The 288,358-nt window shown below is 35.4% G+C and overlaps 2 protein-coding genes and 1 pseudogene across 4 annotated transcripts; 1 reads left to right on the top strand and 2 right to left on the bottom strand.

The window, feature by feature from the left end:
• The first annotated feature begins 56,471 nt into the window (after nt 1-56,471).
• Nucleotides 56,472-198,225, top strand: LOC140157155 (polyamine-transporting ATPase 13A3-like; annotated as a pseudogene).
• Nucleotides 198,226-210,390: 12,165 nt separating this feature from the next.
• LOC140157154 (E3 ubiquitin-protein ligase TRIM36-like) lies at nt 210,391-273,239 on the bottom strand. Of its 3 annotated transcripts, none has more exons than XM_072180241.1 (10): nt 272,993-273,239; nt 231,389-231,854; nt 230,498-230,777; nt 228,316-228,511; nt 222,326-222,472; nt 221,472-221,567; nt 217,900-218,153; nt 217,015-217,142; nt 213,958-214,347; nt 210,391-211,181 (listed from the first exon to the last, which is right to left on the bottom strand). In XM_072180241.1, the coding sequence occupies exons 1-10, from the start codon at nt 273,002-273,004 to the stop codon at nt 210,487-210,489; spliced, it is 2,664 nt and encodes an 887-aa protein (XP_072036342.1). In that variant the 5' UTR covers nt 273,005-273,239; the 3' UTR covers nt 210,391-210,486. The 3 variants fall into 3 exon arrangements, with proteins under 3 accessions (XP_072036342.1, XP_072036344.1, XP_072036343.1); XM_072180243.1 differs by lacking the exon at nt 272,993-273,239 and adding an exon at nt 272,680-272,743; XM_072180242.1 differs by lacking the exon at nt 272,993-273,239 and adding an exon at nt 268,066-268,284.
• A 5,565-nt stretch (nt 273,240-278,804) lies between these two features.
• LOC140157153 (uncharacterized) lies at nt 278,805-281,520 on the bottom strand. Its single transcript, XM_072180240.1, has one exon. It carries the CDS (start codon nt 281,400-281,402, stop codon nt 279,774-279,776), a length of 1,629 nt encoding a protein of 542 aa, XP_072036341.1. The 5' UTR covers nt 281,403-281,520; the 3' UTR covers nt 278,805-279,773.
• Between the last annotated feature and the right edge of the window lie 6,838 nt (nt 281,521-288,358).

The following is a 288,358-nucleotide window of genomic DNA, read 5'->3' as shown; positions in this document are numbered from 1 at the left end:
AAACCACAAAGGTCATGTGAGGTCAAAGGTCAGGTCAAATTTGAAGTTGCTCCAATTAGGCTGTAAGTTGGGGAAAATGATCCCTGACACTTGGGGAGTATGAAACCGCAAAGGTCATGTGAGGTCAAAGGTCAGGTCAAATTTGAAGTTGCTCCAATTGGGCTGTAAGTCGGGGAAAATGATCCCTGACACTTGGGAAGTATAAAACCACAAAGGTCATATGAGGTCAAAGGTCAGGTCAAATTTGAAGTTGCTCCAATTGGGCTGTAAGTCGGGGAAATGATCCCTGACTCTTGGGGAGTATGAAACCGCAAAGGTCATGTGAGGTCAAAGGTCAGGTCAAATTTAAAGTTGCTCCGATTGGCCTGTAACTCAGGAAAAACAATTCCTGACACTTCAGGAGTATAAAACTAAAAAGGTCATGCAAGGTCAAAGGTCAGGTCAAATTTAAAGTTGCTCCGATCGGGCTGTAACTTGGGGAAATGATCCCTGAAATTTGGGGAGTAGGTATGAAACCATATATGTCATCTGAGGTCAAAGGTCAGGTCAAATTTTAAGTTAAAATATATTGGGCTGTAACTTGGGGGAAAATGATCCCTGACACTTGGGGAGTATGAAACCGTAAATGTCATCCAAGGTTACAGGACAGGAAAGGTCAAATGAGGTCAAATGTTAAAATAGGCCTGATTGGGCTTAAATGTGATGCAAATTACCCTTGATTTGAGAGAGCATGAGTAGTCAACTCACATTTACCCGAGGTCATAGGTCAAATGAGGTCAAACAGAAGTCACCGCCTGACATTCGTGGCTCGTGAGCCACAGTAGCTCTAGTTAAGTTAGGCGTGCAGCCTAACTTATTTTTTTCTTGCTGTTTCTTTCTTTCTTTCTTTCTCACAATTTACTACTTGTGCTACATCCGTGATCGGATTTCGACCAAATGCATACCCAAGCCGTATTGGGTAGGTGGCTACAAAAGTCTTAAAATGTTTTAATATCGGAGGTCATCCAGGGGGTCACAGGGGTCCGAAATGGTCAGTTTTGCCTCATATGTGCCGCACCCCCATTATAATTAGGGGCAAAACATGGAGACATCTAGTCTAGTGTTTTGATAAACAAGAGATAACCACAGGCAATGGTTCTGCTGTCTGTGCTTCAAAACGTGTAAATTTTCGTCTCAATTGGTCTAGTGCTAGGTGGTGAATGCCGTGCATTCTCTAAATTCAGTAAATTTCCATCGTCAACCGTGTGGAAAATGTCATACGGCCGGGCGGTTTCACAAGTTGCCGGCTCTATCATACCAGTCGCCGCCTGGCTATTGCAGCTGCAATCCATACATCAAAACATGTAAATTTTGGCTATTCCAACTGCAATCCATACACCCTTCATGCAAGACATGACGGGAATCGTCCACACAGGGAGTGAATATTACAAACGGAGTCACCCATTGAGGTAGGCCCATTCGAAATTCACACGCCCTGTGTGGGAGATTAAGATAATGTCTTCCGGAGAGGTTGTATGAATTTCAACTGGAACAGCCCAGTTGGGGTGTGTGAAACCGCAAGTGGGCGATTCACACGAAACAAACTGAGGTATGTTCAGATGCCAATTTTGTTACATATCTTGAGTGTAACTTGTGATGTGATGCCTGTATGCTAGATATAAACAGCTACAACAGTATTATGCATTGCTTGAGATAGTCATGTCTTTAAATAGGTGTGATTGCAGTTGTTTGTACATGTACATGTAGAGATGGCAATGGTATTAGAAGCTATTACATGTGGTTGTGAAATAGGCTATTGTGGGAAATGACTTCATTCAATCAGATTTGATCTGAATATTGTGAGGTTAGTGATGCAGTGGTATTAGTACTATAAAAGCTTTTGTGCTGCACTGGTACTGCACACACGTACTTTTCTTCTTTCTTGAAGAAATGTATCGGAACTGGTTGGGGTGGGTGTGTGTGTGTGGGGGGTGATATCTTGGCTAAAACTGCATCATGCCTTCCCATGATGCATTTATGAAAATCAATAATCCCACTTTATAGTTTCTACAGATGATGCAATAATGGTAAATAATGGGGGGGGTAAGTAAAATGTTGAAATATGACCGCATTAAACTGCAAAGGTCATGTGAGGTCAAAGGTCAGGTCAAATTACAAGTTGCTCCGATTGGGCTGTAACTGGGGAAAATGATCCCTGACACTTGGGGAGTATAAAACCACAAAGGTCAAGTGAGGTCAAAGGTCAGGTCAAATTTGAAGTTGCTCCAATTAGGCTGTAAGTCAGGGAAAATGATCCCCGACACTTTAGGAGTATAAAACCACAAAGGTCATGTGAGGTCAAAGGTCAGGTCAAATTTAAAGTTGCTCCAATTGAGCTGTAAGTCGGGGAAAATGATCCCTGACACTTGGGGAGTATAAAACCACAAAGGTCATGTGAGGTCAAAGGTCAGGTCAAATTTGAAGTTGCTCCAATTAGGCTGTAAGTCGGGGAAAATGATCCCTGACACTTGGGGAGTATAAAACCACAAAGGTCATGTGAGGTCAAAGGTCAGGTCAAATTTAAAGTTGCTCCAATTGGGCTGTAAGTCGGGGGGAAATGATCCCTGACACTTGGGGAGTATGAAACCACAACGGTCATGTGAGGTCAAAGGTCAGGGCAAATTTGAAGTTGCTCCAATTGGGCTGTAAGTGGGGGGAAATGATCCCTGGGAAGTATTAAACCGCAAAGGTCATTCGAGGTCAAAGGTCAGGTCAAATTTAAAGTTGCTGATTGGGCTGCAATTGGGGAAAATGATCCCTGACACTTGAGGAGTATGAAACCGCAAAGGTCATGTGAGGTCAAAGGTCAGGTCAAATTTGAAGTTGGTCCAATTGGGCTGTAAGTCGGGGGAAATGATCCCTGACACTTGGGAAGTATTAAACCGCAAAGGTCATCCGAGGTCAAAGGTCAGGTAAAATTTAAAGTTGCTCTGATTGGGCTGCAATTCGGGGGAAATAATCCCTGACACTTGAGAAGTATGAAACTGGAAAGGTCATCCAAGTTCAAAGGTCAGGTCAAATTTAAAGTTGCTCCGATCAGGCTGCAACTTGCGGCAAATGATCCCTAACACTTGGGGAGTGTAAAACCGAAAAGGTCATCCGAGGTCAAATTTAACGTTGCTCAGAATATGAAACCGAAAAGGTCAACCGAAGACAAAGGTCGGGTCAAATTTAACGTTGCACAGTATTGCTGTGTGATGTCATCACAGTCATACGCCTATCTTACCTCGTGCCCTTGCAAAGGCACAGTTGCTCTAGTTCTTTCTTTCTTTCTTTCTTTCTTTCTCACAATTGACTACTAGTGCTACATCCGTGATCGGATTTCGACCAAACGCATAGGCAAGCCGTATTGGGTCAGTGGCTACAAAAGTCTTAAAAAGTTTTAATATCGGAGGTCATCCAGGGGTCACAGGGGTCAAAATGGTCATTTTGCCTCATATGTGCCGCACCCCCATTATAATTAGGGGCAAAACATGGAGACATCTAGTCTAGTGTTTTGATAAACAAGCAATGGTTCTGCTGTCTGTGCTTCAAAACTTGTAAAACTTCGTCTGGATTCGTCTATTGCCAGGTGGTGAATGCCGTGCATTCTCTAAATTCAGTATATTTCCATCGTCAACCGTGTGGAAAATGTCATACGGCCGGGCGGTTTCACAAGTTGCCGGCTCTATCATACCAGTCGCTGCCTGGCTATTGCAGCTGCAATCCATGCATCAAAACGTGTAAATTTTGGCTATTCCAACTGCAATCCATACACCCTTCATGCAAGACATGACTGGAATCGTCCACACAGGAGTGAATATTACAAATGGAGTCACCCATTGAGGTAGGCCCATTCGAAATTCACACGCCCTGTGTGGGAGATTAAGATAATGTCTTCCGGAGAGGTTGTATGAATTTCAACTGGAACAGCCCAGTGGGCGATTCACACGAAACAAACTGAGGTATGTTCAGATGCCAATTTTGTTACATATCTTGAGTGTAACTTGTGATGTGATGCCTGTATGCTAGATATAAACAGCTACATCATTTCCACTGATGGCTATAGGGTGTGGGTGTGGGGGTGTGTGTGTGTGTGTGTGGGGGGGGGGTGATATCTTGGCTAAAACTGCATCACGCCTTCCCATGATGCATTTATGAAAATCAATAATCCCACTATATAGTTTCTACAGATGACGCAATAATGGTGAATAAGGGGTGAGGGGTAAGTAAAATGTTGAAATATGACCGCATTAAACCACAAAGGTCATGTGAGGTCAAAGGTCAGGTCAAATTACAAGTTGCTCCGATTGGGCTGTAAGTCGGGGAAAATGATCCCTGACACTTAGGGAGTATAAAACCACAAAGGTCAAGTGAGGTCAAAGGTCAGGTCAAATTTGAAGTTGCTCCAATTAGGCTGTAAGTCGGGGAAAATGATCCCTGACACTTTGGGAGTATAAAACCACAAAGGTCATGTGAGGTCAAAGGTCAGGTCAAATTTGAAGTTGCTCCAATTGGGCTGTAAGTCGGGGGAAATGATCCCTGACACGTGGGGAGTATAAAACCACAAAGGTCAAGTGAGGTCAAAGGTCAGGTCCAATTTGAAGTTGCTCCGATTAGGCTGTAAGTCGGGGAAAATGATCCCTGACACTTTGGGAGTATAAAACCACAAAGGTCATGCGAGGTCAAAGGTCAGGTCAAATTTGAAGTTGCTCCAATGAGGCTGTAAGTCGGGGAAAATGATCCCTGACACTTTGGGAGTATAAAACCACAAAGGTCAAGTGAGGTCAAAGGTCAGGTCAATTTTGAAGTTGCTCCCATTAGGCTGTAAGTCGGGGAAAATGATCCCTGACACTTTGGGAGTATAAAACCACAAAGGTCAAGTGAGGTCAAAGGTCAGTTCAAATTTGAAGTTGCTCCAATTAGGCTGTAAGTCAGGGAAAATGATCCCTGACACTTTGGGAGTATCAAACCACAAAGGTCATGTGAGGTCAAAGGTCAGGTCAAATTACAAGTTGCTCCGATTGGGCTGTAACTCGGGGAAAATGATCCCTGACACTTGGGGAGTATAAAACCACAAAGGTCAAGTGAGGTCAAAGGTCAGGTCAAATTTGAAGTTGCTCCAAGTAGGCTGTAAGTCGGGGAAAATGATCCCTGACACTTAGGGAGTATAAAACCACAAAGGTCATGTGAGGTCAAAGGTCAGGTCAAATTTGAAGTTGCTCCAATTGGGCTGTAAGGCGGGGAAAATGATCCCTGACACGTGGGGGAGTATAAAACCACAAAGGTCAAGTGAGGTCAAAGGTCAGGTCAAATTTGAAGTTGCTCCAATTAGGCTGTAAGTCGGGGAAAATGATCCCTGACACTTTGGGAGTATAAAACCACAAAGGTCATGCGAGGTCAAAGGTCAGGTGAAATTTGAAGTTGCTCCAATGAGGCTGTAAGTCGGGGAAAATGATCCCTGACACTTTGGGAGTATAAAACCACAAAGGTCAAGTGAGGTCAAAGGTCAGGTCAATTTTGAAGTTGCTCCAATTAGGCTGTAAGTCGGGGAAAATGATCCCTGACACTTTGGGAGTATAAAACCACAAAGGTCAAGTGAGGTCAAAGGTCAGTTCAAATTTGAAGTTGCTCCAATTAGGCTGTAAGTCGGGGAAAATGATCCCTGACGCTTTGGGAGTATAAAACCACAAAGGTCATGTGAGGTCAAAGGTCAGGGCAAATTACAAGTTGCTCCGATTGGGCTGTAACTCGGGGAAAATGATCCCTGACACTTGGGGAGTATAAAACCACAAAGGTCAAGTGAGGTCAAAGGTCAGGTCAAATTTGAAGTTGCTCCAAGTAGGCTGTAAGTCGGGGGAAAATGATCCCTGACACTTAGGGAGTATAAAACCACAAAGGTCATGTGAGGTCAAAGGTCAGGTCAAATTTAAAGTTGCTCCAATTGGGCTGTAAGTCGGGGGAAATGATCCCTTACACTTGGGGAGTATAAAACCAGAACGGTCATGTGAGGTCAAAGGTCAGGGCAAATTTGAAGTTGCTCCAATTGGGCTGTAAGTCGGGAGAAATGATCCCTGGGAAGTATTAAACCGCAAAGGTCATTCGAGGTCAAAGGTCAGGTCAAATTTAAAGTTGCTCCGATCAGGCTGCAACTTGCGGCAAATGATCCCTAACACTTGGGGAGTGTAAAACCGAAAAGGTCATCCGAGGTCAAATTTAACGTTGCTCAGAATATGAAACCGAAAAGGTCAACCAAAGACAAAGGTCGGGTCAAATTTAACGTTGCACAGTATTGCTGCGTAATGATGTCATCACAGTCATACGCCTAACTTACCTCGTGCCCTTGCAAAGGGCACAGTTGCTCTAGTTTGTTTCTTTCTTTCTTTCTTTCTTTCTCACAATTGACTACTAGTGCTACATCCGTGATCGGTTGTAGACCAAACGCATAGCCAAGCCATATTGGGTAAGTGGCTACAAAAGTCTTAAAATGTTTTAATATCGGAGGTCATCCAGGGGGTCACAGGGGTCAAAAATGGTCATTTTTGCCTCATATGTGCCGCACCCCCCATTATAATTAGGGGCAAAACATGGAGACATCTAGTCTAGTGTTTGATAAACAAGAGATAACCACAGGCAATGGTTCTGCTGTCTGTGCTTCAAAACGTGTAAAATTTCGTCTGGATTCGTCTATTGCCAGGTGGTGAGTGCCGTGCATTCTCTAAATTCAGTACATTTCCATCGTCAACCGTGTGGAAAATGTCATATGGCCGGGCGATTTCACAAGTTGCCGGCTCTATCATACCAGTCGCTGCCTGGCTATTGCAGCTGCAATCCATACATCAAAACGTGTAAATTTTGGCTATTCCAACTGCAATCCATACACCCTTCATGCAAGACATGACTGGAATCGTCCACACAGGGAGTGAATATTACAAACGGAGTCACCCATTGAGGTAGGCCCATTCGAAATTCACACGCCCTGTGTGGGAGATTAAGATAATGTCTTCCGGAGAGGTTGTATGAATTTCAAGTGGAACAGCCCAGTTGGGGTGTATGAAACCCCAAGTGGGCGATTCACACGAAACAAACTGAGGTATGTTCAGATGCCAATTTTGTTACATATCTTGAGTGTAACTTGTGATGTGATGCCTGTATGCTAGATATAAACAGCTACATCATTTCCACTGATGGCTATAGGTGTGGGTGTGTGGGGGTGTGTGTGTGTGTGGGGGGGGGTGATATCTTGGCTAAAACTGCATCACGCCTTCCCATGATGCATTTATGAAAATCAATAATCCCACTATATAGTTTCTACAGATGACGCAATAATGGTGAATAAGGGGGTGAGGGGTAAGTAAAATGTTGAAATATGACCGCATTAAACCACAAAGATCATGTGAGGTCAAAGTTCAGGTCAAATTTAAAGTTGCTCCGATTGGGCTGTAACTCGGGGAAAATGATCCCTGACACTTAGGGAGTATGAAACCGCAAAGGTCATGTGAGGTCAAAGGTCAGGTCAAATTACAAGTTGCTCCGATTGGGCTGTAACTGGGGGAAAATGATCCCTGACACTTAGGGAGTATAAAACCGCAAAGGTCAAGTGAGGTCAAAGGTCAGGTCAAATTTGAAGTTGCTCCAATTAGGCTGTAAGTCGGGGAAAATGATCCCTGACACTTTGGGAGTATAAAACCACAAAGGTCATGTGAGGTCAAAGGTCAGGTCAAATTTGAAGTTGCTCCAATTAGGCTGTAAGTCGGGGAAAATGATCCCTGACACTTTGGGAGTATAAAACCACAAAGGTCATGTGAGGTCAAAGGTCAGGTCAAATTTGAAGTTGCTCCAATTAGGCTGTAAGTCAGGAAAATGATCCCTGACACTTTGGGGAGTATAAAACCACAAAGGTCAAGTGAGGTCAAAGGTCAGGTCAAATTTGAAGTTGCTCCAATTAGGCTGTAAGTCGGGGAAAATGATCCCTGACACTTTGGGAGTATAAAACCACAAAGGTCATGTGAGGTCAAAGGTCAGGTCAAATTTGAAGTTGCTCCAATTGGGCTGTAAGTCGGGGAAAATGATCCCTGACACTTTGGGAGTATAAAACCACAAAGGTCAAGTGAGGTCATAGGTCAGGTCAAATTTGAAGTTGCTCCAATTAGGCTGTAAGTCAGGGAAAATGATCCCTGACACTTTGGGAGTATAAAACCACAAAGGTCATGTGAGGTCAAAGGTCAGGTCAAATTTGAAGTTGCTCCAATTGGGCTGTAAGTCGGGGAAAATGATCCCTGACACTTTGGGAGTATAAAACCACAAAGGTCAAGTGAGGTCAAAGGTCAGGTCAAATTTGAAGTTGCTCCAATTAGGCTGTAACTCGGGGAAAATGATCCCTGACACTTGGGGAGTATAAAACCACAAAGGTCAAGTGAGGTCAAAGGTCAGGTCAAATTTGAAGTTGCTCCAATTAGGCTGTAAGTCGGGGAAAATGATCCCTGACACTTGGGGAGTATAAAACCACAAAGGTCATGTGAGGTCAAAGGTCAGGTCAAATTTAAAGTTGCTCCAATTGGGCTGTAAGTCGGGGGAAATGATCCCTGGGAAGTATTAAACCGCAAAGGTCATTCGAGGTCAAAGGTCAGGTCAAATGTCAGGTCAAATTTAAAGTTGCTCTGATTGGGCTGCAATTAGGGGAAAATGATCCCTGATACTTGGGGAGTATGAAACCGCAAAGGTCATGTGAGGTCAAAGGTCAGGTCAAATTTGAAGTTGGTCCAATTGGGCTGTAAGTCGGGGGAAATGATCCCTGACACTTGGGAAGTATTAAACCGCAAAGGTCACCGAAGACAAAGGTCGGGTCAAATTTAACGTTGCACAGTATTGCTGCGTGATGTCATCACAGTCATACGCCTAACTTACCTCGTGCCCTTGCAAAGGGCACAGTTGCTCTAGTTAAGTTAGGCGTGCAGCCTAACTTATTTCTTTCTTGCCATTTCTTTCTTCTTTCTTTCTTCTTCTTCTCACAATTTGCTACTACTTCCACATCCTTGATCGGATTTTGACCAAACTCAGTCACAAGCAGTATTGGGTAGCTGGCTACAAAAGTCATGGGTTGTTTAACGTCAGAGGTCATCCAAGAGGTCACAGGGGTCAAAAAAGGTCATTTTAATCGAAAATGCTCCGATTGAGCTGAAATTTAAATGCAATGATCCTTATGACATTCTAAACATATTTAAAATATTTTAAAATTTATTTAAGGTCATTAAGGGGCCATAAAGGGGTCAAAGGTCACGTTTTTCAAAATGCTCCAATTGAGCTGAAATTTAAATGCAATGATCCTTATGACATTCTAAACATTTTAAAATTCATTTAAGGTCATTAAGGGGTCATAAATGGGTCAAAGGTCAAGTTTTCCAAAATGCTCCAATTGAGCTGAAATTTAAATGCAATGATCCTTATGACATTCTAAACATGTTGAAAATATTTTGAAATTCATTTAAGGTCATTAAGTGGCAATAGGGGGTCAAATGTCAAGTTTTCAAAATGTTTCAATTGAGCTGAAATTTAAATGCAATGATCCTTATGACATTCTTAACATATTTTAAATATTTTAAAATTCATATAAGGTCATTAAGGAGGTCATACAGAGGTCAAAGATCAAGTTTTCAAAATGCCAGCTTTCAACGATGAAGGTATATTAAAACGGCAATTAATGAAACAGTCTTATTAAAATTAATACTATCCAGCACAGTGTTGCTGCTTGATCAGATCGTCACAGTCATCCGCCTAACTTACCTCGTGCCCTTGCAAAGGGCACAGTTGCTCTAGTTCTTTCTTTCTTTCTTTCTGTCAATCTTATAATGAGCCACCGTAGCCATATGCGTTGAGCCATGTTGACCATAGTTGGTCATTAGGACCATTGGGTGGGGGGGGACAAATGAAACATGATCAACTTCAGGTCAAAGGTCATCCACTTCCTGTCAATGGCCAAAAACGTGATTTCACTAAAAATGCTACTTCTTCCACAAATTATACAGCACGATGATGGCACTTGGGTACATGCATCAGCTATACCCAGTGTCTAAAAGTTATTGTCCAGAATTGGGGTCAAAGGTCATTAAGGGATACTTTCGGTATATGACCAAATACCCTAAAATGCTGCTGCTGTCGCAAAAATATATATGGTACAACAATGTTACTTGGTCATCAGGACCAATAGCTGGTGGCACAAATGTCACGTGACCAACTCAAGGTCAAAGGTTATGGAAAGGTCATTATGGTCGAAAATGTTATTTCCTGTTATTTTTACTAAAACTGCTACTCCTTACACGAATTACACAGCAAGATGATGTCACTTGACACATGCATTAGCCTTGAGGTCAAAGGTCATACGAAGGTCATTATGGCTGATGTGATTTTCTGTTCTGTTACTAAAGTCATTCCACAAATTATAATATAGCATGATAACATTACACATTGTATTCATCCATTGGGGTCCAAGGTCATTGGGGTCAAAGGTCATGCAGATATTACTTCCGGTATGTAGAAAAATACCTTAGGAACTCGCACTCTAATAGCGCATGACCAAAGTTGCACAGAAATATTTACATGAATATTGAATAATTTTTGGTTAACAAAATGATTTCACAACTATGGAAAATAATTATGTAATATAATTAATAATTATAAGGCCAAATAAAAAAATAAACATGTTTCACGTACCCTCCCGCTTCCTTTTTTGAGGTTTCTTCAATTATATATTTATTCTATATATCTAGGAAGCAGAAATATTTCTATAGCCTTGCTAATATACAAGAAACACTTTTTGAAGGTTTTATGAAAATTAGAGGTGCCGGCCTATATCCTCAGAACAAAAATAAAAGAGGCCTCCTCCTTTTTCCAGGCATTATTGTGTATGCTAAAACAGCTCAAATTATGGGTATTCACACCGATTTTGCCATGAAAATATAAAATAAAAAGCCCCCTCTTCCTCCTTTTTTACAAAAAACCCGGACTTGAAACATGTTTTTTATTTTACTTGGCCTAATTATATGACACTACAAACTTCTGTTGTAGTTATACATGTATATTCCAATGAATTACACCAAACTGCTGGACCTTTTGAACTCACATATGCTATAGGTGAGCTAACAAATTAACCTTGCTCCCATTGTCCCTATGGTCAATTTCAAATTACACTTACAAGTGCAAAAAAAAAAGACCTCTCAGTAAAATCAGCATATTACACTACTGCTGGCTGTTTATATGCCTTAATACATGCATGCATGCTAGATAGCTGGGCTAATTAGCCATAGGCCTAGTTAATTAGCTATTGCTAAGGTCGCGTATATGTGTATGCGCAATTTAGCTCTAGTTTTTTATTGTGAATGAATATCATTATATTCACTGCACTGAAAGTATTGAACATAATATTTAAAGGCGAAAATGTAACAAAGTAACTTTTATAATATCAAATTTCATTAAAAGTTATTTCATAAAGAGTTGTCATAGGAAATTGAATGTTTGTTATCACAAAAAGTGCCTTTCAATGAAGAAATCCTATAAGATATAACACAAAGTGACGGCTATACTGCAGTTTGCCCTGAGCAAAATCGCGAGTCAGCGCGTCTTACGTTTGTGTGAATCGAAACTTGGAATCTTGTAAACTATCTTCTTTGATATATTTTGCTTTGCTAAAAATTATACAATATCTGTATATTTGCTTTAAAAATTTAGATTAGATTTAAAAACTTTGATGTTGAACGCTGGATTAGGCTATACACAGCAAAATTGTGTTTAATATTATTTTATTAACAAGTCGCAAAAAAAACGGTGTCTTTTGACATGCTCTTAATTACTGATTTTGATAGTACAGCACTATTATAAGGCTAATGTCTATGTAATTTGGTAAAATAATTTTTAGAATAAATATCGTGCAACATACTTCAGATATAACTCTGTGGCCGATTTCTTCCAGCTTCTTCGGTGGATTAGGCTAATAATAGTAATATAGGCATGTCCACTAAAAATTGAAGTACTTTTAAATTGATTCAGACCTAACTTATTGGCTGGGAATTGATGAAAGAAACATTTTGGCGTTTAAATAATCTTAATTGGACGTTTCATTCCAGAGATATGGCCTTTTGAGTGTTACGGTTTTATATAGGGCTGCTATAGAACATGTTAAAAAGTTAAAGTCCAAAAAGGATTACTAACAGAAAGTGCAATTTTAAGGTACTTTTTCTTAATGTATTTATTAACTAGCGTTATCTGGAACAACATATTTGCTTATAACAACATGAAAATAAGATCATCCTGAAAATTTAATCGATTTTGTTGACATACAACAAAAATATAAGACCTCAAAACCCATGGTTTGTTTGGTGAAACCGCAAGCATGATCATAGATGGCCGCCATGGAAAATATCTCCATAGAGGAGATGAACAATAAGTGCATTATTTCAAATGAATGGCGGTAGTCTTAAACATTGTTCAATCTTTTACGGTCAGCACATTTTATCTTCAAAAATTATTATATTTCATCATGGCATAAGTTTGGTAATATTAATCACTACCAATTTTGAGAAATTTGCTCCAACTCAAAGGTTATCTTTAATACATTGAGCAATACACTGTGTGTGCATGGAAGCCATGATGGATAGCTGATGGGTAGCATATGAAATGGACATGGTAGTGAGAAGTGCATGATTTGAGATGGGCCGCGGTAGGCTTAAACATTCTTAAATTTCTTAATATCCTGTACATTTTGTCTTCAATGATAGTTACATTTTATGACTATGTAAGTTTGCTTGTCTGATTCACTCCAAATTCGGAAATAATTGCGTTTGAACACCTGATGCACGGAATGGTGTCACTTCAACCTGTTGTAGTTCTCATCTCATTAAATTTTTCATTACAAAAAGTTGATCTCTGCATGGAGGAAGGTCCTCTCTCTTTACTGACCAATCAGGAAAAAGTTTGGTTAATGTTTTCCGGTGGAATCAGGAATTTCTTGAAACACCCTGATATAGGCCTACATTTGGATCAAAAACAAGTATGTACGCCATTTAACAGGCCTGGGATTTCTTGTATCGATCAGTTTCTCCATAGACAATAGGGGAAAGTGGGGTAATCCCGGGCACCTTTCGTTAAGGCTACACAGGTACAAGATTAAATAAAGTTCATCAGTGAAAATCATATCAATGCAAAGTAGGAGTAATGTTCTAACTAGTAACCAGTTTTCAATAACTCAACATCTATAGTTAATAAGTTATAATTAAAAACAAAATGGAAAAAAATGATGGGGTAATGCCGGACACGGGGTAATCCCGGACACATGATTGTTGCTAAGAGGGAAAGTGGAGTAGGATGATAATCCCTGAATGTATTAGGTACTTCTGTTACCTCAAGCATGCAACTATGGGGCTGTTGTTGTTGTCTATATTTTCGAAATAACAAGTGTCCGGCATTACCCCATCTGTATAGAGACGCATGTGTGTCCGGGATTACCCCTCACGGTCTCGATTTATTTTTTCAGTGCTTGTTCTACTAATCCATTTTTAAGATACCAGAATTCATACATCCAGCTAACAATCAAGTATCAAACATAATTTTCAGCCATATTTAATCTGTGTCCTTTGTCGCTTTAACTGTCACCCAGCTAATAAATCACTGTTCAGATAAAAAGTCAAAAATGACAATTTCTGTTTTTTCGTAATTTTCACAAAGAAAGACGAGACCCAAAGCGCTGGTAGTAGTACACGTGAGGTACACCTTGAGGTAGCTAATACCCTAAGGTAGTATAATAGTGCCACCCTTCTCCGTTTAGCTGCAATCGACGTGTCCGGGATTCCCCACAGTCCGGCATTACCCCACTTTCCCCTACGTGTGTGAGTGCACGCACACAGTAAATGAAAAATCGTTCTAGTGGAAACTGTATGGACAGTGGGCATCCCTACGTAATAATACAGTCATGTTTATTAGGTACATTAGACCGTTGATGGCAGTATTTAAAAAAATAAGACCACTATAGGCCAACTTCCACCTGACTACACACTTGAGTACTGCGAAGTTTGCCGTTGATAGCTTTAAATTTGAGTGACGTATGGAAAAAAAGTTTTTTAAAACCACACCATCAAAAAACTGTGTAAAGATATTTTTGTTATCACTTAATAAACATGTTTAGAGCTAAACATTATGCATCAAATTCCTAAACATCAACGTTCAATGCTTAAACTCTTACTATTTAATAATGTTTACGATGTGATAGCAAGAACATGAAGAATGTGTTTAGAAAAGTGTTTAATTGCTGAACACAGTTTGTTTTTCAATTTACTGACACTTCGATGTTTTCCTCACTACGCCTTGGTGCCTTTGCAAGTTTAACTATTCCAAATCAACCTGTTGAACTTGAATCTGCGCTAATCACGCTAATAGTAAATTATTATATTGCGTATAGAGCTGGAGCATTTTCAATGACGTAGAAGGTGCCAATTATATGATTATTTATCAAGTGTATTTAAAATACTAAAGAAAACAAACAAAAACTGACGTATCTAAACATGATAAATATATGCAGACTAAGAAGGAAACTGTTTTTTGACAAAATTTGTTGAAGTACAAAATAATTTTTTAATAGAAAACATTAGGATTTTTATATTCTGAAACTAAACTGCGTAAATAAATGTTCACCAATTCAAAGGGAAATAAATCCATGATTGTTAACTTCTTGAAACATTATATTTCCTTTCCATCATATTGTAATACATATACCTTATTTATTGTAAATTTATTTATATTCAGTCAAGGAATGAATAATATCAATTTACTTAATACCACCATCCGCTATTTCTACACGTAAAACGCTTACTGCTTTTCTTTTTAATTTTCCATCAAGCCACTGTAATCACTCCTATTTTTTTATCGCCTTTTAGTATTTTTCCTTCCCGTGTACCTTATTATGCACAGTTGCAATATAATGTCATTTTAGCATGTTTTCTTTCTTTACCAAAGGAATTGATGGTGTGTTTTTTTTTCACCTTTTTCCCCATAAGTCACTCAAATTTAAAGCTATCAAACGGCAAACTTCGCAGTACTCAAGTGTGCAGTCAGGTGGAAGGTGGCCTAGTGGTCTTATTTTAATACTGCCATCAACGGTCTGATGTACCTAATAAACATGACTGTATTAGCCTAATCCACCGAAGAAGCTTGAAGAAATCGGCCACAGAGTTATACCTGAAGTATGTTGCACGATATTTACTCTAAACGTTATTTTGCGATATATACCTAGACATTATCCATTAGTGCCGACCTATAATAATCGGTAAGAGCATGTCAAAAGACACCACTTTTTGACTTGTTGATAAATATTTTTCTATATAAAAATAATCGTAATGGTATCACAAAGCAGATACTGCTTGTACTCATTCTCATGGATGCTCACTGTAAGAAAATGTAATAGTGGGGCATTCAAAGCAGGATATACATCTGCTCATACTCATATCTCATATCCTTACTACCCTTGCAATGTCTTTGCTATTGATTTGAGAGCTCACTGTGAGAAAATCATGTAGGGCTCATATCTCAATGTGAGATAATCGACTCGCAAGCACGAAAAATATGCTTGCACTCATGGAGAGCTCACTGAGAAAGTTGTTACTGGAGCAGAAATAAATTAAGCCTTGTTGTTGTTGTGTTCTTGATATGAACTGATCACTGGCAGAGAATCTTCTGTGAAGCACATAAACATATACCTGTATGTACTCATGGAGTGACAGCGCCAATCAATACTGTGCTCCTGGAGCAACATTTATTAATTTTGTGACAATTTTCAACCTTATATATAACTTTTCAGTTTGCAATTTCAGCAGTACTGCAATACTTGACGATGTCTCCAATTTTAGACACACTAATAAGCCGGCGTTAAATATTAGCACTATTCTGGTCAGATTCCACACCACGTATATCTTCCTATAGATAATTGCTGTCGAACAAAACCAAGGAATGACCCTTATTGACCACAGCTAGTCTTCCATCTGTCCACACATTCCGTTCAATATTGGCAACATTAGGCTAAGTTCCTTACATTGATTTAGTGTCAGAAATGATTAATATACCTAGCGTTTTTGTGTAGTCATTTTTTTGTTATTGAATACGTGCCGAGCTTAATAAAGGCATACAGGCACCTGTTATTTAAGCACGTCAGTGAAAGACTCAAATGAATTTTGTTTGTAGAAATATTCTTAAACCAACGTTTGCGTTAGATCGCGCGTCCCGAATGCGAACATATTACCGTTCAAGACGAAGTTGAATGAGACACTAATAAGAAATTTACTCACAACATCATTTTAAGGCAGGACGCTTGACCCTACTCTTTTCGTAACTGACTACGAGTTGCTTGTATTGCTCTCTGTTCATGGGACCGCGCGGCTTAACAACTCCTCCGCGTATCCGAAGGACTTATTTTCCAAACCAATACCTGAATGGGTCGTCATTCTCGGATATTGAACCCGGGACCATGCCAGATACGAGTACCTTTACCACTGTACCGTGCTCTCCTGTAGACTCGATCCTCCAGTCCTCGAATACTCACGCACGGCCGCTCCACTGTGCTGTATTGAGGCAACGTGAAGGATTGTGGGTAAAAAAGGCGCCGCCATTAGAGGCCAGAAGGATTCAGGCTAGCTCTCCTGTACGTTTATTCAAAAGCCACAAGACACGTAGAACTCCGAATGGAATACTTGAATTCCTCGACAGGTTGCCTATCATGTATATATATTTTGATTTTTTTTTGTGTCTAAAAAAGTGTCAAACAAGGATTGACAGTTGAACTTACCCCTAAGTCACGTGGACGACATGAAAGGTTCGTGACTTAGTGGTCAAGTGCACTGACTCAGCTTCAATTCAGGCAGAATATACATCAATAAAATAATATCAACGAATTTGTTGTTTACTCTTTGCTAATTACATAACGATCCGATAGAGCTGTGGGTGTCAAATATTAACGCCCAATGGTTTTGAGATTAGACAAGAAACAGTCTCAATCTTGAAGGAAAATTATCTATATGCACCTGTCTTTATCATGTTTATCAGAAGACTATACCTAACGGTGCGTCGGGTTGAGCGCGAGATAGAATTTTTGGGTTGAATTTCTAATAATTATTATGGAGTGCATGCGGTAATCTCATAAAATATAACATCAAACAATTTGTTAATGCCTTGTGAAGCAATTCACTCCATCATCTATAAGAATAAAACAAGAACATGAAAAACTATCACTTATGAGCCCTTATCAGTGTTACAATTTTAATTGGGTTAAAAAAAATGATATCATAAAGTAAGGCACCAAAGTCAAATACCAGGGAGCAGCGCGGCGCACTGGTTAAGGTCTTTGCCTTTGGTGTTAGAGGTCCCGGGTTTCAATCTCTACAGGACCAAAAACAAAACCTGCTCTCCCTGTGGCTCATCAAGAAAAGGCGAGACAGATGACCCATGATAAAGACCTCTTTACAGTCAGTTCCGACCAGGGTAACGCCCGATTGTCGGCTACCCTTGCTTGTGCTGTTAAAATAGCCGTCAGCGTTGATGATTTCAGGTGTTTATAATATAATACCTAGATAGGCTTGACAAACTTGATCATAACAATTAGTATGATTAGTAGGTTTTCAGCGGGTTTTCCGTCGGACAAGCTTAGAACTGTCAAGCTTTCGTCAGGACTTCTTCAGGACAAGTACCTAAGTATGAGACATGTAGGCCACCCTTTGCCTACTGGTGACTCTGAAACTGTAAACTGACACTTGTCAACAGAGAACAAGCAGATATCGCCTATGCTAATGTAAAAGGTGCTGGTGGCTCTGAAAAGAGTCGTTCACTGAAGACTGCCCCTTGTGAATAGTGAACAAGCAGAACTCGCCCGCCTATCTGCTAATGTAGAAGTTGTTGATCGCTCTGAAAAGAGCTGTTCACTGCCCCTTGTCAACAGAAAACAAGCAGTTATTGAGATCATTTTGTTTGATACTGAATGTTTTGCGCGCCAACTTGCAGAGATTTTTAGCAGACGACAGTTTTGTGCACTGTTTATATTACGTATTATTGAAGCATAGAAATGAATGTTCCTCGAAAGTTGAGGTCAAATTATGAGCTATGAAGGTTATTGAACTATACCGTTAGAAATGAGACAATTTTTGGCCCAGCGTTTGATACAGAATCTTTTGAGCGCCAATTTGTTCTGAGAGCAGAGGTACTAGCAGACGACAGTTAGTGCACTGTTTGTGTTACCTAATCGAAGCGTAGGAAATGAATGTTCCTCAGAATCTTGACAACCCTAAGGGTATGCTACCTGCAGGAATCGTCGCAGTACGAATTGTATTTGCAAATGCCCGAGCTATGATTCACACAATTATAATTAATGCTAATTTATTGACTGGCTTCATATGTTGATACTCTTTCTTAAAGGAGGGTGGTCTGATTTCAGCACATTTAAGGTCAACCTTGGTTGAATGACCTTGACCTATGGACTTTCCATGTCGGCATTTCAATCGCTTTGGATATGGAAGCCAAAAACTTATTTTGATCTACCAGTCCTTCAACTACTACGCACGGTCATCGGGTTCCGTCATGTTTATTGTTTCGAGATCGGAGCCGAGGGACACAGGCTAGCAAAAAACCTACATTTGAAGATCCCATAGAACACTGTGTTAAAAATACGTGGGTTAACCCGCTTTAGACACATTTTACCTTAGAAAACCTTTTCGACCCTAATATCAAAATTTTTATGGAATAAACTTATGGAATAAACCTGCTTTTAGTAGTCTAAATGCCATTTTCCTACTTTCCAAGTTAAAGTACATTGTGTGACGCCGTCTAAATTAATCACCTGACTTAAAAAAAGAATTAAAAAACAAAACAAAAAAAAACACCCCAAAAATATGTACGAAATATGGTAGTTAATTAAAATACGGATTAATATTGTGGTGTTCAATGATATTTTCAAATCAATTTTTACACTTGTAAACATAAACACGGATACTGACAATATATTACAAACACGTACACTTTTACCCTTTATCCCAGTGACACACATAACTTATCAAAATATATTTTTACGTGAAATTGCCGGATCTGGAAAGTCAACGTTTGATTGTCAACCTACACGGTTGTTTGATGTGATCATTTATTAATTTGTTAAATTCTAGACCTGGAAAATACCAACAGCTATCACACTAATATACACATTATATTTTTTAAAGCAATTTTTACCTTAGATTTTCCTTTCTTTATCACAGTTTTCATCGTTTCTGCCTTTTTGTTTTTTATTCTATATGCTGCTCATTTGTATGAAAATTGAGGGCGCTATTTACATTTATTTCAATTTTAAATAAGCCAAATAATATGAGTTATTCCTTACATTTCATGATAAAAAGTTTTTATTTGTTAGTATTTTTTTGTGATGCTCTAATTCCATTATACAAGTGTCTATCCCTTCCAAAGATGCAAACAAGCTGTAAGATAAATAGCGCCACCATTGTTCACCTTTCCTAAAAATGACTATAGTTTAAATGCCATCAAACAACCGTGCCTAAAATTGAATCGCGCGATTCGGTCTTACTTTTTAAAAATAATCGTCTTGCCGACGTAAGAGAAATAATTAACTGCGATGATTAAAATATGCTAGACACGTTTATATATATATTATATTATATATTATATTTCCTTCCAGTGTCCTCGAACCAGCGAATAAAATGTGGCGGGATTTCTGAGAATCTCGTCGTTGAAATTAGTAAGGTGGACATTAAATGTAATATTTGACGTTAATAATGTACACAGAAAATATACCTCAGAAGTGTGAAAACATGAAAGACTCATGAAAAGGCGCAATCTTTAACACCCCAGTTGCTGAAATGCAGATTCAAGATTGGTTTATTTCCTGTGTACCTTGGAAAGTAATTACATATACATAATATTCGTGAGCTACGAGAGAGTTGTGTGCGGTTATATCATCACACGCCATCAGTCGGTCTAGTTCTCAAATTGGTTATGTGATTTAGCGCCATTCTTAGAGTCAGTGGTGTAATATTCCATGTGCTTCGTCAGTGATACCAGTACATAACCTTAAATTTTTGAAATGGCAGACCTATTTTTGTATATAGAAGTATACACTGATTAATGGACACACAATGAAGTAGATTGAACTGTTCAGGGAGTGCTTCAAAGTGCATAAAATATCGGCTATATCTGTAAATGTATAATGAATTATCTCAGTTCAAACTTTTCAAGATAAACTATATAGTAGCCCTATTGATAGCACCTAAGTACTATAAAATCAAAAGTTTTGGTAACAACGCGGATAATCATAATACACTTAAATCCGTAATTTCAAATGGAAAATGAAAGAACAGGGCAAGTGAAAAAATGTAAAAGATCCTGGTATATCGTCAGCCTACTACGCAAATTGCTTAAGTCATTTTTTTGTAATTTTGAGAGCAAAGTACAAAGTGTGGTTCAAACAATCTTTCACCAATCTTTGCACAAGAACACATGATAATGAGTCAAATTAAAGGGAATTATCAGAAATAATTAGGGTGATTACGTAACTGACCCATGCTTGAACTATTATGTTGTACTTTGTTCTCAAAATTACCAAAAATGACTTATGCAATTATCGTAGTAGGGTGACGATATCTGCTTGATATAGAGTCATATGTACCATATGTTCTACCACGAATTAGGCATTTCCATTGTTCCAGTTAATGTTGCGAGTACATGCAGTTTCCTGCTTTTATTTTATGACTTCTATTGCCGTAAACAGTCAACACACATTTTTATACTCCTTATAAAGGGGGTACTACACCCCTCGATAAATTTGTGTCTATTTTTGCATTTTTCTCAAAAACTAATAACACAGTGGTAAAAAGATTATGTATATTATAGGGGCAAGGAATCCAATTACTACACTGGAATTTTAGTGACCTAAGACAAGCGGTTCGTAGAGGTACCGCTAGAATGTACCTCATCTCCTATTATACTGAACCGCTTGTCTTGAGTGACTGAAATTTCAGTGTAGCAATTGGATTCCTTGCCCCAATAATATACATAACTTTTGTTACCAGTGTGTTATTATTTTTGAGAAAAATGCAAAAATAGTTACGAATTTACCACAGGTGTGTAGTACCCCCTTAACATTCTACTTACCCATACTTTAACCACTTTAATTACATCTTGATCATATATACCAATTATTGCAAGCTTAGTATTAGTTGAGAGGTTCTGGAATCATAGTAATTTACCTGTTAGTGAATATAAGTAGTGTTGAACACAAAACTTGATTGTCACTGATTCTCAAAAACAGGTTGTCAAGGCCCTGTGCGTCCCATAACATGCATATGCATTTGTGTCGTATATTGAATACAAAATTGTTATCTTGGATTGTCATCTTTGTTTTGAGAGAAAACTTCCCCGGCAAAGCGTTGCCATATCTGAGACTTAGGTCGTACAAATATTATCATTTGTACATCTTTGATATTCTCCATCTATGGGAATTCTCTCTGTGAAGTTGGAAATAATAATAAAAGTACCATTTAAACGCAGTAGAATTGTCCTATTAATTGAAAATTAATTCATAAGTTATAAGATAAGTGTATACAATGGGTAATTAGACGTTTGAAGTCTCATTCAGTGATCCCAGCGAAAGTGTAAAAAAAAATAATATTGTTTATGAATTATTAAAAGTGAAGGAAATTGTCATTTGGTATTTTTGAAATGAAAAATTGGGAAAAAAACAAGAAAACAGCAGTACTGACGAAGTTGAAGCCCCATTCAAATACATGTAGATAATTTATATACTGTGAGTATATTACAGATTAATGTAAAATTCATTATTTTGTCTTAAATACACGGTTTTTGGCTGAACCACTAGCAGGCTATGTTCGCACATATATGACAATGGCAAAGGTACCAACATCTGAATTTTGATGATTTTTACGATCGTCCGGATGAGCAAATCACCCAATGGGCCTTTGATAGATTTGATGAAGTTGAGTAATGTTTGATAGCATTTTCTGCACACATGGTACATGCTTCAACAATGGTACGACATTAATCTACTTAATGCCCAGGTGCTGAAAGTCAGTAAATTGGCAAACATGAATTCTATGAGATATAATTATAGTTTTCAAATACAAATATTTCATATCAGTTTTAGTTCGTCGTTTAAATTTTTTCAAATTTAAAAATGTAAATTTTCATGACCATATTTGGAATCAGTATGAAAAATGCATTAAAATGAGTACAAACAAGTCTAGTATTGGTTCAGGGGTTCTTAAGACAGCTCTTGATATTTTGAGAAAATATCTCAAATTTTGGGACTTTTTACATTAAAGCATATGGCTACCATGCAGAGCATTAAATAGGGGTAAAGAACCACGTCCATAGAAATAATGATATGTAAGGTCCTGTTATGTCTGCGTCATCAGAGGTCGTATTCACTCTGCATAATATGACTTCAATATGATTTCATTTGAATTATTAGATAGTTTTAAAATGAATATTCCAGGTAATGTTACGAGTAGTAAGTAGCACGCGATAGATAGTAGTATTTTAACTTTGTTTCTGAAAACTTTTAAAAGTTTAAATTGTGTTCAAAACACAAATTTAAACTCTTTGAAATCCTGCTCACCCCTTCTTTTAACTGGAGAGGAAATTGCAATAGTTCAGCTTAAATCATATTACTGTTATAACATCTTGAAAAGCCGTAAAAAGTCAGAAAAAAAACCAAACTCGTTGTGAAGGACTTCTTGTGAAGCTTACTTAGTGGACATGGACATGACTACAAGACATACACATTACCTGAGGTTGTTTACTATTGCATCCACTAAGTCAATCCAGTTTGACCTGAACCTGTCCAATATGCAATGAAAAGCACTGTGTTTTTGTGTGATATGCTTGATATACTATTATACTTTATTTGATGTTGTTATTTATGAATTATGTAAGGGGATCTTCAGTGGCCTGATTGGCATTTTGATCATCCCTTCCACAAATTGTCCTGTATTGTATTGTATTGTATTGTATTGTATTGTATTGTATTGTATTGTATTGTATTGTATGTTTCGATATGTAATTTCAATGTATTTTTACTTGTTTTTTATTATCGAAATAAATAAAGCAAAAAAGAAGATTTAGAATGGATATATAAGTTTAAAATTTTGCTGCCACAGTTAAATATATCTTGAGTTTTAGCATGAGTTGACCGACAATTGGAGGTACCTCTTAATTTTGTGTAGAGATCATAAGTTTAAATATTTTATTATGAAGTCAGCCAACACAGATGAACTTTCATGCTAGTAAATGCAACTTTCTGGCACTAATTACATTGTTTTTTCAATTAATTACCTAGATAATACACTTCAATCCTTAGAGAGTGGAAGAGGATGACAAGTGACAACAACAACAACAACAACAACAACAACAACAACAACAACAAAACAGCAGCAATCCTTTGAAGATACTCTCCTCAAAGCTATAGAGAGTAATCCAGTGAAGTCAATAAATGTAAAGTAAATTAGAAAAGAAAAGGTCCAAATGCATCCCCTGATGCTATAAAGCAAGCAAATTATTCCAAATTTACCCATAGTATTAGTTGAGAGATTCTGGAATTATGATAATTGACCTTTTAGTGATTATATAAGTAGTGTTAAACACGAAACTTTATTGCCACTGATTCTCAAAAACAGGTTGTCAAGGCCCTGTGTGTTCCATAACATGCATATGCATTTGTGTCGTATATTGAATACAAAATTATTATCTTGGATTGTCATCTTTGTTTTGAGAGAAAACTTCTCCAGCAAAGCGTTGCCATATCTGAGACTTAGGTCGTACAAATATTATCATTTATATCTTCTTGATAACTCTCGACTATGGGAATTCTCTCTATGAATCAGGTAATAATAATATAAGAACCTTCATTTTTAACGCAGCAGAGTTTTCCTATTGATTGGAAATTAATTCATATGCACGATTGAATAAGTTACAAAATAAATGTACAACAAGTGCAATGTGTAAATTGATGATTAAACGATTTAAGTTTAATTTTGCGTTTTCTCATTTATTAAGTCGTGGATTTCCTGAAAGGAGATTTCTATGAGCAAGTAACAGAATCTCAAGGACAAATATTTTGAATAGTGCTTTAAGGGATCTGGAATGAGCGTTTTGAGCGTTTCGACAGTATTTTTTAGGGGACATGAAAGCACCTCAGACGTATCGAATTGCATTCTGAATACGAAGCATGTATATCTGATATCAAATAATTTTGATTTTTTGAAAATCACGATATAATACAAATTTTATGACAAATTATATAAAATTGATATTTTTCAAATTTTTGATATATAACAGTCCTCGAAGTAAATTTTATAAATCTAATGATATATTCATAAAGTGTATGTAGCTGGGAGGAAACGCCGACGATAAATTGAAAATTTTGACCTTTCATATTGAAGATATGGATTTTTTTCCCAAAAAGCCCTAATTTATTTTTGGTGTTTTGGGAAAAAAATCCATATCATCAATACGAAAGGTCAAATTTTTCAATTGATCGTCGGCTTTTCATCCCACCTACATACACTTTAAGTATAAATCATCAGATTTATAAAGTTTACTTCAAGTACTGTTAAATATCAAAAATATTAATTTTTAATGATTTGTCATAAAATGTGTATTACATTGCGAATTTCAAAAAATCAAAATTATTTGATATCAGAAGGACATTCTTCGTCTTCAGAATGCAATTCGATATGTCTGATGTGCTCTAATGTCCCACAAAAAATACTGTCCAAACGTTCATACCCATTCCCTTAACTGTGGTCATCCAATGAATAATATTACTTCTTGTTGTTAAAGTCAAAAAATAATAAAATATGTAATAATGAATTTAATGTCATAATATCGTCATCATGATACGATTATTGCCATTTTTTGTAATTTTGAGGACAAAGTACAAAATATGATTTAAGGATGCAAGAGCAAGAACAAATAAGTTGAAGGGAATAATCAGAAATATATAAATACATAACTGATGCATGCTTGAACCATATTATGTACTTTGTTCTTAAAATTACAAATTATAACGAATCATAGCAGGGTATCGATATGTAAAATTCTAATTGGACGTTATTCACTATGGGCTATGGGCTATTTGCGGGGAGGAGATAAGTTTAAGTGACCGCTTATGAAGCTCGCATGGCCGAGTCGTTAAGGCACATGTCTCGTAAACCGGAGGTCCTTGGTTCGAATCCCAGGCGGGATCACTTTTTTACTTGTCTCCTTTATTATTTGCGACGGCGTACCTGGTGAAAAATTATGTTTATTTATGTAATTCCCGTTGATCATGCCACTGTTTTTCCTTGGGACGTTATTCACATTGAAATATTTAAATCAAATCACTTTAGCCGAAGAATTGGTACCGCTTCTGAAGACAAAGCCGTGTTACCACCATTAATCCAGCGGTATCCCAAGAAGCAACCTATCATGGTGTAAGAGTTTTAGTACGCCGTAGTTGCAGGGACACGTTTATAGTATTTGTGTTTATTGGAGTTGAAGAACCGCGTCCTTAGAAATAGTGGTGTGTAAAATCCCGATATATCTTCAGTTCAGTTCAGTTCAGTTCAGTTTTATTTTCATCTCAACACACATACATATAAATAACATGATATAAAAAAAACATTTTGTAATAAATTAGTAACAATGCAATGCCAAATAATTTATAATTGAGATACCAATATTAATATTACAAAATAATATTTTAACAATGTGGTATGAGAGATGTGGATGCCACAGAAACGCAAAGCGTGTAAAGTTGTGGCACCCATTTGAAAGTTACAGACAAGTCTATAGCTTAAATACAATATTCGATATTTATAAGGTTACAAATTCTATGAATGCCATAGACAGACAACATAAAGTCCGAAAATCAATGAAGCATAAAATGCGAACTAAAGCAGCGCATGTAAATCCATCATGCAGGAGAAAGCACTTTAAACATCATCATGTAAATATCCATTGATGAGGTTTTGTTTGAATGTTTTTTAAATACTGTAGGAGACGGATGAGTTTAAGGGATTGGTCAAGATCATTCCAGAGGAGAGCACCATGTGTTTTGATGGTGTTGCTAGCAAAAACCGTATTAAATAATTGGATGTGAAAGTCTTTAGAATGTCTGGTATCGTGTGTATGGATGTCGTCATTAGTAGTAAAGAAGTTGTCGTAGAGGTCATTTGGTAGCATCTTGTAATGAAATTTATGCATAAAAAATGCTGTTTGAAATTTGAAAATGTCATGGATCTTAAGGGCATTTAATTGGTGGAAAAGTGGGTCAGTGTGGGCGAGCCACAAAGAATTTGTGCACGTCCTAACAACTCGTTTTTGTAGGAGAAAAAGAGAATCCAGATTGGCGTTGTTTTTATCTGCCCAGACAATTGCACAGTAAGTTAAATAGGGAAGCACAAGTGTATTATATAAGGTTTGCAAAGAGGCCTCCGGTAGAAAAGGGCGGACTTTACGTATAATACCATTATATTTTGACACAATTTTAGTGATGTGTGTAGTGTGTGATTTCCAGCTGAGGTTATCATCAATAAGTAGGCCTAGAAATTTGGTAGTATGAACCAGATTTAATTCTGTATTATCTATTAGTACTTTTATATTGATTTCAGATTTATTATTGTATTTATTTTTAAAAAGCATATAATTAGTTTTTTGATGTTTAGTGAAAGTTTATTTAATTTAAACCAATTTGATATTAAAATAAGCTCAGTATTAATGATTGATTCGAGGTGATGGTGATCTTCATGCGAGAAAAGTATGTTGGTATCATCTGCGAAAAGGATAAAATGTGGGATTTTGGAACACAGGGGAAGGTCATTAATATATAATAAGAAGAGGAGGGGACCAAGAATTGACCCTGTGGAACTCCGCAGGTGATATTCGTGAGAGGAGAAACGGCTTCATTAAATACCACACATTGTTTCCTATCACTGAGATAATTTCGAATCCATGTATTGGCCAGACCTCTGATACCATAATGATCGAGTTTGTTCAAGAGGATGTTGTGGTTTAAGGTATCGAATGCCTTACTGAGGTCAAGAAAAATGCCTGCAACATGATGCTTTTTATCAAGGTTTTCTGCAATTTTGCAATAAAGCTCATTAATGGCCATATATGTGGATCTTTGTGGCCGGAAACCAAACTGATGAGGACTTAGAATATCATGAAGTGAAATAAAATTTAAAATACGATTATAAATAACTTTTTTTTTTTTTTTTGATATTGATGGTAGAATTGATATAGGCCTATAATTAGAGAAATTGTGACAATCGTCTGCTTTAAAAATGGGTGTGACTTTAGCAATTTTTAGTTTTGAGGGTACAATACCGGATGATAAAGATGAATTGAAGATGTGGGTGAGAGGAATACTTATTTCGAAGATGATTGATTTTAGAAGATTGGAGCTTATTCCGTCTGCACCAGAGCTATAGGTGTTGTTAATTTTGGAAGAGAGCTTGATAATTTCCTCAATTGATGTTGGAGAAAGGAAGAGGCTTTTGTTGTTTGAAAAGTCATTGAAGGTTGACGGGGAATTATTATCGGGTTCCGGATTTTTTTCTGCCAATAATGGTCCAATATTTGTTAAAAAATCATTAAATTTCAATGCAATGTCTTTATTATTAGTGACTTTATGACCGTTAACGGTATCAGTAAAGAAATCAGGAAATTTCGTTTTTTTATTCCTACCTAAGAGTTTATTTAGAGTTTGCCACATTTTTTTCATGTTATGACTGTGAAATTCAATTTCGGATGTGATGTGCAGTTTCTTTGAGGTACGAAGCAGTGAGTTTAAGTAGTTTCTATATTTATTATATTTCAGTTTATTCTCCACAGTGGGCTTAGAGATATATTTTTTATAGAGTCTGTCTTTAGTTTTAATCGATTTTATTAGGCCACTTGTAATCCATGGTTTCCGAGGCGAATTTTTCTTTGGATAATTTAGTTATTTTGATTGGACAATGAATATCAAACAAGGTGGTTAATTTGTTATTGAAATCATTATAAGCACATTCTGTGTCATTGTTGTTTGTAATGAATGACCAATCCACAAGTGCAAGAGCACTTTTAAAACCTCTGATGTTATCTGGTTTCATTTGACGTGACTTTTTAAATGATGTTTTCTTGGATGTGTTATGACGTGAATTCCTATTAACGAGGGAAAATATTGGAAAGTGGTCAGAGAGGTCGGTAACAAAAATACCAGACTTAGTTACTTGTGATATGTTATTGGTGAAAATGTTATCAATGAGGGAAACACTGGTGACTCCATTTTTATTTGTTTTAATACGTGTAGGCCTATCTATACATGGGATGAATTGGTATGAGTAAAAAAGATGGACAAAAGTATTTACTTCAGGCCTAGAATCATATTTTAGGAGATCAATGTTGAAATCACCAGTGATGTAACAGGGTTTTTTCTCTTTAGTGACGATGTTCAGTGTATTGTCTAATTGCATAATAAAGTCATTCATAACAACTGTATCAGGTTTGTAAACTACTCCAACGATGGTGTTATGGGAGTTGTTTGTAATTTCAATAAATAATGAATCACAATCAGGGCAATCAATTTTAAATCATGTCTAATACGATAATGGAATTTAGGATGAATGAAAGAGACGCCCTCCGCCAGTTCTTCCTCCTGGCCTGATGCAATTTTCGTTTGAATAATCATTGAGATCGATGAGATCCGCGTCCTCAGATGACCTAAACCATGTTTCGGTGAAAGCGTATATATCAAACTGATGATCAATAGCTGAAAGATAGTTTGGTACATCATTGGCACGTTTATTAAGGCTTAATGCATTGAGGTGGAAAAGAGAAATTTCAGTGTTTTTGAAGTCAGTTGAGTTGAAAAGCTCAATGTCGAAGTAATTGCAATCAGTAATCATGGTGTTGTCAATATTACATGATTGATCGGATGTTGGTGAATTTGGGTTTAAAGTGCTATCAAAAGTAGATGAATTGAATTTGACATGTGACATAAAATCGGACAAATCAGACGTAGACATAACGAATAATAAATATACAATGCAAAAAAAATGTATATATATATATACAATCCAAAGTGAATAGGAATTGGATTATCTAGAAACAAAAGTAAATTAAAAACAGTTGGAACAGATGAGTCAAGCTCACTTATACCAAAATGTGAGGGAATAGGGGTGGGCTGGGATAATAATAAATACTGATAATAAAAGGGTAATGGCTGGATGTTGGCTAATACAAAGAAATATACTTCAACATGATCAAGATACTCAACATGTCATGAACATAAATATGTAGAATAATGAAAGAACAATTGGGAAGTGTATGTACACGCCTATCAATATACCCCAATATCATGAATTAATATCAACTGAACATGTCATCAGTAATGTAAGGTACTGTCAAATATAAATAAGTATAGTAGATATCAATATAGGCTGAACAGCTTAAGGAAATGTCTATGAAGTATACACTCTAAATTTCAAGGATCCAAAACAAATCCCAAGGGACTGCGATTAGGGACCAATCAAGTGCCAGATCCAAAATCAAATCTTCAAGATTCAAAATTAAATCTTTAAGAATTAAAATTAAAATCCATAAGACTGACTTCAAATCTAAAATTGATCGGTCCCCAACCACAGTCTCAAGGATTCACTTTTAAATCCCTGCAATTTAGAGTGTAGGCCTACTTGCACTCTGTATAATCAGGAGCCTTATTCATTCTGTTCTGCCATGAATTAGGCATTTCCAATTTATCAGTTGATATGACGCCAGACTAGCCTCCTATCGTCAAATCTAGAAATGTTTCATTTTAATTACTTGATAACAATGTCCCACTTAATGTTGTGAGCACGAGCATTACGTTGCGCACGATAAATAGTAGTATTGTAACGTTTCTATTGAAGTTAACACACATTTAAAACTCCTTAACATTATGTTTACCCCAACTTTAATTGGAAAAATAAATCGCTTTAGTCCAGCTTGAATCAAGTTGCTATTGTAACGTCCTTGAAAAGCCATAAGGAAGTCAGACAAGAAACAAAATCGTTGTGAAGGACTTCTCGTGAAGCTTACTTAGTGGACATGGACTTGACTACAAGACATACACATTACCTGAGGTTGTTTACTATTGCATCCACTAAGTCAATCCAGTTTGACCTGAAACCTGTATCGAGGTGTCCAATAAGCGTCAATGAAAAACACTGTGTATTTATGAATTGTAAGTGTCCATGAATGTTGGAATTCTTGCTACTACTGTACATTGAACGTGTCTTGAGTACTCAGAACAGGTGTTTTTTTAATCATAGCATAGCCTAAATAAAGTGAGGGAAATTCGTGTATTTCACTATTTATGTGCAATACTAGGTTTAGAGCTATATAACACAACGTAGTCTTACTATTTTCTGGTTAACCATTGTGAATATCATTCTACTAACCTAAAATCAAACCATGCATTAAAAATGGTCATGTTTTTGAAAAAGTACACATACCTATGTATCGATTGATTGGAGCACAAAATGGCTACGTTCTTTTTCAAATCAGTCAATTGGACTATGAATGTTGTAATGCACAAAGCCAAGGGTATGGTACCCCGGGGGGGGGGGCACTCAACACAAATGACCATACGGATATGCTCCCCCGGAAAGACCCACCTTTTTGGGTTTCGCAGCTCCGAAAGACCCACTATATTTGACCACAATACAGCTCCGAAAGACCCTTGATTTTGATAATTCAGCTCTAAAAGACCCAACAATTGCTCATTCCTCATATTTCTTGTTTTTTCAGGCGATTTTCAACCAAAAAGCCAAGAAAGACCCTTGATTTTGACTTTTCGCAGCTCCAAAAGACCCCATTTTACTTGTTCACAGCCCGGTTTGCAGCTCCGAAAGACCCCTTTTACCGGTACGCCATCAGCTCCCAAAGAACCACCACCTCAAAATTCCGGGGGAGCATACCCACCAAAATTTTTTGATGTGCCCCCCCCCCCCCGGGTATGGTATACTTCTGAAATCTATTATCAGACTTTAGATATGTACTGCGATCAGATGTTTTAACGGTACTACATTACTGAAATGTCCAATTTCCTTGGCTTTGAGCCTACATGTACACATGTTTCATTTTTATACCTTGATAATAGTGTTCCACTTAATGTTATGAGTACGAGCATTACGTTACACCGATAAATAGTAGTATTGTGTCTATTGAAGTTAACACAGATTTCAAACTTCTTAATAACATCCTGCTTGCCCCAACTTTAATTGGAAAAATAAATCGCAATAGTCCAGCTTAATTCAAGTTGCTATCGTAACATCCTTGAAAAGCCGTAAAGAAGTCAGACAAGAAACAAAATCGTTGTGAAGGACTTCTCGTGAAGCTTACTTAGTGGACACGGACATGACTACAAGACATACACATTACCTCAGGTTGTTTACTATTGCATCCACTAAGTCAATTCAGTTTGACCTGAAACCTGTATCGAGGTGTCCAATAAGCGTCAATGAAAAACACTGTGTATTTAGGAATTGTAAGTGTCCATGAATGGATGAGTTGCAATTCTTGCTACTACTGTACATTGAACGTGTCTTGAGTACTTAGAACAGGTGTTTTTTAATCATAGCTTAGCCTAAATAAAGTGAGTGAAATTCGTGTATTTCACTATTTATATGCAATGCTAGGTTTAGAGCTATATAACACAACGTAGTCTTACTATTTTCTGGTTAACCATTGTGAATTCCATTCTACTAACCTCAAATCAAACCATGCATTAAAAAGGTGTCATGTTTTTGAAAAGTACACATACCTATGTATCGATTGATTGGAGCACAAAATGGCTACGTTCTTTTTCAAATCAGTCAATTGGACTATGAATATTGTAATGGGCAAAGCCAAGGGTATGGGACACTTCTGAAATGTATAAATCAGACTTTCGATATGTACTGCGATCAGATGTTTTAACGGTACTACATTACTGAAATGTCCAATTCCCTTGGTTTAAGCCTATGTACACATTACAATGCACATTGTCCAGTGTACATGTGTATGCAAGTGACTAATAAAATAAAGTACTTAACCATTTGTGCTCCAACCAGACGATATTACAACGATAGAAAAGCATCTACTCTGTACTCCGGACTACAGCTTGCTAACAATGTAGTACCGTACTTGCTAACAATGTAGTACTCCGGACTACAGCTTGGTAACAGTGTAGTACTCCGGACTACAGCTTATTAACAGTGTTTTACTCCGCACTACAGTTTGCTAACAATGTAGTACTCCGGACTACAGCTTGATAGCAATGTAGTACTCCGGACTACAGCTTGCTAACAATGTAGTACAGTACTGCAGCTTGCTAACAATGTAGTACAGTACCGCAGCTTGCTAGCAATACAGTACTCCGGACTACAGCTTGATAATAATGCAGTACACCGAACTACAGCTTGCTAACTATGTAGTACTCCGGACTACAGCTTGCTAACAATGTAGTACGGTACTGCAGCTTGCTAACAACGTAGTACATTACTGTAGCTTGCTAGCAATGCAGTACTCCCGACTACAGCTTACTAACAATGTAGTACTCCGGCCTTCAGCTTGCTAATAAACAATATAGTACTCCGGACTACTAGCTTGTTAACAACGTAGCACTCCGGACTACAGCTTGCTAATAATGTAGTATGGGAGTAAACTCTGTTATTTGTTAATTTACCCAGGTTGGTCCGTGAGGGACACATGCTAATCCATGGGAAATCCATGGACCGTTCCAAGCTCATACAATACAAATGTGACATGATCAATGGGAATGAGTCACATGTCGACCCTGGTCGAAAATGAGTTTTACATACGTTTCTAAAGAGGACATTTAGAGCTTTCAAAAACTGAAAACCCCATGTTGATACGACTTTTCTTTGCGAAGTTACATCGATTTATCAATGGTGGAAAACAATATAAAACAAAAGAATTTTAACACTTTCTTTGCCAATATCTCAAAATCAATGTTAGCGACATCCGACTCATTTCCCTTGATCGTGTCACAAATATGATAATCATCGCGTGAAGAAGTTTGTATGCCATGTTAATTACCACGTCCTCCTGCTCAATTACCTTTACATTCAATAGCGGTTACTTTTACAATGTGTTGCTATTTAAAGAAAACTCAATGTCCTACAACTATCAATATCAAGTAAGGAATTATATAATATGTTTGTCAAATATACCCTTTTGAGAATTTTTCCGTTGTATTCCCTAATGAACGATGATTGATAGTTATTTGTGGCTATGATATACACTCATAATAAACACATGATACCCAAAGGCAGTACGGAAACGGTTGTCTAAAGACAGGAACACAACATCTACACCCACCTCGCTATAAACACACATTGGATAAACACAATTAGATAACATGACTATTGTACACGGTTAAAATCGCCTTAAGAACTTTTACATAAAGTAGTCTTTAAAGAAAATCATACTTATCAACCATTGAAACAATCTGACATTGCACCAAGAGAATTAATAACAGGTGTAACAATAAAAGAGTTAATAATAAATGAGTTTGATATTTACACAATCTATCTTAGTTTATGAAAAGTTAGTTAATATAAAGGCTTCATTGAAAGTAGTCCATTTAAGGGGGTACTACACCCCTGGTCAATTTTATGCCTATTTTTGCATTTTTCTCAAAAATTATAGCACATTGGTGACAAGTAAGATATGTATATTATAGGGGCAAGGACTACAACTACTGTACTGAAAATGCAGCAACTCAAAGCAAGTAGTTATTGATTTATTGATCAAATATTGGGTTTCCTTCATTTTTGACTGTAACCCCACAACTGTTGCCTGTGCTGAAATAAAATTTCCAGCGCAGTAGTTGTAGTCCTTGCCCCTATAATATACACATCTTACTGTCCCCAATGTGCTATAATTTTTAAAGAAAAATACCACAATAGGCACAAATCAATCAATCAATCAATCAATCAATCAATCAATCAATCAATCAATCAATCAATTAATACACTTTGAGTAGTAGGTTCTTACAGACACGCAATCGACCACATACCCCACCCCAACCCCATATACACCCCACACCCCACATCCCACACACAAACACCCCCACTTGCACCATCACCAGATAAACCACACCTGCGCATCCCACACCTCACGTACATTTACTTGAAGATGTTTATCTTGTTATCTAAGATAAAATCAACTACCTGAATCTCGTTTCTGTAAACTATTATAACATTCTGTGCTCTAGTTATAATGATCGCTTGAGCTCTGCCCAATGATGGGATTGTTTCTGTTAACTTTGGTGAACGATCTAGTTCATTAGTCAAAAATTAATTGCTTATCGCTAGAAATCGGTGTATATACTTAGCTTAACTACTCCATCTACTTAAAGGTGAAACAGAAGTCAAGGCTGACCCAAATTGGGAAAACTATACAGCCTATCCCATAAAGAATGGTGCGACTAAAACCGGCTTATTGGTACTGTTAACAGGTGTAGGTTGGCGCAATTGGTATTAATAGAGGGTATCCACTTTACTCATGCGTGACTTCTAACAAAAGGCACTGATTCCCGTAGTATTCCTCATTCAAACCAATTCAATGCACGACCTCGGAGTTACCTGCATGACTTTCAGACTTTGGCGGGCTATTTTGAAGCAGTCATGGTTGCACATGCAGGTACTTCTTTTGAAAGTCCTAAACAAGGTATAGCAGTCGCTGATAGGATATGCAACTTATAGAACACGGATAACCTCTATACCTCGTTGCAGCCAAATTATTCAGCCTTTCAATAGTTTTTGTTTCATTCAATGTTGTTTTATATGGAATAGTTTTACTGTATACGACTATGTATTATTTCTTAGTGAGTAGTGAGTGACAAATGAGAATGCTGACCTTATGTGAATAGTTTGTAATAAACAAACAGAATAGTTATCAACATCCATTTGTTAATTATCTACCACTTTCTGTTCACATTTTGTCAATATGCGAACACATATGATTATGTTTTCAAAAATTCCAAAATTGGTTCCATCTTTATATTATCATTTTCGAGAAAACAAATTGTGATGTTTGTTGTTTTTGGTCGTTTAGAAGTTTCTTTTTGCAAGGTATATTGTTGCGTGTTATTATTCTAAAAATCAATAACAAGTGCTTTGTACTCAATGAAAGTAGCCGTTCATAATACTGTCTTGTTATTTTCAGCGTTCTTGTGCAATGTTCTAACGAACATTAAGCATAGAGTTGCATAAAATGGATTTGGATGACAAAACCCCAACATATCCCACCAGCGACACCACCGAATTTGATAAAACAATCACTATTGGAAAGCTGAATATTTTAGCTAAACCATGGTATTAATACAAATTGCGCCAACCTACAGCATTTAGGACAATCAGCCGCTGTTGGTTGCTACATTGGTTTTGGGACATGTTGTATAGCCTTTAAGGCTAGCCAATGTGGGTCAGGCTTGACCTATGTTTCATCTTCAAGTAGATGGAGTAGTTTAGCTAAGTATATACTCCGATTTCTAGCGATAAGCAATTAAATTTTTGACTAATGAACTGGATCGTTCACCAAAGTTATCAGAAACAATCCGCGTCATTGGGCAGAACTCAAGCGATCATTACTGGAGCAACAAGGGCATGAATTTAGATTGAGAGTCTTTCTTTTGAAGCATGCTGTACAGCGGACCTTCAGTAAATAGAACATTCTCTTTATCTAGTATCCTTTCTACATCATTCAGGTTTATATAACACCTCGTGGATATAACAAAGTACAAATTGATTTATGTACCAAGGTAACAATATTGTCCTTTTGGCACCCTTTGGTTTTATTTTATAATGATTAAACCCTTGAACAGCTAAAAACAATCATGTCGTCCAAACCATTATGAAACAGATTAATTAAGTAATATTTCACTAGGTCGTGCAATTAATGACTAAAATTTACCAAAAACCTGTAATATGTCAAATACCACTTAATGCAATTAATGTGCCTCGGCATAACTGGACACATTACTTTAACGACATTTCTGTGAATATTGTAAAAAAAATGTTCAGTAAATTAACAAAGCAATAGGATAATACGTATCACCTTTAGTACACTTTTATTAAGTAGTAGCAATGGTGTTATCAATAAAGACACGGACGCACACCTAAGTGTAGAAATTTTGCCCGAGTTGTAGCCGGCTTAGTTGTAGTAGGTACGGGCTAGTTGTCGATAATGTATTTCCTGAAGACAATACGCGCACACCTGCCTTCTTGCTGACTTCGTGTACGCTGCCCCAAGTCCTAATTCCGTGCCCGCCGCGGAACCTTTTACACAATGTTAAGCAGTGCTTTTACCAAACACATAATGAAAATGCTCAGACACTGTTAACTATAAACCGTGTAGAGTTTGAATAGTCGCTTGTCCGTCGTTGAAAGTTTGATAATAGATTTAATTTTATTTCGGCTAAAATGTCATATTGTCATGAGGAGGATTATAATTATATGAGATCAGATATATAATGACTTGTACTATGAGAGGGTAATTTGAATTAGAGTTGTTTGTCGCATGCAAAGTGTTATATAACCACAAGGCACGATTAGAGCCCCGCATTGCGCACTATCTCACATCCATTAATGTACTACACTTTTTTCCGTCTTCTAACATCAATTTGTTATGTTTCCTCCTCAAGGTAAATTTTTGTGGATTTTCTTTTAAGACATTATAATGATGTTCAATTGATCCAATAAAATTCTTCAAAAAGACAAAAGAGGGATTTGCTACTGTATCAACACAATGTATTACCGTTTTAGGTGTCTTTGTTCTAATAATTGATATAGTTATTAAAAAATGTTGTAAAGTTGATTTTTATTGACGTAATGGAAAATGAACAAGCTTTTCAGACGTAAGGAGAAATTGTAAAGTATCTCAAAATGGTTTAAAAAAATATTTGTTGTATTTAAGTGTAATCAAGTTAGTGTCATCGTAATTTTCTGCGGCAAAATGACGATAAGAATAGCTAAATAATCAAATTATTTTGAGCTACAAGCACCATGAGCACATGGTATTAATTGGTGTTTTTTTCAAAGATTAGTTTTCTGCATTTCAAACGCATCTTAGTTTGATATTTGGAGACGTTGAAATCTTGTATAATTATACCGCTTTGAAAATCATTATTTAAGATCTAAATATTATTATGCAATGTCTAATTATGTAATCAATACGAAGAATTATTGAAACCTTTGCTTTGTAAACCTCACGGAGTTTCCTAAATTGATTGAATTGATTGAATTCTTGTTTATTTGTCACGTAAGCCAACAGGCCAACATTATTATTATATTAACCCTTGTCCTACGAAGGAGGGATTGTACCAACCCCACTCCACAAGTTCCTTCATACGGCAAACACCTAACACCCAAAAAACTTAAGCTAATCGTTGAACCATCCTGTGTCCTTTGCGTTCATTTTGCTAGTGATATGTTAACCCACCAAGCACTATGGACCACAATGGTCTCATCCCAAATGGCATAGTTCAATAACCTCAATAAAACAATCATAGTGCAAAATTTGACCTCAAGTTTCTGAGTATGAGTTTTTGTACCCACATTTTCAAAGGTCATTCAATGAATGTGCAAATGTATTGGGGTTAAAGAACTGTGCCTTGATAGATGAGCATGTTGTGAATCCTAGTGAAGGCTGATCATCAAAGTCGATCATTAGGGTTGGGTTGGTGAAGCTTACCATATCGTCACACTACTACCATGACTACGATAATTGCCTACGTCATTTTTTGTAATTTTGAGAACAAAGTGCAAAAATATGGTTCACGCATGCATCAGTTACGTAATCACCTTAATTATTTCTGATTATTCCTTTTAAATTGATTCATTATCATGTGTTCTTGTGCAAAGATTGGTGAATAAATATGTTTAAATGCATGTTTTAACCCTATTTTATACTTTGTTCTTAAAATTACAAAAAAAATGACTTACGCAATTATGGTAGGCTGACGATATGTTTCTACAATAATATCCATGATTATTATTTTGATCTTGTGAAATTATTCTTAAGGATATAGGTTAAAATATAGGATAAAAGATACCCATAACAATTATATATTGGTACCAAATATGAAAGTATAATGTTGACACTGTATGTCATGTAACTCAAACGGTTTTGACACGACTTGAAAGATCATAAGTATGTATCAGTCTACAGATCAATGTGAAGAGTAAGTGTGTATCTATAACCCTCGTGTGACAGAGACGTGTAGGTGGTTGCACTCAAGTAGCTATTACATGGTTGAACTGGCTATGGTGTTATGTGTCAGGAGTGTTGTGACGGTATCCTCGTAATGTCTTTGCCTTCATAGTCTTCATATCGTTCATTGCAGTCAATAACGCCAATATGGAAAGCAAGATCTTTGACCTTGGCTGTTTTGGCACAATGTGGTGGTCTAATGGGAAACTGAACACATCAAAAAAATCACATTTTTATCATAAAGGAAACGTTCAATATTTTAAATCCACAATGACTGAAATTGGTTATCCTCTTAGATTTTGATAAAGCTGTAGAATATTGACCGTATCCATTTAAACAAACCCGGAAGTTACCTCCCGCAATAAAGAATATGGCGCATGTACTGAATACATGTACAAATCTTGGCTGACTTTGTGTCCTTCCTGTTTTAGCCGAACTGACTACAAAGGGAGATAATGAGATTAACTCAGTGCAGCCATTGGCATATGAGGGTATTACAGTCTGTTGTTTGATGGCAAGTAAAACTGTGTCATTTTAAAAGAAAAGTTGAACAATGGTGGCGCTATTTATTTTAAATCTCGATTGCATCTTTACTTAATAATAGTATTAGAACATCAGAAAAAAGACTAACAAATGGCAACGACGTTTTCAAAAAACATTTTATCATGAAATGTGAAAGTAATAACTCATATTATTTGGCAAATTTAAATTTAAAATATGTAAATAGCGCCCTCAATTTGCACACAAATGTACAGTTTATAAATTTAAAAAAATACGTCAAAAAAGCAGAAAATGGTGAATAATTTGATATAGAAACGAAAATCTATGTTAAAAATAGCTAAAAATATATGTGTATATTAGTGTGATAGCTGTTGGTATTCTCCAGGTCTAGAATTGAACATTATATTAATAATGTTTTGTCAGAAAAATTAATGATCACATCATACAACCGTGTGTGCAATACTCATGTTCCACATTTGACACTCTCCTTGGGTCCATTTCACCAAACGTTTAACCCTTCGTAACTCAAGTAACCGTCAAAGCTACGAATACCCTTTTACTAGACCTAACTTTACGAAGGGTCCCTGTAGTAAATCCCTATTACTTACGAAAGGTGCCATTTGTATTCAGTTCATGATTTCAGATGTATTCAGATTATGTCGTAAGTTACGATTGATTTTGAGACTTACGAAACTTCATAAAGTTTAGTGAAATGGACCCCTGGACTGCTTATCCAACCATTGCACCACCCAGTGCTTTTTATTGTTTTGGTTATTATGACTATCTGTCATAAGTGCAGTGTTAACGCAAAATTGTATTGAAGTAACTCCGATGATTTTGACACGGCGCGAAAAGATCATAAGTATCTATCAGTAAACAGATCAATATGAAGAGAAGTGTGTATCTAGCCCTTATATATGACCCTCGTGTGACGGAGACGTGTAGGTGGTTGATCTTAAGTAGCTACTACATGGTTGAACTGTCTATGGTGTGATGTGTCAGGAGTGTTGTGACGGTATTCTATAATGTCTTAATAGTCAGCCTTCGTATCTTGCATTAGCGGGTCAAAATTCCATGTCTACGACAGTCTACCCCAAGTTGACACTCTGCCTATAGCGTACCTCTGAAATATTTGAGATATACCATTGACATAATTAGACTTATATTGTTCCAAGATCAATCCTGAGTAACTCTGTAGTATCTGTAATGGTACCTCTGCAATGTCCATAGCCATTGTCATAGAGTGACAAATATTACCATTCTTGGGGTAAATGATAATAAATGGATCGCAATCATCTTCGGTCTTTTAAACGTTTGCAATCTTCTACATCTTTGATTGAAAAACAAAACAAAACACGTGAGGTGTCAGTACCGAAATATGAAAGAGTTATACTATTTTGCAATGAATATTCAAGCTAAATAACATATACAAAATAAAAAAACCTGTCTGCCCTTAAGGGTATACGAGGTATTGTTGGTCGAAGCAGCCAAAAAAAACCCGAATTTCATTATCTGAATCAATATATTATTGAAAAATAACACTTTGGTGTTTTGCAAAAGTTCATTCTACAAATCATGTACTTTGAAAACTTGCTTAATTTATTGTTGTTAATGAGCTATGTATACGTTTTACAAAAGTGTTGTTGTTTCACCCCTCTTTACAACATAACTCAAGAACCACAGGACCTACAAAAGTATATCTGTATGAATTGAGCAATGCAATTTTTGCTAAAGCTCACCACCATTCGCAAGATGCTGTGAACTACTTTTTTCTGCTGCTTCGACCAACAATACATCGTATACCCTTAAGGTGAACGATTGACAAACTCGGACACTGTCATCAGTAGAGTGAAAAGTTTGCCCTATGTTATCATTTATGCTATGTACATTGGATGTCCTATAGATACTAAGTACGTTGAAATCTGTGCGAAATATCTAAGCGTGGGTTTTTTAGCTCTTGGGAAAGGTTTTTTTTTAAATGTAAAATGATCTTTGAATGCTATACTGTACTATATTAATATTAGTGCTATGTTGTGATTATGTGCATTCGTTTTGTTCTTAGTATTAACGTCATCATTGACACATATACTTCCTGAGCCGACAGTTGATACTTTGGCTAAGCTTCGAGCTTTTCCGGTCATTAATTTATTTCTGGAGTTTGCCAAAGTATTACTCATTGCTCAGCGCATAAGTCCATCCCTAAGACAGTATTTCGATATGTTGGTTTATATGTCGTTTATATCAATGCATTTACGCACAAATAGAGAAATGACAATGTCAGACACAACTTCAAAAGTGGTCTATAATATTTTAATTGTACGGAATGATCATTAATAACTTAGTTGGATTACTTTATTCTAAAACGGGGATTTTAAAATCAGAAAGTGACTATTTGCCTAACGAATCGTGTAAGGTAAGTTAACTTTTTTACATTTAAATTAATAAGGAAAAACCTCGTAATATTTGACCCAAGCTGCAGTTTCAATTAGGACAAGAAAGTCGTAAGTGTAATTTACGACTTTTCGTAGCGTCACTTCATACGACTTTCTACAGTATGATCATATTCAATGGGGTCAGTGCAAGAACGTTTATTTACCAAAAATTGGCATTATTAAAATAGATATAACTTTGAAAGTGAATTCAGAATACTTGTGACATGATTATGCGCGGATAACAATGAACAAAAAGTTGATGTGATATTTTGTTGGAAAATGCATAAATAATTTTATACAAATTGGACCAAAAAATGTGAATTTTACATGGTAAATTAAGGTAATTACTTTTAAAATTAAAATATTTTATATAAAAAAGTGTTGATTTGAACGTTTGCATCAAAAATTACTACAAGCAACTACCTGAACCCCATTATGTGTTTTGATGCATAACACTTTTTTTAACTGTCATAATCGGGTTCAAACAGAATAGCCTCAACCCGACGGCAAATCACCAAGATCGTAATTGGTAAAACACAAAATGCACCGACTACCATGACTATCTGTCTATAAGTTAATGGGAACGTGTAGTGCAATGCAAAGAAAGACTATAGCACTCCTCGTACTCCGCGCGGAGTGCATTAGTCCTTTTTTCAACTGACTGAAGACAAAAAAAATTAATGTCAACTGACCAATCAAATGACAAGAATCTTTGTATGAGTTATATATAATCCATCTTACTACAATTCACAAATTTTCACAAATAACTCCAAAAAAGGAGGTCCCGGATCTGGTAAATCACGTTCGTATATGAATTGACTGTAGTATATGTTGCTTCAAGTGATTCAATGTATAGATGCTTATAGAAATTGATTTTAATGTATATTATTCTTCTGACTTCAGCTTTGTTCGTGTTTTTCTGTAGGTAAATTAAATGTCAAAATGAAATATTTTTCATATTTTACCAGAATAATAATAATATTGCAAATCCAATCAAACGGTGGGTAAGTCTGTTTTAACACTTAACAATTAATGCTGAAAACAGAACAAAACTTCACAGCAAATAACTCCTAAAAGGAAGACCAGGATACGGTAAGCTTACGTTACGACGTAACTTGGCAGAAATATCTATTACGTCACTAGTACACTAACCACAATATTGAGAAGGAATCAACTTTAATGCATAGAACGTTTTTATTCCTCTAACAAATATGCAAGTTGCGCTGTTTTTCTATCGAATTTGCAAGTGGGCTTAACTAAGGTAGATCAAATATCAGAATAAGGCATTGCAATTCTTTTCAGATTTGACCATATACTGATAAAACTGTGGGAAAAAAACTATTTTGAATAATTATTTCATTAAGAGAGAGAAACAAGACAAATCTCCGCAGTAAATAACTCCTAAAAGGAGATCCAAGGTCAGGTAAGCTTACGTTATAATACTACTTTAGAGAACTATTCAATTTAAATGAATTTAATGTACAGCGTTTTTATTTTCTGACCAATACCGTACATTCCAATGTACGAGTATCTTTTTTAAAGAAGATATCTTTTAAAAGATTTGTTTTTCCAATTGGCGAGTGATTTAGGTAAATTACACATTGAAAATGACATCTTTTTTTTTCTTGTCATACTTGACAGAAATTACAATAAAAATTTACTGTAAATGGTTGGTGGAAATGCTCAAAACAAGATAAATCTATACACAGCAAATAACATTTAATAGAAGGTCCAGGATCTGGTAAGCTTACATTCGGTTATATAGAAATCTCGGTATACGTCGATCTCCATAATCTTTACAATTAATACACTGCATAATTATTTTGCGATACATTCGATAAATCCAGCAAAGTTTTCTTTTACATCTTATCAAAACATTAATAATTTGATAACAAATTCACCTGACCTTCTTAAAGTGCAGATATTTGAATATCCACAGTTTTGCTCTGCGTTTGTTGTCATAGATCTGAAAGATAGGGCAATGCATGTTAATTCATTACCAGCTCCTTGAATGGAATTATTGGGTTATACCAAATCTATAATACGATGTATAATCTTTTTGTAATTTCCAACCTCTTATAGCAATTAGTGTTTTATTCCGCTCATAGCAAACCGCATTGTGCGCATTATTATACATCATAATCAGTCAAAAAATCTAATTAGTGTGCTATTAGCAAGACAGACGATGCGTTTGAATAGTTTACTTCAAATAATTTGCATGTCATTATTTCGTAAATTATGAGTCTGAAAGAGAGGGGGAGAGAGATGATGAACTCACTCATTAAAACTTCTATAATAGCTCTATACTACATTGTAACACGCCCACTAATTTAAGCGAGTCGCTGGTTTCTCATTTTATGATTCAATTAAAAAAACAGAATCTTAGCATTGTATTGTTCACTGCGCAATTTTATTGTAACGCTTAGTTCTGTTTATAGGCTAGGCTCTCGCCTTTGGGCATTTGAACAGGTGCTACAAAAACTCCTAGGTATGCTGGCTTGACACGACGGATATATGTGTACAAATCAACGCATGAAAGAAAATAGTGCCTGGATTTTTATATACCAACACACACACAAGATTTACCTAGATGCTGCCGTCTAGGAGAAATAGTTACAAAGGGGACAAAAGGTAGGAAATGGAGTTGTTTGTGCTTGATGAATCGCCTAGAATGAACTATTTGAATGTGTTTATGCATTTAAGCGTAATTTGATTAAGAGACGAAATGGGGAACAGGGATAATATTTGGATGATTGGCAATACTAAGTTGATTTCATCGAAAGATGAATCAATTTTACTCAGAAAAAAATGAAAGGATGATTTTTTTTGGGTTTTTTTTATAGATTGAATTGATATTTCTTTGAAAATTGAGTGGCAGATGCAAGAATCAAAACTCGGTTTCGGATTTCTGATCAGGGGCGTAGCAAGCGGGTGGATAGTATGGACGAAGTCCAGGGGCCCCGGAGGGTTCAGGGGCCCCAAAGATTGGAATATAGGGCTGATAATTGATAAAGGAGATATTGTCCATGGACCTCCGAGGCTCTGGCTACGCCCCTGTTTCCGATTTAACAAATTTATCTTACGAATCAGTGGATATATATTTTATATTTTGCTTTCCCTTCCCTTCCTATTTCTATCGTAATTTGTTGCAATTTATACATTATCAAAGCAATTCCCAACGTTTGTTGAAAAACAATTTTTCAATTATAGAATGATTCCTGATTTTTACGCATGATAGAACCAAAGACAATACCAATAATAAGCCCAATTTCGCTCGAGAAATGAAAATGTGCGTTGTCCATAGTAATACAAGGACAAGGATGATCATTTTTGTTTTGTACACCTTCGTATGTATATGAAGACTACAACAATGTTTAAGCTTCTGAAATACCTTCTCATGGCCTTGTATCCGACTTAATAAACAAATCATTTAGATATTTATTAAAACATACATCTTAAGAACCATTTTACCAAAACTTACACATGGGTGTACTCATTAAATGCATTTTTATGTACATGTTCAGTCAATATTCTGAAATATATATATTATAATATATAATATTTTTTTATTCTGTAATCTACAGTAGACAGCAGGTACTTTGAGTTCATTCTGCAATCTACTGTAGATAGCAGATAGTTTGAGTCCATTCTGCTATCTACTGTAGATAGCGGGTAGTTTGACACATGTTTGAGTTCATTCTGCTATCTACTGTAGATAGCAAAGTACTTTGACTTCATTCTGCAATCTACTGTAGATAGCAAAGTATTTTGAGTTCATTCTGCTATCTACTGTAGATAGTAAAGTACTTTGAGTTCATTCTGCTATCTACTGTAGATAGCAAAGTACTTTGGGTTCATTCTGCAATCTACTGTAGATAGCAAAGTATTTTGAGTTCATTCTGCTATCTACTGTAGATAGTAAAAGTACTTTGAGTTCATTCTGCTATCTACTGTAGATAGCAAAGTACTTTGGGTTCATTCTGCAATCTCCTTTAGAGAGCAGGTGGTTTGAGTTCATTCTTGGAGGCTAATTAAGAATTGCATATCTGATTGTAAATTTAAGCTCGGTAAAATCTTCAACTTTAACTTTATTTACATAATCAAGAAATAAATAAAATACTTGTTAAATACATTACTACAATTATAGAAAGATTAAACGAAATGATTATGGAGGGAATGATCGAAAGGCCAATAAGGTCAGAAATACTCCTATATACCTAAAACAACTGGACGGAAATTCCAACACACATTCGTTTTCTTTTGAGACATAATCGTTGATTATTGAGACATGATTGTTTATTACTTTTAAACAACGAAAACCTAGCCAAAGGACGATATGATCTTCGGCAACTTTCACATTGTTGCAAATGATAAAGGGGGTGGGATTATTATAAACGAAAAAGGGGACCCGGACGGCACTCACTAGTAAGATACTACTCCAAAATAATATACAGGGTGAGTCAAAAAAGTGCAATAGAGCAAAGAATCGATATTTATGTAAGAACCAAGTTGAACGTTCCCATTATTGAAAGTTTCTACAATTGCTACACTCAATAGTCACCTTCTGTGAAATAATGAAGTGACTCGCTACATAGACGCTACTACCTTTTAATTTTTATTAGGCATTTTGTTGTGATACCCAATTTCATTATTTGTCCACGAGGTACCATGTATTTTGAATGACAGCACACAATGCACGATAAAGGCACCAGCTCTGAAACTGACTTTAACTTAAATAAGGTTGATTTTGCGTTATTTTAATTTCTTTTTTTCCCCGCTCAAACAAACTTTCTAACATTACTTTAAGTCCTTCATACCTCACTCGACGCCAACTCCAGTTTTTTTTAATCCAAATATGTCCAACTTGCTGGATATTTTGTAATTCACTCCACAATTTGCGCGCATTTCATTTCGACATTTGAAAAACCCGCTTACAAATTTATATGTTTTTGATAGAGAATAAACATCTTTAAAGTAAAGGGAAAATGAAAATAACAACAAATAATGTTTCTTCTCCTTAAACAATACCTAGGACAATAACACTTAGGGTGTTCCATTTTATTTCAATGCCAATGAGGTTAAGAAAACGGCAGTTGTTCCAAATCTACCTTATACACAGAGTGGGCTGACATTCAAATTTTAGATGTCTCTTGGACAACATTAAAATTGGGTATCGCTATATAAAATGTGTCATAAAAACAAAACCGTGAATGCTAATTCCTTGAACAAGATCACTAATGGATATACTATTTATAAAATGTTTTAAAACCTAAAAGGTTCAACTCGGTTCTTAAAATAGAAATGGAATCTTTTCTCTATTGCACTTTTTTTTTACTCACTCTGCTAAAATTGACCAGTTTTAAAAACAAATTTGGAATACTTTCTTAAGATTTATTTCTGTTCAACACCTATGTTTAGAATGTTACCTCAGGATGTTATATCTTTCGTACTGTCAACTGATTATGCATAGTGTCTTTTTTTATGTGTTTACAGTGTCTATATATGTGTGATATAAAAAAGGAAAAAAGATAAATGCTTTCAAATGGAACTCTTTTCCATACAAATGATACAGATAATAGGTATTTAAATTAAGATAAAGTGGATGTTATTTTACGTTAGCGTTTATGAATTACTGGTTATTATACAAGAAAAGTGACATTTGTATATTTCAACTCATTGCACTTTCTGTGGTACAAGGTATGGGCCATTTCTACAATTCCGGGCATAAATGATTATAAACGAGTTGCACAGTCTGTTAGGGCAGACAATATCCCGATAAGCAGGTCAAAGACAGACCCCAATCGGGATATAATTTGTTAATACAGGTGTTTCATGAGCAGGTCAAGATCTGTGTCGAGGCCTGTGTTATCATATCATTATTAAGGTATCTCTGTATACTATAATATTGCAATTTGTGATTTCTACGTTTCATGTGCAATTGGTAGCGACATCCTTGCGTCACTCAAACGAGTTTTTATTTGCAAGGTACCTGAATTTGGATACACATGTGTGGCAAAGCAAGGCACCTGCGATATACACTTGTTTTCGTTAGGCTACCATAACAAAATGACTTTAATCCCTGTTTGATAGAAAGTAATTGCTGGATTTGGTCGTCCTCTTTTTTTTTAAAGAAGCTATTTAGGAGTTCTGCTATACGCATTTGGACATATTTCTTAACTTATTTAATACCTGTTAAAGCCATAATATGAAATTAGTTAATTGTTTTAAACCCTGATGTTTTGGCATATTTGTAATGTTTACACTTGTCCCAACTTACACCTTAGTGAGGTTTGACAAAAGAATAGAATAGATGAAAAAACCAGAAAACATAATCCAATGGGGAAAACGTCTAAACGGTATATGATCCAACAATGGTAAAATTAACTGTCCCAAAAGGGATCGGGAAAGGTTGAAAAAAAATTAGATCTGAAAAGAGTTTCGTAAAGGGGTCTACATACAGGGCAGACAAGAACGACCTTTTTTTTTATAAGAGTGGAAATGTTATGACGTGATCACAACGTAATCGTGATTGTTGCATAATTATTATGTTAATGAAACGAGCGAAAGCTACATGTTACGAAACTAAATAACTTCATATCAATGCAGGATAGGTGTCACACCTACCAATGTCGTTTTTAATTTCCGGTAAAAATAGTTGACGTTTTAACATGATCATAATATTTATGTATGAAATTCAGTAATCTTAAATTACTCTTCTATATATAACATAATGATAATGCACTGCATTTCAACGAGAGCGATTTATGATATTAGTTATGCAAAAAATGTAATCTATATTTTAACGAGGACCACTGCCTCTATTGAATTTCTCACACCATTTCCGGTTTTAAATTAGGTTTAATATTATAACCGCGTAATCACACACTTAGTCCATGTATTTGATACCAGTACCGTACTGGGTTGTTTTGTAAGAAGTTGTGAAATATTGCACTCTATCATTTGAGTTATTACGTACACACATCACTGTAGTATCTTGTTGCTTCGGCTCCTATATTAGGTTCATGCATAGCAAATCAGATTCGTATAAGATTTTCCTTATACAATAGATGGCTTCAACTTGGCAAATTTTTGAGGCAGAAATTTTAAAATATAATTAACAGCCTTTGCAATTATTTTTTAGTTACTTTTTGTATTTCAATTATTCTTGTACCTTTTACTTTTACATTGTTCATTGCATTCAACGAAATTCAAATATTTAAAACATAGAACATAAGCAATTGGATTTAGAAAGCGTCTTTTACAAAATAGACAAGTCGCATTTACAGAAGGAAAGAGAGAAAAACAGCAAAGAAAGAGAGAAAACAATTACAACCGGGGGAAGAGGTGAGGTTTAAGAATAAGATAATTTTAAAAACAAAAAATAAAAGTTGTGTCTGTACGATGGTCTGACACTATTTCATGGTTGATTTTATCATGCTATAGGGATGTCAGAATTTCAACAATAGTATGCTTGCTGGGCAAGTTGGAAACACAATGTTTGCCTTAAAACTTTCTCCGCGTGGGTGTCGACTGCAGAAGACAAGTTTCATTTTTTTAAATTAGAATGAGTACAAACAAGCCTAGTATTGGTTCAGTGGTTCTTGAGATAGCTCTTGATATTTTGAGGAACTGAAAACTTGGGACTTGTTATGTTGAAGCCTGTGTCAGTAGGCAGTGCATTAACATAATAATAGGACTGCTCTTCTACGTTGTTCCAGGATGTGGAAAAAACTACTCTGTGTCCTTGTATTGCCTAAGAACTATACGATATATGTAAATTTATATGAACTTCCGTGGGCTTGGTTCTTAATAATTCAATTTTCATAACAGTCTTATTTTGGTCTGCATATCGTGTCACATATATCCGGCTGTTATTATAATAGGTCTATGTTAGTGTTATCTTGGTAACTTCAGTGAACTCATAACAGAATATATGATTGCTCTTCTGCGTTGTTCCAGGATGTGGAAAAACTACTGTGTCCTTGTATTGCCTGTACCGCGTGTAACGTTCATTAAGAACAAAAGAAATAATTGTGTCATATAGGGCCTATAGTATATCCGGCTGTTATTATAATAGGCCTATATTTATCTTCTTGGTATAACTTCAGTGCACTCATAGCAGAATATAGGAGTGCTCTTCAGCGTTGGTCCAAGATATGGAAAAACTACTAGGCCTATGTGTACTTGTATTGCCTGTGCCACTTGTACGCAATCGGACCTAGGAAATTTCTCCGGGAAACGAGCGGTTACTGTTTAAATTAACAGACGCTCAGAAAATTACTGAAGTGAAAACCCTTTGCTTCAGTAACTAAATACATCGCAAACATTATAAGATAATAACTCAAAATTTGTGCAATAAATTTAAAACTGAAAGAGCAAAAAGAAGTCCGGTTATGTGCTGCAAATTATGAGACCTCATTTGTCTTATAATAGCCAAAAAATGAAAAATGTGCAGATCAAAGGTTGAAAATGTTGCTTATGCTGATGGAGTGCCTGGTCATTTCAAGTAATCCTTGACCAGTCATGTAAAGAATATAATGTTGGATTGACTTGGGTAGTTTTCAGTGCAACCTTTGAATAATTGCATTATTTTTTTCATTCAGAAGTTTCCATGGCATCATATTTAGTTTGTGCGATTAATTAATAAGGTATCAAAATTTACAGAACAAATTTGAGTTTCTTTTTGTTGTTTCAATTTTATGATTTAATGCATACTTTAATATTATCTCATAATAAAGAGGCTGTAATTACTTCTTGTGATGTGTTTATAAATAATAAATGCTATACTGGCTCACAGATAGTAACGTAATTGTAATTGCAATTGCAATACAGGAATCATTCATGTTTGCGACCTTAGAAAATAGTACTGCCCATTTACTCGATGCTTTTTGATCCAGATCGGTCTGTATTAATATTGAACAGATCTATGTAGATTAAGCTAGGGTCCGTATTGCGTTACGGTAGGGTCGATTAACAGAGTAAAGGATAATATTAATTTACAATTGATTAGGACGAGTAGCGAATAGTTAATACGCGCGACGCAAAAGCACGCGCTAAATATAATACCGGATCCGGGAAGTCTTGATTGGACTAGATAAGTAGCGTAGTGTGGGTATTTAAATCGTTGATCTTACGATAGAATTTTAAAAAATATTGTTCTATGAAAGTTTCAAAATTTCAAAAAGGACTGATGAACTGAGCACGACCTTAGTCTGTTAGTGATAGATACCATTTGTGACACGATCACGCAAAATGTGGACAAAGTCGGGTAATTTTGAAGCGCTTGAATATCTGGAAATTCTAACCTTAACAAAGATTTATTCAGTAAATGTGAAATATAAAAATGTGTGGATTGTCATTAGATCTAACACTGAATATTATGTTACCAACAAGAACCAAAGTATATGAATAAAAATAAAGTTAATAAAACAATGGACGTAAATAAGGGGTTGCATAATTATATTATTACAAAATCTAAAATCAGCTTGCAATTCAATGTTAGCGACATTGTGCTTATATTAGTCAATCACGTAAAAGTATTGCTGATTCAATTTTAGCAGTGTGTTTTGTACTTCACTTTTCTGTTATTTTGTTATTTATAAACAAGCTAAAAATAGTAACACTTACGCATAATATGTAATGAGTCGCTATTAAATAATTATTTAATTAGTCGGTAAGTGCAGAGTCGAAAAAGAAAAGAGCTTTTGGACAATACGTAGATACAATGGTATAGTTTGGATCAATTAAGAGTCGCTTACAACCAATTAATGATATGGATGCCGCTATTAGAATTCTCGCTCGTCTCTCGATATATTTCTAAACGATTTTGTCTCTCATTGAGATTCTCAATGTGACAGGGGTAAGCTAAAGGCAAAGGGTTGATAAGAATGTACAGTTTCCTTGCAAAATGTTTGAGAGGAAGAGCAGTCCTTCCAACATAAACAGGTGCCCCTTAAAGGAGTATTTCGTGATCCTAGCATCCTCTTTTTATGACATTTTTCAGTAGATAAGCTATCAACGAAAAAAGTTTATTCCCAAAATTTCCGTTGATTCCGATTTTTGCGTTTGCGAGGTATACATGATTGTGTGTAGTACATTGTTCCATGGACCAGTGTTGTAATTTCATTCTGGTGTACCAGTACGTAATTTAAAATTGACGATATTTTTGCTAAACGAATTAATCTGCAAGATATTTTTTGTACACAAACATTTTGTAGGTAGAGGTTTTCAGTGATATAAAAATCTCAACCTTTTTTTGAGAAAAGTGGGGGGATGAGGCTGTGGATCACAAAATGTCCTTTTAAATGAAAATGTCTGCGTTTGACTCAAACTTGTTGGTTAATTTCAATGTTTAAAAATTATCAAGGCTTATAATAAAATGCCGACGTGTACGCTGATGTAAAAGTTCTGCGTAAGCTTTGGTTTGGAGAGACCAACATTCCATTGGCAAACCATAATATAATATCCAGCTTTGTTTCATTTTGTCTGTGATATGAGTATGCTCATATTAGTAATAGAGCAATTAAAAGTCTTTAATCCAACTACAAGTATACAATAGCATGCACGCGTATAACTGAAGGCTTATACAAGGGTAAAAAGTCATGGATGAGAGGGGGTAATGAACCGTCTGGCGGCTCGTGAATTCCCAGAAACGTATATCTTATTATGGCAAAAGACCTATGAAGAAATTCAAGTTCTTATCCACGATTGTTTGATGGTATGTATAATGTAGTTATTTTAAAGAAAAGGTGAACACCGATGGCGCTATATATCTTAAATCTGGCTTTCATCTTTACAAGGGGTAGACACTAGTATAATGGTATTAAAACATCAGGTAAAGAGTAACAAATAACAAGGAAAAACCTTTTTATCATGAAATGTAAGGAATAACTTATATTTTTGGCTAGAAATATATGTAAATAGCGCCCTCAATTTGCAAACAAATATACCGTTAGATAAAAATTACCACAAAAAAGCAGAAAAAGATAAATAAGTTGATAAAGATACGAAAATCTATGTTAAAAATAGCTAAATATATATATATGTAAGTGCGATAGCTGTTGGTAGTGTCCAGGTCTAGAATTGAACATTATGGGTTTTTTTTATATAGAAAAAACAATAAATGATCACATCAAACAACTGTGTATCAAAGCCAGTCAAGCCAATGGGTATATTATAATTTTTGGCAATATAAAACATTACAGCACTCAAGAACAATAGAGCTAAATTAAGTGGTTTCCGTGTTCCATTCCAAGGTCACGCAATGTTTCATTCAAAAGATGACACATACATACACATACTTTAATCAGAAGCTCACTTTTAAATGATTCAAATAAATTAGTCACTTTCGTAATCCAGAAACAGGCCACGTGGATAGGGACACATTCGCGATACAGTTACCCATCACTTGTAAGAGAAGACATTTTATGCGATGTACCCAATATAACAAATAAAAAAATAGCTCAATCAATTTAGTAGTAGGTTAAAATTTCCAATGAAATCTCCACTTTCTTCATATCTGGGTTAAGAGAGACACATTGGCTCTGCTGCTTCTAGTGTAATGTTTCCAGATGATGAGATCCACGGTTGCAAAACTGTATCGCCGTGTTTTGTAATAAAGGCGTAAATGTAATATCTGCCCTGGATACAACTTCAAAATAGTATTAATATAGTTTAGTAATGTGGTACTATATCGCAACCTTCTGAGGTGCAGCTATCCGTTCCAGATTAGATATAAGCACCATCAACGTAGTTTTCTATATATGTTACAGGCTAAGAGTCGATTTATGACTTAGCTTACCTTGGTAGCTTAAACTGGTTTATATGGAACCACAATTATCCAATATCCAAGGACACCAAAACTTACTCTGGCAGCTTAATAATGGTTTATAAAACCCAATCCAAGTAAACCAGAGCTTTTACAGCTTAAACTAGTTACGTGGAACCCCATCACATAATCCAAGTACACCAGAGCTTTTGGTTATAAGGAATTACAATTATTCAAAATCTAAGGACACCGTGGCTTACTTTAGCATGTTAAAACTGGTTTGTGGAACCACAATTACCCAATCAAAGTACACCAGACCCAGCAAACACAAAACGTTTTCGACATCATTCGCAAAAGGTTATAAAAGGTTGTCAGAAAACGTTTAAATGTCGGGTTATATAAAGGGTATATTAATGGTATAAAACGTTTTCATAACATTAAATAACATTTGTTGGTAATTTACAGCACAGCAAACACAAATGTTTTACAGAAAACATTAAAATGTCGGGTTATATAAAGGGTATAAAAACGTTTTAATAACATTCCAAAAACATTTTTGAAAACTTGGTACAAATCATTCTAAACAGAATGTTATTTTGGGGTTGAAAAGATATTTTGCAAAAAATGTTTGCCCAAAATATTTACAATAACGTTTTTAAAATGTTTTCACGACCTTTATATAACCCGACATTTAAATGTTATTCAAACGTTTTGTAAAAAACATTTTAAGAACATTTCTGTGTTTGCTGGGTGCAAATATTTTAACATAATGTTATTTAAGTGTTGACCAAATATTTGGCCAAAAATGTTTGCAATAATAGTTTACAATGACATTTCGAAAACATTTTAAAAATATTGTTGTAGTGTGTTTTCATACAAAACGTTTTAAAACGATTTCATGACCTTTATATAACCCGACATTTTAATGTTATTAAAAAGTTTTACCTAAACCAAAACCCAAAATATAACAAAATAAAACAAAAAAAAACGTTTTTGTGTTTGCTGGGGAGCTTTTACAGCTTACACTGGTTATATGGAACCACAATTACTCAATCCAAGTACACCAGAGCCTTTACAGCTCCTAGTTATATGGCATCACAATTACCCAATCCAAGTACATCAGAGCTTTTACAGCTTCTAGTTATATGGCATCACAATTACCCAATCCAAGTACACCAGAGCTTTTACAGCTTAAACTAGTTATATGGCACCACAATTACCCAATCCAAGTACATCAGAGCTTTTACAGCTTATACTTGCTATTTGGCACCACAATTACCCAATCCAAGAACACCAGAGCTTTTACAGCATAAACTGGTTATATGGAACCACAATTACCCAATCCAAGTACACCAGAGCTTTTACACTTACACTAGTCATGTGGCACCACAATTACCCAATCCAAATACAGCTTAAACTAGTTATATGGCACCATAGTTACCCAATCCAAGTACACAAGAGCTTTTACACCTTAAACTAGTCATGTGGCACCACAATTACCCAATCCAAAAACACCAGAGCTTTTACAGCTTAAACTAGTTACATGACACCACAATTACCCAATCCAAGTACACCAGAGCTTTTGCAGCTTACGCTAGTTATATGGAACCACAATTACCCAATCCAAGTACACCAGAGCTTTTGCAGCTTAAACTAGTAATATGGAACCACAGTTACCCAATGCAAGTACACCAGAGCTTTCACAGCTTAAACTAGTTAAATGGGACCACAATTGCCCAATCCAAGTACACCAGAGCTTTTACAGCTTAAACTAGTTATATGGCACCACAATTACCCAATCCAAGTACATCAGAGCTTTTACAGCTTAAACTAGTTATATGACACCACAATTACCAAATCCAAGTACACCAAACCTTTAACAGCTTAAACTAGTTATATGGTACCACAATTACCCAATCCAAGTACACCAGAGCTTTTACAGCTTAAACTGGTTATATGGGTTCACAGTTATTCAATATACTCAATGACACCAGAGCTTACCTTAGAATTACAAGTATCTAAGGACATTGGATTCACATTGGCAGCTTTAACCAGTGAATATGGGACCACCAGTATCCAATATCCAATGACATTAGAGAGGTCACTGTGGTAGCTACAACCAGTTATATGGAACCATAATTATTGTCCAACATCTAAGAATATTATAGCTTTAATACTGTGGTAGATTAAACCAGTTGTATATGGAACCACAATTGTCCAATATCCAGTGACATTACAGAGCCCACTGTGGCAGTTTAAACCGATTTAAATATAAAACCCTGGGTATGGAAACACAAGTCTCCAAATATCCAATACAACCAATGGTGAAAATATTTAATTATTCTAATATATATGGGATATATTTTTGAAACATCGCGGATATTCATTCACACATTGCAATCAAAGATATTAGTCTATGTATATAGTATATGGCCTTGCATAGATCGAATGGATACCTATTTCAATCAAAGAAGTTTAATTAAAATTACTGTTTATCTAATATTTGTTCATCTCATTTTATTTTATAATTTTCATTTCGCGGGCCTTGTGCCTTCAGTAAGATCTTCTCACCATGAGCATCAAGTGTCTCACATCGTCTTACGCCCTGTTACTCTAAAGAATTCACTGGGTCAATGATCTGTAACTTGTACATGCTTGTAACTTATAATAATCACATCGCCTTACGCCCGACCCGGTTACTCCAAGGCATTTGGTCATTATGATTAACTTGCATCGTACTAGTTTCTAACTTGTAATATCATTTTGTGTGTTTTTTAGCCCCTTTGAAATATCAATTGCTAATTAGAAAAATACAATTAATATGGTATGGCGTTTTTGGCTTATAAAGCGCCCAAGTGAAGTTGTATCACATATGTTGGTTATTCTGTCATCCTGAGTACATCCTACTGGACAGTACACGATACACTGTGATTTCAAAGTACAAAATAATGCAATGCTTGTAGCACACCATAGCAGGTTCGTCATAAACTTTCCTACATGTAATTAAGAAGCTATGGACTGTCATTTACAAATAAAATTAACATTAGAAATAGAAATAATTAGTTATAGTAGCAATGCATTACAATAGATGGTAGTTGCCTGGCAAGAATTTCAACCACAAGGTCAACCCGTTTTTCATCCATGATGGTAAAAAATTCTTTATCTCTCTTATTAAGAACGTGTTCTAGCTGTGTGCGAGCGATGTAACTCTCCGATTACAATTTCTACATATTATATATTAAAATGGTCTCACGTGTAATCACGTGCTGATTCTCTCTGCTGTGCTTCGCTTTAGCTAAATCAAACTGACTGTGATTTGTGCTAGTGTGGATTAGCCCGCCTTTTCCAAAAAGGCGGCCCGCCTAGATTACTATCACACAACGACAGATTATGATAAGTTGGAGCTATATAACGCAGGGAACGGGCCACGCAAACTTATATTCACTACGTACTTAACACAAGCAGTCCTCTCATTCTAAAAGTGTAAATTAAAACACAATTTTTCTCTCTCGCACGACGGGGAAACTATAGGAAGTACGCTTGGTTATGAATTGACTGAGTTGTCTTGAAAAGGAGATATTTAATGGACATGATGAGAACATAGGTGCAGTGATGCCCAAATTATGTTGATCGTCTTGACTTTAGGAAACCGTGTATTTCACGAGCTTGAACTCATTTGGCAACTCTTGTGTGAGCCGATTAACTACCTAGAATGTTGCTCGTGTCTTAGTGCGTAGATTTCATCATTAACCGGTATTAAGTAGAGAAAAAAAGACAATCAATTAATTACCCCTTTACCCGAAGGATGTGCATGACTGTGTCTGTTTCCGCGTCTTTTGACTCTTTTAGTCTCTAAAGAAAGTGAGATTGTTATAGTCAGCGGTAGATCGACCAACAAGAGCAGCACAATCAGGGATAAAATTAAAATGTACTATGCTAATGAAGGTAGTTGCGCCGTAGGCGTTGAAAGTGGTAGATGAATGCTTCACTCGCGTTTGAGTCAGTGTTCGGTAAGCATCGCTAAACATGGATAACGTGGACAAAGTACGGGATAAAGTTGCAAGCCGTATACTTCAGTGTGTGGATAAATTTGAATGTTCCGGACCTCCAGAGAGTCCTTTTCGGGAAGCTAATACTGCTCCAAATCATGGCGCACGACAATTTGTTACGGAGTCGCCTAAGCGGTAAGTTTACCACTTCGTAACCCGTTTAGAAGCCGCCAACCTAGCCGTAGATTTCTTTACTTATAGTGAATGGTTTTGATGTTGCATTCCTGGTAAATGTATCTTGCTAACTCGTAACATTTTTCTAAATGCCCGCCAAACATGCACAATTCATTGGATATCGAAACCGAAGAAGTTATAACGATCCAACCCTCGTGGTAGCTATTATACACACAGCTAAGTCAACCATGCCTGAAGTCCAGTCAAGATGAATTTATCTACCTTTTGGTTGAAAGTTTTCTAGATTAGAAAAAAAAGCACCCATATTATATTAGGATCATATTACTCTCTCGATGTAGTGATGTCGAAGAGTGGGTTATATTTCCTTTGGCTTTAGCTGACTTTATCTATTGTAAGGTTATAAGGGTTCCTGTTGGTTGCACTTTTAGCCTAGAGATTAGTGCAAGTGATAGGAGACGGAAGAGTTCCGGAATAGAATCGGGCAATTGAGACGGCAAAATGAGATAATGGCTGGGCTAAAATTGGCGGGACGGAAATCGTGCAAAACAAACGTTTATAGTCTGCAAGACGGGGATTTACGCTTTAAATAGCCATTTTGGCGCGCGATAATTTGACCGTTAAATTGGCTGTATGTGCAGAATGAAATAATATCTAGTCATTTGAGTTATTGAATCGAGATATTCTACTGGGATTAGAAGAATATTGTGGTTTATTGCTGATGGAAGATTGAGTAACAGTGTGTGGTTTAATATTAAATGACGCTATTGCGTTATTGTGTGATATGAAAATTGAAAAAGTGAGAAGGAAAGACGTTTGTTTTGGCTTCAAACATCTCTAAGGAAACGGTTATTTTTATTTCAGAGAGTAAAAAAAACCCAATGCTTTTATAAAATGATTAACACTGTGTAAAGAAGGTCGAATTGAAAGTATTTTGAAAATAGGAAGAATTCTGAAAAAATGTGGAAACCAAGATGCATTATTCAGAGCAATTGGCATTTGGAGAGAAATTTTGCTGCACAAAAAAATTAAGAAATTGTGAGGAAATATTCATACTTTTGTGTCTTTTACTAATTGGCATATATATATTTTGTTTTGGGACTTGATATGAAGTATAAAACGAAATTAGAAACAGCATTATATCTATAACATATAATGAAAAATATTGCGAAAACATATCATTAGATCTAACAAAAACAATAACAGACCTGGTTGCTAACGAAGTAATTAACATAAGCATTAAATTATATATCCGTAACTAATAAAAAAAAAAGATGCATAAATCCTTGATAGATTGGACTTCAGAGCTAAGTTAACCTGAGTTCAAGTCCAAGAAGATGAACATCATTATCATTTATCAGCAGTAAATTGAAAATAAACTGAGTATCGTTTGTGTTGGACACTTCGCTATTAGTATAAGCTGGTCATTGCATCGGCAGCGAGGTAAAAGTATAATCACCAACAGAAAAACACCTGCAAAGCACGGAAAGTGACCATTTACGAGATGATGGTATGGTCACAAGACAAATAGTGACTGACCCTTCACGTTAATGATGTATGAGCAGAGTGAGTTCCTACGCCGTATAAGGCTATTTTGGAATTCTTTATCTGATGTTGCAAAATGTTTGCCCCATTAATCAGTAAATATCAATTTTCTAATCCAGTTACACATATAACTCTCTCCACGCGGGTGTCGACTGCAGACGACAAGTTTCAATTTCAATTTTCAAAAATTCAAAAATGTCATAATTGTTTATTTTCATGACCATAATTGGAATCAGCATGAAAAATGCATTAAAATGAGTACAAATAAGCATAGTATTGGTTCAGTGGTTCTTAAGATAGGTCTTGATATTTCGACAAAATATCTCAAAACTTGGACTTTTTATGTTGATGGCTAGCACGCAGAGCAATAAGGTTGGCTACTGAATGAAAACGATGAATTATTGCTGAGATTTTTTTTAGCCAAATGGGAATTGCGAATGACGAGAGAAATGTTAAATTTGTTTAAGTGTGATTGTGTGGACAAATAAAATGAAAAAGGTAAACTGTTTACGATAAATATAGTCGTCATTGCATAGTCTAAACATTGCAATTTTGTATTACAATGATCGATATCTGGAATGTGTATAATATTGATCAACTGCGATTGATCTTTTTGACTTTTGAGCACATACGCCCACACATTATACACATGTGCGTATAATCAAATGTGATATAGGAAATGCTATGGATTTATATATTTTTAAAAAGCTTCTGTGTTCTGTTTGCTACATTACATTTACTTCTACAAAGAAATAACCCTTTTTCTCTTATTATTAACGGGTTAATTTTAAGCCAAAATATACTTAATGACTTCTTTAATTGTTCAATTGTCAAGGACAAACCCCCAATTTGTGGGTTTTTTTGCCAGAGAACAAGCAACTTGTTTTTATTTTTATATATTTTTATACTTATTGACGTGATTTATTGATGCGATTTGTATAGCGCTTTCTCCAGAAAAATCAAATCACTGCTATTTATAATACGAAAATAACCAAATTAAACTATTTAGACCATTTAAGAGATTATTAAAGTAAAAAGCAAATAAATGAGAGCTATTAAATTCCAAATATACACAATAGCAAAATCGAATAATAACTTATATCCACCTATATAAACAAAACACACTCAATTATAGGATAAAATTGCTAAGTCAAGGTCAGGGTTCTCCGGTAATTCTTTGTCACTTCTTATACTGTTTTTACATTAAGTAGAAACCCTCGGAGGAATTGCTTTTCTAAATTGCAGTACTAGTATTATTTGAAATCGATTTTGTTCGCTAACCATTTATTTACGCTACTTTTGATTCTGGTAAACACGATAAAAATGACTTTTCTTGACCTCTTGCTGTAAATCCGCGTGTCCGGCATTTTTTGACACTGACCGAATCGATTCGATCAGATTTGTAAAGATAAGCTTCTAGTCAAAGACAATCATGAGAGGATGTACATGCGTTGAATTTCTTGATTACCCTTTCATGCAGTGTGTTTAATAATAGCTGCACATGAGTGGGGCAATGCACGTATTTTAGTATAAAACAAAAGGAATTATTTCAGGAATTAAAGTATACAAGCACTTGAATTGACTTATGCAATTAAATTAGACAAATTTAGCGAGATAATTGCAAGGTATTTGATGGTAAATTAGACAACTTTGAACTCACACTGATAGGGAATTTCTTTTTCAGCAGAGAAACGGTTTCAAATCGTGGAATTCTACTCAAAACTGTCATGGTGAAATATAACCGAAGGCAAACACCCAATAAATTCACAGTATTTTAAAGGGTTTTATTTAGAAATACTGCGGCTTTTCCCCCGATGTTTTGTACAATGCTATCATCGTCGCAGGTCTTCAATTCAAACTAAACTAAGGCAGGGAATTTTTGTACTTGCCTGGACATATTTTGAAATATATATCAAAACAACTTTGATGAAAATAATAACATTTTAGAATTGATAAAAATGTCGACATGATATCTACCTTTGATTTCGCATTGAAATGGTTAACTACTTGACCATCCTTAACAAGACTCTTACAAACATACAAAACATAAATTACAATGTCATTTTAAATGAATGTCCAATATAATACATTTCTGTAAGTTTTTGATAAGATGCTATGTGAAACATTTGAAAATGTTACTAATTTCACCATTTGAACCATCTATGAGTAAACACGGTATATGACACAGCAAATGGTATTTCGGATTAATATTTGTTGTATCCAAGTACACACACAATTTGTGTAAAGATGACCTTCTTTTGATGCACCTTTTACTTTTTGTCAGAAAAGTGAACTACAATAAATATTGCCATATACTACTAAATTTCATTCAAAATGATTTCTTTATGTTAGAACATTCAATTTTATTTTTGCAAGGCCATTATACAATTTGTGCAGTACTGTAATTTTACCACTTACTGGAACGCCGATGTAAAATATACTCCTAATCGCAAATCAATCTTAATATGGTATTTAAAAATTCTTTAAACACAAAGACATACATATTACTACTTGCACACTTCACAATACGTGCACTATTATAAGCCCACCCACCCCAACACACCCGAATAGGTAAGCACACAATCGTACCTTGCCCCAACAAAGATACAAGCAACCACTCCCCATACTCACGTGCAATGTCAATTCTTGTAACAATGTGGTTTTACCATTTACTGGAATATCAATGTAAATTACTAACCGGATTTCACATTGAACAATTAACATATATGCCAACACCCCACATCCCTACCCATTTTCTCCCACCCACCCCACACACCCCCGCCCACAACTCCACGCACCCTTCCCTATCACCAACCCCGGACACCCCATCCACATGTACACGCTCGCATACTGCAGTAAATGGACTTCATCATTTTATTATCGAGTACATTAATATATATTAAGGTTTTGATATATTTGTACATTTTATATTAACATCCATTCCAAACATCAATGACGAAACACAATACGTTTAATTTTCAATATCAATATTTTACACAATACATTTAATTTTCAATATCAATATTTTCTATTGATTTTTCCTTCTAACTTTTAATAAGATTACCAAAGTGTCAATCACGTGACCTGCATACATTGAATATGTTGTTATAGTAACCGCAATATTTTCAAGGTGAGAACGCACATCAATGTGTCATGCTCTATATATCCTACAAGCTACGGTGTTATGTAGTCCACTAACACCTCCTGTTTAGATAATCCCTTGTAGTATCCTGCCTCGAGAGAATTGCTCTCATTGCTCTAAATCGTTGGACATCTCGTCCACGATATTTACCAGTTTTCCAGATAGGTAATAGATAAAAACTATTCAGTTGAGTAATTCTCATGCATTCAGATTGAAATTGGTTGTTGTTGTTGTTGTTGTTGTTCTTGTTGTTTTACTTGTTTACAAGTTCAAAGATAAATACACCATTATATGATGACCGTCCACCAGAAATGGGCTGTAATTATGTTGGCTTTTTCACTTTTTGAAATATTGGACAGGCAAATTCTCCTCAAAATAAGCTTTACAATGACATATTACGTGTCCTTGTTTTATTGTTTGCAAGGTAGTACAAAAGCAGTAAAAGTGTTGAGAAATCCTTCGTTTTCTATTGTTTGTTTGAGAGGTTTAAAGGCCCATATCTCAAATACAAGCTCTGCACGACATTACAGCCCATTCGTGGTGGATTGTCAGATATATTGATATCGCAAACATTCTGAAGAATTAGCATAACCCATGCCATGATGTGATAATGTAGTCCACTAACACATCTATTTTGGACAATACCTAGAGGAATCTACCCCAGGAGAAATGCTCTAAACCTAAGGTCATATTTCCAATATGTTTACCTGTTACCCAGGTGGTAGGTAAAACCTATTGAGTTAAGTAATAATCTTTCGTTTCCTGAAGATGACGCATTGGCATTATGTACTTATAAAGGTTTAAAAGATTCGCGATAAATCAAATATATTTTTATGACAAGCATATCATACGACGCGCTTTTTACGTATTGTTCTTTTCAGAAAAGTGATAATAGAATAAGTTATCATTAAAACTATTCAAAAACCTCTGATCTGTCAAATATATTGGAACATTACAAATGAAGTAAATATTTGAATTTTTCAGGGACACATCGTGACCAATTCATGTACAAGTTGTTTACCGATACGACTTTACAAAATACTATAATAACAGAAATATATGTTGCAAAAGTTAAACCTTAGATAGAACACCATTTAGTATACTTCGCAAGAGTTCAGTCGTGACATCGATCCAAAATGATGTGCGCAAATAAATTATTCAAATTCATTATCAATCTTTCACTCCTAATTTAATTTCAAAGTTTAACTTTGCCACAATAAACCATGTAATTGTTTAATGGAAACAAGGCCTCGTATTTCATTATAATAGCAATCTAAAACAAATTCTGATACTGTTGATGTTCCCTCATTTAAACTGATATTTGTTGCTGTTGTTGTTTTACCTTTATATTTACAAGTTTTAAGATCAACTATAGACCACAAGCAACCTAAAGAATTAGCATTATCCATGCCAAGATGTGATAATGTAGTCCACTAACATATCTATTTTGGACAATACCTAGAGGAATCTACCTCAGGAGAAATGCTCTAAATCTGAGGTCATATTTCCAATATATTTACCTGTTACCCAGGTGGTAGGTAAAACCTATTGAGTTAAGTAATAATCTTTCGTTTCCTGAAGATGACGCATTGGCATTATGTACTTATAAAGGATTTAAAGATTCGCGATAAATCAAATATATTTTTATGACAAGCATATCTTACGACGCGCTTTTTACGTATTATTCTTTTCAGAAAAGTGATTACAATAAGTTATCATTAAAAAGATATTACTAAATACTACTAACAATTCAAAAACCTCGGAACTCTCAAATATATTGGAATATTACAAATGAAGTAAATATTTCAATTTTTCAGGGACACGTCGTGACCAATTCATGTGCAAGTTGTTTACCGATACGACTTTACAAAATACAGTAATTAGAGAAAAATATGTTGCAAAATTTAAACCTTAGATAGAACACCATTTAGTATACTTCGCAAGAGTTCAGTCGTGACATCGATCCAAAACGATGTGCGCAAATAAATTATTTAAACTTTTTATCAATCTTTCATTCCTAATTTAATTTCCACGTTTAACTTTGCCACAATACACCATTGTAATTGTTTAATGGAAACAAGGTGATGGCTTTCATTATAACTGCAAATTCTGATACTGCTGATGTTCTCTCATAAACTGATTTTTGTTTTTGCTATTGTTATTTGATCTATATACATTGTAAGTTTAAAGATTAATTAAAGACATGCTGTTAGCGCAAGCATCCTACAGAATTAGCTTAATCCATGCCAAGATGTGATAATGTAGTCCACTAACATTTTGGACAATACCTTGAGGAATCTACCTCAGGAGAAATGCTCTAAACCTAAGGTCATATTTCCAATATGTTTACCTGTTACCCAGGTGGTAGGAAAAACCTATTGAGTTAAGTAATAATCTTTCGTTTTCTGAAGTTAACGCATTGGCATTATGTACTTATAAAGGTTTAAAAGATTCGCGATAAATCAAATATATTTTTTATGACAAACATATCTTACAACTTGCCTTTTACTTTTCAGACAAGGGAATTACAATAAGTTATCATTAAAAAAATATATTACCATATAGTACTAAGTATTCGTGATAAATTACAAATGCAAATAATAAAAAAATAAAAATAAAACTGGAACATAGATTTTATGCCCATTTTGTTTGTATTACTGGTTGGGAATTCAACCCACAAGCTATTGGTGCACTTCATTTTAGACAATAGTAACCATCCAGATAAAGAAATATCAAGGAATAATTTGATTTAACACACAGATACGACTTTACAAATACAATAAGAACAGAAATATATTGTTGCAAAATTTCAACTTTAGATAGAACACCATGTAGTATACTTCTCAAGAGTTCAGTCGTGACATCGATCCAAAATGATGTACGCAAATAAATTATTCAAACTCATTCTCAAGCTTCCCTAATTTAATTCCAAAGTTTCAACTTTTAACTTTGCCACAATACACCATGTAATTGTTTAATGGAAACAAGGTGGCGTCTTTCATTACAATTGCAATCTAAAACAAATTCTGATACTATTGATGTTCTCTCATAAAACCCCTATACCTCATCCAAAGTGTGGAAAGGAAATTAACGTAGCAAATGTGTCTACATCAGCGGATGACGTAAGAGTTTAAGTCAACACTCATTATTATCATCTTTGTGATGACAGAAATTCTTCGATTAAAATTAGACTTTTCTTCTGCGATTGTTTTCTAAGAGTTTAATCCCTTTCATTCCAATATCACTGCTACGCGTAGCCTCATTTGAAACAAAAAGCAAGGCAAATGAAAATTGAATATTTGAAACTGCCAATTGGAATGTATTGGAATCAGTAAGATGCCGATGTTCATTCAGAAATATTTAAGGTCAGCATTGTTATGATTTGATCAAACTACATCTTAGAATCATCCCAGGTTTGTACCAGTAAAGTGCTATTGCCATACGCAAAGTTAATATTTACCCGCGATTATCTGTACACATAAGGTATTCACCAAATCAGCATTGGGTCCTTTCATTACTCTGAAAGGTTTGGTGTATCGAAAAAAAAAGATTTGGTACCTATTAATCGGCGCATGATGAACATACGTGTGGTATTCAATGCCGTAGTGTTAATCTTCCTAAGTAGTGAATTTGTAACTTAAATCTAACAACTGCTATCTAGTACTATCTTAAGAGTCTAGAACACAACAGATGATAAGTGTAAGTGTAATTCTAATAGTGAATAGGTGCTTTCTTGTAAGTGATATGTCTCACTGGTTTCTGTGTTTGTTTAACCGTTGTTCTGATTTAGGTGTTTTGTTAAAACAGATGCGATGATGCGATGCTCTAAGATTCGTTTGTTTTTATTCCATTGTTATTGTGTTCTGTGTTCGAAATTGGTTATTTGGAATGATATGAATTGTATTTAAGAGCGCTATATGACAGAGTGTCGAATAAGTATTTGGAGTGATGATCAAACTTCAGGTTGTAGTAAAATATAAGGTGTTAATTTAAGTTTGTTCGTAATGGGAATAAGTTGCATTGCAGTTGAAACGTTCGAGTTATCACCGAGATCAACTTAGAGTTGTATTTTGATTGACAACATGTTCTTCACGTAGTAATGTAAAATTTATCGATAAATAACAAAACTATTATAATGATTTGTTTTTAAGGTTATGTTAAATGTCGTGCAAAATGACCCCATAAGAATAAATTGATTTGCAGATCATTGTTTTACACGTTTTAATCGTGTTATTTATGTCGTTTTTTGAAAAAAAAAAAATGAAGATACATTTAGGTAATCACACAGTTTATCAAATGGAATACATTTTTGAGTACACTAAACTACAATACAATACAATACAATACAATACAATACTATACTATACTATACTATACTATACTATACTAAACAATACAATACAACACAACACAACACAACACAACACAACACAACACAACACAACACGATAGAATACACTACAATACAAAATAATACAATACATGAAAGGCTCTTAGAAGAGCTACCATATTAAATAGGAGAAACAGTATAACTGCTGAATAACAGTGTGATCAGGGAATTTCAAATGGGGTAATGAATGAGTGACTCCACTTGAAATCTACACCCCCTGTATTAGAGATTAAGGTCATGTCTGTCGTCGGGGGAGTATGGATTTCAACTAGAAAAGTCCATTCTGGCATGCTAAATTCACTATAGCTTTCAGTTTTACACTTTTCATGAAAGTAATATATAACTTCAAGGTCATATGCTGTAAAATCATACTCATGATTATTACTTCCTCAATTTCTAACCTCCGAAAAAAAACCATACGTTGGAAATTCATAAATTTCTCACAAACTTGGGTATGATATTCTGTGCACGTTGCTTAAGTTGTAATACCGTTATCCGTCTCATCAACATGAAGTAGTTCACATGTTCCAATGTTATTGTAAGTAAATCAGTTTCAACTATGGCTGAATTTTAGTTGATAATTTTCCGGTATTGATCGCAGATATTTGAGATCATGATGTCTGATGCATGTTGTAGAAGCAGACGTAAAGAATACCGGCAAGTGCAAATTTTCTATAGCTAATGAAAGTAAAACCTTTTCCATACCCACTTGGAGGCGACATATTTACAAAACTGTTTAAAACAATTCAGAATTCTCGATTAATATGACAAGTTTTTTAATAACAAGCTGAAATGCATTCATTTTTTATTGCTATCACTTGGTTAAGTGGTTCTTGAGATATATATTTTGAATAAAATACTTTTAAACACGATTTTAATAGTAAATTTGGAAGCTGCGTACAGCAAGTATTTAACCTCTGTTATGGTTGGCTATCATTAGGTGACTATGGCTGGCACAAATGTGCAATGCACTTAAGAGAACTATTACTACGGTGTCGGTAATCACATACGCTGGACACTTTAAAGCTCTTCGCAATATTACACATATATATTGCGCCAGCAGATCTACCCAACCAAAAGGTCATCAGCGGACAAAAGTTATCCACTAAAAGAACTCTCAAAGCGATAAATAAGCAATTCAAGGCCAAAAGCAATGTACTAGAATAGCTTTAAAGCATCTGTAACAATTGAGGCACTTTTACGTAACAACCAAGCCACTTTGCGTAACATATTAACAACGAAGGCACCTCAAAGTATCAAGAGTCGTACCGTATGCGATTATTCATTGAAGACCCTTGTACTCACGTCATTGGTACACAAATCAGGTACCTCGAGTCTTGTTTAAGACTTCATTATCCTCATAATGTCAAACACATTTTGAGCACATATTCTCCTGTATAAGCTAGTGAGCCACGGTAGACTCGTTTGGTATTCAGGTGGGGTATCGCTGGAGTATTAAGAAAACACGCGTGCCATATGATGTCGTGATCCCTTAGCAAATAGCGCTTCAAATTTGATTTTAAAGATCCGCTGGGTTGTCTTACTTTTGTGTAAATTGGGCTATTCCATCTAAAATCCACATTCCCGCTGTGGAAGATTTTGGAAATATCTTCCACAGGGGGAGAATGAATTTCTGATTGAATGGACACTTTTGGCAGTTCTATTTGAAATTTATTCTCCCTCTGTTGAAGATTGAGGTTGAATCTTTCTCAGAGGGTGTATGAAATTCAAATGGTACTACCTAATATACTCATTCTATTTGAAATTCATACTCCCATGTTGATCATATTTCCAAAATCTTCCACAGGGGTAGTGTGAAATTTAAATGGAACAGCCCATTTTGGTAATAGCTTCAGAGGTCGTTAGCTTTTGACCTCTATTGATTTCGCATAGTTATTATCTTTATTAACCATACTTTGAAATGTTCTTAAATATTAAAACAAAATTAAGGCGATGGCTTTTAAAACCTGTTATGTTGAAATGACAGAATGATGACACATTATGTACGTGTTGCATGTAAAATATTCTTAGATTTTCACGTCACACCTAATGTGGTCACGCTCTTACCGTCGTAATTGGATTATGAAGTGTTAAAGTACTGGTGCTATAGAACACAATGTAGTTTTATACTTATCAGAGCACCATTATAAAAAAAAATGCAACTTCAGATACCACTAGGACAGATATTTTTAGTAGAATAAGAAGTAGATATGCAAATGAATTCCGCTACACAAAAGGTCATTACTTCACACTTGACGTAGGTCTATGACCGAAAATTCTTGTTATTTTTGTTATGCAATAAAATTATGTGGTTTGACTGTAAATAATGTTACTTGGACTATACATGTATTTATAAATCAATTCACATACACATGTACCCACATGCACATACCGCACACTTATCACTTACATGACTTACAGCAACGTCATTTTTGAAAACAAATGAAGCAATCAAAGCTTATAAACTTAAAACATCAGGCATTTATCTGCAATTTTATAGGCACACATACTTACGCATACACCCACACACCCCCCTCTCTCTATCGCTCCCTCTCTCTTAAACACACACCCCACTCTCATGCACCAACATATACCCCACCCACGATCTGCTATGTTCTAGTATATAGCTATACCAATTCCAGCAACATAATTGTAAAATATTCGAACTTAACAAATTCATGATACAGACTATAACAAAAAATTTACATACACACGCACCAGCAGCACTAATGCACATCCGCACATCTACCTCTCCCGCACACACCCACACTCGCACCCCCAACCAACAACACACACACATACACAATCTTTGATTAAGTCAAAGCTCTTGAGTTAGTTTTCGATTTCTACATCTTCAAATCTGTTCATAGATAAGTGTGAGATTTAGCTATGACGCGAACACACCATTAAGCATTACATATTAGAAGCAGTCAGTGCCATCCGCAGGGAGCAATTCCAGAACCCTTAGGAACGTAAAAACCTGTTGAATATTCACATAGTCATAGTGTTTCGCCATCGTAAGGTTGAGTAACATATACGTATCTATGTAAATAGAATTTTTAAAGACGGCTAAACACTTCTTCCATGTACGACACACTGGTTGTGTTATTTTTGCTCAAGCTGATATAACTCGAATGTGACAAATTATGTGTAGTTTTTTCTTAATAAGGAAAAAGTACAGTGACGTTTTTTTGCAGCTGGTATAATTCCTTTGGTTGTACGTTAACTCATAGATCAGAATGTCGGCATATACGCTTTAACCTCATGATAACTAACCTGCCTATTGGTCAAAAAGAAGTTTTCATTATCAATTGGACCAATCAGCAACATTGTTAAAATAATTTCACCACGCAAAAAAAATGGAGTGAATTATTTGCAAAGCTCCATAGTGATTGGTGATTAAAATGAAGATATTATGTAATTGACCAATCAGAGGCAATGTTAGATCGGCAGGTAGTGCTCAGGGGGTTAAGGTCCCTTTATTATGACGTAATTTACTCCTATAACAACCATTGCCAAGAAAGCTTCCAAATTTGTCACCCTGACCATGCTAGATGATAAATGGATTTATTTATAAACCTTGTCTGATATAGCCTTTAATAAATGAAATTTTGTAGAGACCACAATTGTATTACTTACCCTAACATTAACAGCCATAAGAAAGCTCTCGAAGTCCTCACCCTGACTAACGAACGGATGATGAACCTGGTTTAATTAGCTTGTTTAAGTTCTATTAAGGTTTTATCAGCTTATCCTGCAAAGGTTGTAAAATGAAAATAAAGGTTTTTCTTATTTTTCTCTCGGTGATTTAAAAACCTCGTACTTTGTATTTAGAATTATTGTTTTTACATGCATAGCAGGTATTTGCATAGAACATACGTGTTAAGCAGATAACCAATTTGTTAATGTACAAATTAATTGCATCAATATTGGTCAATTGCTGTCTTCAGTAGACAGCAGTATAAATATCGTTCAATTGCTGTCTTCAGTAGATAGCATCGACAATATTAGTCAATTGCTGTCTTCAGTAGATAGCAGCATCAATATTAATTCATTCCTGTCTCCAGTAGACAGCAATACCAATATTGGCTAATTGCTGTCTTCAGTACCGTAGATAGCAGCATCAATATTAGTCAATTGCTGTATTCAGTAGATAGCAGCATCAATATTAGTCAATTGCTGTATTCAGTAGATAGCAGCATCAATATTAGTCAATTGCTGTCTTCAGTAGATAGCAGCATCAATATTAGTTAATTGCTGTCTTCAGTAGATATCAGCATCAATATTAGTTAATTGCTGTCTTCAGTAGATAGCATCGTCAATATTAGTCAATTGATGTCTTCAGTAGATAGCAGCATCAATATTAATTCATTCCTGTCTCCAGTAGACAGCAATACCAATATTGGCTAATTGCTGTCTTCAGTACCGTTGATAGCAGCATCAATATTAGTCAATTGCTGTATTCAGTAGATAGCAGCATCAATATTAGTCAATTGCTGTATTCAGTAGATAGCAGCATCAATATTAGTTAATTGCTGTCTTCAGTAGATAGCATCGTCAATATTAGTCAATTGCTGTCTTCAGTAGATAGCAGCATCAATATTAGTCAATTGCTGTATTCAGTAGATAGCAGCATCAATATTAGTCAATTGCTGTATTCAGTAGATAGCAGCATCAATATTAGTTTATTGCTGTCTTCAGTAGATAGCAGCATCAATATTAGTTAAGTGCTGTCTTCAGTAGATAGCATCGCCAATATTAGTCAATTTCTGTCTTCAGTAGATAGCAGCATCAATATTAGCTAATTGCTGTCTTCAGTAGATATCAGCATCAATATTAGTTAATTGTTGTCTTCAGTAGATAGCAGCATCAATATTAGTTAATTATTGTCTTCAGTAGATAGCAACATCAATATTACTTAATTGCTGTCTTCAGTAGATAGCAACATCAATATTAGTTAATTGCTGTCTTCAGTAGATAGCAGCATCGATATTAGTTAATTGCTGTCTTCAGTAGATAGCAGCGTCAATATTAGTTAATTGCTATCTTCAGTAGATAGCAGCATCAATATTAGTCAATTGCTGTATTCAGTAGATAGCAGCATCAATATTAGTTTATTGCTGTCTTCAGTAGATAGCAGCATCAATATTAGTTAATTGCTGTCTTCAGTAGATAGCAGCATCGATATTAGTTAATTGCTGTCTTCAGTAGATAGCAGCATCAATATTAGTTAATTGCTGTATTCAGTAGATAGCATCGTCAATATTAGTTAATTTGCTGTCTTCAGTAGATAGCAGCATTAGTATTATAAGAAATATTTAGTGATGTCCGCGGGGAGCAATTCCAGAGCCATTAGGAACGCAAAAACCTTTTGAATATTCACACATTTCATAATAAATGTCCACGAAAATACAATTTCAGATGCCTCCATTTTATCATGTACCTCAGCATAAGAGCCAGCTTCCGAAATCCTCACTTTGACTGACGAACGGGTGATGAACCTGGTTTAATAGCTTTTATTAAGTTCTATTAGAATAAATTTTTATCAGCTTATCCTGCCAAAGTTGTAAAACAGATAACGAAATTAAAATTACGGTTTCTTTCATTTTTCTCTCGGTGATTTAAACTCGGTGATTCGCATTGTGTATTTAAAAGGCTTTTTTACATGTAGTGGGTATTTGCATAGAACATACCTATTAAGCAGATAAGCAATTAGTTAATGTACAAATTCAATGGTAGGTTCCTGTGTGATCAAACACCAGCCCCCAGGGCTCATATCTGGGTGTATATACGATAGACCGGGTCACTAACTGGGATATGTTAAATTTGGTATGAATCATGGAATCTCACATTCTCGTTATTAATAATAAGTAATAATCAATATTGTTTTTGATTAAAAGCTCTAAATGTGATTGGGATTTGTATCAATGACGATTTCAACTGCCAATAGCATTAAAGCTGACTTCACTTACGGTGCCTTTGTCTGAATTGCCGGCTTCGTCAACTTATTATCCAATGTTCATCGACTCTAGTCTATTTCTGCATTAATTGAATGACATTGACCTTCTCAATACCTATGATGTTTCATGTTGTTTCAAACAGCCCTTTTCAGAGCTTCTAGACATATTACTACTAGCAATGATCAAGTTGGTTTTATATGAAAAAATATGTTAGATAGCTCGAATTCACGCGAAGGACATATATAGACATTAGGTTCGGTCTTGTCTGCATTTTGGATAAGACTGAACAAGAAGAGAATAAAAAAAAAACCGAATAAGAACAGCGCGCGGTCTACTCCAAACGATTTATGTGTGAACAAACCACTAAATGGCTCTATGTAATTAACAAAGCGTCAAACGGCGTAATTGTCCGACCATCCTTTGTGCTCCTATCCCATTATTCATTTGACATTCACTGAGAAATTCACACTCCCTGTTTGGAAAATTATAAGGGCATGGCAATTCTTCCATAGGGGTGAGCGGATTTCATACTGAATAGCGGATACGAAAATAAAAGTCATGATCATGATGATAGCTTCATTAAATCAGAGTTAAAGAAGAATGCATGATAACAGAATGAATAGTCATAAACATTATGTAGACATGATAGTGTATAAAGCAGGGTTACAACTACACAGGAAAGCGTACATGTTCATGTTTATCGTGTGAAAAACATTTACATTAAACATATCAAAACGTTTTACGTTTTAAAAACGTTTTACATACTGGACATGGATAAGCGACTTAAAAGCTACGCAGGTTAAATATTTCCAGCCATTATCGTAGTTCAGCCATATATCATGTTTATACATTAAAAACAACATTTAACATATTCCCATAAGGCCATGCGTAAGGGACATGGTGTTTTTACAAATCTTCTGTATTCCGTCTTAGTGCGGTATAAGTTCTGTGTAATCCCAGGCCACAAGTTTACGATTTATAAATTTAAATTGATTGATTTTCTTAAAGGCGGATTTCGTTATCCTAGCGTCCTCTTCTTATGACATTTATTCAGTAGATATCTACGAAAAAAGCTTATTCCCAAAATTTCATTTGATTCCGATTTTGCTTGCAAGTTACACATGATTATGTGTATTTCACAGCTCCATAAACAATATGTTGTAATTTCGTTCTGGTGTACCAGAACGAAATTCAAATTTCACGATATTTTGCTAAATGAATTAATCTGCAAGAAATTTTTGTACATCAGCATTATGTAGCCAGAGGTTTCCAGTTGTATAAAAATCTCAACTTTCTTTGAGAAAAGTGAGCGGGGAATGATGCTATGGACCACAAAATGCCCTTTTAATTGTCGTTACTTTTAGAACGAATATGCGACCGAACATGTACGCGTTTTGACTGGTTCAGTAGTTATTGAAATATACATTGGAATGCTATGAAGATCTAGGGTTTTCTAATAATATAGCGTAGTGCACATCCAAAATTGGCCATCATACAAAAAGGCTGATAAAATTATTATCATCATCATCAGTATCGATATTGGGAAGCGGTATTATTGTGGTCAACCGAATCACGCATCACATATTGGGGGTTGTATGCACATCACCAACTCAGAATAGAGGGAATTGTGAATTAATTATCGATTGTTTGAAGTTTGAAATTGATTGACTGTGTTCTTATATCTTTCAATTGTCATTTTTTGATGATAGCTTAGATAAAAATTTAAATTTATGATGCAGATTCTAAGAATTTTATGCAATATCACGTTAGGTTTCTGTTTATTCAAAATCATCTCAACTGCACTGTTCTTTCATAATACCACACCCTGATAAAAGCTTTTTTGAGATTTTTGATCTTTTTTCTTCTCTTATTTTATCGTATCGTCTCATCTCATTTCGTATACAGCACATGTTATGATAAAATGGCTTGTAGTCGTATATGTATTGTAGTTTGATTTCCATTGTTTGAGGCCCTTTTTGACAGTTCGCGATATGTAGTTGAGTTTTAAAAATAGAAAATTGTATGTATTCTAATTGTGCCTATATATTGTTTTTCCCTTCAGTACAATATTTCTAAAGGCTTTCCTTTTTTGTTCTGTGATTGATTTTATCTTGTCTTTATATAAATAATAAATATACATTGGTTTATATCACACGTTGGCATCCTTCCAAGGGAAATGCATCTAAAGGGCTATCATTATGATCTGAAATGTGTGTAAAGGCACAGTTCTTTAACCCTATTATGCAAATTAGGTTATTCCTGTTAAAATCCATACACCATGTTTTAAAGACATGACCTTAATCTTTCACACAAGGGGTGTAGACTTCAAATGTAGTCATCTATTCAGATAGCCCCATTTGAAAATTCATACTCCCTGTACATAATTATGCATGCTGTATGGGAGATTAAGGTCATGTCTTTCATAGGGGAGTCTGGCTTTCAACTGGAACAGTCACTGTATACAGGCTGTATCAAAATGATCGTTTTCATCTATTCTTGGTCTGTTTTTGCTGTTTTTGAAATTCCTGGCTCTTCAAAACGCACCATTGGATCAACTTGAAGTTATCAGACTTTTAAATATAATGTAAAAGTATTAAGTCATTACAGGTGCACCCAATGATGGGTTTGGAAGAGGCGTGCTTTTCGAAAACATCAACAAATTAACAAATTTGAATTTTGTTATTCTTTATTCAAAATGTTGAAATAATATTAGTACGTAATAACTGCCGGGAAGGGTTGCTGTCCATTTTAAGCTGAAAAAGCAATGTAAAGTGAATGAAATCCCACTGGTTATTTTGGCCATTTAACATGCAGTTCTATTGGAGGACATAAAGTCATAATAAAAAAAATTATGACTTTATGCCGAACTATGCTCTGTCGACCTACAAACACAACAAATTTGGCTGATTCTATTTAGGTGCAAATTGGGACATGTGTAAACATTACAAATATGCAAAAAAAACCCAAAAAACCAAAAAAAAAAAAACCACCAGGTTTGAAAAAAGAAATCATAATTATTATAAGATCGTACATTCGTACATTATGGCTTTAAAGGTCGGCTTTTCCTCGTTCAACACGTACACTTTGTCAAAACAGTGTAGCAAAATCTCGCTAGTATACGGTAGTACTAATTAGTTGGCTATCTTGAAATTCTCCACTTAGCTAATCGGAGAAATGTCAAAGTAATAGATGGGGATTTGGGTACTACGTAGGGACTATGAGAGTGACATGGATAAGGGTACCGACGAGAGTGACATGGATGCGTACACGCACTAACCCAGTTAAGAGTTTAGCTGTGATTTGCCAAAGAAAGCGCAAGTGGTTTTTTTCTTTATGTCGGTAAATCTCGGCATAAGGTTTTCATACTATGCACTCTTAGGACAAAGGTTCTACGTAGAACTTAAAAGGTTCTTGCGCTTTTATGTGTGTATAACCTTAAATGTTTCTGCGAAGAACCCAAAAGGTTCTGTAAAAGTGCAAGAAAAGGCCAAAAATGAACCACAATGGGGCAAGAATGTGACATTTATACCTGAAAGAGTTCTAGAAAGGTCATCGTTCAAGAACCCTTTTCTCTTGGAGATTCTATATAATTGGGACAACCAAGGACCATTGTTTCTAAGAGTGCGTCGTAAACTTGCGCTCCATATTCGTGTATTGGACCCGAAAAATTACATGGCAAATGAAAACATAGTAGCGTTGAATAAATGATGTTTCCTTTAAATACGTTTAATACTTTATACGTGCCATATTGTGACTGAATAATATACAAAACCCAAACCAAAGAACATAATATTATTATTAGTGTGAAAACGGGTGTACGTTAGATACAGATTCTTTTGGAAAAACAAACAAAAAAACAAAAACATACCATGTACCAAAATGTCGCTTTTGACACCTGAAGATGTGTAAGTCTATACCTTCCCTATGCCTTTTTACCTGCCAGCTTTCATTTCATGTCAGTGCCTTCAATCTTCATGATCTTAATAACCCATCCCCGCGAAGTCGGGAAAAATCGACTGAGCCAAAATTGTTCTTTTATTTATTTTATAAACAAAATAATCATGATTTATGGTAAATTTACAAAGTGACATGAAAACGAACTGCATTGAAAATAAACATAATCGATTTCGTGAATACTTGTCGAGATTTCTATCAAATTTCGTAATTTTTAACAGAATGGATAAATATCAGTTAATGTACTAACGATCTAACTAGTAGCTTAGCATTGCTAAGTAAACCAGTATATTTTTAGTTAACTTGTCGTGGTGATAATACAAGACTGACAATATCATTTGTAAATCTCGTTTCCCATCACAGCATCCCTGATCAATACGAAACCAAATGTTGCTCCAATTAGGCAACCCCTAAGGATTATTGAATGTAAACCGTTAATGCACTGCGTGCTGACCATATCCTTCAACATAAAAATAATCCAATTTTGATACATTTTTTCAAAATATCAAGAGCTATCTTGAAAATCACTGAACCGATACTAGGCTTGTTTGTACTCATTTTCACGCATTTTTCATGCTGATTCCATATATTGTCATGAAAATTTACATTTCTGAAATTTTTTGAATTTTTTAACAATAATTTGAAACTTGTCGTCTGCAGTTGACACTCGCTTGGAGAATTAAAGACAAGATGTCTTAGTTTTAGCATGATGATAAAGTTTTCTTCTCTGATATCAACATGTTAGTAGACTCAATAGCAGAATGAGTGCTTTGTTTTACCACGATTTTAAGAAGCCGTAATTAGAAAAAATAACAATAAGGATTGATTGTAGTAACTTGTTATAAAACTAATTTCATTTTCTAATGTTAGGTGTTCTCTGCTCTGTTACAAGATCGACCTACTTCCGTTTGCAGGCTATATTGCTCAACCCTCGATTCCAGAAAAATATACCAAACAATTTTTTTGTGTTAAAAAATACTACTTTATTTTGCCAAATTCTTTAGTTGGAACTAATTGACAACAATTTAAATATTTGGGTAATTTTGGGAAATAAGGACCAAAACATGAATTGTATGCTGTGAGTGACAATCAAGCCTAAAGACTTTTTATACTATTTATAATAACCCCACATATAAACATTTTCTGGCAACCTATATTTAACCTAAACCTTTTGCGAATAATGTCGAAAACATTTTGTTTGCTGGGAGTTATCTTCGAATTATCAATGAACCAGTAAGGAACAGGGGATGCTTGTGCGCACTTGAATGCATTGGGCTATTCCAATTAAAATCCATATACCCCCTATGGAAGACATGACCTTAATCTTCCCCATAGGGATTATGAATTTCAAATGGGGTTCCCTGAATGGCGACTCCATTTAAAATATCTACACCCCCTGTGTGGGAGATTGAGGTTATGTCTCCCATAGGGGTGTATGAAAATCAACTACGATAGCCCATTTCATGAAGATTTTAAATATGGGAGTCGAAATTTAAAAATCGGAATTATTTTTTTCTCCACTTGAAATCAGCGCGGGAATGGTTGAACGTTTTTGTAGATCATGTAGACGACTTAAATGGGGATTCTAGATCAACTGTCTCACCTTCAGAGTCAGTGATGTGAGTGAAAAGGCAAGAGTAAAAACAGACGTTAGATGAAATCACATACAGACGCGCAGAAAATCTGTCGGGATTTTGGCTTAACCCAAAATCCTCCAACTTGATGTTAAATTTACTATCAATGACTTGCTAAATCAGAAAATCAAAAATTTCTGATTAACCATAACTCCGATCCGTCATCAACGGTGTAATAATATAATGTATTAATTTCCCAATAGGGTTTCCTTTAATCATCATTGTTTCAATCTCACTAATTTCCATCACATTACGTAAAAGCTGTCGCCAATATATAACGCGCAATCGTAAGTTTAAGTTTAAAACTATTCAACAACACTCACTTTTTTGTCCGAATTTCAGATTAACCATAACTCTGCTCCGTCATCAACGGTGTAATAATTTCCCAATTGGGTTTCCTTTAATCATCATTGTTTCAATCTCACTAATTTCCATCACATCACATAAAATTTGTCACCAATATATAGCGCAAACCTCAAAAACTGGACTATTTCAGTTGAAACCATACACCCCTATGGGATTCATGACCTTAATCCCATTCAGGTAACCTGATTTGAAATTCACAGTCCTGTGCATTTGGAAGACTAAGGGCATGTCTTCCATAGATTTCAAATGGAATATCAACTGGTATGAGCCTCAAACACATGTGTTGATGGATTGTAGACACACCACTCGGGCTCCAAATGCCAGGACAAGATTCTTCCTTTGACCCGATTTTAAGCCACAATAATTGTCCTCATTTGGCCCATCTCACCATTAAAATTTTCGCGCGCTTCGCGCGCATTTGTTCTAGTAAACTAAATTTAGTAGCCAATTAGCGGGACGATTTGAAAATTTTGCCTCCCCCTCATTGGCTGGTCCGCCTATTTAAAAGAAGCAAAACAAATGTGTCATCAAAATGAGTGATTTTAATGGGTGTTTTTTTTAATATCTCAGAAACTCAAAGGAGAGGGGTGGCTCCGACCTCCACTCCGATGCCCACTGCGACAAAAGTAACCACACTGTCTTGCCAACGTGCAGTGACTTTTTCCGCCTAAAATAGCCCCTATCACCAGGGCAAATAGGAAACTTCTTCAGTAGACAGCATTGTCAATGTTAGTTAATTGCTGTCTTCAGTAGATAGCAGCGTCAATATTAGTTAATTGCTGTCTTCAGTAGATATCAGCATCAATATTAGTCAATTGCTTTCTTCAGTAGATAGCAGCATCAATATTAGTTAATTGCTGTCTTCAGTAGATAACAGCGTCAATATTAGTTAATTGCTGTCTTCAGTAGATAACAGCGTCAATCTTAGTCAATTGCTGTCTTCAGTAGATAGCAGCATCAATATTAGTTAATTGCTGTCTTCAGTAGATAACAGCGTCAATATTAGTTAATTGCTGTCTTCAGTAGATATCAGCATCAATATTAGTTCATTGCTGTCTTCAGTAAATACCAGCGTCAATATTAGTTAATTGCTGTCTTCAGTAGATAGCTGCGTCAATATTAGTTAATTGATGTCTTCTGTAGATAGCATCGTCAATATTAGTTAATTGCTGTCTTCAGTAGATAGCAGCATCAATATTAGTTAATTGCTGTCTTCAGTAGATAGCAGCATCAATATTATTAGTTAATTGCTGTCTTCAGTAGATAGCAGCATCAATATTAGTTAATTGCTATCTTCAGTAGATAGCAGCATCAATATTAGTTAATTGCTGTCTTCAGTAGATAGCAGCATCAATATTAGTTAATTGCTGTCGTCAGTAGATAGCAGCGTCAATATTAATTAATTGCTGTCTTCAGTAGATAGCAGCGTCAATATTAGTTAATTGATGTCTTCAGTAGATAGCAGCGTCAATATTATTTAATTCCTGTCTCCAGTAGATAACGTGCCCCTAATTTTTCCATGGGGGACGTCCTCCTTGCAAATCCTAAAGAAATGAAGAAAAGTTACCCTGTGCATCTTCCTTTTTAACACGCGCCACTCAAGTTCCACTCCAACACGCCTTAAGTTTAACTATTCAACAACACTCACGTTTGTGTCCGAATTTCAGATTAACTATAACTCTGCTCCGTCATCAACGGTATATAATTTATAATAATTTCCCAATTGGGTTTCCTTTAATCATCATTGTTTCAATCTCACTAATTTCCATCACATTTACGTAAAAGCTGTCACCAATTTATATCGCAATCCTCATAAATTGGGCTATTTCAGTTGAAATCCATACACCCATATGGAATACTTGACCTTAATCTCCCACACAGGATTTCAAATTCAGGTAACTCATTCAGGTAACCTGATTTGAAATTCACAGTCCTGTGCATTTGAAAGATTAAGGACATATCTTCCATAGATGTGTTGATGGATTGTAGACACACTCGGGCTCCAAATGCTAGGACAAGATTCTTCCTTTGACCATGTTGACCCAATTTTAATCAACAATAATTGTCCTCATTATTAAAATTTTCGCGCTTCGCGTGCATTTATTCTAGTTAAGTAAATTTAGTAGCCAATTAGCGGGAAGATTTTAAAATTTTGCCTCCCCCTCACTTGGCTGGTCCGCCTATTTAAAAGAAGCAAAACAAATGTGTCATCAAAATGAGTGATTTTAATGGGTGTTTTTTTTTTTTAATCTCAGAAACTCAAGGGGAAGGGGTGGTTCCGACCTCCACTCCGATGCCCACTGCGACAAAAGTAACTACACTGTCTTGTCAACGTGCAGTGACTTTCTCCGCCTAAAATAGCCCTATCACCAGGGCAAATAGGAAAGCTTCAACTTCTTCAGTAGACAGCATCATCAATATTAGTTAATTGCTGTCTTCAGTAAATAGCAGCGTCAATATTAGTTAATTGCTGTCTTCAGTAGATAGCAACGTCAATATTTATAGTTAATTGCTGTCTTCAGTAGGCAGCATCGTCAATATTAGTTAATTGCTGTCTTCTGTAGATAGCAGCGTCAATATTAGTTAATTACTTTCTTCAGTAGACAGCATCGTCAATATTAGTTAATTGCTGTCTTCTGTAGATAGCAGCGTCAATATTAATTAATTGCTGTCTTCAGTAGATAGCAGCGTCAATATTAGTTAATTGCTGTCTTCAGTAGATAGCAGCGTCAATATTAGTTAATTGCTGTCTTCAGTAGATAGCAACGTCAATATTAGTTAATTGCTGTCTTCAGTAGATAGCAGCGTCAATATTAGTTAATTGCTGTATTCAGTAGATAGCAGCGTCAATATTAATTAATTGCTGTCTTCAGTAGATAGCAGCGTCAATATTAGCTAATTGCTGTCTTCAGTAGATAGCAGCGTCAATATTAGTCAATTGCTGTCTTCAGTAGATAGCAGCGTCAATATTAGTTAATTGCTGTCTTCAGTAGATAGCAGCATCAATATTAGTAATTTTCTGTCTTTAGTAGATAACATCTTGCGGTGTAAGATAAACCAGTTTTGAATTTAAAATCTTAATGAAGATGAAGTCTTCAATTGCGAATTTAATCATTCTTCAGTTGCTAATTTAATCAGAAGGAGGCTTAGATAAAACACTCTACAGCCACATTTTGTCATGAAAACAAATGTTTTTGGAGCTAAAGAGTAAGAGTGCCAGAGTGAAAGATGTTTCTGTCATGGTTCAGTTATTTGTTCACGAAGTAACTTGAGAATTATCGAGAAAAAAATTCAAAGTTAGGGATTTATACACTATTATATTGCCATATTATGTAGAAGATATTCAATCTTGAGGCTTAAAGTGCGATTTTGAGCACAATTTTTCAAGGTTAGTGCATTTACAGGTCGTGGGATAGTACGTTATTGGTTAGGAGTATGCTAAAACAATAATTGAACTAATGAAGGAAACGCCTTCAGGGGAGGTACGTCGAGACAAACAGTCTTTGAGAATATAAAATCAATTTACAAAGAGTGTCAAAGAAGAAATTCCGATACTTCCTTGTGGTCATAAAAACGACTCATGTATAAATATAACATAAACATATGTCGCTTTAGGTGATCTTGAGCGTTACAACTGGCCCTTAGCAATATCTGGTATAATTGCACAACATCTACATTAACTGCTCACGTGTATGCACACACAGAGTCGATTTTGCATAAGAATTTCATTTGAGAAATAGTTGTTATCTGGCGTACTTCTAGATGAGAACTGGGGCAATGCCATATCACCAAAAAAGATAAGCTCTATATGGGGCTAAATCACGCTACTTCACTTTAGGATGTTTAATCAACGACAGATGAAGAAACTTTAATGTTTTTCTTTCTGCGATGTCTATGTATAGTAATGCTTGACTCATATTGGGAGCATTTTGGGGGCTATGCAAGCGTAATTCAGATAGAGGCTATCTTTCGCTAATTCAGCTTGGATCATGATTACGCGGAATCGCTATGTAATGGCTGGGCAATAAGCCACGACACGTCAACTTTTATACTTATGAATTGTTCAATTTACGTGGAATATTAGTACTTATTATGTTAGGATTGTCTTCATAGCTTTATTATTAATCCATTTGTGGATGTGTTAACTGAGGATTGTGGCTTGGTAAAGGCAATACAGCGTGCGGGTAAGTTTGTTTTGTGTGTATCTGTCAACAGATCGTGGTATATACCTGAAGGGTTTTGTTCGCTAGAGAAAAAGAAGTGGCCATTGATATATGTCTATTGTTTTAAAGTCACAAATGACTGAAACACTTTAAATAAAAGTGCAGGAATATAGCGCCAACTGCCAAGTTAAGGAAGTGTTTGCTTCCGGTGTTTTAGTCTTTTACCCTATTGTACCGTATCAACTTATTAAGATGATCAAACGGGTGCGAACTTGGCAATGGATTGACAAAATCTACTATCCACTATATCATGGATTATTCTGGTTTTTTTTAAAGCCACTGAAATTAATAATGATGAAAATGTAATTGTTAATTATTTTAATTGATCTAAATCACCTGGTTCGAGAATGTCACTTTCGTTACATTGGCAAACATTTGCAGACAATTTTGTGTTTGTTTCTTTTGATTGCAAAAAGGCAATTTGCTAGAACTACCAGAGCAGAGTGTTCATTTATTATTTCTTGTAGTAAAGAAAACTCAATTAAAATGTGTTTTCTAAATAATTAGACATTCATTTGTTATTGCTCATACTTAAAGTCATAATTATTCAGCAAAATGTCAGAAACTAAAATGTAACGCAGGAGAACGGATCAGCTACCTGGGGAAGTAATATGAATTTGTCTCTACTTGGGAGGGTCGTTCACTTAATCTGAAAAAGACAAATTAAAGTTTATTTGAAAAAATACCTCAATCAGGAAACTAAGAATAGAAACACTGCATTATCAGTAAAACAATAAATAGTATCACTGATTTTGTAATAAAACCACTTGCAGCTGAGGTGTATGACCCTGTCTAATAGATGACAATTACTTAAAAGAGCTAAATCACTTTTGTTGTGTTAACAGCGAGGAGATAAACCAATAAATTGAAAAAAGGGCATCATCATTGATTTAAATGAGATAAATATACACAAAAAACGCAAAATTGTTCAATTAAAGGTCAAGAGCTATAGAGACGTATAATAAGGTTTTCCTGATATAGGTAAAGGCGCGAGGAAAATGACGTAGGCTATATAAACAAAATAATACATTGTAAAATAGTGTTTATACTTCAAATACTTTACTAAACACTAACTTGCACCACGTTTCTAACATGTTTTAATGCTGAACATGTTTAGGAATCTGATGGCTTGTATTTAGAAATAAACACACCTAGTCTTGAAATTTGACTGTGTTTAGAAATTAAACATGTTTAATAACATGATGCAATTTAGTGTTTAAAAAGTGTTTGAAATCCAAACACTGTTTTTATAGTGATAGTTACAAACCCCGCATTGCGATAAAATATGGCAAATAAAAGATCAAGATTTAGTTCACTGACATAGAGGTAATTATTACAATTAATTTCATGATGTCAACAGCTACAAAGTACATTATAGCTCTGCTTTAAACTTAATTATATGAATTTTAGACGCGATCAGCGTCAAAACATGGCAGCGAAACACGTGCCGCTCGCGGATCGTTTGATTCGTGGCCCCGATAAGAAATGATTATTAATTTGAGTGCCCTTTTATGGTTCACAAGGTAGTGTTATGTCTGGGAGCCATGTTAACTAGTTCACTGATGTTTGTTATTCACTGTTTGCTTGTTCGTTCATTCATTTGCTCATTTATTCACAGTCAATTATTTACTCTTTTTTCAACCATTTGTTCATGTTTAATGCATTATTTATTCATTGTTTTTATTTGTTGTGTTTATTCATTTAATTTTACATTTCTATTCTTTGTTTTAAATTTAGAATAGCTTAGAATCCTTTCTTTCTTTCTCCCACTCTTCTTTCCTTCCTTCCTTCCCTCCTTCCTTCCTTCCTTCCTACCTTCTTTCTTTCTTTTGTGTTTTTGCCTTGTTGTCTTATGTTTTCTTTTCCGTGTTCTCCTTCTTGTTTTACAATTAATTTTCTTTCTTTCTTTCTTTCTTTTTTTTCTTTCTTTCTTTCTTTCTTTCTTTCTTTCTTTCTTTCTTTCTTTCTTTCGTTCTTTCTTTCTTTCTTTCTTTCTTTCTTTCTCTTTCGTTCGTTCGTTCGTTCGTTTTCGTTCGTTCTTTCTTTCTTTCTTTCTTTCTTTCTTTCTTTCTTTCTTTCTTTCTTTCTTTCTTTCTTTCTTTCTTTCTTTCTTTCTTTCTTTCTTTCTTTCTTTCTTTCTTTCTTTCTTTCTTTTTTCTTTCTTTCTGTTATTCGTTCATTCGTTCATCGTGTATTCATTCATTCATTCATTCATTCATTCATTCATTCATTCATTCGTACATAATTAGTCATATAAACAAATTAATAGTCAGCAACTGAAACAGTTAACAGTCGGTATGTTTCTGAGCAAAAATTGCTTAATGCTATCTTCAGTAGACAGTAGTATGTTAAAACGTTATAAACGTGTAGTTGAAAACGTTTTAATAACATTTTAATATCGGGTTATATAAAGGTCACGAGAATGTTTATAAAACATTTGATAATTATGAAAAAGCACTTTCAAAACATTAAAAATCAAATTCTCAAAAAAAAAAGAGAAAAAAAGAAGAAGAGTAAAATATGGTGTACAAAAACGGACCCAATAAATGCTTTTTTTCTTCGTGGAAGTAGGAGTTTCAAACTTAAAAGTTCAATAAGTTCAATAACAAGAGTGTAAACTAGATAGACTAATCATTTGACAATAACCTCACTTCTTTGGGTCCCGTTGTTATTGTTGCTGCTGCTGTTTTTCATTGTTTTCTTTCGTTGCTTTTTAGGGGTGATATAATTTGTATGTCGTATACGGTGTAAGTGTTTCGTCGCAGAACGGCCATCCGGTGTATTGCAAATTGAGACATACATGTATATGACTTATTCGTCGACCAATGATAGCTTTAACTAAGTTTTTAATGATTGTTCAGAGAAACAGAAACAGGTGTTGTACATTGAAAGTATTTATTTTGACTGTCTCATCATTGTTTCATTCTTAGTCTGAGCAATTCGATAATATGTTTTGCCTAATTTAAGCACATTTAACGTTTCACATCTTGTCAATGTTTTACCACTTATTTCAATAATTAATAATTGATAAGACATTTGACAAGTTCGATAAGGTCTTATGAAACAGAGCAGAGTGTAAACCTATAGACTAATCATATGACAATAACCTCACTTGTTTGGATCCCGTTGTTATTGTTGCTGCTGCTGCTACTGTTTTTTGTTGTTTTCTTTCGTTACTTTTTGGGGTGATATAATTTGTATGGAGTATACGGTGTAAGTGTTTCGTCGCAGAGCGGCCATCCAGTGTATTGCAAATTGAAATATATATGACTTATTCGTCTTAACTAAGTTATCTTATTCGCTTTAACTAAGTTTTCTTGATTGTTCAATGAAACAGAAACAGGTGTTGCTGTATATAACGTAATTATTGTGACTGTCTCGTCATTGTTTCATTCTGAGCAATTCGATAATATTTTTGATACATTTTGCCTAATTTAAGCACATTCAACGTTACACAACTCGCCAAATGTTTTACCACGTGCTACTTATTTTAATAATTAATAATTGGTAAAACATTTGACAAGTTAGCTAAGTTCTTATGAAACAGTGTAAACTAAATAGACTAACCATTTGACAATAGCCTCACTTGTTTGGATCCCGTTGTTATTGTTGCTGTTGTTGCTGCTGTTGCTACTGTGTTTTGTTGTTTTCTTTCGTCACGTTTTGGGGTGATATAATTTGTATGGAGTATACGGTGTAAGTGTTTCGTCGCAGAGCGGCCATCCGGTGTATTGCAAATTGAGATATATATGACTTATTCGTCGACCACTGATAGCTTTAACTAAGTTTTCTTGATTGTTCAGTGAAACAGAAACAGGTGTTGTTGTACATCTAACGTAATTATTTTGACTGTCTCGTCATTATTTTATTCTTAGTCTGAGCAATTGGTTGATGTTGGTGATACCTTTGACCAATTACAGAAAACAAATGTACAAACGAAGACAAATAATTATATTCTGATATAATCTGAATAACTTAAATGTTCAATATATTCTTATGAAACAGTGTAAACTAAATAGACTAATCTTTGAAAATAACCTCACTTCTTTGGCTTCGTTGTTATTGTTGCTGCTGCTGTTTTTTGTTGTTTTCTTTCGTTGCTTTTAAGGGATGATATAATTTGTATGGCGTATACGGTGTAAGTGTTTCGTCGCAGAGCGGCCATCCGGTGTATTGCAAATTGAGATATATATATGACTTATTCGTCGACCACTGATAGCTTTATATAAATTTTCTTGATTGTTCAGTGGAACAGGTGTTGTTGTGCATATAACGTACTTATTTTAGCTGTCTCGTCATTATTTTATTCTTAGTCTGAGCAATTCGATAATATTTTGATACGTTTTGCCTGATTTAAGCACATTTAACGTTACACAACTTGTCATATGTTTCACCACTTATTACTTATTTTAATAAGTAATAATTGGTGAGACATTTGACAAGTTAGATAAGTTCTTATGACACAGAGCAGAATGTAAACTATAGACTAATCATTTGACAATAACCTCACTTCTTTGAGTCCCGTTGTTATTGTTGCTGCTGCTGCTATACTGTTTTGTTGTTGTTTTCTTTCGTTACTTTTTAGGGATGATTGTATGGAGTATACGGTATAAGTGTTTCGTCGCAGAGCGGCCATCCAATGTATTGCAAATTGATATATATATGACTTATTCGTCGACCACTGATAGCTTTAACTAAGTTTTCTTGATTGTTCAGTGAAACAGAAACAGCTGTTGTTGTACATCTAACGTAATTATTTTGACTGTCTCGTCATTATTTTATTCTTAGTCTGAGCAATGGATGATGTTGGTGATACTTTTGACCAATTACAGAAACCAAAGACAAATCTATACTTGCATAATCTGAATAACTATGTAGTTACGTATTTTGTTTTATATATTACTGTTTATGAAGATCAGAAAGAGTGAGCCAAAAAGGGTCAGAGAAGTAGGAAAAATAAATAAGGGGAAAAGAAGAGAGAGGAGGGGAGAGGGTGAGAGAGAGGGGAGAGGGGAGGGAGATGGAGAGGGAGAGGGAGAGAGAGAGATAGGAAGAAAAAAGTTACTGTATGTGTTCGTGTAATGTAAGGTATGCTTGTGGATGTGGGATGGGGTATCAGTGTGGGTGGGGTGTGTGCGGGAGTACGTGATGTCGGTGCGTTGTGTCTTTGATCAGCTTTCTTAAGGCAGTTAGTAAAGTGGTAAAGTAGTAAATCTACCTATAAACAACTTGAGTCAACTTTACTTCACCTTTTACAAAGAACCCAATTTATTTTTAAAAGTCTGCTTCTCGCTTCTATTACATCTGGCTTTTCATATGTTTGAACATCAGTTTCCAATCGCTTTGGGACTGTTTATCATCATTGTATACACAACAAACTCTGTTAATTATCACTACAGAAGCTTAGAAGAACATATTATCATCCTTGACCCAATTAAATATATAAGAAGAATATTACCAACTTGACGGCATGTTATTGCTACGAAAGACACTATTACTTGCTGAAGGCGGCAGGTGGGGTTTTAAATTGGTCGCCAGAATGACCTTTTATCATCCTCTGCTTGTTCTATTACGGTATGACTCAAGTCGTACATTTTTTCGCTGACTTTTTAAGCATCTTATTTATTACCAGGTCTTTGACGATGCTCGCGATACGTTGCATCGTTGATCTTGGTACTCTAAGAACGAGACTGCGACCTCATTTTTGTGGGATATTGATTAACTTGATGACCCACCGACACGTCAGATTTAAACGGCGAATTTAGTACACGTAATAATGAGTTATGCATTTGTCATTATTTTTTCTTATGTTTCTGTTTTTAATAATTGTTTAACCTATTACAGAAGGTTGGCGATATTGCTATGAGTCGTAAATGACTCAAGGCTAAAACACCTTTTCCCAAATTCACTTTAGAATGAACAACAAAACACACTGATTGATTAAGTTAACAATATCTGAGTCTTTGAATCAAAAGAAAAGTATGGTTTGACAAAAATGGAATGATTCAACATAAGCTCATACATCAATCATACATAAATATATGCACTACTTAATCCAGCTGCCTTCTTCTTGTTGTTGATCGCAATGTTCTGCTTCTCAATGATCTTGATGTACACTACGCAAAAAAAGTTTCTTTATGGTTAGGAAATTTGCCCACTATTAAAATCTATCGACTAATTTTGTACGTTTGCTAAATATTCGCATGTGGGTGATTGTCCTGCGAATTTTGACACCTCAATCACTACCCTACGACACTCCTGAGAAAAGATATGAATGTTTAAGTAACACGAGGTCGAAAAATCAAAATTGCAAAAAGGCGTATTCAAGTTTTCAGCATAAAAGAACACACACAAAAACAAAAACAAACATGCAGATAACATTAATTTGTTTACTTGCTGAGCACATTTCAGGCATCATACTGCCGCTTCCAACTTCACTTGAGATTGATCTCTTTTTTCTTTCAGTACTTTGTGTGTCCACTTTTGGCTTCCCTTACAGCAGCCACGCGGCGTCTCATGCTCCTAATGAGGCGTCGAATGTTACCTTGCTCAATCCCGTTCCACTCATTGATAACGATGCGACGCAATTCCACCAGAGTCGTATCTGCCTTTATCTTCTTGTTGACTCGTCTCTTGAGCTGATCCCAAAGGTTCTCCAAGAGGTTTAGATCAGGGCTTCTGGAGGGCCACTCAAGTCTCAATTCCTTCTGTTTTGGTAACATATTGAACATACAGTATCTTCCAAACTGCTGTAATCATGACCTGTTTTGAATCCCTTTTCCAAGCCCATCTCTCAAAACGTAAATGTCTTAGTACCCACTGTACCTTTGTCTTTGATCATTCATTTGTACAATAAGCAAAGGATTATCCAACATGCATCAAGGAAAATGCTTTAAATTCAAATTGAAAAGGCTGGAATAATGAAACCGTCTTCGATCGGTGAATCAGCTCTAAAACCATTGAATAGGCTTCTTTGCAATTTTTATTTTTCGACCTCGTGTTACTTAAACGTTCATATCTTTTCTCAGGAGTGTCGTAGTGTAGTGATTGAGGTATCAAAATACGCAGGACAATCCCCCGCATTCGCATATTTAGCAAACGTACAAAATTAGTCAGCTAGATTTTAATAGAGGGTAATTTTTCTAACCATAAAGAAACTTTTTTTGCGTAGTTTATATCCTGATTTACTTGTCCTGCGAAGATCACTGTTCAGCGAAGTCCACTGAAGACTTTTATATCCTTTGCATAAAATCCTCGCATAGTTGACTATCTCCAAAATGATGCTCTTTTCACCTTAAGCACAATTTCTAATGGAAAACAGGGCTGCATTGCATTCAAGTTGTCCCCTGTTTCCACTTACATTGACAAATGTGTTCTTTCATAAACCAGACTTCAGCAAGTCGACAGAAGAATACATTTCTTTTTTTGGAAGAGGCACGCACTTTGACGTATTCTAGATCTTCTCTGATATTACTGGATAGAGTAGTACCTTGAGTCCTTGACTACATAAAATATTTCTGGTTCGCAATTTCCTTTTCTGTGAAGGAAATGGACTGTAAGCACACTATTACTAGCCCACAACAACACTGTAAACTGTATTGAATTGTCTGACCATGTTCGTATACCAAGCATTGTAAAATCATATTCTATTAATAATCTTCACAATATATGATGTAATCCGGGATTTCCCAAGAATAATTATATATTAACCTTTAACATTACATCACTTTCTATGGGTATTCCCGATATGATGTCATATTCACTTTCCAATCTTGGGGTTTTCCCAATTGTGCAACACAATGAACATTCTAGAAAGGGGTATTCCCAACTATTTGAAATTAGAAACGATTCAATTTGTTTTTGCTCTACTTGATCCATGAAAGGGGATTCCCTAAAATATCTCATGAAATAGATATTCTAAACAAAGATTAATAATCAAATTAAATTACTCAGGGCACATAACAATAAATATGGTGCTTCAAATTGCAGACCAGAAAAACTATAATGGTTTAAAGTTGGCATGGTTTTAACAAAATTATATCAGTGCACACTGTCATTGAAATATTTACATGCTTACAATGTACTTCCTGTTTTACAAAAATGAAACATAATTCAAAATTAATGATAGGAAATTTATGATTTTAAAGCAATAAAAAAGGGAAACCAAACTAATTGGCCGTGTGACCCCCAGAAAGGCATTTCTCCAATAAAGATTCAGAACAAATTTTAGAGTTGTGCACATGTGAAACAAGATTTCAGTTTCATCGTACGATTGAAAGTATCAAGTTTCATGCTCCGATTTCATACGATCATCCCAGATACATCACTGATATACTGCCAAACGGAATGTGAGCTTGTAGGCCTACAATTGTAACATTTCTTTGAAACAAAAAAACAATATAACGTAACTTCTCAGAGAGAAAATGTGCGCATAAGATATATCTACAATAGTAACGGTGGTAGACATGCATTCAAGTTCGCATTAGCGCTAAAACGATCTGAATACCAGAAAACAACACATGCACCATATTAAATTTAAGCTTGGTATATGGAAGGAATGTGGTCCAGGTGTAATGGGTGATAACAATCGATATCTGAATACCAGAAATACAATGGACATGAGATGCTATGTACAGTGATGTATGGAATCTTGTTCAAGCGCAATGTTACCTGTATACCGATACCTGAAGATGATCGCCATGTATAGAGGTACTCAGCCTTTCTCAATCTCAGCACCGAATCGATCTGAATACCAGAAAGACAATACATCCACCTATGTATGAGCTGCTATGTATGGAATGTTGTCCAGGTGCATGCAGTGGGTGAAACTATTGTATTCCTGGTATATACCTATAAGATGTTACCACCCTACGAAATACGGCTTTTTAACCTATTGTTATGCTAGTTAATCTTGTTAACGGCGAATAATACAGCCATCTGGGTGTGCTGCTATGTATGGAATGTTGTCCAGGTGCAGTGGGTGAAACTATTGTATTCCTGGTATGTTTGTTAGCATCCAATCGATCTGAATACCAGAAAGACAATACATCCACCTAAGACAATACATCCACCTATATGTGAGCTGCTATGTATGGAATGTTGTCCAGGTACATGCAGTGCAAACTATTGTATTCCTGGCAAATACCTATAAGATGTTACAGCCCTACGAAATTCTGCATTGTTATGCTAGTTAATCTTGGTATATATTCACAATATGGCTATGATTAGACACTGACAAACTCTATCGAGATTTAAAAGAAGAATTCTGCATTTCGGGACTGTGTAAACGATAATATGCGTTTTCAATAAACTTTGTTATTATTCATTGTCTATAGTAAAATAAATACACACCTAAGGTATAGATATTGGTAGGATAGCTGGCTTTTATGTGGCGACAAAAACAATGGAATTTTACTCTTTTTTTGTAATATATTGATATTTAGTCGACGAGTTTCTTCAGATATAGTTGCTATTAATTCTTATCAGATCAAATATGTTAAAAACCATGAGAAATTAATTAATGTACGCTTAATTGAGCAGTTTAACGATAACACAATGGAAGCATTTAAAATGTGAATCTGTATGCATTCGAAGTTACTTCAGAACAGTTAGAGGAGAAGAAAAAACAGCAGTTAATGCACGAACTTGCATCAAATGAAAACACGTCTTTCTTTTCACAGTTAAACCTAGTTAAAATACCCATAATTCCCACTAGGTAAAATATTGGTCTCTATCGGGGATTCTTTAATTGCCAATCATGCACAGTCTTTAAGGAAATGCAGCAAGCGTACATCCCTTTCACCTGCCGAGGCGATTCCAGGGTGGTAAAGGGCCGCGTCGCGTAACCTCACAACGCTACTCATCAAAACCTGCGATCGAATATTTAGCACAGGTAAAGGAATCATCGTGTCTCAATTCTTTTCATGTTACATACTTCGCCCCTGGATTCTTTTTTGATACTTTTGTAGAATTTTTATTTCGCCGTTGAATTGATTGCTAGAGGGGTTGTGATGACATGAAGATAATTTGACCTGTATCGATGATAGTTTTCTATTAGCTGTCTCCAGGATCCCTATTGGATGCGTAAAGCCAATGTTGACAGACTGGTGGTGGTGGTTTATTTACTAAACTGACTTTTAAAAATGGGTTCACACCAATGGCGTTCTCTTTATGACAACGTAAACTAATTGATTTATTTGATTTTGAAGAACCTTGTCTTAGTCCTGTTAGTGAGGTACTAATACAGGATAATCGTTAGTCATGTTAATGAGGTACTAATACAGGATAATCGTTAGTCATGTTAGTGAGGTACTAATACAGGATAATCGTTAGTCATGTTAGTGAGGTACTAATACAGGATAATCGTTGGTCGCGTTATTATTTTTACTTCAAAAAACACAAGAAAGTTATGATGATATAAAAGAAAAAGTTTTTGAAGCGATCAGGTTTTGCCGCCATATCTTCGCTGCTGCAGATGGTGGTAGAGGGAAAAACTGTAGCAAATGAAGTATCAAAATGCTTAAACGTTAATTTGTTTCTTTAAAATGATTTATTTGTCTACCATGATGATCCAACATCACCTCATGTAATGCGTTTGCACCTGCAGTTTCTTTGGGTACATATACTCTAATGTAACGTATAAAGAATAAGATTTGGACAGCAGGATCGTAAGAAAATCCACATTAAACATTACTAAAACGAGCAAGAAAAGCATCATAGATCGACTCTGAATACTCTATGAAAACATTGTTTAGAAAACCACTATCTGCGTCTTACAGGACGCATCCAATGAAATTCATACAAATTTGAAGAAATTTATTGGTGCCTTCCAATTGCCAACGTTTATTACCAAGACTGACCTTACCAAAAGCACCGTTGGATGAACATGATGTATAGTCATTACAACGAGGATTGGTCATTCCAATTGAAATATATATACCCCCTATGGAAGACATGACCTTAATCTCCCACACAGGGAGTGTAAATTTCAAATGGAGTCACCCATTCAGGTAACCCCATTTGAAATTCACACTCCATGCTTGGTAGATTAAGGTCATGTCTATGGATTTCAAATGGGACAGACCATTTGTAGACATCACTTAGGTAGGTTCGTGTAATGACTTTTTTGAAGCAAACATGAAGAATATCATTGAACTGCTATTTCCATCTTAGAGGTATCTAATTAATTTTTCAATGTTTATTACCAAGACTGTCCTTTCCAATTACATCGTTAGATTGATAATGTAATGAACAGGATTTATAGTCATTATACACGTCATTGCATTAGGTCATTTTAAAAGGATGTAATAATTTAATTTTGATGAGGAAGTCTTGTCCATAATATGTAATGGGTACCAATCATTATTTAATGCAGATTGCGTTGCATTCGCAGGGCTTGTGTTATTATAGTATTTGGTCGAGGCACAAGTTGAGAACAAAATGATTTTTCACATAATACGATATTGACACTCCGACGGAACTACAAGAGTTGTTGGACTGGGAACGCAATATTTGAATTTCTAAGATCTTCCTGAAAATGTGTTACTTTACACACGTACACACTGCTAAAGGAAATTTTGAAAACTGCCCTAAGCATTCCACATTCTTCTTCCCGTCTCAATCCCGAGTTAAGCCCATCAAAGAACCAATACGATTTATCTTAGAACACAAACATACATCTTCATACACATTTGAATCCAAACTATTACGTTATGAACAATAATAACGGTTCCTAAATCGCGTCATTACGCAGTAAAGTCATATCGGTTGAACTTGAGCCATATAGCTGACTCAAGTCACCAAAATACCAAGACCTTGCCATTTTGCCAATAATAATAAATATCCTCCGCAATCATTATTAGTCTCCCTATATTTTACCCAGGTACAAAAGGTATTCTGGCACTGATTAATACACGATATCTGTTCCCTTGGAATGCGTCAATTGATGATTTTCAAATTGCTACTCGCCGATTAGTATACATTCCAGGGGAACACAGTGACTGTTTTCGTCTTGGTGTTGGTCCCTGTAATATTTAGTTTATATATGATGGCTTGTGTCACATATGTAAACGATAATTCTAAAGAGCAAAATGCAAAAAAGCAAAGATTATAAAGAGTTAGGTGTTATATACTATTCAAAGGAGTACAATGTTTGCCTTAGAAGATAATTTCATAAATGTTTGTTTAAGTCATGGATTTACAGGATTTAACATTAACATTAATTTGATACTAGTGGTTAATATTGAAAGGAAACGAAATAAAGAAATATTTTTTTAAATCATGTTAATGAATAATCAAATCAATTTCAAAATATGATAAAATATGGCATTAACCAACACTGACCGTTATAATCTTGCACGTCTAAAAAAAGTTCACCGTAGCTCTGTAAAGTAACATTACCATTTGGTTGTTCAAGCAATGCGCTATAATATGTAAGCTAAATTGTTATGTAAGGATTTAACTAATAATTTAACATTGATATCTTATATCATTTAAAGTATTAACAATAATAAATCAACAAATATTTATACTTGTTATTCATACAATTTTTTTTTTGACACATAAATAATGCTTAACTTAGCATGACCTTGAATATTTTCATTTATTTTCATTCAAGTTCGTAACTCAAGTGTTGAACTACAAATAACTTCTTACTGTGCGTTTAATAACCACGCTTGTATTTCTTTTTTTATTGTATTGTTAAAGGCAAACAATACAACTAATGGTATGGTTCAGGTACAACTAAAATAGTTCAGGTATAAAAGTTCACATGCACAGCAGAGCAGCAAGTATACTATGAATACTACAGTAGTTCAATCCCGTAACAACAGCTACTGCCTGCTCCTTATTATATATACTTACGTGCCCGTCAGCTTAATATATGTTGGTGCTTACTTACAAGGCCGTTTTTCTTGTTACCTAGCTGGGGGTTTACACCCCCAGCTAGGTACTGTAATGCTCTCCGATTCTTCTTTCTTTCTTCTTCTTCTTCTTCTTCTGGCAACAAACTTCGAAATGCTTCTCCTCCTACATGTTACACCCTACAATTACGTAACTTGCACATATGTACCGCCTATATCCAGTGCCCATATGGTGCAAACAGAAGTGTGATCAAAGGTCATTAAAGGGGCATTTGCGGTATATAACCAAATATCTTCAAAATGCTTCTTCTGCCACATATTACATAGCACAATGACGTCACTTACACATGTGCATCGGCTTTACCCAGTGCCCATACCTTGCACACAGAATTGGGGTCAAAGGTCATTAAGGGGTAAAATCTTACAATTGCATTATCTGGACATCTGTAAGGAGTATGGGGCTCAAACTCGATACAATAAATCTCATGACCAGGGGAACATTTTGCGGGGTCAGGTCAAAGGTCATGCAGAGGTCAAATTTTAGAAATGCATTTCCTGGACATCTGTATAAGGGTACGGGGCTCAAACTTGGTGACAACAAACTTAATGATCAGGGGAACATGTTGGAACACTTTGCAGGGGTCAGGTCAAAGGTTATCTGGGTCAAATCTTTATAACTTCATTTTCTGGAAATCTGCAAGGGTATGGGGCTCAAACTCAGTGACAACAAATCTCATGACCAGGGGAACATTTTGCAGGGGTCAGGTCAAAGGTCATGTAGAGGTCAAATTTTCTAAATGCATTTTCTGGACATATGTTAGGGGTACGGGGCTCAAACTCCACAACAACAAACTTACTGACCTGGGGAACATTTTGGAACACTATGCAAGGGTCATGTCAAAGGTCATCTGGGGTCAAATCGTAGAATTTCATTTTCTGGATATCTGTAAGAGGTATGGGGCTCAAACATGGTGACAACAAACCTCAAGACCAGGGGAACATTATGGAACATCATGCATAGGTCAGGTCAAAGGTCATCTGGGGTCAAATCTTAGAATTGAATTTTTTGGACATCTGTTAGGAGTACGGGACTCAAACTCCGTGAAAACAAACCCCATGACCAGGGTAGCATTTTTGGAACATTTTGTGGGGGTCAGATAACTGCACAACACCAACACGCCCGGATAGGTTTGTGGTCTATGACCACCATTTGCCACTAGTTTAACTTGCGATAAATGTTGCTACTTTATTTATAGTATTTACTTATCTCTGACATGTTCTCGCCGACGTCAGCTGACTGTTCAGGCCATGATAATAGTCTTATATTTGCTATATACCTTGGGAAGTTATCGCAGGTGAAAATATATGAACTTAGAGGTTTTCTTACAACTTCATAAAGGTATGATATGAGAGGACGCAAGCTACAATGGAGAATTATGGCTATTCAGTTGATGTAGCTGAGGAAAATAAGAAGCATAATCAAAATGCTGAGAAATCTGAGCCGCCCAGTAAAGAGTCAGAACTTCGGTAAGTTTATTTGTGAAGTTGGTATTGTGACGATTGGACCGGTTAAGTGTTAGTAATGGCGGGTCTTCTATTTGGTAGTATTAAAAGGACGTGCATATATTCTTATCTCTCAGAAATGACCGCTGACATTGCAAATGCGCTTTGTGCTGGCCATATAGGCTTCAACAAGTTTTAAGATATTTTCTCAAATCTCAAGACCAATGACCCATATACAGGGCTTGCTTGCACTAATTTAATACATTTTCATGCTGATTCCAAATATGGACGTTTAAAAGTACGATTCTGAAAATGTGAATTTTTTAAAAAGAAAATTTGCTCTTGTCGTCTGCAGTCGACACCCACGTGGAAAGGGTTAATTTGTTGATAATAGCACGTTGTTGTTGTTGTTTCCTGTGTGTTGTGTATGTTCACCAATGACCATGGTTTCCGAATTTGACAGTCTTGCTTTTAACCGAGTGGACAAACAATGCCAGTTCTGAAAGCTGGTCTCTCTTGTTTCATTTCAGGGCTTATATTTACCAAATTATTTCAGTTGAAATCTACACCCCCTAAGGAAGACATGACATTAACCTCCCACATGTGGTGTGTAGATTTCATATGGAGTCACCCATTCAGGTAATTTGAAAGTCACACTCCAATGTGGCCGATTAAGGTCATGTCTTCCATAGGGGTGTATGGATTTCAACTGGAATTGCACATTGTAGCCATTGTAATCGTACAAAATGGCAAATGTGGGAAAGTGTCGACAGTGTCAGTCCTTCAAAGTCCATACTGGTTTTAATTTTCATTTAATTACTTTATTTCATTTCTACAATATTTGCCACCAAAGAGTCGATTACTGCACCGAAGTAGAAAAATTGCACACTAAACCCGGACATGCTTTAGTCAGAAGCTTCCAAGCATTCTACTCCAACAGCAAAAATGGTAATCGACCAGCTCCTTATAATATGATGAAGATGGTAAAAGAAGCAAAGAAATAGGAATGGTATGAGGAGGAAGGTTTGATAATGACAAAAATTTGCGAAACATATTGAAAAATAGGGACAATATTACAAAAAGGAACCCATCAACGCAAGCAAAATCGCTTAATCAAAATCGACAAGAGGTTATGAGGGTTGATATCGGTTCCAATAGATCGTTGTTGTAACGCGTATAAGCTTGAAGGTAAACTACAAAAAGACTAATTTCTTTTGTGGAAATGTTATAAGATCATAGAATGTAATCATAGTCGTGAAAATAGTTCAGGTACAGAAAATGCACAAGTTAAAAATAGTCACTTGTAGATTTTATACACGTGATATTATGTCAATATGATGTTGAGTGTTAGGTCTTTGTTGTTTTCTGACATTGAAAAAAATACACACACCTAAAATATACGTTTAAAATTTTCGTCATACCTATACAATGATCGAACCTGTGGCCGCATTTCTTCAGCTTTTGCTGGTGGCTCAAAACTTCAGAAATAATTTTGAACACCCTAATACGATAATAATTTGCACAACTCATGTGTCCAAGACCATTGTAGACACACAAACCATGATTAAAAATATCGGACTCTGCAAAACGAGTTAAAACTGTTGTGGCCCAAACCAAGAGTCATTTAAGTACGTACATGCTTGATTTCTTTGGTCTTGTTCCTTACCCTCGTTTTCTTTAAATTACAAGGTCTAGTTCTATGCATAATGCTCTTTTTAGAAGAGTATACTCTTGGCAAGAGAGAATACTCACGCTCTGGAGGTTATGTACAGTATAAGAAGACGAAACAGAAAATTGAAAGAAATATTTAAAAGTATATTCCAAACTCCTAAAAATAATGTATAATTTTATTATTCTATTTAGAAAATAGAAGCTCTTGGACTTTGTACTAAGAATCGAGACTAATTAGGACCCTGTGTGAATGTGGAGCAATTTCAGCTGCTTATTAATAGAGTTGAAAATTAGAAAGGCGTTGCACTATTCATGATAATGTCTTTATAATAATATGATGCATTAAGTCAATTGTACTAATAAAACTGCCATTCAATCATTTCTTTTATATAAATGAGATATACCATGAGACCTATATATCACGGAGATTGTCCGAGCCTAAATAGTGCGATTGCTTTATAGATGGCATAAAGATGAGAGTATGATTCAGGTAATGATGGTAGTTTTGCGATTTCGAAGCAGTTATGAGAATGTACCAATGACTACTGATTCAAAGAAGATATCAAACCCGTCACATGGTGCAACGTTTCTTTCAAACCTTAAAAACTAAACAGTGAATGACGTATGTCAGTATGTATCCCCAATGCTTATGTTTATGTTCGTGGAGCAAAGCATATTGAGATTTGCGACAGTGTTGCACAACGTCTTAATTAGAGGCTTTTGGTAGCTCTGCACACACCTTTACATTATTCCTATGTGTAAACTATCTACTTTATCTGCCAAGGTGTACCTATTGAGACGTGAACTCTGTAAGTCACATTGTGCACTGATTATAAATGATATTCAAATATATACAATTTGCTGTCGAAGTGACGTAATAGTCGGACTAACTACCATAGCAATAGATGAATACAATTTTTGAATAGATCGCCTTGCACTACAACATTCACGCGATACCTTTGCATTGCACCATAGATATCAAAGAAATGCTGATCACTCGCACCTGTAAGATTAGTATCTTTGAAAAGAGCGGTATTGTATTCTATGATTGCAGACATACACAGTGCAACCTGCTTGTAGTGCAGCACGAATTATTCAAAAATTGTATTAATCTATTGCTATAATGGTATTTAATCCGATTTATTACGTCACTCGCCGGCATGTTGGGATATACTTAATTTGCGACAGTGTTGCACAAAGTCTTAATTAGAGGCCTTTGGTAGCTCTGCACACACCTATACCTTATTCCTTCGTGGTAACTATCTACATTATCTACCAAGGTGTACCTATTGAGACGTGAACTCTGTAAGTCACACTGTGCACTGATTATAAATGATATTCAAATATATACACAATTGTGACAAGGGAAATTTAATCAGCTTTAAGTTGACATAAAATATCATCAAAATGTGACACACGACAGTTGAGTTACAGTTGGTATTTAAACTATAAAGGACGTCAAGATTTGAAATGTAAATCAGTTCATATTCATAAATAACTTTGGTGATATTGGGCTATTCCAGTTGAAAGCCACACCCCCCTGTGGAAGATTTTGAAAATATCTTCCACAGAGGGAGTATGTTTTTCAAATGTAACTGATCAGGTTTCATCAATTTGAAACCCATACTCCCCCTTATTTTTGGCTTCCCCTATATCTTCCACAACTGGAGTGAGTGTTTCAAATGGAAGTTACCCAATTGTATATTGTGTTCAAAACTCATACTCCCTCTGTGGAAGACTTTAGCTAAATCTACCACAGGGGTAGTGTGGATTTTAAATGGAATAGCCCATTGGTCTCATTTTGCTTGATGTGGGTCACAAATGTAACGATTGGGCCTTAATATTCATTCATGTTACAACGTTTGGTTTGAAAATTATAGCGATCAAGAAGCATTTCTCATTTACGCGATATTGCGGTCGATAATCACTCTTTATTTCCACCTTTTTGCCTGCTGTAAAAATATCATTCATCTTTATCTGGGCTAAGTTTATAAAACAAATGAGTTACATCTGACTAACAAGTCGTCATTGTCCCAGATTTTGCAAATATGTTATACAAATTCATATACTATTTTTAAGTCACAAAATGCGATACGGAGATCCATTGAGTGGTTTAAAAATATAAGCTTACTTTATAGTTCGATCGATTTAGAATGAGCGATCTCGATCGATATTTTGAGCTTTACTGCAAAAAGAAACAAAAGAGTACATTGGACAATGATACTCGATTGCCGCTGGCGACTGGACTATAAATCTAGAATAAAACGTTCATTCTCAACCTTTTTGTTTTTTGGCTGTCATTCATATCGACAAATGAACATTGTTTTTCTCGACAGTAAATCCTGACACATAGTATGGCAAAGGTCATAGCGATTCTATTGATTGAATTACTATGTGGTGTCGATGAACTTGTTACAGCCAGGTATATATATAGTACCCCTGTATGTGCGCTTATCAATTTTGAAAATACTGAAAAATTTCCTTTTTTTTGTAAAAAAATTACGAAATATACATAGGCCTAGACATAACAAAATTCTAATTTATCTTGCAAAGTGCATCAAACTAAGTACAAACAACACTAGTTTTGGGTCAGTGGTTCTTGATGGTATCTAATAGAATTTTGAACTTCTTAACGATAAAAATAGGTTTATACAACAGAACACAAAGTCTTTAAGATGAGCACATTGTTCTATAAGCCATTTTTCATCTTCACTATGATACAACTGGTGTCTGATTTCACTGAACTTGCTACCACCTGTCTCTCAATTGGCTATTCCAGATGAAATCCATACACCCCCTATGGAAGACATGACCTTAATATCCCACACTTGGAGTTTCATTTGGAGTCGCCCATTCAGGTAACTCAATTTTAAATTCATACTCCCTGTGTGGAAGATTAAGGTTACGTCTTCCACAGGGGGTGTATGGATTTCAACTGGAATATGTCAATAATAAAGACTATTTATTTGTGGCTGATACAAAATAATGCTCACTCTCATTCGTCACACGGTTTGCTTAGATCATCATTGAAAGGGAATTACACATACTTTTTCGAGGGGTGCGTTCGAAATCTATGTGCAAAATTGCCGCGCTGGCGTTTAGATAAACCCACACTAGGGTGGGTCAGTATGGTGTGAAAGTTGACTTATTACTACATGTATGGATTCTTTTAAGGTTATACGAGGTATTGTTGGTCGAAGCAGCCAAAAAAAAAAAGGACTTTCATTATAAAAAAAAAATGGACTTTCATTATCTAAATCAATATATTACTGAAAAATAACACCTTGATATTTTGCAAAAGTTCATTCTAAAAATCATACACTTTGAAAATGTGCTTGATTTATTGTTGTGAATGAGTTATGTACGTTTAACAAAAGTGTTGTTGTTTCAGCCCTCTTTACAACATAAGTCAAGAACCATAGGACCTACAAAAGTATACTTGTGATATTTGAATTCTTCTACACACTCGCTGTGAAATGATCGATGCAATTTTTGCCAAAGCTCACTACCATTCGCAAGATGCTGTAACCTACCAAATCGCAACAGTTTAAAATAGTTGCTAACTTTAATGAAATTTCTTTATGATCACATACAGACTGTATTTTTGTCTTTCAAACCACTTTGGTATAAAGGATACAACATACTTGATTACGTAACAACATTAGAGTAAAATCAATAGGATACAACTGGAGATGCCTTAACCGCCTCCGAACCGGTGTTGGGCGTTGCAAGGATACCCTTCACAAATGGGGATACATCAGTGGCCCGACCATGTGTGATTGTGGACAAGAGCCACAGACGATGCAGCATCTGCTGGAATGCCCGCTTTTGGAAGATCCTGTGACGACAGACGATCTGGCGCAATTTTCTCAACGGGCACAAAAGTGTGTTTCTCAGTGGATAAGTACAGTTTGATGTAAGGACACGAAAGAAGAAGAAGAATAGGATACATAATGTATTCAATTTGAAGGCACATATTTACAATACCCCATTTCGGGCCTGTGTAGGTCTCTGTCTCATTCTCCGTATTTCCATGCATTGTATGTAGCATATTGATTTTATGCTAGTGCTGTTACGCAATCAAGTATGTGGTATCATTAATACATGTGTGATTTAAAAGACAAAGGTACAGTTTCTATGTGATTATTTCATCAAAATATGATCCATGTATGTGGTAAAGGTCAACTTTCAAACATACTGACAGACCCCCATATGTTCGGCATTTCTATTGACGATTATGGCAATTATAGTTTGGTTACTATACTAATGAATACTCTAGAGAATTACCATATTTTGTTCTAGATATAATAGTAATTTTACAAATTGAATAACCCAAAATCTGTCTGGAATTCAATAGCGGTTAAAATACTTACCGGTATTGCTTCCAAGGTCTTAAAGATGCGCTCTTGAATTTATTGGAAATATTGGAATTTGTTTGAAGATAACAATAGAAAATTCAGCCCAGTTCAGTTCAGTTTGATTCAATTCAGTTCAACCCATATTGTGGTTGGTAGAATGATTTTGGGTTTTTAAAAAAACAATACTGATAACAAGAAATGTCTTTAAAAAAGACGGCGCAGTGATTGAAGAAAAAATATTGGATTTCACATTCACTGGGAGGACCTTTAATGAGCTATTAGAAATGACACTGTAAAAATGAGAATGCAAGCAGATAAAGTTTGTATTATGTTTGTTTCCTTTATTTTGTCTTTAAAACCCACAAGGAGGGCACAAATATGCTGAGTACTTGCTGAGTATTTCATTTCTTGGTATACTTAATAAAAATATGTTTTGATGACATTTACTTAAAATGAAGAACATATTCTCAAGTTTGTACTTAACATAAATGAGTTAAAAGTTTTATGCATTTGAGCCTTTAATAAGGAATGATTACAAACACAATACTGTGGCAACTGATAAAAACAATGTAGTATGAAGTATGCAATAATTGCGCTAAATATAAATGGGTGGTAGTATGCAATAATCACGCTAAATATAAATGGGTGACTTTTTAATTTCAACCTTGCGTCAAGAAGGTCAAGATAGAACGAAGCTCTAGTAAATGTCCAGCAGTTATTGACCCCAACCTTATCAGTTAATCAGATAAATATGCAGATGTGCCTCGTGGTCATAATTATACCGTTATAAACACCTTTTTTGCAGCAATGTTTGTAAAATAATTTGTTGTGCTTATTATTAATTTGGCCCTACTTCACGACGTGATATCGGGTAAATTAATTTTGTGTATGACGCAAACGTATTGAATAGTTAGGTATATTTAGTTTATATTGCCATTTTATAATAATATGAACGAAAATGTCAGGCTTATTTCTTATTTCTTAGAAGTGAGAAGAGATCGTATCGTAACAATTCTATCCCGCTTTGAACCACCGAGGTTCCGGGTGCGAGCCTTGGCCGTACCCAGATGACTTTACATGTATTTGATATCGTGTCCATACTCGTTTTCGTTCCTTTTCTCCGGGTTCGCTGGTTTCCTGCTGCATCTAAAAATGGGCTTTCTTCTCTTAGTATAATAAATCGGCTTTAAAATTTGAAGTGCATTGTGGGACATTTTCTTGCAATTTTGGTTCACGTTGAACTCTGACCTATCGGAAAAATTGTATTTTATGGGTACATAATATTGTTTGAAATGTTATACTAGAATAACAAAAACAAAAAACAACAAAAAACAAAAAACAAAACAACAACATTGGTATCTCACAATTGAATTACTTAAAATATTTTAATGATAACATTATTACAATAATAAATTAATGAATAATAATTAAAGCAATTTCCCTGTTAAGTCAGGGTTCAACGGGTCCTAAACCCGTCCCACAATGCATTAGGTATTTGTAATGCTGATGTCGCCCATTTATCTGACTTATCTCCCGTATTAAATATAATAAGGTATTGGAAAATGGATTTAATGGTCTGAGTACCCAATAAGCGTCAATAAATTAAAACCCCAACCAACCCAGTCTCCACCCAGTCCAACCCTTGTTATTAAATGTTATAAAGCAACCGAGAAAAAATATATGTGATATACTACCACGAAATGAGCGTAAAGTCGGAAGTTGGTAGTTTCGAGACATCTAGCTGACTGAGTTTATGTCCTTTGATGACCTGAATGCGTACCTGAGGTGCGTACCTGAATGTCCTTGAGATGGGCCCATTGTGTCCCATTCACAATAGGCATACAGACATACTCTAGCTTAAACAGGTGTGTAAGAAACAACGCTAGCCAGGGCGTCTCGAAACTGCCAACTTGCGACTTACGCTCATTTCGTTTTACCAGGTCACATACTACTGTCTCGTTTTCTCTGTAATAGCCTATCAAATTCTCCTTTATCTGTTACCAGACAAATAAGTACTTAGTCCTCATTTAATCGCTACCTACTTTTCAGAACCATCTTTCTGGTAAAATGTCTGACGACCTAGCAGGGCATGGAAATCAGATAGATACTCTGTAAGAGATCATTTGAAATTCTGCCCCAAGCTTAAAGCTAAGAAAAGACACACAAGCACCTTTCACTTACAACTTTCAAATTAGTTTCCTTGGCGTACAACTGCCATCTATATGCATAATCTCTATCCCAAGTTTGGAATGCCTCAATTAACTCATTTCTTCTATTGCCAACCAATACAGGAATTCTACAGAAAATTAAATTTGGTTACAGTCCAAATCTGCGTTTTAGTGGATCAGCGTTTTGGTGATATCACATGTTTTATTGTGATTCTATTATGTTATATTCAATTCAAACCACTTTAGTGGACAAAACCCAACATTATAAGTACTATCATTTACCGAGTCAAAGATATGAAGGCTTGTGCAGAACTTTTTGAACGACCCTTATAATGGGAAAAATTAAATCATCCATCTATACAAATGTCCGAATGGCATTGAACTCTTGTCTTTCTACACTTATCTCAGTTATCAGTGGATCTTCATCTATAGACATATCTGCTGCATTCTATGGGATTCTATAGGTACCCATGAATATCTGTCAATTGATGGAATGGGTTAACATTTTGAATTAGCCTTATCAATTTTACAATCTGAAAGGGGTGACTGTCAGTTTGCTTTTTGATCAAAATCGGATCAAAAGCTACGTTGTGTAAAATATACAGTCACGCAATTTGAAAGTACAACACATTTTTACAATTTATTTTGATAGTTAAAACCTTTGTATTGAAGATGGCTACCTTGAAATAACTACTTATGTTCAAATACAAACATGCTGCTGCATTATAGTATGTATGTCTTAAAAACTACTTAAACTTCGACTTCGTCTCTTTGATAAGCCGGATTATTATTGTTCTTATAGATGTTCTTAGTCATATTTATCTTATGCTTACTGCATTCTAAGATTATGTCAATACTTATATAAAACTAACATTACTTTCCATTGCACAGTTGTTTTCTCTTCCATTCTTACGAAGAACCCAGAGAAAAGATTTTGTCTTCAAAATGTGTGCACATGACATTTGTGGTATCAAACTCATCTTGACGTCTGCGCCAAGGGACAGTACTACCTGTGCTTAATTGCCGTGGGTTAAGACAAAAAAGTCTCGGATAACCACGTATAGGTATTTGATTGTTTTATGCATTTGTGTGAAGCTGTAATGCTTTTTCTAGAGCCCCAGAGGTGCGGGTATATGTGATGCACATCGGTGGCTCCAAGGCAGGCAGAAACCCTCGAGAAACGACAAGTGACAAATCGGCATCAACAGTGTTTATTCTTCTCGTGTCAACACGTGTGTGATATAGCTCTATTGAGTGCTATCACCTCTTTCATATGGAATAATTTATACATTTGTTCAATTGAATGGACTTGATTTATACAACTGCTCTTACATTTGGATGTTAAAGATGGTCGACTTGTTTCCATTACGGCATGGGTAATCTACCTGTTTTTTCTTCTTAATTATGCAATGCAATTGCATGACCTTGAACAACGACATTGCCTTTTGGTCCAGATAAATGTTATAAATGATGATGGTTTAAATTACAGGTAAACGCAGTCGTGATGTACTTTTTATTAGAGTGTAGGTCAAACATGTATATTTTGCTTTTAATTAAGCAAATTGACACCTATTTAACTAGCAAATTATTGTATACTGTGTTGATAGTCGCTTTTAGCGTGTTTAGTGTTCAATCAAAATATAAAGACTGGGTGATTGGAATCAAATATTCATTGTGCACCTGTAAATGTTTTAGTAGACGTTACCGTTCCTTTGATATTGGTTTGGTTTGTATTGTTGCAACAAAAGTAGCCTGAAACCAGTGCAGGGTTAATAATTTATCCAGAAACAACTTGTCACATTTGTTCTACATTGATTTTTAAGGTTTGTAACAACCAAGGGAAACTTACTTTTTCATGGCACCTGTCGACTTACCTAGAGCTAATGTTTGGCTTCCGTATGTAGCTAGAATTCAGGCGCAAGAAACACACATGTTGGAACATTCATAAGAAGTAATCATTTGAGTGTTGTAAAGCGTCAATGCATAAAGTGCAACAGATCATTGTTAATGCTCGTATTAGATATGGTTGAGAATACCAAATCATCCATTTCAATACAGATTTTATATTACTAAAATTGACAAATACAATCCACAGAATCCTGAGCCTATATTGCTCCGGTGTGGTTTCATCTGAGCCAAAATGATAACATATTCTGAACTTAGAGGCGATGACGTTAACTTTTGGCATGTTTTGGCAATGTCGATCGTAACCAATTGTACTTGCGCATGGTGAGATTTAATGCGCATTTGGCCTCATTTGAAATATTGTTTCGTACATTGTACTCAGACATATTATAATGACGAAGAATAACATAGTGTTCTTCTCGGTTTGACGTTTCCTGTAATAAGGCAGGGAAGTTGTCGTTAGGTTGCTCAGTTGCTAGGTTGATATAGAGTCATTGTCTACGCAGATGACTCCAGACAATGACAAAGTATAGACGAATCCAACGAGCCAAGTCATGGTCAGGATTTGGTCGGCCATCTTTGGTTTCCCGCTAGCACCAACCTGGGGTTTTGAGCACCCGATTGTGCAAATAAAAGCCGCCTAAAACCTAGAGAAGATGCAAAGACGAGGAGGGTTAATAGAATAATAATATACAATAGAGGTAATCCTGTCGCATCTATTCATACTTAGTCCTTTTGTTCATCCATTTGTACATCTATGAATAGATGCGACGGGATTACCTGCGGAATTATCTCTATTGTATTATTCTATTAACCCTCTTCGACCTTCTCTAGGTGTAAGGCGACTTTTATTTGCACAACTGTTGGAACTGTATTGTGTTGTAAACTTCTTTTGTCTACCTGTGTTTTCGCGGAAGGTGTAAAACGGGTGATGGAATGCAGTTTAAGTTTTCCGCCAAGGCCGAATCTTTTCACATTTTGGATGCATTGTAGCCGACGGGGACCCAACTAAAGGCTGCTAGTCAGGTGTAGGAATGCGTGTATTTGGATTCCTCTATAATAGCTATAAATAATGCTAACATAAAATGGTTTGTAACTTTAACAATTGGTCAATGTCGGAACAATGCGTGGGCATAATGTCCTTACAGACTAATACATATATCTTCTTTTGTATATAAACTATATGCCTGGTACAAAATGACATAGAAAATAAGATTATAAGCTTACTTATCATGACCATGACATAATAGCCAAGTGACAATTTAATCAGAATAATGTTGTTTTCTCATAATATGATGATCTCATTGGTGAACTTACTTTTCATGGCACCTGTCGACTTACCTAGAGCTAACCCACACATCTGTGTGGATGTGTGGAATGTTTGGCTTCCGTATGAAGCTAGAATTCAGGCGCAAGAAACACATGTTGGAACATTCATAAGAAGAAATCATTTGAGTGCTGTACAGCGTCAATGCTCAAAGTACATCAGATCATTGTTAATGTATTGATCATTGGATATGGTTGAGAATACCAAATCATCCATTTCAATACAGATACTTTCTAAACAAACAAACTATTGACAAACACGACCCAAAGAACCACTGAGCCAATACTGCTTCAGATTGGTTTCATCTGAACCATGACCATAAAGATAACATATTATGAACTTAGAGGCGATGACGTTAACTTTTGGCATGTTTGGCAATGTCGATCGTAACCAATTGTATATGCGCATAGTGAGATTTAATGCGCATTTGGCCTCATTTGAAACATTGTCTCGTACATGCTTTCCGATTGTACTCAGACATATTATATAAATGAGGAATAATAACATAGTGTTCTTCTCGGTTTGACGTTTCCTGTAATGAGGCAGGGAAGCTGCCGTTAGGTTGCTCAGTTGCTAGGTTGATCTGGTGTAATCGTCTATGCAGTAGAGTCGAAGACGTAGAAGTATGAAGTTTTGCACGGCACTATAAGTCATACACATAGACATAAATGGTTGTTCAACGGGTAACCTGAACAATCCTGCTGTTCAGAATACCTGTTAAACATGTGTTAAAAGTTTTAAGCAACTGTTTCACCAATTTATGTTAGTATAATATTGTCACAAGAATATCGTACGTTTGGGATTTCCTGGGCATTTACTTTCTTTGTGAAGTGTAAACTGAACCGGTACAACCCATTTAAAAAAATTTACAGTACAATATAGTGATATTATGCACAAGAATTAGACATCTGAATGCAACATTAGAACCACTTATAGTACATCTGATAGGTAATGAAAAGTTTGAAATTTAACTTATGTTTTTTTTAGATGGGACAATCTTTTTTAATATGCCTTATTGAAATGTGACTGGTACCAATCATTTTGTCAGAGATCGTCGCATACAGGGGTATTCCATTATACTATATAAGAAATGGTAATAAAGCAAAATACGTAGATGAGTTTTGATTACCTTTTGAAGACATGCCTTAGTGAACATAATACATCTAAATTAAAATGCCGCAAATAATGCTAACATGTTAAAAAAATGTAGTTAAAATGGTTAATAGATATGTAGTTAATAATTGGTCAATGTCGGAACAATGCGTGGGCATAATATCCTTACAGACTAATACATGATCTATCGTCTTTTGTATATAACTCAGAATGTGCCAGGTACAAAACGACACTGAAATTAAGATTATAAGCTTACTCATCTTGACCATGACATATTAACCAAATGACAGTTTAATCAGAATAATGTTGTTGTCTCATAATATGAAGATCTCATTGGTGAATTTTACTGAATGAATGGCTGTAAAAGACTAAATATAATGGTCACGATGTTTTTCTTTTATTGTTCAATCAATCAAAATAGAAATATTTGGTAATTGCAAGTAAATATTCATTGTGCCCCTGTAAATGTTTTAGTAAACGTTACAGTTCCTTTGATATTGAGTTTGTTTTGTATTGTTGCAAGAAAAGTAGTCTGAAACCAGTGCAGGGTTAATAATGTATCCAGAAACAACTTGTCACATTTGTTCTACATTGATTTCTAAGGTTTGTAACAACCAAGGGAAACTTACTTTTCATGGCACCTGTCAACTTACCTAGAGCTAACCCATACGTTTGTGTGGATGCGTGCAATGTTTGGCTTCCGTATGTAGCTAGAATTCAGGCGCAAGAAACACATGTTGGAACATTCATAAGAAGTAATCATTTGAGTGATGTAAAGCGTCAATGCTCAAAGTGCAATAGATCATTGCTCGTATTAGGTATGGTTGAGAATACAAAAGTGTCTATGTCAATGCAGCTTCTTACTAAAATTGACAAACACGACCCAAAGAACCACTAGGCCAATACTGCTTCAGTTTGGTTTCATTTGAACCATGGCCATAAAGATTATATTATGAACTTGGAGGCGATGGCGTTAACTTTTGGCATGTTTGGCAATATCGACCGTAAACAAATTTTACTTGCGCATGGAGAGATATAATGCGTATTTGGCCTCATTTGTAACATTGTCTCGTACATGCTTTCCGATGGTACTCAGACATATTATATAAATGAGGAATAATAACATAGTGTTCTTCTCGGTTTGACGTTTCCTGTAATAAGGCAGGGAAGTTGTCGTTGTTCAGTTGCAAGGTCGAACTGAAGTCATCGTCTACGCAGTATTGTCGAATACGCAGATGTATATAGATTGCAATTGCAATTTAATAGTCATACACATAGACAATTAAAGTTTAAACAGTTGTTCAACGGGTGAAGTGAACAATACTGTCGTTCAGAATACCTGTTAAGCAAGTGTTTACAGTTTTGAACGACTGTTTCATATCTCAGTGTAATACTGTCACCAGCATATCTTTCGTTTTGGATTTCGTGGGCATTTGTTGTGAAGTGTATACTGAACCAATACAAACCGTTTCAAAAGATAATTGGTACAATATAGTAATATCATGTGCAAGAATTAGACATCTAAATGCAACATTAGATCCACTTATGGCACATCTGGTACGTAATGTACGTACGTAAATCTGGTACGTAAAGTCTAAAATTAAAAGTAATGTTATTTTTAAATGGGCAATCTTTTTAATATATCAAAATCTGATTGGTACCAATCATTTTGTCAGAGGTCGCCGCATACATGAGTATTCCATTACATCTAAGAAATGTTCGTTCCCAAAATATTTTTTGCATGACTATCGACTGAAATTAAGATTTTCGATAACGTAATTTTCCATATTTTCCAGAAGAAAACATTACGTGGATGAATTTTGATTAGGTTTTGAAAATCTGCCTTTGAAAACCTGCTGGTACATAGAAACTGTAAAAGCCGCAAATAATGTTATATGGTTGACATGCCTTAGGAAATAGTAGGAAATAGTTAAACTGGTTAATATATAGATTTGTAGTTAATAATTGGTCAATGTCGGAACAATGCGTGGGTATAATGTCCTTAAATACTTATGTATAATCTATCTTCTTTCGTACATAAACTCAGCATTTGCCAGGTACTTAATGACATAGAAAATATGATTATAGGCTTACTCATCTTGACTATGACATATTAGCCAAATGGCAATTTAAACAGAATAATATTTTTCACTCAGAATATGATGGAATGAATGATTGTCAAAAAGAAAAAAATATATAATGGTCACGATGTTTTATACCAAATATCGCCGTAACAATCTGTATCGCTGTACGTCCCTAGCGTAAAATATCTATTAGATTTATCAAAGGTTACATCATCATTGACGCTTTTATTCTTACTCACAAGTTCGTCTTTCAAAATATATAGAAATTACATTAACTTTGACTTTGAAAGCTATGATAATATCTTAACAGACTATTCCTTATTTGACATATGTTAACGACATTGGTCAGTGATTTTTATCTCGGCAGAATTCCCACACGTTAAAGTTGTCTGCTGAAGAATAATGTAATTTTTCATTATGTGTCAAAGCGATGTTACAATGTACTTTATAACCCTCAGAATGCGTTAGATGACGTCATTTATTGCAGAGAGGAAATACCAAAAACTAGTCTGTGAATTTGCTACAGCAAGTAAATGGTTTTGGTTTTCAAGGTCATTTGTAGCATCACTCGATGGTAGAGGCGTCATCGAACCAACATAGCGCTAGGACCTTATTTCATTCACACCTGCCATATTCTCCCGGTTTTTTCTTCAGTTGTTCCCCTGTATTTCCGATGTTGTCACTAAACTACAAAGACAAATTTATATTGATGGATATATCTTACTTATCATGGCACTTGCATCTATACTAAAGCGATGTATAGGTAAGTAATAAGTCATTAGGATTATTATTGTTATTTTATTTTGTTTTAAGGATAAATGCCTGCGAGGAATTTGTAAGGTATAAAATCAGCTGCGAGTGAGTTAGGCTATGTCATATTAGTATCATGCGGTATATATATGAGCGCTAGTTACGTGTTTCGTGAGTAGCCCCTCGATGACTGATTGGTGCCGTCAATAGAACGAGCCTAATTTCACCGACGTGTGGCAAAAGTCAATTGGGCACATGAATAAATTATTACACATAGGCCTAATAAAGTAATAAATTGTTATGTGATAAAGTTTAATGCATTCAAAATGTGTATTAATACATTCATTTTATGATGAAAAGCGATAAAGGACTAAAGATCATTTCAGCGTTTTCGTGTTTGTTAGTTGTTACCAAGCGATGATTTTTAAGCGGTAGAATCCATCTTTCAGGAAATTGGCCTCGGATGTCAGACATTGCATATTGATTAATCATTTGAAACAATCCCACAAATGATACTGTTGCTATCATAAACAGTTTTAACCGTTGATGCAATGAAGAGTTGCAAAGTATACAACATTACAATCATTGTTTAAATGGTCGCTCTGTGCTGAGACACGATTGTGTCCTAATTGGACTCTGGATGGGACTATCCCTATAGGCTCACACAAAATTCTCAAAATTCTCAGTTGCATGAGCAGGTATGCTTGTTTTCTGTTGACAAGGGGAAGCCTTCAATGAATGGCTCTTTTTAGAACCACCAAACCTTAAAATTTAGCAGATAGGCGAGGTCTGCTTGTTCTCTGTTGGCAAGGGGCAGTCTTCAGTGAACGGCTCTTTTCAGAGCCACCAAATCGTTTACATTAGCAGATAGGCGAGATCTGCTTGTTCTCTGTTGACAAGGGACAGCAGGTATAAAAAGGGGTGACCTACATGTCTCATTCTTAGGTACTTTGTCCTGAAGAAGTCAGAACTACTCCTGACGAACGCTTGACAGTTCTAAACTTGTCCGACGGCGAAGCCGCTAAAATCTCACCAAAATTCTCAAAAAATTCTCAAAAAATATGCTGGCCTATGGAAAGAAGACGGATAAAAGATATTAAAATATCAAGGAAACGAAGGCCAATCCCATCAAATCAAGTAAACAATTTTACTGTGAGCCTTTGAGTCAAGAGAAATGAATCTCTTAATCCGATCTCAACTGCCACTGAGGGTTGATAGAAATGAGATACAGTACTGGAACTTTTAGTTGTTCATTAGCAGTCATATCTCAAGAACTATAAAGACTGTTACAAATGGAAATACCATATTTTATACTAATTGAACATCCCCACAATATTAATTGCAAGTGTTACTTTTTTAAGTGTTACTACGACTGCAACGTTTAACAGGGATGCTAGAAATTTGGTACCTTGACATTGGGAAACATTGATTGCCTTGAAAGGAATAGGATATATTTGTACAAGAAGACGTGGTCTTGACTGATGTTGTTAGATCAAAATACTGAATCGTATATAGTTTTGTGGTGAGCGAGGTGGAGGATGAGTTTACATCAGGTCATGAACCTTTGACCCTCTACCTCGTTACAGACTCTTAACTCCTGGAAGTATTAACATGCCCCTTTCATGACTCATAATACCTTGGTGGAATGTAGTTTAGGGTTATTGATTTTTTTCCTAGGATTATATTTGATGTATGATATTCATCCTAAAATGTTTAGAAGATTAAAATATATATGATTCAAAACCAGGATTAGGATCGGGAAAATATGTAAAATATTATGTAAATTATTTCTTGAACATAATTGCTTATTTCGAACTGCTGTTAATGTTCAGAAGGGTCAACCATATACCAAAGTCAAGTCTACAATTAATGCGTGCATTTTGAACGCACCTGAGCTGGGTCATCGTATTTGCTTGCACTTCTTGATTAATTGGAATCTACTCGTATAATAAATGAGCCGTAAAATAGATCATATTGTATCGTCTTTTAATTGTTTTAATACGGTGGTCTCAGTTGTAGGTTTATAATAGCCTATGTTTGAATTGACCAAGAGGTCATTGTACTTCGTTGTTTACCAGATACCAGAATTGTTGTGAAGTCAAGTTGTTGGAAATCGTCCCTGGAGATTTACTGCATAAATAAAGGCGTCAGGAACATCTTCGCTCTTTGATAGAATCGGACATCAGTTGTTGATTATTGTCTAATATTATTATTTTTTGTAAGAGATGAATTTGATGATTATAGAGGATTGTGGATGTCTTCAACTGTCAAACGAAAGATTCAACAAAAGATTATTTTATTGCAACGGTCAAGGTTAAATAAATGTAATAAATAGAAATTGGAATTCTTAAGAATGACGATAATACCATAAAATAATGTTTGATAAATATATTTAAGATACTTGACGATAAATGAGTATCTTATTGATTACTACAGGCCTTGTAGTTTTAAAAATAAATATGTAACATACATATAACATATTTGTCTTAGTTTGCTTTATTATTTTGTATATGCAATTGTAAATGTATATTGTTATGTTGTAATGCGACAGGTTACTGGTTTGAAACATGACGGTGGTTTAGTACCCTCTCGTGGAAGAATGCTTACTGTTTCGTTGTAGCCCTTACGAAACGCGCGAGCTGATCCTGGCTGCGAAGGTCAATTGTGGAATGTCTAGGGTGTGTGCTTCTTAGCTGCAAGTCGCTGTGTTGTTGTTTGATGGTTCGTGGAATTATTATGGGTCGTAGTGGTCAGCGACAACCTGTAAAGTGTGCTGAGGCTGGTGGATCAACGTATAGACGTTGTACCTGTGCGGAGCGTACTACAAATCACAGCGAATTTTAAATATGTGGTATGGCTTGAGCAATAAACAATGCTATGTCTGGAAGGAACTAATCAGATATGTTGTAGTTTACCCGTCAAAAAATTCATGTTCTCAGTTAATGGTATGACATCAGTAGGGCCCAATGTCCTGAAGACTCGCAACTTCATCTGGAAACAGGGTTTCCGGATCAATTTCTCCACGTATTGTTTCCATCTTTAGTAAAATTAATGACCTTGACTTTCATCTCCCATTTAGGAAGTTTTATATAGCGATCATCTATTTATTCTGTTTTCATTTGAAAGAGAGAAAAAGAGAACAATATCATATTATGACCTTTGGAAATATCTTGGGTATTACGCATTGACCGTAATGCAACTTTGATTAAATTACCCATTATATATACCAGGCAATTGTAAAATATATGTTTAATTTATTGTTGTATTTTATTATCTAAGATGGTCAAGTGTACTACTAGCCTACAACTATTTAAAAAAGGATTTGAGGGTGTATCACTATGGACCACAATGGCCTCATCCCACTCCCATAGTTCAATAACCTCAATGAAATAATCATAGCAAAATTTGACCTCAAGTTGCGGAGTATGAGTTTGTGTACCCAAATTTTCAAAGGTCATTCAATGAATGTGCAACTGTATTGGAGTTAAAGAAATATGCCCTGATAGATGGGCATTTTGTGGATCCTAATGTATCAAGTTTTGATTTTGCCCGTCTCTGCCTCGTATTCCACAAAACAGGACGACAATAAATATGGGCAGGATATTATAAACATTTGTCCAACTTGATGAAGGTCCGTTGGTATTTCTCCAAATTAATCATTCGATAAATCTGCATGTCGTTATAGTACTGCCGATTAGAGATCCGATTGAGCCCATGATGACATACAAACTGCAGTATACACTTACTTCTCTGGACCCTTTCTCAAACATTTTGCGGATAATTTATATGAAATCCCAATTAATTCTGACGAAAGGATCATAATTTGAACAGAATTTCACAACTCTGGCACCACATAAAAAACATAAAAAAGTTAGTTCTCAAATTGATCTGCATCATATTGGGAGTGAATCTCAAACTATGTTTCAATTTAAGAAGTCAGGACGATGGGTTTGCGGAATTAGAAAACGTCATTGATAATTCCAAAATATTACTATTTTCCTATCAGTTTCTATTCTTTGAAAGCTATTTCATTTCATTGTATTTAGTTCGCATTCTCCAATATAGTTCAATGTAACTCGCATTACAAAAGTGTTAAGTTTCTATCAGATAATAATTTCTCCATTTATAGCCACTTGCCATATACCGTGGGAAATATTATGTCACTATATAATGCGAAATCCGATCTTCAAAATCTACGTGGATCCGCTCGTTTCGCCATCACACACATTCGAATCAAATAGTAGTGATGAAGAACTCGCCTGCTTTAACCAAAAGACGCGTATACTTTACTTTAATTTTACATTGAATGTTGAAAGTTGACAAAACAGAGCGAAAGCCACAGATTTAGCTATACAATTATGTAACTATCACTGTCTTACTTGTTGTATCTAGAACGCGCATCGCATGTGCATGTAAAATGATATTTTTACCGCTTTTCATCCAAATTGGCAACAATTGTAGCTCATAAACTTAGGGTTTGTGATCGAAGCAACCTAATACGCCCAATGACGCCATGATACGATTAATCATTTATTGTATTTCAAAAATTTCAATACATTTACCATCGCGTTACCAAATTTTATCAGCCAAGACAGTGAGAATAGCATTCTTGTATGCGTCAAAATGGTTCTGAGAGTGAAATTTCTGCATGCCTTTTGTATCAACTAGTACAAAAGTTTCCCAGAAAAATGGCAATAGAGTAACACATTAAATGGGTAAATTCATCGTCTCATTCCACCCAATTCGTCCTACAATAGACTACATATGGGACTTAATGACATATTTTAGACCACAATTTTTCTTTCACATCTAGTGTTTCATTCTGTGACTTTATTAAATTCATTTACCAGTTGCACTCGACAATTTCATGTTCATGGTCGAATCAGAAACGTACAATATTTGTGATGTGATATATCGAAAGGAGACACTTTTGGGCAGGATCGTAAATGGAGAAATAGCAAAAAATCTGCCTGGCGTGATTTTTTTTCACAATTTGGGTTTGTTGCAAATGTGTGATGTTAATAATATTTAGAATAATGTCTGATAATTTCATACCGGAATATAACTAGTATCTTGTATTTTTTAAGACTTTTTTCAAAGTCATTCCTACTCTCAACATTGTCAATAATATTTTTAAAGGCCGATATCTCAATTTCCAATTATATAATACCTTAACTTACGAACTCAATATCTTCGCTTAGGAATGTCCGATTTTATTGGGGAAAACGGCGTTGTGGAGCAAAATATCTCTATATTTAAGATAATGTAAAACACTCAAAATTGATAACCTGCCAAAAAGTGTCTCTTTTTGATATACCACGTCACATTTGTGCACATGTGGATATTTATTATCAAATTAGAACACAACAAATGTCGTAATTGAACCATTTTATTAGTAAACGAATCTAAAATCTGAATGATAATATTAACGTCAACACATTTTTTTATGACTATGGTAATATTGGAAACATCAGCAACAACACAGTAATTTCTAGTATTGTATGGTTTTGTGGTTCGTAAGATACGTTAGTCTTTTTCTAAATGATACCCTGATTTTATTTTTTTATTACATTAAAATTATACCGTAAAGGGAATGGTTGGCGCAATCTATTGAATTCATATGACCTGCAGTACAATAACGATTATATACGTAGATAATATTATTCCCCCAGTCAGTAGCGATATGAGTTTCAGTATTAGCCGACCAATGAGAGGAATTGTTACTTCTTGTGCCAAATAATACAATCGATATCATTGGCTTAGAAGTCGTCCCAAGTGCGATCACCTTCACACTATTACCTCACTGTTGTTTTGCAAAATATCATTATCCAAAGTTGTCATATAACGAAGTAAATATTACATAGTGTTGTATCACAGCTGTGTCACTTTCGACATCAATTTGATTAACTATGTAGTCCATTAGAAATACAGAGGAGTATCATTGAGTAAATGATTATGTGAAAATGATCCGATACACCGGTAATAGTGACAGAACAAAGAAGTAAACAAACAAAAAAACAAAAACGATAACAGGTAGTAACAATTTTGCTGTAAAAGGCGCATGACGTCACAACTAAACTTTGGTATATAAAATAATTATTTAAAGGTTTGTCAAGATTTAACAGTTCTTACAAAACGACTTTAACGATAAGATTTCTGAAGTTCTGAGTGGGCAATTTTGTAACATAAAAGGAAAGACACAAGCTAATTGTACTTCAGAAAACCCATCGTCTTCCTCCTTCTCCATCACCTTCTCCTCCTCTTCCCCATCCACCTCCTCCTCGTCGTCGTCATCCTCATCCTCATCAAGCCACCTCTCAAGGAGGTAACACAACACTTGCATGAGTTTATTTGTGCAGTCTTTTAAGATAATGAGTATTTCTGAGTCATTTACTTTTTACCTTAAAAGCAATGCAAAAATCATGATTTCAACCTTCACTGTTTCACAGTCACCATGAAGCTTTGCTTTGCAATCTTAGTTTTATCACCACTACGTTTTATCTTTAATTGCCATCTGCAAGTTTGGTTCATAAGATAAGCTCTGCTTCAGGATGTTAGACAGGCCCTGGTTATACTAAGGTTTTTCACACAGTTGATTTTTGTTCTCATGATCAAAATCACACACTTTTTACGCATTAAAACAATCATATGTATTTGTAATTTTTAATAATCAAAACTATCTTAATAAAAACGGGAAGGAAGAGAATTTATTTAAATAAATTCTGTCAGCTACTTTTTCACTAGTTGATACAAAAGGCATGCAGAAATTTCATTCTCAGAACCATTTTGACGTATACAAGAATGCTTTTCTCACTGCCTTGGCTGACAAAATTTGGTAACAAGATGGTAAACGTATTGAAATTTTCCAAATACAATAAATGATTAATTGTATCATGGCGTCATTGGGCGTATTAGGTTGCTTCGATCACAAAACCTAAGTTTATGAGCTACAATTGTTGCCAATTTGGATGAAAAGAGGTAAAAATATAATTTTACATGCACATGCGATGCGTGTTCTACATACAACAAGTAATACAGTGATAGTTACAGAATTGTGTATTTCGCTCTGTTTTGTCAACTTTCAACATTCAATGAAAAATTGAAAAAAGTAAAGTTCAAGCATCTTTACGTTGAAGAGAAAGGCATGCGAAAAAATTGTGATTTCAACCTTCACTGTTTCACAGTCACCATGAAGCTTTGCTTTGCAATCTTAGTTTTATCACCACTACGTTTTATCTTTAATTGCCATCTGCAAGTTTGGTTTATAAGACAAGTTCTGCTTCAGGACGCTAGACAGGCCCTGGTTATACTAAGGTTTTACACATATAGTTGATTTGTTGTCATGATCAAAATCTATCACACACTTTTTACGAATTGAAGTACTCAAAATGTATTTGTAAATTTTAATAATCAAAATTATCTAAACAAAAACTGGAGGAAGAGGATGTATAAATTAATTGTGTCAGCTACTTTTCCACTAGCTTATACAAAAGGCATGCAGAAATTTCATTCTCAGAACCATTTTGACGTATACAAGAATGCTTTTCTCACTGCCTTGGCTGACAAAATTTGGTAACACGATGGTAAACGTATTGAAATTTTCCAAATACAATAAATGATTAATCGTATCATGGCGTCATTGGGCGTATTAGGTTGCTTCGATCACAAAACCTAAGTTTATGAGCTACAATTGTTGCCAATTTGGATGAAAAGAGGTAAAAATTTCATTTTACATGCACATGCGATGCGTGTTCTACATAGTTACAGAATTGTGTATTTCGCTCTGTTTTGTCAATTTTCAACATTCAATGAAAAATTTAAGTAAAGTTCAAGCATCTTTACGTTGAAGAGAAAGGCATGCAAAAATTGTGATTTCAACCTTCAATGTTTCACAGTCACCATGAAGCTTTGCTTTGCAATCTTAGTTTTATCACCACTACGTTTTATCTTTAATTGCCATCTGCAAGTTTGGTTCATAAGATAAGCTCTGCTTCAGGATGTTAGACAGGCCCTGGTTATAAAGTTTTTCCACATATAGTTGATTTGTTGTCATGATCAAAATCTATCACACACTTTTTACGAATTGAAATACTCAAGATGTATGTGTAATTTTTAATAATCAAAATTATTTTAACAAAAACTAGAAGGAAGAGGATTTATTTAAATTGATTGTGTCAGCTACTTTTGCACTAGCTTATACAAAAGGTATGCAGAAATTTCACTCTCTGAACCATTTTGACCTATACAAGAATGCCTTGGCTGACAAAATTTGGTAACACGATGGTAAACGTATAGAAATTTTCCAAATACAATAAATGATTAATCGTATCATGGCGTCATTGGGCGTATTAGGTTGCTTCGATCACAAAACCTAAGTTTATGAGCTACAATCGTTGCCAATTTGGATGAAAAGCGGTAAAAATATCATTTTACATGCACATGCGATGCGTGTTCTAGATACAACAAGTAATACAGTGATAGTTACAGAATTGTATAGCTAAATCTGTGGCTTTCGCTCTGTTTTGTCAACTTTCAACATTCAATGTAAAATTAAAGTAAAGTATACGCGTCTTTTGGTTAAAGCAGGCGAGTTTTCCATCACTACTATTTGAGTCGAATGTGTGTGATGGCGAAACGGGCGGATCCACGTAGGTATTTTGAAGATCAGATTTCGTATTATATAGTGACATAATATTTCCCACGGTATATGGCAAGTGGCTATAAATGGAGAAATTATTATCTGATAGAAACTTAACACTTTTGTGATGCGAGTTACATTGAACTATATTGGAGAATGCGAACTAAATACAGTGAAGTGAAATAGCTTTCAAGGAATAGAAACTGATAGGACAATAGTAATATTTTGAAATTATCAATAACGTTTTCGAAATCCGCAAACCCATCGCCCTGACTTCTTTTTAAGAAGTACGATGTTTAAAAACATCGTACTGCCGACATGATGCAGAATGTTTCAAGAAATAATTTTTCAAATAATTTTTTTCTGTGGTGCCAAAGTTTTGAAATTGTATTAAATCATGACCCTGTTGTACGCATTAACTGGATTTTATATAGCTTATCCGAAACAGTCGAAATGTTTGAGAAAGGGTCAAGAAAAACTAGAGTTTACTGCTATTTGTTTCCACTACGAGTATTTACTGCAATTTGTGTATAGAGAGTTCCCGTGTTTTGGGTTACCCGCCATCTTGGAGGGAAACCTAAACTCCGTTTACAATTTTCAGAATACCAACACTCGCGCAATAATTAGCAAATGTTATTTTGTAGAATGTAGCACCAATAGCGTCATTGACCAAATCAAAGGAATGAGGAATACGGCGGTGCGAATCACGTTATAAACACTATTGTAGTCCGTTCCGCTTGAAAACACGGGAACTCTCTATTCTCTATTATGCACAATACATTCTCAAAAGAGACGGCTTTTGTCTAACACACGCGTCACGTCACGTCACGTCACGTCACGTCACGTCACGTCACGTCGCGTCACGTTGAAATGTTATCAAAAGTTCATAATAAATTATTAACTCCACAATTACCCTTATCTCCCTACGTGATAAATAGTCCGTGAAATAGTCCATGGAATTCCAGCTTTTCATCAATGCCGCAAAGCACAGCAAAGCTTCAATGAATAAAATAATCGGGATTGCTGGAACTACTTTTAAACCACAGCCCGTATCCTAGTTTAGTGTAGCCTCTTTTGCAGGCGGTGCGTTTTCGCTTTTCTCAAACTATGAGTGTGATAAAACACGAGTAGCCTGCGACGGAGGCTACGTACAGTGCGCACACCACTAAATAATGCTCCCACTGAAACACACGTGAAAATGGCCTATCAAAACAAAATAAGCTACCTCATTCGCGTGTTTCAGACTTATAAAACACGTTAGCCATTTTTGCAGAATCTGTGAGGTATATGATGCGGTATTATTTGGTCTTCTTTGATGGCGGTGTAAATAGCTGGTCATATAATTCGCAGTAGGGGATATTTGCTCTCGTCTCGGTTGTCTTTTGCTCCCTTTTTGCATTTGGCAACAAATGTTGCCAAAATGCTTTCTTTCACCCGCATTTCTTTCTTCTGGCAACATTTCAAATCGCTATAACATGCACATACTAAGTTGGATTTTAACCAAACTTGGTCAGAATGACCACTGACCACTCCCATTTATGGTTTGTACCCCAATTTGACCTTTGACCTTGATTATATAGTTGAAAATGTGATTTTTTTCACACAAAAATACTAAGGCTTCTAGACGATTAAGCCGATTTCCACCAAGATATTTTAGAAGAATCCCCTACCCATGCTTCATATAGGATGTACACAAATAAGGGGTCAAAGGTCATTTTTCTTCTTTCTGGCAACATTTCAAAATGAGTCTAGCACCCGTAGGCTATACTACATCGGATTTTGACCAGGCTTGGTCACAATAATCACTGACCACCACCATTAATGTTGTGTGACCATGACCCTAATTTGACCTTTGACCTACTTGATATGGCCAAAATGTGATTTCACGACATTTGTTTGTCGTGGCTATTGTGGTGCGAATCGTCATCGTGGTTTAAAGCTGGTAGGACCTACATTTGTATAGGCCAAGTAAAATTAATAAGGAATATTTTTCATACAAATACAAGTAAATATTTTGCCATAGAAAAAAGTCATTTTTAAATAAATGATCGTGTCTGGAAATTCATGGAAGGTAAAATCGCGAATCTGTTTGCCCTTTTACGTGCATTTCGATGGGGCTTATTTGGTGGTGTGCGGCCGTCAGCAATCGCCACGCCGATAACCATTTCTTCTTCCTTATAAGTGCCTCCCTCATATGTATGAGTATTGTCGCACTGCGTACAGACAAGCTGTACTTATTGTTTACTCTGGAACCTAGAGTAGATGAGTGTATTTTGAAGTACAGTCAACATGACCGGGATGATCCCCTGCTCTTTTCGAATAGCCTGTGACGTTCTTTAACGTGCACACTACATTAATGTGAGAAAATATGCATTTCACTGTGGGCCTGGGATAATGACGGGTTCGATGCGGAAACACCCCGGGAAAAACTAAACGAAATCGTGAACTGATCCGTATGACTTGTTTGTAACTTTTAAGAAGATATCAACGTGACGTGACGCGACGCGACGTGACGTGACGTGACGTGACGTGACGCGTGTGTTAGACAAAAGCCAAAGAGGCTGTTCTGAAATTAACATTATGAAATGAATAATACGTTTTCGATTCACGAAAAAAAAATTGCTCAGGTTGATAACCTTGAATTAAAATTATTGTTTATAGATTGAAACGATTTTGTTATTTTATAGAAAATATTATTATAAGCACGTCTAATTTGTGATAATTATTTGGTTATTACTATTTTATATGTGACAAAGAATATTGCTTATTATTAATTAGCCATACATATCATATACGCCATCTATAGGGTCATTTCAGGTCGTAGTAAAATATGATGTGAAGGCTTCTCCATACGATGGGTTTGATGACACATACGAGTGGGGTGATCCTTGGGTGTTTAGAAATTTGAGGTTAAAAATCATTTAGGAGTCAAATGAGATCATTGTTGATTTGGGGCATGGTTAACAGTCTTGATTTAAATGTGTGAACACAATGAATTATATAACACTGACACACTTCTTGTGATATATCGTACTTATTTCACAACTTCACATTCTGAACACGTATTCCGTGGTACATGTGTATTCATTTTTGTTAACTTAAAACTTAAACTTAAACAATATATCTTTTCAATCAGGATTCTCTAAAATCCCATTCGGAACCCATTATTCACCCTTTTGAGGCATCAACATACGCAATGGAAATTTGTATATGTTTGAGATATCTTTGTAGTTTTGGAATGATACATGCAGATGTATAACAACAAATTGTATTTTGTGTCTTTTTTGCAGGATGCATTCTGCACTACCAGAACCGACCATCTTAAATGAAGGTAGCGACGATGAAGTGGTGAGTACAATTTCAAATATTCTTCTTCCTCCTCCTCCTTGTTGTTGTTGTTTACCTCCTCCTCCTCCTTCTTCTTCTTCTTCTTCTTCTTCTTCTTCTTCTTCTTCTTCTTCTTCTTCTTCTTCTTCTTCTTCTTCTTCTTCTTCTTCTTCTTCTTCTTCTTCTTCTTCTTCTTCTTCTTCTTCTTCTTCTTCTTCTTTTCTACTTCTTCTTCTTCTTCTACTTCTTGTTCTTGTTCTTCTGTTTCTTGTTCTTCTGCTTCTTGTTCTTGTTCGTCTGTTTCTTGTTCTTCTGCTTCTTGTTCTTGTTCTTCTGTTTCTTGTTCTTCTGCTTCTTGTTCTTGTTCTTCTTCTCCTCCTCCTCCTTCTGCTTCTTCTGCTTCTTCTCCTTCTTCTTCGTCTTCTTCTTCTTCCCTGTTCTTCGTTTTCTTTATCTTCGGTGTTATTCTTCCTCTTCTTGCTTTTGTTCTTCTTCTTCTTCAGACTTAAAAATAAAATGTAGATATTTATATAACGCTTTATGCCGTAAACAGCCTCAAAGCGCTTTACATTTATTCCGCCGTCATTAGAATATGTCGGAACCACGTTTGCAGCCTACAAGTGGCGCAGGGTCCATCAGTACAACGAATGTGACTCCCCTAACAGCTTCCCATTGCATGACTTCTTTTTCTTCAGACATCTTCTTGTTCTTCTTCTTTCTTGAGACTTCTTGTTCTTCTGGAGACTTCTTCTTCTTGAAACTACTCTTTCTTCTTCTTGAGACTTCTTTTTCTTCTTCTTCTTCTTGAAACTACTCTTTCTTCTTCTTGAGACTTCTTTTTCTTCTTCTTGAAACTACTCTTTCTTCTTCTTGAGACTTCTTTTTCTTCTTCCTTTACTTGAGGCTTCTTTTTTTTCTGCTAATTTTTGCTTCGTCTCTTTTTATTTTTGTTCTCCTTTCTGTATCTCTGTATTTTATTAAGACAATTAAACAAACGTTTTTATCCTTTTTCACTCCAATCTTCTGTGGACTCTTACATTTTCCATTTTAAGTATTCTTCGAGCTTATAGAATAAATTTGCATTAAAAACAATGATAATCCTCACGAAATTAAAAAATATCTAGCTAACCCCTGCATGGTCTTAAATATGAAATCAGAAATAATACGGCGGATTATATTTCACCTCTTCCTGGCAAAACGAATAGATATGTCAATATTGGACATCGGAGCAAATAGACAAAATTTGAAAGAAGTCATCTACACTCTTTTTCCTCCTCTCGCTTAGATCATCCTCTTTTGAACCGTATACGATTCACATCTCATCAAATACACCAAATCATAACATCACACATCATGCAGAGGTATTTTGAAAGCGACGTCGTCGCTTTCCATCAAAATTAATACACGTTAAATACCGGGAGGAAAAAAATGAAATGACAAAGAGTCTTTTGATAAAGAGGAAGAGTCTTGAGGACAGAATCGAAAAACTAATCTATACTTGACTAAGGAGCAGGTGGGAGGAGAATTATTCGCAAAAATAAGATGGAAATAACGTGTCGATATGGGTTTCCCCTTTCTCATATCTTACATGACAACGAGAGATAAGATTGTTTTGATGGTTAATGAAAATGATTTCAAGTCAAAATTCAAAGCTCTATGAATCGTGAAAAAAATTGTTTCGTGTACTTTGATATGCATCCCAACAAACACAAAAATATTTTTAAATCGTTATAAATGTGTTTTGGTCTTGGTAATACCATATTCTTGGTCTTAATACCATATCGTGTTATATAAAGGTGATTAAAAGGGTTTAAAAACGCTTTTAAGGTTAGCAACTATTTTAAACTATTGCGATTTGGTAGTTAGCAGCAGCTTGCGATTGGTAGTGAGCTTTGGCAAAAATTGCAGTGATCATATCTTAGTGAGTTTGTAGAAGAATTCAAATATCACAGATATACTTTTGTAGGTCCTGTGTTTCTTTAGTTATGTTGTAAAGAGGGCTGAATCAACAACACTTTTGTAAAACGTACGCAACTCATTAACAACAATAAATCAAGCAAGTTTTCAAAGTATATGATTTGTAAAATGAACTTTTGCCAAATATCAAAGTGTTATTTTTTAATAATATATTGATTTAGATCAATTTTTGGCTGCTTCGATCAACAATACCTCGTCTAAAAGAAAGAAAGAAAGAAAGAAAGAAAGAAAGAAAGAAGCACTGACAACATTGGAGGAAAAGAAAAAAGCGAGTAATAAAAGGGAACAAAACATGACCCAAGTAGCAAAATGCACGAGAGAATTAATAAAAAAATAATAAAGTACCAGATTTAATTATCACGTTAAATTGGGGTTTTCACCAAATCACATGAATGTAAGCATAGTTGCTCCACATCCCTTTAAATTCCAAACGTTTTCCTATTTGTTCAATTTAGTGAGAAACATTTCGATTTTTCACCTCTCTCTGTTAAACACAAATACCTCTGGGTATGTGTTCTAAGAAGTTCAAGACTTGAAGTAAAATCATACTCCCAGTCGCTAGCGAAATAGCTTTTCGTTTTAAACAACTATGGTAATTGTACATTTGGCGCTAGGCAAATACTAAGCAGCTCATTGGTCAGTAATCGATCGCGTATTGATGGCGACTGAAGTATATATTCAGATTAATATGTTGAAAAACCAGTCATCAAACAATGTAACGAATTAATGTGTTGAATTATGCTCTAGTGAAAACCCGCCATACCCACTAGCAACAATTCAGCGATGTTTTCTCGTCTTCAACAAAGTAATAAAACATCATAACCAAACCATCTCTTTAAAGACAAATAATTATGGTTGTTAAAAGGGTATTAAAATTCAATTTGTACTAATACTGATATCATTTACTCCATTTCATAAGGGACTAATTCATTTAAGTATCTTAATAATTACTACTTGTAATGCACCTTACTCAATGGAATTGCCTGCGGGTTTTGTGACTTGACGATAATACGAGAGCAGTGAAAAACGAAATAAAAATATTATGCTGCGTATCATTTTTATATGTTTGATGTGATGCTGGTAATTCAAGTGTAATTGCCTATACAAGAAGCAATTGCATGCGTTTTGGTTTCCGGACTATTATTTATAAGTATTTTATTATCTTTTTTTCAAATTCCAAGAAAATCGTCAGGATAACGAATAGATTTGACTGTTTGGGTGGACAGAAGCGCTGTGTGGCTATTATATCAGACTTTCTCTTTTAAAATACGTAGATGATTTCGCGACAGAATAATTTACGATGGTCAATCAGGCGGAGATGAACATGATCCACTAGATCTGCATCATGGTCATAAAGGGTTACTCCAGTACACATTCATTTCCTACACGGGGGGTATAGATTTCAAATGGAGTCACCTATTTAGCTAACCTTATGTGAAAGAGTAAGGTCATATGTCTTCCAGAGGGGTGTATGCATTTTAAATGGAATTGCACAAATTGACAAACCTTAGTGACAGTTGATGAGATCGGATTAAGAAATTTTTTTGACCCAAAGTATAAAACTGTTTACTTGGTTTGTTGGGAGTGGCTTTCTTTTCTCCACTCCCCGCTTTATTCTAAATTCCCCTGTTTTGGGTATATTGGCGGGATCCGGTCCTATTAAAACACAAGCCTGTTTCCACACGAAGCAACAAATATGCAAATAAAAGATATCTAGGACCTTTCTTTTTAAACGATTTTGACGATAACTAAATGTAAGTTACGATCCGCTGAATACGAATTTGTTCTGCTAGTTAGTCACTCTAAAAGTCAATGTAGTAAAATTGAAGCGCTATTTGGGAATGATTTACAAAAACCAGAAAATGCGTTGTCAAAAGTAGATTCGCCCTATGTGAAGTTGCTCGATCTCTTAAGTCATTATTTTAGTTATATTCATAAAAAAGACAAAATCCAAAAGATGATTAAAAGCATCCTAAATCAAAAACCATTTATGCATTTTGGAAGTGGATGGGGTGGATGAAAGCACGTCAAGCACAATAGTAAAGACGACGTGCAGAAAGCAAGGGCAGTGCATTTGCTATAGTTATATCTACATCTACAGCACGCCGGTATATTATTTAATAAGTTTGGTAAGCTCGAAGTACTCTTGTACGTACTAAGTATTATTATTGCTCTTTAAGAGTCAATAAGATATTGAAAGGTCGCAACTGATGAATACGGTATGCTTTAATGTTTACACGATAGATAAACTTTGAAAACAGTGTTAGAATTTAAGCACGTTTTAAACACTACATTGCACCAAAGTTCTACAAATACTTTTAAGTATTTGTAGAACTTTGGTGCAATTAAAATTCCTAAACACCAATGCAAGATTTCAAGTGTATAATTCCCAAACACAAGCTATGAAATTCTTACACGTTTAGAAACGTGGTGCAAGTTATCTTAAAAAAGATTGTTTTTACAGTGTAGTAGTACAATTGTGCATTTCAACCTCCGAGCTTTTATTCAGGACATCTGGTGGATTATTTGCTTATAACCAGTAAAATCTTTTTAAAAGTTGGGAATATGTACAGTAACATTGGGTCATTCCATTTAAAATCCACACTACCCCTGTTGAAGATTTAGCTAAAGTCTACCAAAGAGGGAGTATGAGTTTCAAATAGAATAGACAATTGGGTAACTTCCATTTGAAATACTCACTCCAGTTAGAACTAGAGAAGTGCCCACACTAGGATTACATAGGCGACAATGACTGGACTATTCAAGTTCCAATACCTAGTAAAACCACATTGTTTTCATAACACTTTCACGTGTACCGGGGTGCAGTTACACGTGTAATGTGCCATTGGAAATTAGATTTGTTTGCACATAGTGCTGTTGAATTTCATAACGCGAATTGAAATGATATTGATCAATTGTGTTCCAATACCTGATAAAACTACACTGTGTTCATTAAACACTTTCACGTGTACCGGTCGGTTACACGTGTAATCTGCCATTGGGAATTAGATTTATTTGGCACATATAACCGTTGAATTTCATTAGAATGGTATTGATCAACGGTGTTCCAATACCTTTTACAATGTACATTGTATTCATAACCGGGTTCATAACACTTACACGTGTACCAGTGTGCGGTGCACGTGTAATTTACCATTGGAAATGACATCTTTTGGCACATAGAGCCGTTGACTTTCATAATGCGAAATAGAATGGTATTGAACAATGGTGTTCCAATACCTGATAAAACTACATTGTGTTCATAATACTTTCACGTGTACTTTTGTGCGGTTACACGTGTAATGTGCTATTGGAAATGCGATATACTCGATACGTAGTGTCGTTGACTATCATTCTGCAAATATGAAGGGTAATGACATCATTTGGCACATAGAGCCGTTGACTTTCATAATGCGAATTAGAATGGTCATTGGTGTTGTAATACCTGGTAAAACTACACTGTGTTAATAACACTTTCACATGTTACACTCGTAATATGCCATTGTAAATGCGATATACTCGGCACATAGTGTCGTTGACTTTCATGACGCGAATTAGAATGGTAATGATCATTAATGTTCCAATACCAATAAAACTTCACTGTGTAACATTTTCACATGTACCTATGTGTGGTTACACGTGTAATATGCCACTGAAAATGAAATTTACTTGGCACATAGTGTCGTTAACTTTCATAACCATGATAATGTGTATGAAAATGGTATTGATCAACGGTGTTCCAATACCCGGTAAAACTACACTGTGCTCAGAACACTTTCACATGCACCAATGTGTGGTTACACGCGTAGTTTGAAACAGTAACTTTATAAAGGGATTAGAAATACATCCGATATCAGCAAGGAATCATAAAAATAACCTTGAAATTTTAACACAGATTTCCACAAGCTTACAATAGTGCATATAAGGCTACAAAGGCATACAAACCCGTGCGATTATGAGACTGAGTAGAGGGTTGCTATTTTAAATCACGGTACGTACTATGAAAAGTGCCAACCTCAATCATAACGTCATTAAACCGCCCTACATTACGAGCCGATTACTCCAAAATGGCGTAACTGGCATAATACAAAGCGCGATCCCTACAGTGTAACACTTTCTCTTTACATGGTTGTATGCAGAGTTTTATGTCATCATGGCTTGCTCTGACATTCACAACGTAGAAGGAAGTAATGAACATACATTTCAGGTCCTGGTTCACGACGTTGTTAATATAAGTTATTCAGTATATAACTCTCTTAAGGATACAAAAGTTCATTTGTATAATTTGTAAGTAAATTAAAATGTTCATTTATGTAAAGATTGCGATATATTGTATCAATGAAGCACGGCAAACGTGACAAAAGTCTGACTTTGGTGAATTTAGGATGACTGTCGGATGTGTTCGAATTTACATCTTACAGTTTATAAATACATCAAGGAATATCGGGACTTTACATAAAAATACAATTAAATGAGCAGATAAGCGCAAGCATATCCCAGTAGTTGTTCTCTGGTTCTTAAAATAGATGTTGACTTTGCGAAATTTTTTCAAAATGTAGAATTCGTATAATGTGTAAAACTCACACCACTTCTAAAGCAAGATTATACATAAAGAGAGAGATACGTCCTTTTATCTTGAGCAAACCATTTCCATGCCTGGTTATACAGCTGTTACCATTGCAGCGTGGTAACTACCATTCAATAAAATAAAGTGTGTTTAGTTTCTTTGCATTTTACCATAGCAATGTTATTTGTGTGTAATATAAGACTTATTGACGCAAAACGTAAAATTTGCATACCTGCAGATGTATGCTTAAAAAAGAATGCACTACATCTGTAAAAAAAAGGTTGGTTAAAATGTCTACCACCATAAAATGAAATCATGTTTTGGTCAATATCTAGTTGTAGCATTTAGGAACATAATTTCCTGCCAAATTAAAATGTTATCTGTCAGAAACAAAGAAATGTTTTTTTTCCTAAGAGAAATGAAATAGTATAATTATTTAGGTCATCCAAATTGATTTGATTATAAACAAATCAGACAGATTATACATACTCTTAGCCTTGGATTAAGAGATCCAAAGGGTAATCAATGGGAAATCAAAGGGTAATTATAAGCTAATCAAAGTGTGATCAAAGGGCAATCAAAGGGTAATCAAAGGGTAATCAAAGGGTAATCAAAGGGTTATCAAGGGTAATCAAAGGGTTATCAAAGGGTACTCAAAGGGTTACTATTTATTGAAATGTTATAATTATTTATATTGGTTCTTTCTTTGCATGTTCTTCTCCTCTTTCTTTTTGTTTTTATTTGTTAAGTTTGTGCAATTGTATGTTGTAACTTAGGGCAGTGTAAGGGGGTGCTCGCTTCAGGCCTTTGGGCCTTTTGAGCATCTCCTCATTCAAGTTTTGTGTCTTTTATATATATTTTGTATGTTGATTTGAATGAAATAAAATGATGATGTATGATGTATCAAAGGGTACTCAAAGGGTAATCAATGTCGATTAATCAATGTCGATTAAAAAGAGACTACTCTTGTTTTGAATAAAACGTTGCACTAAAAGAATTAACATCATCAAACAATACACAAATACCATTATATTTTTTTTCTTATCTTTTCACAGGAAATGTATGGGTTTAAGAGGCATCAAACACGCAGTATTGCATGTTTTATTGCCGGTATTTTTTCTACGGGTCTTCTTTTCTTGATCTTCCGATGGAAACCCAATTGGTGCATGAAGGCGATGTACACGCGCTGTTCCCTAGAAGATGCAGATGCGGTATTATTACGGGTAAGTGGTGAAATGGGCTATCCAGTTGTAATCCACACTACCCCTGTGGAAGATTTTGGAAACATCTTTCACAGGGGGCGTATGTTTGTCAAATGTAATTGGACAGGGTTATTCATTTTGAAACCCATACACCCCCTTAATCATGTCTTTACCTATATCTTCCTCAACTGGAGTGAGTATTTCAAATGGAAGTTACCCAATTGTCTATTCTATTCGAAACCGATACTCCATCTGTGGAGGACTTTGTCAAAATCTTCCACAGGGGTAGTGTGGATTTTAAATGGAATAGCCCAATTAAGCACGTTGGGTGTGTATGAGGGTTGAGGGTGTCGGAGGTGAAGGGGTGGGGTCTTTCGATGGAAACCCAATTGGTGCATGAAGGCGATGTGCACTCGCTGTTCCTTAAAAGATGCAAACGCTCTCTTATGACGGGTAAGTGGTGAAATTAAGCAGGTGGGTGGTGTGTGTGCAGGGAGGAGGGGTGGGGGTGTGCGTGTGGAGGGGGATGTTCGCGAGTGTGTAAGACCTGTCGAACGTGGACTTTCCCTCGCTACACTCTGATAAATCAAGGCTACACAACCAACCGTGGGCGTCCAAAGTCTGCCACATATCTCATAAAATCACAAAAAGTCTAAAAATTAGTTTAAAAGTGAGTACCTGGTATGTATAGTAATAGTCCACGGTCACTGGGTAGGGGCCTATAAACCTATTGGGTCCACGGTATTCATTTGGTGTGTGTTATGTTTGTAGGTTTATATGGATGGGCATTGTCCGTCGAGTTAAAAGAAATATCTACCAATGGTATTCCGACGAGTGGTAAAACTATGTTGATTTCCAATTTGAATACTAATATGTGCATGTAAACACATTGTAAGAAATTGAATCGGCCCAGTCGAGTTGAATTGTTCGCTGTTAAATTTCGAATTGACACTGGCTCCGTGAACTAAGAGAGAACTCATCGTTCCTTGAAACACGTGTAAAATATTTTTTGAGTAAAAAATAGTAAATTGCTCGAATTTGAGTCAAATTGCTCCTTTAAGGCATCGTACAGTCCATATCAACCTAATGATCACAGAAGTCATGCCTTAATTGCAACTTTCTTTTACCTTGACTGTGGCTCTTGACCGCTGTGTCACTGAAACGAGTCGCAATTAGACAAATTTGGTACCTAAACATGTGTATTTAAGGAAACCTGCGATGTCAATGAACAGCCGGCCGCAGGTTACGTGTGTGATTAGCAGGATGTTGTGGTACCAAGTATCTTAGCATTAGAATTTGACTACAATTGCTCCGGGGAAGAAGATCAATATTTTAGAATTTTGAATTCTCAGAATGTCAAACTCCTCAATAGTACTTCTTTTTATTTTAATATTCTGTGAATCCATTTTTGAAATCTTATTGTCAAAAGTACGATCATCTCCCACACAGGGAGTGTGAATATCTAATGGGATTACCTAAATGGGTGACTTTATTTGATCATGTTTGATATTATTTTACACCCTCTTTGTGGGAGATTAAGGAATCGGATATTAATGTGTGCACAGTATTTTTTGTGTGAGCTGAGAGTATACCAGTCATATCGAATTGCATTCTGAATATGAGGAATGTTTAGTGTACCGTGCCACAGGTGGCAATATATTAGTGTGGTTTGTACAACAGGACAAGGGTTACTTTGGTAATCGTCTATGGCATAGTCTACTCTTACTCTCGAAGTTTGGTCGTTCCTTTACCCCGGGGTAAGGTGGATTGTAAAACAAGCCCAATGTGTCGTCCTAAGATTAACTAAGCCGTTTGGTTGCTTATACGCGTTTTAGTGCACCGTACCACAGGTGGAAATATATTAGTGGGGGTTGGTACAACAGGACAAGGGTTACTTTGGTAATCGTCTATGTCATAGTCTACTCTTACTATGGCATAGTCTTCTCTTACCCTCGAAGATTGATCGTTCCATTACCCCGGGGTAAAATGGATTGTAAAACGAGCCCAATGTGTCGTCCTAAGATTAACTAAGCCGTTTGGTTGCTTATACGCGTTTTAGTGCACCGTACCACAGGTGGAAATATATTAGTGGGGGTTGGTACAACAGGACAATGGTTACTTTGGTAATCGTCTATGGCATAGTCTACTCTTACTATGACATAGTCTACTCTTACCCTCGAAGTTTGATCGTTCCTTTACCCTGGGGTAAGGTGGATTGTAAAACGAGCCCAGTGTGTGGTTCTAAGATTAACTAAGTCGTTTGGATGCTTATACGCGTTTTAGTGCACCGTGCCACACGTGGCAATATAATAGTGTGGGTTGGTACAACAGGACAGGGGTTACTTTGGTAATCGTTTATGGCATAGTCTACTTTTACTATGGCATAGTCTACTCTAACCCTCGGAGATTGATCGTTCTCTTACCCCGGGGTGAGGTGGATTGTAAAACAAGCCCAATGTGTGGTTCAATGATTAACTAAGCCGTTTGGTAATACGCGTTTTAGTACACCGTGTCACCGGTGGAAATATATTAGTGGGGGTTGGTACAACAGGGCAAGGGTTACTTTGGTAATCGTTTATGGCATAGTCTACTTTTACTATGGCATAGTCTACTCTAACCCTCGAAGATTGATCGTTCTCTTACCCCGGGGTGAGGTGGATTGTAAAACGAGCCCAATGTGTGGTTCAATGAAAACTAAGCCGTTTGGTAATACGCGTTTTAGTACACCGTGTCACCGGTGGAAATATATTAGTTGGGGTTGGTACAAGAGGAGAGGGGTTACTTTGGTAATCGCATGTTAGCTTCTTTCCTGGACCGTAGACCGTAGTGGATGGAATATAGATGTGCAGACATTTAAGAGCTTGCGAAATGCTGTTCAAACTTTATGAGGGTGTCTTACAGTAGAGTGGATTTGAAAAGATCATCTTCTAACGCTCCTCCATGCATCCAGCATCTTATATCATCTGTCAATTAATTAAAATTCCCTTTAAATCCTAATCATAACCCTAACCTTTATTCTAACCAAAAGCCTTTACCTTTATAAGGTACAATACCTTCACGATGTGCAACACATAAAGTACCACCACTAAGGGAAATTCTTTTAACTGTGTAAAGTACAAACTACGCAGACGTATTAATATTGGCAAACTGAACTAGTTCAAATAGATTCAGCTTGTATTCATGGGCATTATTAGCTATTATTACACCTGGCTTCATAAGCCTGGATTTGTCTGAAATAGTAGACTTCATAATAGGGCGCGATTAAGTAAAAGTGAATCCTTGTCGCGAAAAAAGTAATTTCGTTTTTCAATTTTATACTTTTGGTCATTTAACACGCCGTCTCAAACTGAAATCCCTATCGCAATTGGACGTACGGTTCTGGAGATATGAGCAGATAGATATTGCCAAAAGTTAACGAATCCAAAGAAATTAAAGTCTTTTTTTTTTGGTCATATCTCGGAATCACTTCCAGCGACAAATGACTCTTTTGGCTTGATCATGTCATCTATAACTCTGATTCAATAATTGTACCCTCAGGAAATAATGTATCAAAATGTCTTTTCATGTTTGTTAAGTTGGTACTACACCCCTTGATAAATTTTGTGACTATTTTTGCATTTTTCTGAAAAAATAACAACACACTGGTAATAAAAGTTGTGTATATTATAGGGGCAAGGAATCCAGTTACTATACTGGAATATCAGTGACTCAAGACAAGCGGTACGTTATTTATGATAAGAAAAGAGGTACCGCTAGAATGTACATCATTTCTTAATTTCTTGTCTTGGATCACTGAAATTTCATTGAAGTAATTGGATTCCTTGTCTCAATAATATACATAACTTTTGTTACCAACGTGTAGTTATTTTGTGAAAAAAATACAAAATTAGTCACAAATTTATCAAAAGGCTGTAGTACCACCTTATTAAACACTCCGCATAACTTGAGAAAATATTTAGCATTTTGAATGTGTTTTAGATTCACCAATTTGAAAAGTTAATTATTATGAAGTTTTTCAGTATTGCATCCTCTTATCTATAATATCTTTGCTTGCACAAAGAAAACATTCTGCATTAATTTAAACATCTATTTAGTATTTTTATATAAATTCATAATTTTTTCAATCATTGAGTTTGTATTATACGGTAATTTTAAAGGGAAAATACGATGATACTATTTATCGACGATTCTCATGTTTTACAAAAATAACTCGAGCAATCTGACATTGTCAGGTTTAATCTTCAAAATTCTATATCGTTCCAACATTGTTAATACTGAAAAAAAAGCAAATTAATTAGAAAATAACAGAACGAACTGATTAAAAGCAAATTAATTAGAACACGACAGAAGCAGCTGATTAATTCCTTTTTCCAATTATTGTTCCCAATAGTGTAGTATTAGCAATAATTATCTTGGTCATACCGTCATTTCAGTTTTTGGTCACGGTTCGTCATTGATAAAAATCAATTTTCAGAAGTCGTATTTTGTCCAGAGATAATGGTCATGAACTGCACTTGTTTTGCGTTAAAAGCCTGTGTCTTTGTTTATGCGTAAAGTGATGATGATCAAATTCAAATTGGAAGGTTCAACTGTAGTTATCATGATTTGATCATGATTTGAATCAATTTTGAACTTGTATGTAATATGTGACTCACGCGTAGAGAACACGTCCATATTATTTATAAGGCGGGGCAAATTACTTCAGTTAAGGGCTCAGTCACCCACCTTTGCACAGTATTTTTGTGGGATTTTTGAAATTCGCGATATAATACAAATTATATGGTAAATTATTAAAAATTGACATTTTTGACATTTAACAGCCCAAGAAGTAAACTAAGTAGACTTTATAAATCTAATCCTAAGTACATTTTTTAATATATAAAATGCTAGAGTGAACAACAGCCCATAAGAAATGACACTCAAGGCACTATAAAAGATAACCACATGGGCCAATCAGTGGTTCACAGCAGCTTAGGAACAACAAGGGTGAAGGGGTACATAAAAGCATCAGACAAGTGAAATAAGAGGCTTATGCACTCAGGATGGTGCGCCGTTGTCAGATACTCCATCTGGTAGGCTATTCCCAACGTGAACTGCAGTGTGGATGAAGGTCCTGCCAGTAGATATGATTCTATAAATTGGTACTGTGAGAGCATGGCAAAGCATGGACAAACTGGAGCGAATAGCACTTCTGACTACAAATGGTTTTGGTAGCAGTGCCTTCAAATCTGGTGGGTACAGGTGTGCATTTTGTAGAGGACCGTTCTTGCAGCGACTTGACGTCTTTGATGGAGAGATGTGATGTTCAGCTCTGTACTTGCTTCCTTTTCGCTCACGCCTATGATTCGAAGGGCTTTCCTCTGGATACATAAAGTTTTCCAAAAGGCCTAAATATTTGAGGTCTTTTTTGGGAAACTTAATGAATATCTTCAATACAATATGATGGTCGGATTTATGTATGTATTTAGGCTAGACCACAGCACAGCTGACATTGGATTTAGGCCACATCACAGCACAGGTGACATCCTCACCATTTTGACCCAAGAGTGGTCCACCTCCCTGAACAGAGGCAACGAAGTGCGCCTAATTGCCCTGGACATCAAAGGAGCATTTGACAAGGTCTGACATAATAACCTTTGCTCAAAACTCATGGCAAAAGGAGTATCCGGCAAGCTGCTAACCTGGATTACATGTAGGAGATACCTGTTATATCGTTCCATCAAAGTTGTCTTATCTGGCCAGTCATCAAATACTTCCTCCATCAAAGTATCAGTTCCCCAGGGTCAATATTGAGCCCACTTTTGTTCTCTGTCTTCATTGATGACCTGGGTGGTGAGTGTGAAAACTAACTCTACCTTTATGCAGAGGATTCCACCTTGTTTTGTGAGATTACATCTAGAGACAACCCTGAAGACGTCACTGCTAGCCTGAACAGATATCTAGTGAAAACGAGGATCTGGGCAGACAGATGGAAGGTGACCTTCGAGACATCGAAATGTAAGGCAATGATAATATCAAGAAAGAGGACACCAACCATGCTAGATCTTCTGTTTGGTACCACCAGACTGGCTAAGGAGGATGAACTGGAGATCCTGGGGGTCACAGTCGATAGCAAGCTGACCTGGACGAAGCACATTTCTAACGTCTCATCTAGAGCAGGACAATAGCTGCGCGCTCTGAAGAGAGTTGTAAATAAACTTGATGTCAGAGGCAGAGCAACGGTTTACAAGGCTGGCTCAAGTTCGCAGTGTGATGGAATACGCCTCACTGTCTTGGATGAGTGGCAGCAGCACCACTCTATGATTACTAGACTCTATCCAGAGGAATCATAGGCGTGAGACAGAGATGAACATCACATCTCTCCATCAAAGACGTCAAGTGGCTGCAGCAACGGTCCTCTACAAAATGCACACCCGCTTGTGCCCACCAGCTCTGAAGGCACTGCTACCAAAACCATTTGTAGCCAGAAGAGCTACTCGCTCCAGCTTGTCTATGCCTTGCCATGCTCTCAGAGTACCAGTTTCTAGAACCATATCTACTGGCAGGACCTTCATTCACACTGCAGTTCACGTTTGGAATAGCCTACCAGATGGAGTAATCGAAGACATATTTGAAAACGGGGCACCATCCTTCAAGAGCAGGATGCATAAGCATCTTATTTCACTTTTCTGATGCTTTACTGTACCTCTCAACCTTGTTGTTCATAATATGTCATAAGCTGCTGTGAACCACTGATTGGCCTATGTGGTTGCCTTGGTGCATATAAGTTTTTGACCTGTGTCACTTCTCATGGGCTATTGTTCACTTTGACGTATAGGATTTGATTTATAAAGTCTACCTAGTTTACTTCTTGCGCTGTTAAATGTCAAAAAATGTCAATTTTTAATAATTTGGCATAAAATTAGTATTATATCGTGAATTTCAAAATATCAAAATAATTTGATGTCAGAAGGCCAATTTATTACACACGGGTTCTAACCTTATATCTGTTGTTGAAAGTCGGACCACTCACGACCCCATAGCAGAATAGTAAATCTTTCTTAGAACTTGAACTTCGAACACCAATTATAGTCGCGACCCACTGGATTAGAACCCCTGATAGGGACCATACTGAGTTGTCAATAATACTGTTTCAGGGAACTTTGCTCACAGATATCGATGCTAATATTGCATGAGGCAAGCATAATCTCTGTTTGATCATTCTCTACATCTGGCGGTTTACAATCGTTCTTTTTATGTCAGTGTAATATTGATGACTTATCTCCTTGCAGGAGAAAAGAAGGAATAGTAATATTAACACATGTTTTTATTGTCTCCTCGAACCTCGTATAAACAAGTGTTGTTGTGCTTGTATAATTTTGATCTGCGTCATTTTATATTGACCTACTTCATAATACTCGAACGAGGCTGTATAGAGTGCAAATGCTGTTGCCATATTTGAAACTTGAAATATTTGAATCTTCGTGAAAATGGTTTCACGAAGAATCAAATAGTTTCAAATTGAGATCTCACATAATAGAAAGAGTTCAATATAGGTCTAGCGGCGGAATACCTACATATTTTGAAACAAAAACGAATAATTATTCTAGTTACATTTTGTAAATTGAGCATCAAATAAATGGTTTGCATGTAAATCACTAAAAATATTGAAGTCTTGTAGCTGTGGTATGTTACTTCGCCATTGAGTGTTCTAATGAGTATCGGAATGGCATTTCAAAACATTCAAAGATTACAGAGCAGTTAGTAATGTAAATTGCTTCAGGGGCCCAACATCTTTTCGAATGACAAAAAACAAACACTTGAAAATTTGTTCGTTTGTGATCGTGTGTTGTTTTTACTTCGGGCATATGGGTTCCAGGTCAGATCACTGGAGTCGTCACGATAAATCAAACGTTTTTCATACATTACATTCTTACAATAATGTCGCCTTTTTAGCATGAACTTTCTTGCTAGGCAATTAACATTGTTAATGTTGCTGTACGACGTTAATTGGCGCACTGTCGTGAATGTTGTGTGGGGGTGTTTATGATCGTATTATGTCTTTATTGCGTCAGTTTACTAAGTTTGATTTTCGAGAAATTGAAAGAGTATTTCATACAGAGGATCGTGTCAAGTTTTCTATATTTATAACAATGCTCCCATGTATCTATTTGATATTAAACTAACCAGAAAGTAGTACTCTCCCACAGTAAAGGAGAGGGCACATGTACTGGACACATGTGCATACCTTCTCTGACCCTGCGGATTTCCTGGTTTCAGCCATTGTCCTAAGAGGGTTTAATTATACAATATACTCATGCCTCATAGTTGCACAGGCTCTGTGCTGTAATCTGATACCTATGATGATCCAAGATATTTCACCAATACTCTGATACCTCTGATCGCTATTAGAGAGGCCTCGCGGTTTGTGAACGGGGCTATAGTTCTTGTCTGATAGTTTATGCTCCAGGAGGATTTTATTATGCAATACCCAAGTCCCATATTTGGCACTATACTGGAATGAAATGAATTGCATTAGGGATCAAATCAAAACTCGACCGCCGGTTGACCGCCGGTTCCGGGCAGTTCCGTCCGGTTGGAGCCGGTTTCTATTGTTCTAAACAACGGAATGCGGTTCAACCGCCGGGAACCGCCGGTCGAGTTTTGTTTTTGACACGATTTGATCCCTTAGTCATATTGTGATACACGGAATAAAATATTACTAACAGATATGGTTATAGTGTCATATACATGTAGTGTAGAACTGAGTTGAGAAGAGAAGCTGATAAGCAGGTATGAGCGCTATGAAAATTGAAAATAATAAGATTTACCGAAAATCTGGATATAGACATAATCGATACCAGCTAGCTGATCCTGTCATTAGGCGTGAAAGTAGAACTAAAATGTTTGTGGGGGTAAAGCAAAAAGATGAAAAAAAAGCTTGAAATGATGTCAAGTCAATTACTTATGAATTCTATTGTCTTTTTTCTCCTCCACAGGACCAGTACAAACAGTGGTTTTCATCACGAGTAAAGACTTCCAAAACGGAAATCCCAAAGTAAGAAATTTATTTGAAAGTTTCTTTATCTCTTAGTATTCGTATTTACCAATTTAAGATCAGTAAAATTCAGTTCATATGGTCGAATCCAACCAAAAGTGTCCACGGGCCAAAAATAAAAGTCCGAAATAAAAATGTCTCCACAATTTTTTCCTTTTGCCCATTGATTGATGACATATTGGCCTTATAGGAACCAAAAGTGCCATTACTAATCTTGAAAAATAAATCCAGGACGTGTGATAATAAATGTGATATCAAAACCCAATGTTACCTACGAATACCACTAGGATGCTTTCACTATCGCAATACTAATCAACCTAAAACAAATGGAATATTCCCATTAACGCTTTTTTCGTGTAATGTAGACCACAGGGTGTCAGGAAAATGCTAGCTCAACCAGAAAATATTTGTTTTATTTTTATAACGCGATCAATATGATCTTAGTCAATTTATGCTAGTTTATTTTTGAAAATGAAGTTTAGGTCAGTTTCTGTATTTTATTTATCAAATGAGTATGAATCAATTTACACATTGTATAAGAACGAGTATGATATATGTTTTCAAGAATATTATGAATTATACGCATACAACTAACGCTTTATACAATGAAACGGTGAAGAAACCCGGGTATTCGTAGGTAACATGAGCGATTTAACAATATCTATATTGAGTTTATAGGTTTAAATTTTGCAATTATGGTAATGAATTAATAAAATGATAGTTTTTAGATCTCTTTCAGATGGTACGTCCAAATGAATAAATGCTATTACCTTAGATCAAAAATTTTTGATGCTTTTAGCAAGATTTTGACCACTTCATTTTGATATACAAGTAGTTAATCAGCAATTTTACATAATAAATAATTGTTGAATGAATCCGTATATGGGTAATAATAGTGTCCTGGGGTACCGCTTAAAGTTTTTGACAATTAATTTCCATTGGTAGGGACACTTCATTACACATGTCATGTATTATGCTGTATTCGTAAGTAACATTTCAGTATTTGTAGGTAAGAATTAGACTTTTGGTGGATTTCGCAATCAAAACTTCATTTTATAAAGCACTTGGAATGTATAATTTTCTTTATGTGCGTTTATTGATACTTTAGACCCTATCATGTATTAATAATGTCGGTTCACAGCGGTTGAAAGAGGATTGAAGTAAGAAACAAAGGCACTAAAGTGACTTTAATTTGCTTAATTGCACACAAATCGCTTAAAACCGTTATTGCAGACTTGTGAAGTCCATCTTGGAGTCAGTTACGTCTTGTGGCCTTTCGTTTGAGGGCAACTACAATTAGCTTTATACCAGGGTCCATCAATGTGTTGTCTAGATCATGAGACAATGAGAACAGTCGTTTTTCCATGGTATTCGTAGGTAACCTTAGCGAAAACGTCAAAAGTTACCTTCGAATAAATCAATTTGGACACAAATTACTCAGAAACCAGAAGGTCGGTAAACATTTAAAATGAAGCACACATGACAGTTGACAAATCCAAGTATTTATCCCTTCTAATCTTCTTTGAATCTGATTTTTCTCTCAAATGAGCAGACCGTCGTCTATTTCAGTATATATTTCTCACCAATTAAGCCGTATTCAGTTTTGCATGGTGGGCATGTATGTGAATTCGCAACTTTCATTGACATATGATTTGATAGCAAACATACAGGCCTTCGTTATGTACCAATATGGGCATTGGCATGAATGGCGGTGTTTCACAATACTGTCATGATGTCAAAGTGTATTCGCAGGTAACATTCGGTTACCGAAATTTACCTACGAATACTTGCTTTTATTGTTGACATCTCAGAAATATTTAAACGCAGGTTAATAAAACTTGGTAGAAATAAAGAGTGTATTACCCTGCACCTATTGCTTAACTATTGTTTACTATTCTCTCACTTTGTGGAAATGGCACAGCTTTTAACATGTATTCGGAGGTAATGCATATTTTTTACCAAACCTACCTTTGTGCCATTTAGAATTTCTGGCAGCTAAACACAATACTAAAGATGTCCGAATGCAATGCATTTCAGTATTGGACATATCAAAGCTTGTATCAATTGCGCATTTATTAGTGATTTCCATTTTTTGAAGATATATCTAGTGCTATGAAAAATTGTATTCGTAGGTAATGTAAAAAAATACCACTCGAAAAATTATCACAAAAATTCATAATTATGTACAAATATGTGAAAAATTGAACAGGCAATCTTTGAATACACACCTTTCAGGAAATCAATTTAGATTCAATCCAATGACTTCTTTTCATAACTGATTTAGATGTTTTTAAAAATACATTAAGAAATATTTTGAAAAAATGGGTAAAAATAGCATGATTTGGGGTCTCTGTGTCTAAGTTTTCACAGAAGGGGTCTTATTATATATGGCGCGAAGCGTATGATCAAGGCGAATAAACACAATACAAAAACGAATGCCAATTGATTAATACTTTTAAGTTATGGCCCTGAACATGCCGTGTACACTTTTCGTTGGATTCGACCATATACTTACTAATTGCATCAAAACGAGGAACATTGATTATCATTGACTGTGTCGCTGGGCTAAAAGTCTCTTTACAGCTATATATTATTACACATGATATTTTCAAGTATAAAATAAACCGTCGTTACCCCTCAGAGTAAACACCGGTGCGCGTACTGTCGTTCAATATTGCCCCTTTTATAATAGCCTAAGTATAAGTTACCCTATTAACCCTGATATCTCATTAATATTTAGCTATTGCTCATTCCAGACATTATTTAACTAAAAATGACAGTAAGAACCCTTAGGACGCTATTAGCCACCATTACATTTTTTTGTATTAACCAGCCGACGGGCCAGTCAACGAGTCAGCAGGCATTTCGATGAATGCAGTTTAAAATTGAGAACTTCAACGATACCATACATATTACTCTATAAAGAAGCTTATCATAAAGCACCACTATTTAGTTTGGCGGGATTTAGAAAGATATTCAACTTGATGCCTTTTCAAGTGGTACGATTAGATGCCTTAAAATCAAGAAAGTACGCGCGACAAAATATATGCTTAGAGTGCTTTATCATAAAGAGGGAACGATAAAAGTTGATATGATTTCTACCTTACAAAAAATGTAAACTGTCTGATAGACAGCTTTCTGTAACAAATTATCGCTTTAAGAAAGCCCTGCGTAGCAGACTATCAAAAGAACAAAATCAAGTTGAAGATTAAGCTTTCTCGTCGACGGCAGGATATAGAAGTCACATGCCTCGAGCGTGTTGATTTAGCGCTGGCATGAGGTGTATACATAAGCTTAGCAAAGTGTGCTTTTCAATGAAGGCACATTTCTCGGGCAACCTTTTTTTAAACCTTTATAGTTCGCTGCAAAATTATCGCTTCAAACATGCGACCCCGATATGAATCAAGTAGGAATAAGTAACATAAAACGTACGAGGAAGGTGGAGAATGATTATCTTGAATCTTAAAAGATGGACTGTTTTTAAAAGTGTACTTTACATACAAATGACATTCCTTGTTATTTTGATATTGTTATTCTTATAATTTGGCGGCAGTTTCAAAATTGAAATTGTTGTGGGTAAATCTTTGAAGAGGCTGCAACGATAATTGGAGAAGTCATTAAAAAGGGCTTCTTTATTCATTTTAAATAACTGATAGACACTTCTAAGCATATGATTATTGATTTTTGTGATACATTGTTATTTTTTTATACGTTTTTGCTCATTTTTGTCATCAACTCTGACATCGTTTTTGTTCCATTCCATTATGGCAGAGGGGATAACCTGTTGAGTGCAACGGGTGAAAAAAGCATAATCTTAATATAACTTGGCCATATATTTACTCAGGTTTAAACAGGGCACCTATTTCAACAATAATATCTTACTTTCAATGAATAAAAGGGGCGCGAGAGATGGACCTAATATTATCCCGAGCCATTTGGTCGCTTATATGTGACCTGCTACCATGAAATGAGTGTATAGTCGCAAGTTGGTGTTTCGAGACAACCGGGTTGCTGAGTTGATGTTCTTTGTTTCACACGCACCTGTTCAAGCCAAAATTATGCCTGTATATCCTTTGTGAATGGGTGCACAATGGGCCATTCACGACGGACATACTACTGGCTTGTTCAGGCGCGCGGCAAACAAAGAACATCAACTCAATAAGCAGAGATGTCTCGAAACTACCAACTTGCGACTTTATGCTCATTTCGTTGTAGCAGGTCACTTAAATGTATTATGAGCGTCTGTTAGCTTCTTCTGTGTACTGAAGACTGTATAGTGGATGGAGTATACATATGGCAGACTGTCTGTTGACCAAATGGCAAAAACACAATAGTATTGCAATGAAATAATTATGCCCACCTCATATAATTTTCTCTACATTCCTTTACAGAGACAAAAAATTAAGACCACAAAATATGTCAAACCCAGATGACATGAATGGTGGCCCATCACCGGTGAGTATCTCAATTATAAACACTTGTTTGTAAATATTTATTTTTTTATTTTATCTTTCTTTCTTTCTTTCTTTCTTTCTTTCTTTCTTTCTTTCTTTCTTTCTTTCTTTCTTTCTTTCTTTCTTTTTCCTTTTTTCTTTTTCTTTCTTTCTTTCTTTCTTTCTTTCTTTCTTTCTCTTTTGTCTTTCTTTCTTTCTTTCTTTCTTTCTTTCTTCTTTTTTTTTTCCTTTATTTCTTTCTTTCTTTCTATCTTTCTTTCTTTCATTCTTTCTTTCTTTCTTGCTCTCTTAGTAAAACTTATATCTATTACATAACTTCTACTTTTAAGATGCAAATTTGTCTTTAAAATATGTTCCAGACATCTTTGAAAAAGCCAAGTTCAAATAAATCTATTTTTCACATTTTCTACATCAGTTATTCTCCTTCCGATCTCAAGCCAGAAGTGTTTGATTTTACAGAGCAAGTCTTTCAAGGAAGAAAATATAATAATAAGTGGATTAAGAAACAGAGAAGCTGTTTGGAAATAATTTCAAATAAATTTTTCAGTCCATAAAAATTAATATCCTGCAAACGTTCTCTCAAGCTGTTCTTGTTTAGGACTTAATCCTAAAACGAAGAGACATACGAAATTAGAATACACGTTGTTTACTTCATACAGCGTACATACACAGCCACTATCCTCCTTTGCGTGCTAACCGTTAATAACGTGGAACCCAAATTAATGATTCGCACGAGTACCTAAATCAAGTACTCTATTACAGTCATGGTGAACCACGACCGTACCTTTATATTAAAAGAAAATGATTTGGCTCAAAGAGGCGGGTTGTGTAATATATGAAAATAATGAAATTTAAGTGAAACTTGTCTAATAAAAGCTTAGATACATGTTATAAATAAGCTTATTTGAGGAGACTACATCCAAATATACTGTTACATTTCATAATTACATTTTCACAGTCTGGAGACTATAGACACCTTTTGTTTAATTGTATTAATATGTGCCAGTAAAAACAAGGTCAATGTTGAGGTTGATATGAACTTTATCTAAAAACAAGAAATGTCTTTAAATGGCGGAACAATGGCTTAACAGGTGTGGTTTTTTCCTGTACGCTTGTCTGTATCTCTATTCCTCTCCAGACCTCGTTCTTTATAATATATGACACACTTTTCATAAAATGCTAGTATAACCATGATAACGGTTGTTTGATGTGATCATTTATTAAATTTTCTAATAAAACATTATATACTGGTCAATTCTAGACGTGCACAATACCAGTAACTATCACATGAAATATGTACATATATTTCTAGCTCTTTTAAACACAGATGTTTGTTTCTTTTTCAACTTATTCATCATTTTCTGTTTTATTGTGGTATTTTTATTCTATAAACTGTTTATTTGTGTGCAAATTGAGGGCGCTATTTACATATATTTTAGATTTAATTTAACCAAATAATATATTTCAACTTATTCATCATTTTCTGTTTTATTTTGGTATTTTTATTCTATAAACTGTTTATTTGTGTGCAAATTGAGGGCGCTATTTACATATATTTTTAAATTGAATTTAACCAAATAATATAAGTTATTCCTAACATTTCATGATAGAAACTTTTTTGAAACTTTCGTTGCTATTTGTTACTCATTTTCTGATGTTTTAAAGGCATCATACTAGTGTCTACTCCTTGTAAAGATGAAAACACGATTTAAGATAAATAGCGCCACCAGTATTCACCTTTTCTTTAAAATGACGTAGTTTTACATGCTATTAAACAACCTAATGATTTGAACTTTTTGACGATTTTATTTGTTTTCCTGTCTCTTTCCATTAGCCTTGTGGGACGAGATTTTTCAATTATCAGAAACTCAAATATATTTGGGATGCAGAAGGAAAGACATTCTTCTATCTCAGGTAAATATGACACTTTTTTTTCCAAATATCAACTTTATACATTTGATCATACGTCATGAATGTCGCTAAGCGATGCAGTCTTCGCAGTCAGAAATCATGACAATCTGGGCTTATGCACTCTATAGAACAATGCACTCTTAGAACACTGGGTAAAATAACCGGTTTTGTAAAATTTTTCACCCAAACTTTGGTAAATTTTACCCAACATCAGGATGTTTTTTAGTAATTTATCCAATGGAGAAACAATAGAAATTAGTGGATTATATGTGACTTGCAACCACGAGATGAGAGTAAAGTCGCAAGTTGGTTGTTTCTAAACGCCCTGGCTACTGCGTTGGTGTTCTTTGTTTCACACGCACCTGTTCAAGCCAGAAGTATGTCTGGATGTGAATAGGGGCATAATGGCCCATTACGAAGGACATATTACTGGCTTGTACAGGTGCGTGGCAAACAAAGCACATCAACTCAACCAACCAGGATGTCTTGAAACTACTAACTTGCGACTTTATACTCATTTCATTGTAGCAGGTCACACATATACTTAACGGATGTTTTGATTATTGTTCCTCCAGGGGCTTGGATACAGGAATAACGTGTAAGGAATTTTACACTAGTTTCGCAGGCTATACAACAGAGGAGTCAAGAAAACGGTAAGAATAAATATCTTGACTTTGTTTGTTTGTTTGTTTGTTTGTTTGTTTGTTTACTTGTTTACTTATTTATTTTTGTGTGTTTTGTAACTTTTATTTTTAACCGGTAGAACAGTTTTTAATAAAGAAAGCGCTCTGTTCTATCATGTCTATTGCATACATTTAATGTTGGTGGTGCGGATGGTCACTCCTAATAATCATAAAAATCATATAATAAGGCGAAACACTATTATGACAATCTAGCTTAGCAGTACGCTTAGATATAGACCAGGCACAAAAAGAAACTAATCAATTATTGTCATCCTTGTTGTTCAACAACCTGATAATTTTAGATTATTCTGAAATAAATATTTTGTTAATTGGACTTCGCTTTCTCATCTGACACCCTGTTCGTGAAAATCGAACAAGAATTGTCAAGATATGCGCCTCCAAACTGTCAAACCCCAAAATCAAAAGTTGCAATTTCAACGACTGTCAATGGAAACACGTCATTGTATTGCACATAAGCACCACGGGCCAATCAACTGTTGATTTTGGGGTTTGAGGATTTAGAGGCGCATATCTTGGTCAATTCTTGCTTGATTGTGACAAACAGGGTGTCAAATGAGAAAGCAGAGTCCAATTAACAAAATGTATATTTCAGAATAATTCAAAATTATCAGGTTGTTGAACAGCAAGGATGACTATAACTGACGAGTTTCTTTTTGTGCATGGTGTAGTGTAAAACAATAGTTTCGTTACTTTTATATTACCATCATTTTATATTTTTTCTTAGAAAACAGTACAGTGCAAAAACTGTACAGCATATAATACATCCACAATAGGCATATAATTAATAATACATAGAGAAATTAATTAACAAGAGACGTGGGACGGAGCTTGCTCACAGGAAATAAAAACTCGATTAGTATAAATACTCGGCTTCATTTGATAAATCAATGCATTCAGTTCTTGATAATCCAACTTGTTTTCCGAGTCGGTTATTAAGGTGTGACTCTCCATAAACATTCATATTTATAATTGCAACAAAAAGTACTAAAATGTGTAATTTTCAGAATTATGCCGATGCAATTGCATAATTGCAAAAGAAAGCACGTTTTCGCGCCATTTGCTTATTTCTGTTATAAACTTCAATCTTATGATAAGGAAGCTGATCATATTTTTTCACGGTTGATTTTTGTTTTATTTACTTCAAACAAACAGATTGGCGCCTAGTCTGTAAATTTTGTGCACATTGTGTCTCCTCTACTGTGGATGCGTACACGGGGCTTTTTGATTCATTTAAACATAGATTAATGTAGATTGTGGTCACCAATAACAATCAATTATAAGATGACGTCGACCGCAAATTCATATCTTTGACGTATATGCTATACGCATTATCACAAGAAGTACGCGTCAAAAGTTACGTGTTATCGCGTACTTGATCCCGATTTTATGTAAACCGGATTAATGTGTAAATACACCCTTGCCTCTGTTTCACCATCTGTGATATAACTAAATATTAAGATATCAAAATACGTTTTATTTCAATATAAATGTTTCCAAATAATAATATCAATCAATCGAATCGTCCTACATTTCTAGCGCCACACAATTTATAACACTAAATTATTAATTGAAATGAGACGAAGCTTAAAATGGCGTGTCTTTAGTTTCCGTATTTTTGAAGAATTTTTCTTTATTATATTTCCATCACATCTTCATTATGACACTTGTATTGTGAATGATCGAATTCCAAATGAAGTTGGGGAATACCATATACAATGTTAATATCCAATTAAGATGAACCATAATAGGATATGTATCTGCCCGTACATATGAGAGTAGTAATCCTTATAAATTACTTTCATATGTTTACTGCGTTGCACATTTCCTCATTCGTTATTTATCTCTCACTTACATTTGAACTTTTTACAATAAAGACATTTTAATTTTAATTTTCATAAGAAACGTATCTTTGTTTAATTTATTTAGTGTTTGATTTCTTCAAATTGAAAATAATCATATTTTGTTGATTTCCAGACGTGACCTCTACGGCGATAATGAGATTCATATTAAACTCCGGCCTATTCCCGTCCTGTTCTTCCAAGAGGTGAGTGTGTATTGTAAATATTAACACATATTCTACCGGTTTAACACTACTAAATGTCAGTCCCAGTCTTATATCCCTGGTCCCATATAGTTGTGTGCAAAATTGGTGTTAAAATTCCTCCAGGTTTTGCTTCATATGAGCGACTCTTAGCGACAGATCTGATAGCTGGAATCAGCCCTTGTGGCCTTGCCTGAGCCACATGACTGGGAAAAACAATAGGTTGACCGTTATTATTTTTAGTCTGACCTATATTTTACACTTCTTATTTTTCATGTTCAGTTCAGGAGAATTCCAAATATGGAATGTGAGTATTGCATAACAATAACCTCCTACGACAATGTGTATGTGCACTGGGTTAATCTCAGTATCTCCCCATGTGATCACTCTAATTGAATCAGGAAGTCCACTAAGTCCTGACTATGTGGACTTCCTGATTCAGTTAGAGTGATCACATGGGGAGATAATGAGATTAACCCAGTGCACATACACATTGTCGTAGGAGGTTATTGTTATGCAATACTTATAGTCCATATTTGGTATTCTCCTGAACTGTATAATTTTTTTAATGAAAAATAAAGCAGTGTAACTTGGCTGATGCCGTACCGATGCTTTGTTTCCATTGTATGATGCAGGCGATACGGAATTCAAATACGATCAGAATATTATCTGAGACTAGTAACTTGGTTTATTAGTCTCAGATATTATCCAATATTTCAAGAACTACCGGACCACTACTCGGCTTGTTTGTTCTTATTTGAGTTCATTTTTTCTTTAAAATATCAATCATGATCACAAGAATCGCTTACATTTTTTTAAAGTTTTACAAAAATATGGTACGTGAAGCCGTCTGTTGCACTTTACTTCCGAGTGTGGAGAGTAACAAACGCGCAAGGAGACTTGTCTTACTGAACTCAAGTAGTTATGTAGGGTTGTAGGCATATAATCAATAGAAGCTATACAAGCTATACAAGCCAGCCCCAAATAACACGTGCCTCATCCTTAAACACCTTGTTTTAGTGAGAGGGGTCGATATTACACATGTCGATATGTTTCCCTTCGTGACGTTAGTCAGAGGGAAGTTGCTGATAAAATTGTGTAAAAATTGCGCTTTGAGCTTTCAAATTCTTTAGTGGAATAGAGGGACATGATTTTATGACTAATGTTATCGTCCTTTTTATATTGTGCATGCTATGTATGTGTGTTTTTCGTAGAATTTTCATACGCATATGCCCATTGGAAATGATGGTACAAAATAAACCCAAACTCTTCAGTGGCTTCTGTAAGATCTGCCCCCAATATTTGGGACATATCTGGAGAAAATTGCAGATACCAGCAAATAATTACCCATCCCAAAAGTATTTTACATGCGATTTTTGGGTAGCTGATGTTTATTAATGAATAATCATTAAATTGCAACTGCATTTTGCTCAATACTGAATATTTGATAACCAAAGTGTTTCTGAAATAATTATGTTATCATTACTTTTTATTTTTAATTACTACAAGCGTTTTTGCATAGACACCAAGTGTTTTTTAGAATTCAAAGTGAATTTTGTTTTCAGTAAATGGGAATATTCTTATATGCATGAATATGCATTATTTATTTGATATTGTTTCTGCATTTATTTAGAATATAATTATTAACCCACAAAACCATAATGCAAACTCTTCCCAGGAATAGTTTTAGAATATAAGTCCAGAAGAAAACAATGTATTGTATAAATTAACACGTACGAAATTGTTGTAAGTCATAGGATGGTACATCATCTTTATTATGCCTTTATTTCGGAGCTTCTGGCCATGGGCCTTCACCGGAGAATTGATGAATATTCAAAAGAAAACGAGAGAAAAAGGTTACGAAAATATAAGAATGTATAGCAACAACTCTGCTACTACACCCTTTGATAAATTTGTGACTATTTTTGCATTTTTCTCAAAAAATAATAACACACTGGTAAGAAAAGTTATGTATATTATAGGGGCAAGGAATCCAGTTACTACACTGGAATTTCAGTGACTCAAGACAAGCGGTACGTTATTTATGATTTCTTAACATATAATGAACCACTTGTCTTGAATCACTAAAATTTCAGTGAAGTAATTGGAATCCTTACATAACCATTGTTACCAGTGTGTAGTTATTTTTTGAGAAAAATGCAAAGTTAGTCACAAAATTTATCAAAGGGTGTAGTAGCACCTTAATAAGTGGTGTCATTACCGTGCCACTGATTGACTCCTTTGTTTTTGATTAACATTACGAGTACTATTAGAAGGATTAGTGTTCTAAAAGCAACACGAGTTTGATGAGGGAGGGGTACAACCAAAACATAGTAATTTTACACTTCCAACTACATACAAATCAAGATCTGTTCATGCGAAAGAAAATCATGCTATCGATTTATAACAATTACTCTCTTTCTTTGAAATAAATGATATTATTATAGGTTAAGAGGTCGCCGACAATTGATCAAAATTGCTTCAAAATACCAGGTTCGCCGGCGCCTTTTAAGTAATACCATTGGTCACTATACCGATTTTTCTACTGTTTCAAAATGTAGTTGATAATGTGACCCCTTTGGGCTGTTCCAGTTGAAATCCATACACCCTGGAAGACACGACCTTAATCTCCCACACAGGGAGTGTGAAATTCAAATGGGGTTACCTGAATGGGTGATTCCATTTCAAATTTACATTCCCTGCGTGGGAAATTAAGGTCATGTCTTCCATAGAGGGTGTAAGGATTTCAACAGGAATATCCCATTTTTATATAAGAATAATACAATACCAATAAGGACAAAACAATCGAAAATGCCCTACATTTTTATTCAATTAATACACAATTAGGTATAAGCATACGAAACAAAACTCAATAAATAATTGCAATAGAGTAATCAATTCACAATCCCCACCACATAGGTATGTATACGTTTGGAGAAATATAAACATTTTACACTTTTATATATTCACTTTTAAATTAAAGGAGTATTTTCGAGTAGATATCCACGAAAAAAAAAACTATTCCCAAAATTTCAGTTGATTCCGATTTTGCGTTCGCGAGTTATGCATGATTATGTGTATTACACTGCTCCATAGACAATGCGTTGTAATTTCGTTCTGGTGCACCAGAACGAAATTCAAATTTCACGATATCTTTGCTAAACGAATTAATCTGCAAGAAATATTTTGTACATAAACATTATGTAGCCAGAGGTTTCCAGTGATGTAAATATCTCAACTTTTTTTGAGAAAAGTGGGGGAATGAGGCTGTGGATCACGAAATGCCCCTTTAAGTGCTACCAGGACTTTTAACTTCCCATCATATACACTCTTAAAAAAAAGGTTTAGTCGAATTTGACTAGATTCATTTAGCAAAAGAAGATGTTATTAGATTTCTAGTCAAATGTGACCAGAAATCACGTCATATTTGACCCGAATAGTGTCAAATTGGACACGGATTGGGTCAAAATATTTTGACATGATCCATTTAAAGATGTGCTTAAAATTGCAAATGATCTTACTGATGGTAATCCGCATTATTGTTCAGCCCACATTGATTTGAAATAAGTCAGTTTAAAACGTTTTTTTTTTTAAATATTCCCTTTAGTTTGTGCATCCTACTTCTGAGTATTTGCATCTCTATTTGCGCGCAATAACGTGTGTGTAAAAATAGAGGAAAGGCTTGATTTGGTAATTAAAAGCAAATAAATAGAAGACGAAATATCTTGGCGTCCATTTTGAACCATGCAGCACATGACCACTTACGACTATAACGATAAGATCAATTCCTTTGCAATTTTCCGGTCTGTTTTCAAACACATTGTCCATACATTAAGCAGAAAACAAGGTATATCCTTAATATACCCACATTGTATAGAACTTAATGGCTCTCTTTATTTAATAGCCGTACTGCTAACTTTATTAGTCCAAAGAGCCAAGACGCCATTTTTCTTATTTCCAGCAATGGTAATTCATTAGTCATGTTAGTTGGCCGGGTCAATTTACCAACACAAAAAAAATCACCACCGTATAATAATAGGATGTCCTTCAGAAAAAGAATAGCATTTTTATTGGGTCTTTGTCAATTAATATAATCCAGTGTACTGTCATGTTGCAATATACTGTAACATTTTACAAATTGTGTCTCTTAATTTAAGAACACAAATCCTAAAAGCATTAACAAAATAATGATTTAATGTGCATTTTAAAATAAACGCAAATTATGATAATAAAGAATACAAAAACATTAGAAAATTAGCATTCCAAAATATCATAACCTCACAACCAATTATTATACAGATATTTCAGCTTTAAAAAGCTCATAGCTTAGTTACAGATAATGATATTAACTCAGCATTAACATTTCTCGAAATTCTATAGATATATAGAAATATATATATATCAGATTGCGACACATAGTGATTTATTTTGATCTCCCTACCCCAAATCTGTCATGGGCTTAATCAATATTATCTATTGGCTTTTGATATTCTTGACTTTTTCTATGCACCTGAATGATTATCATGATACTGAATATATCTTTTATTTTTACAGTTTTACGGGGAATCACCCTATTACGCCTAAAATTGGACTATTCCACTTAAAATCCACACTACCCCTGTGGAAGATTTTGGAATTATATATCCAACAGAGGTCGTGCAAATTTCAAGTGGAATGGGCACATTAACCAAGTCTTTTTGAAACCCCCTCTCCCTCTGTAGAAGATTCAGTTTGAATCTTTCTCAGAGGGTGTATGAAATTTGAATAGAACTCCCTAAAATGTTAATTCTATTTGAAATTCCTTCTCCCTCTGTGGAAGATATTTACTAAATCTTCCACAGGGGTAGTGTAGATTTTAAATGGAAGAGCGCATTGTAAATCTATTATTCTTCGAATCTCTGCCATTTTGGGTATTTTAAAGACCTTAAGATATGATTGTGTTGGGTATTATTAGTCAATACAATATTTGGTATTACACCTCACCTCAATACGTGTAGCCTGTACTTCCACTTGAATGAACATATCTTATTCCCGCATCACACGAACGTTTAATAACATGTGTAATCAGAAATGAACTCACTCAAGAGTCAATTTATTTAAAAGCTGGACTCATACTCCAAGGACTAACGATGAGCAGTGACCAATTAGTTGCGACAACCCTTATGGTGCAAAAATGTACGATATTGCTTATTGGACGAAAAGCAAGTGCTGGTCGTTAGCGACTTAATTACAAATGCAAATTAAAACATGTTTTCAAAAGCTTCAAGTGTATTGTGTTTGTAATGGGTACATTAGATTTACATTTCCCGCGTTGTGATTTAAGACATACGTATATAATTATTATAACCCTACAATAAGTACTAAGGAGCGAATCAATTTTGGAAGGAAATTCGGAATCAGAAAAAATCTATCTACATTAGAATACGCCAGTGTGGTGTCTCAAAGGTCGTTTTTTTTTATATCGTAATTCTAAAATTAACATCATTGAGCGTGAAATCAACATTTTATTGAATAGGTTGGTGGTTAATATGATCCCATGCATTTAGATGGTACTGAACACCCCTAAACAAACAAAATCAACGTAAAATGAAACACAATATTCTGTTTGTAAAGGATTTGCAGAAGATTTGAGTAAATTTTACACGAATAGTGTTTCTACACATGTTTGGATATGTCTTGCATGATTATTTATAGCGTTATTACGTACTTTAGTTTGCCAATGAGGTTCGGGATCAGGAAAGTTTACCTTAGATGTAGTTGTAGTGACTACAAATATCGAAATTTTGAGGACTTGTTCGGTCGGAGCCGTGCGTTCCAATTATTGGAACTAACCTTAGATGACATGGTGCTATTATTGCATAATCTGACAGTGAATAACTTGATTGGTCCATAATACTGTGAGTTACGTGCATTGTCTTATTATAATTTATAATGATTTGGTAGTTAATAAATATATTTGAAAAAAGTGGAGTCAGGAAAGTCTATATTAAAATAGATCGTGCTTCAAACCCATGTAATGGGTCTATCTTATGTTATTGCATACAAACACGTGCATGGTTATATCACAAATAAATTGTCCATCTGGTGTCATCAGTCAAAAAATCGACATTAGTGAGCATATAAACAAACACGTTGACGTGCAGAAAACATATAAATCTGAATATCAAAAAATGTTTATATGTATTTCATATAACAAGTATTATTTCTCAGGTGACTATGGAATTAAAAGTGCTCAAACCCATTATAGGTGAGCGTAGGAACAAATTCAAAGTATAGACCTCTGGCAAGGCAACCGTTACTAATAGTTTCACAGCATACCCTCACTTACGATCATTGGGTATACCGATTATCAGACGGATCCCCAATGATCGTAAGTGAGGGTATGCCGTGAATCTATTAGTAACGGTTGCCTATCCAGAGGTCTATACTTTGAATTGTATGTATTTGATAGGTATTTTAGTTTCAAATTTCGAAATTACTAGTTCAGAAACTGGTATACACGTCCATATGTCTCCAATAGACATATTTTGCAATACAAACTTCCCGAACGGTTTAACTTACAAATGGCTTAAGCTACAGCTTGACGTACAGTTGAAATTATTGGTAACGAAAGAAATATACAAAGCTTATACAAATGTATTTGGTCAGAAGCAAAACGTTATTCCCAGTTGAACAATACCATCTTGTATCATCCTAAAAAATGTCAAAGCTTATAACATAATTTGTTGCCTTTTTCTACGATATGATTATGTATAATCTTTTCATTTTGTTTGTTTTCTTTCAGGCCATGAACCCGTTTTATGTGTTCCAAATTTACAGTGTGTGTTTATGGATCTTCGGATATAATTACATTTACTTTCTCTCGCCATTATCTTCATGTCTCTTATTTCTATTACCTTAACTGTGTACAGTACTCGGCAGGTAAGTAATAACTAATTAGTAAGTTTTTGTTAATTAGCAAGATTTGTTAATTAATGTAATTCTATAAAGCATTTTTTTCTTGATTTTATAACAATATTAATTTCAATTTGAATAAAAATTTGCAAAAAAGGAGCAATTTGCTAAAACGCCACCAACATTATGCATCTGTATTAAGCTAAAAGATAAAGCAATTTTAGCGTATTTCATTTTCAATTAGTTGAAACATCTAGAAACAAATGCATTTTCATGTACAAACTGTCTCAGAATAATATTTCTGTATATATTTTTTTCTCATTTAGCAAGATGAAATCAGTAACACTAAATGAAAATATTTTGTAAAAGTTCTTACACATCTAACTGTAGCTGATTTGACCATAAGTATTTGTATTTTAAAACATATTTCACTTAAATACTGAAGAACATTGAAAAACAAAAGTATAACATTGAAAAACAAAAGTATAACATTGAAACACAAAAAGTATAACATTGAAAAACAAAAGTGTAACAATGAAACACATAAGTATAACTTTGAAAAACAAAGTATAACATTGAAAAACAAAAGTATAACATTGAAACACAAAAAGTAAAACATTGAAAAACAAAAGTGTAACATTGAAACACATAAGTATAACATTGAAAAACAAAAGTATAACATTGAAAAACAAAAGTATAACATTGAAAAACAAAAGTATAACATTGAAAAACAAAAGTATAACATTGAAAAACAAAAGTATAACAATGAAACACATAAGTATAACATTGAAAAACAAAAGTATAACATTGAAAAACTCAAGTATAACATTGAAAAGCAAAAGTATATACATCTCGCATCTCGCAACTACACTTCGATGGTCTATGATATAATGTACTTAAGGGGTACTACACTACACCCCTGATAAATTTTGTGACTAATTTTGCATTTTTCTCAAAAATAACTACACACTGGTAACAAAAGTTATTTATATTATAGGGGCAAGGAATCCAATTACTTCACTGAAATTTCAGTGATTCAAGACAAGTGGTTCATTGTATATATTAGGCCGTATAAAATTAATGTTTTGGTTCTCGTGCAGAGGATTTTCATGAATTGATGAGGGAGGGAGGTGTTTGTTTTTTTTGGTTTTTTTTCCAATGTAAAATTAGCATTGTCAGAAGTTTTCGGTCTTCTCCTTTTGCTAGTGCTTGAGGAAACGATGAGGCCCTTTTTTTTTTCAAATGTGAGATTCTGAGGATAAACCCCTAGAGTACCACAAAAAGACTTGGAAGTGATGCTTGTTCTCTAATAAACTTATTTATATGTATGAAGATTTCATAAATCATTCCAAAGTCTAAAAAATTGAAAAATCTAAAAAAAAAAAAAAAATCTGACAAATCCCAGAAATTGAGGAGGGAGGGACGAGAACCAAAATATTAATTTTACACGGCCTTAATAAATTAGGTACATTCTTGCGGTACCTCTTTTCTTATCATAAATAACGTACCGCTTGTCTCGAGTTACTGAAATTCCAGTGTAGTAACTGGATTCCTTGCCCCTATAATATACATAACTTTTGTTATCAGTGTGTTATTATTTTTTGAGAAAAATTGGTATTCGTCAGAGCTGTAATTAAGAATCTTATAAATAGTTGAAATATACTTGAATTTGTGATTATACTGCAATTCATTTGATCAATACCCATTGTAAACGCTGACCATAACATTACATACATAGTGGAGAGCCAATTTTATTACGAGATACGCGCAATTGCTACAATTTCGGCGTGATTAAAGAAATGATGTGTTCATAACCTTTTCAACCTTAACGCCTTTTACATACATGTAGTCCAGTAATGATCTTAAGATTAATTTGACCACTGAATGAAAAATACTAAAAAGCTAGGTCTGTTACACAACAGCTTGGCGACATGAGGTCTATTTTGATCATAGAATTCTCAGACATTTAGGTTGATTTTTCATACACAGCAATTATGTGCTTATTTTGGATGACTTGTCCTAATTGCTGTTCGAATTTATAGATGCAAGCGTTTATTTCCAGTAATACTAATTATCAATATCTTCTACTCATAGAAATTGTTTTACTCCCGGATTTTCATGCTTTTACTCCATAAACTTCGATGGTAATTCGAATTTTGGGATTTTGAGGAGAAACGCTCTATAAATGGGAATATATTGAATGGTTACATAGACGTGCGAATGAGTGAAATACAATACTTACAAATGAATATTTTATGGGGGTTAAATAGACTGAGGGAAGAATGCGATATCGTGCAGAACAATTATTGTAACAGCAATCGACATAAGGTAAAAGACAAACTGCGAAAAGAATGGAGATATGGGGGGATTTTGATACACTACGAAAATGATACTTATATGAAAAAGGCGTTATAAAATGCTGGCTATCAATTTTCTAGCACGGTAAATTTACACACAAAAATAAATGTTATTTTTTATGCAAGCATCCTGATTTGGAAACGTGTGCATGAATGTAACAATGTATTACTTTTTATATTGTTCATAGCACTTATACGACTTTTGTAAAGATATTTAAACATTAACAGTTTTGGAAATATACTATTTTAATTGTCTAGTGGCTAGTCTTGAACCATTAAAATGTCATATTCAATGCGCTCAATAGAAACAATCGCAGTGATGTATTATCCAAAAAAAAATTAATCAGAGCCACATCATCAGGTGGAATAAATGAGTTCAATTAATTATTAATTAGTTCTCAGTAAACAGACTTTAAATAGGAAGTATTTTATATCACGGTTACATATAAAGCAATGTCATGATCCTCGTCAACCAATGCATGTAAGAGATACCAACACGTCCCGGCAATATGCCCTTGAAATAATATACCTTTGCTCAAGTCAGAACCTAGACTTACGGCTTATTGTCTACGGTTTCATTTGATAAGTATAGATTACCCCATATAAGGGATAAACTAATGTGAATCATACCATTGAATTTCATTGCTTTTTACTTGCATGTTCTTTTCATTTTTTAAATCAAATCATGCTTTTTGTCAGATGTTTTATAAATTTTACAATGTGGATGTTACATGTATGTAAAAATTAAACATTAAAGCTGTTCGATACTTTACCGTAGATTTATGTGAAATGTTTATGAGACACAAGATATGTTTGCTAATATACATGAATGTGCTATTGCAGTGTTGCTTCAGTATTTTTCAAAAGTCTCGTTCAACCGTTCTAAAAAATATATATTTTGTAGAATGTTCAATTTAATAAAATGCTGAAAATATCTATAGAAAGAGTGCACTTGTAGAGTTATTTGAGTATCGCGCTGTCACTTTTTGAGCATTTTGTGGTATCCAGCTTTTATACCTATCTGGGATCAAATGAGATTGCAAGTGAAGTGGCACCTCTCAATAACACACATTATAGACTTTTTACAGGACGCCACACATGTGCTCAATTGCATATTTCCAAACACCTAGAATGGATTTCTTGCATCAAGACTTCGAATCAAGTATATTTTATTACTAATTTTATTCCAAACCTTGATTTACATTTGCTGAATGAGGATAATGACAATAATCTTTAACTCATGAGAACTACTGCCTCTCTTACAACGTTTCTGATTGGTAAATAATTACGCGATATACATGTATTCATGTGAGTGACCAATTAAAATTCAGCTTCTAAATATTTAATCTCTATCCTCCCTAGCTGTACAACTGATTCTTACCATGTTGCTGATTGGCTGAATAAAATAGCATTGTAGCCAACCAGCAGGTAATATTTGTGGGGTTACGCGCACATGCACACATTATAAGACCCTTGTTTGTAAGAAAATTATCTCGCTTCTCCCTTGTACCGTCCAAATGGAAGCGTAATTTGTGTACAATTGTCAACTTCCTTTCGCACTTATCAAAAACAAAAACCAACAACAACAAAAATACACAAAAATTAAACAAATAAACAAAACACACACCTGGCATTGACTGATCAATTTAGTGGTAGGGGTAAATCGGTTGTATTCTAGATAAACACAGTAACCTGTTTTCCCAAAGCAGGCTTAGCCACCACAATTTCGTGCAAACCAGCCTCTACTGTAAGGTACATATTATTGTAATATGACCACGTGACACGAGTAAGAATTCGGCCAGTTACAATTACGGACTATATATTTATGCTCAATTTAACCATTGCAAATCAAATATGTATGGCTACTCCTAATTAGATTATTTCCTCATGGGAGTTTGGCAAACAGTTGATTATGCTAACTAATTACCCATGGTGCATTTACAGATCAATGAATTAAGTATGTATAATTGTGTCATCATCTTGTATCGTACACTCAATTACATATCATATAATATGTCTCTTGAGAGGCATTTATTCAAATAAAACAAATATTGTATTTTTAAATAAGTACCAAATCGGTTGTTACCAAACCACAATTATTTCTCTTGAGAACAGATAATGTGTGTAACCCAGAACTGCTGAGGTCACTTTACGAATTCTTCGAGAGAGAAAAAATACTAACAACTCCGTCGTTGTAGTAGACTATGCCATAGTCGAATTTTATTAAAAATATGTTATTAATAGTCATGATGAACCCATTTGAACTATACTGATGTTTATTAAAATTAAAGTATTCAATAGTAAAATGGTCATAAAGAATTAAGAATATCAGATGATTAGTGACAATAAAAGTAACTGAATCCAACATTATCTTGCATAATTATAATGGCTCACTTTAATACTGAACAATTCTGATTTTGGAATCTACCAGTTTATTGATAGCGAACTCCGAAAATCCTCGGGAAGCTAACAAACAGAGGGAGTGCGGTTACTGAAAAGATCCGATACAGATGTGAAAATCTATCAGTTGCACACAAATCAATATAAATCAGAGTTTTATGCTTTTAAGCATAAAACTCTGATTTATGTAATGTAATGTAATGTAATGGCCAGAGTATGCAGAATGGGCAAGTGGACTACGGAGAAGTCTATCGTCGTAGATGTCAAATGTCAAAAATGATACATGATAAAAAGGAACATAACAAAACCAAAACAAAGAAACATTTTACCAAAAACACCCTGCAGTTGAGACTAAAATATTTGTGGTCAAATTCGTTGTGAAGTAAGTAAGTTCAGGTTGAAAAATACAATGTTATTTTTGGAAATTTTTCATTAATATTAGATTGATTTTTCTATTTTTTGCTTCCTTTCTTAAGATGGCACGAATAACTCAGGAATGTCTTTAAAATTACATTTTTTTCTTCAAATTCTTAAAACTAGGACAACCAGCACATATCGTAATTCCATTGATAAGAAAGCAAATAACAGCATCCTAAATATGATGACCTACATTTTTACCAAAAATATCTTCGAGGAGGTAGACGGTATTGATTAATACGCGACAATTTTTATATTCCTATTGTTAATTGTTCTCTATTTTTGTTACCGTTTATAGCAAAGTATTACCCTGCGAGCAATGGTTGAATCATCAGCAATGGTCACAGTGTGTCGCGGGGAATCAGGTACGTTATTTTAACCCACTGAGAACTAATGCCTTTATTACAGCGTTTCTGATTGGTTAATTTATTGATTATTCATCTGCGTGACCAATTAAAATACGGCTTCTAAATATTTTTAGCTCATAAGCCCTACCACCAATCTTACCATGTTGCTGATTGGTTGGATAAATCATAATAGTCTTCTTTTAACCAATCAGCAAATATAGTTCTATTACTCATGGGATTATGTATTTTTGTCAGAAATAAGTATTAAAATGTGATGAATTGTGTTTATTTTTAGCCAAAAGCAAAACTTGCAACAATCATGTATTTTCTAATACCGACGTCATCTTGTCCAGTGTATCATAGTAGTAGCTCCTTTGTGAACCATGTTTTTTATCTCCCTATGACTATGAGCCCCTATATTAATTTGAATATGTAGGTAGTCCGCAGACTAACACTTGTTCAAAGCCAGACTGTTACCCAAAGGGGAAATGTCGACACATAGATATGTATTGCCAAGTCATTCTTGTTCACCTGTTCTCCGGAATTGAACTTTGTTTTCTTGTCTATTATTTTTTTCGAATTATTGCTAAAAATCAGGTTTTCATACAACAAATCAATAGTTTGGTAATACCTTTGGCTGAAAACAACACTGTCTTCCCAATTTTGACAAAATCTTTACTGAAAACAAACTTCTCTTACTAAATCCGGCAATAACTTTACTGAAAGCAAAGTTGTTCTATCCATTTTGAGGATACTTTCATTAGAAGCAAAGTTGTCTAACCAATTCTGGCAATACCTTTACTGTCAATTTACTTGAGGCAAGGTTTTCTTACTAATTTTGGATATACTTTTACTGAAAACAAACTTGTATTGCTCATTTCGGCGATGATATGCAACATATATTCTCGCAATACCTTTACTGAAAGATGACTCACCAATTTCGGCAAAATCGTTGCAAAGAAAGAAAGAAAGTTAATTTCAATACCAACTGTATTATCCCCTTTGATCTTTGGATCAAATATACTTGCCTTACAGTTCAGGAACATATTTGCTGGAAATAAAGTTGTGTTACCAATTCAGCAATGCATGCCTTCAATGAAAGAAAACTTGTCCAAGCAATTCAGCTATTATGCCTTTTCTGAAAAGAAAATAGACTCACCATTCATGACTTACATATTGTGGCAATGCATTCAATCCCGCAATCCGACTATACCTTTGGTAAAGACTTACTTGCCTTATACCAATTCAGAAATACATTTTGCTGAAAACAAAGTTGTGTTATTAATACATCAATGTCTTTTCGGTATTACATCCTATTACAGTTTAACTACATACTTGCCTTACGAATTCAGGAACGCATTTGCTGAAAACAAAGTTGTCCTAACATGCCTTTTCTCCATTACCTTTTATGAAAACAAACTTGTCTAACTAATTCAGCAGTATATCTTTGCATAAAACAAATTTGACTTACCAATTGTGCCTAGATACATTGCCACAATTTGTAAATCATGGTGAGATCAGTTTTCTTTCAGTGAAGGCATGCATTGCTGAATTGGTAACACAACTTCATCAAATGTATTCCTAAACTGTAAGGCAAGTATGTTTAAACCAACGGTCGAAGAGGGTATTAAAATTAACTTTCTTTTTTTTGCAACACAACTTCATCAAATGTATTCCTAAACTGTAAGGCAAGTATGTTTAAACCAAAGGTCGAAGAGGGTATTAAAATTAACGGTTTTTTTGGCAACGATATTGCCGAAATTGGCAAGTCATCTTCAGTAAAGGTATTGCCAAAATAAATAGAGCATTATCATCGCCGAAATGAGCAATACAAGTTTGTTTTCAGTAAAGGTATATCCGAAATTAGTAAGAAAACTTTGCCTCAAGTAAATTGACAGTAAAGGTATTGCCAGAATTGGTTAGACAACTTCGCTTCTAATGAAAGTATCCCCAAAATGGGCTGTATTCATTTTGGTAAAGATAACTAATGCTTGCTATATGAACACCTTACAACTTTACTTATATGAACACCTTACTTGCTACACTAATACCTTTGCTGAAAACATTATTGTGTCTTTCAATTACACGTGTTTCAATAAATTATACCTTTAGTCAGAACAATGTTTCCGATATCATAGCTGTAAACAGTGTTGTATTTCTTACTTTGTCAGTAAGTTATTTCTTAAGCGATTCATTGTTAACAAAAAAAATGTGTTTATCTTATTTTTTCCAATAACAAAACAGGATTTCAAGAAGTCTCTGAAAAAGAGCTGGTTCCGGGTGATTTAATAGCGCTACCATTACGGGGCTGCACCATGACATGCGATGCAGTTCTCATCAGTGGTACATGTATAGTCAATGAAAGCATGTTAACAGGTAAGTACTTAGACTATGCCATAGTTGATTTTTGATAAATAAAAAAAAAAGTATTAATCATAATGAACGCATTCAGTTGAACTCTAAATTATACAGATGTTTATCACAAGTAAAGTATTCAATAAATGATCTAGTCATAAAATGTTTATATAATTGGTGACAGTAAAAGTAAAGTATACATAAGTTATCGAAAGCTATATATCTTGGCATAATTATGATGCTTACTGAACATTTCTGATTTTGGAATCTACGTTTTATTGATCGCGAAAGCCCAAGTAAAAATGACTTGGGAAGCTAGCAAACAGAGGGAGTGCGGTGATTGAAAAGATCAGATGTGAAAATCTATCAATTGTACGCAAATTACAAATCAGAGTTGTATGTAAAATGCAATAGCCAGAGTATGTACAATGGGCAAGTAGACTACGGAGAAGTCTCGTTTGTCAATGTGTTGCACCCAGTTTCTGCGTCAGTAATGTCATTTATTGAGATATTTAAAATACATAGCATCGTGAAAATCGTTATTTTGTTGCGTCTGTGTTTGTATCAATGATAGTAACCAGTGTGGTCTGTAAAAAATCCTTTTGGAGGTCACAGTATTTTATATGTTCAGTGGCGTATCAGGGTTACATGTGCGCGCGAAACGTGGAAAAATGTTCAATTGTACACTATTTTTGCCCAAAATTAAGGTTGTATTTTTCATTTTCACAAAATGCTAGCACGAAATGAGCGTAGAGTCGCAATTCGGCAGTTTTAAAACATCCTTTGTTTGCCGATCACCTGTGCACGCCAGTAGTATGTCCTTCGTGAATGGCACATAGTGCCCCCATTCACAAAGGACATACAAACATACTTTTGACTTGAACAGGTGCGTGTGAAACAAAGAACACCATTGCAGCAGCCAGGACGTCTGGAAACTACCAACTTGCGACTTAACGCTCATTTCGTTGTATCAGGTCACAAATACGCAATTTATTTAGAGACGTGAAACTTTTCCATTACATTTAAAATGGCTCACTGATAAATAGATGTAATAGGTATACATTGTGATGCAGTAGCCTTTATTTTAATTGCATTACATTCCATTGCGGTAACAGTGATGTAATTAACAATGTCAGGTACTGACTTACTTTCATCTTTTTAGGTTATTTTACAGTTTCATTGGAATTATATTATATCATATATTATATATTATCAATATACTAGAATAACTTGATATATTTGTGAAATAACTGTAACACCAATATGACACAAATGTCTTAGGCTTTGGCTAATACGTCTTAGACTGCTTTGCATTCCCTTTTTGATAAACAATTCATACCATTCCATGCATAAAACACAATCCCAGTGACCGGTCTGCCCAGAGAAAAACATTTTTTTTTTTTTTCTGTTTGATCAGAACAGGATTGGTGGCCTTTCCACGTTCAGAGGGATTAGAGGGATGATAAATTAAAATGGTCTACTAAAGTAGACTAATTAGTAATCTTGATATGTAATATCTCAGAAGATGGGAAAAAAGTAGAGTATCCTGCTTTGATATTTTTACGAAAAGAAGTATAAGATCAGATGAGAACAAGTAATATTTGATTCGAAAAGTACGTTAGATATTTTAATATAAGTGTAATAGTAAACACGAGAAAGGAGACACAAGTTCTGTTTCTTACGATATACCTGGCTGGGTGAGAAAACCGCTTACCTCATTGTAACCTGTCTTTTCTTGCCAATATCAGATTACCAGAATGGATGAAATATTGAGGGAAAAAATGTCTGATATAAATAATAAAAAATGAAACATCAGTCTCATACATGATACCCTATCGCGTCTCCAATCGCCGTACGCGTATAAATATTTGTTTCCTGAAATAGCTGCCACTTGTATAAGTTTCTGTTATTTACCTGCTTAAAAAGATGTTCTATTAACATTTGCATCCTGTGAGGTACATAATTGGCGGCTAGCTCTCTTTTTAAAACGGAATTAGGTAAAACTCCTTAAAGCAGTCAATCTAAGCGAAGAACACACATGCCAGAATCATATGATGAAAATGGGATTCATATAACATCATAAAAATTATCATCTTGTTTTGTTTTTCCGGTATTGGTTTTATTTTAACCCTCGTCTAACTGAAGCATTTTTTGTAAAAAATCTAAAGGGTTTGGGTTAATGCAATACCCTTTGCAATAAAATGTCTATGAATGTGGTAGCAATGAGTAGGCATGTGTCTTCCATTGCTACCAAAAAAAGTACAGATATCTTCAGTGTAAGGTTGTAGAGTCAAAAACATATTCGCTAAACTGAGCGCGAATGTTTGGTCATACAATTACATGGAGATATTTGGCGATTTGTTCGAGCGTTTTAGACAAGAGTTCGTTTATTTGACCTTGTTGATGCTGGGTCTTTTTATTTTGGTTTTGTATGTTCGAACTTCTTGTGTATTCGTTCGAACTTGTTCTGACACTTTCAATAGTATTGAATGCATTTACAGAACAAAAACAGGTATTGGTTATTTAAAAAAAATTAAAACAGATACCTTTAGATTGAAACATTTGTTTCACATACGAAATTACTTTTGATGAAATGATATATCTTAATGCATTCTCCAGGGACAAATAGCATTTTAAACATGGTTTACTGTACTCCAGACAACAAAATAACCAACATTCCATTTTCACTATTATGAAATACTACCTATATTTTCTTCAATAAAATGTCGACAATAAGTATACGCCACCTATATGATATCCCAGGGTAGCCATAGGAGATACGTCCTCCTTATACTCACCTCACGTGATGCACACCCAAGTATCAACTTAATGAAACACCTTGATACAAAACAACCGTCCTCACCACCTGTCATCAGCAAATCAATATCCAAATATCACAATCGGTATATTTTCTACGATATCGACATTTTACAAACACCTTGGCGGCATATTTGTATGTAAATTCTTTCATAAGAAGTGGATGAAATAATGTTACAAACATGCATCAATGTCGTATCCATAGAAATGTTATTTAATCCGATTTCTCATCAAATTGAATACAGACGACATGATGTCCAAATATGTTCGACCTTAACAGATTTTCCCGCCAAAATTATGTGACAAAAAATTTCACATGGTTTCATTTGTTAAATAACAAAATTATCAGAACGTACAAAATTCTTCTACAAAATTATCCTAATTTTGAGCTACTTTACATAAAAAATCTGAGATAGATACATTTTTTTCTGAAAGAATTTTTACGTTTTTATACTCTTTATGGACATTAAAGAATATATACCAACCTTTGTCCAGTCCATATTGGTTGACCTACAGTCATTACACCTGCGTGTAGCTGGCGCTGATATTACATTGTTACGGCCATATTCTTACACTTTAGGTCATCATCGACAAGATGTACTTTTAATAGCAATGAAGTAAAAAGAACCAATAGGTTGATGGTCGGCTTTTAGTATATGGATTATGGAACATAGCATTTGTAACAATTGTAGACAATCGTACAAATACCAACTTAAAATAAGCCTACTCATTTATACTAGGTACCAAAGATAAAAACACAATGTCCATTTCATCAAAATAAGTTTCGTATTTGAATATTGCAATTGATAACGTTTCCTTTAAAGGCGAATAAAATAGAACTGCAGAATTAGTGTCAAATAGTCATTATTAAATATTTAGTTTATTTAATGTTAAATACAAATGTTTGATAGGTTTAGCCATTCTCGAGTATTCAAAAGTATCCGTTTATTCTGTGGTTTTAGTAAATATAATCAGAATATGTTTTGTTCCGTAAATTCTGTAGATTCATTACTTAAGGGATGGGTTTATATGTGTGTAAATGGAGGAGAAATGGGAGGATTTTGGCATGTTTGCTGTGATTGTTTGCCTAGCAATATTGATCACAAGTACACAATTGATGGTGCATATCAAGGACCAAACTCTATAGTTTTATATTTGAGCACGATCACGTCTGTAAGGTCATGGGAAATTATGTAAATCGGCTTTTATATTTGATGTTGCATATCGGCTCACGCACTTTTTTTTTACCCAGTATTTCACAAAGTCCCTGTACTCTGATGACCCTATGACTTTTTGCTGGTATGTTGAGCACTTTAAACAATTAATTATAGTACTTACCTCCTACTTTAGGAACATGCATATGCCTTTATGTATGTCGACCATGTCAACAACCCAGTGTAGTTTTACATGGTTGGAAAAGTCTATTTCCTTTCGCTATTTTGCCAATCATAATTCATAAATTGTCCAACTTTTTTGACAAAAAAGAGTTTTGCAACTATTCCGCCAGCAAGGAAACACAAATTTATGTGTATCCAGTGCGTCCTTTACGTTTAAATAGTTCAGTTTATTGTCAAGTTGTGCCTCTATACGCCATATTTACGGAATTGATGATACGAGGTGATACTAGACTCGCCGAGTCTCATGGACGCCGTTCCTATGTCCATCAGACTCGTATTTCCCATTTTGGATGTCAATGGGAAATACACACTTAACGATTTGCGCCGGTTAGAAACTTGAAAAAAAATCTTTAAAATTTCATCAATGTATATAAAAGTGGTACCAACCGTATTGTGCTTGCTAATTTAAGACTCGGTTGAAACAAAATTGAGGATCGAAAGCATTTTAGTGTCCAAAAAGGCAAAATTATCGTCAAAGTTCTGCTGAAATCGGCACCCTTGCGAAGGGTTCAGAATTCGAATCGGGAACGAAAATATCCGATCTTTGCGATCAAAAACACAAAATTACAACTTTAAACATACTATTGGCAAAAGACATTATTACCAAACAATACAGAATAGAAAATTTGACATCATTTTCTCAAAATATTGAAAAAATTTGCTCACTAGACATCGAAAAAGTACGCAATCCAATTCCCGTTCAAACGCGTAGGAAACTGAAAGTGCGATAATCGTGACTAGGTGATACGGAATTTTTGAACCCAAATTTCTTGAAATATACATTACCTTTTTAACTTCTCGCCACGAAATTGGATTCATAAGAAGGTCAAATACAAGCCTTCCATTATGGCTGGTATCATCATCTCGATTGGTGTCTTGTGTTAGTATTATTCCATATTTTGCTGGTAGAAGTTCAATGAAACCCTCCATAATTCACGACTACTGTCACTTGTGTTATAAACTCGATGTGTTTACTATATTGTCGCTCGGGTCCGCGACTAATCGCAGGGACCGGTCTATCATTAGCTATTCTATACACTTTTCAATAGCCTTATTGTGATGTGTGGGAGTTTTAAAAGCCGAGCCATGAACAAAATATAATGCGAGCACCCGGGGGGGCATCAACTTTAGAGGTGACGGTATGTGCCTGTCAATATATGCCCCCTTTTGAAGCCGACTATACCCGATGACCGGGCACCTTCAGTTTTCAAAATATTATACCCAATGACCCCTTTTTCATTTTGTTTGTACATAATGACCTTTTTTTATAAAAAAACCCCAACGTTTTGTACTGATATGCGCCTACTTCGCGACGCTGGTTGTAGGCACATATAGGCCTACCCATCAATTCGAAAGTTGAGTGCCCCGGGACGAGCGCATACTGCGGGCCAATGAACAATGAGATAGTGGCTTTTCTGATATAGCTTTGAGGAACTGTTGAAGTATAAATCAGCCAACGAGTAGGTGTGTCCAAATTGCACATCTTGAATTGAGACCAAGACATGCTGTTATTTCCATTGTTATACCGTTCCGCTTGGTTTATTACCTACCATTGCCTACGAGATGCAGTTCTAAGGTGACAGAGGGACAGGTCTGCAATTCGATTCCACAACCATTTATACCTTTCATCTGTTTTATTGTATTATCGTGCGAATTGCTCCGTGGTACCTTACGGGTACCTGAATTTTATTTGAATGAAGGTGACTCTGTCATGCTCGACGTCATATTGCATAATTTCTATACATATGCAATAAACCAACCAGAACAGTATAACAATTGGAATAATAGGCAGTTCTAAGATAGGTTAAGAAGAATATAACGTCACAATTCTGTATTATTATTCAAGGTTGTAACGTGTGTGTCTATGCTGTCATGTAGGCCTACCTGGCAACAGACACGCCCCGGTACAAACAGATGAAATTTGTAGAAAAGCGTGCTTATGACAAAAAACATTAAAAAATGATACTTTGAGGTATTGTTTTTTTAATTTTTGTATGGCAGATCATACATACACATGTGCTGAGGTCAAAAAGGTAAAAATTTTGTTTTTGACCCCTGACTCACCTGTCATTCCAAACAACCCCTTAAGTATCAGAACAAATTAAAATGAATACACAAGACGATCGAAGAAGAACGTGAAAAACCAAACAGCATCGACAAAATGAAATAAATTAACCTTCGTCTAAAACGCTCAAACCACCAAATAGCTCCATGTAATTTGCACGCCCGTCATTTGCGCTCAGTTTAGCGAATATGATTTTGGCTCTACGACCTCACCCTGAAGATGTTTGTACGTTGTTTGGTATCAATGTCAAGAGGAGACGCATATCTATCCATTGGTACCACATTCATAGACAAACCCAGAAGGGGATTGCATCTACCCCCAACTCTTTGTTAGATGTTTTACAAAAATGATCTAGTTATAGACGAGAGTTAAAATAAAACAAAACAAAATAAAACCAATACCGGGAAAAAACAAGATGATATGATCAGTATTATCTTGAATTACATTTTCATCATGTCGCAGATGAAACAAAATTAATGTCAATTTCTTCCCTTTACCCATTACCTTCTAAAAGCATTGCTAATAATAGCTACGGGATTATCCAATCTTGACGTTAAATAAACTCCTTGATGTCAGTACAATTAATGTACAATTAAATGTTCACAGATATATATCAAATCACCGCAGTTCAGTGACCAGCTGTTCATTGAATACTTGTGTAATTATTTTAAACATAATTACTTCTTTGTCACGTTGTTACTTAATTGCCATGTTTTTCCTCCCATCTTCAACATATTATTTAAAGAATTACCCAACACGACCTTTCCCTAGAGTATACACATTTGATTTTTATATGTCCTTGGCATTCAAAGACTTCTTGAAACGGGCTATTCTATTTGAAACCGACACTCCCCTGTGCAGTGGCGTAGCCAGCACTTTTTCAGAGGGGGGCAAGACAAATTTTAAGGGGCTCAAACATTGACGAAAATGGTCAAAAATGGGCAAAAAAGTTTTTAAAAAAGTCTAAAAATCTTAAATATCGGGACGGCTCCCATTTGCTACGCCACTGCCTTCATGCATGTATGGAAGATATGACCTTAATTTTCCACACAGGGCGTGTGAATTTCAAATGGGTGACTAGGTGACTCCATTGGAAGTCTGCATCCCTGTGATTTTACTATGGTTTTCCATACGGGTGTAAGGATTTGAACTAGAATAGCCCATTACAGTTTTTATTGAACTGAAATACAACCACCAATGAATCAATTCGATTGATTGTAAAGACAACGCGACCACAACCCATCCAGACCTTAAGCTGAATTTATATTCAATCGCTGCGCGACCAGCTACTGAATTTTAACCAATCAGTTTCCAAAGCAGCACAAATTTTTCTACCTCATTGGTGAAAAGGCGTTCGGTCGTCGCTTAGCGACTGACGCAAAATACAGCTTAACACAGATAGAGAGAGTAGGTTGCTTTCTGTTTACCAACAAATTTTAAAGACGGATTTCCTCAAGCTTATGTGACTTTGACTTGACCTCGGATCTCAGACCTTGGATTCAGAAAACTAAACTAGAGCAATTGATTTTTCTTAAGAATGGTTATGATAAAAGACAATTATCGCAAATAGAATTGATAAATATGATGCTGTAGCAGAAATTGCAATAGGAAGTTTTAGTTATTGCTTCTATACAAATGTGCTACAGTGACATGCACGTGTTGTTTGTTTGTTTGTTTGTAAATTTTCAGAAAATAAAACACAATCCTTTCCATTGTTGCTTGGGCAAACCCATAATACCATAATGGATATAAATTATACGAATATACTTGTCGATACTTCAGTACCATTTAGCCGGGAATTCTGACGCGCTTGCCACGCCTTTACAAATAAATTCCTATAAAATTTTAGGTTCAAATTGGCAGGAAGAATATAGAAAGTGACCAATTGTAGGTCATGAATTCATCGTTCGTAAATCATTGAGCGCATTTTCACTACTCAGCTTGCACCAAGCAAGACGCAATATTCATGATATTAGCCAAAATTCAGTATTCGTGTTATTTTAATATCATGCATATTGAGTTTTGCATGATGAAAGTTGCGTGGTGAAAATGCCCTCAAATATTCAAAACGATGAATTCATGACCTACAGGTTGTCGTCTTCATCCGTAAATTTGAACACAAAAAATGTATTGCGCGAAAAGGGGTCTACTTTTACAGGCATAGGAAGCATGTCAGAAAGATCAATCCGCAGTGTAATGAGGCCCGCATATTTGATATAAAGTATCGAACTGAACTATATATCTTCCAGAGTCTATGACTAAACGTATCGCTTTTTCATTTGCGTTAGGTTGAGTTGGTTCACCCATCTTGTAAGAGGTGACAAATCAACATTGATTTTGACACGATTCTGTCTGCAGAGAGAGCCAATTACAGCCACTATATGCCGCCATAATCCAACAGCCTCATCCCGATTATAAAAGCAGTCTTGACTCATTTTAAAGATTGGGCTAGATAAGCTTAGATATAATGTTAAATATATCAAGTATAGATGTTCTACGGGCATGAGATTATTTTATCCAGAATAAACGTCGGAAATCCATTTGTATAGGTTTCATGGTGTATATGATAACAACGATAAGGCAGAATTCATAAGTTACCTTCTTTTCTTTCTTTCTTTCTTTCTTTCTTTCTTTCTTTCTTTCTTTCTTTCTTTCTTTCTTTCTTATCTTTCTTTCGTTCTTCCTTTCGTTCTTCCTTTCTTTCTCTTAAGTTTATGAAGTAGTTACCTTTTCTTTCTTTCTTTCTTTCTTTCTTTCTTTCTTTCTTTCTTTCTTTCTTTCTTTCTTTTTTCCTATCTTTCTTTTTCTTTCTCTTTCTTTTCTATTTCTCTCTCTCTGTTTAATTAAAAACTAATAATTCATAATAATGAATCAGTGCATGACGGTTAATTGAAATAATGCATAATTAGAAATAGATAATGCACCGCAAGAGTGTAAAACCTCAGTGAATAACACTGCATATCTTTACACGGACACAAACAAGAAGTGAGACAATTTGAAGTCAAATCCGTTTATATTGCTTGACTAATTTATTCAATATTTATCTTTACAGTATAAGATGGCCTCAACGAATTCTGTTAATTATACGAGTCATAACATAACACTGTACCGCGGCAGATTTGACAAATAGAGTTGTTAAATTATGATTTTGTTTATGAATATTTGATGTAATATCCAGACCATTCGCTAGACACTGTTTTCATAGAACGAGGTCACATGTTTGTCCAGAATCAAACAAAATATGAAATAGCAAATTTGCCTTTTGGCAGTATTTAAAAAAAAACCATATATTTTTATAAGCATATATTCCGAAATTCAATTAATTAATACGTTGTTGTATTCCAGACATATTTCAAATAAATAATTAATATTTGAATCTGTATAGAGTTGTAATGTCCTTCTGCTGCGAGGAAATGAGCGTAAAGTCGCAAGTTGGTAGTTTCAAAACGCCCTGGCTGCTGCGTTGGTGTTCTTTGTTTCACACGCACCTGTTATAGCCAGAAGTATGTCTGTATGTCCTTTGTGAATGGGGGCACAATGGGCCCTTCGCGAAGGACATACTACTGGCTTGTTCAGGTCATCGTCTATGTTCAGGTGCGCGGCAAACAAAGAACACCAACCCAGAGAGTCAGGATGTCTCGAAACTACCAACTTGTGACTTTGGTCTATTGCCATTAATTGGTCTAATATCATTTCGTCTAATTCCTGTTTAGTCTATATTCAATTGGTCTATTACCAGAAAGGCTAATTGCCACCTAGTCTAATAATCATATAGCATAATGTCCATTTAGTCTAACATTGTTTGGTCTAATAACCGGTGTGTCTACTAACCATATAGTCTAATAACCATTTGGTCTAATATTTCTTTAATAACTATTTGGTCTGATAACCGTTTCGTCTAATAACCGTTAGGTCTAATACTCATATGGTCTAATAACCAGTTAGTCTAATACCATTTTGTCTATTTATTAATAAACTAAATGCTTGTAAGACTAAATGGTGTGTAGACCAAATGGCTATTAGACCAAATGGCTATTAGACCTATTGGTTATAGACAAAATGAGTATTACACTAAATGGTTGTTAGACTAAATGGTTTTAGACCTATTGGTTATTTAAAGACCAAATGGTTATCGGACCAAATGGTTAAAGGACCAAATGGTTAAAGGACCAAATGATTATTGAACGTAGGGGATATAGACCTGGGTTTAGACGAAATGGATGTAGACGAAATGGATATTAGACAAAATGGTATTAGACCAAATGGCAAATCCCCGTGACTTTATACTCATTTTGTTGTAGCAGGTCACATTTACTCTTATCTTTTTGAGGATAGATATGATTTATTTGGTGTACTTAGTATATTCTTTTTCGTACTTTTTTAAACCGATTCTTTTGACAGAAATGTTAAACACATACACCATACAATAAGATTCGCTTAATGGCCTCATTGCCTTAGGGTAAATTTGCTGGTGGCATTTTTCGGAGGGGGGGGGGTGTAATTTTCGGATTTTGACAAAACTACAGCACCCAGGGTCTTGATTTGTGCAGGGTATGTTGGTTTAATGACGTTCGATATAATCGTGTAAAAATAAGAATTTTGAAAAATATTAAGGGCAAATGTTATAATATGGCTTTAACCGACAGGAAGTTAATTATTGTTTTTAATTACCACAACAGGTGAATCGGTACCTATCACAAAGACATCTCTACCCAACCCTCCAGTTACACCAAGTGACTGTCCTATGATGTATGACACGGAAATACACAAGCGTCACACGCTGTTCTGTGGCACCGAAATCTTACAGGGACGTCGAAGTGGAGGGAACAGAATCTTAGGAGTCGTTGTGGGGACAGGTATGAGTAGGGGCGGATTGAATACACAACCGTCGGATGTCCGGTGGCCTCTGATGGGTTTGACATATGTAGTATTGGAATGATTTAAATTCATATTTAGCTATTCTATTAGAAATCCATACACCCACTGTGGAAGACATGACCTTAATCCCTCCACACAGGGGTGTAGATTACAAATGGAGTCACCCATTCAGATAAACCCATTTGATACTCTGTGTGTGGAAGATTAAGGTAATGTCTTCCATAAGGGGTATATGGATTTCAGTTGCAATAAGCCATTGTATGACTGATAAGTTAATGAAGACACAATCCTCTTCATCCTAGTTTTAATTCTAAGTAGAAGAGAGTGTCTTGTCAATAATGTTGAAAAACGATTTTTGTAAATGTTTAAAAATAGTTTAAAACAGTTTAACAACAAAATAAACAAAATTGCTACATAATGTAAACGTTTTTCTAATCTTTAAACACATCAACCTTGTTAAAACGATTTGAAAAATATTTTAAAAACATTTTTTTGGTGTTTGCTGAGTATGCACATTAAGAGAACACCTGTTATCCGTTGAATGTATCGGTCATTGGGCTATAATTCTATTTTAAATAATACCCAACCCAGGGAAGACATGAACTTAATCTTCGACACATTGAGTGTGAATTGTAAAGGGTTTTTGAAATCTACATCCCTATGTGGGAGATTAAGGTCATGGCTTCCACAGGGAGTGTTTGGGTTCCATTGCAGTTCCTGAACATAAATATAATAATTTAACCTCTTTCTAATCATAGTACAAGAACGCAAATGTAGCACATTTGGGCGTCTGTCAAAATAGAGTATACAGTATTTATTTTGTAAACAATGGATGCAATTAATGTAAGGCTACTTTTACAACACTTAAATATTAACATACTATTTCATTTCCAAACATTCGTCTTTTTTATTGTCAACATAAACAGGGTTTTCGACAGCCAAGGGAGCGCTAGTAAGATCGATCTTATTCCCCCAAACCAATTGACTTCAAGCTACACAGAGATGCCCTTAAATTCATCGGGGTATTGGCTTCCATTGGTAAGTATAATAAATGTTGGTATTTATACAGCGCCTTTCACATGTGAACATGTACCAAAGCGCTTTACATTTATTCCGCCGTCGTTAGAATATGTCAGCTGCCATACAATGTCCAAGGCATGCTCATACCTTTGGGCGGCGCTCAATGGACAGTATTCATAACAGCTCCCCATTTCACACCTGGGTGGAGAGGAGTAATCGAGATAAAGTGCCTTACTCAAGGGCACAACACGATGGCGTCGCCGGGGCTCGAACCCGCATCCTTCCGATTATGAGTCGTAGCCCGTTCCGCTCGGCCACCGTGCTCTATAATGTTATTGTTCTTCTCGCAAATCACATTGTCATCGTTCATAAGCCATTTTGTTGGGCAACCTGGTCGCCCAACTAATCTGCCGTATATGGTCATACGATCATAATCGGATTATATACGACAGTTTATGATAGGCAATATATAGCACCCTCTGTATTATATGTACCTATTTTCTATATAATACAAGACGATTTTCACAGCATCACAGAATACTTATGTGAAATTGACCTTTTTCAGCCAGACTAAACTATGACATATCTATTATACACACATGCGCCGGGAAAGGATTATAAAGTTCTTTCACGTGCACACAAGCAATTTCATGCTCTATTGGATTTGTGCATCTAACAGGAACTATATATAGCCTTCTGAAAATGTTTGCACAGAGAAGGTCGCGGTCCACATACATCAGTGAACATCAGTCTTTCTTTTGCGAGCTCTTCATTTTTTTATTTTAACACCTGTAATGAGTACGTGGGACCTCCAGTTACCCAAAAATACCATCCAAAACCTAAGAGCCCCAGTGATATTGCTTTCGTCTACCAATCCAATGGGAACCTGTCTGCATCAGGAACCAGTTTTAGGGTCTTTTGCAAAATCAAGGTGCATTGTGGCGATAATCTTCTTTGGGTGCATATTGTGATTAATTTCGTGAAGGCCATATCGAATTAGAGAATCGTAACCTTGGCAGCTCATCCCTGGTGTCAATGGTGTACGTAGCTAGCAGGTAGACAGGGTGGAGGAAGTCCAGGCGCCCTGAGGGTTCAGGAGCCCCGAGCAAAAGCGTAGGTTAGGGATATGGCTGTATAAAGGAGATGTTAAAAGAGCCTCACACTGATCCTTGTCCATGGACCCCTGAGGCTCTTGCTACGCCCCTGCCTGGTGTAGTGGTACAAAGATTCGTTTTGGAATACACCGGTCCCGGTTCGATTCCCAATTCTGACCCGATTTTGTAAATTGACTCATTTGGGGTTTATTTTTAAGTAAAGAAAGCCGAAGTCAGTTTTTAATGTAAGTGCCTAATCATAAACTGCCGTATTATGACCAGATTATGATCACTTGTAAACTGACAATATACGGCTGTTTAGTTTGGCCACCAGGTTGTGTTTGGAATACTTACATGCATTTGTCAATATTTAGGTGACTTAATACATCAACTTGTTTATTTTAATCATTTGATCAGCATACCTTAATATTAACCAGTATTTCTGTACCATGTCTAAAGAACAATGTAATTATGCTTTTTTACAGCATTCTGTGGTTTTGTATATGTCATCACAATAAAGGTCCTCCATCACGTAAGTATTTTACAATATCAAATTCATCACAAAAATCCTTTTGACATGTAAAAATATTTACCTTGCCAGTAATGCACATGTTCAACAGCTGGAAGATGTATGTGGTGATCTAAATTAAAAATTTGCCTTTGTTTGAATATTTATCCGACCTCATTAGGCCGAGACGATTGATATCATCCTGAAGGCTCTGGACATATTCACCATCGCCGTCCCGCCCGCGCTACCAGCAGCCATGACCATCGGTATGGTTACAGCTCAAAGGAGACTCAAGGCATTAGGCATTTTCTGCATAAGTCCACAAAGAATAAACATCAGTGGTAGTCTAGATGTGCTTTGCTTTGATAAGGTAAGCTATACATTTTGTTCTTACGTCCTAAAATGACTTAATTGCGGTCCATTTCACATATTATCTCAAAAATTACTCAGAGCCTTTTATCTTTTTAGTTTTGATTTCTCTTTTTGTTTTCGTTTTTGGATCTCGTTGTTATTTTGAAGTGTTAGCCTGGAAGGAAGATTCAATGAAAGCCCGTTTTGCTTTTATTTAATTTTATTTACATATTGGTGTTTGTAAACTTAGCGGTTAGCCCGATGTGATTAAAACATAGTGTGTAATTCTTACCCAATTCTTAGAGCAAATATTCTGGTCACCTATGGGACAGTCATTGTGTAACGACACAAACCGGTCACATTCTGATTGGTATAGATAATGGGCATACCAGGATATGACCAAGGTCCAGCGATACACATTGAAAGCTTGAAGTTGAGCAAATTATGACTCCGAGAATTAGTTATGAATTCCTACACGATACAGTTCCATTTCTTGTATTTAAATATGTCTACAGACGGGAACGCTAACAGAGGATCATTTAGAGCTGCTTGCAGTATCACCAGTCAGCAAAGAAAAGTAAGGACATATATTTTATTCAAAATATAAGAAATAGAAGCAAAAACAACAGTAACAACAACACAACCACCGCACAAACAACAATCACAGTGAAGCATATCAGTATGCACTTTTCAAGATTGTACATACAATTAATTATTGTAGAAATTGAAGCAGAAGTACACGTCTAGTGATCTTTGATTAAACTTTTAAAATGTTCACTCGACCATTCTTTGTGATCAAACAATGATGGCGCTATCACAGTATTGGTTGAATGACACTAAAATGGCAAAATTTCGAAATCAATGTCTTGGATTTTTTACAGTTTTTGTCAGAAGACATTGAACAGTGGTATATTAATATGACTAAGATCAGATAATTGTTTGCCCATAGAAACTGCTCCTCAGATATTTAAAAGATGCATTTTGTTATTACACGGCTATAGATGATGATATCCCTTTGATGCTCCCCTTGTTTTTAATAAATATTGGCAGACAAAATAGACTGTTGAGTATAATTTGTTACTATAACTTATTAGCCTTTTTAATATCGGCGAACAGTCTTTAAATTACTTGAAACTTTATTTTAGGTACTATAATTGTCGTCCTATCACAAAAGAAGGGTAATTTTTGTTTTATAATTGAACTCAATTCAAGATTTCGAATAGTGTTTATCATATGTTACTTTATTTCATGCCTGTCAAGGAACGACAGAGGTCGACACTGATACTGCAATAAACAAGAGGACACCACTTATTACCTACTCAACTTTTAATATAGTTACCTATCCTTACTTTGTGTTCCAGTTTTGAGATGGTAGAAGATCCTTCACACCTACCTCCTAGCCCGTTTGTGTGGGCGATGGCTACTTGCCATTCTCTCACATTAATTGATGGTGAACTTAGAGGCGACCCACTGGACATCCAAATGTTTGAAGCTCTGAAATGGGTAAGTACAGTACAAGCATTTTGAATACAAAAAAGACATAATAATGTATATTTTGTGATTTAATGTGCACGCGTGGCTTGCATTTGAGATAGTTATATCGGAATAATTTCGCTTTAATAAGCAGAGGCGGTAATTTCGTCCATAATAATTGAATGTTTTTAATAATATGTTGCTTTGGATCCAAATGGGGGGGGGGGGGTGTTTGGGCGGTGCCGCCACTGGTAACAAGGCTATGCTACTTTAGGGCAGCTTCGTCAACTTTATCTATGCGTGGAGTGACTCCGAGTGAGTATCAGACTTCTCGTCCAAGGAATCTACTTAAATGATATACCGTAAAAACTCGATAGTTAGCATATGTGCTTACTATCTAGCGCTTTTGAAGATGAAGTGCCCCATCCACATAAGTGTAAAGGGGTTTGAGCAAATCATCGATACACAATACGAACAAGTAAACCTGCACATTTGTGTCTTAGTTCAGTTGGTAAAGCGCCGGACTTTGTTACAATTTCATGGTTTCAAAAGCGCTCGATAGTAAGCACATATGCTAACTATCGAGTTTTTACGGGATTTAACCAAATTATGACAAATGAATTGTAAATATTATATCGGTCTACCACCTTTACATGTAATCAATTAATAGTATTCAATATACACCTACTTCATGTAGATCAGTGGTCATATACCTCTAAGCCACATCTACATCGGTAACACAAGATAGTCATTACCCCGGGTCAAAATAACATATTTATTTTGTTCTGTTTTACAGAGATTAGATGAGCCAGAAGAAAATGATCCAAATCACAAATTTGACCGATACATGCCAACCGTGGTTTATCCAAACAGTGAAAATAACAACGTTGTTCACAACCCAGCTGACGGACCGGTAAATATATATTTAATTTATCTTGCATAGGGTGCTCAACAAAAGTTAGTTTTACAGCGGACGTAGTTGTATCGCATGGTTTTCTATACACATGTAAAATTGGCTTAATTAATATATTTCTAAAATTATTCACAGTGCAATTCTTGCTCAAAGTATAGCTGTCCTGCAGCTATGCATAACCAGACTCTGTAAGAGTCTGATACACATATAAAGAAAGACATAGATAAAAAGACGTTCGCGTCTGACGTCAGGGCAAATGCGCGCCGTGATTGGTTGCCGACCTGCGCAGTATTGCATTTTCCGTTTAGTTGTCAGAATTTCAGACGAGACGAGTCTTTCATTATAGCCGAACTCAAACAAAGCTTATATCAAGTGCCTCGAGAATCACCAACCTTCTCAAAGAGAGTTATCCTAATTTTTTACTTTTTACATTTGTTCTCATAATGTTTTGTAAATTTTAAAATCGTACACAGATATCACAGGAAATTGGTATTATACGACAATTTACATTTTCTTCACTCCTTAAACGCATGAGTGTTATTACCCAGACGAAGGGATCTCCCAACATGGATGTGTATGTCAAAGGGGCACCAGAAACAATCATAAGCCTCTGCGATCCAGCAACTGGTAAGAATCAGCTCATCATAAAAAGATATTTTTCTAAATTATTCTGGCCATATGTTCAGATGGCCAGATATTTAATCCGCTCTCCCCGTGACTCATCTGTTAAAGGCGGGGCAGATGACCCATGGTAAAAGGACTCGTTACAGTCGGTTCTGATCAGGGTAATAAGCCCGATTGTTGGTTACACTTGCCTAGGCCTGTCCTGTTAAAATGCCCCGACCAGCTATCTACGACGACTTCATTCACCAGGTCACTTGTGTCTGGTCGAAGTTTCGTCAGCGTTATCTCATTTCAGCTGTTAATGCGTAGATATGCTTGACATAAAAAAAAACAAAACCACAATGCCCCACAAAAGTTGTTGTGACATTTTATAGAAAACATAACTGTGCCCGCTCGCACATCGTCCTAATATTTCACACGCCAAAATTACGCTTCCTTTGTATCAAGCCTACACTCTTTCTAGCCTTCTAATCACAGATAAACAGAATTTTTCACCAGGTTCGCCGTCGCAAATAATAAAGGAGACAAGTGGAAAAAGTGATCCCGCCTGGGAATCGAGCCCAGGACCTCAGGTTTACGAGACCTGCGCCTTAACCACTGGGCCACGGGAGCTTCATGATTAGGCTGGTTGAAATTCGAACCCATAAGCGGTCACTTAAACTTATCTCCTCCCCACAAATAGCCCATAGTAGCTAGGGCCGTAAAAGCAAGAAATAAATTGCCATCTTCCCTGTGAGGAAACATTACATGGAAAAACAGTGGCATGATCGACGGGAATTATATAAATAAACAGAATTTTTCACCGTACCCTTGTCCCTTCAATTGCTATTGGATAGTGTTGTCTAACATTGTGGCTCAAAAAGTAAAAGATTAAATTTCAAATTTAGTATCACAAGTCGCTTCATGGAATATTAGCCAACAAATTATTGTTCCATCCACCATCTTAATATATTTAATGACCACGTATTCATTGATAAGCGTTCGTGTTACAGAGAGTGAGTTGTTAGAATAGAAACAAATAAAATAATGTTACAATTATATCAAGCAATATCAAAATGTCTTTGTTTATAGTGCCAAACAACTTTCAGCAAGTCCTCAGGGAACACACACAGCAAGGATTAAGGGTGCTTGCCGTTGCATGGAGACCACTTGAAGCAGAAATTTCATACGACAGAGCACAAAATATAGACAGGTAAATATTCAGTATGAAAGGACAATTACTAGTTTCCAATTAGTTATGAAAAAAAAAAACCAGTTCATGTGGAATATTAAGTTAAACACTTTAATTGACAATGATTCATTATGAAGATACAATACATAAACGATGTGGTTCTAAATATAATCAATAAATCAAAATCTAGATGATTACTACCAAATGTTTTATATATAAACAAAAGTACATTAACACATAAGAATAATATTTACAGTACATAATGAAATTGGTTAACATATAATTTCAATTAGTTAATATATAATTACGTCATGACATCATGATCATTTGATGCCTGGTAAACAGAATCAATGTTTGTGGTGTTCTTAAATATAATACAATAAACAGAGATAATTATATTAATTTGGTAAAACCTGACCGTACATCTTATAATATTTTTTATTTATATGCAGATCATTCGTTGAGTCCAATTTGCAATTGCTCGGTCTTATCATCATGCAAAATACTTTAAAACCAGAGACTACAGCTGTCATTCATGGTTTAAAGGAGGCCGATCTACGAACTGTTATGGTTACAGGTAATAAAATTAGCTTGCCTATCTCTAGGCCTAACTGTTGATTTGTGTTATTGTTAGAGGTCGTGACATTGATGACTGACATTGACCATAGCGTCTTTGCATTGACATTTCTTTTGATTATGGTTTTTTCATGTGTTTGACCTTTAGGCATTCATCGTTCTTATGTCGAGATTATTTACTTTCAGGTATTATTTAAGATCATTTAGATTCTGCTGAAAATACATGAAGATAAATAATTCCGATTTCCTCCAGTTAGCATAGTTTTTGTGAAAATAATCAGAAATCATCGACCAGCAACCATCGAGTATTCCCCAGTTCATCGAAACATTTTCCTTTTATTTGACCTTTTAGGTAAATCCCATAAGCCATTAAATCCCATAAGTGACGTCAAATGACGAGTTCTCAGGTGTACTCGCAAAGGCTTATGGGATTTACCGAAAAGGTCAATTATTAAATATACTCGTTTATAACTGCTCTTAATAGGTGATAACAAGTTAACTGCAATCCACGTAGCACGACTCTGCGGTATGATTGGGCAAACAGAACTGGTGATTGAAATCGAAGCGGAACCTCCAGGCATTGACAAACCAGCAACCATCGAGTATACCCCAGTGATTGAAGAACATACCGTCACACCTGGCGATGCTAGTCCATCGAAGGCAAACGCACATAATGGAGAGGTAGGTACCGGGATTTTATAAGAAACGAGTGGTCTTCAAGTCCTGCATGACATGCAGGAACGTGTCATGATGAATTATTGGAATTATTCCAGTTCAAATCCAAACATCAGTTATGGTAGACATGACCTTAATGTCTACACAAGGGGTGTAGATATAAAATGGAATCACCCATTCAGGTAACCCCATTTGAAATTCAAACTCCCTGTGTGGGAGATTAAGGTCATGTCTTCCATAGGGGGTGTATGGATTTCAACTTTAATAGCTCAATCAAGTTTGTTCCACAGTAGTTTGGTTTGATACTGGTGATTTCTACCAATTTATCATCTAGCATATTATTTCCTATAATCCAAAGCGTAAAACAATATGATTTGATTTTCAATGATTTTGATGTACCGATGTCAAGTCCTTACCTAAACACCTGTTTAAACACATAATATCGGGCAGCTGTATAACCATAGAATCATACCATACAAACGCTATGATAGGTATAATTGTTTAAAGCTTATTCTCGATATTGGAATATTTTTCTCTTTAAGTCAAATGCTAAAATCGTTTTCTACGAATTTAGATTGGTGAGAATACAAACTTAACCGTGGAAGAAGAGGCTATTGACGTCGGCAATTACCATTTCGCTATGGATGGCAATACGTGGGGAGTGTTGGTGGATCATTTCCAGGAGTTACTACCAAAGGTACGCGTAAAGGATTCCTCTTTAAAGTAAATACTATTTTTAATGCGCCACAAGTTAACTATTAGTATGTGAATTTTTGCTTTGATCAGTACAATAATTGATATTAGACCCAAATATTCAGGCCACATATTGTTTTACATTTCTATAAAATCGAAACAAAATGTTAATGTTTATCTCGCTATTTTGCAGATTGTAGCACGTGGATCGGTTTACGCAAGAATGTCTCCAGACCAAAAGGCTCAGTTAGTCGAAACACTTCAGGCGCAAGAGTGAGTAGAATCTAGATCAAAACGTGAATTGAAAGATATGATTAAAGACTCAAAAAACTTATCTTTAAGGGCTGGCTCGGATAGCGCCGTTTTCACGTATTTTGGGGGACATTTTCAACACGTTACCATGGTTACTAGCTACTTTCACTTATGACATAAAATTAAATACTCAAATTAACTTATGTTGTTCCAGATTGTATGTTGGTATGTGCGGAGATGGAGCTAACGATTGTGGTGCATTGAAGACAGCCCATGCCGGTATTTCCTTGTCAGAGGCAGAAGCTTCCGTAGCATCACCATTCACATCACAAACTCAAAACATCGAATGTGTGCCAACACTTATCAGGTAAACAAATATTATTACTCCTTCTATTATTCGGCACTTGCCGACGCTCGCGCCCTGGTGATCGTTTAAGAACGGGATCAAGCCAGATCACACGAAGCTACACGTCATGATAGGCCAAAAAAAAAAATTGTTGTGTTGCCCTCCCAAGCCTAAAATCTGGTAGTACACCCGGCCGGATTTTTTTTTTTTTTTTTAGCAACTGAACCATTTGATACCTACTATTTCACAGTCACATGAGTGATGAGAGGCATATGCTTAATATTGGCTGTATTTTCTACCCAATGTTGAATATTTTATTAAAGTAAATATTAATATTAAGGCCCTTCACAATTAATTCTTAGTTTACTATTTAAAGATTTTAAAATAGGCATGAGGTAACTTAATTATTAGTTATTTATTACTTATTATTTTCTTCATTTTGAAACAAGTGGTCACAGCCCAATATCAACATGAACATCCTGCATGGTACATTTTGGCACTGCAGATCATATTGCAATTATGGTTGATTTTATACATTGATAATTAATAATATGTGTTATTTGTTTGTTCAGGATTCATGATTTAAGTAAGAAAGTAGCAAATTAATGTAACAAAAATGTCATTTAACAGAGAAAATGACAGAGAGAAAATCAAATAATTAAATATTTTGCAATTTTCAATTTTTGATGCGGGTGGGAAATAGGAAACTCAAAATCAATTGTGAAGGGCCTAAACATCCATGTTGTTGGGATTCAATGAGTCAGTCCTACTATCCAATTAAAGTGCTGGCTTGGGGCACAATCTTTTTAGTGAACGTTATGGATCTGGGAATAGGCTTGGGAGTAAATTTATGATAAAAAAAAATCATTTGTTAAAAAATTATTAAAAAAAAAAAAACCCGGGCCCAGATTTTCGCGATTTTGACCCGGCCGCGGAGGGCAACACAACATTTTTTTTTTGGCCTTAGCGAATGAGGTACAGATGCATCACAGGTTTTCCTAACGTGTTTCAAAGTAGATCTGAAAGTGAGTAATGATTCATGAAGGTACATCGATCATTGCTGACTGAATATGCTTACTTAATGAATAGTTTATCATCTGGAAAGAACTCTTCTATTTAATCGCCTTCCTCTTTATATGGTCATAATCAAAAAGCAAATAATTATCCCCTGTGATTCTCAGGAGTTGCAGACGTAACAGCATAGGAAGCTGTACCTACGATAGCTTCTTTTCGTGCAGATGCAAAAGTATTTCTATAGATTGAATTGATCAAATCCTTTCTCATTGACCTTTTCAGTAAATCCCATAAGCCTTTGTGAGTACACGTGAGATATCGTCATTTGACGTCACGCCGACTTTCAATGTGCAGTAACGACGTTCAGTAAACGATGTGCGCATCGGCGCAAATCGGTGTGACGTTAAATGACATCTCAGATGTACTCGCAAAGGCTTATGGGATTTACCGAAAAGGTCGATTACAATTAATATAGTAGACATGGTAGAGAAGAAACTTCGTGTATTTCTTAATTTCAAGCCTGAACTTTTACAAATGAAATATTGTAATTGAAATGAAATATTGTAGTATTCACTCACATCAACTTATTTACACTATTACCCTGCTGTCGCCCAATACAGAGAAGGCCGAGCAGCTCTGGTAACTTCATTTGGTGTTTTCAAATACATGGCCATTTACAGCATGATTCAGTTTACGTCCGTTATTATTCTCAATTCGGTAAGTACTTATTCTCCGTGTACGTTCTCTCAGCATTTGGCTTTTCCAGCTGAAATCGATACACCCCTGTTGAAGACATGACCTTAAGCTTCCACACAGAGAGTGTAGATTTCAAATGGAGTCACCCATTTTGGTAACACCATTTGAGATTCATACTCCCTGTGAGGGAGATGAAGATCATGTCTTCCATAGGGGGTGTATGGATTTCATCTGGAATAGCCCTTTCATAACCGTGTATTGAAAGACATGTCATGATAAATGTGATCAAGTAATCTAAATTTAACACTACATATATTCAATATTTCGTTTTCGATATTTGACATATTTTATAGTAATAGCGAATATAAATCAAAGATAAGTCGTAATCTATCTTAAAATATGTAATTTTCATTTACTAGCTAACTTGGTCTACTGATTATTTACTCGTGATAATTGCTACATTGTAAATACGAAGTTCCCCTAAAAAACTAACTTTTTCAGACCTAATGCTTCTTGTTAATGATTATTGTCTTATATATTATACGTTATAGGTAGACGCATTCCCTAGCGATGCTATGTTTATGTATTGGGATATTGCCATTACTACTATTGTGGCCCTATTAAGTAAGTTGATTTACTTTATTTTAAAAGAAAATAGTCTTGGATACATTTTACACATGAGGTCGATTAATATTAATATTCTTTTTGTCATGGTATTCACATAGAAAGCTCTAAATGGACTATTGTCTTTGTAAAAGCACATCCTTGAGCAAGATTGTAGAATTCCATGTTGATTTGAAACTGTTCTAGCCATTACAACATGTTACAAACATTCTTTTTAATATGCTTGTTGCGCTTTGCAGCCACAGGAAAAGGCGCATTATAAATTATGTTAGTTAAGTTAAGTTAAGTTACAAATCCACATGTTTTATCCAAAAGAAAGATTATGGATTTCAACACCCAACAGCTCAAACATAAATGTGCAAATGTTTCTCATTTATTGTCAGTTAGTTCAGCTGAGATTAAGAGAAGGGACTTTATGGATTTCAAGGGAAATAGTCTAATGGTCACTTGGACATGCATTTCTTTTCACTCTCTATTATCATGATTATTTATCATTGTCATTAAAATTTAAGATATTTGAAACATATTATTTGAAACGGACTTACAATAAAATCACTTTTCTTTCCAACAGTCGCCAGAAATGATGCGTACCCTCATATTGTTTCTCGTAAGCCTCAACAGAGCCTCACCGAGCCTTCAATGTTGTTTTCTGTTTTTGGACACCTTATTCTTCAATTTACTGCACAAGTTATAGGATTTTTCATGCTAACCTATCAAAAATGGTAAGTAATAATTATTTTTGTAGTCAGTCCTCTTCAGGGATACATAAATGTTTTTTTATGGTACTACTCAGCCGGGCTGGTAATTAAGATAACGGGGACGTTTTCCAACGGGGACATTTTCGAGCGTCACATTCTAAGGTCTTAGTACCAGCCAGAAATTGTACAATTTTTACACGCTCAAAAGCAAAGTTACCAGACATTGGCTGTAAAATACGCTATAATTCGCCCATAGTGAGTGTGTATGGATTTGAACTTGAATAGCACAATATAGAAGAGGAAAATGTGTAAGATATCATCCCCTTCCATAGGGGATGTTTGGATTTGAACTGGAATAATTCTAATAATTCATCATGACACGTTCCTGCATGTTATGCAGGGCTTGACGACCACTCGTTTCAAAATAATAATTATACCGGCCACTAATGTTGTTTTATTTCTCTTGTTCAGGTACATTCCATTAGACGACCTTCTAAAGGATGATAAGGATAAACTTATCAACTCCCTCAGCTATGAAGGAACCGTCGTGTTCTTAGTTGCTAATTTCCTTTATATCGCCGTGGCCTTTCTATTTTCAAAAGGTCCACCCTACCGAAAAGCCATCTACACCAATGGTGAGTGTTATGTATATGGTTTTCAAAATAGTAGTTTGCCTCTTATTTATTTGTTGGTATAATTTGGTGGTGGGCATTTCATAATTTCATAAGGTTACATAAACAACAGAGCCACCCAGAGGAGGAGGAGGAGGAGGAAGAGGGTGAGGAAGAGGAGAAGGAGAAGAAAAAGAAAAGGGCGCGGAGGAGAAAATGAATAATAGGAGGAGGAAGAATTAAGAAGATAAAGATGAAAGGAGTTTAATGTTTGCAAAAACATTTGATTTATGTGGCGTAGAGGCGGTGATGCATTTATAGCTTTACTTGAAATCGCTGTTGTTGTAATACATCATATAATGATAACTTTTCATATTCCTTTTTTATATTTTAGTATTGTATACAATAGCCTTGATCCTACTACTAATCCTCACGATTCTCTTGGTAATGGTTCCAGTACCGCAAGTTTACGAGTATATCGAGGTAAGTTCTTGTCTTGCATGTTTTGTAGTTATTGCAAATTAAACAATTGAATATATGAATACAAAAGCCACCCAAGTCCATACTTTGGCCAAATTGAGTTAAGCATGGGAAAGTGTTGCTATACATAGGCCTGTCATATGTTTGAAAGAACAACTCAAATTCATCCTTTGTGTCTATTGAACATGTGAAAAATAGCATGTATGAAAGAATCAACCCAAGTCCATGATTTGAGTCTTGTAACACATTGATTGAAATCCAGTATGCATAAAAGTCCACTTGTAACATCTTCATTGCTGGGGAGAGTGACTTTTGAAGAAAAAAAATGGATTTAATCAAGGAAAGTGTGTGGTTTATATTACATGGCAGAATGCTTATCAACATTATACATAACTGTGTGCTTTATTTTGTATTATCTTACTAGTGGTAATATCATTCCAACATTGTTGTCTTTGTATATGATTAAAAAAACACACCCAAGTCCAGAATTTAAAATGAACCCCACGAAGTCCCTGAAATGCTAATCGTCATACCTAATACAGTTTAACCCACCCATTTGCACGTACAACTTACCATATTGACCAGGTAAATCTAACTGAAGGAATTAAAATGATACACAGGTTTTTTTCTCAAAATCACTTCCCATGGACTTGGGTGGGTTTTGGATTCATGTATTCAATTGGTCTAACGGGGTCTTTTATGTGTTCCCTTCAATATCCAATACCTAATACTTTCTATCATCATATTATGTGTATAATAATAGATCCTTGTTTAAGATCTATGAGTACATTGATCAAATAATGTGCACTATCTGATTCCTATTGCTAGCCACCCCAGATGTAGGCTACACCCAGTAACTTTATGGCTATTCTAGAGTACCATTGCAGTACCAGTGTGTGTACTGAATCTGTATCCGATATGTGTACTCTGGAGTACCCACACGTGGTTATAGAATTCCCATGAGGTAGCTGGGCAGCAGTGTACATCTGGGTTCGGCAGCAATAGGAATCGGGTAGTGTATACATGAAGTACATTAAAAACACAGATTGGAAACTGATCTACCGCTTGGTTTAAGTAACTGCTTCACGTACTGATCAATAACCATGTGATTTGGCGGAAGTTTTGAAATCACGAGCCCTCAAGCTTGTTCGGCATTTGTGACGTCACATATTACCTCAACTTTAAATTAACCAGGTCATCTGAATTTTAATGAATCGGAATTATAAGAGATGTGATAGTTAATGTGAGGGCCGCTGTTAACCATTCATGTTTAGTATGTTAGATGAAATGATGTTGGCCAATGTATTGTTGGGATTTAATATCTTCAAAATACTACGATCAATACAGATACATGGATGATATCTAAGACCAATTCATGGAAATATTTCACATTGTATATTCAAGTTGTAGCATACACATGATATGATATTAACGAATTTTGTCAACTTTCTTAACAATTTAGTTGTTGAAGATCCCTCTGGATTTTAGACTGATGATTGTGGCTCTAGTGGCTGTGCATTTCTTAGGCGCTCTACTTCTGGAGGTAAGCTTTACTATCTCATACTAACGTTGGGTATAGTGAAGGAGTTGTCTCCTTTGCAAAGGCGAAGTAACTAAACTTGTACACGTGGTTGCATTGGCGTCAATCCTGGGGGACAGGGGACGTGACTTCCCCACGTTTTGAGAAAATTATCCACGTTTTGTTCTTTTAAGCCACTTTTTGACTATTTAGGCTAAATGTCCCTTGACATTTTTCTACAGATCCAAATGACCTAACTTCTGAAATGAATTGTAACATGTTAAAGATAGCTCACTGGTTTGAATCGTATCAATTAACTTTAAATACTAAGAAACTAAATTTATTTATGGTATTTGGGGAACGAATAGATGAATTCAAATACCTTGGTGTCATCTTTGATCCACAACTGCGTGGTAGTCTCCTCCCTTCAAAAGGTCACAAGTATGTAGTCGCTATCACGCCCATCTACTACTACCTAGGCTCTTTAATTTAACACACGAATGGGATCAAGCAAGCAATCTCTGCAAGCCCAAGTCTGGTTGGTTTATCCAAAAAGCTACCCTCTATCAGTTTTACTTTGTTCTTTTAGTCAATGAAAATGAACGCACATTTTTACGGTTCTTTTTACTTTCAGAATTTCGTCTCAGAAAGTGCAGCCATCAAGAAATGTTTAGCATGCGAGTGCGTTCGTGGCGTAAAACTTACCAAACACCAGATAATTGAACAGGAGCTAGAAGCCGATACCAGCTGGCCTCCGTTGTCGGCAGGAGGAAATAACAAACTAAAAGAAAATTCCGTCGAAACAAATGTCTGAAGAAGAGACAATGTTATTCGTATTACGTAAGATGTGGATACAGAGCGTCCGTCGTACATCGTGGTGGTACTGAAGCTGGTCACAAAGTCCCGCCATTGTCGGTTGTTTTATTTTGCTCTCTGGAATGTTGTGACTGAAGAGTAGCGTTTTCCATTCCTCTTTAGCATGACTGAAGAGATAATATCGCTACCATCTATGACTCCTTATTACTGGAGAAAATACAGTGTCAGATGATTGTTTAAGAGGATGCTGACATTTTGTGAAGCGACATGTTGTGAAAAAAATAATAAACTTTTCATTTGATGTATCTCGACAAAAGATTCGATCTTCATTTTTTTGTTAACATCGTACCCAGGACATTGTCCATGCAGGGACATATCAGTGGCTGAATGAATAGAAAGGATTTTGCGAAGTACTTTGTCATTCGCATGAGACTATAGATGCAAATGACTGAATAGGTTGAAAATGTTGACGGGTTTTACATTCATAAAAGTGTTATTTATTTATTTTTTATCGACCAGAATGATGTTTTGCAAATTGGCATGACTATTTCACTAGATCTGCAGATAATTGGTAGCAGTTGGTGTTTTGTTGTTGTTGTTGGAATATTACGCCTGGGACGCGGACCAGAATTACTATAAGTTTCATATGATTGGTGGTTGGCTATTGATCGTCATGTCACCTAATTAACATATTTATTAAATTTTAAAAAAGAAGAAAAAAAAATTAAAAAGTACCACGTGGTGGTGCTCGGTATTGTTATAGCTTGTTCTCCGTTATGTATAAATGTGTTTCTTATATTCAATACAAGTTTTGTACCTTCCTTGTCATATATATTATTGTCTTCCCCACTATACTCACTTATGATAAATAAAATGTTTATTACTATAAAAAAAAATTAAGCACATCATTATTTATTCAGGTTCAAGGGTGACCAATATGATCGACCATACTTAGGACATATCTTGTTGCGAAACGAACTATTTGTGTCGGTTCGGTAATAATTGTATATATTTGTGAACTATATTAGTTAAACGTCAGATGATAGACAAGGTAGAAGAACGATGCACATCCAGTGCGGAAAAGTATTTGAAAAACTTGAAAAAAGTGAAGGAAGTTTTTATCAACAAAGGTGGTCTTACATTTTTCTCAACATTATGCATTAATACTTAATTATACATTTTCGTAAATGTCAGAAAGTTGGGGAGAATTCTGATGAAGAATTAATGTTTCTTTGCTATTCAAAATATCACTATCAAAATAAACGGTTACGTGTTTATATATTGTTCGAGTTTTGGCCACAACCAAAATATCTTTGTGTGAACACGTACCGAATTTAATCCATATGGACTTTATAATACTTCTTTAAAATGTTTATACCATTCTAATCCATTAAATCCATGATATTCTGAAAATTTAATTCTACTGGTATGTAAAATGTAATACTGGTGGTAAGTTATTTTATAATGTTGTGATGTTGTGCAAACTATAATAACCTCACTTATATTAACTTTGTAAAAAAAAGCGTTTATAGACAATTTTGGATACGGAATATGTGTGATATTAGTGTATATGTTCGTAGCGAACGTTGGTGTTTTGTCATTATTAAACTGAATAGTTGTATTTTATGTAGGCTACATGGTAGAATGTGGTAAATTACGAGTTCTTATAATACTGGTACCAACTTGAGGTTTGAAGTAAACTCAGTTGCAAAAGTTCTTAAGCGGGAATGCTTGATGCATGTTACATGTAGGCTACTCTCTCCAGGTTTCGAGTACATGTGCGTGGATATACAGTGCATGGATGTCCCGAAGAAACACGACAAGCAACCCGCAGTGTTCCATGCATCTCTCAACATTTGGAAAATCGATCTTTGTGATTCTCGGGGTACAGGGTCGGGTAAACGGTGCGCCGCGGCGGCGTTTTCGCCGGCTATTGGTACATCGGGACATCTCTACACAATTGTTCATGTTACAACGTTAAATCTTCAACACGAGTTTGACAGGGTTTATACTACATGAAGCTAAACGGGTATTACTGTTTAGAGATTTTTTTTTAACAAAGCTCAATTTCTTGAATGTCAAACTACGCTCTTCACTGGATTTAATTGTTCGTTCAATTGAAAGAAAATTAGACCATTTCTGCTTAGCACATAACAAATTTTATCGATCTTTTCACTTAAATCATGTATAATTCTGAATAACTAATTAGTTCAGATGGGACTTTCTAAGACAGAAAAAATATTTTCTGGTTAGTAAGTAGTGGGTACTACTCTGCTACATAATATTTTATTCTTTAATCAATTATTAGGTTAAACATTAAAATCTGGGAACCTCAGTAACACAGTTTGCGCCTGCGCACTGCAAGCTGCAAGGTAGATATAAAATAGTGTATAATAGAAAAAATATATATATAGTATTTTAGTGTTATATATTAAAGCATAGTCTATTGTATTCCCTTAATATACTTTGTATGCAATAATATGAATATAATTATAAATATGTATCACATATGATAGATTTAAAACGTGTAACTACTATAGTATATTATATATAATTTGTACAGGCAGATATGTATTAATTTACCAAATATGGAGGTGTATTATTCACCATGCATCAAATTTCAACCAATGTGTACTATGTTTTGTGATATATATTTTTGTGCTGAAATAGTAGCATTATATTCAAAAGAGTATTAGGACAGGCTGGTTTGGGACCGATTTGAATTGTGTTTTATGTAATTGTTACGAAAAATAGATATGCATTGGTCAAAAGTCTAATTTGAATAATTATGACCTTGCATTAAGATGGTCTACGCATGCGTACGTCCGGAAAAAATTGTCAACCAATGTTGACTCATATTATTGTTACTCATTACGTTAGTGTTGGTTGTGTACGGTATTTTGTAATTGGCGCCAAACTGTCGGTGATTGGTCTATTTGTTAGCCCGATCATGGCGCCAAACAATTACCGTCTGCGACAAATGGGCTATTTCAGTTGAAATCCATACACCCCGTATGGAAAGGCACGACCTTAATCTTCCACACAGGGAATACAATTTTTAAATGGGGTTTACCTGAATAGGTGATTCTATTTGAAACCCACACCCCATGTGTGAAAGATTAAAGTAATGTCTTCCATAGCGGTGTATGGATTTCAACTGCAATAATCCCATATGACATGTAACTTTTGACAAATACTGATTTTTCTTAATTTTATGGAAGCGGGGTGCATTTTACAATGTTTACGAGTTATGACGCGTCATAAATCTTGTAACGTAAGTCCAAATTCGTCGTAACTGTATAATCCTATGGAATAGTTACGATGAATTTACGATTTACCAAGCCTTACGACGCGTCGTAAATGTTGTAGTGAAATGCGCTGCTGCCAGAGGAGAAGAAAGTTAGGGAATAGATCATTGACGCATGGATGTATATTAATGAAACTAATGATGTTTCAATGAACTAATCCCTACGATTATCAGAAATACATTTTATGAAAATTATATTCTCACAATCTTGTACGAAAATTTCGTCTTTATTCCATGTACATTATTTTCCTCTTCCCAACGAGTAAACGTTAATGTATTGACAATCGTGATGACCTATCGAATCGAATAATATCAATATGTGGTTTTAAACATTTTGGGATACTTAAAATATCTGATTGGATTGAAAATACTATTAATAATATAACACTGTGGTCGCAGTTCAGTAGGTTAAGCAATGTCGAGCCCAGTTTGTTAACATCTAGAGATGGGCGATCATCAGTGTGATTATGTTTAAAAAATAAAACGTTTCGGCCTCTACACCCGGCTCCTGCCCAAGCGGTGTAGTAAATCAACTTATAGGTGATGTTTTATCATAATAAAACACATCCTTTATACTATTTTTCATATGTGGTGCAACCAACTATTCCGTGTTTTAGCGCGTAGATTCGCACTACTAACGGCCGTATAAATCATTCTGTTAGACTTGGTTTCTACAAATCAATCAGAGAAAGCAATATTTAGTCAGTGCTTTTGTTAACAGTTTTAGTTCGAATCATAGCAAGCTCGAAATGTGTAGTAGTAAACCCGTTAGTTTAGGGTCAATGAATATCTCATAGGTTGTTATAACCTAGTTGATATTTGACGAATTTCACGTGTCAAGCAATAATGCTATTGTATAAGATATTGTCGATCTTTTTACCAAAACTATTTGTAATATTGCACAATGTGGATACGACAACAAGTAGAGTTGTCTTAAAGACATCGCTTTTCGAGACCCCTAATATTCGCAATTCGGCACTGAACGAACATATAGACGTGGCATACATGGTGCAGCCACAAGGTTCAATTTGCGGTCCATCATTTTTAACTATAGTTTTGCACCATTCTTTATACTATAGCCGCAAATTGAAACAAGTTCATTAATATGTAGAACCGGGTTTTTACAACAGTCATTTTCATAGGCTTACAAAGCGTGATGAAAAAGGACGCATATGCATCCATACATAAATCTTTAAAAGCGCCTCCTTTGAGTGTGCAGGCTATTTCTTTTTAACACCCATTTAATTTATTTTGGAAAGTTCGAAATAATTCAAAATGAAACCTTTAGTAGTAAATAGTGGTACCTGGTAAATATAATGTATTGTAAATGCAGTGAATCTAATGATGTTGTTTCAAGTTATGTGTGTCATAAACATATTATGCCCATGTGTCTACTTGCACCAATTTTTAATGATATGAAAGTGGTTCCTGTGTTTCTAAATTGAAATTTTATGACATGACGGTTTGCAGAACTAGGGACGTTGGTAACTCCTCAAGTCAGTTGAAATGAGTCTTAGACACTATTGCATAATTTCGCCAATGACTTTCGGGGCCATCATGAAGCCTTGGACACTAGTTCGTAGACGCTCCGAATTCTATGTATGGCCGCTAGAAGCTTAACATTGTTAAGTAATTGGTACTTGAAAATCTGGATCTATATTGTCAACCGATTATTGGTTATTGATTACTCGGTTTCAGATAAGATTTCACTTTGAATATCTCAAGTGATAGAGCGACTACAAAGGAAATGTATTAACCCAATCTTACTCTTGGCAGTGTTCAGTCGTGCATTTTCTTGGCCGCTGCTTTTGAAGTTGGACACCGCTACAATGTAGTGGGCGACACTAGTGTCAGTGGCGGAATTATGCAGTGCTGCCTTATCATAAACAGTTTCATTGCGAGTCTGAAGAAGTCGGGCCTAAAGCATAAACTTGTACCAAGTGATTGACTCATGCAATGCAAGGCGTCTCTTTCTGAAACGCAATTTGTGGTATTTAACGATGAGAAGCATGGTATATAAATCAATTAGGTAGTATATTTTGTAATTTTGGTATATCTTGTTTGTTTACATTATAAAAATAAAGATAGAGCATACTGCACGGGATAATGCATGAAATACTTCAAAAAGACTTTTAACATGAACTGACAAACCGTGCGTTCAGAATACACAGCAATTATATATGTAACAGGTTAAAATGGTATTTATCGCCTATCGAAAGAAGTCAATCAAAAGAGTAATTATTAAATATTTCGATACAAAATCAACTGCAACAAAACCCAAACAAAGTTATCACATCTATTGACGATGTGCGCATTGACAATTGTTTCGGTTTTTTGGCAAAATATTTTGAGAATTACCAAAAATTGTGTCAATGATTGACCTAATAATAAAGCCTAATCCTTCCGTGAAGTATACATTTTGTAGTTGGAAACCTCTATAGATAAACATCCCTTGCAACAAACTACCACAAGCACGATTCCAGGAGTCACAAGATCTTAGTCTCACACATGGCGGTATCTTTTGAACTGATGTTTCTGTGAATGAGATTTTGATAGTAGTTCATTGAACAGCAACAATACTCGCGAGTCAGCCTCGATTCCATGCAGGAATCCAAAGGTCATGCTATCATAATAATGTAATTATAGACCTTGTGACTCCGTTAATGAGGAATTGAGGTCAGTGGTTCTTTGATTGGCCGATCGACCGTCGTTTCTATGCAACCTTCTCCTCTTGTTGATGTTTATGTGAAGTTGATTACATTATTGTCGACATTAAACATTGTATTATATAAGCTCAATATATACATCTAATTGTCTGTGTCTTGTTTTCATAGTGTTGAGTTATCTAGACCTTTATATATAAATAAGGAGGCGCGTTTTTGGGCAGTACATGATGATGTAGTAAAAATACTTCGCATTAGCAGTATGCTTCGACTATATTTATAAATACGTTTTTGTAAAACGCACGTGACCCATGTGCACAACATACCAAGACCAGCAAGCGTGACCAAATCCTCATGCATTGACCGCTATACAGAAAAGGATAGGAACGTAGATAAATGTCATCAAATTTAAGTATTAATTGAATAGCAAAATGATTACACATGGGGGATTTCGAATTTATAATATGTTATCAAAAACAACATTTTGAAAGTATTTGACGACGGAAAAAAAATTGAACGACGGAAACGTTTACAATATAATCACAAAGTTGAACAAAAGGACCCTCGTTAGAAACAATTTAGATTTTTTTTCTCGCGACATTGAGTGTAATGTTGTAATAGATACCTGGCTGGGTCCCTGTTAACGCGGCTGTGTACTCTAGACATGGTTTCTTTCGCAAAATTGAGTTTTTTTGATAAGTTTGTACTTTGTTATGTTTTTATAAATACAAGGAATGAAAATCCAGATTTGTAAACTCCAACTGCAATATTTTAAGGATTTTATTTCACTATTCCAATCGTATTTGAAATTGAAAAGGAAAGAAAATCTTTGTTGTACCAGCAGGGTACACGCGCGCAACCGCGCATCGCGTTGCGTATCGCGCAATTTGTTAACGCACAAATACGCTACGCATACGCAACGCTTATCTACATGCGCGGCGCATCTTATGGAAGCACCGCGGAAGCACTGATTTCACAAAAACCTAGCGGTCAAATGGCTCCGTTTTAGCTGATAAAATGTGGGTTTTTCAAGTTCTTTCCCCGATTTAAATATCAAGTTATGAATGGATTTCGCTCAAACTTCTCAAGGGGCTGTGGATTTACCCGATGTTCACGTTATATAAGGTAGAAAAACGAAAACTGCCGCATTCTCCTGTAAGATTCGATGAAAGTGCATAATGTGACCACTTTAAACTTCAACGGCCATTATTTCAATGTTCATTTTCTCGGTAAAATGACGATTTAGGTACACGATAACTCAATAAATACAGCATCTATAGGTAAGCAAATATGATCATCGTAAAAAGCATGATCGACTCAAGAAACGGTTTTCTCATTTTTTATATTTTGGTCTATTTATGATTTTAGGCATCATTTTGTGCAAATAGGCGTTTGTGAATTTTAAAAGTTCAATTTGATGCCTTATATGGTCAATATCTCAAAAAATAAGGCCAATATCAAAAAATAAAAAAACGTTTTTGGAATGGCGCCTCAAGATTGAGCTAAAACAAAATAAAATATTTTGGAAAGAGTGTTTTTTGTTATGATGTACCTAACAAATATTGCCAAAAACTCACTTTTTGTGATTTTCTTCATAATTGTTGTTTTACCCCAAATCTGTATTTATATTAAGATTTATTGATGTCTTGCCGTCATAAAAATGTATACTTTTATATATCTTGCGCGAATAATTACAAAGTTATTGCACTTTTACTACATGCATATCTGAGAGTACACAGCCACCTTAAATTAATATATTTGAACCAATCAAACATCAAACATCAACATGATAAATGTCAGTGACAGTGTCAGTGACACTACATGCATGGTTGGTCTGCTATAAATTACAAAACTTTTAAAACATCAGACTTTTGACACGGTTGTAGCATGTGCCAGACTGATTATTTTGGGACACCCTGTAGTAGGATATTCACACAGTTGCCACTTAAGAAATATAATTTTATTTTTTGGTATGTCCTCTTTTAATGTGGGCCCAAACAAACGAGGCAATACAAAGAAAATCGCTATTTAATACCAGCGCATTATGTCGCCAATGCGAGCCACTCATTCGAACATGAGTCGTGTCGGTTCTTTTGATATGTCACGACAGCCCGCACGCTATGTACGTACAGTGTTATGCATATCGTGCACGCGTTCGACTAATATTTCCATCGTATTAATACTCAATTAATATTCAAAATCTCGGAGTTTGACAAAACTACAGCTTATAATGGCAATATCATGTAACCAGGATTAAACAAACCAAAATCGAGGAATAAGGTATAACGGGTGATAGAAAAGTTTCCATAAACCCCCAGTTGGGGATCAACCTACAGTTTATTAGCTCTTTAGCCAAAATTTGAAGAAAAAAAACTCCTGGAATTTTCCGGCTCTACAACCTATAAATTGGCTCAATTTCAGTTCAGAAGACCCCATTAGGCCGTGTAAAATTAATATTTTGGTTCTCGTCCCTCCCTCCTCAATTTCTGGGATTTGTCAGATTTTTTTTTTTTTTTTTTTTAGATTTTTCAATTTGTTTAGACTTTGGAATGATTTATGAAATCTTCATACATATAAATAAGTTTATTAGAGAACAAGCATCACTTCCAAGTCTTTTTGTGGTACTCTAGGGGTTTATCCTCAGAATCTCACATTTGAAAAAAAAAAAAAAGGGCCTCATCGTTTCCTCGAGCACTGTTGGAGAAGACCGAAAACTACTGACAATGCTAATTTTACATTGAAAAAAAAAAACAAAACAAAAAAACACCTCCCTCCCTCATCAATTCATGAAAATCCTCTGGACGAGAACCAAAACATTAATTTTATACGGCCTTATTAACCGGGAAACCAGTTTTGGCAAATTTATGAGTTGTCATAAAATGTATCTTTTCAATGATTTCAATGGGCGTTTTTGGCCAAAAATTGACCCTTTAAAGAAATAATTTGTAAGAATTATTTGTTTGCATTACAGAAGTTTATGTTACACTTCATAATGATATACAAGGCTTATTGCAAACTTTTGCAATGCAATCAATTATTAAATGATATGAAAATGGTCAATTTTGTCCCAAAATGACCAAATTAACTAAAAACATGTCTTATTAGGCATCTCTACTGCCACAGAAACACAAGCCCCCTCCCCCATCAACACCACGCACGTATCCCTCGCCAGCTCGGGTGAGTCGTACGTCATCCAGCCCTGTCTAATGTTTTTGACGTATAAAACACGCGTGCATCATCTCATCATCCTTCGAAGAGAAATCTAGCCTGAATCCTTCCAGGCCCAGAATTGCGGCGTCTTTATATTACCCACGATCATTTACGTTGCCTTATTCAGCACAACCCGATGACCGTGCGTAGATGTTGAAGGACTGGAGGATTTAACCTCGGAGAAATCATCCAGCCCTGGCCAACATGAGCAACATACTAAACGATATTTTGTACGTTTTTGACGTATAAAACGACGTATGTTGGAGCGCTTTAACACGGGCAATCCACCCTACCCCCGATATCGGGCGTATTTTCAGTATTTTGGCACTTTTGACATTTCTGCCGTGACCGATGAGGGCACTATTTTATTTTATTTTAAAACAGGGAAAATGGTGCAATTTGATTTAAAATCAGGGAAAAAGATGCGTCAGGAGAAGTCATGTTCGATAGCGATGCGTTCTTTTCCTCGGGCTATTTCCTAATCAGACTGGTTATTGGATCTTTGTCCGGGGTGAGGGAAATTCAAATTTAAATAAGCGCCGAACTTTCAGGGAATAATAACTGATTTTCTGGCAAAATAATGAATTTCTGAACTGAAATTTCAACACTTTTTGGGTCAAGTGAATTGAATTTGGGCAAAGTTATTGAAGAAATTTGAAATTTTTCCAACTCGTGGGAGTTTTACCTGGGGACTACTCGATTTTATGTGCCTACCGCTGATTTCGGGAAGTAGGAGCCTATCGCCTATAAATGTTGTTTAAAAAACAAAAACAGGGGACATTGAGTAAAAACAACGGGAATATCAAAAGGGTGCCCCCTTTTTTGGAATAAAATTTAGAAAAAGGGGTCATTTGATTTTGAAAAAATGGGGTCATCAGGTAAAAAATTCTATTTTTTTAAATTAAAATTTTAATTTTTAAGCCAAAATGTGTGCGTTTCCCTTTGGCACATCAAGATTTGAGCAATTTTGAACTTTGACCCTACTTTTATGACCTATCCCGCCAAACGCTACCACGAATCAATTCTGGTATTGCCCATGACGTGAAGGGGACACTCTTGGGCAAGATCATTGGCATACCGTACCATTTCGGAAATGCGTCATCTAAGCTGGGTAGGCCTAAACATAATTCGGTTGATCACAGGGTTCAAATGTCACGACGGGCTTGTTTGTAAAAGTTCATCTGTATCAATATATTTATGATATAAATGTAAACTTTTGTTTTAAACACAGTCATGTAATTAACTTCCTACCTCGGATTTTTCAGATGGTAGGCCTACTCTTTCATCAGCGAAGGTGAGTATGGGATAATTGTTATCTGCACACAAACCAAAATCACCCAAATAACATTCTACACGTGATGACGAACGCCCTCGAACGCCCTCGAAATGACACGTAGTGCTTATGATGTCAAGGAGCCTCCGAGGACTTTGAGGGACTTTCAACACCCTACAGAACTCGCTCACACAAATTCTTGTGTCGGCAAAAGACAAAATTGACAACAAAAAAAAGGCTTGGCTCTGCTACGTTATATATGTGACCCGGCAGCACAAACGAGCCGTAAATTCCCTAAATTGTATTCTGAGTTATGGTGTAAAATGTGTACGAAGGTCGTATTCATCGGTCACTTAAGCTGGCGCGACATCTGTCTTATTTCGATAGTCACAACACCAATCAATAATCCTATTATTGAAGTGGATAATAAGCTTCTACCTTAGATGGCTATAGAACTTTTAATAGCTCTGGCCTTTGTTTGCTTTTGCTATATCCTTTTCAAGTGGTGGGTTACCAGGCATTGTATTTTGTATAGGTATGCATAACCAACAATTAACAATTAGAGAACCTTCTTAAACCTCGTTGACTTGGGGATAATTTGAAATGACCGCCAATTATGACTGTTTGATATTTATTGCCAGCAATGTGGAAAAAGAGACACACATAGAAACGAAAAAAGCTATAATTTTGTTGAAGGAGCAAAGTTTAACTAACCATAACTGCGCTTCTGGATATCTTTCGAAGTCAAATGATATACCATTTTAAAGTTTATGATGTTTATTTTTTAAACACGAAATAAAACAAAATTGACCGGGGGAGGAATTTACGGCTCATTCGCCGTGGACGGTCACATATTATATTATATTCTCTGGCCAAAGTCAACCTATAGCCGATGTAAGTAAGGAAGCTTTATCGAGGCAGGGGAGACGGAACATTCTTTAAAAACGTGATTTCAGGAACATAGGACCCAAGTTCCATCAGATCTGAAGTCTCAAACCACATTCATATTTTGAGAAATGTAAATTTTTAAACAAACTTCTCCCGACTTGTGGCATGTGACCACCATGCACGTTGATATTGATTCCCCTGGACATTCTAATGCTGGTTTCATACTTTCCTGCCGCTTGCCGCTCTGAAGATGATTTTACTTCACTGCGCAATCTCACTAAAAACGCTGGCGGTGACCAGCGGCAAGCCGATATATCGATCACTCCACCGCTTTGCCGCGGCGGCAGCACCGCTGGGAGTTGAATTCAAGTCAACTCGGAGCGGTGTATGAGAACAAAATACGATTTTGTGGTGCTGAGCGGCAAGAGTGGCTTTCATCAGAGTCATGCCGCTGCCGCTCAGCGGTGTGCCGCTCCGTTTGCAGAAAAGTACAAGCGGCATGATGAAGCGTCATGCCGCTCAGCGGCAGAAAGTATGAAACCAGCATAAGACCAGAATAGGTTTGAACCCCGGTGTCAGTGAACTTCTGTGATAAAGTCTATGGCGATCTAATGACAGTAATCATGGTCTCACTCACGCTGGTTAAGGATGGAGGAGTACCACCTGCAATTCCTAGGTTATTTTTTTGTGTTTGGGACAATTATTGTTTTTATTACTGCAGACGACACGTTTCAATTTTTTTTCAAATTTCAAAAATTTCAGAAATGTAAATTGTCATGACCATATTTGGTATCAGCATGAAAAATGCATTAAAATGAGTACAAACAAGTTCAGTTGTTCTTAAGATAGCTCTTGATATTTTAAGAAAATATCTCAAAACTTGGGACTTTTTATGTTGAAACTTATGGCTAGCACACAGAGCATTAAAATCAAGGTTTGTTTTTATTTTGTTTCTCTTTCAACACGTGGGCGCATGGTTATTATACTTATAAGAAAAGAGTTTAGCAAAAAAATCTGACAATGTCTAACTAACAACATGTTTGCATAGATAATTACTCAATAATCAGACAGCAATAAACAACAAGAATTAATGCATTAATCTTTTAATTCACATTCTTCACATACTCGTAAGGTATTGGACTGGTGTAAGGCACGCATACAAAGCAATATCATTTAAAGCAATATCGTAAGGTGGAGGAAATTAAATTTTATTTTGTTTCCACAAAATATAATGTTTGCAATGTTCCCTTTTAATTTTGAGCCGAACTAATGATGACTGAAAATTGCTATTCATTCCAGCACGTTTGAACATCTTGTAGATTCAGGCGCACAACTGGACATTCGACTAATATCAGTATTTCGATCGAATGAATTAAAATCGCAGGATTCGAGATTCCATCTCGTGTATATGAGTCAATCGATCGTAAATGCAGTCGATCGGCTCAATGTGTTAAACTGAATTTATACTACAACACTGAGTGACAGCGATTGGTTTTTAGCCAATGAGGTAGCGCGCTTTTTGTTGCGTTGGGAAAAGCGAGCTGACTCATTGGTCAAATACAATCGCTCGTCGCTCAGCGATGGAGTATAAATTCAGCTTTATGAACATCTCGTAGATTCACGCGCACAACTAGACATTTCAGCCATACGCAAATTCGACTAACATCGGTATTTCGATTACACCCACAAATGCATCGGCCAAAGCCTTGCTTTTCATTAGTTCATTAATGAACATTACACTCGTGTTAAAATCAGACTTTTGAAGAAAACAAATAGAGTTTTGTCCTCACCACATGTTACAACATTGCTTTAAATTGCACCATATTAAATATTTAGCATGACACAGTCAATATAGGCCTATATAGAATTCAGTGACTTATTTATAACCAAGATATTGGTGCCCGTTACTGTGAAGCTTACTTTCATCTTAACCAAAATTGGGTAGATTTTGAGACATGTTCAACGATTTAATATTTCTTATAGCTAGGAAACCCGATAGGTCAACGATATCGATATAAAAAGACCTTTCTTCATGCCTAGCAAACACGTTATATAGACAACGTTTAATGTCGGGTTATATTAAGGGTATAAAGGGCATAAAACGTTTTAATCACATTCAAAAACATTTTTGAAAACTCGCTGCAAATATAATATCATTTAAGTTTAATTATTTTTTACAAGAATGTCATTAAAACGTTTTGACAAAAACCAAAACGCGTGTATACCTTTCGTGTAACATTTCGTCTTTGGACAGGAAAAACCCCTATGTGTTATTGGCCCCTGAACATGGTTAAAGCAAAACCTTCTATGTAACCTCTTGGCAGTTTTGTTTTAAACATGTTCGATGGCCACAATTAGTAAGTTTTTCCTCCCGGTTTTTCCTGCCCAACAAGGATTTTAAAACCATTTTTGTATTAACTGGGTGGTATCTTAAAAACCCGGTTACAATTACAAGCAAAAGGGTGACAAAAAGGATTCTTCGTTTGTTTCATTTTGTGTCCAATTTTGAAACAGAACATATCATTATGAGTTCGGCATAATGCGGAATATTAATGCAGAATGTTGAGGGCAGCATATCAATTATTTAACGGTGGTTCAGGGTGATGGCGAAAGATGGCGGCATACAGAGTTTGCAGTGCCGTGTTGTCTTATCCCTGTTCAATAATTCAAGAGACTTCGTGCATAACATGAATTTTAACCCCCTGCACACTACCTGCCAATCTAAACATTGCCTCTGGCCTCTAATTGGCAAATTACATGATATCTTCACTTTAATTACCAATCAGAATGGAGCTTTGCAAATAATTCAACCCCAATTTTTTGTGTGGTGAAATTATTCTAACAATGTTGCTGATTGGTCCAATTGATAATGAAAACCTCATTTTGGCCAATCGGCATGTAGTTCTCATTAAATAGACGAATCGCGATATCGCTGTTCGGCATTATGTCAAACTTATAACGATATAGTCGGAATGTACGGCGTTGCGGTTTATGGACACTAGACAGCAAGCACGCTATATTATCGCCAATGGAAAAAAATCACCTCTTCTATCGTCGGCATTGTTCACACTATTCATTTTTGATTATTTTTGAAATAAATATTTCACAGCATGCCAGGAGGAATGTACAATCTAATATATCACACGTGGTATAAAACTATGTTTGAAAAAATACATCAAATCCAATTGCACACAGGTATTCTTACAGATACTTTATAAACATGATAATATAATACAAATGGTGTCTCCTTTCCGATTGGTTTAGGCGCTTAGTGAAAAAGGAGAACAATGAACGAGACTATAGTGATATCTATAACTTTGCTTCACTTCAAGTTCGGTATTGACCTCGATGCTTTCACGCGGTTGCGCCGCAAGCGTGCCAACAAACCGCCCTTGTTGAGTGCATGCTCTGCGTGATCAACCATACGCGCGTGATGCGATACGACAACCAGAGAAATACTCACCTCCGAGACTACCGAACTCGAGGTATACCAAATATACTCCTAACACACATAGGTTTTCTGTGCTATACATATCAAACCCTGCATCTGGTTTATCAATTTACAAAATATACAAATGATTGAGTTATGCTATTACAATGTAGAATACATAGACACCATTACATAATGTTCCTTAGGCACAATCATTAGCAAAATTGCAATTACATTCAATTGGCAGCCGACAAAAACTACAAACGACATAATTTCAATAAATTAATTGACACAATTAATTCCAATGTGAAGTCGCATGAATACACCGCGCCAGATATCAGCGGTAAAGTGATGCATCTTATATACGTACATGGGCACTACTGCTTTTCTCACAGTGCCCCTGATTTGTCAATTACATGATAAAATGATGTGAGCAACCAATCAAAATAGAGGTTTTAAAACTCATCACAATTTTAAGCTTAATCGCCGCCAGCATGGTCAGCCTTATGCCTACTGATTATCCATACAATATCTCTGATTGGCTCAATACATGATATAGCCCTCTATGTAACCAATCAAAATTGATCTTGGAGGCCAATGATGATTCGGCAGATAGTGCCCATGGGGTTCAGAATAAGGACTCATATATGTTCAATTTACCACAAAGAAATAAAATGACTAGAGAAATAAATAGAAATAAAATAAAATTTCTTCTTCAATCAATGTAATCAATATGTGTTTTGTAGTCCTATATATATAATGTTGTGGCTCCAATGCTTGAAACATTAAGTTTGTCATGAAATATGCATTTGCAGCATAGTAAATTTTAAATCAGGTTAGATTTTGATGACTTTCGCCATCTTGGCTGATGGCTTCTTCAGAATGACCACTGGGGATCCACTTTTCCCGCGGGATTGCCCGCTGCTTTCGAACTATGAACTAAGCAACCGAGGGATGCGAAAATAGTCGGAAGCAGCGGGCAATCCCGCGGGAAAAGTGGATCTTCAGTGGTCATTCTGCCAGGATCATCTGTGGTATTTTTTTAGATTGGCAATCATAAAATCTAACCTGAATTAACTTTGTCATTTCGTTAATAAGATCAATGAATTGCTTCATAGCTACTAAAATTGTTATATAATTCATAACAACTCATGACGGTTCCTTCTATTGATATGCAACTGTGAATTATTTGACAAGCACATTAAGATTCGTTGCGTCTGATAATCAACATAATATTTTAACCAAGTATCCAATATAAAAAATAAAGTGTCTATTTACCATTACTACAATTGCATATCTTATCGCCTACAATATATTTTCGTGTTTCTGCATAGTGATGAATAAGGTATTCATCCAGATAATATGGATCAATGGGTTTAAAAGTGAGATATATAGAGGGCGACATATAGGCCTATATATTTAATTGCCCGTAAAATTGGTTTTATGTACCTGTAAATTTCAAAGTGAGATATAGAGGTGCTTCATGGTCCATATATATTGAAGAGATATAATTGGTATTATGTATACGTATAACAGTGGATCTTTTTCGGAATCTTTTTCACAAATGGATGAATAATTTATTCGTCACTATGCATAATTCACGACCAGTTTAAAATGATTACAATTCCCAATCCAAAATCACAACATACATTACATAGATATACAATACATTCCACAGTAACTAACAGAGACACGTTTGATACGGTATACATTTTCTTTGAGACACCAACATGAATACAAGAATGGATAAAACATATAGCACACTCACTGGTGTAAAATAAAACCATATCTACATTACTATATTTCCTTTTTACAATTATTTCTGAAACAATAAATACAATGTAACAACCCAAGATATATTATATGACTGTCCGGTAGCAAAACAAAATCCACAATATTACTAATATATCGAGCAAATCAAGCAAGTCAGATGTCAACAAAAGTATACAGAACAATCCATAACATAAGGGTAGAATTGATTAAATTTGCCAGATCAATGATGATATTATCGCAATTTATAATTTCCCTCAAGTCGGTAAAAGGAAGAAAATGTTCATTCTTGACCAGATTTTTGACTTCCGGGTATCCACTATCTGCTAGTAGCCAGCGTTTAACAAACTGAGTTATCCAGGAACCTTGTGACATTGATACGTAGGCCTGATAGTACTCTATCTATATAGCTACCTCCAGTCACCGGCACTAGCTTTGAAGTTCAGCGTGTTCTGCGTTAGCTTAGCGTTACTTGGTAGGTACTTTTACACGCGCGATCAACGTGCCGCATATGTACACGCACGAAACCATGCAAAGCCAGCGCAGCACACGCTGAACTTCAAAGCTAGTACCGGTGACTGGAGATAGATACTATATCATAAGTCCAAGATCCAAGAGAAGCAATCACGTTTAATTTGGTCCTATAGCGGTATCGGTGTCACGATAGACACCGATAAAAAGAGCATCGGTACCTATCGGGGGTAACCGACAGCGCTATAGGACTAATCTACACGTGGTGCCTTGAAATCCCATTTCTGTGGGACCCAATCTTAGTCAAGGAGGAAACTATTTCTTCCTTGGGCGACTAGAGAAAAAATAAACTTGCGATAAATGTTTTATATTTTTTGTAGGTATATGCCCTACATTGTATTAATATAATACGGTGTTTGCTGCCATGTTGTTTTACTGACCAATGTACAGGTACGTCCTAAAAGTTAACAATTTTGCTCTTCCAAATCCAATCAACACTTAACGCATTAAGTTGAATCAAATACTGGAACTTATGGTGTTTCGTTGACACGACATTGGGTCCGATACCATCGGTCATAATCAGATGACTGATTCAGTTCGATTAGTCACGAGAGTGACGGCAAGCAATTCCTTTCAGTGTGGTAACGCGTGGGCCCAGGAATTGATCGACGTCTCTCGCGTGACCAGTCAACCTGAATCAATCACCCGATGAGGTCCGATAGTATCGGACGCAATGCTGTGTTAACGAAACATGTAAGTTCAAGTATTTGATTCAATGTTATTACCTTTGTCTTACCGACTGGATGAATAAGCTATACCAAGATATGAATTGGGAAATTAATTAAAAATTATATGGGCACTGACTTATAGTTTGTCATGTTTGTAATAATATAATGATAAAAATTATGGTAAAAGTTTGAACCTCGCATATTGAAAACAAACTTCTTTGTCTCGTTCACCTTACTATTTATTTGTCTTGCGATAGTATAAAAATAATTTGTACGGTTTCAGGTCCAAATAACCAAACATACTTTAACGATACAAAACAAACACTATAAAATAGCTTTGCAAAACATGTTTTTAAAATTGCACGAGTTAATTTTGAAATTGATAATACTGGCATACGAGAAAAGATGTTTACATCTTCTTTGGGCATACATGACATAATTCATATAAAATAGCGAGCACTACCTGCCGATTTAACATTGCCTCTGATTGGTCAATTACATGATATCTTCACTTTAATCACCAATCAGAATGGAGCGTGGTGAAACTATTCTAACAATGTTGCTGATTGGGCCAATTGATAATGAAAACTTCTTTTTGGCCAATCGGCAGGTAGTTCTCATATCATGGGGTTAAGAATATTCAACTAACGGACGGCTCTTAATATGACCTGGACCAATGACAATTAAGGCAGGTTGTACGGGGACCGTCATTTTCATTGACACCGAATACATACATTCTTTATTCTCACCATCATAAAATGAGACACGACCCGAGTCCGAATCCACAAGAACCCCTAGAATATGCGACGACGGCACGGGCTGAGGTGAGGAACATGCTCGCTCGTGTTGTTTTTTCAGTCCTTCTCTTGGAGAATGTTTACTCGTTGGTGGTGGAGGACATGACGGTAGCATGATTCGCCCCATAGCGTACGTCACCAGCACAGTTGGATCTGAAAGCCCGCCGTCCTCATCGATTTCATCACAGCTATCATGGCCGCTATCTCGATCTGCGCATGCTCCATTTGCTTGGTTACCGTTTCCATTTTGGCGGTCTAATATTTGCGCCTTTCTCTCACTGATTATTCCAAACTGTATGGCAGATGGAGGTTGTTCGACCATGATCTCCCAATAATGCTTCCCTGATAATAATTTCTTGTCACCCAATATGTAGGTTGGCGAGAGAGCAATTGGCCCCGATGCCATTCCGCTGGTGATATTGGCCAGACTGAAAGAAGGACTTGTCACCACTCGTTGCCCATCCTTGCTTACATCTGCGGTGTTAGGTTGGTTGACAGACTGACAGAGTGTCCATTTGAATTGTGTTACTGTTGGAAAATAATTCAAATGAATAAGAAATTATTTTGAAATAAGGATACACCATACAAACCATTTAGCAACAATCAGGGACTTGAGGGCTAAGAAGTGCACCCCCTATACATACCACAATAAGCCATCGTAGCCATGATCAGCTCCCCGAGTTCTCGTACGGGTTCAATTTAGTATGGAAATGTTATCCATACAATACAGTATTTCCATTATACGTTTCGATTATACATATGAAAAGTTAATATAATCTCTCATTATAATCTAGATCTGAATGTGTTAATTCTTTAACACATTTTTCAACCTCCTACTTCATAATATGTAAATCCAACTCATTAAAAAATTAAAAAATGTGATAAGCAAAACATGTAAAAAAGAAAAATATGGCTCTAAAAGTGTCGTTCGTTAAAAACGTGTTATAAATGGATCAAACAATAAGTATACCGTGTAACTTCATTTGAATGTGTTAAATAAACAAAAATATGGCTCTGAAAACAGCTGTTCGTTCAAAATGTGTTATACGTGGATAAAAACAATAAGTAGATCGCGTAACTTCTTTTGAAATAGTGACCTTCAAACTAAGAGTTGTTCAATGAGTGGTATATTGAATAATCGAGTATTTTACAGGTCACCTTGTCTATAATTGATGAATACAACACACACCCAAGTCCATACTTCGGCCAAACTGAGTATGGGAAATTGTTGCTTATACATAGGTTTATGTATACACGTTTTTTTCCACAAAATCACTTTTCATGGACGTGGGTTTTTTATTCATGAATTCAATTCAAGACCGAATTAAAAAGACTAGATTGCGTATGACGTCCTATCAACCAGACTAAAAATTCCTTACTTCGCAGGCCAGCAACCAATCACGCCATGCCTTTTCCCTGACGTCAGTAGCCAACTAGTCTTTTTAATTAGGTCTTAGATCATAATAACGAACTGGCGGCTCTAAAAGGAGACGTTGTTTTTATAGAGGATATAGGCTAAGGTAACCAGTAAAAAAGTTGTGGCTGCGTAGGTTTGAATAATGATAAGTAAAAGAGTCCGAGAGCAGAAATATTTGGTGTCAAACCACATTTGTATAGATTTATTTGCGTAGCAAAATTAAACACGAATTTTCGGTCATAGACCTTTGTCAAGTGATGACCTTTTGCGTGCCGGAAAACAAAGGAAGAGGAGAGCACAGAAACGCGCGAGGAGTCGCGCGCGGAGTCGTGCGTGAAAACATAGATTGAAATGCTCGAGGTCTATCGCGACGCAAAGGGGGAAGACACGCAAAAGGTCAAAATCAAAATTACTGCAAAGAAAAACGAAGGAAATAAAGAAAGAAAAGTAAAGTAAAGAGAAAAGAAGAGAAGAGAAAAGAAAAATTAGAGTAAAGAAAAGAAACCCGAAAAGAAAAGAAAAGAGAAAAGAAAAGACAAGAAAAGAAAAGAAAAGAAATGAAAAGAAGAGAAGAGAAAGAGAAAGAAGAGAAGAAGAAGAGAAGAGAGAAGAAGAGAAGAAGAAGAGAAGAGAAGAGAAGAGAAGAGAAAGAAAGAAAAGAAAAGAAAGAAAGAAAGAAAGAAAGAGAAAGAAAGAAAGAAAAAGAAAAGAAAAGAAAAGAAGAAAAGAAAAAAGAAAAAAGAAAAGACAAGACAAGAAAAAGAAAAAAGAAAAGAAAAAAGAAAGAAAGAAAAGAAAGAAATGCAAAAGAAAGTAATGTGAAAAGTTAAATATTGAGGTTGAAGACATTAAATTGAATGTTCATCCCATTGGGTTGAAGTGTGCCAAGATTAAATATGATGCGTTGTTCCTCGACTTTCCGTTTGTGAGTATTATGCACTTGGGTGTGCACTTGGGTGTCGACGACATCCGCATATTCTGTACATCGGTGAAACTGAACGGCGTTTGGCGGATAGGTTCACCGAACATAGACGAGACGTCCTCATACGTGACACCGCCAAACCCGTCCCTCAACATTTTAGAGGGATAGTCATACCATCACGGACCTTACAGTTACCGCTCTCACCCAAGTGCATAATACTCACAAACGGAAAGTCGAGGAACAACGCATCATATTTAATCTTGGCACACTTCAACCCAATGGGATGAACATTCAATTTAATGTCTTCAACCTCAATATTTAACTTTTCACATTACTTTCATCTTTTGCATTTCCTTTCTTTTCTTTTCTTCTTTTCTTTTCTTCTTTCTTTTTTCTTGTCTTGTCTTCTTTTTTCTTTTCTTTTCTCTCTTTTTTTTTCTTTTCTTTTCTTTTCCGATCTTTTCTTTTCTTTTCTTTTCTTTTCTTTTCTTTTCTTTTCTTTCTTCTCTTCATTTCTTTTCTTTTTTTTTCTTGTCTTTTCTTTTCTCTTTTCTTTTCTTTTCGGGTTTCTTTTCTTTACTCTAATTTTTCTTTTCTCTTCTCTTCTTTTCTCTTTACTTTACTTTTCTTTCTTTATTTCCTTCGTTTTTCTTTGCAGTAATTTTGATTTTGACCTTTGCGTGTCTTCCCCTTTGCGTCGCGATAGACCTCGCGCATTTCAATCATGTTTTCACGCACGACTCCACGCGCGACTCCTCGCGCGTTTCTGTGCTCTCCTCTTCCTTTGTTTTCCGGCACGCAAAAGGTCATCACTTGACAAAGGTCTATGACCGAAAATTCGTGTTTAATTTTGCTACGCAAATAAATCTATACAAATGTGGTTTGACACCAAATATTTCTGCTCTTGGACTCTTTTACTTAGGCTAAGGTAACCGGTGTTTTTAAGGAAAAGTAGGCCTACTCACCTTGTGCCGGAATAGTCCTCAGAATAACGGTCTTACTGAATTCACTCGAACCAGCTTTATTTTCCGCTCTCAACTTGAACTTATACTTGCTGTTCGGTTCTAGATCAGGAATGGTGTGTTTGAATCCAGTGAGACCCGTCAATTTCTGCCAAGACGAATCGGCTGCAATATCGATGGTGGTTGGCGGGTTAGCACGGCGACGTAGACTACTAGGACTTGGAGGTATTGGGCTAGCACGAGGCGGCAACGTGTTGTTGTCAGCCTCACCAAGGTGTCGGTAATATATGGTGTAGGTATCCACGGGGATATCATCGGTTGGTTGGGACCAGTGGATCACCACTTCGGCATATGATTGGCACTCTTTGGCATGAAGAGTAGGCGTTGATGGTACTACAGATAAAGAAGAAATGGAAAATAAGTTAAATCAAGGTAATACGTTTGGTACGTGTTTCATAATTCATTTATGCGCTGTAAATAGCCCCATACTCCAGTTTGGTCGGCTCGTAATCGGCGGGGCCTTATCACCGCGCGGATTAATATCAATATATCTTATTTCGAGAATTGTCTTGTCACATCTTGCCAGAAGCATCAAGAATTATCAATTCATGTCATAAACTTTGCCAACTTTCTTTCACAAGCACAATATATACCAAACAGGTCTACTTTTCGGCGTAGTACATTTCCCGCTGATTACGAGCTGATCAAACTATAAACACATCACAAGTAACTGTTCGTTTTGTGTGGAAGACCACAACTATATAAACATGCATAAAAAATATCTGGGTTATTACGAGTCATCATAAATGGTCTAGAGTAAAGTAATTTGGCCGTTTTTTTTCGCTCAAGTCAAATCAAGTCGCTGTACAAAGTGAACTGGGTCGAGTCAGCTGAATATCACTCGAGTCAATCGCCTCATTTTGCCTCGAGTCACAAGCCGACTGAAATAGCGAAAATACCAGTTATGTTCACGGTGTTCTGAGCATTTAATTCATTTGTCATGTTTGTGTCAACAGCCGGTTATAGCCCTCACAATGTTGCCTTGACGATCCTTTGATTGAAAACAGATGCCGGTTCTGAAACTTAGTGCCACGTATATTATGGAGAACTCTTTGCTTATATATGTATAGTTGTCGATTAAAATTTACACACACTGCAAAGTTCCAATCAATGTAGTTTTACCATTTCCTACAAATAATCGAGAGTTGACAACCAGAAAGCCATAACGCACCATGATTTTCATTGTGACTTAAGGCTTTCTGGTGCTTAATCCTCGATATATTGCACTCATTCAAACTAGCGATATGACATATTACAGACACATACACAATACGTCTAACTTGGTTGAATCTTGCTTCAGGCTTCTGTGACACTGTGCTTCTTAAGTCATTTGAGCTCATTAAATTTATTGATATATTGATGAAAATAGGGTACAAATCAAATATAAATTGATATATTTTGAAAACCGTATGTTCGATTTGCTTCAAACATAAGGCATATTGAAAGGTATGCTTTGCTCTACTCAATTAATCTGTTTAGAACATGTCTAGAGCACTTCCATAATGTGATGTACCCTGTATAATCATATGTCATGAAATAGGGGAATTTACCTTTATAATCATGCAATAGTTTGTTTACTAAGACTTTTCTGGAAAACCGCTATGATGGAAATAACAACATCATTTGTGAAGACTATTTATGTCAAGGGGGAAATCCCTGAGACTGTAAAGAAAGAATGACATCACGGGAAAAACCCACAGGAAGTGATGTAAGGTGAAATGTTAATGTCTATGATTAGAACATTGGGAAAATCCCAGATGGGGGATAAAACACAATGTTAATAATAATTCTAGGCAGACCTGTATCGATGTGATTGTAATATGTGGTTGGTGTAGTTATCTCTCAAAAATGAGAACAATAATAATTAAGCTGGGTACTCAGAGAGTATTACAAAGTGTGGCCATGGAGAATTCCTACAGTGCTACAAGTTCAGCCTTTGAGCGAAGAAGATATATGTAGATGGATCTCGTCACGTGCGGATACCGTTGTTTGCCCACAGGGCAATTGTTTCGTCTTCAAAGACATGCTGAAATTATGATTATTATTTCGGAGCTACGAAAATGGACCAAAGTAAGACATAGGGTCTACTGCGGATTGTGTCGGACTTTATGGAAAAGGTTACAATTATTATCATCTGGATACAGATCTGACAGGCTGCAATAGCCTTTATCATTGAGACAGTTTATAGTGTTGATCTGGGCTAGCTAGCTAATATGCTTACAGTCCAATTCCTTCAAAGAGAGGAAATTGCTAACCAGAAATATTTTAGGTAGTCAATGCACTACTGCCTGCCAGTGTTGTCGGAGAAGATCTAGAATACGTCAAAGAACGTACTTCTTCCAAGAAAGGAATATATATTCTTCTGCCGATTTGCTGAAGTCTGGTTAATGGAGCAACACAACTGTCAATATAAGTGGGGACAACTGCATCGCAATCCTGCTTCCTGAAGATATTGTGTGAAAGGTGGAAATAGCACCATTTTTGGAGAAAGCAGCGCAAGGAGTTAAGTTTGGAGAAAGCAGTGCAAGGAGTTAAGCGTTTGGAGAAAGCAGCGCAAGGAGATAACGGGTTGGAGAAAGCAACATCATTTTTGTGTGAGGATTTCATACGCAAGGATATTTATAAACGCAAGTGTACACTGGACTTCGCTGATTTTCGCAGGACAAGTGAATAAGGATATATTACATCAGCCGTCCAGAACATTGCAAGAACTCTTTATGATCACCAAGAAGAAGAATGCTGGCTAAGTACTAAATAGTTAAAGAGTGATTATATTTGATTATTGTGTATGTGCATTTGTTGCCATATATTGTACCAATCATAACTTGCTTTCAATTAAAGACTTAGATTTTGTTAGCTTAATCAAACAGTGTATTTGTGTTGTGCATTCGTGTGAGTTCGGGTAAAAGGTTATTTAGGCCTTGAGTCAAGTACGACTCGTAACAATAATGCCTCAAATACCTCCTTAATTGCATGTGAATGGTGTCCAGGTATATTTACCTTTCCGGAAGCTCATATTTTCCAGTGCATGTATAGCACGCTCTGCATCCACAGAGAAGGCACCGAAATTATCTGATGCACCCACATTAGCTTCTGCCTCCTTCAGAGATTTCACAGTTTCATTTAGTCTGTTGGGGAAGAAAATATCATTTTGCGTAAGATTTATCATTCAATTATCAGGCGATTGAAAGTGATTTTGAAAATGCATAAACAATTTGTTACAGCGAAACCAAACCTGCAAAAATGTGTGGTGGGTTTAATTTTTGGGTCAGTGATGGTGATGGTCACAGAATAAAGCCTTAAGATCGTATATCACTTTCCATCTCAAATCTATAAATATTATGTAGATCTTAAAATCATGAAAATTAATTAATTTTGTAGAAAACAAAACTAATGTTTCAAACAGAAGTGAAGTTATGCAGTGTTCCTGACAAGAATACTCCTTTCTTATAGTTTTTGGCAAGGTTCTTCAGCAGTCTGCCGATTTGGCCCCGTTTACAGCGTAAAAACGGAAATGGCCCTGATTGGCTAATTGTAACACATCATTATCACATCGGCACCTCATTCGCCAATCATGCTGCGTAGCATCACGCGACCTGATTAGTTTTACGCGATAATCAGGTAGAGCAGTTGGACACCGCTGAAGGACCTTGCCGAATATTTTAACAGTATAAAACAACCAAATTGTGTACTTAAACACCCTCGCGCAAACAAATCTCCGTAAAAGCGAACTTTCCGAAAATATAGAAGTGTGTCCACTTCTCTCGTTTGTTATACAATCAACTTGAACCTTATCTGGAATATATAGCTATACAGTTTAAAATAACATTACGATAACTCGCCTTATGATAACTTCTTTTTACATTTACTCAATTGATATGTTACCTGCCAAGTAGAGGCTTTGCAGCCTGTACAAAACACGCATGATCCGTTTCTTTCAGTAATTCTCCCGCCAAATCTGCCACACTACATTTAGCCAATGCCCCGCGATATGTCTCTATCTGCTCTCCAAGGGACCCCAGCCTCCTGGAGATTTCATCCTCTGTCTCTTTAGGCAACGTACTCTGTTTATCCGCTAGCAACATCTGAAGACGCTGCAACGATTCCGTCAACTCTTGACGTACAAGTGCGCTGTTAGTCTGTGTGAAAATGCATGCAAATGTTTGTTGGTTTGTTAGTCAAACACACTACGTGCAGATTTACTATTCATTGCGTTTACAATACAAAAAACTACACACTTAATTATTATTTCTTGCATATCCTGTTCATGCTTGCGTAGGGGAGGGATTTTTGAGTTGAAAGTTTTGCAACATGCGTCATTCAAACGCATGAAAAAAGTGCGAGCTGCAGACGTGAATCGTCAAATGCATAAGTAACTCAATTTTACTTGAATCCTCACTATATTTAGACAAGCTTTTGTCGGGCAAACGTAAAGAAACTCTACTGCTACAATATCCTTAAATCGGTAGACTAGAGGGTTGACATTCCTTCGATTGAACAATAGACTCATTACGTCGTCGAGGTATTACTCTCCCACCATTTAATTTGTATTCATCAGTCCAGGCTTGTTGTCGAGTCATGACTCATGAGTCGTTATGGTAACTCGATGTTACTTTCCACTCGAAATTTCTCAATTTTTGTACAGTGATGCGACTGACTCGACTTGACTCGATTCTGCCTGTAAAATAACCCCAATTCCTCGACTGTACCTGAATTTGCATGACTCGACTACAAGCCTGCAATGATATCTATATAACTTATCAAAAGTATTGTTAAATGGTGCAAAAAATACGCTATGCTTTGCAAATTACATTCATAATTTCTTTTAGTCGGGCACGATTGGTGTTTGGTTTAATGCATTGCTAACATGATATATGCAAGATAAGAGTAAAAGACCGTTTGACGATTTAATTATTCATAGTACTTTTATTATTTTACGATGCAAGAAATGTACATTGCATATTATGCTAAAAATCTACCCGTTGAGTTCTGCGTATCAATTTAGACATGTTATCATGGTTATAGAGATTGATATCACAGGTATCAGTTTCACTTTAATAAAAAAATTAATGAGTAATATTTTATGATACATAAAACAAAACCCTACTCATTATTGCCATGTGTGATCTCCAGGTAAAATGTAAGCATTATGATTTTAGTAATAAATCCAGTCATTCAACAAAATAAAATTGATTAAAGCGAAGAAAAATTCGAATTTCAGGCACGAACATCTAACAAGGATGTTTTCCAGGTCTAAGTATTGAGGTAGATCTATCTGTGAATGTGAACATGAAATGACCGTTTAAACACCATCTGCTACTTTTTATTAACACATACGGATAATCTTCCCCTTATTTTATTTTACCATCACAATAATCACAGCCATTTTATACACTAAGCTGAAAAAGAAACTTGTAATTTTTCACAAGGTCATATCTTAAAATCCTGTCCATCAAAATTAACCAAAAATTACAGACAGGATTGCCTCAATACTCTACTCTAAACACATGTCAGAAACCAAGCAGTTGTCCAACGGACATAACAGCAAAATGCAGTGATATGGAACAGATTCCTGGACCACATTCACTGCCCAATAATTGGCACCCAGCATTAGAAATCTGTAAGAATCGTTGAATATAGATGCTAATTTACAAAACGGTGCTGCTTTCTGATTTTCATGCATTTTCTTAAGAAACAGGTTTTGTTTCACACTGTTCCACCTACTCTTTTGGACTTATCATCTGTGCAAGGACCTTGTTTACATTCTCACAGATTTCTTGTGTTGGTGCCAATTCTTGGACTGTGATTGTGGTCCATGAAGCTGTTCCATGTCAGTGTATTTTGCTGTTGTATCAGTTGGATAACTGCTTGGTTACTGCCATGTGTTTAGAGTAGAGTATCATGTAAGTAATCATGTGTGTAATTTTGGTTTATTTTGATGCACAGGATGTTAAGATATGACCTTGTCAAAATTATAATTTTCTTTTTTGGCTTAGTGTATAATTATAAAGAAGATATTTCCATACATAAAATATAATGTAATAGCAGTTGTGTATTTCAGAGTGAGTTAAATAAGCGTATATGCCTACACCCTAACGCAATCTAATATATACAGAAATGTATCAAAATTTATTTGGTTTCCACATTTTAGTACTTTATAATAATATCTGAAAGAAAATAATTTGTCCGCAATTAATTGTTATTAGATTAAAAAATATTGTTTTTGCTTTGACAGTTTAAAAAAAAATGAATAAAAAGGATTATACTATTTACATTATCGTTCTTTACAATAATATTTCAACTGCCAAGAATGATGTTCAATAAAACAAATTCGGGTTTTTATATTGTCACCGCAAGCTTCAATCAAAATTATGAATTTCTAATTATAAAACTGTCAGTCCAAAGCTATAGTAAATTTGTAATAGTACAAATGGGCCTATGAGGACTGGTTCAAAGGTTCTCGTAATTATATTCTGGTTTAAAAAAAAATTAAAGAAAAATACTGTTTGTGGTTAAACGTTCTCAGATCATCTGAGGAATGTTCTAAGTAACGATTATAAATCCCGTAAAAACTCGATAGTTAGCATATATGCTTACTATCGAGCGCCTTTTAAAGCAGGCAAACATGAAGAGCCCCATCCACAAAAGTGTAAAGGGTTTTGAGCAAATTATCGATACACATAGTTATAAACGAACAAGTACACCTGCAAATGTGTGTCTCAACCCCATTAGCTCATTTGGTAAAGTGCCGGACTTTAGTGGTACAATTTCATGTTTTCAAAAGCGCTTGATAGTAAACACATATGGTAACTATCGAGTTTTTACGTTATGACGAACTTTGGTAATTAGCAATCGATTCAATGCAATCTAAATCAACGCGAAGGTTTATCAAAAACATACTGAATGCATTGTACAATGATTACAATAACAAGCAGGAAGAAAATACAATTTCCTCCTCAAAAAGAATCGATAACAAAATGTACAATAAGATGTAATGGCAAAACTCTAAATTACCATTTGCTCATTTGCTGTAATTAAAAATGATTTTTTTCTAGATAGCATTGACACACCAACGCGCCGTAAGCTTGTTAAAAGAGTTGATCAAAAAGAGAACTTTCTCGACAATAATATCAGAGTTCGTCTTATTGATCACAGACATCAGCTTCTCAATTTGAATGCCATTTTTATATACACTGTATAATGCTTTACCAAGACAGAAAGAAAATAATATTTTTACCATGCTTTCGCGTACTGTCTTTTAAAATAATGTACAAAAAATTGTCTTTGGCCAAACATATTCTGGTAACAAAAACAAACATTTGTCAAGACTTGCTCTTACTTTCGCATCGTTATTTGAGAAATAATGACACAAAAACGGCAGGTTGTTCTGACAACATTTTAGCAGCGCGCAGAAAGAATCGCGTTTCATATTCAGAATGAGAGGAGAAATCAGTCACCTCAGCAGACGCAGATAATGCTTCTAATTTGTCCAAGCTTTCCTGGATGGTATCACGTCTATCTCGTATGGCATCCAGATGCTTTTCGAGCTTCTCCTGTGTAAAAAAAGGTACGATGAAAAAGAAAAGAAAATTACACCACAGAAGACAAGAACATGTACACTCGTCCAACATTTCTGTTATTCTACTTTTTGCACTGGGCGTATGGTATTTATAATTATGAAATTGGATCGATTAAGTCCATTTTATTGGTCAAGCTCAGTATGAGTTTCAAAATATTAGTCGAGTTCAATACTTTAAAAACTCATAGCGTAAAGCATCCAATTTTATCATTATTATGTTTTGGATCCAATATTTTGACACACTGGATTCATCAAAACTGGGTCTACTGGGACATAAATAGAATACGGTAAATATTCGAAAATTTATACTTCCAAGAGGTTTCCTGTTTTCTTCATTTCTATACACTGTTTGTTTTGAAGTCTGCACACAGGAACTTCTGCTTTGTAACTGTCAAGTTATTAATACATTTTGTTTGGGTTGGTACTTTCAGAACACGTGTTCCCAGTTACCCACTTAAAAATGGCAACTTCGTGCATGAAGTGTCCGGTCGATCTTCCTGTTTTTCCCGCCATTGAGATTTCGAAGTTGTAAAGTAACCATTTCATTGATTTACCTACTTCCCGTAATTCTAAACAACACGGTATCCAAAAAATTATGCAGCACAACAAGAAAGCACATAGCAAAACAAGAAAGTATGATAGAATTATGTCTAAATTTGGAGTATTATGCCATGGATTATGAAGATAATTGGACAAAGTGGCGAATTCAGAATACATCTGTTTTTGACCTACCTTGACGATTGCATACTTCCGTTCAATAACGGCCACTTTATGGTTGGCGTGAACACCGCTAAATTTACATTTGACACACACAGGTTTTTGACAACCATCGCAATACAGGGTGATCTTCTCTTCAGGATGTTCCGTGCATGTGATCGTCTGCAATTAATAGAGAGCAAAATGTAAAAAAGAATGGGGGCAATAGTGTACATTGGATCGTCTGTTTTCATAAAATATGACTTATTTACTGTAAAAATGTTGTTTAACTTCACGTGGCCCGTGATGCTGTTATTTACACCAAAATGACCTTGAAAATATTTGAATACTTAGTATTCGTCTTGCGCGTAATGGTAGAAAAATATTCAGCTCAATGTTTCTCAGCATTTTCTGTATGTTTGATTCATTATTTAATACCCTGATCTTATACTCCGCAATCTCGTATCACATTAACATTTTTGGCAATGTGTGTGCGTCAATGACATGCCTTGGGAATCCGCTGATTTGAAAGCACCTAATCTGCATTCATATAGCCTAATGTTAAAATACTACAATGGTTGCAAAAACGTGTAACTGCCCAAAACAGATGATTTGGGCATGTCAAGCAACACTGAAACTTCCAGTTCTCTTGACTGTTGTGAGCATTAAATCGTCTGTAATTTAAAAAAAAAGACTAATTTACTGCTAAAAATGTTGTTCACGTGACCCGCGACGCTCTTATTTACACCGAAATGACTTTGAAGATATTTGAATATTCATTCTTCTTGCGCGTAATCGTAGAAACGTATTTAGCTCAATGTTTGTCGTATTTTCTGATGTTTTGATTTATTATTGTCCTGGTCCTATTCCCCGCAATCTCGTATCACATCAACATTGTTGGTAATGTAAGTGCTTGCGTTGACATGCCTAATGAGAGAATCTGCTGATTTGTAAGTCTAATCTTGTATATAATCTGATGTTGGAATGCCATTGTCGCGAAACGTGTAACTGCACAAATAAAGATGATTCGGGCATATGTCAAGCAACATTGAAATTTCCAGTTATCTTACTTTAATAGGGTGGACATACTTTTCGCACACTACTCAAATCAGGAGGACCAATGTGCACAATGTTACTTATAATATTCTACGCACGTTATAGCATTCGGTGAAGATTGATACTTAAAAATCGCTTCAAACTACGGTAAATGTACTTTTTTGCACTCTGCCCAAATCAAGATGATCTTGGGCAGAAATTGCTTACGACAGAAACTACTTATGATGAAGTTATGGTTTTTCATGACGTTATCGAAAGGTTACCAATAATGGAATTCAGAAAGAATACCGTCAAGAGCCACCTAATGGCGCATATCAGTGGGCTCCCTTGACATAACTTAAAGGCACAAACTAAAAGTGTCCTCCCGTACAATTCCCAACAGCAAGGGCACGGACACTTTATTGTTGTTGGAATTTCCAGTGGAAGAAGTTCTCTATTTATACGGTGAAATTTATCCTAAACAAATGAGCCCACGAGCGCCATTAGGCAAATCTTTACGATATGTCCATTAGTTGAGCATATTGATAGTGAAAGTCTGAATCTTGTTTCTTTAATAATGATTGTCCAGGTAATATAATGACATAACACATGCATTAGGTTACTTCATTAAAACATTGCAAAGTCGAGCATGTCACGATTGACATGCTAATAATATGCGGATTGCGGAGGTTCGTTTGAAGGTGTAACATCTCGAAGTTAAGGAAACACAAGTTTGGAGCAGCTTCAACAATTTCATCTGAAGTAACTTCTAATCGTAACACACCCCACAAACATACCGAGTTTGCCTCTCCGTTTCTCTAGCTCATCATACTAATGTTGGTGTTGTGGCTATTTTATATGGAACTCTGTTGATCGGTGATTAAGTAATTGATTCAAGACAAATGTTCAGGTGAAAATATCAGGTGCATTTTTGTATATTAATTAAGAAGGCAAAATAAGGCAATATATATTGTGTGTCAACCATTATGCAAACGCTAATGCAAATTACAGAAGCACGATTGATGCTACTGGGATCCCCTAGATATATACTAAATTCTTGCAAGACATAAGACACGAACAAGTAGTTATCCATTAAAAGACCCCATTTCCCGAGGCACGCAAGTATTATTGCAGAGTATGCTAACACACGTTTTGAAAAGTTCAAGTGAGATTTAATAGATACAATAATATGGACCAATGATCAGAATGAATGCGTAATTGGAGGTAAGAAAGTTGTATCTAGTATCTAGGTAAAAGATGTGCGAATGGCTGCCTTTGAAGGTTTCTAACCTAAATGACCTTGAAAATATTTCGTCTAGTATTCGTCTTGCGCGTAATGGTAGAAACGTATTTAGCTCAAGTTTGACATAATTTTCTGTATGTTTTGCATTGACACTTCCAGTGATTTTGACTGTTGTATACATTGAATCGTCTGTAATTTAAAAAAGAATGACGAGTTTACTGTTAAAGATATGTTATTTACACCGAAATGACCTTGAAAATATGTATTCATCTTGTGTGTAATCGTAGAAACATATTTAGCTATATGTATTTTCTGTTTGTTTTGATTTATTATTATTGGCCTGATCCTATTCCCCACAATCTCGTATCACATCAACATTGTTGCCACTGTAAGTGCTTGCGTTAATGCTAATCCTGTATAACCTATTGTGAAAATGCTATTGTCGCGAAACGTGTGACTGCCCAAATAAAGATGATTCGGGCATGTCAAGCAACATCGAAACTTCCAGTTCTCTTGATTTAATAGGGTGAACATACTTTTCGCACACTACTCAAATCAGGAAGATAGATGTGCACAATGTTACTTATAATATTCTACGCACATTAACATGGTTAAGGCATTCGGTGAAGATTGGCATGGCACTTAAAAATCGCTTGAAACTAGGGTAAATGTACTTTTTTGCGATCTGCACAAATCTAGATGATCTTGGGCAGAAATTGCTTACGATAGAAATTACTTATGATGCGGTTATGGTTTTACATGACGCTATCGAAAGGTTACCAAAAATGGAATTCAAAAAGAACACCGTCAAGATCCGCCTAATGGCGCATATCAGTGGGCTCCCTTGACATAACTTAAAGGCACAAACTAAAAGTGCCATCCCGTAAACATCCCAACAGCAAAGGGCACGGACACTTAATTGTTGTTGGAATTTCTAGAGGAGGAAGCTCTCTATTACGGTGAAATTTATCTTCAAACAAATGAGCCCACGAACGCCATTAGGCAAATCTTTACAATATGTCCATTTGTTGAACACATTGATTGTGAAAGTATGATTCTTGTTCCTTTAATAATGATTGTCCAGGTAATGTAATGTAATGTAATGTAATGACAAATAACACATGTATTAGGTTACTTCATTAAAACATTGCAAAGTCGGGCAAGTCACGATTGATATGCTGATAATATGCAGAGGTTCGTTTGAAGGTGAAACATCATTTAGTGGAGGAAGAGGAAACCAAGTTTGGAGCGGCTTCAACAATTTCAACTGAAATGTCTTCTAATCGTAACACACCCCACGAACATACCAAGTTTGCCTCTCCGTTTCTCTAGCTCATCATACTAATGGTGGTGTTGTTGCTGTTTTATATGGAACTCTGTTGATCGACGATTAAGTAAAAGATTCAAGACAAATGTTCAGGTGAAAATATCAGGTGCAGCATTGTGTATATTAAGAAGGCAAAATAAGGCAATATGCTATATATTGTGTGTCAACTGTCAACCATTATGCAAACGCTAATGCAAATTACAGAAGCACTATTAATGCTGCTAGGATCCCCTGGATATATAACTATTTCTTACAAGACATAAGACACGAACAAGTACTATATAGTAGTAGTTATCAATTAAAAGACCCCATTTCCCGAGGCACGCAAGTGTTATTATAGAGTATGCTAACACACGTTTTGAAAAGTTCAAGCGAGATTTAATAGATAAGAAAATATGGAACAATGATCAGAATGAATGCGCGTAATTGGAGGTAAGAAAGTTGTATCTAGTATCTAGGTAAGCGATGTACGAATGGCTGCCTTAAGTATCAGAATGTTTGTAAATTGTAACACTGATCACTGAGCAAAAATGAGATCAATGTTGCACGATTTATTATGGGCTGTTGGTAAGGTTGAATACTGTTATAAACTGATACTTTAATTTAGTGCGTTAAAACATGAACTCTCTTTGCTAGCAGTCGCCCGAAAGATTGTCAATTTTGCCAATGATAACTAAGTGCGGAATTGGCGGTGTTTTACCTCAAGAGCTCTCAGTGGCGGATCCAGAGCAGTCAGAGGGGGGGGGCCCAATTTTTGAAAAAAGAATGTAAGTAATGGCCGCGAAGCGGCCATCCCGGAGCGCTTGCGCGACGCTGGGGGGTGTCTGAGGGGGGATGTGCCCCCCTCAGAAGTTAGAAACTTTTGGAAAATGTAGACCCATTTGAAGCCATTTGGTGGACCATTTTGTCCCTATTATTGTGTAAAATTTTAGTTTGAAAAAGCCTAAAATTTGAGAAAAACAGCCCAATTGAAGCCATTTGTGGACAAGTTTTGACTTTTATTGTGTGAATTATTGCTTTATAATTATGTACCAATAAAGTTGCGCACGCAGGGGTGTCTGAGGGGATGTTCCTCCTCAGAAGTGAGAAAATTTTGTAAAATGAAGGCCTAATTGAAGCCATTTGGTGGACTATTTTGCACTATTTATTGTGTAAAATTTTATGTTTCAAAAGGCCGAAAATTTGCGAAATGAAGGCCCAATTGAAGCCATTCGTGGACAAGTTTTAACCTTTATAAATAAATTACCCGATATTGCTTTAGATGTAAACATAAAGTTGCGCACACACTCCGAGGGGGTGTTTGAGGGGGGATATGCCCCCTCAGAAGTGAGAAACTTTTGCAAAATGAAGACCTAATTGAAGCCATTTGGTGGACCATTTTTACACTATCATTGCTTTTTAAAACAAAAAAGGGCCCGAACTCGATTTGTAAAATTTTAAATATAACACTGACACTTTATAGGCCTAAGACTTGAGATTCGCAATTAAAGCATGCATGGTGTTGTTGAAGTCGGCTCAGAGTCCGTCTTAATAGGCCTACTGACTTTGGTGACAAAATGTGACGGGCCCTACATATCGGTGGACCCGCCGTAATTTTCACATGCTTTTAGGCAGAGGACCCGCCTTCAAGCAAAATAATCACATACATATAGACTGACCCGACTACGATTTAGGCATGGGCCTACTATACGTGCAATTTAACCTTTACCCTTCTCCTTTTCTCTCTTTTTTTTCTTTTTTTCTCCTTTTCTCCTCTTTCTCTTCTCTTCTCTCCTTTCCTCTTTTTTTTTGGGAGGAGGGGGTGGGGCCCGGGCCCGCCGGGCCCCCCCCCTGAATCCGCGCCTGAGAGCTCTATAGTAAATGTCCTAACACTTGGTCATTTTGGCACATACGTACCTACATACACTAACATTCTAGATGCATTAATTTAGTGCGTTAAAACATGAACTCTCTTTGCTAGCAGTCGCCCGAAAGATTGTCAATTTTGCCAATGATAACTAAGTGCGGAATTGGCGATGTTTTACCTCAAGAGCTCTATAGTAAATGTCCTAACACTTGGCCATTTTGGCACATACGTACCTACATACATTCTATTGTGGCTGCCTGCACAGGTACATCCTTGGCTGGTAATGTGCAGTACCATGGGAGTTCCAGTGTAGTACCAGTGCAGTGGTGGGTCCTGTGCAGTAGCAGCATTGTTACTGTATAGGTACTCTGTGTATACCCATGGTACCAGTCAGGTACCTTAGCGACGGTGTACCTGTGCAGGCGGCCGGAATAGGAATTTTGTAGTGTATGTCTTGTTTTGAACTGCTTGATATATATGAGTGCCTACAACAATGGCAGCTATTCAACTTTTTACATGCTTTTATACTCTCTCTTACAATATACTGCCTGAAGTACACATATAATATGGCTCACCTTAGGCCTGAAATGATTGGTAGGTCCTGTGCATTCGTGTTGTGCTCTAGGGGTACCCCAAACATGAAAGTTTGCAAAGCATTCGGTACAATAACTACGCTTGCAATCAAGACACGATTTAGTAGCATCGGCTGGTGGTTTACTTTTACATTTGCTGCACGGAATACTGGCTGCTTTCTTGACGGCAAATTTAAACCTGTGATGAGAAGAAATGTGGCAGGGTGATTAGGAAGTGATTAAGAATGATCTATAAAAACACACATGGTGTGATGTGAGATGGGGTAATAGTCATTATCAATGTATACAAAGATGAATCAGAAAATATGTATTCTAATTTTATGTAATAATTGGATTTTTAGTTGGTAGCACATACTAATAATGATGTAAAGCAACTAGAGATATTTTAAAAACAAGGGAATATTTATTATTGATGTATCCTGATTGAAAGGGAGAAATACCAGATATTAGTCTATAATAAAATGCAGATTATTTTTTATTAAGTCTATAAATGCCATTAAATATTTTTAGTCTATAAATGCAGTTAAATACGTCTTGTTATTAGTCTATATATGCCGTTAAATATTTTTATCAGTTGCCAATCATGTGATTGATACGAAGATACAAAATATGGGGCCAGAGTAAACGTAACATGTGAAACGGCATGCCAAGTGCCCAATTGCATCCACTGTTTACTTTGGAAGGGTTTTCTCATCCTTTTTGTCTCTTTCATTTCTAAACTGAAATAATTCTGGTATACCCTGCGCACAAGTATAACCCTAACCCTAATTATCCTAACCCAACCCTAACCATAACCAAAACCTTAACCCTAAACAACAGGGTGCGTAGGGTAAACCAGAATAATGTATTGAAAACACAGGGTGCGCAGGGTAAACCAGAATTGTGCCTTCTAAAATAGCATACATGTATACAGGACTAATGTTTCTACAAACTGATACCTCTTTGAGTTCAAATAGAAAGGACGATCAAACAAAGTTTATTTACATCCTCTGGGGTTTCGTCAGAAGTAGTGCAAAAGTGCTATTGTTAGAAGGAAATACAACCGTGTTGTCAGAAGAAATACACGTGTGTTTACGAACGCATGGTAATTGAATATGGAAGGGAATTTGCAATGGAATTTGAACGCACTTTCGGTGAGCTGGGGCTGTGCTGTTGGTGTTGGTGGTGGTGGGGTGGGGTGGGGTGATGTGTGTGGGGGAGCTTGGAGTTTGGATGAAAGATGAATTTAGATGTATGCCTCATGCATGCGTGTGTCTTCCAATATGAAAGCGGTTAAGAATACATAAAGCAGTTTGATTATATCAAATTAATGGTATTGTGTTCCATTTAATCTATTACCATTATGTAATACCTAGAGGCACCAGGTCTGTTTTCTTCATATCACGGATACTAATAGTATTACTATACACAAGTCCATTTGTTTCAGATACACATCTTTTACAGACTTTTAAATGTAACTTTAGGCCTGGTCATGACAACATAATGGAATTAGTGGATCCTGACACTTTTCTCAAGACAGCGGGAAACATTTTGAATAATACTAGACTGTCAATATGTTTGTTCTTATTAAAACTGTTTTAACTTTTTGCTCAATTATAATGTGTGCTTGTAAATATTTTATAATTATAAGGCATCACGTTTAGTTTAGTCCAGTTGAACTATCGGTGTCCAATAGGTATCGATGGCCCTTTCTATCGTACCTGATACTGTTCATACAAACACGCTATATAACAGCGCACGTGATTAGTCGAGAGCCGGGCATAAACAAAGTTAATGCCTGGTGGCCCGGATGTGCGATCGCGGGGTAGGGTAGGTGGTAGTTTGATCCAGTAGCACTCTCGGTGTCCCGATAGGCCTTGATGGATCTTTCTATCGTACCCTGAATATTTGCATACTGTTACAATAAAAAAAAACCACCCAGATATCACTATGATAATGTCCAGTATTATGCTTGATACAATTTATTGCATCTTCAGGGTTAGACAGAAAGAGCCATCGGCATCTATCGGCCACCGATCATCGACATCCATCGGCCACCGATCATCGACATCTATAGGGGCACCGATAGCGCTACAGGACTAAATTAAACGTAGTGCCTAAGAATGGGGACCAATGACTTGTTAATTAAAGTGATAACCTGTACAAGACCATGCATATTGCATACCTATCTACGATGACTTGCAGAGCAAAGTTACGATATAGTCCATTAAGTCCCTTTTCTCCTAGAACAACATCGACGTGACAAGTCGGACAATAAAATGTATGCACGTGGACACTGATTTCCCGAGTCAAGCGTCTTGGGGTGCTGCTCCCAGAGAAGGAATCTCCTCTTTCCCGTGGACTAGAAATGGAGTCTCGTCTTTCTATTTTCCCAGAGTCTCTCTTTGAGGTATTTCCAGAAAATGAGTCACCTCTTTCCCTTCTTGGTGTAAAACTTCCTGGAGCTAGGAAAGAATTAATGAAATGAAATATTAATCATTGTAATCCCCACCACAAAGATGTTTTTAAAACGTTTTTTTGTATTGTTATTTTATCTTATTTTTTTGTTTTGGTTTTGGTCAAAACGTTTTAATAACATTCAAATGGAAGATTATGTAACGGTCATAAATCGCTCTTAAACAGTTTGTATGAAAAAAAAACTACACACAAAAAAACGTTGTTAAACTGTTGATGTAAAATCTTTCTCAAACATTTTTACAAAATATTCTAGATAAACACTAAAAATAACATTATTTTAAAATTTGTTTTCAAAAGTGCATTTAAACGTTACTAAAACTTTTTACAACCTTTACACGAATATAACCGTAAGTTTTCGGGCAACCTTGTTATCCATATAATAGATAACCAATCCATTATAATAGACTTCAACATAAAAAGTCAAATTTTTGAAATATTTTCTCAAAATATCAAGAGCTATCTTAAAAACCATCGAACCAATATTATGCTTGTTTGTACTTGCTTGTACTTGCTGATTCCAAATATGGTCATTAAAAATTAAAAATTTAAAAAGAAAATGAAACTTGCAGTCGACACCCGCGTTAAATCTATTACTTACAACTTGGTTTTACATCTCGTGGTGTAAGTGACTTCTTTGACGGAAGAATAGGTGGTCCTGATAACGTAGCTCTCCGTTGAAGTGACTTCTTCTTCCTTCTTAACCCTGCTGCGGTTGCCGCAGGGGTTGCACTCGTTGGCCTCGGCGACTCCGGTGGAGACTTTCGACCCTCCGCCGGCAAAGACGTCACAGAACCTGCAGGACTTATATTCCGAGGGCTCGTAACAGGACTGTTCCTTGGAGGCGTGCTACGTGGACTTTCAGTTCGAGGACTATTTAAGGATCCACTATGTCCATTGAGTATTCCAGTTGGTGATTTGACACCATTTCCACGGAACGACATACCCATGACGTAATCTTTGGCGCATTTGTGGCAGACATTGTGTTGGCAGGGTAGTAGTAACGGAGTAGTGAAGTAGTCCTTACACAGAGGACAGATCAGCTCACGCTCCAGGTTCTCCATACTCTGCAAAATAGAAAAAAGAACAGCAAGTTGCGTTAGTCTAATACCGTATTCACTCGATAGTTAGCACATGTGCTTACTATCGAGGGCTTTTGAAAACGTGCAAAAACGAAAAAAAATGAACAGCGCCATCCACAAAAGTGACAAAAGTGTAAAGGGTTTTGAGCAAATCATCGATACACATAGCTATATACGAACAATTAAACCTACAAATTTGTGTGTTAACTACATTAGCTCAGTTGCTAAAGCGACAGAATTTGATTCATCTTAAGAAGAGCGAACTGAGCAGGAGTTCGAGGCTCGTTATAAACTTTTCCGTTAATTAATTTTTATTTTGGGGTTTGAGCTTTTTTTGATAAATTTAATCTTTTTTTGCTTTGTTTTTCATTTTGTTTCTTTATTGTTTCTTATTTGCTTTATTTTGTTTTGTTTTTTCTTTTCTTTTCTTTTTCTTCTTTCTTTTTTGTTCTATTCATACTGGGGTCATGGGCTGTTTATTCAACAATGTAGTTGGGTAGGCCTATGCCCTCAATGTTAAAATGAGGTGGTCATGGTCCTCTTTGCCATTACACGCTACAGAAATTCCATATTTTTCAAAGGCTCTGATGATGGTTCCCTTCTATCAAATGACTATCATTGAAGACTGAGTTCCGCAGTCTATTTCAAAATACTGACTTCGTTTTACATCAAGAAGGATACAAACACTGCGACTTAAACGTGATATAGACATGCTTTTAACCGCAAAGAAATCTTTTGCATTTTATAATTTTAACCTTATCCATTATACTTTTATGATTTTGTGCAATACGAAAAATAAAAAAACAAAGAGCGTGTTTATAGTGAGCCAGATTATGCGGTATTTAGCTGGACTGCCACGCAGTCTATATTTGTTTATATTTTACTAACCATTGCAAATCTAGACTACCCGGTAGTTTAGCTAAATAACGGAAAATTGTCTCCCTATAAACACGCTCATTGTGTAACATGTAAAATCCCGCTCCGATTCAATTGTGCCTGTTACATTGTGTGCTTTATTTAATCAGGGACCTTGTATAGAAGCCCTGCATGAAATTATCGATTGGCTCCAGACAAAGGATTTGAACCGGTGTCCTTCACCGTACGTAGTTATAGCGGAGTGCAGTCCATTCAATCAAAGTTTGTCATCAACCTATTTGATCGTAGTGTAGGGTTATGTGTGTGAGACGAACTGTCACAGTAGATTGCACTCATGCTTTTAATTAATGCATTTGAGTAGTCCGCCATATTTACGGGATGATACGTCACATGCAAGGCCTCTATATGGAGGGACTGTAAACGGCTTCCACCCATTGTACCATGCGAGTTGCTGGTTTACAAATTATCCTCAGTTGAGCAAGCATGAATAATACGTTGATCAATAGACCCTGGTACGAATCAAGCACAGTTACAACACAGCGCGTGGCTTGTCTTGTACATTGCGAAATGAGCCTACATGTTTGCCTATAATGACAGACTCTAGAAATGCCAACATAAATCTTCAAAGAACATCATCTTAAGAATTATTTCAGTATCGAAATCAGTAGGAATACCACGCGTACGGTGTACACATTCCAGAAAAAATATAATTTTGTTTGTTCTAGCATTCTGTATCTCCACAAAATTATCACATTTTGTCTTCAAAATCCTATGTAAATGATTTTCCATGCTACACAGAAATTGTGTTCGACAAAGGATAGACATTTTACACAATTTTACATAACTTAAAAAAGATATTGGAATATTTTGATGTTTTTTTTTAATATTTAGTAGGGCAACATGAGTAAATAATAAAATTCAAACATAGCGCACTCGGCGCAACTCGCATACAATCGAAGGTCGAAAAGATAATCTGATAACAATAGCTTGACAATAATTTGTTTCCAGTCCCTGATTAAATGGCCAAAAATACGCCAACAATGACATAACAGCAAGCCAAAGACGAATTCTGATCACCAAGTGGGTTGGAGAAGTATGGAAGGACATTACAATGAAGGGAACCAGACATAGACCTACTGTACATATTTCGATGAGCATAACAAACACCAATTGGTGTCGTATGACCTTTGACATGCATGCATTCTTTTGTCGAGAGTGACATGGTCTTTCAATTCGTGACGAGTGTCTAGTCAGACTTGACTATGCATCAGTGGTCATGAAAGGATTCAATTAACCTCTGCCCCAGTAATCCCAAGCAATTGTCTGAAATTGCTCCTCGGAGATGTATCATGATAGTCATATAACGACCAAAAGATAAATGACTGACTATCTATCAGTCCCAGAACAACGCCAAATATGGATTAAAAGACCTTTGACCTTGGATGTACAACAGCATGTTATGATCTAATGGGAAACTGTGCACATCAACAAACACCATTTCTATCAAAAAGGCAACGGCCGATATAATTTGAAACCACATAAAGTACTAGAGTTGGTTCTTCTCTTGGATTTGGACCAAGCTTTAGAATATCGAATGTTGCGTTTTGAAATAAAACAAACCAGAAATTTATCACCCATTGTAAAGATATGGCACATGTACCGAATACATGTACATACATTGGCTGACCTTGTGGATTTCCTGGCCCAGCCATGCTAACCACATAAGGAGATTATACGATTAACCTAGTGCAGCTATTGTCATAGCAGGGTATTATTATGTAATACTCCTGATCCATATTTGGCGCTCTCTTGGACTGATCTATTGAGGACTAAGTTCCGCAGTCTAGGTGAAGCTGAGTCCTATCAAAATCAAACAGGAAACAATTTCGTGCCTAATTTTAACACCGGGATTTTTTTTCAAATGTATATCCAAGAACTATGTTTTTATTCAACATTTTATATTCAACATTACTAAAAAAAAAAAAGTTTTTTATTTGACCGAGAATTTTCAAAGCAAAAACGCGTATTTCTGAATTGTGCTGAGTTCAACATGTATCGACCGACTTTTAGCACGACTATGCGTAACAATTCGCAAGGGAAATGTTACGTGTAATCCGATTATCACTTTGTCTATTAGAACGAAATGAGCGTATTTATTTGCCTTCAAAAAGGTGCGTGATCCAGTTACCAAGGAGTTATGTAACCGGTAACCACTCCACTTTTAATCCAACTGATCTCTAACTGTTCCTTTGGTAAAAATAAATAAATAAATAAATAAAAAGCCCACAAAAAAACCTTCAAGAATTGTCAAATGTAGGCCTATATTCGTAGTTAAAAAAAGACCTGTAAAACAAACATGGCAGAGAAAAAAAATCTAAATAGTGAAATACTGAACAGATTTGAACTTCATCGAGTCTCGAAGTCCGGCGTTTTCCAAACTGTGCTAATGGGGTTCAGACATACATTTGCAGGTTGAATTGTTCGTATATAGGTATGTTTTGAATAAATAACCCATGACCCCAGTATGAATAGAACAAAAAAGAAAGAAAGGAGAAAAAGAAAAGAAAAGAAAAAACAAAACAAAACAAAATAAAGCAAATAAAAAACAATAAAGAAACAAAATGAAAAACAAAGATTAAATTTATCAAGAAAAGCTCAAACCCCAAAATAAAAATAAAGCAACGGAGAAGTTTATAACGAGCCTCGAACTCCTGCTCAGTTCGCTCTTCTTAAGATGATTCAAAGTCTGTCGCTTTACCAACTGAGCTAATGTAGTTAACACACAACTTCGTAGGTTTAATTGTTCGTATATAGCTATGTGTATCGATGATTTGCTCAAAACCCTTTACACTTTTGTCACTTTTGTGGATGGCGCTGTTCATTTTTTTTCGTTTTTTCACGTTTTCAAAAGCCCTCGATAGTAAGCACATGTGCTAACTATCGAGTGAATACGGTATTCAAAAGTATACTGTTTAGATTTCAAACAAGAACAATCATATTGTGATGACATACGAGAATAACAACTGGCCTAATGTGGTTTTTTTATCCTCACGTAAATGTGAAGTAGTCTCATGCAGTACAACCAACTTTGTTGATGTCCAGGAGTATCCAACCTTGTCCAGCAGCAGTAACCAACTTTGTTCTGGAACAGGAGTAAACAACCTTGTCCAGGAGTTAATAGACAGATTGTGATTTCCAAACGTAGCATCGAACGTACGTGGAATCTATTCAAAACCACTCTGCTGTGACGGGATTTTGAATAGATTCCACGTACGTTCGATGCTACGTTTGGAAATCGCAATCTCTCTCTTAACTCATGGAGGTTGTTTACTCCTGTTCTTGAACAAAGTTGGTTACTGCTACTGGACAAGGTTGGATACTCCTGGACATCGACAAAGTTGGTTTTACTGGATGAGACTACTCGACATTACAAGTCAGACAATTTTCCTTCCGAAACAAGTGTGACAATCAAACCACACAAATAAGAAACTAAGAGACAATCAAGCAAGCAAGCAAGCAAGCAAGCAAGCAAGCAAACAGAAACCATACGTTAAGTATACCTACAAGAGAAAGTCCCGAATGCACATGAGCTGGTAGATCCGCCATTATGTTCCAAATAAAATTACGCTACTTAAACTAGTGAAAAACAACTTGTACACTGACTGACTGCATGGCAAGTTGTGCTATATTTTCCCACATTACATGCAGTTTTTGACTAAATAGCCCGTGTCTGTCACGCATATTGGCTGAGGAAAGCTCAGCTTAAAGTATCCGCACTGCCAACTCATGAATCTCCCGCCCAAATAACGGATATTGATAATTTCCTTTGATGATTATGAAGGAGAAAGTATTAAAATGTCATCAAATTACTTACCTTACATTACACTGACAAGGTATTAACTTAACTTTAATCTTTTAAGAAGATTGCATTAAAGAGTACATTGTTTTCACACTTCTAACTTAAGAATACTGCATTAAAAATACAAAAAGGCGTAACACATGTTGTTATGTGTCCAGAAAACAAGATGAAGAGTTGCTTTTTAGATCGTCATCGTTTTTTGCATCTTGGGTAACTTTGATGTCAACAACTGAGATATTTTTATGAAATGTATTTACACAAGACATTTGCGCTGGAAATGTTTGGTGAAGCTATAGAAGATGTGATCAGTTTTTGTAATGCATCAGAAATATTCATTTTCCATCGTATTACCGTGAAAGAAAGGACCATATGCAAAGCTTACGGAAAGATGCCGAATCGTTACAAAAAAACACTTTTGTACCTTTGATCAAATTTAAACATCGGACTTGCCAATAACACATTTTGTGCATGCATAAAAACGTGTATCTAAAATGAAATATGAATATATGAATATTATGCTGCATGCAAAGTTATTCTATGAAAATGAATTATTTTAGTCTTTAAGCCTTATTTATGACATGCTGAATACTAGTGTGTAACAGTCGGTACCTGCATTTTGTCAATGAAATATTCCATAATGAATCGATGAATAATAGTTCGCTACTGTTTTACATTTTAAAGGGGCACTTCGTGATCCACAGCCTCATCCCCCCACTTTTCTCAAAAAAAGAGATTTTTATATCACTGGAAACCTCTGGCTACATAATGTTTATGTACAAAATATTTCTTGCAGATAATTCGTTTTGCAAAGATATCGTGAAATTTGAATTTCGTTCTGGTGCACCAGAACGAAATTACAACGCATTGTCTATGGAGCAGTGTAATACACATAATCATGCATAACTCGCAAACGCAAAATCGGAATCAACTGAAATTTTGGGAATATGCTTTTTCGTGGATATGTACTGAAAATGTCATAAAAAGAGGATGCTAGGATCACGAAATACTCCTTTAAGGGATTATGTTCACTTAGAATACTAGAATGACATCTCTTTTATGCAATCGGCACTAAAGCATTAACACAAAACATGCCGACAAGATGGCTTTACCGTACAAAGCCAAATTTAACCGGCATCAAATTTCTTAATAAAAGTATCTTTTTGATGTCCACATAAGCAACCGGTGTTTTGTTTCAAAGAATGGAATGCAACGCATTTTCCAAATGCTTTTATTTTTCACTTTTCATCTCACCTTAAAGAGGGAGGACCTATCGTATTTCATTGAAAAATAATTATTTCATAAGGGTTATAAGCACCAGAAACAAATTTGTTCGATCTTTGGATCGACCGTCGATGCTGCTTTGATGCTTGTGAACTAACAACTAATTAATCAGAAAGAGTTAATCAGAATTAATGCTATATTTATATTGGTCAATATCAATACAGGCAACGATTCATTTGTTTTCACAATTAACAATAGTAAATTAATTGATTTCATAAATAATAAATTAATTGATTTCAAAAATAATAAAGATCGACCAAGCATCGATGGAAAGATCGAACTAATTTGTTTCTATTGCCTTACATAATGCATTAAAAAAAAGTTTAATCTTCACTGAACTAAATCAGATCATGGACAGGGCAAGACTTATTAAAAAAGGAGAGGACATCGAACTTTTTCTCTGTTTAATGATTCTAGTTGGAAACAACAACTTTATCAAAATGTGCAAGCAATGGACAATGGATAGTGACGATGTCTCAGAGTGAAACATCGATGAAAAAACAAAAAAAAACAATCAACAGCAAGTTTTCTGGTATTTTTCGATGAACTGTGATAGCATCCATTCAGTTAGGGAGAAATTCTTCAAGATGATAATTTAATATATTAAGGTATAGCTCCCGTGTCTAATTGGTAACGTGAAAAAGGACAGCTGTGTGTTGTCGGTATTGACACTTATAATTGGCAGTATGACAACATATGTGTCAATGGTCTGGGTAATTAAGTCTATGTTTAAATTGGGGCTAGACGAGGTAAGAATTAATGATTCACCGTGTCCACGTGGATTTATTAAAGAAACTTGAAGGGGTGACAATTGTTTTTTCATGAAAAACATGCATATCCATAAACAAAGAAGAAACAAACAAACAAACAAACAACGCAGAGGCTTGTATACTTCTGATTGCATTCAATAATAGTAGATTTAGGCCAACTTGACGAAATTCCAATAATTGGTCAAAATTAAAAGTAGACAACATCTTATTAAATAAAATAACACAACAGGCTTATAGGCAACTCTAACTACAATCTGTTATGTTTTTGAAAAGTCACTTATTAGCCAAGTATAAATTTACGTTACACTGCCTTAAAATTTGTTTCCACGTTAATATTGTAAGCCAACTCGCTGGAAAGGTCTGCTTCTCGGTAGAGTAAACTTTGTAAACAAAGTTCTTTGCTTCTGATCCAGTAATTGCACATACTTGTGTACGTTTCAGCAACCACTGTTGCCTTTATCAACACTGGATGAGAACTGAAGTGACTGCTAACTGGCAACCGACGCTAGAAGGATTTTCTTCTTCCAATCACTGTCGCAAATGGTTGCTGAAACGTACACAAGTGCAATTACCAATGATTACCAAGGCATGTTCTTCTGTTGTGTATAATGAGCCCTTCGCACATTCTTTGTTTTAATCCAGTAAAACAGACCTTGTTCTTAGCACTAACCCTAACTCTATAGGCTATCCCCAACTCCCAAGGATTACCCCTAAGTATTAGTGGAAACCCTGAAACACGTTGCTTTTCCTGGAGTTAATTTGCCCCAGTCCGGCCTCAGAAGGATTCTTATTGTGTCAGATAAGATCGTGACATATATATAGCATATATAGCTACGTCCTGAATACCTGTTCACTTTAAATGCTGCTCATTGCCATAATGATTGACACATAACAGAGTGAGCAAAATCATTCGCGAGTGTGCCCCTTTAATGTTAGAAGTGTTCGCACCTCGTACCTCGATAAAATTCCGGCCGTTGGTTAGATTTCTCACACAAATTATGTTACTACTTACTCCTACGTGCTTCTACTTGGGTTATGTGAGCTTATGTGTCACTCTATGCGAATGGCAAATATCTCACATTCGTGTTTATCATATGAGCCAGACACAACATTTGATTGACTATGTCAGAACATACTGTTTAATGTGTGGATGGATGTTTTCTTAAGTTCCCCAACTTTCCTGAGGTTTCCCTATGTGACTATTTATAGTTGGGTATCACAGTACAATTTGACGTAATGTGGTAAAGCTACGTAATATCGAGATGTGAAGCTATAAATAGCCGATAGATATACAAAAAGAAGACCTGTATAATAATTGTTTGAAAAGCATTATTTTGTTTAGCAACACTACCAATTTCTACAAATATGTCAATTAATGATTCTGGTCTGGGGAATTTCAAATCTTCAAATGAACGAAAATACCTAAATTACACCGTTAATACCAAAAAATAATTCCTCATTTTACGTTTCAAGAAATACTAGTGAGATAGGTAAGAGCACACACACGATCTTCTTATTTGATTGATTACCGTATGACAACGAAAGCATCTTTTGCTATATCGAAACCAACATAATTAAGTCATCATCAGTGCAAAGGTATGCTTTTACATCACCGTTTGGAAACTTCCATATTAGCATAGAAAATATCATGTAGCCATAATATGATATTACAAATATTGCCCAGTGGCGTAGATTTCTTTTTGACATTTGGGGGATGGTGTTGAAAAAAATTCTTGAAGAATAGTGAATCCAGCACCTTTTGGCGACAGAATAAGTTAATGTTACAAATGCGCGTGAAGCGCGCGAACAATTTTGCTATTTTGAAGCTAAACTGATGAAATATGGTGCAAAAGTGGAATAAATGCGCGCGAAGCGCGCGAAAATTTGCACTTTTGGGGCTAAAATTGGCAAATATGAGATAAATTTGGTCAGAAACCTATACTCAGGCGTCAACATTGGGGGGATGATTGTATGGAGCATCCCCCCTGGCAAAATATTGGGGGGGGGATGAATCCCCCCATCCCCCCGGGATCTACGCCTATGATATTGCCTTTGCGCTTTTTCTAGATGATATTTGTAGGAATAAATCTTTTGGTTTATAAACATTTTCTTAGAATTGTCAAAATGTCACCTTTTCATATCCATGAGATATTAAAGTTACACGAAAATGCATTGTAATTATGTATAGATCTATTTTTAATGCTTATGTCCATATGGTTCTTGTGATCATTATTTCCATGTTAAAAATTTTAAATTTTAATTTTTGGCATTATGCGGTATTCGGCTAGCTATCTTTAGAACTTTTTAACCAATATTGTTAATGTTGGTACTCATTCGAATGCAATTTTACCGTAAAGTTCAATGAGCATAAAATATTTCCATTTTTTTTAAATCTTTAACATTTGGTAACTTTTTGCATCTGTATGAAAAGAGTTAATAATATGATGTGATAGCAGAGTTCATTGTCTCTTATACGGTATTAATGGACAAGATACGGTATGATTACTACATAAATATCTGGAAGAACATCACTATAAATGGGTGACTCATGCGAGGTGTATTAAAATATATAGTCAAATTCTAATTTTGATTTTATGATACTTTTGATAAAATTAATCCGAAAATCCAAATATTTTTTATTGATTTTAATAAACCCCGTCACCCATCAATCAAAATAAGAAGAGTATATCTTCAATAATATACTCTATTCCATTCCAATTTCTCATTTCATTAAATTTAGTTTGAAACAATATTGGTTTAGCGATAGTTGGTGGAATTCAATTTACACAAAAACAATCGATTTCTATATTTTCATGCATCTTTGCATATTAAATCTAAATATGACGTTCCATAATATTGAAATATAGGTCAAATTTGTTCGGGGTAGTATTCGCCAATTTTTTTATCATCTTAATTATTCAAATTGCACTAAAATAAATACAAAGTGAAGCCATCGGATATATAGAATCCTAAAAAGTATCGAACGTGACATTTCTGTTTTTAAATTACTCTGTGAATACGGATGTGGCTATTTATGTATATATTCGATCTATTGACATTTTTGAGAGTAAATAAAACAGATATGTGGTTGTAATAATAAAAATTATGATGGGAAGCGTTCTATGTTAATTTCTCTTCAAAACCAGCGACATCAGAATGTAAATTGTGTTCAAACAAATGTGTCACTCATGCCCTTTTCCCTTATTATCCCTATAAAATCATGACATTTAATATAATATTTAGCTATGAACTTGTCAACTTGATTCAAGTCTGCAAAGAGTTGATCGGGCGTTTATACACCTACTTTGGTGCTTTGTATTTCAAATAAGTTATCACATACGAGTATTTAAACACAAATTAAGACATGGGGTGCATTATTGTAATAAAACATTGAATTACTTTTGACATTCTCTTTGAACGTCTAGACGTTGTCTTTAAGGGGAATAAGGGGAGGGGGGTTAATGGTATCAGGCATTGTTCCCTGCATCATGTTTGATAACCCGTCATCATATAATACTATTTCACTTAGAATAGATCGTGGAAGTAGAAGCCACTATTTTATAGTTTTAAAGTGGCCAAATGTGTTACGTGTTCGTCTGATGATGATTAACGTTGAAACATCATAGTCTAGTGAGGCATGCAGGTCTATATCCCGAAAGTTCATAAGGGTTCATATAATCTTTTTAAAAAAAGTTCGAATATTAATCATGATCATCGCAGGCTCGGCTCATTAGCCATTTGCAGAAGCTTTTGGTGATCGGGATGAATAATTGTGACCGAGAGTCTGATAGGTAATTGCTGCCGGGATAAGGAGCTTTTGGAATACCAGTCCTTGGGAAGTAGCTCAATATTTTATGATCATCCGGGATATCCGCTGATTATGTATCACCTGAAATAAAATGTCAGATCGCAATATTATTTTGAATAAAAATTGCCTTCTATAGTTTTGACGGTATATTTTGATAGGTAGCCTATAAGAAAATAGCTTATGCTGATGAAAAACTGTTATTTTTCCTTTAATGTTCCCGTCCTTTATTTTAGTCAAAACATGGCCCCAATATTGAAAATCGATCACTGCAAAAAGACACAGAGTTCACGTACTGAGATTAATACTGCAGGTCAAGATGACACAATGACGTCATCACTGTTGCCTCTAACAATGAACGCTCTAGTGAAAATATAATGTTCCCAGTGCATCTGTGAGCATACAGCCATAGGAAATACTGTCCTGAAAAAAAAAGGTGTTTCTAAAAAACCAATGCTAGGATTGTTTTGCACTCGTTTTCATTATCATTTTACCAATTATTTATGAATATCGTTTTTGTAATTATTTGAAATGTTGTTCAAGTATATATACTTTTTTAATTTTTAGAAAGGAGTTACGTCATTACGCACATAGAGGTTATAATCACTGAAATATAATATTTCAGGCACCCTTTACATGCTTTACCATTTCAGACATCAGTTACCTAATATAATATCTCCATAATAATGTTTATGTAAATAATAAAGCCATGTTTCAGCAATTGTATAATATAGAGCTAATAAAAAATTTAATTAAGAAAGTGGTAATTTCAGTAATGCTGTTTCGTAAATTTCAGAGACAAACTGGGGAGACAAATTGCTTTAGTGTATGTTTGCGCTCGTGTTCGTTCTCGATTTTCAGCATACGGTATATTGGTATACCAGTCACTTATCACTATGTCGACGGCTTCTAAATCATATAGCACAAGAAATCCAGAATTAGACTAATTCAATTATTGTATGCAAAAGATTGTTGCTTATGCATAAGAAAATAAAATGTTACATCTTTACAATTATACGTAGTATAGTCGACTCGATATCTGTTGCGTCTTTTAATTATCATCGTCATTGTCTTCTGCCTCCACGTCTGTATCCTCATTGTTACCTTCATGATTCATCATCATGATTCATCATCATCATTATCATCATTCACATCGTTATCATCATCATCATCATCATCATCATTATCATCATCTTCATCCTCCTCCTCCTTCTCCTCCTCCTCCTCATCATACTGATCATCATCACCATCGTCGTCATCATCATCATCGTCGTTATCGTTATAGGCATTATCATTGTCATCATTATTGTCATCATCATTATTATCATCATCGTTTGTCATCATCATCATTGTCATCATCATTGTCATCATCATGCAACATTGTCGTCGTCGTCATCACCATCACCTTCATCATTTATATCATCATTATCAACAGAAGCAGGAGATGTACGTTCATCGTTCATCTTCATAAACAAACAAACAAACAAACAAACAAGATGTGCGTTTATCTTCATCATAATTATCATAGGCATCGTCATTGTAAAATATCAAATAAAAAATACTACGCAAACATTTACTTATTGTAGTAGTAGTAATGTTTTATTCATTCATCTATGCCATAAGGAAGTAAACATACTAATGGAAAGACAAATTCGTCCTTCTACAATGTTTTAAATTAACGAAGTTCTGCGGGGGAAAAACAATATTCCAGGTGTTTGAAAAAAATGGGTTGTCGAATGATATGGCATAATTAGTCTACATGTTGTCTGATACGAATGGGGATAGAGAGAGGTTTTAAGTTAAAGGGGTATTCTTTTTCCATATCAAATTGAGGAACGAATATGCCCTCGAATAGCCTCGAATATGAGATACTGAAACTACGCAATACACATGGTACATGATAAAGTAGTTTTCCCGATCCCGGGTTGCCCACGCAAAAATGATCTAGTTGTGCTGTGGTGGATTTACATTTCATCTGCATTACGCATATGGCTATGTTGCACGTGGGCAATGATAAGTTACCATGCAACACCCTATCACTTCTCCATAATCTATAAACCACTGTGTTGTTTCTGATATCAAAATATCGGGAAACAGTATACTCATAGACTTCGTATCCAAAGGAAAATTCACATGTAGGCCTACAATTACTACTATGTCCTGTGGGACCATATATTCTTCAAACTCTTGCCATGCGACAAACAGTCTACTTTGCTAGTGCTATATATCAGATACTACTTTTTATTCTGGTACCAGACTGATTCACAATATTTGCCTGAACTATTTGCTTTATGATACCGTATTTTCGCTGACAATAACACCTATATGTGTCCCAAGTTAAAAGACGGTATCATTTGCTGACGGATACCGATCCTTCATGTAATTATTTCGTGTAAGCTAATCCTAATCCTAACCCTATAAGCCTAATCTGAACCCTAACCATAACCCTAATCCTAAGTTAGGATTAGGGTTATGGTTAGGGTTAAGATTATAGGCTTATAGGGTTAGGATTAGGATTCCTAACCCTAATTTCGTGTAAAATTACATGAAGGTGTAAACCCGGGTGCTGCGTTTTTAAATGGGATGGCAAATTTGGACATAGGGGTTAAGGTTAGGGTTTGCTAAGATTAGGGTTAAGATAAGACGAAATAGTTAGGGATATAATACATTTTAAGGTTAGTTTTAGCACATTTAGGGTAGTCATATATAGAATGATAGGGTGCATATACAAAGTTGCGAAATATACACACAAACAGTGTGGTACAGGTCAGAGTATTAAAGACATGTATCACATCTGACGTCAAATAAAATTAATAATACAGTCATTATGAATGTTGAAATGTGTTGAAATTGAATTCATTAGTTTTAATTTCATATAATCAACCCATATATGATGCATATGACGTCAGAGTGATAAATCGAGACGTCTGGTTTTGTGTAATTAAGTATTATGTTACCGAGATATGTGGTAATAATAATCAAATACTTGAATTAATAATTACCAATGTATTATGCTCTGTTTTTCTAATCAAGACCGATTTATACATCTGTGATTTCAATTTGGGACGATATGAAAAGACACTCTGATAAAACAATCGTTGGAATTAAAGAGAGTGTCTATGAAAATCAAGCTTTAAATATGGGCAATTAAATGACGTACAAAAAATATGAAAATGACTTACTTTTAGTGATAAGTATAATTATCCCATTTTCAAAGAGTAATCCTACGATTTATTACGAAGCGGTAATAATAGTTCCAACCTCTGCAAAAATGGCCTACTTTGAGGCCTCTCAATCACCAGATAAATGTCTGCACTGGTGATGACCGTAAAATAAGTGTTTCTCCTCAAAAATCAGAATTCCACATTGCCACGACAACATATGCGAATTACCATAAAAATACATCCAAAATGAGTACAAAAATGCCTAGTATTGGTCCTTGGAATATTCCTTGTTATTTTCAGGAAAAACCTCCTTACAAAGTCAGCCGATGATGATAATGTCAGGTGAATGTACGCACACAGAATATATGCATGAAGCAACTGGAATGTTGCTACTGTCAACTTACTTGGCTATTTATATCCTGTCGTTTCTTATAAAGTGTTCCATGAGTATATTGCCCGTTTAAAATACACACCCGCATAACATTGTAGTACTATTACCATCTCTGGTGACTTAAATTGCAAATACCTGGCCTTACTGGAACCTCCATATAAGATATGCAAATCAAGCGCTTCAATTTCTTGTCCTAAATTCCCACCATCACTCAGGATGCTCGGTGTTTGAGCAATTGTCATATGGGACATCGACAGCGTGTTTTTGCATCATCCTGCAATCACTCATCAGCAAACCGTCTCAAAATAACTTCAACTCATGTTAAATTAGTTTTGTCCTAAGTGTTGAATTTATAATAATGCAGCGTCCTGTGAAATTGTGTTTAATGTGTCTTTTGTAGTAGGGTTAAAGTACAAGGTGACATCATGTTCAATTTCACAATATTTGTATGCGCGAATACTTCATTTATCTTATAATATCTTATCTTATAAATATTCAAAAAGCGTCAAAATATGACCGTATGGTCATGATAACAATATTTATTCTAATGCTACGCTTAATATATTGTTAGCAACTTACAAGCTCTTACAATTGGATCCAAATTGGCTAATTTATATGTTATCTTATGAAATATTCAAAAAGCGTCAAAATATGACCGTATGGTCATGATAACAATATTTATTCTATAATGCAAAAAATAAAACAAACGAAGACGGGATACAGTTAGGCCCTATATTGTTAGCAACTCGAAATGAGATCCTAATACTTACGGTAATTTATCTGTTATCTTATGAAATATTCAAAAGCGTCAAAATATGTCGTACGATCATGATAATAATATTTATTCTAATGATATACGTTGCTTTCTCGCATAGTTTTAGCCAGCATTATTTGCTATAGGTATCACATTATGTACTTGAATTAATTCCTAACATTGACTTTGTACCCAAACGCCAGGCACTGTAAGATGTCTCCTATTTGCACAAAAAGCATTATTTAAAAGAGTTTATAGGTGTAGGCCTAATGTTTTAAACTTAAACCATATGCCACGATATATGATGTTTTTGGTTTGATTGCTTGAAATCACATTTTGGGTTTTTTTCACACAAATTTTCAAGTACTTCTAAATTTAACAATAGCCATTTTGTTTAACTTGAGTCTCGGTCATTGTTTAAATTTATCACGAAACGATTGGAAACGCACATAAAGTGGCTGGGTCATGTATTTAATCAAATCAATGTCAGTATGTTAATATATGATTTATTTAGCTCTAAAATACAATTGAAAGCACATTATGTTATCAAAAAGTTTTGCATATGACAAAATTGATTCTATCAAATGTGATGTTGGAAAAATTATTGCTTCATCATCAGGAAAATACATGTACAGTGTACCAGCACTGAAATAATAGGCAATTTATATTCATATTCAAAAATCAATTGACTAAAATGATATCAATGTTTGATGGCATACCCGCTCCTTTTGTTCATGAATAGGAATACGAATAAAAAATAACATTTAAAAAAACTGTAATGCAGCGCTGAAATGATAGGCAATTTGTATTCATATTCACAAAATCAATTGACTATTAAAACGATACCAATGTTTTATGACATACCCGCTCATCTCGGTCATAAAAGGAGTAAACGGATAAATTTTTTTTTTTTCAAAAAATGCATAAATTGTTATTCGAAATCATACTGGAGATACGGATATCCACAGTATAGTCATTCATTTAGAATCTAATCACAGAAATCAGTGACCTCCTACGACCCACAGTATCAAGACATATTACCATGATTACGTCTTCAGTAGACGAGAGAATAGATTGAATCTATTATTAGCTTGTCAACTGCCTCTGCGACGATGATTAGTTCATTGATAAGCCACAATTTACGAAATTTATTTACAAATCAATTTACAAATCAATAAAATATATATATTGTATATGTTATTATTATTATTATTATTATTATTATTAATATTATTATTATTATTATTATTACTATCATCATCATTATTCACACTGAAACGAAGTTTCAATGTCAATAATTAGCCAATGGCTCATGCAACTGGTGTGTCATTAATGATTGTATAGAAATGAACTGTCATCTTATAAATGAGTTATCGATTTATTGGAAATACATGAAATATTAAAGCATTTTTGACGCTAGGCATTAAAATGCAAATCAAAATAATTATTTTGGCCATAGAATATGACTGAGATAGATTTTATAATATTAATGCATTTTTCTTCTTTCATTGTAATTATTTACAAGGTTATATAAAATTATATAAAATGGCTCATCGCATAAAAGTTACATAAAGCAATATTAATTAATGTATACATCAGGTGCTGCAAAATTCATTTAAATTCACTGTTTGAAAATGGAACACCATTTGTCGTAGGAGCAAACACAAAATGTGTTAATAAAGGCATACAGTCTGCATTCGTGCTCTGGGTGCTTCAACATAAAAGGTCTACATTTTGAGATGTTTTCTCAAAATACTAAGAGCTATCTTAAGAACCGCTGAACCAATACTAGGCTTGTTTATACTCATTTTAACCCATTTATCATGCTGATTCTAAATGTGGTCGTGAAAATTTACAATTCTGAATTTTTTTAATTGAAAAAAAAAATTAAACTTGCCTGCAGTCGAGGAGTAGAGAGAGTTAAATATACAGCATAGCTCGAGGCTATATTACAGTATTGAAGCATCTCTGATGAAATGAGCAAATATCCAAGAAACAAATATGTATCAAATGTGTCAAATAGACACAAACAAGACAAACACTGGACTGATGATATCTGCAATGTTCACTGTGTCAACCATTATTGAATTTCGAATGACTTGTAATACGACAAATTAATGAACATTTTTTACTTCAAATTCATGAAGTTTCACTTCTAATGTTACCAACAACATAGACCTTCGAAACCAACAGCTGTGCCAGTGCTTCATAAAGCCAATTGAGTATATGTTCCGTGTCACTTGCAATAGGCCTACTGTAACTTGGGTGTGCAAAATGGGCCTATTTGTATATATTTCTACATGAACTAGCTCCCTAGAATTAGTTGAAGATGCGAAACATGAGGACAAGATAGAAAAGGAATGATAAAATAAAAAGAACCTATCTGCTATACAAATTTTTAAAAAAGGTAAATATTTTGTTATTTATATAATCTGCGAAAATTTGATAGCTTTTGAATGCTGCTATCGTCTAAATATAGAAACTTAAAAAAGATAGAATTTTGACCAAGCAATAACAAGCATTGAACCACAGAGCCACATCATCATGTTATTCTACACGAGTCGACCTTGGCTACTGGCATTGAGTAACCGAAGAAGAGTACACAACACTCTTACGTGTTGGAAACCAAGAATTATTTTGCATTAAGAATTGGAGGAAGAGCATACAAATTAATGGGAATTTAATGCAATATATTAAATTATTGGGAATATTGCTTCATCAGGAAAATATCATCAGGAAAATGCAAATGCACCAGTGTTAAAACAATAGGCAATTTGTATTCATATTCACAAATTAACTGACTAAAATTATACCATTGTTTTATAACATACCCGCTCATCTTCGTCATAAAAAGGAGTCAACGGATAAAAAATGATATTTTTAGAAATGATAAAAATATTGTTATTTGAAATCATACAAGAGATGCTGATCTCCACACAGTATATAGTCATTCCTTCAGGCTAATCTCATCACAGAAATCAGTGACCTCCTACGACCCACAATATCAAGACATATTACCATGATTACGTCTTCAGTAGACGAGAGAATAGATTGAATCTATTATTAGCTTGTCAACTGCCTCTGCGACGATGATTAGTTCATTGATAAGCCACAATTTACGAAATTTATTTACAAACCAAAACATATTATTATTATTATTATCATTATTATTATTATTATTATTTCATTTCATCTTATTATTATTTTGATCATTATTCACACTGAAATGAAGTTTCAATGTCAATAATTTGCTAATGGCTCATGCAACTGGTGTGTCATTAATGAGTGTATAGAAATTGAATAATGCAGCACTAATCTTATAAATGATTTATCGATTTATAGGAATACGTCGTTTAATATGGATGCACTTTCGACGCTTGGCATTAATATGAATATCATCGCCCGAGGTACTCTAATGAATTAATTTATCATTTTATAGGAGGAATTATGTGCAACTTGTACAGCACACAATAAGCACTTGCCATGTAGCGATGATGATGATGACATGTTCTAAGGGCTGTGCAATAATTATGAGCCCTTGGGGATAGTAAAATGGGGGAGGCAAAGATTTTTAAAGCATGCCGGCTGGGGGGCAATTTATGGCAGAGAGGGGACTCATAATTATTGCACAGCCCCAAATTCGCCTATGCAATCAAAAATGCAGTTTGAGATAAACATCAAAAAGCTTGTCGTATTATACTAGCTGAGGACACAAAAAATAGTTGCTTGTCAAAAAAACCTCCTTAGGCAGTACGATCGGTCGGTCGGTCGAATTATCTTTTTTTAAATTACATTCAAAAACATGAATTTGGATCTTTCTTTACTATATCACGTAATGCTTGTTTGAAAATAGTTTAGAAATTTGTAGTATGTAGGAAGTAAGGAACTGTTTATTATAATGAATTTAGGATGCGAAGCTTCCAAAAGAAAGAAAAAAGAACATTTTATTTCCAAAATTAGGGTCGGTATTCTTTTGTACAGTAAAATAGGGGTTTCGGTTTCTCCTGATTTTCAAAATACAGGTACAAGCAGAATTTATTCTGCAGTCAAATGATAGATTTTATAACATTTATTTATGCATTTTCCACTTTGTAATCATTTCTAAAGCTATTATAAATGGTTCACCACATACATAAAAGTCAAATAAGCAATATTAATTAATGTACTGGTGCTATACATATATTATTATTCATTTAATGGAAATGGAACACCATTTGTCGCAGGAGCAAACACAAAAAGTGTTAATGGATGCATAGAGCACAGCTCGAGGCTATATTATACAGTATCAAATGAACAAATAGCAAAGGGACAAATATAGACTCTGGAAAAATAAGTATGTATCAAATGGGTCAAATATGCAAACAGACAATACAAACACTGATTTGATGATATCTGCAAATGTTAAAGATCACTGTGTCCCGGCACTGTGTATATTCATTCGACAGGTAGAAATAGAAGCATAAAGATAAATTTGAAGTAAAATTCACGAGGTTTCACCTTTAATGTTAAACCTACAACATAGACCATCGAATCCAAACTTGTCAAAGCAAAGCTCTGAGACAACAGCTGTGCCAGTGCTTCATAAAGCCAATCAGTTTATGTTCTGTGTCACTTGCGATATGCCTACTGGAACTTAGTTATATGCAAAATAGTATTTGTACATTTAACTAGAATAGGCCTCCCCTACAGAGATGTTTTACAGAAACGAAACGTGAGGAAAATATAGAAGAGTAATAAAATATATAGGCCTACATTTGCTATTAAAAAAAATAAAAAAAATAAATAACAAAGAGGAGAAAAATTAAGATATGATAAGTAGCAGTAACAAGGAAGGTCTTTCTAGGACAAAACCATCTTTAAGCCAAAAGCAAAATAGTATAAATCATATTGGCATTCATTAAGTTGTGGCTAAATTCATGATTTATGACACATTTTGATAGTTGATTGTTGAAATATTTGAATGATTTAAATGCACAGAATGAATTATAGTAATATGAATTCTTACCACGTATTTTGGCATACCGTAACACCACGAGACGAAAACAATATCATAGCGCAAATATAGTTTTGGACAAATTATTAAGGGGGTACTACACCCCTGTCCAATTTTGTGCCTAGTTTGCATTTTTCTCAAAAATTATAGCACATTGGTGACAAGTAAGATATGTATATTATAGGGGTAAGGACTACAACTACTGTACTGAAAATTCAGCAACTTAAAGCAAGTAGTTATTGATTTATTGATCAAATATTGGTTTTCTCTCATTTTTGACTGTAACTCCACAACTGTTGTCTGTGCTGAAACAAAATTTCCAGTGCAGTAGTTGTAGTCCTTGCCCCTATAATATACATATCTTACTTGTCCCCAATGCGCTATAATATTTGAGAAAAATGCAAAAATGGGCACAAAATTGGGCAGGGGTGTAGTACCCCCTTAAACTAGCCTTTTCCAAGAGATCAATTATAGTTGATCTACAATAAATTAGAATTTTTATTTAATTTTCATAATGTTTATCTTCTATATTTAGAAGCAAAATTGGTAAAATATTGCATTTTGTGATAGCATTACAAAAACCACTTACAATATGTTGTTACTAGTATTTCGTAAAATATATCATCTGAGAAAAATTGATAGCTTTCGAATGCTATCATCTAAATATAGAAACTTTTATGAAGATAGCATTTTAACCAAGCATTGAACCACAGAGCCACATCATCATGATATTATTCTACACTAGTCGACCTTGGCTACTGGCATCGAGTAACCGAAGAAGAGTACACAACACTCTTACATGTTTGAAACCATGAATTATTTTGCATTAAGAATGGAAGGAAGAGTATACAAATTAAGGCGAATTTAATGCAAAATGACCAGTTCGAGATTGTCCGTTTTTCCCAGACCCGTGTTTATCGTCACTTGAGCTGCTTTAGGGTCACCATGGATGCATATATTAAACTGCTATGCAAATACTCAGGTGTACTCAGGTTTTACCAATTATTTAGATGATATTTTTGTTGCGATGCTTTTAAATTTGACAAAACATATCTCAAAAACTACTTAACCAATACTATGCACGTTTGTACTCTTCTTGGGTGCATTTTTAGGTTAGATTTCACGTATATCATTATATCTTAACCAATTACATGATGGAGTAATGCAGGGGTCAATAGTTCATTCAAAATTGCATTTAGCGCTATACCCAGCTCAGGTGTTCAAATAAATCGAATCAAGCGGTACACGAGTAGCTACGAGTATCATCACCTCATTTATCATGTTCATATCAAAACCCAAACAAGAAAAATAATATTCAGGTATGTTATGTAGATGAAACCCAATTAATGTAACGTATATCAGAATATAATCACATTAATTTATAAAGGTCATTTTTCTACTCTTTCAGAATGTTATAGCGGGAAAATAACGTAAAAGCTTTGAATACGCAATCCTGAAAGAAATATTGTTAACATTTTAAAGCATTTAATTTAATCAAGACTTGTATTGGTAATATTTCTTTATTTAGATTTTTCTATTGTGTCATGAAATTGATTAATATTAAGGGTTATGTTTCATCTTTCCCCAATTTCCTATGGCAAAAGTGCATCATTCGTAATGTATCCCGTGATGTATGGACTGTGCATTTGTAAATAATTTTGCGGAATATGATATCAACTTGAAACATTTTAAATGTCATTCCTCTATTCTTTCCGTATAATAGGTTAGGATGAAACGTTAATCTTCATGTCAAATTGTTCAAAAAGTACTAACAATTGAAATTCAAATTCTCTTCTTAATGAGATTATAACTTAGTTATGAATCGACATTAATATGTAATTTTGAAGGGACATGTATATGTTTAAATTTCCTTCTATTCTCCTAATGCCAAAGTGCATCTTAACAACGTTGGTTGTCCCCAAAAATATACCGTAAAACCCCGTCTACAAGCATATAGTGTGCTTCTGATAAAAGCTACATTAATCCAGTCGCCATTGTAGAGTTTGAGCAAATAAAGTACGGATCCAAGCATATACAAACAAGTATTATTTTAAGACCGATCTATTGTATTGGTATACTAACGCTTGCTTCGAATTAATTAAGCTTTTATGAAAAACACTATATATGCTTGTAGACGGGGTTTTACGGTATCCTTACTTTAATATTTTTAAAGTATCTCATTCACTGTAATCCATCCTGATGGTCACTGGAAATGGTAGTACACGACTTTGACCCTAAGAAACGCTTGCAATGCAAAAATGTAATACACTTTGCGCTACTATATTAAAGATTGTGAGATGACCAGAACCCGTATCAATTTCAATGGCTCGTTGAAGAAACCCTGCATCAATATTAAACCTGTTTGTACTTATATAATAAATATACTTTAAGAATAACTCAATAAGATATTAGGAAAATTGGGTTTTAGGCAGTCTTGAAATTTTAATTAAATTTTACCCTCAATTGAATAAATGGTTACAAGGAAGTTACTAAGTCAAGTATTTTATATAGCTTCAATCTACAGTCTGTCATCTACTGAAGACGAATATAATTATGTAGATCACTTTAGGTGAAACCACAGAACGAAGTCACTGATTTCTACCATATAGCCTTTCGGCGTGAGTGCTACTTGAGTTACGTTTGATTAGGACGACATAAAAATAAGAGCTCTATTTCTTAATTAATATTTAGGCCTATATGTTTTAATTAATTTGTATGTTTAATTTGATAATTGAATTTAGCGCTATACCGAGCTCAGGTGTTCAAATAAATCGAATCAAGCAATACAAGTGTATCACCTCGTTTATCATGTTATTATATCAAAACCAAAACAAGATAAATTTATCTTCTATATTTAGAGGCAAAATGGGTAAAATATTGCATTTTGTGATAGTATTACAAAAGTCCCTTACAATATTTTGTTATTTGGTAAAATATATCATCTACGAGAAAGCTTTTGAATGATACTATCTAAATATAGGCTAGAAACTTTAAGAAGATAGCATTTTAACCAAGCATTGAACCACAGAGCCACATCATCATGTTATTCTACACGAGCCGACCTTGGCTACTGGGATCGAGTAACCGAAGAAGAGTACACAACACTCTTACATGTTTGAAACCATGAATTATTTTGCATTAAGTATGGGAAGGAAGAGTATACGAATTAATGCGAATTTAATGCAAAATGACCACTTCGAGATTGTCCGTTTTTCCCAGACCCGTGTTATCGTCACTTGAGCTGCTATAGAGGGTCACCATGAATGCATATTTTAAACTGCTATATGCAATCACTGCCAAGCAGCTAATACTCAGGTGTACTCAGGTTTTACCAATTATTTAGATGATATTTTTGTTGCGATGCTTTTAAATTTGATAATATATATATCGAAAACTATCACCAATTATAGGCCTACTATGCATGTTTGTACTCTTGGATGCATTTTATGTAGGTTTCACGTACATATATCCTTATTTCTTAACCAATTACATGATGGAGTAATGCAGCAGGGGTCGATAGTCCATTTGAAAATTGAATTTAGCGCTATACCCAGCTCAGGTGTTCAAATAAATCGAATCAAGCGGTACACGAGTATCGTCACCTCATTTATCATGTTCATATCAAAACCAAAACAAGAAAAATAATATTCGGGTATGTTATGAAACCCTATTAATGTAATGTTTATCAGAATATGTAACCAATCACATGAATTTAGAAACTTGAAATGGGAACATATTTTAAAGGTAATTTTTCTACTCTTTCATAATGAAAAACAATGTAAAGCAATCCTGAATTAGAAAGAATGTCGGTCACATTTCAAAGCATTTAATTTAATCAAAACTTGTAACATTTCTTAATTTACATTTTGCTATTGTGTCATGAATAATATGAAGGGTTATGTTTCATCTTCCCCAAATTCCCTATCACAAAAGTGCATCACATAATTGGTGATGTATAGACTGTGCATTGTAAATAATTTTGTGGAATATGACATCAACTTAAGGGGGTACTACACCCTGTGGTAAATTTGTGACTATTTTTGCATTTTTCTCAAAAATAATAACACACTGGTAACAAAAGTTATGTATATTATTGGGGCAAGGAATTCAATTACTACACTGAAATTTCAGTGACTCTAGACAAGCGGTTCAGTATATATGATAGGGAAAGAGGTACATCCTAGCTGTACCTTATTTCTTATTATAAATAACGAACCACTTGTCTTGGGTCGCTAAAATTCCAGTGTAGTAATTGGATTCCTTGCCCCTATAATATACATAACTTTTGTTACCACTGTGTTATTAGTTTGTGAGAAAAATGCAAAAATTGACACAAATTTATCGAGGGGTGTAGTACCCCCTTAAGACATTTTAAAGGTTATTCCTCTATTCTTTTCGTATAAGTACATTAATATCTTCATGTCAACTTGTTCAAAAAGTAATACAACTGAAATTCAAATTCTCTTCTTGAATGAGATTATAACGTAGTTTAAGGGGGTACTGGTCAATTTTGTCCCTATTTTTGCATTTTTCTCAAATATAAATATAGGGCAAAGGTGACAAGTAAGATATGTATATTATAGGAACAGAGGAAGAGGCTTACGCATCATACACTGGAACATGGAAACATTCAAACATTACAACTAGCGCACGAGATCAAATTGATGATGCTTAATCGTTATTCTTAATATATCAATATACAGGGGAAAGAAGAATTACGCATCGCACACTAGCACATTTAAACATGAATTTATGGAAACATAACATGCATAGGCAGATATACCAGAGAAAAAACTCCGGACATACCTGCCTGTGCGGGGACTTGAGCCCCAGACCTCTCGCTTGTCGGGCGAGCGCTCTAACCACTGAGCTGCACAGACTGTCCCTGATAAACAGGACTCAAGTCTGGTACTTATGGATATGAGCAGTCAATTAAGGGATCTAAAATGAGCGTTTATTGCGTTTCGACAGTATTTTTTGTGGGACATGAGAACACCTCAGACCTATCGAATTGCATTCTGAATACGAAGCATGTCTTTCTGATATCAAATAATTTTCATTTTTTGAAAATCACAATAAAATACAAATTTTATGACAAATTATAAAAATTTGATATTTTTCAAATTTTTGATATATAACAGTCCTCGAAGTAAATTATATAAATCTAATGATATATTCTTAAAGTGTATGTAGCAGGGAGGAAAAGCCGATGGTCAATTGAAAATTGTGACCTTTCATATTGAAGATATGGATTTTTCCCAAAAAGACCTAATTTTTTTTGGTGTTTTGGGAAAAAAATCCATATCTTCAATACGAAAGGTCAAAATTTTCAATTGATCGTCGGCTTTTCATCCCACCTACATACACTTTAAGTATAAATCATCAGATTTATAAAGTTTACTTCAAGTACTGTTAAATATCAAAAATATCAATTTTTAATGATTTGCCATAAAATGTGTATTAAATTGCGAATTTCAAAAATCAAAATTATTTGATATCAGAATGACATTCTTCGTATTCAGAATGCAATTCGATATGTCTGATGTGCTCTAATGTCCCAAAATAAATACTGTCCAAACGTTCATACCCAGCCCTTAAGGGTGAACAGTACAAACAACACATTACACACCAATGTACGAGATCAATTAATGATGCTTACTCGCCAGCCTAATATAATCATACAAACAGTACAGAGGAAGAGGCTTACGCATCATACACTGGAACATGGAAACATTCAAACATTACAACTAGCGCACGAGATCAAATTAATGATGCTTAATCGTTATTCTTAATATATCAATATACAGGGAAAGAAGAATTACGCATCGCACACTAGCACATTTAAACATGAATTTACAAATGGAAACATAACATGCATAGGCAGATATACCAGAGAAAAACTCCGGACATACCTGCCTGTGCGGGGACTTGAACCCCAGACCTCTCGCTTGTCGGGCGAGCGCTCTAACCACTGAGCTACACAGACTGTCCCTGATAAACAGGACTCAAGTCTGGTACTTATGGATATGAGCAGTCAAGGGTGAACAGTACAAACAATATTATAGGGGCAAGGACTACAACTACTGCACTGAAAATTCAGCAACTCAAGGCAAGTAGTTATTGATTTATTGATCAAATATTGGTTTTCCCTCATTTTTGACTGTAACGCCACAACTGTTGTCTGTGCTGAAATAAAATTTCCAGTGCAGTAGTTGTAGTCCTTGCCCCTATAATATACATATCTTAGGCCTACTTGTCACCAATGCGCTATAATTTGTGAGAAAAATGCAAAAATAGGCACAAAATTGGGCAGGGGGGTAGTACCCCCTTAATAATAAATCGACAATAACAAAATGTGTAATTTTTTTAATTTCCTTCCATTCTCCTAATACCAAAGGGCATCATAACAACGTTGTTGGTTGAAGTAGTAATCTCCAAACGTATATCCTTTCTTATTTTTAAAGTATCTCATTCACTGTAATCCATCCTGATGGTCACTGGAAATGGTCAGTACGTTGTAATCAAAAGCAGGTCCATACACGACTTTGACCCAAAAGAAACGCTTGCAATGCAAAATGTAATACACTTTGCGCTATACTTTATTAAAGATTACGAGATGACCAGAGTCCGTATCAATTTCAATGGCTCGTTGAACCCCTGCATCAATATCAAACCTGTTTCTACTTATTTAATAAATATATTTTAAAAATAACTCAATAAGATAACTAAAATTGGTTTTTAAGCACTCGAGAAATTTTAATTAAATTGTACTCTCAATTGAATAAGTGGTTACAAGGAAAGTTACTAAGTCAGGTATTTTATATAGCTGCAATCTAGTCTGTCACACAGAGAGTCTGTCATCTACTGAAGACGTATGTGTAGATCACTTTGGGTGAAACCACAAAACGAAATCACTGATTTCTACCAATAGCCTTTCGGACTTGTCTGTTTAGTGGTACTTGCTGGTAGAGATTGATCATCAGCATGTGACCTATGGTCATGACGACAGAACTTTATAATGGTTTACAGGCGTGCAAATAAGATCTCTCTGTTTCTTAATTAATATGTATATGATTTTACTTCAAATTCATGAAATTTCACCTTTAATATTTCATTTGAAAATCGAATTTAGCGCTATACCCAGCTCAGGTGTTCAAATAAATCGAATCAAGCGATACAAGAGTAACATTCCATAACCATGTGACTTGGGGATGATTTGAAGTGACCTCCACTTGAGATGAGTCTGGTATTTATTTCTAGCTATTATGTGAAATGAGACACATGTAGCAGCCGACAAGTGCATCGTTTTGATATGGATGGACACATTTATCATATTCATATCAAAACCAAAACAAGATAAATAATATACAGATATGTTAGGTAGATGAAACCATATTAATGTAACGCATATGCTTAGAAATATGCAACCAATAACATTAATTTACAAATTTAAAGGGAGTATTTCTAAAGTCTTTTATAATGTTATAGCGGGAAAACAACGTAAAAGTAGGCATGTCACAGTGGCTGCACAATACTTCTGCCACACTGTGCATGCAAGCATAACAGTAAATTGAAAAGCGCGCGCATGAAAGTTGTTCAATTTTGGCAAACATCCATGCCGAAAAATTAATTTCCTCATATGTGCTATTTATTACAATTGTTTGAATTTTTGATATATGGTGTGTGAAAACTTTCTGTGACTACCATCGGGTTTTTTAAAAATAAATATTGCTTCGTTTAAGAGCTACTACCTGTTTTTATGGATTGTTGAAGATCCCTCATAAATCAATAAATATAGACCTTTTGAAAAATCAAGATCTACCACCATTTAGCTGAAATACTAATCTTTCTAAGCATGTAAATTATTTCCGTGTACAACGAATGGCACACTTGAGGAAAACGATTTGAAACAAAACATTTTTTAAGTGAGTTTAAAGGGAGTAATATTTCAAACCACAATAGCTCTAAGCCATTGTATGTGTCCAAGGCCACACCATTTTTGTATACGCGGTATAATAGAGGGCTGTTCCTTTTACCGTTTCTCTTCCAATGTTAATCCAGAAAACAAAATGTTAATTTAAAGTCTCATTGCAAATGAATTTTCATTTTTACTTTCCGGATTTGGCTTTGAGCAATGGTGACACATGTATACCATATTTACAGAAAAAATGAAAATTCTATTCCAGGCACCGTCAAAATGTCAAAGTTTGTATTTTTTGTATTATATTAACGTAATTAACTGCAGATTCTTTACTCAACATCATAACAGGTTCATACTTGACAAATTCATGATGAATGAAAAGACTTTCATTAAATATTGAAGAAAAAAATTACTCATGCCTAATTTACATAATAATATCATGAATACATAATTAGCTGTAATAAGCTAATTTGCATAATTGATTACTTTTTGTGTATTTGTTTGTTATCAATTGAAAGAACTTTGTATACATATGTTTGTGAAAAAAACCGCACCCTGATATCATGTACGGTTTTCTTTTGGCATCAATTTTGCATATTAATTAGCTGAACTTAGTCATTTTTTCAACTTGTATTTGTCTGCAGATTGGCCGGAATTGCTAAAATAGTATATTTGGTTAATTTATTATAATTATTCAATGATAGATGTTTTTAATTTTGTTTTCTTTGACGAAGTCAAAAAAGATAGGCAATTAACATGTGATACTTAAATTAACGTTGCTTTTTCAAGCAAGTGTCCAAATAAACCTTCAAAATCTCGAAATGTGCCATTTTTGTCATTATAGCAATTTGTGGCAGATTTGCATTCCATTTATGAGTATCTTAAAATTGACGCTACGTCACAATGCATTGGCCGATTTCAATTCGGTTTTTTGATTTTTGATACTTTAATAAAGGTCATTCATGTAGAAACATTAAATAACGTGTTTCTGCTGCCCTTATTTTTGAGGTGATATACCTAGTAAAAGCTTTGAATACGCAATCCTGAAAGAAATGTAGTTTACATTGCAAAGTATTCATCATTTAACCAAATCTATTTAGCCTTTAACATTTCTTAATTCATATTATTCTAATGTGTCATGATTTATGTTTCATCTTCCTCTATTTCCCTACCGCAAAAGTGCATCACATAATTACCAATGTATCCCGTGATGTATAGACCATGTATAGACTGTGCATTGTAAAAAATTTTGTGCAATATGATATCAACTTGAAATGTTTTTAAGGTCATTCCTCTATTCTTTTCGTATAATAGCTGAAATGCATTAATAGTTAAGGATGAAACATTCACCGCCAGATTGTCACGTGATGCTTTATATTGAAATTCAAATCCATTCTCTTCTTGAATGAGGTTACAACTTTGTTTAATTTGAATCGACGATAACAAAATATGTGATTTTCAAAGACATTATATATTTTTAAATCCTTCAAATCATTTGCATTTGAAAGCATTTAATGCAATCAAATCTATTTAGTTTTGCAACATTTCTTAAACTATAATATATATTCTATAATGTGTCAAATTACAGGTTAATGCCGCTTCCTTGTGATGTTTCATCTGTGTATTGTAAATAATTTTGTGAAACAAACATATTTGAAAGGCCATTTCTCTATTCTTTCCTTAATCATGTTAATAGCTGAAGTACATTATGTTAATTGATCAGTAATGCACATTGTAATTTCAATTTATTTGTTTTAGTCAACGAGAACATCACTTTGTTTAATGGAGAATCGACATAATCACATAAACATATGCAATTTCATCAAGGTATTTGTTTTTCCTTGCATCCATTCCTAATACCAAAGTGCATCATAACAACGTTAGTTGAAGTAGTATCCCCAAACATATAGGCCTATCCTTACTTATTTTTAAAGTATCTCGTTCACTGTAATCCATCCTGATTTGTAATGGTCACTGGGAATGGTCAGCAATGGTCAGTGCGTTGTAAAAGCAGGTCCATACATGACCCTACAGTAACGCTTGCAATGCAATGTGATTTGATCAGAGCCCAACTATAGTTATATCTCAATTTGAATATAGCTCGTTGAAGAACCACTGCACCGATATGCTTAATAAATACATAATGAAACATTCAAGAAGATAAAGAAAATTGGATTGTAAACGTTCTTAAAAATTGAATTAAATTTTACCGTCAATTTAATAAAAATGCAAGAAAGGTTGCCAAGTCAGCATGCATCAATCTAAATTTATATTCTGTTATCTACTGAAGACGTATAGATATTTACCTTGAGTGAAAGGAGGTCACTGATTTCTACAAATAGCCTTTTACAGTTGCTATATTGCTATGGATATGTTGGAGTTGCTGGTCATCAGCATGTGACCTATGATGACAGTTAATGGTTTACAGACTTGCAAATAAGAGATCTCGGTTTCTTAATTACAGCCATTAGAGAAAGTTATAATGCTTAACCGGGAGTTAACCCACACGGTTCAACGTGCAAATTTGTCTTCAAAATTGCCCCAAGAATACTGTTAACATGTTAATGAAGCAACCAATGAAAATACAATAAGATAATGGTTATTTAAAAATTATCTAGCCAATTCTTAGATATTGTACATTATTATCAGAGCATTTTGCTCATGACAAGTGAAATAGATGCTTGCTACATTGTACTTAGAACAAGTTTTAAAATAATCAATTTATTTTATTTATTTATTGTAGTGTAATTTTAGAAATTAATATCATCATTCTGATAAATTTAAAGTGCATTCTATTCCATCATTTTTACATCGTGATTTTAATACAACGTATTAAGTCAAATTGGTGAACAATTCTGGCAGAAATTAAAAAAGTGAAATAATATTAATAATTCCATTATTCACTATTTATCTTCCATTGCGTTATAATTATATCAAAAGCAAGCAGAAAACAATGATATCGTGTACACTCAGGCTAGAAATACATTTAAATTGCGTCTTAATTGTCTTAACATTTTTAAGAAGCATCAATGTATGGTAATGGCAAAACACCTTAAGTATATTTTTCAATGATAGCTTAATAATTATGCTAATTATCTGAATAGACATACTTCTCTGCAATTATTTGATCTAGTTTATCAGTATAAATTTTTATGCATATGGGGCTAATGGGGTCATTTGTTTCTAGGCCTTTAAAATAACCATGGCAACTATTGCATATTCGTATTTGTAAGTCATGTATGTCGTATAGATTTTAAATATTTCATGTTTTTTAATGTGATGATATTTTTTGGCTTGTTTTTTGTGTGGAAAAAGTCAGGGTAAAACTTGGGAATTATATAATAAATATAATTTTTCACCAGGTTCGCCGTCGCAAATAGTAAGGTGAGGGTATTATACATTCTGTATAGGAATTCAGAAACAAAAATACTCAATTTTTGCAATTAATTCAAAGTTTAATTACATTTGAAATTGCACATTACGAGAATTCATTTCAAAATGGTCTTTATTTACGTATCTCTCATACATTTTAAAATGAAGCTATAGGTTATTTCATTTGTGGGTAATTTTAATGTTTCCAACAATCAATCTATAGCAAGTACCAAAAGGCATTTGTATAGCAACCGCTCCATAACATTTTCCATACACATTAATTACATTTATAAATGTTTACAAAATTGAAATTTCTTTGTAGTTACAATGAAAACGTTAATCACTGCAGAAAATAGCAATTTTGCGACATCCAGGGCCCATTTTATATTAACTTTATTAAATTAAAATCGGCTAGTTCGAAGTGGCAAACTACAATGATACTTGACATGATTGAGAAATACACCCACGCACGATTTACATTAGGTACGCAAAAAGTACAAAATGTGTTCATCATGCTTACATGCTCAATGTTATTCAACATTATGTAAAATTGACGGCCTGTTAATGATTTAATTTGTCAATTTTGTTTGACAATGTTTAAGGGTAAATGCTTATTGTGATTCCGAACATGCGACTTTGGCTTCTGTGAGGCGGACTCGGTTAATTGTATGAGATTGACTCTGATATCTTTTGCTTGAAAAATTGAAATATCGTGACTTTGCAAATGGCGTCGAAAATAACGCAAATTGGTATTGATTGCCATGTTGTCTCAGGATGCTCAAGAAGCATAAATATATTTGAATGGACTATACAAATAACGTTAACAAATATTATTTGAATAGTCTTATATCATGTATATCAAAACGTCTGTGGATACAATATTGACAGAGCTCTGCATCCATGGGTGTCATGGGTGTTATAATTGTCCCGTATCCTGCAGGATTTTAGTGCGAGGGGGCAAAGCCAAATTTTCGTCCCCATTTGTCATTTTTATCCCATTTGTAGTCATTTTAAGGACACTTTACTCTCTGCCGTCGTCCCCATTTCATCCCTGAAAATTTTCTGTGGGGCAGTTCTATTCCCCTTCCCGTCCCGCTTATGATTGTTCATCAAATCCAAAATGAACACTTGTGACGTTTCTCTCTCCATGCTAAGTTCAGACCAAAGCTTAATTCAAACAAATTATGCCTACTCAACGCAAAGTATTAAGATACATCTACATCAGAAAACCCAAGTTCAATTTTATAGATGTCAGAATACCCCCAAAGAGGAAACAAATGGGATATCCTCCTTTCCTCATCTGAGGCTCATCACATGCATGTGTACCACATTAGTGTTTTCATATTTGGATTGTGTGTCATATCGAAACTAAAATTAATGTGCTAACGTAAAAAAACTATTTATGAATGTAAAAGTATAAGTAAAGAGGAATATGAACTATTACTTCTGCTAAAAGTGAGGCTAGCACTGGTTAGTGTGAATTTGTGTGATTGCTTCCCGGGAATGAGACGGCTTCGTGTTGACTTACAGAACCAACGTTGGATGTTCAGATAAAGCCAAATGCAATTGAAAACCAGACCTAGATCACAGATCCTGGAGCTCAGATGGAACTTATTACTTTAAATAGTGTTATATTTCAATTTCAATTAATCATTGTTACTCATTGCACTTTTACAAAAGCTCCTACCCCTGACCTCATGTCGTGTACAAAAGCTTACAAAGGGCAACACCAACCCTTAGCCTTCCCTTTAACCGCGCCCTTAGCTTATCAATAAGCCTCAATACTAACTAATTGTGACTAATGTAATTTAGACAACATGACACGTCTTGATTTTCATCAGAACAACCACGTGGGGTTGTTTCAATAGTGTACTTAGTCAGCTAGCCATAATTGTGTTCAATTAGACATGCTAACCGAACTTTCCAAAAATGATTTTTGTCTAAACTAGACTGTTAACTGTGATATGGACCAGCTTGTTGGTAGAATGAGTTGTGGCAGCTGTGTACCTAAACTAAAGGCAGCTGATGAGCTAATTACAATAGTAATGAACTATATAATATATATACACATAAGAACAAATGATGAACGGCTTTATGTATATTTATGTTAAACAATAAGATAAAGAAAAGTCAATAGCAAAGATTAAAAAAAAGCCTAGTGGTATAACTGTACGAATATGAATGTGAACATTTTTTAATGCATATTTGCTTCAAGTTCGGTTCAAGTTATACCATAATTTTTGACAATTTTATGGGCTTCAATAAAAAACCAAATTTAACACATTTATGCTATTTGTTTAGTTTAAAAATTATAATTTTCAGATAATTAATTTTAATTTTTAGATATTAAAATATCTAAAGGATCATAACAACATTATGAACATGAACACATGCTAAACGCTCTGAAATGAATCTAAAGCTGTCGTTAACTTACTTAATTATAATACATCATACCAAATTCAAAAACAAGATATTGTAATGGTTTATTATATGGTTTTGAAATCACACATGGAAATCGATTCCTCATGCTATAGTGAAACATCACTTAGAAGCTCTAAACCCCCCCCCCCAAAAAAAACCCTATAAAGATGTTTACCAGTGTTGTAAAGCAGCAATTTCAATTGATTACCTGCAGTGATAGCACAATATCAGATCCAAGAACTATTACTATGTCATTTAAGGTAAATTGTAATTTGTCTAAGATATTAAGGTAACTCCCAAAGGAAATACAACATAGATTGACTTTTCATATTTTCAGATTTAAACCAATTTTTCCAAACGTAGTTCAATTATGTTTTGAAACCGATTGCTGAAAAGCGTACATTGCGATTTTTGATTATTAACTCTCGAAGGAAATGCAAGAATGGTGGGCGACAAAATTGCTTTAGCACGAATGTGAAGATTTTTTAATCAAATTGCTTCAAAACCTTTTCTAAAGTGGGATATAAAAACGAATAAGGAATGTGATATTTGGATATAGTATTATTACAATCTTTAAATTTAATGTGTGTGGTGGGTGTGTGTGTGGGGGTGCTCTGCAAAAACAAGTGTTAATAGATTGACACAATTTGAGTAACACCTTTTTATTCATAATTCACCTCTCACATTTTAACCACGTTAAACTATTAATGTGTTAAAATATTAATATTTGTGATAAAATATTAACAATTGTGTGTTAAAATATTAACACTATCACACTTTTGCACTAATCACTGCTAATGATTAAATGAGGAGGTTCATTTTAAACCCTTTAACACGCTAACAACAGCAAAACAAGTGTTAATAGATTAACACTATGAGTAACACTTTTTAAACACGTTAAAGCGTTAATGTGTTCAAATATTACCATTTGTGTTTATATTTTAACACACAATTGTTAACATATGTTAATAAATTAACGGTTTAACATGTTATAAACATGTTTAAAAAGTGTTACTCAAATAGTGTCAATCTATTTTGTTTTTGCAGTGTGTTATGTAGGTGTTTGATAACTAAGATTGCTATATTTGAAAACCTATAGCCTATAATTAGTGATACGTAATTAAAATGTGATAATTATCAATTATATAATTGTCCAAGACAAGTCAATCTGGAACGGCTATACTGCAAATGTACTCAAATGGAATAAATATGCATGGCTGAACACTTAATTTGAATACAAGCTAGACACCATCGACTCCATTACTGACCGTAACGATTGCTTAATTAATGCATTCAAAGCGTTGCATTGCTTTAATGCTATGCGTGCTAGTCCTAAGCCTCAACATAAAAAGTCCAAGTTTTGAGATATTTAGTCAAAATATCAAGAGCAATCTTAAGAACCACTGAACCAATACTAGGCTTGTTTGTACTCATTTTAATGCATTTTTCATGTTGATTCCAAATATGGTCATGAAAATTTACAATTCTGAAATTTTTTTAATTTTGATTTTTTTTTAAAACTTGTCGTCTGCAGTCAACACCAGCGTGGAGAGAGTTAATATGTTCAACGTATCTGTTGTTTTCTTGTTTTGCTTTGTTAATGTCACTGACAGATACGGCGCGGTTACTAAAATAAAATCAGAAATACTCCGACCTTCAAACCAAACGTTTTAATAAATGATGATGAAAAATCAAGTCGTCTCTTTTTTTATTAAATAAAACAGATTTAAATGGTGTATTTTACCAACAATGTCTTTCAAAGTCAAAACAATTATATAGGTTATTATGTATTAAATATCTGACAAAAATGTTCAAATCAGCGCAAGAAAACGATATTTAAAAATGATATTTAAAATAATCATACATAAAAAGCAGTTTCTAAAATAAAAGTTTTATTGTTAATAATGAATTTGATACCGGTTTTTCATAACACATTTTGTTTCGTTGATGATATCATAACATTTAACGAAGCAGTTTATAATAAAGATTTTTTTTAACAATGTACAATAATTGTTTTGTATGTTAAAATTTAAATTTGATATCGGTTTATCATAATGCTTTTTGTTTCGTTGGTGATTTCATTCCAGTGACTAATCATCAGATGTGACATTGAAATACAATTGAATATAATTATACGAATAGGAATAATTATTAATATAAAAATGAAACTATACCTAAATTCAATCAAGCATGACAACATATGTTCCTTTTCACTCAAATGGACATAAATGCTAATTTTGAATAGTTTGCGGATAAATAAGCATATAGGCTATGATAAGATTTTCCCAGATCAGCTGTTTTATCCTTAATGCAACCAGTGATGACACGATAACATCCTTGTCATCAAGTCCAACGTGTCCTCTTTCGCATCATCACATCACATCATTCTCATCCTCATCATCCTCCTCCTCACGTAAATAAATTCGACGTAATACCAGTAGTAACCCTCAAATGAATTATTAAGTAGCATCATTTTACCAGCTGTGCTTCTATGCTGAACCCAAAACTAGGCGATACTGTAAGCTTCTGTATAATAATTTCCGATAGCAATTAAATAATAAGGCTTAATGTGATGTTAATCATACTCACCTCAGCTTTTCAAAAAGCATTCCATTTGAATAAACTGCTATCTTCAGTAGCTTGCTATATTTCCATTTTATATATATCTCGTGTGTACTGTGACATGTTGACATTCAAGTCCAATACATATACTAGTAGATGATACTCCGCGTGAATACGTTTTGGCAAGATCAGTTTGCAGTACAACTGGGCTTCAAATTCAACCAGCCTCGCCTTACCAGCAATTTAGCTCTTTCTGGCATGATGCCTTTATCATCATAATCAACTGTAACAGCGCCCCGCGCGGTATTTCTAGACTCAAACAAAACAGATAAACTTGATGGCTACATTTCTATCAGTTAAATTCATTTCAAACCTATCAGCAGCTGTAGATAGTAATCAAACAGTGACTATTTGAATTGATTGATTTACTAATTAGAGTTTATTGCCTTGCCGAGTCGAAACATAGGAAATCTTAATACGCGTTATGATGAGTTGCGGACATGACTAACTTTCAACAATTGAGCATAGAAAGATGCAATAGCAATATTTTAATTGCACTAATTGTGTTCTTTTCGTTTTGTGTCTTTTTGTACCGGGGCCAGCAAAGCTGGCCGCGGTACTTATTAGTTGGATATAAAAAATTGCTGTTTCTAGGCTATGTATGAAACAGAAATTCATGAAGAAAGCACGTACCTGAATCAAGTTGTTTTTATGATGTTTTATGCTTGTAATGTGTAAACATATAACTTGTGGTTGAACGGATATCAGAAATATTGTGTTGATTTTGCATGGTAAGGTAAAATAGGTATATGTTTTAGGAAAATAATTTTTCTGAATCTAGACTAGGAAGTTTTGCTGGTTCTCTTCACTAGAACACTTATCTTGGCAGGCTATGGGATCATGTGGGCAGACACACCGGGTACCATACATGCTTTGTGTGAGTTCAGTATCTCAGTGTGTTGTATGGTATGTGATCCAATATCTCTGGTGAGAGCTACCTGCTGAGTTATGATGACATATTTAATTTACACATCTTACTCTATTCATGTTCCTAGTGGTCTGTCTGTGGTGGTCTGTTATCTTAATAGGCCTATGTGTTGGATAATTTTCAACTACATGTAACATGTTTGACCATGCAACATGCAGTAAACATGGTAAAAGTTGAATCCCTCACATCGAAGACCTGTAGGCCTATTAATAAATAAGCAAGATCACCGGGCAAGATCACTGAATATTGGAAATATGTACATTTCCTGGTAACACGATGATGACCAAAAGCTATTGATGCACACTTCACCTTCAAATATTTGGGTCTATTTTTATGATGACAAATATGTCACAACTAGAATGAAGCTTAGGGCATAGGTCCTAAGTAATGATTGAATTTTGTTACTTAGAATATTGGCTATCTTTTAGAATACCCTACCACTTTTTACATTCACAGTGTGGCTTTAAAGGTGCTATTTTTGGGTTAAGTTTTCGAAAAATAATATTTCTCGAAATTTTGCTTGTTACTTTGTATGCTTAAATTCTCAAAAAAAAAAGAGCTATGAATGAATTAATCTATAATATAGGCCCTAAGGTGCGAACGTCGGTTGTTTTTTAGGCCACAAGACCATTTAGCAATCCATGTATGTGGGGTATATGTGTAGGGGTGTTTGTACCCTAACAGTGTCTGCTTCCTACTCATGCCATCCAAACCTGGTGATAATAATATTTGAGTAGGAGGACATGTGAATTAGCGTCAACTAATCCTTTTCACCAATAGGCCCTACCACCAATCAACCAGTACTTCCCACCATCCAAAATCTCCCTATTTTGCCAGCCAACAATATCACATAATTATCAGAGATTACCCCATATGTTTAACTGCAAGCATCCAACCAAGGCCAATCAATTAGATGTACATCCTTGAATCACAATTGTCATTTTAAAACCATGTCTCGCCTGTCAAATATTACACATTACAAGCATCTTTCAGAAGGATTATTTAATCTTCACATGAAATCATTACTGTCCCGGTACATCCCTTTTTAAAGGGTTTTTTATTATGTGTGTGTTTTGCAATGGCGAAATTTGGCGAAAACAAAAATGGTTTTAAAACGCTGCGTTTTAAAGTTTTAAAGCGTTGTCAAAACGTTTTAATAATACATTAAATGCCGGGTTAATTCATGAAGGTCGCGAAAAACGTTTTAAAACGTTTTGTATGAAAAAAAACCCCACTCTACTCTCTAAATGTAAAAGAGTGAAAAACTCACTCCCCAAAAGAGTGATTCAAGTGATAAAACCACTCAAAAATGAGTGAAATGTGTTTTTAAAACTTTAAAACCACTCAAAAAAAGAGAGTGAAAACTACTCTAAAAGAGTGAATTTCAACTCGTTCAAGGAGTTAAATGAAGGACAACACATTTTTAGAGTTGTCCTTCATTTAACTCCTTGAAAGAGTTTTCACTCTTTTTTGAGTGGTTTTAAAGTTAAAAAACACATTTCACTCCTTTTTGAGTGGTCTTATAAGTGAATTACTCTTTTCGGGAGTGAGTTTTTTACTCTTTTACATTTAGAGAGTAACAACATTTCAAAAATATTTTGTCAATACTATTTAATATATGCTACATTATGTGTTGCTGCAAAAAAACGTTCAGTAAATCGGCATTTAAACGTTTTCTGTGAAACGTCTTGTTTTGGAATTATTTTTATTTATTTAAATATTCTCTTTATTAATGCTTTTTCGCATGTGTCATGATTATTAATTTGTAGAGTGCTTATAACGTCCTTGAGAATGTATTGTCAAATAAAATGAACCGAAGTTCTGTAAAAAAGAACCATTATCATAGCAAGTGGGTTGGATATGGTGAACTTGGTGGGTGGACGGGTTAATTTGTCGCATATAAATGGTGGGTTGTGTTTAGTGTTGTTTTATATCATGTTTATTTTGCACCACGCTGTTATTAGGTGGTGTATTTTGGAATCTGTTAAGTTGGGATACTGCCAAAGCTCGAATTTTTTACTGAAATGTGAATTTGAGGTCCGATTTAAAACATTTACAAGTTTTGAATAACGTCTTGTTTAAGAGTTTCTTATTTATTGCCCAGACTCTATAATAAGCCTACAAATAAAACGATCACACAGTGTGAACAAACAAACAGACAAACGGGTTCACTGAAAAACACAAGACCTATAAAATCAGGGAACTATTCGAAGCTCCCCGAAAGTAAAGCTAGGCCTATAGTATCATTTGGAAAAAGACAAGAAGAGGCGTAACTTAAAGGTACTATATATATGCCGGAAACGGAGAGAGTTTTGAGTTACCATGGTTACCGACCCATTTGATGAGCTGAACTTATTATACAGGTGCACAGAACAAGTCAAAAATAATGTGTTAAAATTAAAATTACCTTTCATTCTAAGGTAATTATCTGCAGGAGAATTAACACTGAACTGTTGACTTCAGGAACTTTACTTCGATGAACTTGCTGAAATAAAAGTGATGACCTTTGAGGGAATCACAATTATTGCCATTATTTGGAACCAAATGATTATTTTCTTTATGCAGAAATATAAAAGATTCCACCATTTTAAGGTTTCAATGTCAAATGACAATACTAAGTTTGTTCTGCATAAAAATAATGTATAATACAGATTTCTTTGTACTTTATTAATTTTAATAATAGGTTATAGAAAGTAGGTTAATAATTGGGTCAACGTAGAAGTTATAACTTTTTTCAAAACCACACCCAAAGTTAATCATATGATATAGGCTACACCCTTTAAATTAGAATTCACAAATAATAACATTACGCTTATAATGCTTATTCAATAGGTCATCATTAGTTCAAAGAAAAACTTTTAGTTCTATCAATGTCGGCCCTTTTATTTTATCTCTTCGTGTGGGCCACACCAAAGTTTCAAATAATCAAAATCAATTTCCATTTATCTACTTTTCCGATGAAAGAATCGATGATTATTTGCAATTTGTATAGGTAACTTATTAATAATGCAAATATTTAAACATCCACATATTGTGCTTGTTGCATCGCAGCAGTAGTTTAATTTTCTTGTGAAAAGTGTAATGCAAGTGCCCTACTGCCGTAAATATTTAATTAACATAAACATTATAAATTAGTCTTTCTAAAATCGTACACGCATTATGAACCTTTAAAAGATTTTTTTTATATCAACACCCTTTATTAAATATTTCAAAGTGAAATAGTTTGAAATATTTTATACAAAAGATAAAATAAATTTTGAAAAGTATCATAAAATACTCTAAAATTTATGCATTGCTTTAACTTTTGCGTTATGCTATGTATATATTTTTTCTACGAAACATTAATGCTCTTTTCATTTATTTATTCAGTTTACCTTCGCTGAATATGTGATACACCATGCATAACACTTTTTTACCTCTTACGAAAAATAATCTCTTCATTTATTTATTTATTTATTTATTTATTTATTTATTTATTACTTTTACCTTCAAATGCTGATGTGGTATGCAAAAGGGCAAAAACACAACTTGATATAAATCAGTACATATTATAAGCTCGGTGTTTGCCAACTTTTAATAATAGTTCCAGTCCGGTCTCTATACTTCCATGGTCATATCAACAAAAATAGTGAAATAAAATAAGCTTTCCTTACCTCAGGCCTGATTGCTCAAACAGACACATGAAGATCGCTTACAAACCACTTGATAAACAGTTGTTCCCACATGTTGCTACATACAGCATTACACCACCAAAAACATGGCGAACATTTAGTTATAGAGCTTTTTAGTTCCCAAAACTAAAGTGCTTTAAACCGTGAAGCCACAAATGACAGTTTAATAACTTATTATGACAGCTAAAGATTTGTTTTGGTTACCACTGAAAATTCACAATTTAGTTGACACAAATCATGCATATCCAGTTATTCAAGTTCACACTGGACAGAAAAAAGGACAATTAGTACTTACCTTATCATGCATATTGGTAGTCAAAAGTTGTACGTGACATGTAAATAATAGTCCACCACCAGTAGGCTAGCTGAGCTGTCAGAGACAAACCTTCGCTGCGAAGTATGTCGCTATAGTGTTGTCCTTTGGTAGCTTTTGGTAAAAATTTAAAATTACAGCCAGTTTTAATTGGTCTGATTAATTAAATTAATTAAAGTGTGAATCAGCCGGACTTTCCCCATACACAGTTACATGCATCAACCCCTACAAATGTGTCATATAAGCCTCCACACAACCTGTCTGATCCGATGACTCGCTCTGTCTGACTGCACAGTACTGTTTGACAGCTTTGCCCAATCTAAGAACCAATTCACAGGTGCGCGACGAAAAGTTCGATTTTTATTTTGTGAAATCAGTAAACAACACTGTATCATGTCATTTTAGACAACTTCTCCGACGAAAGGCAAATAATCATGATAATAGAAGCTAATAGATCGCGCATATGAAAATAATTGTGTTGATATAAACTAATGTGGCAGAAAATTAAAACACAACATTTCAGTGTACTGTAACTTCAGTGCCCGGGGGGCCACTTACATTACGTGATGGACACCATGCTCATGTATGGACTCTTGAAACGCACCCTAAACAAGTATTACTCAGCGCATGCAAAACATACCCTAAACAAGTATTTTGCCATTTTTTTAACGCTAAGAATGTAAAAACAGGTACAGCGCTGTACTTGCCCAATGCTGAAAAACAACCCTTTTTACTTGTTTTTTACATGAGCATGGTGTCCACCTTGAAATACAAGTGGCCCCCCTGGCTTCAGTGTTAGTTTTACGGTTTACCTAGCTTGAATATATTTTTTTCACGGCCTTGTGCGAAAGGGTTAAAAGTTATACAACTTTTAAACTTAACTTAAACTCCGCTTCGTCAACCCCGAGCTCCTGAGTATGACCAATTTAATAACTTTCAGTACTGAGAGCGAGTTTCACTGATTGCTATCATGTATTTATATCTTAAACATATGAAATGGATATTCGAATTGCATTTTTTTGCCAAGTGCGTATAAAATATTTATTGGTAGTAGCTCGTTCGATATAACTAGCCAGAGCTAGCCAAGTGCACTATTTTATAGTACACCGGGTTAGTAAACATGATAAACATCGTAATGCAATTTATTCACAAGCTAAATTTGTCACTTGTTGAAAAACGATAACTTTAAAACTAAGCTTTTCTTTGAAAGCTTGAGATTTTTGGCACACATTCATGAGGGGGGTAGGAGTCAAAAACAATTTCAAAAACAATTTTTATTAACTAGTAACTACTATACCATTCACGGTAGGTATATTACGTTAAAACACCACAATTACGTAACACATGATTAATCGGTTATATGGCTCTCACAATTTGCCGACAGTCACACATACCTTTGACTACATTTGCCGACAGTCACATGCTTTTGCCGACAGCAATCAAATTTTGCCGACAAAATTGTGTATTGGGGGGTGTCACACCCCCCACCCCATACCCCCCTCTAGCGACGGCCCTGGTTCTTAACAGCCTGCATTCTCCAGGGACAGTTCTTTGAAGAACCTTAAAGGTTCTACAAAGGTCTTTAGAACCCCTTTTGGTTCTATCAGGAACCTTTTGGGGTTCTTGAGCGTATAAAGAATAAATTCCTTTTAAAAGGAATAGGGCGAGCAAATGAGGAACTGTCACGATATTAAGGTGTAGCGTGTTACTTCGATTTTGTCATTATATTAAATGGGAAGGACTGAAATTTTGACTGAAATAATTGAACTAGAAAGGTTGGTGTTGGAAGTTTATTGTTAATATAAAATTACTGGCAAAGTGATCGTCCTTGATCGTGAAGTTTATCCGATTTATTTGTGGTAGCCTATTATTAATGACAAGCTTGAGCCGGTTGTGTTCGGGGTTGTGTTAAACTAAACCACCGCCATGGTTCGAACCCGCAACCTCTCGCACCATAGTTGAACGCTTAAGTTGAACCCGGGGAGTTGAACCTTTTTTGATCATGTCACTGAATCAAAAATCAATCAGGAACGTTGCCCACAAAATATTCTATCAGTGTCATTCACCCTGCCTCTTCGTTTCTTTTTCACACATGTCGCCCTCTATAGCTACAGGAACCAACGCCCAATCGACATCATGATCGTGCATGATCAGAGGCAAAATATATAAATAGCGCCAGACCCAGACTCTCCTGCTGCGTGTGCGAGTGTTGGAAAATTTGGAAGACATGGCATGATGGCATGCATGGCATCATCATTTTCTCATCTTGTCAAATGAAGATGACGATGATGGAGATGATGAAGATGAAGATGATGATGATGAAGATGAAGATGAAGATGTTGATGATGATGATGATGGATGATGAAGATGCAGATGATGATGATGAAGATGAAGATGATGATGTTGATGATGATGACCTTGATGATGATGATATATTATGATTATTTTAATAATGATATCAAGTTAAAATAATATTCTTAAAAATAACAATAATAATAATAATATTAATAATAACACTGATAATAATAATAATAATAATAATAATAATAATAATAATAATAATAATAATAATAATAAAATAAAGAAAGAAAGAAAGAAAGAAAGAAAGAAAGAAAAGAAAGAAAGAAAGAAAGAAAGAAAGAAAGAAAGAAAGAAAGAAAGAAAGAAAGAAAGAAAGAAAGAAAGAAAGAAAGAGAGAAATCAAAAATAAATAAATAAACTGATTAATGAATATCTCATTCATCCTACATTTGTATAAAAGTGTTCTAAAGATTGTGGACACCAATGGAATAAGCTGGAATACACCGATCAAATTGTCATCCGTCAATTGACTTATAATTATGGATACCATGGTTACTGATGACACAATACAAAAACACTTCATCTTGAGCACTTTTAATTCACTTTTCTCTACATTGGTTTATTTTTTCTCAAAATAGCACCTTATGCTAAAAACACACGTTGTTGGATATTTCTACAACTAGTGCATTGATTAGTAAAATGTCGAACTTCTATTATTTTGCATATTATAAATTATTTGTTATGCGATTCTTCGTAATCATCCCCGGGTAATTAAGGACATTTGGCGGATAATCATAGTTAGCAATGACCTACTGATTTATGACCAAACAGCAGCAACAAGCGTTCTACCTAATTCACTAGGATCCACAACATGCTCATTTATCAGGGCGCATTTCTTTAACCCCAATACATTTGTTCATTCATTGAATGACCTTTGAAAATTTGGGTACAAAAACTCATACTCGGTCACATTTTGCACTATGGTTGTTTAATTGAGATTAGAGAACTGTGTCATTGATATGAGGTCATTGTGGTCCATAGTGATTGGTGAAAAACATCAGTCGCTCTTCGCTCAGTCAGTGTAAATTCAGCTTTAGAAGCTTTTAGAAGAATCATATACTGAGGTATTGCAGAATCGGGTAAGACGACATTGTGATCAAAATTGCTCACCTTGTATCAAGTCAATGTAACACATGACAACACTAACGCTAACACATAAATCATGTCATAGAACTTAGGGGCTGTGCAATAAGTATGAGCCCTGGTGGGAGGGGCACGAAATTAATTTTTGGCGAGCTGAAGGGGGAGCAATTTTGGCAAGCCGAGGGTGGGGGAAGCAGTACACACATACACCCACATCCCTCACATACATACGCCAATCCTTAGCTATGTACACCCTCACACACATACATACCTCCACTCCCACACCCACGACCCTCATATACCGTCATACACACACCCATCGCATATACAAACCTCCACACCCACCCCACGCCCCTCACATATATAGGACTACCTTCATATACACACCCCTCACCTTCATACATACACTCACACTCCTTAAATATCATATACCCACACACCCACACCTCACATACATACCCCACACCCATCACATACTCCCCACACTCACACCCCTCATATACACACCCCACCCCCTTCAAATGTCACATCCACACTTCTCACACATACATACCCCCACACTCCTCACACATACATATCCCATGCCCACAACCCTCGCAAACATACCCCACATCCACACCCTTCACATTTATACCCCCACCCACCCATACCCCACCCCACCCCCACATGCGCACCCCCATACACACCGACATCGCCCGGTTAATAATTACATTATACAGCAGAGACACTGAAATGAATACCCGGGATCGATACACGTGAATGTGCTATATGCACGATTTGATATTCAGACGATAAATCTTTGGATACGGGGTAGAAAATTATGAATATCTCCCGTAATTTATTTAGTCTAAAGAGGCCAGATTTTGTTCCTTGCACTTGAATATATGTGTTGAACGGATATGATAGTCGTTAGCTTGCGTCTTGAGAATGAAGCTTGCGTCTTGAACTCAAAAACTTACAAAAATTCTGATTTTATGTGCCGAACTATAGCGCAGCGTAGGCTAGCTCCACTCACTCGTGGAGGCAGTGTATGACCATTGACCTCATCATGGCGTATACATGCTCACTCACACACAGAAAGGTCAATTACCAGGCTATTGTTAGTAGCCTTAGTCGGATGTCCCTCGGCTCATTATGCGTCTCAAAGGTCGGAACAAGATGGCCATGCGTGGCTGTGGATTCAACCTACCATGGCGATTTCTGCCATGAAGATATCGGGGCGATGACACTGTGCCAAATGTTCATCGCGGCGACCTGACCAAAATCATCCGCAAAGGCAAATTGAAAGGCTCAGCAAAACGTCTATTTTGTTTAATTTGCTCATATGATCATTTTTGTAAAATAGGCCTAAGATCATAACAAATAGCTACAAATCCAACTGTATGATCGTAGGCAATTGCAGACAATGAGAATATATAAATACCGGAAACTTTTGTCAAGGGGTATTGCAGAATCAGCATTATTCAAATTTCGAATTTTATGAGGTGTTGCAGAGTCGGGCAAGACGACATTATGATCAAAATTGCTCATGGCGGATCATGTCAATGTATTATATGATCGATAAACACCACCTCACGTCACCTTCACAAACACACTCCATATCCACACCCCACATATCCAACCAGCATAAACAACCCACTCGTTCAACCCGCACACACCCCACCGTGCACCACACACCGCCACACCCTATTTACAAACAACTTCTTCTCAAATGTAATCATGGTAATATGCCAGTCAAATGTACGTCATGCTCATTATAAGCTATTATATCATGCGTCAAATCTTACACTTTTTATGATTAAGATATAGGCTATCTTTAATTGGGAAGATATCTTACAAAATATGCCTCGTCTATCATATTTCAGTTAATCTCACACCAATTTTAATTACCATGATTACGTAAAGCGCATTATATTAAATATCACATTTAAAGCCTGTACCCTGCATTTGATTACAATATAATAATTGAGTAAAACCGCAAAGAAATTCTTGTAAATTAAAAAAAAATAGTTGCAAAACATGCCATGGCATTACTGATGAAATCTAGATCTTCCGCACGGAAGATGAAACGTCTAAAACGTGAGTAAATTTATGGACTTGAACAACATAATCTGATATTTAATTTAATTGTATCAGTCCTGATGAACTTATTCAAAGAGATGCCACAGAAGTTTAAACATAAGGACATTCATTCACAACTCTTTCACAACTCTTTCATTCAAATTAGGAAATATCAGTTCAACAGGGTAGTTCAGCCTTGCAAGTTGCAAATTTCCTGATATTATATAGAAACATCTTATATGTATAAATTTATACCAAAACCTAATTAAACCAAACAGCCAAATAATATGACTGCATCGCACATCATCATGGTACAATTATACGAATAACTCAAATCTCACTAGAACCCAACCATTTGCCATGTTTGCAAGAACGCGGTTGAAGCTGGTAATGTTTACGTCGTATCTCCTATTATATGTGTATCATAAAAATCATACCTCTCCAAGTGTATGTAATTTCGGTACAACATAAAAACACAATCACCATGTGCTCCACTAATTGAAGAGCTTGTTTCCAAACCATGTTTCTTATTTACTTGTGTGATACAATTACAATTACTAATGACAAGTTTGACATTAGCAACAATGAGTTGTACCATCAACAAGCCATTATTTACCACAACAATGCTGCTTAACAATATGCAGACTATTGTTCTCATTTGGTGAACCAAAGGCCTCACACAGAATTGTCACTGTGCATCCATCCAATGTTTGCTTTGTAATGGTGCATCCAACTGAAATTACTGTAGCATCACAACTCATTGCAATATCGCACAGGTAAATGAGAAACATGTGTTTGTGGATTTAACATGGTTTTGAACCAAGCTCTTCAATTGTAGCAACTACCACTCAGTGTCGTTAACCGTCAGACCTTAGCCACCCGTTTCAGGATGTGCATTCGTCATGGTACAGTTAGTTCCCTGAAGACAACAGAGATGTCACTACGATTCTCTACATATGTGCTTGATAACCAACTCCAGAGGTCCCTGCATGGGCTTCGGACCAGGCTTTGGTGGATTAAACCGGTCCGGTCAAGGTATGTGGCAACAACCGTCTCACTTCCCTAGTTGTTTCTTGGCCTTGATACCAACGACATCCTACTGGAAAGGTTTGGAATATCTGTTAAGCCATAGCTTCCTCTATAGGGCTGTCTTTGCTGCATAGTCCATTTAAGATGCCGCTCTTGGCCTAACAAAGGATTCAGAAGGCATATCACTTTGTTTATCGACATTATGCAAAGATGCTGCCAAATGCCCAATTCACGGAAGCTTCGGCAGTTTTGTACACTCTGTTCGATGTTTTATTCTTTGACGTTTCAATTCTTGCAACATATAAGGATCAACCCGAATGGGTGGTAACCTGACTTCTCCGTCCACATCTTTCTTCACCTTTGATACTCTGTCTTGATCATCCAGAGGCACGCTACAGTCCATTTCCAGCTCTGTTTTTCGAGATCTTGGCAAGGCCACATCGAGATGATGTGGATTTCGCCTATTACCTGAAGCCGTTACTTTATTGATTTGTTTATTAGTTTTCATTTTTACTTCTGCAAGACGTTTCTGGGCGTGCCTCTCTCGTCTTGAAGCTGCTATATCAACAGCCGAAAGCACACCTAGTTGACCATCTTTATCTTTCAACAATTGACGCTGCATCTTAGTCCGACATCTGCTTGTTTTGCTCTTCTTTGGAAGGTCTTTCATGGGTATGATTGGCGGAAGGGCTCCTGTTCGAAGGTCTTCCTGCACTGTTAGAGGTTCTGCCACTGGTGAATGTGTCATTTCATCAATCGATGTTGCCATTGGTTGTGCATTATCAGTTGCAGCACACTCTGAGGAATGTTTTATGAGAGAGAACTCTCTCTCAACTGTTTCACTTGTTAAAGACATTGATTCTTCCAAGTTTTGCAACTGATGATGGTTCAACTTGTTTGATGGTGGCTTCTCCTCTGGTACAGGTGACAAAGGAATAGCGAAATCTGCATTGATTAATGGCTCATGGTCCATATCCTTTTTAACCTTTAACGATGTCACCGATTCTCGCACCATATTTACACGAGAATGCGAGTTGATAATATGATGGTGACGTGGTCTTTTCTTTGATCTAATCGGTGCAGGTTTCAATGTGTCCCTTTCAAATGGTACTTTATCATCAGAACTTTCAATATCTCTTCTTGACACCAGTTTATCACTGGATGAATGTGGCAACATTTGTTGATGCCTCGCATAATTGTTCGACTTAGAAGTGCCGCCATCTTGCTTTTCATAACTCTCAAAGTCATCGTGACTACCGCCACGATATTCATTGATGAAATGACTATTCTCTTCCGGATTGAGAGATGCAAACTTCGGATCTACTCGTGTCCCGATCGCTGGCAGTGTCGTTGCAACATGAAGATTATTTAAACCAACCGAATTACGATATTCAATCATTTTGAGCTCATCTTGCACGTGTTCTGCCAAAAGTTGAGAATTCGGTCCCTGAAGTCGAGCCTGAAGTCCTCTTAGTTCTCGCTCTTTCTTTTTTAATCGGTCACGTTCCAACGAAAACACGGGCGAATGAGAACCTCGACGTATTTTTCTCTCGTAATCACAAACACTATTTCTAATCTGGCGTTTCGATTGAGCTAAATCTATCAGTGATAACTTCATATGATCCTTGGCACGAAATATATCTCGCAGAACTTCTTCTTCGCTGCTTTTCAGATCTTCTTGGTGGCGATCTAAATGAAAGTTTTCGAAACGATTATCAAAGATGAGTCTTTCGCGAATCCGTGCGCTACTCTTTTCTAAGTGAGTCCATCTTTCTAATGCGTTCTGACTTGATTTTGCTTTGCGACACGTGACTGGTGTTACTATTTGCATTCCGTTTGGGGATTGGTTGACTGTCATTGCGACATGTGACTGGTGTTACCATTTGCATTCCGTGTAGAGTTGGGTTGACTGTCATCTTCTGTTCTGGACCATTGCAGAAACATATAGTCCGGATTGGGCTGTGTATAAATTTGCCAAGCTGTTGGTGGCAGAAAAAAGAAATATAAAACGAGGTATTAAAACATCATTGATCCTGTAGTAGCTATTCATTAGAGAATGAATTTGGAGAAAACCTTCTGATAATTACAAACACTCGCTGAGCAGCAAGACCTTCCCTCTAAGCTTTTAATCCGATAAGCTGATTATTTATTTGTTTTCATGAATTGGAAGACATTCTTTGATGTATTACTGAGCTCAATCATCTGAAATTACTGGAGCGTGAGCCACCCAGGCTGGTGGCTCAGCATAGTATTTTATAAACAGAAGGTTTTCTCCAAATTCGTTTCCTAATGTTATATACAAAATTGTAAATGGTTTGGTGTGGGGTTTTCTTCAATAATAATTATTATGAGCTATATAGTGATACAACAAAATCAGAATCACATGGGTCGTATACATTTAGGGCTATAAAAGAGAAGTCACACACTAGCGTATAAGGTAACATTGCGTGAGGTAATATTTGTTTAAGAGTGAAACAAAACATATGACTTATGTCACGTTTTGGCAATGATCGGGGTAAAGGTTTCAATTTTAAAACGTACCGACTTTTGCCATTTTTGTTTATAATGTTTATTAGAAATTGCAAGCAATTAAAATTATATGGCACTATTTCTTGCAACTTCGAAATTTTGCTACCATTGTGTAAATTTGTTTCAAAATGAGATAAAACACGAAATTACATCAAAATGCAATGCATGGGAACCAGATGTAATTCCAGTTCAGGCGGTGGATGTTACTGGAAAGCAGTTTTTTAAAGAGAATAACTAGAAAAAAATAGTTGTAACAATCTTTCCATGGTCATAATGCACAAATGAGGATAGAGGAGTTGCCGAGACATAATAATAATCATTATTATTACTTGTATGATTTGTATTAAATGGTTTTTTTTTCAAATGGGTAACCTAGGCTTATAACATCCACCTAACATTGTTCGTTATGGTGATTAATTACCATGTTAACAAAAATGCGGTTATTCTGCACTCCGGAGTCCGGAGTAAAGCATACCTATAGCCCCCTGGTACGATTTTGTTCGTTCCGCAGCCTAAAAAGAGGCCCCATGACACAAGGGAAAAAGCGGTAAAACGAGCAAAATCGCTCAAAAACGCTAAGTTCGCCAAAATTTCCCACAATTTCTGTTAAGTAAGCTTATAATCTGAAAAAAGAGAAGAGATTCTGCAAATAATGTGCAAATAATGTGAAATAATGTGCGATTTACCGCTTTTTTTTTTTTGACATGGGGGCTTCTTACTTGCAGATGATTTTACATGCAGAACTCAAACAGGTGATTAAACCATTGGGCTATTCCAGTTAAAATCCATACACCCCTATGGAAGACATGCCCTTAATCTTCCACACAGGGAGTGTGAATTTCAAATGAAGTTACCTGAATAGGCGATTCCATTTGATATCTACACCCTGTGCGCGCGATTGAGGTCATGACCTCCATCTAGGGGTGTATGCATGTCAAATGGAATAGCCCATTGGCTGCAAGAGTGTGGCAGTCAAATTTCACTGTATCAGCTACACATTGAGTATGTACAGTACACAGCAGCAAAATATCGATTTCAATTTTTTGCGGCTTTTTTTTTTTTTTTTTTTTTTTTTTTTTTTTTTTTTATCTCGAAAGCCCTAAGTAATATGCGCGTTCTCGTTGCGAAACTTTGATCCGGAATCAATTCTAATTTTTTGACGCCAGAGGAAAAAAGCACTTGAAATTCCGGAAAAAGCCATTTAAAGTTTGAATTCTCCCATTGAACCCTGTGGTAAAGCCACATTTTGGAAGTCAAATTGGGCAATATACTATATATTGCAGGGGTTGAAAGTATGGGCAATTTCAAACATTTAATTTTTTTTTGACCCCCCCCCACACACCCCCCCCCCCCACAATGCATTTTTTTTCCCTTCAAAAAATTTGGTGTATGGCGGGTGATACAGGCCCCATGACACAAGGGAAAAAGCGGTAAAACGAGCAAAATCGCTCAAAAACGCTAAGTTCGCCAAAATTTCCCACAATTTCTGTTAAGTAAGCTTATAATCTGAAAAAAGAGAAGAGATTCTGCAAATAATGTGCAAATAATGTGAAATAATGTGCGATTTACCGCTTTTTCCCTTGTGACATGGGGGCTAAAAAGGATACTCTGAGTACACTCTACAAGTGATGGGGTCGAGTGATAGAGGTCAATACACTATAAGAGTTATACCTCGTTCGGTTGGGCACGGTGGTGCAAACGGGCTCTGATACATGATTTAAAGGTTGTGGTTCGAACCTCAGCGGTGCCACCACGCATGTTGTGCACTTAGACAAGGCACTTAATCTATATTGTCTCTCTCCACCCAAACGTTTTTGCATTTAAAAATGCACCTGGATTATGTGGTGATTGGACAAATTTGGGCGATTTTTGTGTGCTTTTGGTTGAAAATTGGTATTCTGATGGGTAGCAAAAACAGCAAAAAGTAGGTATAGAGAAAGTCAACATCCGAAAGCCTGGCACACCCCCGTACAAAATTTTTGGAAGAGACCCCTCTGGGATTTAGCTACAATTTAACGTAACGTAAACTATAAAATATAATGTCCAATTCAGTGAAAATTATAAAAGAGCCTTGCAAGTAAAATGTAACATAAAACAAAAAGTGTATGATGATCATGAATGATGAAGAAAGACTATCTCAAACTATTCATGCTATTTAAGGGCACTGTGATCCCAGGGTGAGAAAATGGATCTGATCTCTCCGTGGCATATAGTCTATTTGTGGAATCAGTAGCTAATTTTACATGTTGCTATACTATTTGTGGCTGTTTCTATCTTGTATATCATAAATTAAATAGAACGTATGACCTTTAGACAACTTCGTTACATTTTTAAATCGTGATCATTGCTTTGGCATTCTTGTTCATAAAAGAGTCTGTTTTCCGTGAATGTAAAATACTCTCATAAATACCATACAATGTTTTAAATTTTTAACAAAAAATAGTTTACACTCACCACTTATTCGAATTGTCAGAATAGTTATCTTTAATATCTCCAACCCCTGCTTGTGTTATCTCGTCAAGAAGAAGAACCACTGCTGCAGATTGACTTTCATTTACTTCAGCAGTTTTAGTCAGCAGCTTCTTGCATGCACCAGATCCAGATTTTTTGTCGTTCAGAAGCTTTAAGAGTTCGGTATGTTTGGTTGTTTTTCCTTTGGAACTGAAGCTCTTGAAACCTGGTTACCGTTGTATAACATCACATCATCGGAATCTGTGACAAGTTCCCGCCCGCGACTTATTGCTCGAGGAGGGCATTTGCCGGGCCGCAGAATTACCCCTTGCGTCGTATCACTATAGTAACGACCCTTTACTATTAAAAGGTTCACAAGTTCGGGTGAGCATGTGATTATTACTAACTTTATTTTGGAGTTTAAAGGTATAGATACAAAATCAAAACAAATATAAACAAAAATGTGAAAGTGCCAGTAAATTATTTAATACGCTATGTGGCAAAATTTATATACGATGTATACGACGCAGACTCTTAGCACTTACTAATACTAGTAATGATATCCTATATGACGGTATTGTAGTATTAGTAAAATCAGTTTTATCATTACATTTATCTAAAATCAATGAATGTTTTAGAATAACCATCGAATTTTCAACTCATCGACACGGTCATGTTAGATTTGTATTTTATTTTTCAATATGAAGGCCACAAACAAGTCAATGTTCTTTGAGCTGAGGTCCATACCTGGGGTCAATAGCAGAAATATCAATATGGACTTATGGTTGTATGGTGTGTAATCAATATATCGTTTCAAAACAAGTGGAAAATATAAAATACGTCATGCATATTGTTAATAATTTGAGGGTTGATTAAAATTGATTGAGCATATTTAACCAAATATAATAACATAACATAACTCAGTCGTTGTAGTGTGGTCTATTATATATTTCGGGAGGAGGGGTGGAGGTGGGTGCTGGGTGGGTCTGTAGTGAAATTGTTAATTAGGGGTCAAAAATTGGGGGGGAAAAAACAATGGCAAATTTGATGGGGATTGGAGCTTCATTTGATGGGGCCAGAATCAGAAGTGCATTGCCGATGCCGGGATTGAACCCAAATGGCTGCAAAGACTACCCACTGGTCGTATGATACTTTCCAGGTTCATTGGAAATAATTTGAGCAGAGCCTTCTGCTGATCATCATAAAGTGAATGGTACACTTTCGGACTCCTATATGTAGAAGGTCTTAAAGGCGGTTCACGTTATAGGCCGTATACCCACTTTCAAATATTAATGTTTTGTTTGGCATGTAGCAAGGAATATTTTAACGCACCTCCTCCTGGCACGTTCGTGCAGTGAGAATTAAAATCCGTGCAGTGGGAATCACAAATCCGTGCCTAATGTTTCTGTAAGTTTCAACCACACTAACGACCAGGATATTAAATCAGTTTCCCAGCAAATACAAAACGTTTTACAGAAAATGTTTAAATGTCGGATAATATAGAGGGTGACATTCTATATATAACATTCAGAAAACATTTTTTTAAACTTGATGCAAAACATTATAACAAAATGTTATTGAATGTTGACAAAATATTTTACAAAAATGTTTGCTAAAATATATTTTGACAACATTTGAAACAGGCAAAAATGTGATTTTTCATATAACATTGTATATTGAAAATGTTTTCATGACTATTATATATCCCGACAATTAAATGTTTTAAAAACATTTTGACCAAAACGCGTTTATAACACGTATTTTTGTGTTTGCTGGGAAGACTAACCGAGTCAAACAATTCTATGACATAAATACATACCAAATGCCTTTAATTGGGACAAGCGGGTGCGTATGTATGTAGTTTGTATGCGTTTTGCATTCTTATTAAGCGTGTTAAGGGCTCGGATAGCAACGTTTGCACAGTATTTTTTCTGGGACATGAGAGCACATCACACACATATCGAATTGCATTCTGAATACGAGGGATGTCCCCGGGGATGTCCTTTTGATATCAAATAATTTTGATTTTTTTGAAATTCGTGATATATACAAATTTTATGGCAAGTCCTCGAAGTAAACTTTATAAATCAAATGATATGTACTTAAAGTGTATGTAGCCGACGATCATTTAAAATTTTTGACCTTTGGTGTTGAAGATACGGGAAGTATAAAACGTAATCGCCACTCGCGCACTTTTTTGAGACTACGGCTTTTCCGAAAGCAGCCTTGAACCCCGAATTCAGGGCTAAATTTTGGGTTGTTACACGGAATTCAAAGTAATAATATCATGAAAATACCCACCGAGGGGACTATGATACTTATTCAGAGCCAATCTACAATTCTATACATTCTGTTATTAAAGCCGATGATCAAACAAATATTATCATGGAGCAGGACCAGATATCAACGTTAATTCCACGGTAAGCTTAAAATGCATTCAAAACGCCAAAATGCAGTCACAAAATTACAAAATCACCAAAACGAATTGTAACCTAGGTATGCAGAAAAGAGTTGTTAATGTATATAGCAATAACAAAGTATGTGCCAAAAGATTTGTCTTTGGCATGTCGCAAGTTCTTGAAATATCACCAAAATATCAAATTTCTAAAAAACGCCCCAAAATTTAAAACAAACATGAACCTTCCAAAATAAATGCACTTTTGCACTCGTAGGCCCGGTCAATACCTGGCGCTGTGGTTTGGGATTCCTCGTCGCTTTCTCTCTCCAGTTACCAGTACTTGCCCTTACCCCAGCCCTTAACACGAAATCAATAAACCAAGCTAAACAGCTGTGCGTGTACTTTCATCGCGATCGTTGCAGCTAGGTACACAAATTAAAATAAGTAAATAACGACAAGTCAATTAAAGGATTTACATTTTAAATGAAAACCTACCCTTCTAAATAACCCGAAACTTAATTTCTTTTCTGATTAAAATTTTATAGAGATTGTGTAATTTTATGAAATTGTAGGCACCTATGTGCATTTTATGCAACTTTGCAGAGTTTCTATCCGTTTGTTTCATTCTGATTTACATTTTTTAAACATAATGCTGTTAACTTGACATTTGGTGAACCAGGGTGTACTTTCATCGAGTTGTAAGCCTAGCTAGTTTAAAAAATGACAAAAAAATCGAGTCATTAAGTATGCACTTTCAAATTCTATCCATTTTATGGCAGAAAAAACGTCACATCACAAAATCTTGAGAATCTTGGTCTAACGAGCTATTTGAAATAATCTTAATCGTGTGAGCAATCGTGGAAAATATTATTATAGAAACAACGATAAGTTGTCTTGAACATTTGGTGGTAAAAGTAATGACACTTGTTTAGGGGGGGCCTGATGCAAAAAAGGGGGGCCTGAATTTTTTTGACCCTTCTAGGGGGGGCCTGAAAAAAATGACTAAAACTTTTCCTGGGAAAATTGAGTTTATATGCTTTTCTGTGGGGTTGATCCATAATTTCCATGTGAAAAAAAGGGGTGGGGGGGCTGAAATTTTGATATCTCGAAGGGGGGGGGGGCAACATTTTTCGCGCATTTTGCATCAGGCCCCCTAACAAGTGTTTGTGAACGGTCCCTAATTATGTTAATTTTAAAGCTTAAATAGTATAACTATATCCTTTATTTTTTACGCTTAAAAGTTGCAAGTTGTGCCCACAGGGTAAATTATTGGACCCCTATATTGTTCTTGTATTAGCAATCAGGTGATTTTTACCATTTGCACCTTTGAAGCATATTATATGACCACCTAATAAAACAATATAGGCCTACCGGTATAATTATTTATTATGTGAGTTTTAATTTGAATTGCGCATTCTGATTTCATTTCATGAGTA

This window comes from Amphiura filiformis, chromosome 7 (assembly GCF_039555335.1).
Source record: "Amphiura filiformis chromosome 7, Afil_fr2py, whole genome shotgun sequence".
Taxonomy (NCBI): Eukaryota; Metazoa; Echinodermata; class Ophiuroidea; order Amphilepidida; family Amphiuridae; genus Amphiura; species Amphiura filiformis.
The sequence above is the reverse complement of the archived record's forward strand: the minus strand, read 5'-3'. Positions and strand labels throughout refer to the sequence as shown.

Excerpts from the sequence above, each read along its gene's own strand:
- LOC140157154 (XM_072180241.1), bottom strand. Across the intron at positions 230,778-231,388 it reads ACGAGATGTAAAACCAAGTT|CTCCAGGAAGTTTTACACCA; the intron begins GTAAGTAATAGA and ends ATTCTTTCCTAG. Across the intron at positions 222,473-228,315 it reads CCAATCATTTCAGGCCTAAG|ACGATCACATGCACGGAACA; the intron begins GTGAGCCATATT and ends TATTAATTGCAG.
- LOC140157153 (XM_072180240.1), bottom strand. The coding sequence starts at position 281,402 with ATGACAGTCAACCAATCCCCAAACGGAATGCAAATAGTAACACCAGTC.